Here is a 259259-nt window from a genome sequence, read left to right as displayed (position 1 = left end):
TGCTCGACGCATGAAAGTGACGACTTGAGACTCGCACCCACAGCTTGTGACTTGCGACCACCTCTGTGGATTTCCAATTGCGTGCTGATCGCACGTGTGTTCTAAAAAGCCGTCGACAGCACTTTTGACATGAACACCATCTCATCTATCACGTGTGTCATGACAGACACTCCGCTTCACCTCAGTCCACCCGTGTCCCCATTTACACGTCGCCCACTGTGGGATTTCCTGTCCGGGTATTATGTTGCATCCCCTCGCCTGTTAATAGTTCTGAAGTGTGACTTCATGAGAAACGAGGGCAGAAAAACTTCACTTGTATCTTTTTGGACAATGAGGGGAAAACCGCTGAAAACGGAGACATTTTGGGTTGAAATTCCCGTTGTGATCAACGAGGTCATGAAAACATTCTTTGTTTCAGTCCTTGAAGTCAAATTCTAGCTTATAAAGCATTTTTTGGGCCTGTGCGAGTCATCGAAGGAATGCGTGCACATTAGTACCTGGGCAAAAACAACCGCGGCCTCTTTTGTTTTCGCCTCATCCTCCAATTTTGTGTTTTTATACAAAAGTGGGCACCAAAGAAATATTTATACACATTTTTTAATACATAATATAAAGCAATGCATAATTTGCCTTCGTATGAATTTTGCTTCTCAATAAACAATTGGATATCTCGAGCATCAAAGCAGGTTAGAGCAGAGACGCAGTTTTTTTGTTTGCAGTGCACATTTACATAACTTTGCGCTGGCTCTGTCTCTGACCCGATAACGTTCCGTGGAACTTTTCAAACGCTTCTTGTTTGGTTAGCGGTCAAAAATACACACATACACGCACAGGTTATCGGAGGATGGAGGAGATAAACAGTGGAAAGTTCACAGCAAGCCAAGGTCATGTTGCCATGTGTGACAGTCGACATGGAAAGTTTGAACTCGGCAAATGGACGGCTAACTATGCAAACTTTGATCGGAGCGTGTTTTCATCTCGCTAACCTATTTTGTTCTAATGCCAGATTATCGGTGCACGCTTGAACATTCAACTGCAAGCATTTTGGACTCAATTTCGGAGTCTAAATGATGCGAAAGTTGATTCATGGTTTGTATTTGAATATTCCTAAGACTGAATAAACACATTTGCACACCTCAAAGGTGGTAACTATAGTGACTGAAAATTATTGACTAGTTTGTGTTGCTCGGTAGACTACTTTCGAGTACATTTGGGGAAACACACCCTCCTGAACAAAGAACAGTGGAGACATATTCATGACTAATTTGCTATGGGTTGACTGCAAAATTAGCTTTTCTTTTCCAACCAGACTGTCTGTCTCTTGCAGCCTAAGAGAGGGAGGGGGTCCAAGTAGGGTGGGGGGCATCCCAAAATTACCGCCACGTGCACTCAAAAGTCTGCTTTAATACAACAACTTTTACCTGATTGGCCAATACCCAAAACAGAGTTTTAATATACGACATCTGATTGGTTGCCGCCTCGGCGTCTATAGTGAACCTCGTGTAAATCTCCCAGACAAGAGATTCTTACGCGTCTCGTACTATGAGAAAGTAGTTCTGTGATGCAAATGTATTTTCAGACAAAACATTCGACGATAATTGTGCTTAAATGACATATTCTGCTTGCCATGCGGCTTAGGACACGGGTTTTGTGAAAGGCGGCGTATTTTCGGGTGATTTGAGCGAAAGGGTCGAACAGTGTTGGCAGCGGAGGAATACCTAACGTCCCACTGCGAGTCAAAATATTGTCTCCGCGAGACCGCGTCGAAGCTCAGAAAGTGGCAACTCGTCGTCGGGATATCAACACACTGCGGACGGCATTGCAACGTGGTTTTCACAACCGTCGGGAGTCTACCATCGTTGTTTTTTTTCGGAATATAGTTTTGTTTTGCCGTTGTTGGCGGAACGTCCTTTTCTGTCGGTTTTCTGCCACCGGTGTGCGACTTAACGGTCGTAACACGAAAAGAACGGGCGCGGTGCGACCGACTTGGCGCACTGCTGGACGGCCTACACCACTATTTAGACGGCGCCCAAACCCCTTAAAGTCTCTCTAGTAGTGGAAAGGCCACTTGGCTGCCTTGGGTCACCACCACCGGCTTTCCTTTTTCTTATACCTCCTTTTTCTACTATGTTGCTGTCAAAGTTTGGTTCATTTTCGCACATTTGCAACCCTTCGAGCATGGACCACCTGCCAGTGAAAATCCAGCTTCAATCGGGTAGGTAACCTTAACGTCTTGGTCAAAGCCGTTGCAGTGGCGGGAGTTGAAAGAGGTTAACGGCTAACTCCTGGCCGGCTGTCGTGGAACTACTCGGGGAGGTAATGTTCGCCTCATGTTGTCTCGATGCAGTCAAAGCGGAGAAGGAACCGTTCGAGAAGGTGTACCAGGTGGGCTCCGTGCTGGGGAGCGGTGGCTTTGGCACCGTGTACGCCGGAAGCAGGCTCTCTGACGGGGCACCTGTGAGTCACGACTAAAGTGGAGAAATTGACTATTTCCCTCTTTTGTGCGATTTATTTAGAAATATTTTCCTTTTTTTTTCTAAATTAGGTGGCTATCAAACACGTCGCGAAGGAAAGGGTGACCGAATGGGGCTCAATGGTAAGTGTTTGTTTTGATGTAACATGAGGGGTGGGCTGCGTGTAATCCCCGCATTCATCATGGATCCCCCCCTCTCTTTCTGGGCTCAGAACGGAAGCATGGTCCCGCTCGAGATTCTCCTGCTCAAGAAGGTCAGCTCGTCTTTTCACGGAGTTATCAAATTGCTGGATTACTACGAGCGCGCCGACGGCTGGCTCATGGTTATGGAGAGGCCGGAGCTCGTCAAGGACCTGTTCGACTTCATAACCGAGAAGGGAGCCCTGGACGAGGACGCGGCTCGGGGGTTCTTCCGGCAAGTCTTGGAGGCGGTGCGGCACTGCTACAGCTGCGGCGTGGTGCACCGGGACATCAAGGACGAGAACCTGCTCGTGGATCTCCGCACTGGGGAGCTCAAGCTTATCGACTTCGGTTCCGGGGCTATCCTTAAGGACACCGTGTACACCGACTTTGACGGTAAGTAGCTGCGTTGTTTTGGTGATTTTTGGGCCCGGGGTTTGCACGCGTTGCCCTTGATGCACTCGGTGCTATTTTCAGTCGCGGAGGTGTTCACTATCCCGTGACGCAGTTTTTATTTTTTGGCGGGCGGAGGGCCTTCCTTGCGTCATGAATTGTTTTGATTCAAATTGATCTGTTAGTGTTTTTGACGAATCTATGAAGCGTGATTCACGTGGATCCATACTGTACGGGAATCGAACCGCATGAGTCACAGTCTGGTCGTCGAGTGCCACGTAACGCGTTTGTTGTGAAACCCGAGCCGCGGCGTCACATGATGGGATCACGTTTCCTGCTCTGTTGTGGCGAGGGAGGAGGATGGGGGGGGAAGCCAGTTTGTTGTGGTTGTACTGGGAGCTTTTTTTTAATTTTTTTTATTTTGCATGACCCAGAAACTGAAACCATGTGGTGGCTTTTGTGCAACCCCCATACTCATCTCCCCAACTAACACCTTTTCGTGTGTTATAGGTACCCGTGTGTACAGCCCACCGGAGTGGATCCGCTTTCACAGATACCACGGTCGCTCGGCCACGGTGTGGTCGCTCGGCGTGCTGCTTTACGACATGGTGTGCGGAGATATCCCCTTCGAACAGGACGAGGAGATCCTCCGGGGGAGATTGTACTTTCGGAGGAGGGTGTCAGCCGGTGAGTGGGAGAGCAGCTGCAAGCACACACAAAGGTTGACTCTGTCGCCCCCTAGCTGCGGCATGTAGTACTAATGGGATCTGGAATGAACCGGTGTGAAAAGAATAATTTACAGCAGTGTTTCCCTAGCTTTATTGAGCCAAGGCACTTGTTTTACCAGAAAAAAAATGTCATGCCACACCCTCCTGGCATTATTTGTAGCTAGTGGATAATTTATACATACGAAAAACTGGCTAACGTCCCTTTTTGTGCTTCTAATCTTAATGTCATCTCTTGATCCAATAGAGTGCCAGCAGCTGATTAAATGGTGCCTGGCCTTGCGGCCATCTGACCGGCCCACACTGGAGCAGATCTGCGACCACCCCTGGATGAGGGTGATGGCCGAGGCGCCCGAGTCCAATCCTGAGGCGCCGGCTGCCGGCGACATCCGCCTGCGGACCATCGCCACCGATTCATCCTCGAGCACAACCTCAAGCAAGGGGAGCCTCTAAGGAGCAGTCCGAAGGACTCTAAAGACTCGCTGGGGGAATGAGGGGGCAAGGCCCGGCCGCAAGGAGTTCAATGGAGTTGATGGAGTTTGTAGCCCATCTTGGCTGACCAATGGCCACCAACTTTTCAGCAACTGTTTTTTGTTGCGCCTCTTAATTTCGGCCCCCACACCTCCTTGTTTTTCGTTCAATTAATACTAGTTGTTTCCTAAAGGGGAACTTGTTGCTGTTATGGGTGGTGTTACCAGCACTATTTATTCCACTCAACCCATCCCTTTGTCAGTAGGCTGTTATATGCATCTGGCAAGGCCTTCCTGTTCGGATATGGCTGCTCTCATAGAGCTTTGGAGAAAACTTTTTTTTTTATTCAACGTTTTAATTTTGGAGTGCCTTTTTTTTGGAACGCTGCTTTTTCTGGGGGCTTTTCATCTCAAATGTTTTTTTTTTTTTTTGCGTTTTTGTTTTGGACTCAACCTCAGTGATGGAGACCACCGCCTCCATCACCGACAAGCCAAGTAGCCCCCAGCTGAGAGGCTGCGAGAGCATTAGAGAGGAGAGAATGGAATACTTGAAACACACACACACTACTGTGTATCACTCTTCGAAGCTGCTCACTCACTCTTATAGCCTGAACAGGTGTTTTGGAAACTGGATCCTGTCTTTTCTGAATGTCTACAACATGTCAACACACACACACACTACACCTCTACCCCGCTCTGCCTTTTTCTCTCTCTCTCTCTCTTTCTCCCGCTGTGTTCAGCCATGACTGTTGCGAGTTGTCGCCTCTTTAACTTTTTTGCCTCCCGCCATCTCACTGCTTGACACTTCATGGCCCCTCGGGGGCTTCTCGGGGTGTGAAATGCACAATCAATGCAATATTCACCAACTATGTTGTTGGGTTTTTTCTTTTTGGCAAATATTGTACAGTGTGTTACCACCCCTTCTTTCAGTGTGTATATTTTTCCCCCTCCCCATTTGCATTTAATTTATTTGTAAACGAAACATGTAGACATTCCACATTCTGTGGTTATTTATTTATTTATTGTCTATGCTTAAACTCCCCTCCCTTTAAAAAATATTTTTTTTTTGCATATCCTACATGGCCTTTAGTTTGCATTCCTAACTTATTTTTACATGACATTTTTTTTTTTTTTTGGAGATGTGGAGGATGCACTGACAGTTGTCGATGTTAAGCAGAATAAAACGAGTTTACTTAAATTTGAAAGGATTTGAATGTTGAATGTTAACTACTTGGGAGATTAAATCCATCTGTTTTCTGTACTTTTGAGTTGTTTGGGAAGCAAAACGATCGCGGTTTTCACACAGCCTCGACATCTTCGGGCTCACTGTTGCCACTTGAGGCTTAAAAGGATGGATATTGCTATTTTTTTTTATACTAAATTTTCAATTAAAGACCCACTTTTATGTACAGAAATAACTGGTGGTGTGATTATTTCACAGTGCAAGAATCTGCATAAACCATTTTTTTTGCATAAAAGGACAGCATGACCAAGCAAGACATCACAGCAGTCATTAACCGCATGACAATGTGCAGAAACCACACTGCTAATAAGAGGCACATGTGGTGGGACGGCGCAAATGTCACAGCTGGGGTGTTAAAACTCAGACTGCTCTCACTCCATGCTAACCCCTCTGACTGGAACTACATATCATAACTAACTCAAGTTGAATTCCTCGTGCGATCTCGGAAGCTCTCATGATCATCATGAAGACTCTTCAGTTAATTCATTAACTCAACTCCGCCCGAGCACTTGCAAAGCACCGACCCGGCTAATCCTCCCATTGTCTTAACGTCTCACTGGCTTTTTGGCATGTAAATGAGCGCCATCTTGTCTTCATCAAAACCTTTGCAGATGACAATCAGGCCTCATCCACTCTCACTGTGAAATCCTCATTAAGTAGAGATGGGTGGGCATATGCCCCCCCCACCACACACACACACACACACATTTAGTCAACGGCCATTAGCATCCCGAGGAACAACCATTTACACATTAGCACTTAATAAAGCCGATTGTTTCTTCCATGTGTCGCAGGGGCCTAATCCAATGATGTCATATAAAAAGCATGCTGATTAATATGAGTATGCACAACATTTCGGATAAGTTGAGGAGACTTCCGTGGGTGACAAGTCGCTAGACACAAGATGAGAATGCCAGATGGACTCCAGGGGCCCAGAGGGCCCCGTTGGGCGCAGATGGGCCGGTGGGTGTCAACCCACACAGGCGGCACAGGCTGCGACGCCAGCACAGAGAACAGGAAAAGACGAGACGAGAGATCACACCAGCGCTGCCAGTGATACTACACTTCACACTAGTTTCTTTGTTTCGCTGTGCGTTAGTGTGTCCATGCGTCTGACCCCACTTTAAGGACACGCAGCCATCAGAATCCATGTGTTTGCATTGGCCCATGCTATGCTGCGTCAATGTGGGCGTCATGGCCACGATACAAAACCAGCAGGAATTAGAGATAAAAAACATAATTAGAAATGTATTGATTTCTCACACTTCAGTGCAATGTCACAATTAAATCTCCACTGACGCCAGTGCCTCGTCCTTTAGGAGTCTCTGTATTTATTGTTGCACTTTCATTAACTATTGACATTGGGGTAAAAGGCAATGAAGTGTAACCATGCTAACCCAAGTGGAGATAAAACCAGTGCAATAAAAATGCAATTTTTAACTCCAACTTCAGTCAATTTATGTATATTTGCACTCTAAAAGCAGCAGTACAAAACGATAAGACTTGTTGTCTTTAGTTCATACTGTAGTTTCTACTTTTTAGCACAAACTAAAGCATACTTTTAGGCACACAACATGTCCACCAAAAAAAACGTGTAACATGCATGCCAGGCCACTAGTAGGCGATGTCACTGAAGAGAAACATGCGAAGCAACTTCCTGTCCTGGCAGACCAAACTTTAATGTCCAAATATTAAAACCCTTTTGATTGGTGACATACGAATGAAGATCGTGGTGAGTAATCGGACACTTTGGTGAGGCACACATGAAGAAATAGATATTTTGTAGGAGAAGTGTTTGTTAAAAAAAAAAATGCTAGCGTTAGCAACAACGCTATTACGTCACTGTGTTCCGCCATTTCAGTTTCGACTGTGACTGTCAACGTGGGTATGTTTTCAGTCTTCCTATTAAATATAATAAATTTATAGAAATCTGTTCTATTTTTTATACAGTACATTGTTTAAGTTACCATGATGTTAAGAGGTTGGGGAACATACATGTAGCCTAATAATGACGTATTTCCCCATTCATTTGTGTTCAGAATCATACCATTAAGCTTACAATAACTTGTCCCCGAAACAAACAAAGCAAGGACCCAAGATGTGTTTGGGTAAGTTTGTTGTGGAGGAACTTGTGAGGATCTCAAGCCCATCAAACATCTTTAGCCCAAACTAGAACCAAGTGTGGCTTTAGACTCTTTTCTATTACATTTTCACATCTTCTGGGTGAGGTGGTCTCATGGACTTCATACCTTTGGTCAACATGTATGACATGTTAACTTGATGAACCAATGAAGTGTGATTTTTCTTCACTGGTCATGGTCTTCAGTTTGAACCTTGTCCATGTGTTCTGTAGATGTCGTTGCCGCTCACGGTGGAGGCCTCCCACTCCCGGCCGGGACTTACCGCCTCACAGTCTGGTCCTGGTCTTCATTAAAATTTGCACCACTGCCAGCAGAGGAGTACCTGGCTGCGAGGCTGGGGGGAACCTGCTGCTCACCCTGAAGGAAGTCTTTGTTCTGTGGAACACCATGTATCGGCACTGTAAACATGAGCGGTGAGTGTGGGCACACACACAGATAAAATGTTGAGGTGGGATTTTTTTTTGTTTTTTTTAGGGCACGTGTTCAAGCACAAAGAGATCATTGGGTTTTAACAAAGGCAAGGATAAAAAAAATGCCAACAATAAAATAGTTTTGTTAATTGTGGGAAATCATAAAACCTGGCGGCCATGCCCCCTAAACATTTTATCTTGTAGTTTTACCCCTCTTCCATACTTAAAACGCATTTAAAAATAAATAAATAAATAAAGCACACTTGAACTTACGGCAGCACATGTTTTGGAGTATTCCTGAGCCCCTTTTCTCCCTCACGTTCAAGAAATTTGAGACAATTCAACAACTCTTCTGGAAGTTGCCATAACAATATTATCCCCTACCAAAAAAATAGTTTGACTTTAAAAAAATAAGTACAGAGTGCAATGGAATCCAAACCTTGAAGACAGGTTGTTGATGTTAAAATCGTGAAAATCGAAATGAAGGCAATCGTATCAGCCCTCAGGACGTCCAGCTAAGTGACAGAAGTGTTTGTGTGCTGATGAAATGCGCCTTCTATTTTATGGAAATTATGATTTGAACAAAATATCTTGTTGTGCCGCAGCAAAGTTATGAAACCATCACCGCACACAAAAACAGATTATGACGCACTTCAGATTGTCGTTGCGTAAGGTTCCAACATGGAGCTACTTCTAGAGATTGTAGAAACATTCTCAGCACAATTCTGGACCAAAACACCCAAACTCCAATTTGTAAACACTTTAAAAGTCATTTACTTCAGGAAAATGAGAGAGCTACGCAAGAGTGATGGGTCCAGGTTCAGCTTTCTGGGATTGAGCCCAGCCGCCCATGACCTCCCAACAAACAGGTGAAAAGAAAGAACGACTGATTGCTGTCACGGTTGAGAGTGCTCAAGGACTTCCTGTCAGTCACGTTTTGTTTGGAGCATCCGCAAGACAACTCCATGTCTCACGCGCGCATTAACAATTCATCTTTGTCTTGGTTTTGTTCTTCCTGAACGCCTTCCTTCCATTCTGCTTCCTTCGCTGAAACCGCCAGCGCAAATGTCACCGCCTCGTCGTCAGACAGTTTACGCAAGCCAGACTCACATAATAAACTCTTGAGATTGAAAAAAAAAAAAAAAAGCGTTTAAGCCTCTCGTTTAAAGAGTAACGTCTGGTGCGCCTCCTCGGTGACGATGATTAAAGGGCGAGCGTTGGCCACAGGTATGCGGCAGCCACTTGAGGCTTAGCGCCGCTAGCAGGAATGTATGAGAGCTGACTGTACTTTCACCACTCGTTCACCATGAGGATATACGACCATATGTAGGACTGGGGAGAGCCTGGGAATCCGTTTGAACTCAAAAGGATGAGACAGTCATGAGTGGTGAATTGGCTTTTCAGGAATGTTCCAAATTGAAATCCTCAAACCCGCAAAAATCTGGAAGGATTTTGTACGACAAGCAATATTGCAGATGATAGTTTGGATTTACTTGACAATGAAGGTTATCAAAGATTCTCTGCTGAATTTTAGTGGTTGTGTTTCCAACTGTAATATTTTTAGCCTCACGTCGGCTTTCTTTATTGAATATGCCGTTTCGGGATTTGACAATATTTTGACAGTCTTGCAAGAATTTAGCTGTTTGAAAATTAGTCCAGTTTAAGCACAATATGCTTGAAAAAAAAACGATCATGCTAGCTTGTGGGACAAAGGTCATCTGCTTATGTTAATCTTTGCATTGTGTTTTATTGGACAAGTTCATCATCTTGTCACGCCTCCATTTTGTCGCGTTCATTTTGTCCACTTGTGTCCGATTGATACGCAAAATGCAAATAAAATGCATTTATAATCTCAGACGTGACGATGACCAAGCTTAAAATCTCAAGGCGTGACTCAGCAAAATCAACAAGTCTTTGATCTTATCAAAACCAACCAAAACAAATACAACAAAAAAAAAAAAAAACAGCCGTAACATTGCGATCCTGTCACAGTGCGAGCGAGGCATGCGGTCCCAGTTTCGCCGACCTCAAAGTCTTTGAATTGGAAGAAATGTGAGAATGTTTCGCACCCTCGGGTGGATCAGTGCAATACCGAGCGCGTCAATGCCTCAATTGTGTTGGCTCCTCAGCACCAGTTTCGCCAGTCCTAACCTCATAAATTAAGCACACTTTCCAAAATGTTTGAAAATCACTTTGAGTCTCTGTATCTTTACCACTCCTCTCCCCCTTCTCTGTTGTTTACCTGCGAATCTGTATCCACGGCGATGGCCAAAGTCGTCACGGCGATTATGTTACAACCAGGACATCCAGTTCCCAGACCCGGCGCGGGGGGGGGGGGATACGTGGTATTCTCAATTATGATAATGATGATGACACTAAGATAGTATTGTTCCCGAATCACAAAGCAGGAACGTACAGTTACTCCATGACGTACAAAAGCACACCAAAGTGGATAAGCTTTTTTTTTTTTTTTTTTTATACGCCGATTCTGTTCAAGTGAGCGTCGGCCGAGCGAGAATTCCCACAGCAAAAGCGAGCGCTTTAAGATGTCCTTTATTAGTCCCACAATGGGGAAATGTGAAATTTGAGCTTGGCAGTTTTATTGGAGCAAGTAAAGTGCATCATAACGCAAGTGTAACCTGCAGCGCAGAAACTCAGATGCGGGGCCGAACGCAAGTAGGTCACACGCGGCATCGTAACACACACAAAAGTGCAAATAGGCTTGTGTGCGAGGAGGTCGCCGCCGCTCTTGGCCTACTTTGTGCTGCCATCCTGCAGCCTTTGCATGGCACGTCATAAAGATAGTCGACTTATGCGAGCGCTGCAGCGCGCGTTCTGGTCGCCTTGCACAATGCGTTGACACAAGATCTGAGCCTCTTCGGGGACTATAAAAAAAAAAAAAAACTTGTAGGATGCTGAAGGGCAGCAAAGGGAATTTATTACATGATAGTGTGTGCCACGCCAAATATTTAAAAAATAATTAAGGCTCAAGTGACACCACGCAGCGTGCGTAATTTACAAGCCTTTTCCGTTTGAATTTCCGGTTCAGCGTTAAAATAGACCGTGCGAGAGGTCAGCCGATCAATAAAATGCGCTTGAAGGCTTCCTTCCAGTTGTAATTCTTTTCCCTGGCAAAGCAGAAGCAAATGGCGACGATCCAAATGTGGGCGGCAAGGCACTCAGGTGGATGGCAAAGGTCCCGAAAGGACTTTTGTTACTCAACAAACCATGATGCTGCCGCTGCCGCTGCTGCTGCCAGGGACACGTTTTTTAAAATTTATTTATTTTTTTTTTTTCTCAGTTGTTTTGTTTTATAAGGAAGGAGGAGGAAGCCATTAGCTCAGTAGCTTAAAAGAATGCACTCAGTGAGCAGCTGAGATTACTTCCGCTCCAGCAGCACGGCAACACAGGCAGCCCCCTCTGACCCCCCCCGCCAATGATTAGCAGAGCACGCTTGGCTTCCTGTTTTCACCGCCACTATCTGCGTTTTCGAGCCGTCACGGAGCCGCAGCGTGGCACATATGGATGAGATTGCCTTCCACACAAGTGCATCAGCCCCATTATTGCACTCTGTGTTTATTCGTGTTTGCGTCTCACCGGATTATCGGCGGTGACGTTGCCATAGAAGGTTACGACTATCAAGTGACTGTTGTCATATGTCGCATCAGCGGCGGGACTTTTTCCATTGTGTGTAAACAATGGGCTTAATCTTGTCAATTTGCGTTGGCAGATATGCGATAAGGCGGCCGCGGGCTCGGCATTATCGCGACCTTTAAAACGATACGGCCGGCCGTCTGGGCGGGGTCGTTACCTCTGCGTTTTAGCTGGACTTCCGTCGTTGATGAATTGGTACGGAAGCTAATTTGTTGCTACGCGGTCTGCCGGCATCGGCGAGTGACATCATCTCTGGTCAACAGGAGCTGAAGGTTCATTTGCAAAGAGCCAGCTGTCACCGAACATGCGGATGACATCATGGAGACGCACTTTTTTCTTGTTTACACTCCGTGTGGACAAAAGTATCGGGATACGTGGCTCACCTGCAAGTCGAATTGTGTTACGTTTAGCTCGGCTTGACTTATACATTAGGAAAAACGTCTTAAAACGTGAACTGAACTGAGAAAAATGTTTGAAAATTCCCGATTAAATCGAAAGGAGTCCTTTCTTATTTTAGTCTACCGTACATGCTTTATATTCCATTTCAGTGTGACCATGTGCCGCTTTGGGAAACATTCGATTAACCCATCCTCACCCTTATCCTCTTTTTCCCCTTGTGAATTTCCATTGAACTCGATATACTTCAAGATTTGCTGAGATGATGTGAAGGATTTCTCCCCCGGCAGGCTTTTGAAGGGGGAGGGGCAAAAAACGGAGTTCAGTGGTAGGCCAGAGCACAAGCGGCGGTCACCTTAAGCTCGGGGCTAAAAAGATAGCAACTCGGAGCGTATAGGTCACTCATATGCAGATTTCATACGGTCACGGTTGAATGTATCTCTTTGAACACGGTCAAGCATGAAGTGGAATCACGAAAGAAGTCATGTGCTGCTGACTGTGGCTTGGAAATTATTTATTTATTCATAATACCAACTTTCATGATTATATTGCCGGTGCAATATTGTATCTTTTAGATACAAATAAAGTATTTGAAAGTGTGAACATTAGCATGCTGGTCCGCCGATGGATGAAAATGGTGATCCGAGGTCACCATGGCGACGACAAAGCAGCCATTCAGTGTGTTTTGTGTTCCCAAATCCGAAAGTTCGACGGTGCGAGTTGAATTGCGGACTTTGACGAGACCGAAGCATCTCTCTTCCGTCCAGCTTCGTGTCAACAGCTTTTACGACTCGTTTCTTTTGGTGCGCTCGCGACGACTTGAGTTCCAGTAAAAAGAAAAATGTTTCATGCGAGATAAAGTGAATCAAAGTGCTCTGTCAGTAGTCAGTGACATTTATTGCTTTGCCGAAGCTTATTTTAGAACAAAGTGAATCCATTTTAGGAGCGAACAAAGTGTCGATGGAAAGCCTCGGGGAGCGAGTCATCCTCCGATTCACGGCAGCCATCTTGTATTTGATGTTGTTTTGGCTGCGGGCGTCATGTGACGTCGTGTTTATGTTGCATTTGAAATACGGCCGCCTGGCTCCCGTGTGGATTTGACACGTTGGTCCGGCTCTTGTTGCCCATGCTGGCCAAAAATAGATTTGTAGTGATCCACTCAGCCGCTGTTTAATTATTCAAGAGCGGGAAAAGCTCAACTGCCGCGTCTTCCCTCCTCGGACGCGTTTATTTTGTTTCCAGGACGTCAAGTGGACGTGGCGTGTGCGTGTCACTTTGTCATTCGCTTTCCACTCCACGATAACAATGTCGTCTCGACCCCCCCCCCCACCCTCGGCCCTCACCTTGCATGCTGAATAACATCCCACGTCACTGGAGTAAATCGCGTCACATGTTCTTTCCATATTTGCCTCCCGGACTAGTGGCTGCTGTGACAAAGCATTTATTGGGTCCAGTTTACGATGTTGTCTGCACAAACACTCAGTGCTCGGCCTCATAGTACTTGGCAAGATGACAAAGTTGACTTTTCCTATTTATGAGTACAAAACAGAAAAAGAAACATCCAGCAGGTGAAATAACATCTGCATGCTTGAGTTAAGATAAAATCAATTTAGGTCATCAGTGACAACCAGCATTCCAAAATATGAAAAGTAGTGAATGAACGTGTGGATAAGAAATGTGAGCCACATGCAAATTCACTCGCCACAACGGTCCATTTTAGTCTGGTCATCTTTTGTTGGGTTGAATCGGGAAGAAGTGAAGAGTCGAGTAGAAGTAGAGTTCACGGGAAGTTTTAATATGAGCTCCACAGCAAAGGATTAACGTGCCGCCGGATTTCAATCATCACGTTGTGACATTGAATGCATGTTTAAAAAAAAAAAGGGCAAAATATAAATCATATTACTCCACATTAATCTTTTCATATGAGCTCATTTTCTTGCTTTGGCAATTTTCTTTTTTAAATATTTTTGTAATACCTCTTTGAAACGATTTTAATTAAATTAGTAGTCCCCATGAAGCGTTTGAGATCTGTGAGCAAGAGTCATAAACATTTTTGGAATATACTGCCTCCTACTGATTTGAAGGTTGTAACGGTAGATTTTTGCCCTCAATCCAGCATTCCGGTGGAATAAATTTGTTCTGATGCGGATGCTGACACTCGGAGCTCAACGGTGACATCCTGTAAACTCGCGCCACTGTCAAACAAAAGACAATCTTGGGAACGGGGCCCTCCATGTCGATCCCCTCATTTACAGTCGGTACGGCAACGAGCCTGCATGCATTCAGTTGGCGAGTTCACTCAGGTCGCCGGTTGGCAGCGTCCATACAAGCGCTTTGCCCCCAGTCACACGCACGCACAAACGCGTGAACCCCTTTGAACCACCCCGAAGCACGTAAACAGCCAGGCATGCCGGGAATGCCACCGTGCATTGACAGCCCAGTTTTTGTGCCACCGGTGGCATTTGTTTGGTTAATCACGCTGCCGTCCATTGTTATTGGCCGGGCCGGGGGCGGGGCCTCCTCGCTCGGCTGAAAGAACCTATGAGCATCAGCAACATACTGCATTGCTTTCAATGCCAGCGCGCTAATGCTGTGATCTCGCGCAAGAGAAGCAACATCACTGTCAAGCATTACTTCGTCTCCATAGACCTTTTTGAGTGGTTCTTTTTTGGAGAAAAAATATTTGTTCATGCGTAAAAGGCTACACCACTTTGATGGAACCACCCGTCCATTTGAAAACATCCTCTGGTGTCTTCTTTCACCACAAAGTACTTATTGGGGCTGGGAATCAAGTGTGTTCGCTCCCACAACGGCGCAGATGTACCAAAAGCCAGAATAGTCCCCTTCATGGTTTGATCTCATCCAAAAAAAAAAAAGAAAATAACAATGTTATTTAAAAGAACATTAGTTACAGATTGCGATGGCTCATGCACCAAATAGAAACATTTAAACGACTGATCGGATCGACTAGTTTGTTTATTTGTTGACCCTGCTTAGAAATTTCAGACGATCCTTCCCAGCAAGTAATTCTGTCTGTCCATTTGTCTCATCCAGATGTTTCGTGGGCTGGAAATACCCATCAACTTCCGTATGAGCGAGGCACGTACACATCACCTGGTTGTCCGGAAAAGCGTCCGGAGCGTGTGCACACTTGTCCGAATATCACAGCATCATCAACAAAGAAGTCAAGGTAGCGAAATCCTCATCTTTGGTATGACTCAACAAATATGAATCAGAAATTTGTTGCATTTGTTAGAATCCAAAGACCATCCATAAAGAAGAGATACAGAGTATTTTTTCCCCCCGTTGACCAATCTTGTCTTGAAGTGAATTACACTTGTATAGAAGAGCATTTGTTCTGATTGTCATTTGCATTTGAGTTTTTTTTTTTTTTTTTTTTTTAAATCACAAAACACCTGGAGGGGTGAGATCAGGTGTGGGGTGGCAAAGGTGGTGACAGCGCAATCCCTTCATTTCCCTCCGGAGCAATAGCAGCAACACAACAAGGCTATTGTGTTCATTTCCCTGTGATGTGGTCAGGTGGGGGATTTTGGAGAGCACAGACGAAAAAAACAAAAAAAAAAACCGACAGCACACACATTGTTTCACCTGTGGACAGGTGAGTGAGTGTGCAAATGTGTTACAAAACACACACATTTGTCAAAACAAGTCTTTGAGATCATTCCCAGTTTCCCATAATCTGGGTGGTTCCCCCTTGAGCCAAACAGAGTCGCCAGTGTCCAGCGGAGGAGCAAGGTGACGCCAGTGGGGCCACACTGAGGCCGTTTGTTTCAAGCCGCGTACGAGGAGCAGGGGGGGGGGGGCGGAAAGGAGCGGGCCTGGGAATGTGCTGCTGGTGATGATGGCAGGAATTTAGGGGCACGTGAAGACCCCTTTTGGGGGGGGGGGCACCGTTGAGACACGAGGCTTAGTGCATGTGAGTATGACGTGTGGGCGCGGGGGGAGGAGGAGGGAGTTACATCTGCTTCCAGTTACTTTTTGCAACTTCTAACAAACTTCCACCCCCCCGCCGACGCCACCCGCCTGAGCTTGTAAATAAATGTTAGCATTCTGGGAGGGCCATGTGGGGCTCAGTGCTACTAGAGGGGCTTGGAGGACTTTGAACGTCCTAAAAAGAGTCATGAAAAAAACGCCTCTCTTGCAGAAAAATGCCATTCAAAGACGGCACAAAACTGCCAAGAAACCAATATTTAGTGCAACAACTGATTTTACACTTTTTTTGCCCCTCAAAAATGGTAATTTTTTTTAGGTACTGAATAAGCACAACTAAGACATGTCTGCCATCTAGTGGTGATTGGTGATATTACAATTTAAAACTAGTCAACCCCTGTATATTCGCAGTTCAGCACCCGCAGATTTGCATTTTTACAGATTTTTTGTTATGTTTATCAGCGTTCCATGAAGAATTCTTGAAAAAAAATTATATAATTTTTTTCATTTTAAATAGTTTTTAAAATTAATCAAGGGGCTCCCTGTTGCCCATCCTTGCACTCGACTAAGAATCCAATCTCGTTCAACTTTTTTCTTTTTTCTTTTTTTTTTGCAACCAGCTCCTTGCCAGGGTGAAGTTCCCATCTTTTAGTTGTACGGCGGATCTGCTTTTGCAACCGAGGAGGTTTGTCATGAATTACGACTTGAGTGAGTAACGTCGGTTCTCGGGATGCGGAACTGGGCTTGCCTCCATCTGGCAGCACCTGCAACCTCTTTCTGAGCCGGCCGTTGCTAGGATGTAAAAGCCGTCTCTTGCACTCAATAACCCTTTTTCGGGGTCTATGTTGAGTCGTGTTAAAAAAAAAAAAATGTGAGTAAGCACTTTCATGACACCCCGGCTTTGCATGACTTCCAAAATTTGCGAATTGCAACATAGTAAGTCTTGGACTTGGACAGTGATCGATTATGAAATATTAAATACGTTTGAGGCTTGGGCACACACAGCTCAAGTTGGGCCCCTTTAATTTTTCCGCTGCTCCAGTGGATTGTGTGTGTATTTGCTTGAAGATGTCAAACGCGTAAGTTGGGAGTCTGTTACATAATTCCTGCTCTGCTCGTATCCATCTGGGAATACTCTTTTTGGCACTTTCTACCATGTGTGTGAGTGTGTGTGTGTAGGCGAGAGAAAGATGGGAAAAAGTCAAGTGAGTCGGTGTGTGTGTGTACGAGCATCAACCTCATGCGCTTTCGCCGCGCGGATGCAATTTATAAATACGTTGGAGTGTTGAATAGAGTCAACGGATGGTTTGAATCGAGTGACAGCGAAGCAACACATGAGCATCCCCGTGAATGCGAGTCCCAATGTGTGCGCGGGGGCGGCGAGCAGGCTGGTGCGTGGGCCTCCTCACTCCTCGCCTTCCATTCTGCATTGCAATGTGAGACGCTTCCACTCGGTCGCACCATTCACAGCCATTCGCTAAAGAGCTTCAGAAAAGCAGGAGCGAGGCCAAGCCGGAACCGCGCTGTCGCTTTGGCCGCGGCGGCGCTGCGCATGTCCGCTCCGGCGTTATGTAAACCTGCCAGATCAAGCTGTGCAGTCATTTGGTCACACGCTTCATTTACATTTCAAGTGACGGGGAATGGGCAGAGGAAGCTTTCGCTTCCCTTTGGAAGCCGGCGAGCAGGCACGAGCTTGAGGGTGGAGCGCTCTCGAGTGAACTGCAAATCAATAGGGTGCTTGCTTGTGATGTCTCACCGTAATCCCGCTAAAGGAGTCCGTCTTACCTCTCGACCTGAACTTCTTCGAACATGTTGTGACTCATCTAACAGGCAATCAATAGGAGTGTTGCTTTGTAGGCTGAACTGCAATCACAGACCTTTTTGCGGGCGATTGATTTTTACATAATATGAGTACGATTTTTATTGAAGCTCATTAGTGTTCTTGATTTTAACATTTAGAAGTGATCTTGGAAAATCTGGAGTATATCGGATAAAAATTAGGGCCGATTTGAATCTTACCTTTTTTCAGACCGACGAGTCTCCCTTCTTGAGTATCGGTGACAGGCTTCATGTGAGTACTCGATGCATTGAATTAAGGCGGGTATCGGCCTGATATTGAAACTGGATTTGGTACTTACCCATCTCGGGTTTTAACTTGGGGCAATTTGGACTTTGTAAGGAGTCTTATAGGAAGTGTTTAATAATAGCAAAACACTTTGCATAAATTCAAAGTGAGGCAGCTCACAAAGTGAGGCAGCTGTATGTTTGATGTAATAAAACACACAAGCAATGTTATCTGCCGATCACCTCTCGGGGGCTTATTCCGACGAGAGAAAACTATAATGGGAAGTTGCGGTTATTTTTGTAAGTAGACAGCGGATCGATGTCTTTTTTTTTTTTATTGGCAGCGCTGTCAACTAAAAATTGGGGTCCTGTGGCCACATAACTCGAGCGGGCACCGGCTCACGACAATAAATCTCGTCGTCCCGCCTGGAGCGCAAACTCTGCTGGAGGAGTCGCGTCCGCAGCTGGATGCGGCCTTTGAGTGAGTGGCTCTCGTGTCCAGATGTTTCTGGCTTTTTCCAGTGGCCAATCAGGCGCGGGCAATGAGGTGGCCACCTCAAGGCCGGATGCATTCGTGTAGGAGCGGCATTATGATGCCTAGGGTTTATAATCTTATTCAGCAAAATATAAAAAACATGACTCGGCTCCTACAACTGCAAAATTAAAATTTAAGATTAAAAAAAAAAAATTCTACAGGTGCAGTTCAATAGATGAGAACAGGGGTGTGCAAACTTTTATGCTCAATAATTAAATAAACATTTTTTCTAATTATTATTTAAAGCAGCAGTTCTCAAAATGTGGTGCGAGTACCGCTAATGGTACACAAACGCTCGAAAGAATCACTGATTTAAATGTTCAGATTGTGCAAAAATGTTTCAGTGGCTCCAACTTTTTCAGTACATTTGTCGAGTACAAGCGCTTGTGCCCGTGTGCCAATGTGGAATGAGTGGCATGTGATTGGCCAGATATACAGGATGTCCAAAAAGTGCTGAGCGGACAGAGAGGCGCTGCGGCTTATGCGCTGAGCCAGCATCCCTCGTCACTGTTTGTCTGAATGTAAACTCCAGCAACACACAAAATGTCCGCTCGTTTCAGGTTCAGCTTTTATTGTGCAGTCCCTTTTCTGAAAACTCAACGAGTCACATTTTAGTGCTCTTTTTTGTGCTATAAGATGAGAAAAAAAAAACGCGCTGCAAATGACGAAAAATCGTGACTAATTTATGCTCCCTCAAATGGGTTTGTAATTGCCGAAAGATGCCACAATGTCGTCGGCACCAAGAGGCCACCAGATGGCGCCAAAGTATTTGGCTTGCGCACAAAAACAGCAAAAAATTATTGTTCTTTTAATATACAGAATTATAACATTTGAACAAAGTGTACGATTTACTGTATCACACACAGAAAATGAATACAAGATTGACCCAAAGTAGATTCAGTGACGCTGGTCAGCGCTCCCATCCCGCATAAACCTAAATCCTATGGCCTGATAACAACCCGGAAATGAGTTCTCGTAGAAAATGACACTCAGTTCTGTTTCCTATCCGCTGCTGTAACAATTGATGTTTGTTGTTGTTACCCTGACAGGACGCTTTTTTTCTCTCCCTTTGGGGCCCGTGTGGTTTTTCAAACATCACAACAGTCTCATGTTCTCTCTTATTACAACGCAGCCAGACGCCCACCGAACGGCACTTTCAAATAAAAAAGGGATCAGGGAAGATGATGACCCAAACATGTGAGCAAGCCAGTCAGTCCAAAGCAACTGGGTTTAAAAAAAAAAAAAAAAAAGCCGGCCTACAATTTAAGGCTATATTAAGCAAACAACAACAGAAGAATACCGCAAAATACAACACGGAGAGTGATAGTTACATGCGCACGTGTTATTTGCAGGCCACTTATCTGCTGGAGTGCCACTGTCTCCATTTCCAGTGCCTTCTATTTTTAATTCTTACCCTAAAAAAACTGAATGTTGATCAAACTAACTCTAGCGATATCGAAAATGCTCTTCATTTTCATCATTCAATTCAAGGAACAATTAGTTCTGCAGACTTTTATTTCTTTGTTGTGAAATTTCCACAACAGCAAAACTGAAAATATGTCGATTGAATCGCCCGCATTTTGAGTTCACGCAACGACTTTTTGTTTTGTCGAACTGGTCAATCAATCTTTTCCGGTCCTTTCGCTCTTGTTATTGTGAGTTCAGCTGTGAGTAACCGGCTAGTTCATTATTCACTCCCATCTCGACATGACTCTTCATATTATTGCAGTGACATCGTCATGCGATGACTCAGCATGAGTGAATCCTTGAGCACGTGATTTTTGCTTTACTGTCCACACATACTCTGGAAAATCAAACACGTGTCCTTCCAGCAATACAAATCCCCCCTGACGACCGTCGCCTGCTTCCTCACGGAGCCGCCGTGTGTGTGTGTGTGTGTGTGTGTACTGTATGTCCCCGATTCCACCCACAGAATCCCCTTCAGACCACCACCTCCGTCCCGCTCCTTGTCTGTTTACGCCCTCCGGTATCAACAAGGCCCGAGCGCCATGGCAGCGAGCGGCGGCTACGTGGGGAAGCAAAACACGTGCGTCTGCTTCCAACCGAGCTTTGCCGCCGATTTTGGGGGAGGGTTGGGGGGGAGGAGGAGAAAAGAATGTTGACGTGTCAGCGAGGTCAAAAAATGCTTTTGATGTGAAGGGGCCTCGTTCCTGCAGGTGCTAAATGAGGCCAACAATGCAGAATAGTGCCTATTCATACAAAAAAAAACCATGAAAGTAGGTCAGAATGCCGGACTTTTGTACTTTAACGCCTTCAAGTTTAATTTTAAAAATGTAACGTCCACATATTTTGATTCATAAATACAAAAGGTGGACTCGTGGTTAGCAGTTCTGGATTTGAATCACAAAGTGGCGTTGGCTTCATCTCCCTCTGCTGGGTGTGGTAGGTCACCGCTTCCATACGGCCCCGCTGCAAGCGGACTGTAACGGAGCTTGCAATGTCTCCAGCTGCAGAGCAAGCTGAAAAGGAGATTGACCGCATCACAGGCCAGCAAATTGAAGGAGCGCCCCAACTTCGGAGGCAAAGCGGGCCCGCTGACAGCCGAGCAAAACAAAAAAAAGAGAGCGCGGTGCCACATCTGGCTCACAGTTTAGCCTCCGTGCATCTCGCCTCCTGTGATTATCTCTCCCTCTCCCACCCGTCTTACAATGGAACAAAGAGGATTGTTCTTGAAGGACAGCCATGGGAAACAAGCAGGAGAATCACTTCTGATGCCAGGGAGGGGAGTGCAAAGTGTTCCGGTTGATTCAAGTTTAAAAAAAAAAAAAAGTTCCTGAATGGAGATTAAAGGGCTAACAGCGCACTTTGTCTCCCGGCATGCTTCTGGGTTTCCTCAGTAACCCCCGTCCGTTGGTGTCCTCATCCTCACCCCTGCGAAGCATGTGCTCCGCAGATGAGATTTACTGGAAAACCACCACAAAGTCGATGAGAAAAGAGCCGCTGCCTGTTAATGCATACGACGTGGATTCCGACGGGTTGAACTAAGGAGAGGCCGGGCCAATTTGATGGCGGAGACGGGCCAGTTTCAACAAAATAGGCAAGCCGAGCGGGTTACAGGAGGACAGGCGCGTAATATTCGCTCGACATAACGAGAGTGTAACAACAGAGCGCAGTGGAGAAAACCACCTGATGACACATAAGTCATAATATTTATATCGCTGAGGAAGGGGAAAAAAAACAATCTGAATAGAACCATGTGTGTGAAAAAGGCACATAGCATGAATGCATATTTGAATATATAGTATGTAAATAAATACGTGCTGTATATCAATATATAGTATTTATCACATAAAAATAATAATCACGTCATAATATAAATAAATATGTTATAAGAAATAAAAAAAGGTTAATTGCATATTTGACACACCCCTAATATACATACATATATAAATGTGTAAGTTAAATTATTTTGATAAACGGACTGTAAAAAGAGATTTCATCACGTTGCTGCAAATTGCTGTCTGAGGTCTGTCTGGCTTCCACTATCAACATCCGATCTCGTCCTCCATCTGTCGTTGCGCTACGTAACATGAGCTAATTTAACCGTTATTAGTCACGATGCTGACTCACGGTACCTAACGCCTCCTTCTCTCGCCGTCTCCGTTTCTCCCGCTTGGTGTAGGCTTCCCGTCCAACATGCTCATGCAGACAGAAATATTCTGTGATGTAACGGGGGTTGACACATGGATTTCTCCAAGTGACGATAGTGGCTTTTGGAGTTGTTGCTTACATCGGTGGTTCTCAAAGAACCAAGCTGATGCTAATCTTTCTGACACTGGGGAAGCACATTTTTCTTTAGAACATACCTTGATAGTCTTGAGATGTGATTGGACCCTGCTCAGATTCACGACGCCCTGAGTCTGATTGAGCAAAGCAGCCCCAGAATATCACAGAGCCTCCTCCGTGTTTCACAGTAGGGACAGTGTTCTTTTCTTGGTTCGTTTCATTTTTGTGAACATAGAGCTGATGGCCGTTGGACATTGTAGCTCGCTTATGATTTATTTTCAGCAGTGCCTCCAAAAACGATGGATCTTACACTCAGTATGAGTTTGGTTACCTGTTGCAACAGCTTTGGACCAGCTGGCTCGCTCACTCTTCTCAAGAATGCGCTACATTCTGAGATTGCTTCACTCGGAGATTCCAGAAGGGTCTTGTTAAGACATTCCTGCAGGAATGTCTCAGGTGTCCAGTGAATGATCTGCGCAGTAGCAAGAAACGTATGTTTGACTGTCAGGCCCTCATTAAATCGCGGGGGAGGCGTGAGAGTGAGAGTCCGACATTTCCGGGTGGGGGGCCTCGTGAGGCGTCAGACTGAAATTGGCGTGAAATGGAGAGGATGGGGACTAGAGGGGGGGGGGGGGTTGAGATTACATCTGAGCCCTGACAGGTCTTGACTGGCTTGCTCCTGCACTTCGGCGGGCCTGTCAAGTCAAAACAGCTGACATCACTGCTCAGGAAGTCTTATTGCAAACGGAGAAACCGGGGTTAGGAAAATATGCTTTGATCCATACAAACACACCTTGTAGCACAACATTAGGAACACCTGAAAGCTCTAATAAAGGCGCTCAACTTTGAATGACACGGTTATAGAAGTGTTACTTTAACAATATGGTCAAAATTGTGTTGGTACAACCGCACTGCATACACTGAGAGGTTTCAAATTCCTACATTTTGGTCACACTTTAGCATTCAATCCATCACATTCATTTTTATTTTTGTACCAAATGAAATAGTTTTGAGACTAACTTTGGAACTATATCTGCATTTGGATCGTTTAATTTAATAGCAGTGTAAAATAAATAATTGTCTCTTCTTTTTCATTCAGTAAACTGTTTCAGTGCAAATGCAATAAGTGGGTGGATGCTGCCCCCTGGTGGGGAAAAAAGTCACATGATTCGGATTTCCACGAATCCTGCAATTTTGAATATTGTTTGAGAAAATGCTTTTAAATGTAATCAACACAAAGTAAGGCTATGTTATTAGGTTGGGTGAGTGATGACTGGGCTGCCACGTTCTTTATTCTGCTTTACTGAGCAATTTACATTATTATGAGTCATATATTTGTTACATAAATTAATTTTATTGATTCCCCATAAAAATGTGTTAGCTCAAATGTATGTTTGTTAATAGATTTTGTTTTGAGTGAAATTATCGTAATTTAAAAACTTTAATAAACTATATTTTATTAAATAATTGGGAAAGCGAATTATTACACCTCGAGCTGTTGTGAAATGCGCTATACAAATAAAGTTTTATTGTATTGTATGCTAATAAATTAGACCACTGAAAATTCCGATGGATTCGAAAGCAGCACAAGCTTCCACGTGAATTCACCGTGTTCTCGCGAGATTATGACGTACGCATGCTGACACCCGCTCACTAATCGGCATTTTGTGTCCTAAAAATTGTCTAGGTCCCTTAATTTGGTTAAAAACGAGTGTTTTGTAATTTGCAAAACATTTCTATTTGCACCCGGCCGTATTGGGTGAAGGCATGTTTTTTCCCGTCACAAAAATCGAAAACAACCAGACAAAATCCAAAGTTTACCAAAAATTGAGGTGGTATTGTCAGTCATCGAATCATTTTCAGTGCGTTCTTTTTCCAGATAAAATAGTTTATTTATGTATTTCTTCTAAACAATTATGCCCCGTTAGAACATTTTAATTTGGTGATTCTCATACCACTAGAGGGCGCCCACATGCAACTATTTGAGAGTTACTGGTCTGGGTTAATGCTGTATCACTGTGACGTGCATAAAGATGAACTGTAATCACCAGAATCAATGTCATCATAAAAAAAAAAATTGTTCCAAAATAATGAAACGGTTTTCTTATTGTCAGTGGCCAAAGATTTGCACGCTTACAAGTACAATAAGACTCTTGAAATGTGCTTCCTTTATTTGACACAATTCAGGCTCCACAAAGGCGTGAGCTGGCTCCAACAATCCTTATCTGGATTATATTTGGCACAATGCTGCAAATGGCCCTGTCAGTCATGGATCTTTGGAATTGCACCAGCAGCACTCGTGATAAGAAATAACCCAAAAGGTAATGCATGTATGCATCAATGTGTGTGAGTTTGCGCCTCCCTCCAACCCCTTGGGGTTGTGTATGGGCTTGTAACAGCAACATTCCTCCTCTCAGCTGCTTCTCAACTCTACATTCCAAAAAGAGAGGCGGATAGATGGGAGGGGAAAGATGGTGTGTGGGGGTGTGTGTGTGTGTGAGGGAGAAAGTCACAGAGGGATGATTTGGGAGCCGTGTCAGCAGGATGTTGTCATAGCTAACTGTCGCGGGGCCCCTCAGCGCCACTGGGAGGTCAAATACAGTAAAGAGAAGGAAGCGGGCGTTGAACTCACAAGAACACTTTCTTGTAAGATTCCCATGCTAAAACACACATGCACACACACTAGTGCCTGTTGTGTTGCTTTTTGGCCACTCAAGTGTGGAGGGAAGGAATAAACTTGTTTGCACAGTTTCATGTGAAATGAGGGGGTTAGTCAGAAAATACACTGTGTTGGATTATGTCACGTGGCAGAAGAAAAATAAAATTTTAGTGAGGGTAACAAGTGGAAATTGGGACGTGTGTGTTGATGTCCTGCAGTTCAAATTATGAACAGACGCTTTGTTGTTGTCACGGGTCGGCCCGGCTCAAGAAAAACAAAGATACTCCTCATTTGTTTTCCGTGGAAGAGGTTTAATGATGAATCACAGTCTATTAATTTGTTTTCAGTTTCTACATCCATTTTCCAAATGTCCACTACTGTTGCCATCATCCAAGGGCACACAAAGGTCACGTTCCCCCTCCAAATCCATTTAGTAAATAATCGAGAGAGAGAGAGAGAAGGACTGCCTGAGTGTGATACATTTGTTTCAAGTTATTTCTGGAGTTGTTTTAATCCAGTCTCGACATTTGACCTATTAATCTGTGTTTTAATTCCGGCCTTCACGTAATATCTCGCCATGCATCCCTCCATCGTTAGTGGTGGAGATTAAAATCCTGTAATGGCTTCTTGACTGGATTATCTGAGTGTTTGCTTCTGATTTTAGATGATGGAGGGGATTAACCTGCTCCCTTGTCTATTCTTGATCACCTGTTGTGGCATCTGGTAGGGAAAAGATGATAGTTACTCAGTACTGATGAAATATTTGCAAATGTGTCCCTTAACTCAAAATACAAATTTGAAGAGCAGTTTTTATTATAATTAAAAAAATTACATCACTGTATTATACGCGTGTAATAATAATATAACATTTCAAATTGATGACGTGACACACCGCGTCGATAAGGCAGACTGAAATTATACCCAATCAGAATCGTCCTTTCAATAGAGAAGCATTGCTTTCCGCCAATGAGACATCAACATTTTTTGTCGCCCGCCAATCAGCGCACAGAATTCTCCTGGAAAGGGCGGGCGCTCTTCCTCGTTGGCTAGCCTTGTCCGGATGTTCCCCAGCAGCAGTGAATGTGGAAATCGAGCTAGACAGGGAGGGGTAGATAGACTTACCGGACCGGGTCTCTCTCTTTAAAAAAAAAAGTCTAATTGCTTTCTTTTGTATTTCTATTACAATAGAGTTTGCATATCTTATGTAACGCTCCGTTTATAAACTTAATCGTTGTGGTGGAACCGCTGCTGCAATTTTCCCCGGACGACTGTCAAGCATTGTGAGAACAGCAAAGAAGAAAAAAGGCGAAACAACATGAGATGGGACGATAAATAAAAAAAAAAGGAGACCGAGGGAGACTTGTGAACCGACGATGACTCCTTGGGAGGATCCGTGAAGCATATTTATTTTTTTTATTTACCCCCCCCCCCCCTCTCTCGTTTCCTTTTGTCTTTTTTTTGTTATTGTGATTGCTTCCCCCCCCCCCCCACCTCCCTTTGCTACTTCAGGGTGGATATTTTTAATAGAAAAGCGCCCGCAAAAGCATGATGGACCAAGCCGGCATCCTGAGAAAGTTTATCCAGGGCGTGAAAGCCATGACCGAGGGGGACGACGACAGGGGAGAGGACAACTTCGGCAGCGACTTTATGGTGAGTGGAAGAAAAAAAAAGATCGACAGCTAGCTTGCTAGCTCGCGATCTCACGTCGAACCTTTCCCTCCGTGGCTCCGATCGCGCCACCTCCCCGGGTTCCGGTCCGCTCTGTCCCGCAGGAGGCTGCGGGGCGGCCGCGCAGCTCTCGTCCTCCTGTTTCCAGGCTTCACACGTCGGCCTAGCTTTTGTCTCCCACCCTTTGCACGCCTCCGGCTCCACTTTCTTTCAAATAAGCAAGCCCACCTTCCACATTGACGTCACTTATGGGCTATTCCACAGTCATTACATTGTATTGCTTATGTAGCATGACTTATTATGGTGGCTTTTTACTTCCCGTTGTTATAAGCTAGCTTCTGTTCCACATAACCGAGAGATCGATATATCCTCTATTCATCCACAAGTGAAATTCACCGACTCATTCCAATTGATATGCATGCATTTAATACTAACATCTGGAATGGCTCGTGTGTCTTCTTAAGCCGTGCATTTAGCTATGTATCTTATTTGTTCGTGCATGTCATTGCACAAGAAATAATGCCTTAATAATAAGCCCTACCTAAAATGTGCTACGTCTGAACTCCAATTTGTGCCTTTATTGCAAAACTTCACAAAGGCAGTTTTCAGTGCAATTTGATTAGATGGAGGTAAACAGTGGCTAAATATCATGCATTTTGTCATAACGTCTCCAGGCACGTGCATAGATAGACCCCCAATGGTGCTCCAGCACCAGACCCTTTGCCCTGGCTGAAAAATGCGCCCTTTCTGCTGCAGCACATTTTACTCATTCAGCAACAAAAAAAATAAAATAAAATAGGTCGTCTGTTTCCCCACGGAGTGTTTTGACATATGACGGACGTTCATTTGAGTCCTCGCAAGAATTGTAATGCTTATTTCACATTACATTTTATGTGAAATATCATCCGTTTGTTTACTTCTGACCTATTGATTGGGATGGAGGTGTTGGGAACCCACACACACACACACATCACACACCCTCCTGTGAACTTCATGGAAGCAGCTTGCTTGCTGGAGCTTGCTACATTCTTTCTTGGGTCGATTTCATAACATTACGTCCTGCCTTTTAAATGGCTGTTTCATTGCCTTTTGGAGACACTTTTTCAAACTTTTTTTTTTTTTTTTAATTAAGCAAAACATCAACACACAGATTCCGTGAGAACCTTAAAATTCGGTCGGTATGTAGTGATATCTGCGTGCAAATCAAAAGTGAGCTTTGTTGTCTAAATGTCAAAGAACCCGTGTCAGAGATCAAATTGACCTCACATTGACACGTCTCGCCCCTCGCGTGACCCTCAAACAACCCGTTATAGATGAGAAACTGCTTCAATTGAAACTTCCATGCTAAATATTCATTAATCCGAGGCCTCTGGCTGACTTTGCTCTCATCTGGCAACATTGTGCGCTGTTCCGCTTTAATTATTCATCAGACAGCAGCCTGTCGACAAGAAAACTTAGTTAGGCCGCTTGCCCAGTGCAACCAAGCGCTGTAGCAGGTTGTACCAGTTTCTCAGACCCGCGCCTCAATTTCGTGATTCTCAACACAAGTGAGCGTGTGTGAGGACGTCGGTGCTCCTTTGCACCGGAAAACTTGGACTTTAACACCCAGTTTAACTGCCTATTGTTACTTATATATAGAATGTGTTTTATACGCATAATTACAGTGCGCTGGTAGGTCAACGAGTCACAGATTATATGCTTGGCCAAATGCTGTGGGGGAATGCGAAATATTCAGCCAGAGTGCTTTTTCAATTTGGAACTTCTTTTCCTCTGGCATCATCAGCAAATACTGGCCATGTGTGTTTTTGTCTGCGAGAACATCAGTGACTCATGAACAGAGAGCCCGCAGCAGACGTGGAGTAGCCCATTACCGTCAGCGCTACAAATGCTGATTGGTCGACAGAATAACCCGAGACAGAAAAAGATTGCATCGTCGCTGTCGGAGCTCTTTTTGACTGGCCTGGGGGGAAACATAAAATCATAAGTGCATCTCATATATATGCATGCAATTTGGTCAAAGGTGTCCCTTAAGGCGCTGGATCCCAAACTGCATCTAAATTGTGGATTTATAGCCAAAATGAACACGTTGAAACATAAAAACAGCCCCCGCCAAAAATATCAGAACGACAAGGTTGGTTTTTGTTTTTGTTGTATGCTGAAGACGTTTGCGATTCAAATGCTTTTCCAGGCCTTTACTGCAGGCAGCCTCCTTCAGTTCTTGTTTCTCCTCTTCAGGAAATGCATACTCTATTGGGTTGAGGTCTGGTCATTTGATTTGGTCACTCTAAGTTTTCTCCTCTGGTTGCATTTCTGTAAGTTTCCAGACAAAATGGTTTTGTAGACTCACATGAAGCCTAAATGAAACACAAAATCTTTACTCACTCTAAGTTTGTCTTTTTTTTTCAAGCGAAATGCTGACGGGGGCTTTTTTTTTTTCTCCGCCCACGGAGTCCGGATGTTTTCACGCTAAAGATGAAAGATGTTCAAACTTTAGAGTCTCTCAGGTAAAAAGAAAAAAAAAACTTGAGACTCCCGCAGGCTGCTGAAGGAGTTTTGGCCTCGGCGGCTGTCGACTCGTTAAAGCAGAATCTCCCGTCCCTGGCCTGCATGTGTTGATGTGTGGATGTTTCATTAGCTTGCTTTTTTTCGGGGGTGGGGGGGGTACACAGCAGGGGGTGTGCATGCTGCTGTTGTGTGTGTAGACCTGCCTCGTGTTACTGTAAAAACACCTTCCAATTTCTTCCATGTCGCTGTCTAAGCTGTCCGCCCCCTCCATGCGCTTAACCCAAAAAACAGGAGAAGCCACGACGTATTTCAGCTCCGCACATTAGCTTGTGTCAACTTTACATGATGAAAGGTACAAGAAGTTCAGCGACGCTGACCACACACTCAGGAAATGTGTTGATGTCGTGCGTGACGAAGGTGAAAGGAAACGCATCCCGAGGGTGTGAGAAGGCTTGAACGCGCATCTATTAGCGCCGGTGTCCACTGCAAATTCAAAACGTGGGCGAGCCGATGACAGATGTGGTGGCGGCGAGGGCTCGAGAAAAGGACGCAGATTATGAGCGCAAGGTCAGGTGGACGTTTTATGGGCCGGGAATATCGGAAACGACTGAAGCGTTCCGGACGATTCGGATTACGTGCCGTTGGTGCACATCTGCTCCCTGCGGATGGTCGAACAATACCGGCAAAGTGGTTGTTTGTGAAGTAGGACTGAGCTAAAAGCCGTTCGTGGGGAATCTCTTTGCGTGCTTTGTTTAGCTTGCTGCGGCGCGGCTGCAAAGCGTATCCCGGAGTGGAAACAAGGTTTGACGTTAGTGTAGGTGGACATACCTGTCAATAAATCAGCGCTTTTCCTGGCTCAAATTGAGGCATTCTGATCATTTGCACAGATGCGTGTGCCTGGCTCGAAAGCAATACTTTTTCAAAGAAAAAAAATCGGTATGTAGTTGATGTCAGAAATTTTAGAACCGGAGAGTGGCCTCTTCATCATATTCGGCCCGAAACTCGTACGAGTTGTAAACGCCTCGTTGTGAACTTGACAAAGAAAGTCACATGGCTGCCAGCCGACCAACAGCTCAGCTCAGTTTTTTTTTTTTTTCCTATTTGTACATATAGTTTTGTGTCGTCTGGTCCGGGATGCGAGGCTCCATTGGAAGTTGGAAGTGGTCACCTCGAAATTCGTGTGGTCGCATTCCAATTCGTCTGGCGTGCCTTCCGTGCGACCGTAGCGCGGTGAACCACACGATTGCGGATCCAATTTTTTTTTTTTTTGAATGAGCGGGTGTTCATGTGTCAATTTTACGCCATGGGAATTCTCCTTGATTGTCGCTGACATTTGCATGCCAGAGGCGCCACTCAGAACATCTTCTGACATGAGCGCAACGCGTAACGGAGAATCGGGCAAACCTCGGTGTGTAATTAAAGGGGAATACTTTGCGGTCCTTGCCACTTTGCGTCCTCGTTAGTTTGAAGCGATGCTCCACCGACCTATATTAACTTTCATGGGATTCGACTCCCAAGTCGGAGGATCCAATTCCCATCGCTAGCTTACTTTCAACGGCGAAATGCTCAAGTTCCGCCGTGGCGAGCGAGCCTTTTAGTGCATCTTTGCCTGCATTGTAAGCGCTGACCTATTTTACGCGCGCGTATGAAAGGTGACCATCAGAGTGCAGCTTCTTCAACAGCTCGACGCCCCCGCTTCCTGACCACACAAACACAAAACCCCCTATTTCCCCCCGCCGCGCACACACTTTGCACATGCAGGAAGAACACATGCTCTGCCAATCTGCGCTTACGGCCCAACTGAAGAAAGAGAAAGCGCCTAAGTGTGTATGTGTGTGCGTGAATTATTCAGCGTGCCAGGCAAGTACGGCGATGCTTATTCAGCCAGGAGACAGAAAGTAGGTTAGCTCTGCAGCATCTCCAAGTCTCCACCTTTTTTTTTTCTGTTGATTCAGCTAGCTTAGCCCAATTCACCAAAGAACTTTGTTTATATGCGCAAATTGTCACCATTGTGCCGTGACAACCTCTGAAAGTTCCCATCTAAGCTCCGAACGGCTTTTTGGGGGTTTTCATCTCATGCTTATGTCCGCTGCCCTCTGCCTAGTAACGTCGTTGGCATCCGCAAGTTATTTTAGACACAAGTAATGTGTCTGTAAACGCTGGTGACTCACCCTGATGGGGGTCTGCGGAGGCGGGAAACGCCCTGTCTCTCTCTCTCTGTGTGTGTGTGGCAATGGACATGGCGCATGCACAGGAAACGTTCCGTTATTGTGTTTGCTGCCCTGCGATTGGATGCCGCGTCATCTCCAGCTTGCGCGTGTTGTCATCTCGCAGGCCCTTATTTATTCTTTTTTTAGTCGGCCATTCAGCGGAGGAGCGATGTGTGTCACGGGAACGTGTGAATGAGCGCAGAAAGCCATTAGCTTTGTGACCTAGAGCATCTTTTTCCTTTTCTGTCGCCTTATCTCCTCGTTGATCTTTTCTGCCCTTGTTCGCCCTCCTTGTTGTTTGGTTGGCTCGAGGAGGTCCAACAGGCACAGACTCCCTCTGCTTTCTTTTTCCCGTCCTCAATTATTTGTTGGAGTACACATGTGCTTTATGTAACAGGAAGTAAGAGTAATTAGACGCAGGGGGCTCTGGAGACGGTCGCCGGTGTGAAGTTTGTACGTGCCATGCCACCGTTTTCTTTAACGTTGAAATGGCGACATGGCTTGTTCCTTCGGGGTCGTTTGTGATGCAGTTACAAGACTGGCATGGAAGGCGTAAACACTGGAGGAAGTCCAGCATTATGCAAATGTGTGATGTTGCTCACTAACTGCTGGGTGTGTAAATATATTCACTATTGTGCTGTCGAACCGCAGCAATTTTTTTTTTCTTGAGAATCATGAGCGGATCTGTTTTGCTCCACTTCAACCTCCCTAAATGTGTCTTCTTCAAGGAGCTTTAATTAGAAAATAATGAAGGCTCTTTTTTCCTCTTTGATTTCTTTGCAGCGTTTGCGGCGGCTATCCACAAAGTACCGCACGGAGAAGATCTACCCCACGAATATTGGCGAGCGAGAGGAAAACGTCAAGAAGAACCGGTACAAGGACATCCTGCCATGTAAGTCTTGCCATGTGACACCCGACGGCAGTTAGAATTTCCAAGCGCCGACGTCTGTTATGTTGGGCGATTTGGATTATCGGCGTGGGAGCGGACGGTAGCGTCGTTAACATGCGTTAGCGCCTGTGGCGTTGCATAGCTTGTGAGAAAGTTACAAAGGTGTTCGCGTCGTCAGGTTCAAATTTTAAAATTAATTTTGACAATTAGCAAGTGCATTTTTTTCTTCTTCTAACTCTGTATTTCAAACTCTTTCCTTTCCTTCCCCAGTTGACCACACTCGGGTGAAGCTGACGTTAAAAATAACCAATCAAGATACCGATTACATCAATGCCAATTTCATCAAGGTGTGATGATTAAAAAAAAACAACAAAAAAAAACACGCCGAGTGACTGATGACTTCTTCTGCTAACTGATCGTCTGCTTCTCCAGGGCATGGATGGCCCCGAGGCGTACATAGCAACTCAAGGCCCTCTCCCCAACACTGTGATCGACTTCTGGCGGATGAACTGGGAATACAATGTAGCTGTAAGTACGCCGCAATACATGAAGCAATTTTGCTCAAATTTGTCCAAAACCATTCCATTTGCTGTCTTGGCTCATTTAGTTTAAGTGTCGGCTGGATAGGAAGACATATGTTGTCCATAATTGAAAAAGGGTGCTCATTATACAAGTAATAAATAAATATTTAATTGAGCGGCAGATGGGGCGGAGCAGATGGGTCCCATGCTGGGTGGGTGCGGCGATCACTTTTAACGGGGCTGGCTCAAAAGCGTGCTGATGTGATGAGTGTACCCTCAAAGTGCGCGAGCGACTCCATCGTCGCCGTTCTCATCCTTCCTGTGTGCGTCTCCGCAGGTTATTGTGATGGCCTGTCGAGAGTTTGAGATGGGACGGGTGAGCTGTGATTTTTTCTATCAAGTCTCAGTGGTCTGTAGTCTGTTCAAGCATCTCAAAGCTGATACAAATACATTTCGCTGTGATTTCTACAATTCTTTGTGAACTTAAAAACCAGCATGATTTTTCTAGATGTTAACGCTCCTGCTCTTCTCCCCTCAGAAAAAATGCGAGCGGTATTTCCCGCTGTTCGGGGAGCCCGTGAGTTTCGGGCCTTTCAGAATCTCCTGCGTAAGTAGATAAATCTGCGGCACGGCAGCTGTGCTTTGGCGCTGAGGGCGGGCTGGCGGGCGGGGGCGGAGCAGTTCTCGCATTTTGTTCTAATGGCGTCGCTTGAGGTTTTTATGAACACTCCCGCCGTCTGTCTTCCAGGAATCGGAGCAGGCCAGGACGGACTACTCCATCCGCTCTCTGGTGGTGGAGTACGAAAATGTAGGTTGGCTCGCTTGTACGGATGCTCAAACGCATTTATGGCGATCCTGAGCCTCGTGTGTCCCCGCAGGAAACCCGGAGGATAACACAGTTCCATTACATTAACTGGCCCGATCACGACGTCCCTTCGTCGTTCGATTCCATCTTGGACATGATAGGACTCATGAGAGAATACCAAGAGAACGACGACGTCCCCATCTGTGTGCACTGCAGGTTAAGAGACCAACACGCACGTAAACCACACGCTCACGCATGGTAGCACGAAGATGTTGGGGCAGCAGCACGTTTCGCTTAGGACGGCGCGATTCTCTCCAATAAAGACGCTCTGGAAGCGCACACTGTGACGCTGATGACACGCTCGGTGTCCATGTGTGCGCAATAAGCCGTAATGAGAAGCCCGAGGACACTTCCTGGTTGCGCACCGCACGGCGCCAAAGGCGGGCCTCGGCTTGTGCGTGAGTCCGTGCCGGAAAGCAGACAGCTGTGTGACAGCATGAGATGGACTTTTACGATACTCGCGTACGCGCCAAATGTGATGTCACGTCATCTCGGCGTCTCCGTTTCGTCTGACATTTTAAACGGGCGCGTGGAGATTTGAATCCGTGAATGAAGTGCTTCAATGCGAAAGCTGATTTTTTTTTTTTTTAAATGTATTTATTTTTTTATTCTGGCTGTCCAGTGCTGGCTGTGGGAGGACAGGAGCCATCTGTGCTATCGACTACACGTGGAACCTCCTCAAAGCTGGGGTAGGTTAATAATATTTGCGACCTTCAAATTGAATTATTTTCCAGTTCGATTCATGTATAATTATTATTTTTTTTGCATTATGTGCCCTTTTAAGAAAATTCCAGAAGATTTCAACGTTTTCCGGTTGATCCAAGAAATGAGGACGCAGCGACACTCGGCTGTTCAGACTAAGGTTTGTGCAGAATTTTATGAAATACATTTGAAATGAGAAAAAAAAAAAGGGGGTTTTGATTTAATATTCAGTGTGTGTTTGTGTTACCTCTCGGCTGAATCAAAATATTATGTTTAACACGAAGTAAAGCAGTTTCCAGGAAGCCTGTAATGAAATTTAAAGAAAAAAAAAGGCCCAGCATACTTCCTCCCTCACTGGGGGGGGGGTTAATGAGGTTAGCGTTCATCCGCCAGTGCTTTTCAGGCTGCATGTTTCATTGCCTTATAAATGAATCTTTTTGAGTGACAAATTATTTGTTTCCATATTGATTTGTTGTCTCTCTCTTTCCTCTTTTTTTCCATCATCTCATTAACACCTTCCTTTTTTTTTTATGACACTGTTATTCCTCCTCCCGGGCCTCTCCCCCCCCCTCTTCCCTCCTCCTGTCTTCCTCATCATCTGTCTCTCGCTTTATTTTCCCCCTTCCTCAGGAGCAGTACGAGTTAGTCCACAGAGCAATCGCGCAGCTCTTCCAGAAGCAACTGCAGCTACTGGAGAGCCCCACAAATGTGCAGATACATGATGTCATGGTACGCCACGCACACACATGCAGGCAACAGTGTCTGGTGTTAAACAAAAACAGAATGTTGCCGAGTTACACAACGGAGGCGGGAGCGGTGCACGAATAATTAGTCACATGGGAGGCCGAGTGTCAGAGTTAGCCTCCAGAAAACTCTCCAAGAGTTGTGACCTAAAAGAGCGTGAAAGTGGAGCCTCGGAGGACTTGAATCGAAAAGAATTATTTGCTCCGTTGTCGTTATTTACTCCTCGCTGTCCTCCTTTGGCCCACAAAACTGCAAACAAGCTCCGTATCCCCACTTGCGCCTCTTCCCTCCCGCGTCCCAGAAGTGCAACCAAGGAGAAAAGTTTACGGACGCAACGCCAACATTTCATTGGCCCAAACTCGTCAAGTCTCTCAATATTTCATGGAATGGACACTCGATTATTATCAACAGGAGCACTACTGTGTGCGTTTTATAAGGTAGCATTATCTAATCTATGGGAGAGACAGTAATGATATGAGAAAGCAAGAGATGGCGAGACAAATCCAAATCCGCGCATGTGGAGCGCCTTCCTGCTCAGACGGCGATGATGATCACTGTGACATCCCCTCACTTCCTGTTCCATAATGCATTTAGACCCGAGAATAGATATTCATCTGTCTGGAGAGTTTCGCACTAGACACTCGCACAGAAACCACATTTGAGGGTAATTGTCAAATCACATGCAACATCTAATGCAATTACGTTCGTCATTATTATTTAAAAGGAGGTACGGATTGTAGGTTTGGGCGCAAAGCTTTGCTCGACACTAATGTGTTATTATCTCGCGTGTAAGTGGTTCTCCTAACATTATCGGCGGGCTTTAATGACTCACGCCATAAGCAGTTGAGTCATGTCTACTCCGCCATTGTTTAGTGGCCCAAACACCCACAAAGGTGCACTGTGTATTAGTCGACAGATCCCACACGGTTTTTCCGTGCAGGTATTGCAACGCAAATGAAATTCCCCCGACTCACGTGGCCAGACATGCGTCGTCGTCCATGTACAGTTATTGTTTGGCCGTCTTGTCTTTCAGTTGAGCGGCAGAGTAGACACGCAGGCAGGCCGTTCTTTCATTTTCATTTCCTGGAGGTGTAATGTCCAGATAGTGTGCGCTGCGGAGTGTGTCGTAATTCCCTCTGAATATCTTGCGATGTGTTTCCTCGCAGGATGAAAGCAGTCCGGACAAAGCCAGCCACCAGTCAGATGATGAGCGATGGGACACGCCTCCTCCTAAACCGCCTCGGATACGCAGGTAGGACGCTTTTTGTGTCCTTTTTGCAGATGTGAATACAGTAAAACATGCTTTGGATTCACACAAGTCAACTAGTTTGGACCCAAAAAGCTCGGACTTATCAAGGATATATTTTATGCACAAACTTTGCACGCGATTTAGTTAACGCATTTTTATTTTATTTTATTTTTTTTACTTTTGCAGTTTAACAATCAAGCCACTATAGGCCAATAATTTTCTTTGGCCATTCCCATAAAAAGCAATTGACAGCGACTGCACTCATCGTGAGGATTCCCATCGACGTCATTTCACGGTGCTCAAAGAGTTAAATGATCTAACATGGATGCATTTATTTATGTTGAGCTGTTGCGGTACTCATTGCTCAATTTGTGAAATGTGAGATGATGATCCCCCCCCCTCCCCTCCTGGCTCACTGCCATCATTTTAACTTATTTCCACACGCCCGAGGAACATCTGTATTTTTAGATCGTTTTGCAACACTTTGCAATCATCTGCAACTCTTGCCCGGTGTTAAATGTAACCCACCCCGAGTCAAGATCGGGTAGAAGCGCTCAACTTTCCCTGCAGGGGAAAAACACTCGACTTATCTATGGCATAAGTGTAGCCCCGGCGCTTTCCCCAAATCGAGCGGCTGCCTGCTGAGCAGGAGATGCTCCTCTTAGCTTTTCCCTCCCTTCTCAATTTTAATTTTGCTGTATGAGCCCAGCAGGGGTTGTGCTCCACTTTCTCCAAGCCCGTTCATCTCCTGATTCTCGTTCACTTTTATGATCTGTGCGCAGCCCCGCCCATGATTAATGCACGTACATATAGACCGATATACTTTCATGACTGCCATGAGGGAAAGGAAGGCCTATAAAAGAAATTATGTGTGGCTCTTTGTTACGTCCCCGCACGAAAATAAACACGCTCATCTTTTTAATCGGACCAAGATAGTTGATGGGAAAGCAAACATTTTTCAAAGTACTCGGGGATGTCTGCTCCAACCAAAATACACAAACGTGCAGTTAAAAACGCCGCTGAAGTAGGACACTCTCAACATATATGGGAATATATAGTTGTTTCCCACAAATTCATCCCTCTGCTTCCTAAATACTCACTCTCGGGTGCATGTTTTAAGCCTCCTAAGACCATCCGAGTAGCTATTTTTACCAGCGGAGTCCTCAATCTGCCCAGTCACACACACACACACACACGCTCTTGGTTTGAAGCTTGAACGTCAAGGTCACATATAGTGAGTCAGTGTTTGCTCAGTCAGACACACCCCAAAGAGTCAAATCCTTTGCATGTTTTACCGTGAAGCCCTAAAAGGAAATACCGAAGGCTTTATTGAATTGAATTGAAAATCTCATTTGCATACGGCGCGTAGAAACTAAATCCTTTACGTGCTGCTGAGTTCGTCGTACGCTGGTAGACACTCTTGTTTGTTTTGCCGTGTCGCCCCTGAGCAGATCATAAAAGTTTCATCTTATCTTAGAAGGACGAAGGTCTTGGATAAACTCTTGCTTTTTAATAATTCATATCCCCATGGAAACAATCCGCTCCAGTGGTGGGAATCATCTGCGTTACTGTGTAATTTGTGTTTTATTTGCTCAGCCAAGGAAGCCAATAATCAAGTTGTTTGGAGAGAAAATTCCGGATGAAGCTCAGTGAACCCATTTTCTTTTTTTTTTTTAAGATTGTTTATCTGCAGGAAAAGAAATGCGTGTAGACCGATGAATGACCACGTTATGACTGCCATGAAGAGTGCTGGAGCAGGATACAAAATGAAGATTACGCAATCTTCATAGTCATTATTCCCCTTTATCAAGTCAAAAGGCATTTGAAATCATTCTAAGAAGTCCCTGCTTGCTTACGTGGAAGCATTCGATTCACTTTGCCATTGCATAATGTCACTGGTTAAGAAATAATCCATGTCATGGAATCAGAAATAAATCTCCAAAAAGTAATTAGCTTGTCCTTTTTTCTCCAAAGTTGCTAACGCAAAGAAAGTTCATGTTTCAGCAATTGGGCTCCGGCATGAAACTACTTTTCCACCTTCCGTGTCTGTGTGGCTAACTTGAGCGCAACCTCAATTTCCTGTGAGCGGTTCTCACATGCTGTCAGAACATGCGTGGCTCGCGCGCGCACAGCCAGTCAACTCGCTGCAAGGAAACAAAAACGTGGGAAAAAAATGTTTCGCTGCAAAGGGAAATAAATGTAGACAAATACAGACAATATTCTCGCAAAAAATAGATTTTTACTTACTATTTGTGACCTCTAGTGGTGAAAAAAAAAGTGTTTTCTACAATTCGCTCTGAAAATTGTCTCACGTTGTGGTTCTCTGTTTAGCACCCAGGTGGAAGGCGACGTCAAAGAGGAGATACTGCAGCCGCCCGAGCCTCACCCCGTGCCCCCCATCCTGACCCCGTCGCCCCCGTCGGCTTTCCCCACCGTCACCAACGTCCGTCAGGACAATGACCGCTACCATCCCAAGCCTGTCATTCACGTCCTGGCCACCGCACAGCAGGTCAATGACCTCAGAAACGAGATGCTTGTTTCATTGTTGTAATCGCCTCCAATTAAAAAAAAAAAAAATTTAATAATTTTTTGGGGTGTTGTAATTAACACCCAAGTGTGTTACAATGTCCAATCTACTCTGAAATAAGTGTTAAAATTCATAAGCGACAAAATTGTTTTGGTTTGACGTAATTGCTGATAGAATGTTGGAAACGGAAGCACAGTATTCTCTCTTTTTTGGGGGTCAAATTTCAAGTGGGCTTAGTGCATGGGAATCACTCAAAGCGATACGCGATTCAACTCAACTTTGTTTATAGAGTGCTTTAAAAAGATGCGCTCTAAATAAAAAGAACATAAAACGTGAAGTTTGAATGTAAACAAACAACTTTTCTAAAGCTGTTAGTTCCTCCTGTCTCTTAAATGCAGTTTTTGTTTTCCCAGAACTTGAGAGCTTTTTTTTTTTCCTTCCACCTGATTTTCAAAACAAGGCTCAGCACCAGAATGTGCCGAGTGGTTGAGTTCCGAGGTCCACTGGTCGACTACCATGAAACTCTTGTTGTGCATGTCATTTACATGTCATGCCTTTGCTTCTTTGTTTCCAGAATGAAGGCACAGAGAAGGAGAAGAAGCTGTCAGAAACGAGTCCCAAAACGCAGAGCAGTCCATCAGAACCCAAAGACCAAAAGCAGCAGATTTCCAATCTTGATCTCAATGAAAACTACAACAACAAACTATCTGCGGCATCAGCAAAGTCTGAATCGGGCCAGGGCTTGACCCCTTCCCTGCCCGTCTCCCCCGCGGGCGATTGCTGCGGCGCGCCTCGCATCGAGAGGAAGCTCAGCATCGAGATTAAAAAGGTGCCTTTGCAGGAAGGACCTCGTAGCTTCGACACTTCCTCCTCCATGGGCGTGGCGGCCGGAGCAGGCGGCGGCTCGGCCAACAGCGGAGGCATGCTGCAGAGATGCCACGCCTTCAAGGCCCGCTCTGGACAGTCCCTGCTCACGTCCAGCTCCTCGCTGTCCGAGGACTCCGGCACGGAGGGCGGAGCGGGCGGATGCGGGGAGAACCCGTCGGACGGCTGCGTCCTCGCCAGACCGAACCACCTCCCGGTGAAGAGTGACGGAGGCGACAGGGTGGAGATGAAGGCCAGCCACGCCGCGTGGACTCAACCCTGCGGCAGCCCCGAAAAACCTTTCCCCAAGACCTCCTCGTCTTCATCCTCGTCCGACCGCGTCGCCCCGTCCTCCTCCTCTTCCTCGCACCTCTCCTCCTCCTCATCGTCCTCCTCCACTCCGGTTCGGACTGCACTGAGCTTCACCAACCCGCTGCACTCGGACAACTCAGACGAGGAGGGCGACGGGGAGATGTCGGCGGGCAGGGAGTCTTATCACACCAGCGTTTCCACGGCGACGGTCACGTCCCTTCACTTCGGAGATCACCAGCTGGTGCGGAAGGTGTCTCCCATGTCCATCGCGGGGCAGAGCTCCTCGTCGCCCGCGACAGCCACAGCAAGTACGCCAAATCACCTTTATGCTCCAGCTTTGTGTCTGCTTTTCTGTACAAACTCAATCAAGCTAATCAACATCAAGGCCTTTTCACACTGCACTTAGCGAGACGCAGCACACCCTGATCACGTCAGAAGTCGTCCTGACAGAAATAGACCAACCGGCGGCAAGCCGATTAAGCAATCTCAGGAAGAATGATCACGAGGAAACTATCTGCACACATTCTAAAAAAGTGCTGAGTTTCGAGTGTGTGTTTTTAAATCACAAAATTATGTTTTTGCCGCCGTGTGCCAGAAGTGTCGGTGTGTGCATGTCGAATGGTGAAGGATCAATAGTGCATGCGGAACGCGTTTGTGCGCACGGGATTGCGGTGGCGTGAAGCAGCCGAGGTGTCACGGCGGACAATCGCAGAGTGTGTTGGACACGTGGGAATGCTTTTGACACGCATTTGAGAACTTTTTAAATACGCCCAAGACCCTGAGGGTGCATGATGTCCAGCACGCTTCGGTTTTCGTGCATTGCGGGAGACTTTTCGGTGACCGCAAACGTTTTCGACATCATGCCGTCCTCAAGTGGTTCCCGTATTTAAAACCGCCAAACGCAGATTTATTACTGTGGCATTTCCCCAAGTGTTCCCCGGAGTGTTGTTTAATGCTTGGCTTTTCCGGAACGTGGTTTCCATAACGGGTCACGATCGGTTGCAAAGATCTGCTTTTGGATGGGTGGCGCTCTGCTAATCTCGACAGGCTGGTGGCTGCTTTTGTTTTCTTCACTTGATTGCTTCTCAATCCGCCAATCGGTCCGCCCAGATTGACTTGTCTTGGTATTTTTCCTCATTTTGTAACATTGCTTCTTATTTGACCTCTGACCTTTTTAACCCAGATAGCTGGGACAGTGACGACTCCCCTCCCCCCCTCCCAGAGAGGACCCCCGAGTCCTTCATACTGGCCACAGGTGCGTTTGCCTCGGTGGGGGTGGGGGCGCTCACCCAGAGGCCTCCTGGATGACGGCAGCAACTCCTCATGTACTTTAACAAACAGATTTTAATTGTTGTGATTTGATGGCGTTGAGGTCAGGGTTCCGTCAAGTTCCTCCACACATCTATTACAATTTTGGTTGGATGGAACTTCACAATGAGACTCAAGTGAAGTTTATACAGTCGTACAACAGAGGGAGCTCTTGACCCTTGTGCAAGGGAATATTATCCAGTTTTCTTTTTTGTAAACAGATGTAGGACAGTGAATAGCAGGCATTGAGTCAGCGTGAATGAATGAGTGAATTTGTTCTCCAAAGAGCTCGAAGGCGTAAACATTCTACGTTTGAATGTGCGGACCAGCACAGTTCCGATTGGAGACGATAATAGCTTTTCAAATGCCTCTTTTCTCTCCGTCAGACCCTCCGGACGTGAGGACGCCCGCCTCGGTCGAGTGGAGCGGTTCGCACAAAGGTGAGTCCCCTGACGTGTGCGCTGTGTGTGTGTCATGCGCGCGGAACAGGAAACACACTTGCCACCTGCTTGTCTTGTCCTGTGCGCGTTACGTCACTGTCAATTTTTCACCTCAGTAGTTGCCTTTGTACACGCGCCAAGAAGAGGATTAAAACCGTGTTGACTTCCAGTTAATACGTCACGCAAAAGCTATTCAGTCATCTTAACAATGGAACATTCAAACATTTATCGGAAAATGTTGGACACATGGGCAGAAAACCAGAATTCAGTTTGTGTTTTTTTTTTCTTTCCATCTTAAAAGACAAAGTTTGTTGTGTGTATGTTTGCTTTTGCGCAGATTTGTCTGCGTGTGTCAATAAAACCTCTCCAGGTGATCGTCCGTCTTCTGGCACCGCAGCAGCCAACAGCAAGGCAGACCTGAGTGGGTAAGTCTGCGATTTGAGTTGGGGGGGGTACAAACACTCGGCTTCATTTCAGTTGCTCGGCTTTATTTTTGGGCGAGTACCAGTCCTATGTTGTCCTCCTCCGTTTATCTTTCTTATCGTTGTGCTCTGTCTCCAGGGTTCGATAACCGCTGCTTTCCACCTAAAGAACCTCAACAACGCCCCCTAGAGTGGACAAGACGGAGCGCTCTGTCCACAACAATCTCCTCCCCTCGGAGATGGCCCAAGATCTCACCCGGGTGGTTCGAAAACCGACCTTATAAGATGCCACCCTGCCGGCTGTGCGTTTTTTTTTTTTTCCTTTCCAAGTCGGAGCACCTCTCCTTCATCCTCATCCTCCTCTTCAGTCCCCCCCCCCCTCCAGAGGACAGAGGTTTGTCCGTTCGCAAACAAAGAACAGCATTGTCGTCCTCAGCTTGCTGATGGGCGGACGTTTCAACATGCTGGCGTGGGACCCGTCTTCTAATTCCGCGGTCAGTTTGAAGCCTAATATCCTTGACGTGAGAGCAAATCAAGACCGCGCGATCTTCTCTCTGTGCTGGAGACATTTTTTCCTCGTTGACCAAATGGAAGGCCTTCTATTAGACGTTCGAAGGTGCCCTCCTTCCTGAATGAGCAACAATCTTCAAAGCGAAGTGAGATAATCGTAGTTACCCATGATGCAACCTCCTGGTTCGTCCCCTCGCCCTCCTTCCTGTTCACTCTCGCCTCACTTTTTGTGTGCCGGTGCTACCGAGGATGAGCGGAGCGGACTGTTGTGTTTCCCTTCGTTCATGGTTTGCGTGGAGCATGTTAGCTGCAGTTCTTGCGACTATAGTTTTACGATGACCTCTGTTTTGAGCCGCAGTCCCAGAGTGACGTGGTTTGGTCCTATGTTGTTGTTACCCGTCTGCTAAGAGATGACTAAAGTAGTTGCCACGTTTCCACCATGTGGTACAGTTCCAACAACCTGCAGTGTGTCGAGCGCCGTCCACATTGGACGGTTGCCAAAAATCATAATCGGGCCGATTTCATGCAAACTGAATTTACAAAACCCAAAATGCTGTTCAGTGTTGGAGTCACTCAGCCTGGCATCCTTGCGCCGTGTGTCCACAAGGGGGACGATGACGTGTTGCTCCAGTTAGCAACAAGTGTTGCGTTTATGCTGCACATATTGAAGTCTTAAATCGAAAGATTAACTCATCTGATGACTGGAACTGTACGGCTTGGTGGAAAATTGCTGTTTACGTCATGAGGCTACTTTTTAGGCTTGTCTATTTTAAAGGACAAGATGAAACTGCAGTATTGTATATGCCAATTGAACCACGAACAAATCTGACCATATGTTGCTTCAAATCAACCTTTTAGTCTCAAGCTTATTATTTAAAGCCGTCAATAAGGACCAAACAACCACGCTTGAAGGCTCAGGTTGTCACTGCTGGGACCATGAGCCGGCCTTAGTCTGTCTCTCGGAGAAGACCGTCAACCGCAGTCGTCCTGGGCTTTTCTTGAACGTCCCTTTCCCGCCAAGCGTCGGTATTATTTCTGACTCGCAAGTGCTTGCGTCTTTTTCTGCTGCTGCTGTCGCTTGTTTTCTGTTCCTCTTCCCTCTCCTCCTGGGGGAGACCATCAGGTGAGCGACCACGCCAGTCCACTTTTCTGGGATCAAGCGCTTGTCAAAAACAACGACCCGTTATGTTGCACATACGAGACTCTCGTGGGAGTTGACTGACACTACAACGTCCAAAGGATCTCAAATCGGACCCACAAGGACTCGCATTGTTTTCTCTCGACGTCTATTACAGTATATACGTTTTGTTTTTAAAGCTTTTTTTTTTGTTTAGTTTTTTTTTATAAAGATCAAAAACTGTACAGGTCAGTTGAGCTCTATTTTATTTCAGATTTTCTTTACGTTTAAACAGAAGATGTAAGAAAGTCCGTGCAACCCTATAAAAAAAGTGTAAATTATTTTTTGCTGCCTATTTGTTTTTTTTTTGCTTTTGGATAATATTTCAGGGTTGTATTTTTTTTAATTATATGAATAAAAATAAAACAGATTATTTTAATTGGTTGGCAGAAAAGCAGCCCGTTGGCCCGTTTCGTCGAGTAGGCGTAAATGGGCTTGGAATAAGATTGTAATAATAATTTTAATGTTTTTTTGTAAATGGTTTTAAATGTTATTTTTGTATGCGCAGTTGTTTGCTTCATTCGATCACTACGTCGATTTTACGTTCACTCGCACAATCCCCGTCAGTCCGGTCCATGCAACGCATTTCCTCTTTTTTTTTGTCTTTCTGACCTCTCGTTCATCGCAGCTGCGTTTTATTTATCTTTTCTCGGCCTTTAGGTTTAGCCGTCAACCGGTATGCACACTGTCCTCGATTTCAGAACGAGCCCACCTGTGCCTTTACGAGACAGCCTCATCCCCCGTCACCTCCCGCCTATCATCTTATTCGCGTTGGCATTTGCTGCTGAAGCTCTTTTTATTTCTTTACCCCCGTGTAACTCACATTGCTGTCCCCCCTAAAAAGAAAAAAAAAAAACACCTACACCCACAAACTGTTTGTATGTTGCAGAAATCAATCAGTAAAATGAACATTATATAAAGACGTGACTCCTTTTTTGTCGGGATGTGCTGCTTGCGGACTTATTTGCCAAGCTGATGTTGATTTGGGGCTGCGCTCTGATATTTTTGTTGAAATATTCACATTTAGTAGGTCAACCCTGTTTGACTTCAATCCAGAAATAGAAATGTAAAATGGCATACAATGGCGGAACTCCAGTAAAGCACTTTTAAGTGTCGTTGGATGTCGTCCATTTGTTGAGCTCATGTAAAGTGATAATGTCATGACTTGCTGGAAATGTGTGTGCGCGTCAGGATGTCTCTACCACCTGTACACGCACACACACACGCTAATTTCACACATTAATTAATCTCTGCATGTTGTCGGAATGCTGTCTTTTGCTCTTCTTGATGATGTTGTGCAATATTTGTTGACAAGGCGCAGCAGATGGCCACTCAGTAAAACTGCAATTGCTGCTACTTGTGATCATCTTAGCATAGTTAGTTATTTGGACAAAGAGTAACAGTGGTTAAAACATTTTTGGGGCCTTGTAGAAATGCGTGGCTGACTGGATTATAGCCCACGGGCTGCATGGTGTATCTTATTACAGTGAATACAAAAAAGATGTCGCGTAAATGAAGCGAGGTTGTTCTTTAAGAACTGGATGACCTCGTTTTATATATAATGCATAAATATATTTGAAGCATTTTTTTTTCTCCGCAGTGAACTTTGACTTCATCACAACCGCAGTCTGTGGCTCGATTTACACTGTAATGCTGCCACAATGCTCATTTCCTTTTTCCGTCACTAATTGTCTCGCTTCCCGGCTTGGCTGCCTCATACTGATATCATAGCCAGTCTTAAATCAAAGTGTACACAAGGCCCGGATGGTTCACGAGACGCTGTATAATGATGTGTTTTCTATGTGTGAAAGGGAGATAAAGATAATCCTCTTGGGAAGATTGGATCAAAGAGGCAAGTGGATTCCCCTGATGGATGCATTTTCATTTTCAGCCCACAGACAAACACACCATCATCGACTACTTCTCAGTGCTGGTTTGGACCAGATAAGGCAATGGGTTGTGAGCAGATTGGAATTAATATTTTTTTAATAACATGGCATAAAAAAGAAAAAATATATTTTATTCATCACTGGAATAATCAATACAAAAAATATTTAATAGTGACAGTCCAAGTATTAATGTGTGACGATTGCTACACACGGTGTTATTCGAAGTTGGCTGACAAATAAAATGGGAAAAGGTGATTTAAAATAGAAGAAAAGTCAAACTAAATCTTTGCTCACGAGTCTAGACATGGTAGTCTGATAAATATTGCATTGATGGATTAAGAATTAAGGAGATTAATTCAAACGTTTTCAGCCGTTTTAGCATTCTACTGCCCTCTGCTGTCGAATGGTGATGACGTCAAAATGCCCTCGGCTTCGCATAACGAATGTCATGTGATGAAAATATTTGACTTAATTTCCACTTTGGGAAACAAGGGTGGTCATGGAACAAATTAACATCGTATTTCAAGGCATTTATATTTACAGTTTACATTATTCGGAATGCACTGGGCAGATTAGATTGACCTCTCAACACAGAGTGTCTGAAATCTGATTGGATTCATTTAATTTCAACAGGAAGCAGCGCAGCCAATTGAAACGCGCCGAATTGAAGGAAATCTGCAATTTGAATAAATTAATACAAGATAATTGGTGAAATATTTGAATTTTGCTCCTGCTAACGACTGTAGTAGTATATGACGTAGTATATTATAATGTGCACTGTAAACTGGCCCCTCTGGACCCGTCAATCAAAGTGAGTCAAGCCCCGCCCCTGCCTGCGCGCACGTCTCGCGCCAGTAGAGCGAAGCGAGTAAATAGTGAGAGAAGCCTCAAGATGGCGGACTCGCCGAGCTCCGTCCGCTTCAGCAACGGAGCCGCGGCGGCTGCCCCCGTCAAAATCCCGCTCCCCAAGCCCTCGGGGGCGAAGGGAGCCCCCGAAAACCGCCCGCAGTCTTCCCGAGACTTGAACGCGCCGCCGCCCAAGAAGCTCCGAGTCGAGGAGAGGAGCGTGAAACCAAAGAAAGTCGTCCGGGCTGGAGGACTGCTGGGAAGCAACTGGAGCGGGAAAGAGAAACTCCAGCAGCCGACGAAGCAGCCCAGTCCCGCGGCCGGTTTGTGGAGCCTCAACCCGGCCAGCTCCAGCGCCGCTTTGGTCCACGCAGTCAGTGGAAGCCAAACAGCAGCCGTCACTGGGCACAAAATCTTAAAGCAGAGCGATTTCCTCCTCCACAAGGCGCCCAAAATCAAAAAGCGCGAGAAGGGAGACGTGAAAAAGAAACTATTCGCGACGCCCGCTAACAACGACGTGAGCACATTCAACCACATTTCTCCAGTGAAAAGGCAAAACGGAGATGTCACGTTGCCCCAAAAAGGTAGGCCACTGTGTCTTTTCCAGTAACATTGACTCCACGCAATTACATTAAGTTGAGTTAACTCCGATTTTGCAAAGTGCTCCATTTAGCCACTAACCCCAACACGTGCCCCCTACCCCGAACGAGAGCGTGCACTGGTCTGCTTTCTAATCCGTCTGGACAGTCTCGTTTTCGGACGTTTTGAACCCGTGAAACTGGCTGGTCTCGAACACAAGGGGGGTGTTTACGCCACAAAGCCCCCCCTCCCGGTTTAGTCGACGTTTCCACGGGGCTAATGGCTGCCAGCTCTCGCTCACCCGCTGCTGAACCCTCGCAGTGATGAGCACCGCGCGAACGTATACATGGTGAATAATCCGAAAAAACAAACAAAGCCAATGTGTCTTGAGTGGGTTGCTTTAATCCCCGCGGGGTGTTTAACGTCGAATTGTCTTGATAGTCTGTGGGGGTTGTGTATGAAAAGTACACGCCGCTGTCATAACACGATGACAGTCGCCCGCCATTATGGAGCAAGTGTTGTTTTGGTGGAAGCGCCACGCCCCCCTGCGCTCCATTCAAGCGCGTTACTTTGGACGCGTTTTCGACAATAACCTTGTCAATTGCGAAAATGCTTCCGTAATGATTTCAACGAGTGTCTTTTCGTCTCACTAACAATATAAGTGTGATAAAGCAGCAAATATGCTCCCATTTAATCTCATTCTGTTATTGTCCCAAGTCCGACAAGGGGGGCCATTTGCAGCAGACCAATGCATGTTTTTTCGTTTTTTACTGGCGGCATATTTAAACAAATATAAACTTTTTATAATCTTAAAACTGCCGGGTTAAAAGTATCCCAAATTGGGTGACATGGCTAACCCAGTGCTGGGTGCAAAAGCAAGCGAGACTATGTTGGCTTATTTATTATACATGTTTCTTATACTTTGCAGGGTGCGACATTAATGGGCAGCCAATATTTTGAATTTTATCAATTAATCAATCTATATAATTTAATTGGGTACGTTGTGGGCATGAGGTGTTATGCAAGTAAACTCATTAAACTGAAGTTAAAACTATGCAAAATATCACTGTCAAGACCAAACTAGCATGTACTCTGCATTACGTGGCCCGTGACTGTATCATAATCCGTTTCGGTTAATTGGCGCAGTACTCGAGGATGCATCATTACAGGCTGATCGTCTGTTTTTGTATGCGAGTGTTGCTGTGTGAATGATGTCATCCTTTTCCAGTTGGTTAGTTGAAGAGGTCGCGCCGTGAACAGCGATGGCAGCTGTCCAGAGACGTGTTGTGGACACAACTGTCACAGCACACAAGATGTAAAAAGACTCTGAAATATTCATGCGGACTGTCAATTGCGTGGTGAACGATGTGGCTGCAGGCCCGCTGGCAATTTCGTTTGGGCGACCTGCCTTTGACATAGTCAGCGTGACATCGGCGTGGTGGAAACCTGCTCCACACGCCCTACTACTACTACACTATTCTGCACGTTGACCCGAGCAACTTTTTTTTTTTCTTGCCAAACCAGCTGCTCGTTACATAAAATACACGTTGAGACTGTTGATCTGGCTGTGAGTGACGCGATGTCTGTCGGCTCATTCACGAGTATGACCTTACGTTGCATTGGGGGTCAAGTAGCAACCCCCCACCCCCACCTCAAAGCTCTTAAATTTGTCCTGGCATGTCCGTCACGTTAATCTGGCCACTGAGCTCAATAAGCCTCCCTTTGTAGTCACTTTACAGCCCAGATAAATTGATGTTTTCAAGCATCTTACCATCTCATTTTAGAGCAAAAGTCCCCTCATTGGTTTGTGCTTGTTGTTGCAATTTTGCTACCGTCAAACAACTAACTGCATAAAAAGTCGAAGCAAAAGGATCCACTAAAATGTAAAACTGCATTTTTCAAAATGCTGTTATTTAAAGAAAGAAAAAAAAAGGTCGCCATTGCACCTATTCTCCTTTTTTGCCCCTTTAAGCCTTCTTTTTAAGCCCCCATGAAAGCATTTTCCAGTTTGTTGAAGCGAGCGGCGCCCGCAACCCTGCCGTGTTCACTTTCACACTCCCCACGTCCACGCTCACAATGAGGAGTCTGGGAAAGAAAAGGAAAAAAAAAAATACAGCTTCTCTTTTATTTTTGTTTTTTTAAGTTGATTCAAAGAAAAGGATTCTTTGGAGAGAAAAAAAAAATCCTGCTGGACTGAAATGAGTCGATGTTGCAGTTCCCTCCGAAATTGCGTTTAATGATATTTTAATGTTCTTATTATACAGCATCGAAACCATTTCCAGATCTCATAGAAAACATTTAAGAGCTGTGATCATTTCCGCATCATAGCGCTTCTGTCTTTAATCTTGTCTACAAGGGAATTAAACAGCTTGTAAGATGACCCAAAAATATTTGATTTATTTATTTTATTCAGGTCTCCTCTCAGTCCCCGCAGAGCTCCACAACAAGGACGAGACTAAAGATCGGGAGCCAGGGGAACGTGAGGAGAAGAAGAAGCACAAAGTGATGAATGACATTAAGCGGGAGAATGGAGAGGTCAAGCAGCCCATTAAAGGTAGATTCCATTTTTTTTTTTATTATTATTTGCTGGCATCCCAAAAATACTTCCCCAATAGACACAAACGGGGGCCATTTGAAGGTCTTTCACGAATTCGTAGCCGGTGGCTGCACATAAAATTAACTCCAGATCATTCCTATCCTTGTGGGGCTCGTTTTGCTTCAGGAAGAGGTTGACATGCGCTTCATGATTAAAATTAAATAAGAATTATTATTATAATGAATTAAATTGAAGCAGCTCGGTATTTCTCAGTCATGTGAGCAAAAACAAAAAAAAACATGGATTTGATGCATCGGACTAGAGAAGGCTGAATAAATGTTTTATTTATTTATATTTATTATATTTGAGTCCTCAAACATTAGGAACGGAAAGAAGAAATCTTATCGGTATCATCGCTGCCAGCGAGGCGGCCAGGGGGAAACGGCGAAAGGAAATCAATAAGCAGCAAGCGTCTGCTTTACGACCGCTGAGGCTATTTGTTAGCGTGTTTGTGTGTGGGAATTTGTCTCCAAGCGAGAAGCGATTGCCGCTGTTTAATGTCATCTCGTGGCTGCACTTTACTACGTGTATTTAGTGCGACGTTAGCAGCCATCACTCCCACGGTTCATCACCCTCCCACCCAAAATGGTCACTTTTATTTATTTATTTTTAATCTGAATGTTGCCGTTGCTGTATATTTATTTATTTATATATATCAAATTTATTATTCGTAAATGTTTTTTTTTTTTTCATAGTTTAGTCTTGCACTAAAATAAAATGAAATTAATCACCAGCTTAGCTCATATAATTTGCTTCCAGATATTCTGTTCGGCTCGTGTGTGGCTTGATGACACTTTCGAGATGAAATTGTGTCGTTGCAGAAAAGGCAATTGGGGGAGGGAAGTTGTGTGTGTGTGTGTGTGTGTGTGTGTGTGTGTGTGTGTGGCCTAAAGAGCATTTGGATTAGTAGCTTGTGTGCAAATACTCGCTCTGTTGCTCCCTTTATTGTTCCCTCACACACACATTGTATTACAGTCTGCGCTCAGCCCGTCTCATTCCCGCGTTATGTGCCATCAAAAAAAAAAAAACGTGCCTGGGGTACAAACGAGACAGCGCGAGTTGTGATCCGTCGCTTGAAATTGTGCTGATGCGGCAACACGTATATCCCGGCTTGCTATATATTCCTACGACCTGTCCACTTTGGCTCAACAATTTGCCACAGATGTGTGTCCTCCACCGGCACATGAATAAATGCATGCTGCCCCGAGAAACACTCGCAAGCAGTCGAGGAGAGTGACTCGTGTGAGCCTCTCGCCGTTTCCATTTCACTACGTTTGATGGCACACCAGGTGCCATCGCAACTCTCGCTCAGCCGCACATCTGCCCAAAACGTCCCCATTGTTCCCTCCGCTGCACTCTCTCGCCGACAACTCCTGCGAGATGTTTGATCGTTTCAGTTCTGAAAAAAAAATACGCGAGTCAATTATGGAGAAGTGGTTCACTCACCTGACCTTCAGTTCAGTTCCCATAGAAAATGGATGCCTGGGAAAAAAAATGGAACCGCTCCGGCCCACTCCAAAATATTTTTATATGTTTGTAAGAAAGAAAAATAACAGTGTTGTGTAAATAGCACCCCCCCCCCCCCGAAAAAAAAACTGTACGAACTAAAGTGTTTTTATAATGTGTAATTACTGTACGTACTGTAGTATTTGTGTATTGAATGCGTGCTTCAAGGGATGTAGCCTCGTGGGGACTGCAGCAGCTGAAGTTAAACTCGGTGTGGTTTTACAGTCAAATGATTTCCTTTCCCTCACAGATGGAGGCGTCAAAGCCAAGATCAACTCGGAGCTGCAAATCAAAAAAGTCAAGAAGAAAAAGAAGAAGAAACACAAAGAGGGGGAGAAACACAAGCGAGTGAAGATGTACCACCGCTCGTGCCAAACCATTTGCGCCGGCCTGCTTCTCCTCCCGGCTCCTCCGCCTCACCGCGTCGATTCCTCCTCGGCCGATCCGGCACAGGACGCCGCCGCCATGTCGCCGTTTAAATTGCCGCTGCCCGTTTGCCCTTCGCCCAACAACAAAAGCTCACACGTCCACTCGTCTTTTGTTAACTCCTCCCCGCACAAGAGCCTGCAGCCTTGGCCAAACAAGCACCCGGCACTGTCGGGATTGGAGTTCGCCCCTTACATCCGCATCGAGACTCAGCCCAACGGCGGCGCTCTGGTGGCGCACGCTTACGCCTCGCAGCTGTCGTCGCTTTCCACGGGCCAGCGACGGAGGTTCGCCCAGGAGTTTGTCACCCTGGCCTTCAGCGAGGACTCGTCGCAGGTACGAGCAAACTGTAAATTCAGGTTGAACAAATTGAGTGGGACTATTTTATTAGATTTTTTTTAAACATTTTTTCTTTTTAGTTGAGTTTTTATTTATTTTTGTCATAGTTTTATTATTTTTATTTTTATTTTTATGATTTGATTACCGAAAAAGGCATCACTCCACTCACCCTTACTTGGCGCATCCTAGGCTGCACATTACGTCATGGGCATCGTCCACGGAGAAGCCTCCCACCTGCCCGACTTCCTGGATTACTTCTCCACTAAATTCTCATCAGCGCCGGTCAAAATGGAAATCCTGGGAAAGAAGGACATCGAAACCACCACAATGTCGAATTTTTACTCTCAGGTCAGTTCCTCACGAGCAGATGACGTCGACATTCAGCCATAATTTAACGATTACGGTTTACACCCTCCAATGGGCTGCCTTAATTAGCATTTCGTCACTCGCTAGCTCGCATTTAAATCTGAACCGCTTTGAGAGATGGCGCTCGGTATCCGTCGCCCTCTCTCTACGAGCCCTTAACGGCTGCCGTAATGACCGCGCCGACCAACTGGTCGGAGCATCTGCTTGCGTCGCCGCATTCGACCGCTTTTGCCATCCCCGCTAACGTCCCGTCGCTCAAACGGAACGAGAGCCGACGCCACAATGGCGGCAACTGCTCCTGGAAAATATAGAGCGATGCAGCGTTGAAAGGAGCGTCAAAAAGTGCTCCGAGCGCACTGTGTGTGTGTGTGTGTGAGATTGTAATTTGCGGTGGTGTGTGGCTCGTTTCGAGCTGTGCACTAATGAAAAGCCATGTGTGCCCTCCTGAGTGCAAAATACGCAAAACGCACCAGCACAGGGGGGAAGGCGGGAAAATTATTTATTTTTTTCTCCTTTCGGTGCAAAGGGGGCTACTGTGTGTTCTTTGTCAGTGAGCACAGCGTGTGTGTGTGTTTAGTACACCAAGACGTTTGGTAGTTTATTTTCCTCATCTTGTTCTATAAATATTCATGTTGTAGCGTCGCTGCCCAATCGGCTCGTTCGCCATCATTTCACATCCAGCGTGTTGGTCATGAGAAGTTCATCTTCCGTCCGCGCTGTCCCTTTAAGAGCGGCGTCAACGTCATTTTTCTCATTCCGCCGCGCTCTCGGCTGTGACCTTGAGAAGTCGGCACGGTCTGCCCACAGGAAGGCGCTTGCGCAATGATGAATACGTCCCGGGCCAGGTGTGCACGTTCACATACGTCTTCTTGAGCGCTCCCGCTGGTCCTTTTTGTTCCCGCGTATAAATTATTGGAAAAAGAATTTTTTTTTTTAATTGACTTCTTCTACTTTAAGTCGTTAAAAAAAAAAAAAAAAGATGTTGGTGAAAGTAGAAGCACTGATTCATCTCATTTAGTTCAGAGTGAAAATCTAATTCCAAATCATAATTCCGATGATCTGCAGAGGCGAATTCTCCTCAAATCCCTCAAAATTCTCTTAAATAATCTTGCGTGGCCCTAATGGCTGTCCCTATTTTTTTTTTCCCGCCATCCATCAAGATCTCAGTCACTTACTTCCCACCGCAGCTTCCTGTTTCGACACCAAAGAGAATCGTGTCGTGGCGCTCCAGAATGGATTTGTGGTTCTACTTTGCCTTCTCAGCATTTTCCGTTTTTTGTTTGTGCCATTCGCTTGCAGCCAGCCGTCGTCACGCATCCACGCAGGGATGGCGGCCCGCGTTTATTTCGACTCAAGTGCGTTCTTTGAGAATCGATAAAAGGCGCCCAGTCGGCTCATGCGGCGCTTTTAACTCGGGACGCATTCAAGCAACTCTTTTGTTGCCAAAGCGTGGCGAGAGATTATGTAATAAATGTGCGTTGGGCGACGCGCCGGCTTTGTTGTGGCGCAGTGCCGTAACTCACTAATAGACTTGGTGCGATTGAGACACATCCGAGACCGGGTGACAACAAGCGCGCGCACACATGAAAGTGCGCGCTTACAACAAATCCGATCCTGCAGTATCTAGGTCATTGACTCAGGAGGACTATTTCAAGTTTGGTTGATATAAAAAGTTTATGTTCTGCTGTTCTGATGCCAGATTTAAATAAATCCATAAAACCAAGATAAATCGTATCAAATTTTCCAGAAAAAAAAACAAGAGAGGAAAAGTCAAATCAACAGAATACGACGTCAAACGACATTGTTTTCCGCAGGTGAAGAGAACCTACAGTCACGGCACGTACCGAGCCGGAGCGATGAGGCAAATTAGCCTGGTGGGGGCCGTGGACGAGGAGGTGGGCAACTTCTTCCCGGAGTTCCTCGGCATGCTGGAGGAGTCGCCCTTCCTGAAGGTGAGTCGCGGATGATGGCCAAGTCGGCGAGAAGAGCGGCTGGCTGTCTGCGATAACGTGTCAGAAATTGCCGCCGTTGCCGTTTGCGCAACAATGGGCCAATAAAATGTCATGTTTACTGTTGCGAAATTGGCTTCGCGTTCTGAAGGTCCAAAATCTTCCGATATTATTTCCAAAGCCAACGAGTGTTGATCTGTAACTTTTCCGTGTGCTTTCTCGCAGCGAACTCTTCCGTGGGGAACGTCGTCCAGCCTGAGCATGATGAGTCCCAACGAGAGCGACGACGGGCCCATCATGTGGGTGAGACCGGGCGAGCAGATGATACCCGTCGCCGACATACCAAAGTCGCCTTTTAAAAGAAAACGGTGAGGCCACCACACAAGTGGGGAGGGGTGCGCAGTGGGCGCCAATTAGATAAGTCGGCTTGGGACTTTTTCTTCCTTTTTTTTTTTTTGCATTCATAAAAAATAACCAAAAAACGCACAAAGCAACAGCTTGAAGTGTTGTTGTGTGTTTTTTTTATTTTTCACAACGTCACACACTTCACTTAAAAATACATTTGGATTTTTTTTTTTTCATTTTTATTCTGTTTTATTAGTTTTAAATACATTTTTTAGAGCAGGTGTGTTTTTGTTTTGGGGGGAAAATGCTTTGTTTTAATTTAGTTTTTATATTATTATATTTTTTTTAATATACATTATTTGTCGAGTGCGAACTACAATTTCCAACTGCTAAAAGGTTTCTTCTAAATGGCTGTACAGTAATAAATATTTTTTTTTTAATGAAAATATAATATTAATTGACAGACGAAAACAAAGGACAATTTACTTTCATAAACATAAAATGTATTTGATAGTTTTTTTTTTTAAATAAAGCGCTTTATTTATTTATTTTTTCAATTTTAGTTGTTTCATTAGTTTCCGTTAACTCTAATTCCCTTGGCACACACACACAAATATTTACCTGTAGCTGACACATTATGTCATAACAATTACCGTAAAAAACACCAAATCCAATTTTTTTTTTTTTAATAACTAACCAAGTGCAAGACGCAGGCATGAATTATGTTGCGCAATTGTCCCCATTGTTGTCTGATGCCATGTGGCCTTTCGGCGACGGCCGTGCGTTGGCTGTCAAAAACATTTGCGCCACAGCTGTGTTTGAACACAATCCTCTTTTGTGGAGCTGCGGCGAGTCCAAGGTGACTCCTGCTCAGCGTTCTTCTTCTTCTCTTCCAGATCCACCAACGAGGTGAAGAACCTCCTCCAGTCCCTGCCTCGGACCAGCGAGCCCCGAGAGATGCTCTTTGAGGACAGGACACGAGCCCACGCCGACCACATCGGCCAAGGTTTCGAGCGTCAGACCACGGCGGCGGTGGGTGTGCTCAAGGCCGTTTGCTACAAAGGAGGGTACGTCGAGTCGTTTTGTTTCGAGTCCTTCGTTGAGGCCCGTCAAGCAGCGGCCTGACGTGAATTCTGCGTTTCCAGCTCTGAGCCTCCTCGTGTGACCAAAGACGTCGTGTGCTTCCACGCTGCTGATTTCCCGTACGTGGTTCAGCGGCTGCAGTTGGATCTTTATGAACCGCCGCTCTCTCAGGTCTCGAACACTCACATTTCCAAAAAAATAAATAAAAATTCTTGTTATGTGATGTTTGCTGCCGCCTGGTGGGGTAAAGTTGTACTGCATTGAATTACTTTGTATTTTCCTGTCAGGCTCGTGTTGTAGTTGCAGAGCATTTTTTTCTTACAGCCATATATTATCGCAATCTAATTGAATTTTTGTTTATCTCGTTCATTAAATGAATTAAACGGAATAAAGTCGCCGTCTAGCATAGTGTTCACTTTTAATTGATCAAGACTTTCTATTGCGTTGCCCGTCAGTGCGTGCAATGGGTGGACGACGCCAAGCTGAACCAGCTCCGTCGGGAAGGCATCCGCTACGCCCGCATCCGCCTGTGTCACGACGACGTCTACTTCATCCCGCGCAACGTGGTGCACCAGTTCAAGACCGTGTCGGCCGTCTGCAGCCTGGCCTGGCACGTCCGCTTAAGGCAGTACGAGCTCGGAGGCCAGGAAGAGGAGGAGGAGGAGCTGGACATAAAGGGGGAGGAAGAAGATGCAAAGGAGAGGATCAAAGAGGAGGAGGAGGAGTTGGGTGCAGACAGGAGCAGGACATTGCCAACATCGGAAGATCTTCCTCATCCTCGTTCACCTGTTTCGTCTCCGCCGGCTTGCTCAGTGGACTCGGAAGCGAGCGCGAGCGAGAAGGGTGGGGAGAAAAAGGTTGAGAAGGACGACGGGACCCCCAAACGTCCACCACTGTCGCCTCCGAGTCAAGTCAAAGCAGAAGTGCCAAAAAAGAGCGAACCGTCGTCACCTCTTCCTCAGCATCCCGACGCTAAATCAACAAAAAACTCTCATCACCTCTTCCATCATCATCATCCGGCGAGAGCCATCACGCCGTCTTCCAACGCAGCCGTTTTGTCCCCAAAGACTTCCTCACCGCACTCGGCATCTTCACGGCCCACGTTAGCTGCTGGCGGCCCGTCTTGCTCCTCCTCTTCATCACAGAGTCCCAAACCCGCGGCTGACTCGCACCCGCACCCCTCGTCGGTGTCGGCGTCTTCCCGGCTGGCCCCCTCCCCTCAGAAGAACAAAGACTCTCCCCGCTTCAACCCGGAAGCGGCCGCCGACAGGCGGAACCCGACGCCCTCGCAGTTCCACGCCCACCTCGGTTCCTACGGCGACGCACGGACTCGCGCGCTGCCAGAGAAGTGGACTCACAGCGTGGACATGAGCCCCCGGACGTTCACGCACGCTCACCACGTGCAGCAATATCCGCCTCCCATGCTGCCTCCGCATCACCTCCCCCAAATGCTCCCCCCTTCATACTCGCCGCTGCTGCCTCACTCCCACCTCCCCCACAGACCCCCCCTCACCTCGCACCAGAATCTGCCCCCCTTCCTCAGTCAGGTGCCGCCCCCCCACCCAGTTCACATCAGCCAGCTGCACCTGCACCCCCCCCACCCGGGGGACGCCACCACCCAGTCCCAGCATTACTACCCCCAAATGCCCCCCCCCATGTCCCCCCACCAGTTCCACCCGCACGCCAAACCCTTCTACCCCTCGCCCTTCCCCTCACACCACTTCCTGCCCTCCCAAGCGTACCCCCACCACCCTCCCCCTCATTACCCGCCGGCCCCGCCTCCTCATCCTCCCTCTCACACCTTCACCCCGCCTCCCCCGCCGCCGCCCTCCTCTGCGGTGTCGCCGCCTCCCCCGCCACCGCCCCCTCTCCCCCCGAATCACGGGGAGGAGCAGAGTTGATCGAAGGATTTGTTGGAAATGTACGGCTTTCATTTTGGTTGTGTTTGTAAAATGACGTTAACGGCAAAGTGGTTCATTTTAAGCTCCTTTTTTTTTTTACGCCCGTTTTAGATTGTACTTTTCAGGTACGGCACAAGTTTGGTATTTCGGAAGTTCCAGTGTGGTATAAAATGTGTTACAAAACAGGTACGTCGAGTCTCATTTTTTTTTTTTTGAAGGACGTCGTTTTATTTTACGACCTGCAGCTAATTCTTCCATTTCGTGCCCGAGACTCTTTTCGAAACAAAAACCGCCATTTTACACAATACTTGTCGTCGCGTCCTGATGTAATACGACGGGCGAGATAAGGTTATGTAACGTGATAACACTTCCCCCTGAGATGTTACTATTTTTAAATTTGGTGTTGCCTACGGATTCAGCTGTTGCCATGTTGTCTTACCGGAGTGACGTCACCACCGCCTGCTGGCTCACGCTCCATCGCGAGTAGCCCAAGGAGGAATTATTTTGAGTAATCGTCAGGCACTTCTCAAAACGTCCGGGTTGAAAGTAACCCAAATTGGGTGAATTAACTAACTTGAAAATGTTACATCAAGCTCTTCAGCCTTCTCCAATCTAATCTTCAACCCAACGTTGGGTCGACATTGTAACCCAAGCTGCTCAAAATCTACAACTTCTCAGCGAGCGGTTTTGGAAATGAAGCCAGCGTTTTATAAGCAATGTTGCGTCGTTTTAAAATGAACATGAAGGGAGGATTTTAAATAAATACCGTTGCCAAAAAAAAAAAATTTAATAATGATGCAGCTGCTGTTCAAACCACAATTGTAATTGGGCAATATTCAGCGTGGTTGTAATGTAACCGTCATTTCTGGCGTTCCACGGGGCGCTTGTGCCGTCTTCCATGACTTTTGTACACCCCACAACTTGTTTTTAAGCTGATCATGAATGTTGGCCACCGGCGACGCTTCCAAAAGCACTTTGTGACGGACATTCTGCTTCCAAATTTTGAAACAACGTGGCTCTTGTGTGTGTCGCGCAGTCGTGGAATGTTTCCCGTCTCTTCCTCCCCACTTGCTGATGTCGCCCACGACATTCCCCCCCAGTGCCTGTCCTCAACTGTAAACTATGGAATGTTCACAGAGACTTTGTTGTGTTGCTTCTCCATCCAAAGTTTCACGCTTTTGACTTATTTCCCCCTCGCCACCACTGGAAAATTAGACCAAAGCCTTAAATTAAAAAAAAAAAAGGTCAGCAGCTTGGCAGGACTTCCCGCAAGCCGAGCTGCGTTTTCGGCCATTTGGTCTTGCAGCTAGAGTGGCAACGATTTCCAAAATGTAAGCTAATGCTTCCCGTTTTTGTTTTTTGGTTTTGTTGTTTTTTTTACGCCGATGGGGTTTCAGTGTGGGCAAACAAGTGAAAAAAAAAAAATAACTTATGTGATCTTTATATTTTTTGTACAAACTAGCATTGACAGTAGAAGGTCGTTTTTTTTTCAGGATTTATTTATCTCAATTGGGTTTTTTTCTATTTGATTTCAGCCATTTTCTTTTCAACTGTCAGCACTGTTGTGTACATAAGAGGTTTTGTGAAGACAAAACGCGTAGAAAGGTTTCTACTTTTAAATAAATAAGAGCCCAACTAATAAAAGGCTCACTGGATGAAATTCTATATTGTTACTGGTTATTCTTCAAAGTCAAATGTCTCTTTTTTTTTAGGTCCAATCAAATAATTTATTTATTTTTTAAAGGAACTAGAAATGTACCGTGGACAGAGCCGGAGACGCTGGCCCTCATCAACACGTGCGGCCAAGAGAAGATGCAGCAGGAGCTGAGAGGAATCAACAGAACCATGCACATGTTCCCCATCATCGTCGGCCATGTGAGGAAGGCTTCGTTTTTGGTGGTTAGACACGGAGGGTAGTTAACAACTTCATGGGTTAGTGATATATGTGTCGGAGGGGGTGATGAACACGACCAAAGATTTCGTCATTGGAAAAAAAACGTCACTTATAACGTCTCAAACACGGATTACATTGGAATGTTGCCCTCCCGTGGCGAATTGAAGTAACTACAACTACGGTAACGACGGGCCTTTTTTTTTAATTTAAGTTGTAAAACTTCGTTGTACGATGTAAAAAAAATAATGGTCTTTAGAGAAAGTTTTGGTTTTATGTATTTGCCGCAGGAGGTGATGAACACGACCAAAGATTTCGTCATTGGAAATAAAACTTCACTTATAACGTCTCAAACACGGATTGCATTGGAATGTTGCCCTCCCGTGGCGAATTGAAGTAACTACAACTACGGTAACGACGGGCCTTTTTTTTTTTATTTAAGTTGTAAAACTTCGTTGTACGATGTAAAAAAAATAATGGTCTTTAGAGAAAATTTTGGTTTTATGTATTTGCCGGAGGAGGTGATGAACACGACCAAAGATTTCGTCAGTGGAAAAAGAATTTTGATTTATAACGTCTCAAACACGGATTGCATTGGAATATTGCCCTCCCGTGGCACATTGACGTAACTACAACTACGGTAACCCCATGCCAAACTGTTTCTATGAAGTTGTGAAAGTTCGTTGTATGATGTAAAAAAAAAAAAAAAAAAAAAGGTCTTTGGAGAATCTTTTGGTTTTAGCTATGTGCAGGAGAAGGGGATGAACACGACTGTCGTGTTCTTCAAAGGAACAAAACACATACAAAAACAACAGCGCATGCGCAATATATCCTGTCCGTTCCGTGACCAAAGATCCATTGTAGACTGGATGAATCACTCCCATGTACAGCACTGTCGTTCACTAAACAACACAATACTCCACAACGACCAAACATTTCCTCATAAAAAAAAACTTGATTTATAACGTCTCTAACACGGATTGCATTGGAATATCGCCCTCCCGTGGCACATTGACGTAACTACAACAACGGGAACGACGTGGCAAACTGTTTCTATTAGTTAAGTTGTTAAAGTTCGTTGTATGATCTAAAAAAAAAACAATGGTCCTTGGAGCAACTTTTGGTTTTAGGTGTGTGCGGGAGGAGGTGATGAACACGACCAAAGATTTCGTCATTGGGAAAAAACTTGACTCCACGTCATAGATTAAATATAGTGAAGATGCGAACGTTTACAGGGGAAATGGGCAAAACACAACATATGCTGCTGTACTGTGGTGAATCGCTGTAACGACATTCAGGTGGCGAATAACCGATAACTATTGCGTGGTCAAACACGTCTTGAAAATGAGTGTTGTACTGTTGTGGCTATTGTCGAATGCAATAAACAGAAGACGCTCCCAAGTCGGTCCTAAAGTCTTATTATTGTTGGCGAGACCGGAGGAAGCCCCTAAATTCGGACGATAGATTTGTTTTGTTTTTGGGTGGTTAATTTTTTTCTCATCCCGTGTGTTGTTAATGTTTGTTGACAGACTAGATAATAAAGTATATTAAAAATGACGTCGTTCAACCCGGAAGTGAAAAGCCCGATGAAATGTAAACAAAAAAGTGTTTGGATTGACCGGCCCGTTTATGAAAACTTTGTTTTGTTTCTTTAAACCCGTGGGTATTTTTTTTTACCTTGCTTAAAAGTCAAGTAACGAGTTTTGGAATGTATGCAGGAGCAGAGGTTCCCAAAATGAAATATTCTTCATGTCGGCTGCAGTCGCGTCCACATGAACTGTGAACATTTTCTGCACAGGTAACACATGCTCAACTTTAACACATTTTTCTGCATGCTCCTCCAAAGGTATATTTCGATTGCAAAGGTACCATTGTCTTCTATTTGACATGTTCCTGAGATTACTCGATTAGTAGATCGAAACATGAGCGTCAGACTTCTCCAAGATGGAAGCCTGAAAACAAGATTTAAAACAAAAAACGGACCAGCCACACTAATCTTAAATTAAGTTTATTACATCGACATAAAAAATAAAATAAAATAAAAGACGCTCATCAAGGTCAGTGGGCAATTTACTGCCACCCGGTGGACATGTGGAGGAAGTGAAGACAAGCCAAGTACAGGACTGATGGAAAAGGTCAAGTGTCATGATTGAGGGACTGCAGTGGAGCGACATTTGCTCATTTTTATCGATCTCCTTTCTCAGCTGTCTACTAAGGCTGTCGTCACGACAGGAAAAAATTCTCAAGCGTGTACATTTTTACCTTAATCTCGGGTGTTCTTAGCCTCCCTTTACCTGGTGCACACGCCTTACATGGTACCCACAATAAATGTTGATGCGCAAACTGTTCATTTTTTACATAACATTTGCTATGAATACATGTTTGTATAAAGTACAGAGTTATGGTTCAATTTTTGTGAGCCTCTTTCCAGTTTTGGGATCATCGTTTGTGATATTTCTATGGTTTTAACTATGAGGGCAGCTATGATCGCTTCTAGGGGAGCACAAATTATTTATAGATTTTTGCTATTCACTTTTGGGCTCAGTTTAGCTTCTGCGCCATAATAAAGCATAATGGTTGTTCAATAAAAATACATTCAAATTGGGCTTCCTTATGTGAAATGTCTTTGTCATCTTGTGTTACTCCAAATAAAGCTGACATAACCAAGTTCAATCTTTGCATGTTCTTTATTATCAAACGAGTCATACATCAACCCAATAGTGTGCAGAGGCAAACCAAGACATAAGTTTCGAGGTAACAGGAGAAGCACTAGATGTGATGCATTACTGCACTCCTGTGGATAACTGGAGTAACTGCACCGAGGGTTGACTTGGTAGTGATACATAAGAATGGCCGTCCTTGGATTCGAAGTTCAGTGGATGATGTAGCTGACAACCGGTAGGGGTCATAGGTGGTGGGGAAGACCAGCACCCGATTTTGATCTAACACTGAAATAAGAAAAAAAAAAAAACAGGCTGCCTACTCATGACTTTCATTTTTTTTGGAGCCGAAACGACACGGCCGGGTGGCCCATGTGATAAGAAAAGGATTACGTTACCGCGGTGACCCAGTTCGAGCCTTGCTCTTTGCAACCTTTTTCAACATGCATCGAAATGAGGAAAAGAACAGGACTCGAACTTGGTCAGCGGTAGCCGAAATTGAGGGCTCAGACCACTGGACCACAGCAGACTGGCAATTTGTTGGAATTGATATACAAAAATAGAAGACTGCAATACATTTGAAATAAATACGACCATAAAAACGCGCAAACTTTCATCTACATTGGTTGACTGGTCTAAAACTTTGCGTCCAGTTCAGGTGACTCCGGTTCGAGTCTCGCTCTCTGCATCATCATTGCACATAAGCAGAAAACGGGATGCGAACTCGGTTACATCTAAACCAAACGCAAGGTCGAAAACCACTCGACTAATTCCGGTTTGTCCGTCTAAGGTGTTTAGTCTGCATTAATAGTTTAAAGTATTTAGAAGTCACTGATAATTCGAAAGGATAAAATATATGGAATATAAATAACCGGAAGTGTCATGAGGGAAATAGCCTAATGGTTTGTGTCAAGGATTGCGGCGCAAACGCCATCAAGCAGCGTTGGTTCGAAACCCGTCTGGTTTGCCTTTTCTCTAGTTTTTCTGACAAAGTTCTGTCTTTTATTTTTTTTGTTCTCTTGTTTAAATAAAGCTTTTGAGGAAAAAAAAGAAGCACGTGACGTCGTTAGTGAAAATCTATTTAAGCTGCGACAAATTGAACCGGCGTTCTCTTTCTCCACCGAGCTGACAGCTTCACGTCGACGTCTCGACAAGATGACCAAAAGGTTTGTCAAAGTGAGTGTTTAACGTTTACTTTTTTTAGACTCATCATTGGAACTTTGACCATTAATTCACGTTTTCGGCGTGTATTAACTTTTTCTATCTTGCAGCTCAAGGGTTAAATTATCCCAAACGCGGGATAAAATGACACAAATGCTTGAGATTTAAAGCGGTAAGTAAACTTTCCACTAACGCAATTTTTTTGCCATTTTTTTTGCATTGCAGCAAAAGAGCCGCGTTTGGCAGAAGGTAGGTTGCCAGCGTTTGTATGTTCACAATTCAAATGACAATCAACTATTGCTTTGTTTTAATTGTTTTAATTTCTGTCCACAGGCTTTCATCCTGCAGAGAATGGCCAAATTTACTCTAAAATGGCGTTTTGTTTTTTTTAACAGCTCCATTTAAATGCGCTTACCAACTGTCATGTTGCTAACTATGTCATTGTACCTTTCAGTCCTTTTGGTGCTCCAGGTCATTGCAGAGATGTCCAGCTCAGCTCTCGTCACTGGTGAGCTAAAAACACTCAAATGCATTAAAATATGATATCATGTTTTAATTAGTTTCGGCACATGGTGAAGATGAGCTACAGCACCAAAGGTTTGAGCACACTGCAAAACAAAATGGCCGACATGAACATTTTTTTTTTTTTTAAACAAATTTCTCTTTTGTAGTTCCCAAAGCTGCAGAGATCGCTTCAGTCAAGACCTTCACAAAGGTACATTTGCCATTTTGTGCCAATACTCACGTGTTGGTTTTCTTCCTGCTTGTGTCCACCAGATGGCGCCAAAGCACATCTTGACCCTGGAGAACCTGACCTAGCAAGTATTCTGACTTAAATAAAGTCAACTAAATATTTTTTTTGTTTGTTGTAGGTGCTGGCGGAAACATGATCAACATTCTGAGTTTTTTTTTTTTTTTTTGACTGTGTGCAGAGGCTTCAAGTGAAGGCGCCGTCACGGACACTGCACGCTGGCCACCAACATTTTGTATCTGCAGGACAAAGAATTTCTCCACGTGAATAAACTTGTAAAAATTAGAAGCTGGACTTATCTCGTGCTTGCCTCCCATTTAGCTTTGTCCACTGTGGAGCCCTCGGGAGCAGTTTGACATGATGGCGGAGTTTGCAGAACTGGAAACTGTTCGTCATCAAGCAGAAGGTTCCAGCATGACAAAATGTCTGAAGTGGAATTTTGACAAGTTTGTGGTCGTGCGTTTCGTCTCAAACACTAAGGTGTTGAAATGTTTTGACTCACAATGTCTTTCTTTTGTTTTCCAGAAGTCACGACACACTTGTCCAAGCTGTCCTCCCACTGCAACTTTTTTTTTTCTGCCATGGTGTGCAACTTGACTTTTAATCTGCAAGTAAAATAAATGGTCATTTTAACAAAACTTGTTTGTGCAGACTTGTTTTTTGACTGTGAGCTCTTTGCTTACTCTGCGTCGGTGTTGTCAGCTGGAGGACCACATCAAGAAGGTGCTGAAGCCAAATTCGGAGCAGCCTGCCAAGAAGTGGAAGACGAGTTTGAGACGGTTGCACCCCTCATGTGTACATGCGTGCTCTGACTGCACTTGACAACTTCAAAATGTTTTTCCTCTTTCAGAGTTGACTTCCTGTGAATGCAGCCGTGCAAACTCCTCGATCCTCTTCATGCCTGGTAGGTTTAATTTAGTCAAAGGTTGACTGCACAAGAAATGTTCTCTAACTCGCATGTCCCCGTTTCTCCAGGTAGTGACTGGCATCGCTGTCGTTTTGTTGGGCCCTCCACGCTTTGGTCCCGCTGGCTGATGATTTCACCAGGCAGCGGCAAGAAGACGCCTGTCAATGACTCCAACTTGTAAAGGTTTTTTTTTTTTTGGTATGTTTTTTTGTGAACTTTTTTTTTTTAGCCATTTAACATGTACTTTGCAAATAAAGAATCTTACATGTCATGCATTCTTGTAACATCTTTTATATAAAAATAAAAATAAATAAAATCAAATTCCTAGTTCTTAAAAGGGGAGTGAAGGATAGTGGGTGGAGCATTATGCAAATGAGGGGCAGGCAGCCATCTGATTGGTGGCCATGGTAATAAAGTGGGTGTGGCTATGCAAATAAGGAGACAGCTAGTGATCTGATTGGTTGGTCTTGCATGGGGGCGGAGTTATGCAAACAAATTAGCATGCAATGCTGATATTAGCATAAAGTGGCGTGGATATGCAAATCAATGCCAAATTTCGGGTTTTAGGGTATAAAGTGGGCGTGGTTATGCAAATTTATTTGCATAGCGGCAATCTGATTGGTCAATTTGGCCGAGTGGGCGGAGCTAGGCAAATAATTTTGCATAGCAGATTCCGATTGGTCTTTTCAAGAGGTGGGTGGAGATATGGAAATTTTTTTCGCATGACAAATGAAGATTTGCAAAGTGGGTGTGGCTACAAACTTGCTTTTTCTGGGCTGTGATTGGACGGCAACCGGACTGCTCAGGTTGTGCTAGAAGACTTTTGGCCTCTCGTCCGAGCAGGCTTCTTGTGTTCGTGCTCAAACGGCAGCAAAGACAGCTCGCCATCTGCTGTTTGAGCATGAAACCAACAAGCCCGCTCCGAGTCGAGGCCAAACGTTTTCCAGCACAACCTGAACAGTCCAGTTGGCATCCAGAACAAGGCCATTTTCAACTCGGTGAGGGTGTAGTGAGCAATAAAACACGGAGACGCGATTTACAGTTCAACAATATATTTTAAAAAGAAGCAGTTTTTTTTCTTAAATACATCATTTTACACCATATGTCATACATCAAGCAGAGGTTAAAGGGCACGGACATGACTGACTCGAGCACACATTGTGGCGATCTCTGCTGCGGCTTTCATGTACAGCCTGTCATCCAGTGTTTAACTTTTGTCACACATAAACATTGCTAAAATGGTGTCAAATTGTTAAAAAAGAGAGTTTTTGTACAATAAATTGCTCAGCTGTAATTGGAGCCCGAGTGTTTTGATTGCTAATTGCACCTTGACTGAGTTTTTAATTAATTTTTTTATTTTAAAATTAAAAATGTCATTAAAATGTTTTTTAAAAAGCGTTGTTATCCACAATTTATGTCATGTTCACATTTGTTGAATGGATGGCGACTGGATTGTTTGGGTTTTCTTGGAAGATTTTTGCTTGGCCTCTGATCCAAGCAGGCTTCTTGGATTCATGATCAAGGCCGAATGGCGAGCTGTCTCGTCTGGCCTTGAGCATGAATCCAAGAAGCCTGCTTGGCTCAGAGGCCAAACAAAAATCTCAAACAGTCCAGTTGCCATCCATTAAACAAATGTGAACATGACATTAATTGTGGATAACAACGCTTTTTCAAAAACATATTAATGACACTTTTTAATTTTGGAATAAAATTTTTTTTAAAAATGAATTACATTTTTTTAAACTCAGTCAGGGTGCAGTTAGCAATAAAACAAACATTCCAATTACAGTTAAACAATATACTACGCAAACACGCTTTTTTTTTAACAATTTGACACCATTTTAGCAATGAAGTTTGACTTAAGTTAAACTCAAACACTGGCTGACAGGCTCTACATGGAAGCAGCAGCAGAGGACACAACGATGTGTGCTTGAGGAAGAGTGTGTGATGTCACATCAGCACAACAGGCCAAAGCTTCAAGTACTGCACAACACTTGCAAACACAACAAGAACATCATTTCATGCTTCTGAACATGTTCTTAAGGATTTTTTTAAACTATTATTTTTCTTAAGCAGGCAAAATATTTTTTTATTTAAAAAAATATATTTAAAAAAAAGTTGGTTTTATTTTGGCAACTTATTAATGAAACAAATTATTTTTAAATAATTAAAAAAAATGTTCAAAAGCATTGAATGATGAGCTTGTATGTGTGCAGTAGATGAAGCAGAGGTCAAGGCGCACTGAAAAATGACTAAGTGTCATCACACTCACCTCCTCAAGGGGTCATTCAATGCCAAATCACTCAGTGGGTTTAAAACCAAGCCGCTTTTGATTTTAATGAAACTTGCTGTACTTGTTGATAGTGATTGTGCAACACTAAATCCCAAATTTGAGGTCAATCAGAGTAGAGATTTTGGAGTTACAGCCACCCGAATATTAATGAGCTCAGCTGTTAAAAAAATATGCACTGATCTGCTAAATAATTGCAGATTTGGATTCCTTGTTAAGTTCCCATTCCAAAAATATGTGTTTTGTGACTATTGACAAAGTAGTTCCTGAGAAAAAAGGGCTTAAAGTAAGGTAGCCACGCCCCTTTTTGCCAAACTCATTAATATGCGTGGGTTTGTCGTCCCTAAAGACTGCTCTAATTGACCTCAAATTTTAGATTTAATGTTATGCCATCACTACCAAGCACATAAAGTTTCATTAGAATGAAAATCGGCAAAATTATTTTTTTTAGATTTTTTGGAGTGATTTGGCATGCCATCCCCTTAAGCACAGAGCATGGAGTCCCTTGCCTTGAAACAGAACACTCACCTGTCCAAAAAAAAGTCGCCGTCTTTGGAGTGCAGACGAGTCTAGATGTCCGGAACTCTGAATCTGTCGGTTGTTTGGTGTCCAAAACATCCTCCATCATGTAAAAATCAACAAAAACATAAACATTGAGTGAGCTCATTTGCATACGCCCTAATTTGCATATCCCTCCATTTGCATAAAGAAAAAAAACGTGGCTTGCCAACCAATAACTACTCGGTATTAAAATACTCTAATGTTGATGCCGCTAATAATTAAATGTTTTTTTTTAATGACATGCTGTCCATTTTTAATCGAAAGCATAAATACACTCGTTAAGGTCAGTGTGATCTTTAAAAGCTTTTAAAACAGACGATACATGTGTTTGTACTTTAAGATATTGAGACTCTCGTTTTTGACAGATAGTTTAATTAAAAATAGTTACATGACCAAATAGCACTAGTAAAGCGTCGCGATAGATTGTGTACATGCACATCATGTTTTTATCTAACCGAGTCGCATGAGGAACAAGCTAAATATGAGACAATGTTTCTTTTTAAACAGAAATATACTTCTAAAGGAAAGAGCTGCGAAAACGTGGAAAAGTTGAGGACGCGTTACCTTTGCTAAAACGACGTGGAGCCAATAATCCTTCATCAGGTCGACGTGGAGCCAATATTCCTTCATTGTGGACGCCTTTGTGCAAATAAACAGTGCCAAAAATACTTAGTTAACGGGAACAAACTCAGAACACAACAACACGCTTCCAAACAATTCTTCGCTTCCGTTTCCGGTCGCTTTAACTTCCGGGTCGCGGCCAAACTATCTTGCAAAAAGAAAAGTCCACACTGCTTATCCTGTACAGGGTGGCGAGAGGGTGCTGGAATTTATCCCACCCTAAACGGATCGCCTGCCAGTCACAGGATCGACATAGACACCGTCACCGAGTCGGAACCGAACCCACGCTGCCCGCACACAAGTCAGGCGAATGTACCATTACGCTGTCAGGGACACAACGTACCGTCGCGAATAATGAAATAGTGGGACAGATTATTGTTAATGTGAAGCGGCTCACCCAGAGTCTAAAATTTGGCCGGCCGTCACCAAGATGCTTCAGAAGTTCACAAAGTCGGGGCTCAAGTCGCCGTTCACCTAATGCATGCTCATCTGCATCGCCAGCAAGCTTCTGGACGAGATGGAAGGAGGGTAAGAGGAGAAACTCTCACGTCGTTTTGCTCCTTTCACTCCTGATTTATTTATTATTTATTTATTTTGTGACCCCGCCCTCTTCCAGCCTGTGCCTCCGCTTGACGAACGCTTTTGCGTGAACTGTTGGACTTGTTTGTGGTATTGTGTCAGCTGGACATAAAGGGGGTCGGAGAAGACGCAAAAGGAGAGGATCAAAGAGGAGTGCAGACAGGAAGAGGACATTGCCAACATTGGAAGATCTACCTCATCCTCGTTCACCTGTTTTTTCACCACCCAGTCCCAGCATTACTACCCCCAAATGGCCCCCCACCAGTTCCACCCGCACGCCAAACCCTTCTACCCGAGGTGATGAACACGACCAAAGATTTCGTCATTGAAATAAAAAAGACTTATAACGTCTCAAACACGAATTGTATTGGAATATCGCCCTCCCGTGGCAGTTGAAATAACTACAACTACGGTAACGACGGGCAACACTGTTTCGTCTCGTTAAGTTGTTAAAGTGCAATTTAATCAAGTGCATTCTCAATTTTGTTTTTACTTTCGTAACTGAATTTATATGTACTCCACATTAAATTTAAGTCTAATGAAGTGCAATGAATATTTGTGGTCTTATAAAGTGCAAGAACAGTAATCAAATGCAGTCATTCTACTTAATACAATATGAATGTATATATTTTGCTCATCTGCACTTTTTTAGATATATACTTGTATTTTTTTTCTTCTGGTTGAATTTAATCTTGTCCTGTTGAACTGCCTTCACACACCCAGAGACGGATCGATCGTCTTTATACGAGACCTTTGTTTATCTTCTCAATAATAATCAAAACCTGGATTTAATACAGTTGTCAATAAGCAGAGGTGTCCAATTTAATAAGAACTATATTGTTTTTATTGTCTCACAGCAACAGAACAGTTGTTCTCCAACGGTACAAAAAAAAAAGAAATCAAGCATTCATTCAGTTTCACATGGTGAAAACACAAGTACACTTTGACTAAAAATCACACGCACGCCGTCCTTGTTGTCATCACTCTCTCATTTCTCCGTCTTCCTCCTCTTCCTCCACACCTCGGATGTACAGAACATTGTTGCACCTGGAGAAGAACAGTTTTAACCACTTGCACGAGCACGTCTTCCGCATGGTTACTGGTTCATGTGATTCAAATGGGGGATACCTGATGAGGACTTCCCCGAGATGACCCGCAAGCGCTCCGTCCACGTATTCTTCCGTGTTCGCCAGCTGCCCACAAACATGTCACGCAACGCTCACGACCAGGCAAAACTTTTCACATTTTATCGCGCTCACCTGCATGTTCATGTAGCCGTCCACGGAGACCAGGTAGCCTTTGTACTCCATGCCCCACTTGAGCTTCACCATCACCGGCTTGCCTGTCAGCCCGTTCAGGAAGGGCTTGGGATTTAGTGGTAAACTCTGGAAAAAAGACAACAACAAAAGGACACTTGTTGTTTAGTGCATGCGAGGCGCTTCATTCATTCTATTGGACTACACGGCAAAGGAGTTAACGCGGCTAATTGCTAACCGACGAAAAAAAACGCCGGGAAAAAACAACGTAGATGTAGAAACTTAAACAAGCGGACCGAACCAAATAGATCAGGCTCACCATTCGATTTGTTGCGGGGATGTAACGTGCTAGTTTTGAGTTTCGTGGCTAGCTTGTCGTCACAAAAGCGTAGACACGCTCTGCATGCCCTACCGGAAGTACAAATTATTGACCTCCGCGTGCCATGATAGTTTTTTTCATACTGACACCAAATGGCGGGAGTGTCACATTACAGCAAATTCCTCTCCACTGAAAAGATGATTATAAAATATGGTCTATTTGTGCCACTAGAAACTGAATCTGAATATTGTTGATTTGAATGTGAATATTTGAATTTAAAACTGAATTATTGAATAGAAAACTGAATTATTTAATTACATTAATTGTATGTTTATTGTTTCATTTGATTCAGAATTTTCCAATCTTTATTTTTTTTGTTATGAACTGTATAGCAATAAAATTGAAGATGAATTTATGACTGTAAAACGCGCTTTTAATTCCTCAAAAAAGTGCACCTCACGAAAAACTAAATCGTATTCAGTTCGCCGAGTAAAAACTGAACTTGAGGTGCCACTATGATGAGCGATGGATTCCAGTTATATCTTCGGCCAAACAGAACATTTGTTTTGAATGCCGTAAACTGCATTATTTGTATTGCCAGCCGCCATTGCACGGACTATAACATATGATACACCAGAGAATTTTGCGGTGAACAAATAAGCCAACGGCCTTGCTCGTGTACGACGCTTGGCGCCCTCCAGTGGTCCCTTTCGGTCCTGCAAAAGTACAATCAAAGTAACACTGGATGGTGGGGACTTCATGTCTGACTAGCTCTTTCTCTCCGGGCGTCTGAATGCGTACCTTGGTTTTACGCATCCAAGCGTTGCTAAACCATGTGGCAAGTTTAAACCTGATCTTTGTTTTGCCCGCGAAAGTTGTGCGTTTCTCTCATAGAACAAATTCCCCGCAGTCGTTCGCGCATACTTTGTAATGCTGCTGCTCTTGCATCACCTTTTGACTCGTTAATAAGCGGCACATCCATCAGCAGCCATGTCACTTACGGCGAGATGACGATGACGTGCTGACGGCTATTGTCGCGGTGTTTGCGCAAAGTATTAACCCGACTTTGGAGATAAGCACGCCCCCCTCCCTCTCCACCCTAAAAAAGATGATTGACGCCAGTGACAAAGGCGCAACAGGTGGGAAGATAGCATCACTCGACACGGGTCAGATGCGCAAAATGGAGGTCGCGGTCCAATTTTCCAGCAGAGCCACAAACCGAAGGCATGCTGAGTTTGACATAAATGGGCTTGGACCCAGATGGTATGAATGAAACCCTTTCCAATATCATGTGCTACAGAGAGCCACAAGAGGGCGCAATTTCCCCTTTCTCAAAGCTCCCTCTCACTGGACACTTCATTAGGGACGCAAATCTAATGATATCGAAATGGGAAAAATGCCTGTATGAAGATAAAAATGCTTAACTTTGATTGGCACGTTTTTATGATTACCCTTGCAGTTCCTTATACAATACAATACACATTTATTTATACTAGCAAACAGTAAACAAAAAAATCCAATCACCTGTACATGCCACGAAATGGCGGCAAAGCTTGACTAATGAAGCTCCTCAACTAACATCAACATTGCTACTTAACACCAGGACGACACAAGATGGTGCCAAAGCACTATGTTTATATTCAACAAGGCTTTAACCTCGGGGAATATCAGTTGAATTAGACTAAAGTTAAAAAAAGCGAAATAAACGTGAATATGTAAAACAACTAGTTTTAAACATCCTATCAAATAATATTTGCAAGTAATCTTGATTCCGCGGCTTCTTCTGCTCTGGATGTGTGACGGGCGCGTTCCCATTCGAGGATGTTCCTTTAAGTGACGTGCAAGAGTGGAGGAGGAGGAGCCGGCTTCCTCAAATCGTGTGTGAGGGTGTGTGCGTGTGTGTGTGAGGGTGTGTGTGTGTCCTCAGTCAGACTTGCAGGACCAGGCGCTGCGCGTGGAAATGAAAGACGCTGCAGGTTCCGGAGCAGCCGCACACGAGCTGGACTTTCACTCGTCTTCATCCTCCTCCTCCTCCTCCTCCTCCTCGGCGCGCTTCCTCACGGGATCATGCTTCCTCCTCCCGCCACACTCTTCCTCCTCCTCCTCCTTCTGTGCAGTGCACCTTCGCCTCAGCTGAGTGACAGACAGAGGCCATACCGGATTTGAACCCACGGCGTGTTTTTTTTCCTTTTTTTTTTTTTTTTGCAGAACATCTCCACCTGCCCTCCGTGCGCGCCTTCGCGCATTGCCTTGGAGGTGAGCCGACATGCTGCTGCTGCTGCTGCTGCTGCTGCTGAGTGTGGCCCAGTTGTCAGGTGCAGGTCAGTGCGGCTCTTTTACATCTCACGTGTCATTTCCATACTGAAATCCACAGAAAAGTTGTCATTTTGAAATTTTCTTTAGGACAAGAAGAGTTGTAAAACAGTTCTAATGCGCTCTTCTATTCAATGTTTCACTTTCATTCTGCTCTGACAATAACATCAGTGACCTCCTATTTTTAATTGCAATCTTATTAACGCACATGATAACACTTAATATGTTAAGATTGCACTCGTGTTAATTTCCTGGGATTTAAAATGAGATCCGCTGTCAAAACGTGACGCACTCCCTTTGAATATTGAGCGTTTGGAATATCACATCATAAGAGGAGCTATAACAAAACTTTAACACATTGGGCTCCTTTTATTAAATGCTTCTCTTATATTTAGCTCTCACAATAAATTCACAACCTCCTATTTTTTTTCATGAGTAAAACAACAGTGAGTATGATAGTGTTTCATTGTTGTTATTTTCCTGAGATGTGGATTGAAGTCTGGTTTTAAAAGATGACGTTCATTTGCTCCCTGCTGCATGCAGAACTCCCTCTGAATATTGATCAATTGTAATATTCCAACCCCACACACATTTCTATACACATTTAACAAACTGTCCCACTTACATCTAGTGTTAAAGTTTTATTCTGCAATAACAATAACATCACCAACGTCATATTCACAATCGTAATCTCTTGAATGCCCACAATAACTGCCAATATGTTCCAGCGTCATTGTTGTTAAATTCCTGGGATTTGGATAGGAGTCTGGTGTATAAAAAGATACGCAACAAGTGTTAATTTGCCCCCCGAGGCGATGGGCACAATGTGTTCCTCGGGTGACCTCTCCCCACCTGCAGACGGTTACATAATTCGCCAGCAGCTCCTGTTTAACACAAAACATGGCCCTTGACACGACAGCTCCCCGGCCGGCCGAGGCTCATTTCCAACGTGTTGAGCGTCTGACGCACAAAAGGGGGAACGGCGCGGGGATTGAAGGCAATAAATGGGAGCGGCGGCCCAGAGGGCTCGTTGGCGGAGCGTCTGGAAGGCGTCCGAACGCCGCTCGGCCCCGGTCCAGTTGCCAAACTTGATCTGTGTCACGGCGGGAGGCCGGCAGGTGCACAATGGCGCCATTATCCCGTTTGCGTAACGCTTCCGATCCAGCTCAGCCTCCTTCTTGACTCGCGCGTACTCAGCAGCCGGCAGGCCGCCGCACTCGGCTTGGACACTCCCGCCATGAAAGTGTTTACAAAAAAAAAAGCCATGTGATCATTTCATCTTGGCAAGTCAAAAGATGGATTTAAATGTACGGTTTGATTAAACGAAGGTTCAAGTTGATGTTTTTCAAGTCTAGTTGTGGATTTTCTTTTGTTTTCTTTTAACTTCTTCCTTTTTATGTCCTTCATTCCCATCCTAGAGTCCTAACTTCATCTTTCTTTCCTTCCTTCCTGCCTCCCTCCTTTTCTTCCCACTCTTCCTTGCTTTCTCCATCCTTCCTCCATTACGCCCTCCTTCCTTTCCGTCCTCACTCCTTCCTTAATTCTTTCTTTGTTCCCTCCACTCCTCTCTTCCCTCCTTCCTTTCTTAATTGCACCCTCACTTTCTTCCTTCCTTCCTCATAGTCTTCGTTCTTTTGTTTTTTTCTTCTCCACTCCATCCTAGTGTCGCCTCTTTCGTACTTCCTTACTTTATTTCTCATGTCCTTAACCCATCCTTCCTTCCATCCTTTCTACTTTTCTAACATCTTTACTTCCTCCCTTCGTTTCCTTGCTTCCTTCATCCCCTATTTTTAAGTTCATTTAAAAGGTTTATCGCTAGCGAACAGACAGATTGACTCAAAAATGATGAGGAAAGTGTTCATCATTTTCATCAAACTTCATTTTGTTCATTGTGGGTTTGCTTTTTTTTTGTTCCCCAGGCGCCCCACCGGAGACGTCTCGCTCGGGCGTGGCCCCGCGATGCGAGAGCCGTGCCTGCAATCCTCGCATGGGCAACTTGGCGCTGGGCCGCCGCGTCCTGACCCAGAGCGTGTGCGGCAACAACGGCACCGAGCCATACTGCGCCTACACCGAGCCGGGCCTGGCGTGCGGCGCCGCCAAATGCGGCAAGTGCAACGCCGCCCTACCACACCTGTCCCACTTGGCGGGCGCCATGTCCGACTCGTCCTTCCGCCACCCCGATACCTGGTGGCAGTCGGCGGAGGGCGCCGACTCTGAGACGGTGCAGCTGGACCTGGAGGCCGAGTTCTACTTCACGCACCTCATCGTCGTCTTCCGCTCGCCGCGGCCCGCCGCCATGACGCTGGAGCGCTCGCAGGACTTTGGGCGCACCTGGCACATGCTGCAGTACTACGCACGCAACTGCAGCGCCACCTTCGGGATCCCGGAGGGCAAGGCGGCCAGATCGGGTCGGGACGGAGCCACCTGCACGTCCAAGTACTCCGGGGCGTACCCGTGCACCCGAGGGGAGGTGAGGCACAAAACGTCACGCGCGGCCAACGCTAACGTGCTAATATCAGGGCGCCATGCTAACTTAACAGATCCAGCAAAGACGTATACACCAACATGAGGGTGTCAAATGGCAGCACCAATACAGATGTGGAATTTTGGCACCTTGTAGGAGGGGTAATCCCCCCCCCCCCCCAGAAAAGAAACATCCATCTTCTTTGTTGCCAACCATTTTGAGGGTACCAAATTCCCTCAGCAACTCACATTAGGGTCAAATTGTGATGACATCATCGCCGGCATGAGCTAAAATAATAAATAATTGATGATTGCCCGACCAACCGGAACAAATTTATGCAGATGCTCGGGCGACATGCCACGCGTGTGTGTGTGTGTGTGTGTGTTGGTCGTGCGCATGAGTGAGTGTTCAAGAGGCGTTCTTTAAACGCAGCATGAGAGCTCCGTGCGCGCCATTGATGTTTTATGTAAACAGCGTGTGTGCGTTTGTAACGTGTAGCCATCCCTGTTTATTCTTCTTTAATCTTGACTTCCGTCCATAGGAAATAAAAGCATTTTTATCGGTGCACCCCATTAAGTCTGCCGGGCGTGTTATCAACACGCTGTGAGTTATGGAAACCACTCTCGTTTGGCCTTTAGGCACCCTCCTGCTCTGTTGCTATTGAAGTAAAAAAAACAAAAAACTGAGAACAGCTTTTTTGCTCCTCTGCAGTTTGACTTGGATGCGGTACAGTAAGATAAGAATTTGGCATTCATAGACTAAGTATTATTGTATTAACTTTGCCCCCATTTCAGTCTTACAGGCCTGTTGTCAACATGTCATGATTTATTGAACGCGATATCATACCAGCGCTGGGCACCCTCCAGCTTTATTAGCTCGCATTTCAAAGGCTGCCAAAATAAATGTTTGCACCCTTGCAAATGATATTTGATGATTTCAAATGAAAATTTTCATCCATATTTTTAAAGCCCCCGATTTAATCTGACAGGCTGTTACCATTATGACGCAAGTTATTGAAACCAGTGACGTAGCACTTCTTAGCACCCTTCCGCTTTGTTAGCGAGCATTTTGAAAGGTGCCAAAATAACCGCAAACCACCACTGACAGTTGGCGTCATTTGATTTTGGACATATTGAATTGCAGAGACAATAGCGACAATAGCTTTGTCACGCCGGCCGTTATCAATACGCTTTGCGTTATTGAAATGTGATACGATGAGCGAGACGGCCTGTGGCGGAGCGTGTCAGCTCGCATGCGAACGTCTGAGCCTTTCGGCGATCTGATAACGACGCGAGCTGTGATGGATGGCGAGGCGTGATGAGTTCATAGCAGGCTGCGAGGTTTTCATCTGCGGTCGCTGTGCATTTATTATTTACAGTCGGAGCTTGGAAGAATGCAAGTGTTGCGAAAACGCTCACCTCCCGAGCGTAAGGCCGACGCATACTTCCATATAAACACTTAAGTCAGCGAGATGTCTGCTTGGAAGGAAGTGCCGCTGTTGCCCTGATGGATGTTATGAGCCAGACACCCCCCTCACCCCCCCCCCCTCTCCATCAATGCCCATTGTGCCTGTTTACCAGGTTACAGTCCAGTGTGCTTTGATGGAATTAGACGCCTCAAAGCCAGACTTACTTGCTTTCTTTTTTTTTGCAGGCCGGAACTCGGGCAAGGAAGATTACAAGTGGCCCACAGTGAACCTGCTCGCTCGCTTGCTCACTTCCTCAGGCCTCATAAAAAAATTTAAAAAAGTCAAATATGGATCCCGTTCACCCAAACGTTTGGAACCTTTCTCACCCTGAGTGCTAATCATTAATATGCTAACACGGTGCAAAGGTTCTATTTAGGTTAGACGTACACACGCACGGCTGTAATTTAAACAAATGGACAACGGAAGGGTGCGAAAAGTGGCAGAGTCCAAATTGGTCGTTTCAGTCACCTCAGAATAGTTACAGTGGTGCCAAAAAGTGGTACTGTACAAATGAATTGTTTCAGTATCCTCCGGCATGGTTGGGAGCACTTGAAACATGGCAACGTTCACATCTGTTGTTTGGGTACCCTTCAGAATTGTTGGTTGGCTGCCAAAAAGTGCCACAATACAATTGTGTTGTTTTGGTAATGGTTGTTCAACAGCAGGTTGCCAAATAGTGGTTCTGCCCAGACGAAAGGTGCCAATGGTTGCTGGCCCAACAAATGGGGGAAGAGGGGGGGGGGCAGAGTCCACATCTGTTGTTTGAATAACCTTCAAAATGCTCAACAGTAAGCTGCCAAAAAGTGGCACTCGATCAATTAGTTGTTTTGGTGCCTTACTACAAAAGGTGTGCCAAAAAGTGATACAAGTGTTAATTTGGTACCCATCGAAAACATGAACTGCATTCATGAGTAGTAGTAAAACCCCGAACAAGACATCTTATGCAATTGTGTTGTTTTGTGCGTGTGTGTGCGTGTGTTGCCGTGGAATGGCCGCGTTGTCTCGCTTCTTTTGTGGCGCCCTGAGTTATGTGCGTCCGTGTCTCTGTCCCCCGTCTTTGTCTGGCTGGGCTCTCCGTGCTCTCCCGCAGACCGACCCCCAAACACCCCAAACACTGCCCCCCGCCTCACCCCCCCCACCACCACATGCACCCCCTCATTTGTGGCGTTCCCTTAATCGCGCACCACAAGACCGCGACCCCGCCACCTTTTGCAACAAGCAGGAAATTAATAGCTCTCCTCCCATCACACCTTTGGTGCCCGCCATGTCGACCAATCAGGGAAAGGCTCACACACACACACACACACACACACACACACACACGCACTAAAAACAATGTCAAGAGACACACACACTTTGATGAAGAGACACACTGCAAACACGCACTTTTCGTGGGGCGTTGGTTACCAGCGGCAGCCATCGCCATGGCGATGGGAACGCATAAAGGGGATCTTCCATTTTAAAGGATGTCCAGCACCCTCGTGGTCTCGTTGTCATGACGTCGGGATGCAACGTTTACAGCGCCCCAAAAATCAAATGAGACCCCTTGCAGTGCCAAAAAGTGATGTTGTACACGTCTCATTTTGGTACCCCATCGCGTTGAAGTACAGATCTGATCATTTTGGTACCTAAACTGCATTTCATGTTGAACTCCCCCCCCCAGGTGATCTACCGCACTCTCCCCAAGTGGGAGTCTCTGGACCCGTTCGGGCTGGAAGGCCAGCAGCAGTTGCGTGTTACCAACGTCCGCATCCGGCTGCTTAAGCGCCAGCCGTGCCCGTGCCAGGCCAAAGACGCCGCCGCCGCCGCTGCTGCGCCGGGCGAGACTCCGCCCACGCGCCACTTCGCCATCTATGACCTGATCGTAAAGGGCAGCTGCTTCTGCAACGGGCATGCCGAGCAGTGCGTCCCGGCGCCAGGGTACCAACCCATCCGGGACCGTACCAACCACGTGGTAAGCCAACAATTTGCTTGCTCTTTACTGCCACTGATAGGTAGTCAGAGGAACCGCAGGACGAGGCAAAAGTCTTTGCTTTGCTTGCTGTCGAGTTGTGCTCGTAATCTTTTTTGTTTTCCTCGTTACTGTCAAACGGACACACGGCGGCGGCCATGTTTGTCCAGGAAACCGAAATCCAAACACGCCATTAGCGTCCTTAATGATTCGTGCAGCCGCTCGCCGTCTCGCTTTGTGTTGCCACTCGTCTCGATAATAATAATAATGGTGGCAGTCACCTTTCGTGCTTGCTTTCATCTCTCGGCCCCGCCTACGCCGCTAATGGCCGCATTTCCTGCTGGCTAAGATGGTTGTCACGCGTAATGATGAAGGTGTGAACGCATGACACAAATCCATCTCCTCTTTTGCAATCAGCGGCGAGGAAACAAACACGTTGATCTGTTTCCTCTTTTCACTCGAGACTTTTACATCGTGCCAAGCCGCTCGTGTTTGTTTTGCCATTTGTTTGCTTTTACAGTTGGCAGAAGTACTGAAAAAAACAAAAAGTACCAAGTGTATTGGAGGGGTGCGGCGTTGACTGGAGGAGGAAGCCAGTGAAATTTAATGGCTAGAAATGTGCAGTTTCCCTTTTTTGGTATCTCATGTGAACGGCATCTCAATGACAACAAGGCCAAATATGTACGAGAAAGCTATCGAGGGCCACGTACGGGATCAGAATGGAGACAGAAATGTACCCTTGAAAGTGGATCTTACTCCAACAGGAGCGTGCCAAAAAGTGTGACAGTATAGATTAGTTATTTTGGTAGCCCAGTAGAAGGTGCCAAAAAGTGATCCCATACTGAGTTGCTTCTAAATGCCAAGTAGTTGCTCCTACAAGAAAGTGAGCAAGAGTGCTGTGGTGAATTTGGTCGCTGACTTGATTTCCTTTTTGCGAGTGGCTGACAATCCTCTGGCGCTCTGCCGGGCATGTCAAACCAAAAACAATAACACCAATCATTTTGTCTTTTATTGTTCGGCTGTTGCCATATTGAAAGGCGAGATTCCGACGCCGGTCTTTGTGTGCAATATTGCCAGCAAATATTTGTGTAGCGGCGCAGGTTTGAACAGTAAATCCTTTCTTAAGTGTCTCCGGGGCGAGCGAGCGAGGGAGAGAGCGAGCGGCACCTGGACAGCTTTTTGGACACACACGGTTACATAAGCGGCGCTGGTCGGCTTTGTGTCGCTCGCGCTGGCGCTGAAGCCAAACAAGACGGCTTATGAGGGCGCGCGTCACGCCGAGAAGGATTGTGTGGTCGTCGCTATGTCGTTGGGGGGAAGAGGAGGGTTAAAACTTGGAATGGGGGGGGGGGGGTCAAACTCCTTTTAGATGAAAGCATAAATGAGTAACAGTGAAATCATGCAGCGTGGAGTTGCGCTTGGGCTTCCATTTAAGATGCCGAGGGCCTCATCTAGCCCACGGGCCTTGAGTTTGACACCCGTGCTGTAGAGGTTCCACAGTAAGTTTGAAGACAGAGGGTTAGCTTAAGTGCTAAGCCGGTATCGTTCATGGCTCTGACCGGGCTAAGTCGCAGGAAATGAATGTAACACAATGTAATATCCTGTGTGTGGGGGGGGCGGTTTTAAAATGCTTTTTTAAAAAAAGACGCAAGTAACCTAACAAAAAGTGCGCTGCGCAACAGGGGTAGACAGAATGTGTTTTGGGTTGTCCAAGTGTGTGTGCGTAAGTGGAGTCATTACAATCCAGACAGTGTGTGTGTTTGGATGAAGGGAACTCCTGTTCGGAGTGATTACACTGTCTGTTAGTTAGCCACAAAGCTAACACTCATACATAAGGTCATAATGACGTCCCTGGACAGCCACTAGAACACACACACACACACACGGAGAAACACACACACCGTGGCCAGACTAATTGGTCCACTTGAACAATCTTGCTGCTGCTTGCTTCCTCTCGCTCTTCAAAATGCTGATCTGCTCATTTTTGGGTGCCTAATCCACTCCAATGAATAATGTAACCTTGACCCTGTAAACTGAATTGAGAGGTTCGCTTGGAACTTCATAATACGTGTTCGCAAAGACTTAGAACTGTGTAGTACTCAGTTGATTTTTTTTTTTTGTGGAGGCATGTCTAAGCGACGCTGTTTCGCACAACTCGACCCTCCCACATGTTATAAAAACTTTCGAGCGCCTCGTTGTCGGCCATAAGTGCACGCATATTACAGTAAGAAAAGCATCAGGAGATTATCATTATTATTAAAAAAATAAAAAATAAAATTCACATCCAGTTTGTCAGCCAGCATGTGGATCAGCGCTTCGTATTAGAGTACCTCATTGTCACCATCTCGGTGGTGAGGAAGTTATTCGACGAGTGAGCACGATGTGAAACATGACAGCGGGATTTTTTTTCAATTTTGAGGCCTCATTAAAAAAAAAAACGTTTTAAGTAATTTTTCAAATGTAGCGGAGTTGTTCACACCAATCTTCCCTGTCGTGAGCCAAATTTACAGGAGTTTAATTTTCACTTTCCACGGCCAGCTTGTCAATAACACGCATTCAAGAGGCATACATTTCATGCAATAATCCTTTCCCAGTGTGTGTGTCTGTGTGTGTGGGTGTACGTGGCGGGCTGATCCGAGGTCAGTTCAGCTAGAGGACACGTTGGGCCCGTCACGTGTTTCTCAAGTTAGCGACACGTCTCACACACACACACACCGTGGGAAACCATGTTAGAGTTGAGCAAACGTACTTTTTGTTGGCATGTACCATGTTGTATAACTGTGTGTGTCCCACATAGCAGTAGCACGGTGTAACGCAAACAAATAAAGAGCTTCCTCAGATGCCTTGCCCCCCTCCGACCCCCCCCCATTCAATCATTATCCAGCATACATGGCATTCCAGCTCTCAGGAATGACAAGGAGATTGTTATTGTGCTCTCGGTGCTGCATACTTGCACTCTTCTCATGCACACACACACACACACACACGCAGGCCTTTCAGACGCGAGCCCCCCTTTTATTGTTTCCAGCGATGAAGCCAAACAATCAATCTCCATTCACTAATTTCAGTGGAGGGAATAGGCGAGAGAAAGCGATGGAGTGGGAGCATATTCCGGAAAGGTCAAAAGTTGTCAGAGGTGAAGAAGAAGAAGAGCGGCTTAGCGAGGAAGACTCAGGGTGGGAGCTGTCGCGTCTCACGTGGGGAAAAACGGGCCTCGCCATCACACTGACATCTTTGTTGGTCCCCTCAAATCTGTCGCTAATGAAGCCCTCCCTCGTCCGATATGTGTGGCAGGTCCATGGGAAGTGTGTGTGCCGGCACAACACGGCCGGCGACCACTGCGAGCGCTGCGCCGCGCTCTACAACGACCGACCGTGGCAGCCCGCAGACGGCCTGACGGGGGCGCCGCACGAGTGTCGCAGTGAGTGGACGCAACTAATCCTGAATTGCATGCTCGTACCTTACCAATATGGCCGCCCAACTCACGAATTTGCAGTATTACATGTCAACGCATGCTAACCTGCCTTTTACTGCTCCAATATGGCTGACAAACACGCACATTTCTAGAATCTTTTTCGATATAAAGATATTTTTACACGCATTTCATTTTGGATATCGTTCAGGCGGATCTAATTATGTGCCTGATGGGTCTCACTTGCAAAATTTTGCCCGTGCTGGCATTAAACTGCTTCAAATGTGTGTGTTGGGCGGCCATATTGGTAAGGTACAAGCTGCCTGTTAATTAGCCAGCTAATGTAAATAGTTACTGTCGCTATAGAAACCAGGTTTTCATTTTGATTCTTGTTATGCCTGCTTCCTCGCGTGCGTCCCACCCACTCATCTTTTCTCTCTCTGCCTCGCTTCTCCCTCCCTTTTAGAGTGCAAGTGTAACGGACACGCTCACAGCTGCCATTTTGATTGGTCGGCGTGGCGAGAGTCGGGCCAGCGCAGCGGCGGCGTGTGCGACTGCCTGCACCACACGCAGGGGCGCCAGTGTGAGAACTGCAAGGTCGGCTTCTACCGGGATCCCCGGCGGCCGCACACGGCCCCCGACTCTTGCAAGCGTAAGACACACACACACGTGTGGAAAAGCACACGCACTTTGATTAAAAGGGGATTAGAGTAGAGGGATGATGTCATCTCCTTGTGAGACGGGCTCTGGCATTTTTATATGAGTCGCTGAACTATTTAAACAAGAATGAGCCTAACTTCGTCATCTCAAATGGGTCGGATGACAATACCGTTGTCAACGTTTGCGACCGGCATCCGATCCACCCAAAATGTGACTTTGCAGTCCCGACCCGCCAGTTAACAATCCCAAATTTAACACTTTCATCATATCAGTCGCCGCACGCTGCCAGCGCGTTCGTCCTCGTTCCCGCCAGGAATGAGAAGGAGTGCAAGCCGGGACGTGCTGCTGGATAACGCTGATTCCAGATGGGCACCTGGCTCCGCGCGCGCGTTTGCGACACGTCAGGCGGCCCACGCCGCGTCCAAGGTTTGCGCCAGAGTTAATCATCAGAAGGTGGCATACCTTGGCCGTGAGTCACCGGCAAGCGCGCTTGTCCGTCTCGGCTTGTTTTGTGCTTTCCGACGGCGGGGTAATCATTGTAGGCTCGTCTCCAACACGTTTGTGTGCGTTCGGGCCGAGCGGCGTGCTGCCGGTCCTCCGCCGATGAGACGAGGCTTGAGTAAACACCAGATAGTCATCTGTAAACACGCAACGCTGGCTACATTCTCGCCAGCGATTATCTGTCAGATGCGACCCCCGTTGTGAGCTCAGCCCTGCAGGTATGCTGCGGTGTGTGCGTGTGTATCAAAATCCACCAGACCATCCCAAAACACGCCATGTTTACCCACAATCAATTTCATGCTGTTTTAAATTGTAACCATGGTAACCGAAACGCTTTATAGGGCCATCCAATCATATTTTATCACGTTACTTCAAGGTATTAATGGCGGTTTCATTGTACTTTTATAAAACCTTTTTAAATATCTAACAAAGCTTAAAAAAAAAAGATAAGTGAAAGGTGTTCCAAATGAAATGTCTCGAGGGGGGGGGCTGCGTGTGACTGAGGATCAAAAAGATCAAGGTTGTGAAATCCTCGACAATGGAGGAATTTCCCTCCTCGGCGAGGAACATTTTGATCATACCAGAGCCGGCTGGGGGGCGGCGAAAAGAAAACAGTCTTGTCATGCGCCACACAAGCTGGTACACAGCAAAACAGCAGCCGGGGGGGGGGGGGGGGGGTGCGCTACTTGAGGACAGTAACCAAGTATTTGTACTCGGCTGGTTGAACTGTCATAAGTGTGATATTCAAACACATTAACGTGCACGCTCCAGCATCACATGGAGCTGACCGTAATCTTTGTCGAACATTAACGCGTTAGATAAGCACGTAAAAATGCACATAAATGCGCTCGTAAAGGCGCCAAACGTGATATCTTTATGTTTTTATTGCTATTGTCTGCCCCGGGTGTAAGTTTATCTTCTCACGCTCGGTCTTAATGATGTGTGTGTGTGTGTGTCTGTCTTCGTCGGGATTTGACCGCAAAGGTTATTAGACATAAAAACAAATATCATTTCAAAACACAAATATATTCCAAGTAAGTTGGCAGATCTAAGCTAGCTGGCTAACTTTGCTCAAGATTGCTGAAAAACGGAAGCTACCCGGCTAAGGATGCTCGTATAAACCGAGGGAAAGGAAGCTACAAGGTTCACTTATCTCAAAATATGATGACGGGGTTGTCGACGCGACATGGCTAACGTTGCTCATGTAGGTTGGAAAATGTAATTGTGATGCTAAGTACTGAAAAAATAAGCTACTTCGGTGGCTATACTCAGTGTCTCACATGTCTAACTTTGGTTATGTGGACCAATAAAAAGGTAAATATGTGGCTAATTTTGAAACATGCTATATGGCTAACTTTGATCAAAGGATTTCTCAAACACTGACGGTACATGGCTAATGTTGACAGCAAAGACTGAGAAAAAAAAAATCAACTTAACTCTCCTGAAGCTGTCAGGCAAACGTTGAAGTTGAACTCACCTCCTGGCTGCTTCCAGCATGCAACTGTCACCCGTTGGGCTCCATGGCCGTGCACGCCGCCAGCGACGCGCTGTGCGACCCGACCAATGGCGACTGCATCTGTAAACCCGGCGTGGGCGGCGCCCACTGCGACAGGTGCATGGTGGGATATTGGGGCTTCCACGAGTACGGCTGCCGGCCGTGCGACTGCGCCGGAGACTGCGACCCCTTCACGGGCGACTGCGTGCTTGGGTGAGTTGCACACTAAGAGAGGAAAGAGGAGAAGCGGCGGCGGTTTTTTAAGAATTAAAAGTAAAAAATCTGAATGATTGAAATGCACTTGGCGTCGCGCTGCAGGTCGGACTTGTACAATTTGGAGGGAAACTCCAGCGAGCCTGTCAGGATCTTCAGAGTGGATGAGCTCTTCTCTGCCCTCCACTACTCAGGTGTGTGTGTGAGTCATTCCCCCTTTTTCCACCGTCCAGTGGCCAAGCGTCGACTGTCCGGTTATGAAAATCGGACACAGAACAATGATTCGTGTGTGTGTGTGTGTGTGTCCCATGACTCAGACCCCCCGCACTAACGTCGTGGACCCCACCGGTAGCTTTCATAGGCACATTCCTCAGTGGACACGCACGCACACACACCAGGATTGCATTCTTAGGACGCCGCACTCATACACATATTAATTGATGCTTTGCTTGCCCCCCCGCAGAGAAGTGCGAGTGTAAAGAGCAACCCCTGACCAACAGCAAACTGTTCTGCACCATGAACTACGCCTACGGTGAGCCCTCTCACACACACACACACACACACACACACGCGCGCGCTATGCATGAATGTTTGCGTGACATCAGGATGAGCTTGGTGACGGTTTCCAGGCACGTGCACACATAGCCACTAAGGGGTGTGCAAGCACTTGCCCTTTTGCCCCAGATGCAAAAAAAAAAAACGGTTAAAGAATGAAAAATTGCCCCGACTCAAAATTCATATTGATCGTATAAATCATTTTGGCGATGATGGTCTTAAAAAAATGTCTGAACGCACCTGTTGGTTTCAGTCCTGAAGGTGAAGGTGCTCTCGGCCCACGACAAGGGCTCGCATGCCGAGGTGGAGGTGAAGGTCCAAAAGGTGCTGAGTCAGAAGGTAAAGCTCCAGCGGGGCCGCGTCACGCTCTACCCCGAGTCGTGGACGGCGAGGGGCTGCACCTGCCCCATCCTCAACCCAGGTCAGTTTTCACGTCGTCCTCCACTGCGAGGTGAGATGCGGAGAATTTGCAAAGTGTTGTTGACTTAGCAGACGTCCTTATCGTGCTTGTTTTTCCAAGTGTGGCCGTGTCCTACTTTTGATTAGTTGTTCATTAAATAGGACTTGTTGATTTCTCGCGGCACTTTATCATAATAAATACAGAATTATAAAACAAGGCTGAACATTTGAAGTCGTTTCAAGTTACGGTTTGTTTCAAAGCGAGGCAGCTTTATTGAGATTGTGTATGAAATGTGCTAACTCAACGTGCTTCACACAATGAAAAGCACAACTTTTAATCGTTTACAAGAAAAAAAAAAGGAGCTTACTAACTTTGCTCGAGCTACATACGCATGTAAGTAGGAATATTTTCTTTTTCTCTATTTGTGACGTTGGTCAGGTGTGGAGTACCTGGTGGCGGGCCACGCCGACAGGAAACGGGGCCACCTGCTGGTCAACATGAAGAGCTTCGTCAAGCCCTGGACGGCCATCTTGGGCCGCAAAGTGCTCGCGCTGCTCAAGAAGGACTGCAACTGGTAGACCTGCACGCACGCACGCACGCACGCACCGGTGAGACTTTTTCCTTGAGACGGCCTCCACGCCTGGATTATTCAACTCGGATTATCACTTCGGCCTCGTTACCCGGATTGACGACGGTGGGGGAGAAAAAAAAAATCTCTACGCACTTTAACCAGCAAGATGGACTGGAATGGAACATGGACGCACAAAGATGCTCCTACACACAGTCGAGTGTGTATAGTGGGCACACACGCACACACGCACCCCGATTGGGTGTGTGTGTGTCAAAACACACACACGCACACACGCGCAGTGAGAGCGAACAAGCCATACGAGCCACTACAGGTGGTTCGGTCCTCGCCAGTCCAGGTGCGAAATGGCGGCCATTTGCCCCCAAACGTGAATGTATTAGCCTGGGTGTGTGCACGTGTGTGTTTTGCGTGTGTGTTTGCGCGCATGTGCACGCACTTGTGTGAGAAGAATCAAATGAGGAGGTTTAAGCACGAGCACAGACCCAGTCCAACTCTTTTTTTTTTTTTGTCTTCATTTCTATTACCACTCAACCCCTTCCTTCCTTCCTACCGTGTGCTCTTTGTACAGTGTTATTTGTATATCGATTTAAATATTATTATTGTCATGTGACAGCAATGTTTCAGCTTTATGATAGTTTTTGCTTGTACGTTTTTTGTAGCATCATATCACCGCAACACGCGCGCTGTTTGCCATCCTCGAGGGCGTTTTTTTTTTTTTTTTTTGCAATGCAATGATAATACAATTATCAACGCACCATGACTTTTTCTCATGTATTTTTTTCCCCCTGAATATTTACAAAAAAAAAATTTATCAGAGACGGAAGCAAAGCGAGGCTATTTTAAAATATAATAGCTAAAAAAATGAAAACTATTTAACGATATTTACCTAAAAAAAAGTGAAGCAACTCGGTTAAAGTTGTTCACATGCTCACGGCTACGGAAAAAGTGAATCTTACTTTGCTAGCTTGCTTTAAAATCCAGAAGGTTAACTTAAAAAAAATTTTCTCCCGCTTTTGTCTTGTGTGTTGTTTTAATGTAACCGCTTACTAATCTTGTTTTCCAGCGGTCGCCGTGCAAACCTTGAAATTCTTCACACGGCTTTGTCAAAAATATCCTTATCGCCCGAGAGTTTTTCTCCAGTCAATCCGTCAGCGTGGCTCCCAAAACAGCCGAGCCGGTGACCTGCCTTCACACGGCGCCGCAGAATGTTGACCGTCGGCGCTGTTTGGGTTTGGGCCCTTTTCCGCCCACTGGCCGTGACGCGTTTGGCCGCGAGGTGCCGACGCATTCTTGGCTCGTCGCGGGCGGCTCACCTGTCTGACAGCCAGAGGTGAGCGGACGCTCTTCTTGGGGGGTTTTCACTATTATTCAGTGACCGTTCGCAGATTTCCCGGAGCATGGCGGGAACGACAAATGTGGCAGGAAGTAAATTAGCAATTACTCTTCCATTCATTTAGCCTTTTTTCCCCTCACAAAGGTAATTGAAATTTATTTTAAATTGATCTCACTCAGCAATTTGTCAGTTGATTAAAATAAACATATATAAATATATTTTGCATTTGTTAAATGGATTCATTCTAATTAAATTAATTTATGTGATTAAAATCCAATTAGAACATGTAATTATTTAATTATGCAAATTCCATTTTGCACATTGGCATTTTTTTTTATTTTCATTTCCTAATGACCTGGCCCCTCGATATTGTGTTGTTTTGTTGAGTGAGGACGTCCCTGCGGTGAGAATCGTCCTTGGCGCAAAGACACAACAACTCAATCGAGCCAAGGACCTTCGCTCTCTCTCTCTCTTTCCCTCTCTGCATTTCTTATGCTCGCTCGCCCAAAGTTCCAGGAGCTCCATCCCGTGGCCCGATGCTGTGGGAATGCGTTTGCAGCTCGCCGGCCTGCCATGCAGTGCTTTGCTGTGGTTTGTATGTTGTGGTGGCGCTGCGTGCCTGTAAGTGCACAATGGCTCACTTGTGCGGCCGTACAAGCCAGTTATGGCCTTTTGTCCCGTCAGCATTCTTGCGTCGTCATTGGCCCCTCGGAAGCTCCCCGCAGACATCTGGGACAATGCGTCCGGCCGCCCTTTCTCCTCACTACGCCGCGCCCCTCGCGTCATTCTGAGACACATGCTTGGACGGAAGCTGCGAAAACGGCAGATGACAATCCTTCGGGGACTGCCATTTTTTTTTTTTTGTACTAAAGTTGTAAAATAGCAAAATTAAAAATGCGTTTGTTCTAGAATAAAGTTGGATTTTTAATAGAATATTTTTCTTTTTAATTTGAGGAATAATTTGTAATTTTACAAGAATAGTCAATTTGCCAACAGGAATGTCACCATCATAACACTACTATTTTTTTATTTTAGGAAAAAGGTGGAATTTCAGCAGAATGAAGTGGAAAAAGTTGGAAATTTACCAGAATAAAGTCACAAATGTGAAGCTATAATGTTGTAATACATTTTATGAGAATAGTCCAATTTTTGAAAAAGTCAGAATCCTATCAATCATTTTTTTAAACAAAGGTTCTATTCTTGCGTATGTTTTTTTTCTTCCAAAAAGTCATAATTTTACAATAATTGTCACATCCCCCGACAAAAAAAGTTATCTTTTGAGCAAAGTTTTTTTTTTTAACCAAAATGACACAGAAAAAAGTGCCCCCCCCCCCTCCAGTTCTTTCGTTTTTTATCACAAAACAATGCTAATCTTGGGCAAATCCAATCGTTCTCCTTGGAAGTGGCTAAGCGAGTCATGTGCTGAGAATTATCCCGTCAGCTGGGATTGGCTCCATTGGGGAAAGGAGAAGATTGAGGCGAAGGGGAGAAGGCCTTGAAGCCTAAAAATATCATGCTGAGGAGCCTCCTCCCTGCAGGGAGCGACCATGCGCTACTTAATTACACCGAAACACACACATACATACGCATGCATGCACACACACGCGCATCAGGAATGCTAGTGTAGCATGAGAGCAAGCCAGAACAGGGAGGGCCCATGTTGACATTGAGACACTCGCTGATTATTATTACTCAAGGCCTGATGTCATACACGCACACACACCTTTTTTTTTTTTTTTTTCAAGATGAGCCAACATCATGTTGTTGAGAGGCTGGCTGAAAACATTACAGGTGATGCAGCCAGCACCTGTGTCAATACCTCCATGCCGACACCTTTCACTTAAACGTTAGGTTTCACTACTTTTGCAAAAAGGTTTCACTACTTTTGCAAAACATTCTGACCCTTAGGACGGCTCCTTGGGGTCTTCCTTGGGCCTTGATGTAATTGTACCTTTATCTAAATGTGTATAGACACATTTAGTGTGTAATAAAATCCTGATGGCACTAGATGACCTACTTTGACCAAACTATGGGAACCTCAGACAGGTCCTTGTGGTTCCCCTATAATTTTACCTGTACTTAAATGCTTGTACATACTAAGTAGTACATAAATGTATATCATTTTGTAGCACTTGATCACCTTGTGTGTGTTTTTAACAGTAACTAAGATGCTAACTACGCAAGAATTTGATCAAATGTGAGGAACCTTAGGCAGGATGGGTCCTTGGGAATTTCCAGGAGTTTGGACATAATTGTACCTTTATCAAAACGCTTGTAAACACAAATATTTTGAGAGTTAGGGACCATTTAATGTGTTTAGAACTGCTACCGAGGTCCGAGAATATCCAAAAATTGCTTCGTATTCCTCATTTTGGGCAATTTTATGTTTTGGGGGGACAATGTTGAAAGTGTAATTCATCTATTTGTCCACTAGATAGAGCCACAATACCATTACAATTGTTCCCCAATGTTCAGATCCCCCTAATTTATTTAGTCCGTTTGATTAATCAGTAGAATATGTAACCGTATTTTTCTTTAAGTATCCCAAATATACTGACAAAAGCATAAAGCAGACAAAATGCCTATTGGTGGACATAAAATCAATAGCTCCAGATTCTCAAACGGGATCACATGTACTGTCTCTCAATGAGAAAGGACTTCACAAAACAGGTGAGAAGTGTCAGGCGTAAACATAATCGGTCGTTAACGCGACACAAAAATGTGTTTGGGAAGAGGAGGAGGAAGAGCTGGCGTGTACTGACACGAAGGCCCGCGAGACACGCAGCCAGAAAAACATTACGAGTGATTCACAGGCATCGCATGGCACATCAACACATACCTCGTACTCTACTCACACACATGCACGCAAAAAATCAACTCTGTGCGTGTTGAATTAAAGCCTAAAGTCCAATTAAAAAGTACAAGTAGTGACAGTATCCAAGCCTTCACTCAGGCTGAAGCTGATGTAAAAAAAAAACAAATCATGTCAACAACCGAGTGTTTTGGGCAAACACCGATATGATCACCAAAAGCCCCCATCAGGCCTGCATGAGGTGCTACACCTGCATGCACCACCTGCACATACACACATTAATTCAACCTCCGCGACATCGGCCTGATAACATCCACGAATGCCATGACCCATGACAAGTTTTGTATTAGAATGTAAATTCACTTCATTATATGATGAGAGTATATTTAGTCAGCTAAATAATACATTTAATTGAAAAACATAAATATTTTTAGTACGTTTTCATTAAATTTGTCTCTAGTTTGACTGATAAAATGTACCAAAATAAAGCAGTGTTAAAACAACTACCTTGTTTCCAACGACGGATGTCTCTCTCTAGCGGCCATATCTGTTACTGTAGGTGATCGTGACCAAAAAGAAATGTTGGGATTTGCAGATCGGGTTTCAAAAGTTGGCTTCAAGTCAGGATTTGGGTTTTAAACAAGAGTCAAGGTTACAGGAACATTTCCTTAGTCTTTCTGCCGTTTTATCCATCATTTCTCCCATTTTTCTCCGTTTCCTTCCTTCCTATCTTGCGTCCAATCTCCCTTTCATCCTTCGTTTCTTCCATTAATTATTCGTTCATCCCTTCCGTAAATTAGACAATTTAAAACGTGAAGATAGCTCAGTAAACCACTTTTGGCCCAACTGATATAGGCGGTTACATAAAACGGTTAAATGGCTCTCTCTAGTAGTCAGACGTGGTATTGCAGGCGATTAGGTCCAAAACAGCAAATTTTAGTTAGTTTGAATCAATCTTCACTGTTGACACATGCTAATTAACTTATTGCATTTATCTTACCTGTTATTAATTTATTACAAATACGAAAAGCAGATGTATTTATTTGTTTTGTATTCTTTGTTTTAATTGTTTAATTCAGGACTGATTTACCCAACGGAATAGAGGCTTTCGATTCTCCAAGGACGCACTTCCGGGAGCAGCTGCAACTCATTATATCCCGCAGCGTCCTCAGCTGGTCGAAAGCGCGCACTGCAGTTAAAAGTCCATCCTGGAAGGCGGTGGAGGTGAGGTCAAGAAAATGGACGTCTTATCTTTAAAAATAATATAAATAATATCTAATGTGTTTTTTAAAATAGTTTGTTAATAATAATAATAATAATAATAATAATAATAATAATAATAATAATCACAAGAATAATAATATTTTTTGAACACCCAAGTTAATTTAATTTTAAATGAAAAAATAATTCTGTAAAATAATGAAATGAATAATATGATGCCAGCTGTCAATAAGTGGAAGGATCTTGTAGTATAAAGTACTTGAAGCACTTCGAGCACCCATAGAAACCCTCAAGAATCACACGCGCACATGCTGTGTATTATAAGTGTAGTCCCCTGGAGACTTCTGGTAAATTCCTGCACTAACTCAACATGAAGTTCCCTCCCAGTCATCTCCATCCTTGGTCTGCGGCCACAGTTGCCATGGCGATGTGTACCAAGACCATTGGAGGATGTCAGATAGGGATCACAAAGATTACATTTGGGGCTGCCTGGTGCCTTTTAAGGTCCGGCCTGCTGTTTGCGCACGTCAGTGTGAAGTGGAGTGAGTGTGCGCACTGATGCCCTGGCAGGTGCTGACATAGGAAGCGGCACTTTTCACAATAAGAGTGTCACAAGAGCCCGGGGTGGGAGGGAAATAGGCTAAAGGCGTTTGTCACTGTGCACTTTGAGTCCATGAGGAAGAACCACAGCACCTTGCCGCTCATCTACGTGACGGAGGTAGTGCAGTTTTGTTGACTTTTTAACGCCTGTCCTCACCTGGATCTGTTTGCTAACAAAAATGTCAGCATTGATGGATGCACGTTGAGGCATGTGTTGCAGCTCGTAGACAAGTTTCGCCACGTTTGGGCCGACGCTCGCAACCACTTGCTGACCTTTGGTTGCTTGTCATGCATTAAGAATGTCTAAGGAGCAAAGGCAGCAGGCAGGCAGACACACCTTTTCGATGACTAAGTTAAAAAAAAACATGCACAAAAACTAGTCAAACATGTTGTTTCTGAATAACAGTAGACACTCGAGACCAAGTCACATATAGTCATTTTCGCACATTTTTGTCTCACACCTGTGTTGCATGGAAAGACAGTCCGCAATTCCTTTGGGAATAAAAAGGACTATAATTGACGTGGTGTCATGCTCGGAAACAGCGTAAAGAACAAAACAGCCACAACAGCAAAATGTTGCGTAACCGCTCTGGCTTAATGGAGCACTTCCTGTTTTCCCACCACGCCAGCACGGACCCCCGCCACCCCAAACGAGGACACACTCAAAAAAAGGATGTTGACCTCAAATATATTTAATTTTTTGCATAGTGCCGTACTGGAAATCATGCAGCGATGCTAACGACGTTAGCACACAAGACATGCTGATTAGACACGTGTGTGTGTGTGTGTGTGTGTGTGTGCGTGGGGGGGTGGGGGTGTGTGTGTGTGTGTGTGTGTGTGACGAATGACCTCAATGACGATGATGATGAGGACCCTCGTTGTTCATAAAGTAAATGTGATTCTGGACCGCTCATCTTCATTACGCATGCCATACTCAATTTGTCACCATGGAAACCAGACAGAAGCCCCCCACTTCCCCATTAATGAGAATTACGCACACACACACATACACACGGATTCAAATTGAAAGTCATTGGAAATAGAAGCAGATTTGTCTAATTGAATGGAAATACATCCTAAATTGACTTCATGTAGCCTGCATAATAATAATCAAAATAATATTAACGTCGTTTTGCATAAGTAATGCTCCTGAAAGCTAATAGGCTAATATCTGGCAGAAGGATTGATGTCATTAGCATATTTCCCAGACAAATGAATTGTCCCCATCTTTGTGTTGCTCTTCTCTTTCTATGATATTGAAACCAGCGTCGTCCTTTTCGTGGTCACAACGTGCCCACGTGTGACCGGAGCACATGTCCTTTAGCCTCGTGAATACTTCAAAACGCTCACAACAAGACAAAAGACCCGAAAGGTCACCGGCAGCACCAGTGTGTGTGCGTGTGTATTTTTATGAAGCGTGTGGGGCAAGGTGACACATAAAAGACGCCCACGCATGCTCTTAAAACCTGACCACGTAACAAAATATATAATATTATATATATTATATATATATATATATATATATATATATATATATATATTTTTTTTTTTTTATGAGTCTTTTACACTCAAGCAAGCTTTTTTTTTCCTTTACTGCTCCTGTCGTTTAAATTTTGAGATTGGCGTTACAAATGTTTTTTTCTTCAACGAGGAAGGCACCTGATCAATAGAGGCCATCAAGGCCAAATTCTTGGCCATAGATATATTTAGAATAGATCGGGCCAAGGCGGGGTGCAACGTTCCAATGTCCAAACCGGCAACATCAAATCTCTTTAGAATAGGCGTGGGCAAACTGCGGCCTGGGTGCCACATGTGGCCCGTTAAACGTTTTAATCCGGCCCGCCCAACTTGAAAAAAATTAAATGAATAAACCTTGTTAATGTATTTTATAAATATTTCGGCGTGCCAAAGACAGATACCGTGTTGTAATGCCTTTGTTCATCTTCATTTAAAATTAAATGTATTTATTTTCTCCGATGAGGTGAGGCTACCAAAACACTCCATCCATCTGCTTCTGGTCCGGCCCCTCGGTCAAATTTTAGAACCCATTGTGGCCCGCCAATCAAAAAGTTTGCCCACTCCTGCTTTAGAACATTTATAATCGTTTTGAGAGGTGTCTCTAATTATCCGGATGGTTGAAGTTACTTTAGGAGTAAGATAAAGATGCAACGCCATTAATAGAGGAATCTCGTATTGACATTTTTACTCCTAATTCAAAATGACTGGATTGAAGTGGGTGTTTTTACGAGGGTGACGACCGGCCTTGGAGGAGGTCATGTCGCCCAGCATCCCGCAGATGTTCCGCCGCTGCGCTTGGTGGCTCCATCTGCTGCTCGAGCGGCACAATTGAGTGGAAAAGTGCTTGGATGGCAACATAAAAGGCCAACTTGTCAGCGTGTGATATGCGGTGACAGCGCCGCATCTGCTCAGCGAGCAGCGTCGCCTTCAATTTACCGCCAGAGACACCACGAGATGTTCTCCGGCCTTGGCGAGTCCATTCAGGCCGCCCTGGTGATTTAGTTCTCCTGCCAGGAACGCACAAAAGAGGCGACCGTCTGCCAGGAAAAAAAAATGCCATTATTGGGAAAATGGGGGAAACTCTAAGGCTAGACAGGTTTTTCTTTTCAAATTTATTGACCCAAGGCACTTTCATAGCACACCACCAAACAAAAATACTACAAAAAAAAGTCGAAACTGTCGAAAATATCGATCTCAATATAATTAAAAATATAGAATGTTTTAATCCATGTTTGACATTTATATGGCGTGTATGCGGGTTGTTTGCCGGTGCTGCAGCAGCATGTTTGTGTTTACGCACACGTAAGCGTCATTACTCGTCCTCTGCTAGCGAGCTTAATGAGGCTGAGCAGCATCCGTGCAACCACAAGACAACACGGACAAGCAAAGCAACACGTATGAGCACATTTGCACATGTGGAGGAGGATTTGAACGTGAGCTCTGGATGCAAAGTGCAGATGACGAAAGCTCATGAATAGATAACAAGACTGATTGTTTTCCCTCAGGACACGTATGAAGTGTCGCCGAGCAACATGAGCGATCGTTTTGTGGAAAATAAATAAATAAATAATTTGGCAAAGAATCATTTCCTCCTTCCTCGAAGCGTCTTCGACCGAGGATGTTCTGTCACTTAGTTTTCGGCGTCGCATTTCACTTTCGGCGTCTGTCTCCTGTCTATCACTTCCTCCGCATGCAGCGGATGTTAAGTTATCTTTAAACTCCACAGACACCCCGTCGACGTCCAATTTGGAAAATTCCCCAGGCAGGCACAAACCGCAAATTCCCCCGATCTGTGCGTTATCTTGCCGTCCGCACAGCCCAAACGCTCCACCTCCACGCTATAACGGACCAAACTGAACCATGTGACGAATTGACCTGCCAACGGGACAACAGACTAAGAAACCTACCAGCTGGCCAACCGACTAACTAACCAGATAACGACCGACGAACAAAATGACAGACCACCTGTGTAACAAATTGAAAAAGAATAACCAACCAAATTTCCACCTGAGTAAGTGACCGACCGACTGACCAATCAACTAACTGACTGACTTATTCATTGAAAAAAAGAATAACTAACAAACAGCCCTCCCTGGTTCGTGACATTTTGGACCATCCCACATTCCGGATCCCGCGGGAACATTCGTAGCCTCCTCCTTCTAAACATTTCAGGGCGTTCCCATAAGGTTGCATCTTTGCTCCAACATTCCAAACTAGAACGTCCCACTTGTGGCCTAAACATCCGCCCTCGGCCCAACCCTCCTTTTTAGCTACTCGGCTCTCTGTATCTGCGTCCAAGTCTCTCTGGTCGGAGACGGGAAGCGAGGCAGGAAGTCCGTAAAGAAAACAAACAGGAGCACGAGCAGGGAAGAACAATGGTGTCATATGGGGAGCTTGCATCTCCGCTCACTCTTGAGGCACATCATCATCATCATCGTCATCATCATCACTCTTCGTGTAATCACATCCAGAACGAATAACAATTAAACGTCTCCCTTGTCTCTATTTTACACACGCGTATCGATCACACTGATCGATACGCGGCTGAAATGGACTGGAAGTGTGGGAAGTTATTAGTATTGATCAGAGCTGGGAGACCATCAATCAACGCATGCACACACTCGTGCAGAGACATAACAACAGTGTGACTTCAATAATAGAGCACAAGGCCTCTGGCAAAGCCCCCTAGGGGGGTCCGTGCTGTCAGCGCACGCATTTGGCAATGGTGATTAATATCCCGCAGAGTGTCCTCATAAGGTGGACTCAGCGGGTTCAAAGTTTGCATTAGAGAACGGCGAAGCACTTCAACGAGCTGTTTATTTTTTTTCCTACCCGCACACTTCTGGTGACAAAATGGCCTGATGAGATGAATTATTAACAAAGAGTGAGACCTGAAAGATCACATTACACTAAGCACACTAATTAGTTTCATTATTGTTGGGCCCACATGTATTAATGATTCAGGACACAAAATGTTGCAGTAAACCAGCCAGACATTCTGTAAACATAAATTCAAGCAGAAAATGACATAAAGATGAATTGATATATTGATTAGGAAATAAAGCACCACTCATTTAAACTTTTAATTCCATACTTTTATTGCAATGGTATGAAACGTTTACATTTTCAATTTTAATCACTTTTAAAAAGTTGATTTTTCTCTTTTTGAAACTTTTTTTAAGCTTCCTCTCCTGCTAATATATTTTTACAATTTATTATTATTATTATTATCATTATTCTTCATTTTTTTATTTTAACGGATTTACGCGCGCTCATTATTTTACGCAGAGTGTAATCGATTTGTCAGGCCTCGCCTCCCTGCTCCGGACGCGGCGGGCGGGGCTTAAATGGGTCGCTGTAGTTTGGATTTGCGGGCGGCTTGTCAACTGCCAGAGCGGTGGCGGCGGGCTGCCACGGTCGGCAAACCTCACCATCCTCTTCCCAGGAGGAGTCGGTGTATTGTCGCGTCGAGCATCCGCTTATCTTGGCATCGGGGATGTTTTCGTTACGTAGCCGGTAACTGGTCGCTCGAAAGCCGAAGACTGCAACGCTGTGGTGCCAGCCGGAGATATGCCCGAAGCCGGTGGAGCAGCTGCGGGGAAAAGTTTCACACAACTCGGGCTGCGGTTACTCCATCGACGCTAATATGGTAAACGTGTTGATGTATGTTGTTCTAAAGAAGTTGAGACGTAAATCAATTGCACCCTGTTGCAAAACGTATAATTTGATTATTGTTGCACTGTATTGCTAATTTGCATGCCACGTTGATGCAAACAAATCAGGTAACTCGTCACCGATAAGCGATTCTGCTATGAAATAATAATAGTCATGAAGTATAAACAAAGTATCTGTGCAACACTCGAGTGGAACCTCAAACACCTGTCACCTGCTCTTTAAAAAAAATGCCATCACTTACCATGCCAGATCTCATTGACAAAAATAATGTTTTCTATCGAGGGTGAGTGTTTATCAGCGGCAAACAAACAATACTTCACGCTATTTGGAGTATTTTATCTTGCGTGTATATCACCCCGATCTGTGATTATTCCTCAATACTAAACGGCACGCTTTTGTTCTTGAGTGGTGTTCTTTTTGTTTTTCTTGAAACGTGCAACTTTTTAAAACATTCATTTTATAAATTGAGTTTGGCGGAGATGACTTGATTTTCATAGTTTGGCAGTGTTGCTGCTTGCAATCAATCATACAGTATAAACTCGACTTGCAGTCATGGAGGTTGTTTTGGACAGTAAGAATGCAAGCAAGGCAGAACAGGTTTGTCCGGTGTACACGTTCTGATTCAAATCATTTCTTTGCAGTAAATAGTGGCTGCATGTTATTTTCCTTCAAGTTGTGCATTGTTGACATAAACGCCGCAGATCACGCTGACCTGCGTTATCAAGCTCGAGTGGGCCTCTATTTAAAGGTCACGATGTCTAGATCAACTCAGAGATGAGAGTTTCCAAACGGAACATCGTCCCAGTCTTGTTTTTGACTGCAAACACCTTCCCGGATTCGTTCCTCCGGGGGTGTTGAGGTGATTCCTTGCGCCGTCGTGCTCATACACGTTCACTCCAGGCTGTCTCATTTGCCAAGCGACCGTTTTCCATCCCGGAGATAGGATTGAAACGCTCCATCTCACTCGGATTACTTGATTACATTTCGGAGGCCAGAGGTTCCCTTTGACATTTGGACAGAAGGACCAATTATGGAGGCTGCGTTCGGAATCATCCGCTCATCCTCTGCTCCCTGACCACTACAAAGGGTGGACTAGGAAATATAATCCACGAAAATTCCTTCGTATAGGGAGTAGGGATTGTAGAGAATAAATTCGAACACCATCGCTTATTCATGTTGCAAAAAATGACTAATATTGTTGCATCTTACTGAGGACTCACATCTCCATTTATACCTTTGTACAATACTGCCCTCAGGTGGCCGAGGGATGTACACCAGAAGGAGCAGCACATCGCAATGAATTAATCATAACACACAAAACTGTTTGATTCTTGACATTGTAAATTAGCAGAATACATTGAGGGTGCTAAAAAATGGCAATCTCACGACATCGGGCACAGAGAATTTATTTGATTTTTTTTTTTAGCTGGGGTGGCATTATTCCATGATGCCGTACGTGTGATAAGAAGCTTCCCTTCGAGGAAATGGATTTGCTCGACTTTGTTTGTCTTGTTATCAGGACATCAATATGGACGGCCTTTTAATGCCCATTTGCTCTCGTTTGCGTGTTTACATAATCATAATAATCCTGTCGTTTGTGGAGTGAAAGTCTCAAGCTGTGTTTGCGCTTCCTGACTCGTTGGCCTCCAGGCACCCTGCCGTACATTTTCCTCGTGGGCGTTTATTTTGCATTTGTTACCTTTGCTGCCATTTTTATTTTGTCACAGACAAAGCCCGACTCATTTTCAGATGGCAAAATTGTGACAGCAAATCTGATCATCTTGATTTGTCGTTTTAGACCACCCAATTTTGCTATGCTGCCCTCCGGTGGTCCGGGGTAAGAATAGTGAGAAGAGTAGTTTGTTTCTTGTTGAAAGTATTTTAACGTTCACTTGAACCAAATAAAAATGTAAATGTAATGACCGTGCGCATCTATTTTGAAGTATATTTTTTAGGATTTGTATGTCAATATTATACAAATAATACATTTCTGTGTGGGAAGTCTGCTGAATGGTTGAAAGCGGCTTTAATAAATGCGGCGCCGGATCTTAAATGTGAGCTTGAAGCGTTTAATGCTTTTGATTGACACGGCACTTTGCTGGTTTTCGCCATTGAGAGGCAAGAAAAAGGGGAGGAGAGAGATTGCGACTGATGGCCTTACTGGTGGGCCTTTTCATTTATCTCCGTTGTCACAGCTAGCAACCGGCTCAATGTTGTTCCAGGCTCGCGGCGGATGGACGTCACTCTTCGCGACGTCGAAGGTACGAGGGTTCGGTGTACACGGATTAGCGAGCTAATGTGGGCTAATCCCGCCGGTGATAGTCACACACTCACCAGCGGCAGCCTTGTCGGGTGTGTGAGTTACACGCTGTGGATTAAGACAGGCGCAAATACGCGACCCGTGAAAGTGATACACTCACACATACACACCCCCACATACACACACACACACACACACCCCCACATGTTAGTCATCCACACACATCTGATCCAGTGCCAGTGTGAGAAGCACATCATTAGTTTGATCTCAAAATTGCCTCCACAGGGATGATAAAAATGTCACAAATGGAATCAGAAAGACAAATAATAAACGCCTCCCTCAAAATAAATGTTGCTCTTTTCCCTCACTAGGAGAAAAAAAAATGGCACTAATTTAATTGATGTTTCCACTGACACGATATGTTTTAGTTTTGCTTCAAGGTATGCTTGTTTGTAATCTATTTAGACAAAAGTAGTGCTTTTCCACTAACCTGTGGAGAGAAAACGTTTGCGATTTACTGTTTGTAATGGCCCACTTGCATTATTCTTATTTATTTCTTTTTGGGTCTTCTTCCAAAAATCTCGGAATTCCATCAATGTCCAAAATCGTCGCCTGGCCTCCTCAGCAATTTAGAGCCACCCCCCCCCCCCCAAAAAAAAGGAAGCAAGGGTTGCTGGGTAATCTTTTTGAGATTAAACTGTCGGGATTACAAGAGTAGAGAAGAGGAGGGATTACGACAATTTTTTTTTTTTTAATGCATTATTTGGTTCTTAAATCCCGTGCCGTCGCGTCGGAGCGTTTGAAGCGTGTCGAATAGAAACATAAAGTAAAGTGAGGCGTTTAAGCTGTTTAATTGCACGCGTCTTGTATGTTGTCACTGTTGTTATATTAGCCAGCTGTGTGTTGCCAACATTTGATTGATTTTGAACTCGATAACCAGCCGCAATTGTCGCTGGATTCACTCCCCCGCAGCCAATTTGTGGAGTGCAGCCCGTCAAAACGTATACTGTCGAGCATATTTTATAGCAACACATGTTTTGAATTATTTCAACTATGTGGGATCTGGAAATTCCACAAGTGTGCAGTTGTGCACTTTTTACCCCCAAAACAAACCAAACTACTCACGTTGTTTTTTTTTTCCCGCATTAGTTTTGCCTATTATGTTATTTTAGTTTTTGATTTAGATTTTTTTTTCTAGTGGAGCTGAATACAAGACGCCGGTAGCTTTGTACTTTGCCTCCGTTGGCTCAGGGCCACTAAAAGTGATCCTGCGTGCACGTGTATGTTTTTTGCGAGTATGTTTGACGCCCCCCCCCCCCCCCCCCCCCCCCCCCTTGCAGGATGTTCCTCCCTGAAGCTCCTGCGGCCTCCGACTCATTTTGCATTTCACCTTAATGTGTCCTTTTCCTTTTCCCTAATGAACTTGTGTGCGTGAGCGTGCTCCGAATTGAAATGTAGCCTTAATTTAGACGTCAACGTTTTAATGTGCACACTCTTTTAGCAGAACGGCTTCTTCTATCTGTCCCCCCCTCTTTTTGGCACCAACATAGATGTTTTTTTTTTTTTTTGGTGCTTAGTGACGTGAGCCAACTGAGCTGTGTCGCTTATTCTTCCCCCGTGTTAACAACCGAGCTCGCTTGATTAAAAGTGCCATTAGCACCATTGGAGAGGCGTCAAAACACACTCACACAACACGCGGACGCACACACACATGCACTTATATACACTGCTTTAAGTGTAGATTACGTGGAAATGAAGCTGCTGTTGCAAAGCGGCGGAGGTTATCTCCGTGATGCATTAGTCCCCATTTTTATTCATGGATCAGCATCGGTTTGCGTATCACAAGCGCGCATCACATACACAAAGTCCTTGGCAAAAACCGCAGTGTGATGGATTAAGGCCTGCAGGAGTCCTGTGTTAAAATTCCATATTTGTCCCGAGAGCAGCACGACTAATGCGGTGAACTGACTGTTCAGTTTTACGTTGTATTTAAATCAGCAACTTGCAAAAAAAAAAAACGTTCCGTGCCAGACCGAGGTGTCCCTTTTTTTTTTTCCATTTTAGCCCTCTCATCCTTTTGAAACTCCTTAAAGCACTCCACAACTAATTAAAAAGTTCCTTTTCACTCCATTACTTTCAAGAAATTGGAGGCCATTGTATAAGATGACTTTTGGAAACGGAAACCAAGACACTTACCTTCACAGTTCTCCAAACAAGAGGCGCAGTGTGCTCGCTTCAAGCTGTTTTTGTCACTCCCAAGTGAATTAAAGTGAAGGTGCGAATGATGACAGCGATTTCGCCGGAGAACACGGCAGCACTTTGATTTTATTTTTTTTTCCCCCCACGTCATGTGTGCGTCCAGGCGGAGCGTAGCGGCTGCGATGTCCTCAGCATCCCGGTGCCCATGCGGCGCGGCGGCTCCGACTCCAACCTGGACGTGGTGGACGGCGTGGGCCTGGACTTCAACAAGGGGGCGTTGGGCATCGACAGCCTGCAGCAGAAGATCCTCAAGGTTTGTATAGAAATGCATCAGGGCCCCGATTCCGCCTATTGAGGACCCCTGACAGTTTGTGTCAGGTATCAAGACTGTTGACACATCTTGTCGTCATGGAAACTGTCCTGGTGCTTCAGGTGACAGAGCAGATCAAGGTGGAGCAGACGGCGCGGGACCAGAATGTGGCCGAGTACCTAAAGCTGGTCAACAATGCCGACAAGCAGCAGGTGAAAAAAAAAAAAACAACAAAAAAACCTTTTCCAAAGTATACTTCCCTGGGAATTTACCGAAACCTGTTCCACTTGTTTGCCGTTTTAGATGGTGCGCATCCGCCAGGTGTTTGAGAAGAAGAACCAGAAGTCAGCACACTCCATCGCCAGGTTGCAGAGGAAGCTGGAGCAGTACCACCGCCGCGCCAGGGACAGCGAGGCCAACGGCAAGCACGGCCACAAGGACGGCGCCCGGGACTCGGGGGGGCACAGCAAGGAGGGCAGCCTGCGTGACGTCAGCGCCTCGGGGCGCCACCACACGCTGGACAAGGTCAAGACCGTCGGACCGGGCGTGTCGCTCTCGCCGCCGTTCTTCTTCAACAAGTCGCGCGGCTTCGCCAACCTCATCCGGAACAGATACGGCAGCGCCGACAACATCGCGCACCTCAAGAGCATGGACGCCGGCTCGGGGCTGCGCGCCGAGGGCGGTGGGCGCGGACTGAGCGGCAGCGCCACCACCGTGGCCAAGACCGGCAAGTACCACAGCGACGACGAGTGCTCCACCGGGACCTCTGCGTCCGCCGACTCCAACGGCAACCCGGCCGGCGGCTCGGCGGCCGGCTCGGGCAGCGGCGCCAAGCCCGACGGCGGCGGCGGCCGACTGGCCGAGGTCCTGGAGATGGTCCGAGACATCCGCGAGGCGCAGACACAGCTTGGGGATGACATCGAGGCCCTCAACGCGCAGTTTAAACGTGACTATGGATACTTCACTCAGGTGCTACAGGAGGAGCGATACAGGTGTGCGCTTCACTCACAAAATCACAACCACTCGAGCCTGACGCTAAGCAGAGCTGCAATGTTGTTGGATGCAAGCTTACATCGTATTGCTCACGTTTTATCTCAAACCGAGAAAATGATCTCGATCCCACCAGATGGCGCCAAAGTTATTGCTTTGGCCTGAACACAAAAACGGCAAATACTGTACGAAAATCGTATATATAATAGTGACTGTAAAACTTGATATGGATTCACCCCGCAGTCGAGGGGTGCGTCTCAAAGTACCGGTCCCCTCATAACTGACCTGGCGATCACTCTAATTCTTGGTCTTGAACTTTGAAAGTTGCACTGAACCCCTCGAACCCTCCTGCCGTGCGTTTTGGGCGTCAGGTACGAGCGCCTGGAGGACCAGCTGAACGACCTGACGGAGCTCCACCAGCACGAAACCAGCAACCTGAAGCAGGAGCTGGCCAGCATCGAGGAGAAGGTGGCCTACCAGGCCTACGAGAGGGCCAGGGACATCCAGGTAAGCGGCGCCGACCTCACCCCGGAAAATATCTTACACAGCGGCGAGGAGCTAATATATATGCGTGTGCGTGTTCAGGAGGTGCTGGAGTCGTGCCAGACACGCGTGTCCAAGCTGGAGCTTCAGCAGCAGCAGCAGCAGCAAACGGTGCAGCTGGAGAACGCCGACGCCAAGGTGCTGCTGGGCAAGTGCATCAACATCATGCTGGCCATCGCCACCGTCATCCTGGTGTGCGTGTCCACGGCGGCCAAGTTTGCCGCCCCGCTACTGCGCAGCCGCCTCCACCTGGCGCTCACCTGCGTGGGCGTGTCGCTGCTGGCGCTGCTGTGGAAGAACTGGGAGCATTTGCAGTGCGCGCTGGAACGATTGCTGCTGCCGCACTGAGAACGGCGCCAAAAGCTGTTCAGGATGAACCTCAAATGCACTAAAACACTGGTTCTCTTACTTCTGATGCCAAAAATACGTGGGGGGGAATTTGATCTCTAAGTAGCATCATAATGACCAAAATTAAAATACAATACGTGTTCTTCAAAAATGGCAGATGCAGAGGTTTTATTCCTAAATTCCAGATGGGTGCCAAAAACAAAACATTTAATGCAAATGGAACTGTCTTCACACATTTATGCTACTGGATAAAAAAAAAAAAGCCACTTTAAGCTTCTGCAGTTTTTTAATTCTTAATTCAGTAATACTGTTATGTACCACTAGAGGGAGCCTCACTGCAAGTTGTGCAAAGAGTACGGAAACGTTCAACAGTTTACAAAAGGTCAAATTTCGTTCACCCGTGAACATTATTGACAATTTAAGGTTCATCCTGAAATTTCACCGCCAGGTTGAATATCCTGAACTTTTTTTGTGAGTTTCGTAGCTTATTCGTGTGTCGCCATGGAGACACCAAACGAAGAGTTTACACATAGCCTTTTACACCAGCACTTGTTCGCGCTCACGTGCCGGGACGGAACAAAATTCCAGAAAAACTGCTGACGGACGCCAGCGACGCCGTCCACGAAGAAGCTGAAGACTGAGCTGGTCACAACGCTGCCTTCGGAAAAGACAAACGCCACACGCCCACAGCCCGCCTTGCAGGGAAGTTCATTTTGTGCGTCTTGTTCAATGTTTCACAATCTGATTTTGTGTTTTTTGTTTTTGTGTACTCGTCTTTTCGACATTTGGGAAATGGGCTTACTGTTCGTAACATTTTTTGCATGGCATCGTGTAACTGCTATGATATGATGCGATGCATTACAAGCTTTATAAGCCTCAAAACGATCATGCGTCACCCACAATTAGGATTGTCTGTCTTTCTTGTACACGCTAACGGTGCAGGCGTTGAATATTTCCCAAATGGTCAAAATGTTCCTCAAGCACATGTACTGTTGTTGTGTCTCATTTTTTTGGGGGAGTGTTTTGTGAAACGCTCTCATTGCGGGTAAAAATAAAATAGCAAAGGAAAAAAAAAAAACTGAACTGCCTTTTATGATGTTTTGTGCTGCGTTCAAGCACAGTTCAGAACGTTCCCAACTGCCGCACATGTTCTTAATAATTCCTTTATATAATTTTTTTTGTACCCTTGACTTGAAGACTGTCCAGTCCCGTAAGGAGCGACTCAGATGAGGTTTTCTGTAAAATGGTGACACTTCAGCGATCCCAAGTGGCCTTTATCACTTAGACTGGAGTGGCCACGTGGTGTTCAGTGTGACCTGAATGCTGGAGGTGGACTGCAGCGCTTGCACCAGATATCACTGTGAAGATGCAAAATGGCGCCTCGTTCGTGTCCTTTCAAAATGGCATTTACCTGTAGTTTATGTTTTTTTTAATTGTCACAAAAAGCTGTCATTTTTAAACATTTGTTTCTGTTGGTATTCCACTTTTTATGTTTTTTTTTTATAGATATGATTTTTTTTTAAATGTCCCATGTATTTTTTTGTGAAGTGCACTGCAAGCATAATTTGGAATGAAAAACATTGTTCTCTTTCGAATGGTAAACAGAGCAAATAGTTTTGATGCATCATCCATCATTGATGTGGCTGGCCTACATGCATTATTCACTCGATGTTCTGTAGCTTTTTTTCTCCCCTACAACTTCTGTTTTTATGCCATCTTTTGATCTCTTACAAGTCCTGCTCATGTGCACGACTGGCTCCCAGAGGACAGAGTTCTTATTGGCTGTATTAACAGTAGACATAAACGTGCTGTTGTTGAAATGAAAAATAAAAATACAAATGAAAATAAACTGGAAAATCGCAACTGTAATCTTGGTGCCTAATAACGACAGTAAAATAATACTTACAGTTTGTGATCAAGAGCTATTTGTAAACATTTTTTTAATTTGTTTTATTCTATAAACTACTGACAAGTTACATAACTCCCAAATTTAAATGTCATTTATAGCATTCATTCGCAGGAAATGGTAAAAGTAGCAAAAATAGTCTTTGTGTACATGTAAAATTGGCATTATTATTTACAGTTGGTCAAATTAATGAAATGTATAACAATTTAAAAAATTAATACTCACCACACATTCGACAGTATGTCACCCACGCCACAAGGTGGCACTGTGTCTCTTCCGTTTGAACAACAAACCGGAAGTCGACCCAAATGAAAAAAAAGTTTAAAGAATATTATTTTCCTGTTGTGTTCACTGACAACGGCTGTTTTCTCATTTTAACACCAATGCGCTCTATTCACGCGTTGTCAATACTTCTTAAATAATTTTAGTTACGGTCAGTACAAGTGACGAAAGTACGTTTCAACCTCGGAGCGCGCCAACCACGCTTCTTTGGTTACATACGTTGTAATGTTAGCTGAGTAAGGCTAGTTTTTCTCGTTTTAATTTCGTTTATATTAATCTTTTTGTTTGTTTGTTTTTTTCGTATGACCTCAAATGGAGGAGCACACGGAAAGTGCTCGTGGCAAGGACGTGAACGAGAAGACTGCAAATGGAGACGACGACGATAAGGTTCGTAATATCCGCTATTTTTATCCCTAAGAGACTAATTTTCCCCAGATGTTTTTTCTCCTTCCCTTGCCATTTAAGGGTTAAGATCAGGGGATGCTGTTAATATTAGTTAAATTATGGGCACCTAAAGTCCTTTTTTTTCTGTGATTTAAGGGATATATTGATAAACTTGAGACCACTGCAAGATTTAGCGAAATAAAAACCAGACTTGAAATTCAAGTATTGACTTTGAAGACAATGCTGCTCGCTGTCCTATTTGCCACCATCATAAAGACGTGCACAAATTGACAAACACGTCAGTTACTTTGCGTGTTAGTGACGATTTGCTGGCTTAAACCATTTTGGCATCTGAATTGCAACAAACAAATTTCTTTGCGATAGCTGGAGTCATTGTAGTACTCACTGTAACAAAAATGAAACGATGTAACCAAAATAACAATGTACAGTTAGTCATGAATGCAATACTGCAGGAAATACTGAACAAAGAAGTAATTCAGTAATAGTGGCACTACACTTTCTTTTATTTTTCAAGTTGTTTCCAAGGCCAAACACTGTTTTGAAATTAATTTCTGAAAAAAATCAAATGTGCTTTATATCATTTTTATATAAGAAACAATACTGACTGAGTTTAAAAATCCACGAAAATCCAAAGTACATTTTTATTACTAGTACAGCAAGCGCACCACTGATGAGAGAATAACAGTTTTCATGATGCCAGAGGTTTTAGAGCTAGAGATTTGATTTGATATGATGGAATAACCCTGTAAAGTGTCTTTATAAAATTACTAGTCCACGAAAACTATGTTGTAATTATTTCTCAGATGAAGCCGGTCAGAACCATTTGTCCCAAAGAAGGAGAAGCTCCTCCTCAGGCATCCAACAGCGACTTCAGTCACCCGGTATACAAAGAGATTGCCTTGGCCAACGGTCACATCAACCGCATGTCCGAGCAGGAGCTGCGCATCAAGCTGTCTCAGCTCAAATTGGACACAAGGTAGGAACAAGCGACTGGCGACGACTCCGCACAAGCAGCCACGCTCACATCACTTTGGTGTTTTGTCGGCGCAGAGGCGTGAAGGACGTGATGAAGAAGCGACTGAAGAGCCACTACAAGAAGCAGAAGCTGACGCAGTCTGCGCCCGACCAAGCGCCGGGAGACTTCTTCTACGACTACATCTGCGTGGTGGACTTTGAGGCCACGTGCAAGGAAGACAACCCGCCAGACTTCTTGCACGAAATAATCGAGTTCCCGGTGGTGCTCATTAGCACGCACACCTTAGAGATTGTAAGAAATTAAAAAAAAAATAATAAAAATAACTTTTCGCTGTCAATTAGTTCCTCATTACATCTTTTTTTTTCTTCAGGTAGGAACGTTTCAGGAATACGTCAAACCTGAGTTGTACCCGACGCTGTCAGATTTCTGTGTGAGGCTCACAGGAATTACGCAGGTCTGTTTTTTTCCCCCTTGTGATCTCCTCAGAGTGTCAGATGGTGTTTTTAAATTTTTCAAAATGAATAATTGCTTAATTCTGCATTTAAAAGCGTTGTGAAATAATAAGTCTTGAATTTTTTTTTTTTCATTAAACTTCCAGATACTATGTACACCCTCCAACATAATGTTTTCACTCGCTCATTTTATAGATTTAAGGCTTGATAACGTTAAATATTGTGGTTTTATGCACCAGGACAAGGTGGACGCAGCCAAGCCGTTCCCGGCGGTCCTGAAGCGAGTTGTGAAGTGGCTTGACGGGTGGGAGTTGGGCACAAAATACAAATACACGTTCCTCACCGACGGGTGAGTGTCGCTCGTTTGTTCTCATTTCACCAAAACTTGTTGGAAGCCTGACATCCTTTTCCCGCCTTGTGCAGCGCGTGGGACATGAGCAAGTTCCTCAACATCCAATGTCGCGTCAGCCAGATACGATTCCCACAGTTTGCAAGGAAGTGGATCAACATCCGCAAGTGCTACGGCAACTTCTACAAGGTTTGAGTTTTGCATTTAAGCACAGACCTACACCAGGAGAAACTGTTAATTATAGTTTTAAAACTGGGATTTTAAAAAAAAAAATTTTTTATTGAGCTTTGTCACAATATTCAAAAACAAACATGTCGCAAATCACATTCAAATTTACATTTAAAATGCTAACATGAAATTATGAAAACATTATGCAGGTTATAAATCATCTATTTTTAAAATATAAAATTTTAATTACTCTTTTATGATATAAGGAAAAAAATAAGGTGACATGTCAGTTTTTTTGTCAATTCACTAGATATAAACCACAGAAGTATGGAAATACCCTTTCTCGCTCTCCAATAACAAATAACACTATAAGAAATGACAAGGCCATTCGGATTCTTTGGTGCAACCGCAAAATGAAAAAATTAAATCTACACCGGGAAATTGGTTATGTAGTTAACAAACTTAACAACTAACCACTTAAAACCTGCAGTATGTCTAACGGCCAGCAGAGGGAGACGTGTGTCTGAAAAAACACTTGGACTTGATTTATGTCCTCAGTCAACATTTTCCCAGCAGTAACTCAAAAACCACGTTCCTCTCCTTCCCACTCGTACAATCTGGAAGCCGTCGGCGCGGCTCCTCTTGATGCTTTTGACAGGAAGCCAGTAACTCGCTGTGTTCCTCGCCAATAGGTACCGCGCACGCAGACCAAGCTGAGCACCATGCTGGACAAGCTGGGCCTGCAGTACGAAGGCCGCCCTCACTCGGGCCTGGATGACTCGCGCAACATCGCCCGCCTCGCGCTGCGCATGCTGCGGGACGGCTGCCAGCTGCGCGTCAACGAGCACTTGCATGCCGGCCAGCTGCTCACCGTCCCCAGTTGGGCTCCCCTGGAGGGAGCGCCGCCTCCTCGCTGGCCGGGCACCCGCAAGTAAGGGGGCGCCGGGACGTCCGCGGTGCCGATAGTGTGGGGTTTTTTTTCGTCAATGCCATCTTGACACTTCCGGGGTCACACGCCGCCGCAACACCAGCACTGAGTGAGTCCGCACGGGACGCTGCTACTTGTCCATAAATAGCAGTTAGTTTGTTCAGAATGTGAGACGTAAACATGGTTTTGTTTTTTGTTTTATTAGTGTGATCTATTTCAACAGAAATAAACACTGCTGTTAAAGTGGTTGTCGGTCAAGGTTTATTTAAAACAAAAATCGCGAAAATTGATTAAACCAATAGGAAATGAGCCCACAATGATTTTATTTGGAGAATAAAAAGATATATTTTATTTTGCTTGTACAGAAAATAAATGTTTTTGGTTAAGTATGATGCCACAAGGTAATTCCAAGAGACGTTAAACTTATTTTGTCAATACCGTTTATCTTATTAATACTGCACCTCTCGGTCCATCCGCTCTTATGAAACTTGTACATGACTCACAAAGAGTGCAGGGATATTGTGCTTTGAGTTGAAATTTCAGGATGAAGCTAAAATACACAAAAAATGAATGCGGGTGTCCAACTGTTTAATTTTACAGTAACTTTGTTATCTAACAAGATATTGAACGGCCACATTTACAAAGCGTAATATCCTTGATTCTTTATGAGTAGATTCTGCTCATTTATTCACACTTTGGTTTTGCGGCACCGAGGTCCGTTGGGTGTCGAGTGGTTTCCGTCACGAATCCCGCGATTCAAAATGGCGCCTAAAGCTGCCTCGTTGGTCAGGTCACATGTCCGCTGTCAAAGGCCCTTTTCTCACTGGCAGGTGCTGTACAGCATCACCTTGTGGCTGATGTCATCCAGGATGCGGCGGGCCGCCTCCTCCAGCTCGGCCAGCTCTGCAGCTTTAGCCTCGAGGATTTTCTGGTTGTCGTCATAGGACCTCTCTAGTTCTGTGAGCGCAAATTGGTGATTTAGAACTTTTGTAAATGCATTGCGCGTGACTACAAACTTACCTTGTAGTCTCTTCAGCTTGCTGCTGCTCTGAACCAGCAACTCCCTTGCCTCCTGCTGCAGCTCATCAGCTCGTCTCCTCGCTTGCAGCACCGACTCCCCCTTGTCCTCTAACAGGTCCTCCACCTCCTCCAGTTTGTCCTTCACCTCCGTGTCAAACTCCTTCACGGGGGCAGATCACGCGTCACGCACTGGGAGAGACTGATTTATGTCAAGCGGTGTGTTTGTGCGCCACCTGCTGGGCCTCGTCGGCCTCCTTCTTGGCACGTTCGCTGATCCAGTCGGCCGTCTCCGCCATGCTGTTGACCTCAAGCTCGTTCTGCCGTAGGAGGCCCACCTCGCGCTCCAGCTGCAGCAGGCGGCCCGTGGTGTTGCCGAGACGCTGCTCTGACACCGCCGTCTCCGAGTCCACCTGGAACACGCAGGGGTGTGTCACAATAAAAACGCGTGACCGCCACACACTGCCAAGATCATGCTCACAGAAAGTAGCAGGTCCAGAGTTCCCTTTGTGTTGGTCTGGGCCAGTTGGATGGCATCCATGGCAAGACTCTGAGCACGTTCTGTCTCGTCCAGAGCCGTCTTCACCACTTCTGACCGCTCCTTCAAGTTTAAGGCGTCCTTACTGGAGGACAGACCGGAGCAGCTCATACTCGATAACGGATTCAGACAATTGAGACAAATTTCTGGGTTAAGCGCTCTTCTCACTTGGCGGCCTCGGCCTGCTTTAACAGCTCCTCCGCAGCTTTCATGTCGTCAGCGCTCTGGCTGAGGATGCTCTCCACGTTGGTCAAAGCGTTGACCTTCTCCTTGATTTCCCTGGTCAGCTCCTGCAGCTTCTCCGTCGACGTGGGCATCTCCAGCGCTAAGACCTCGTTGGCCACCGCCTCAATGACGGATGCGTTGGCCTTGTCGTCTACGCCATTAACCACACGCTTTAGAGACGTTACGTTTTGGAGCATGTCGAAGCAGAGTTACTCACTCGTGAGCAGGTCTCGTATGTCTTTGATGAGGCTGCGCAGTTGCTCGTTGCTCCGCTCCACTCGCTCTTTGCTCTGGTTGGATTTGATCAGCACCTGCTGAGCGTTTACTTTGGCCTCCCTCGCTCGATTGCTGGCCTCCCACACCTGAAACCAAACTTGGTCTTTCCCGAATCGTCCTCAACAAAAATGACGCGTTGCTGACGTGTCCGCTCACCATCCTGGAGAGCTTGTCCACTTCCTGCATGGCTGCCAGGATTTCCTCATCCAGCTCCTTGGCAGACTTGAGAGCGGTTTGGGAAGTCACAACGAGGCCTTTGCAGCCTTCGCCACCACACCGGGTGACGCCGTCCTCACCCACGCAGCCCAACCCACCGCAAACTGAGCCGGCGCACTCGTCGCCTTCGGCCGTACCGCCGCACATCTACAGAAGCGGAATGAGAATTTACGTGTGAAAAATTCACATTGTGAGTTGTTCTCACCTTCTCGCTGAGATTTGACAGATCCAGTTTGTCCAGCTCGTTCTTGAGCTTGTCCATCTTCTGTGTGTTTCGCTGGTGCTTGCGATCAAACTCCTTCTGGCTGCCATTCAACTTCTCCTCGGTCACCTTACGAAGTGCCGCCGACTGCTCCACAGTGTTCCCAGGATCACTAGTAGAGGCATTGACTCTGATTTCCGCGATCAGCGACTCCTCATTTGCCTCTACGATGGTGTCCATGGCACCTAAACAAACAACAAAAGCACATCAATCTTTTGGCTCAAGAATTTTAACATTGAATTTTTAAGTGGAATTCTCACCCTGGAAGTTGGCATTCTTGGCATCATACACCTGCTGCCTGAGCTCCTGCACACGGCGTTCCAACTCATTGGCTTGGTCCGTAAGCTCGTCCAAGTTAGTCTCAGTGGTGTTGGCCTCAATCTGGAGGTCATTCAAGGTCTCCCCTGTTGTGTTAAGCTTCCCGTCCACGTAGGACATGACGCCACTGAGGAGGAGACTCCAATTAAAGGACTTCTTGGATCAGATGTATGGTTGTGGACATACGTGATCTGGTGCATCAGGTCCTGGATCTCCGCCAGCTTGACGGCTGCAGGGTTCTTCTCCACGATCTCCTTGACTGCCTTGACGTTGGTCTCCAGGCTGGTCACTATGTCTTTGTACGGTGCTGTTACGCCGCTGGTCTGTAGCTCCGTCACCTTCGCCTCCAGTCGCCGCGTTTGGTTTGTCAGCTCTTCGACCACCACGTCCCACGTGGCGAAGCACTGATGACAAGGCTGGCAGTCGGGAAACTCCCCCTGGTAGCCCCTGGCGCATTTGTCGCATCGTGGGCCTGACACGCTCTCCACGCATGTGCAGTGGCCGGTCGCCCGATCACACTGCTCGCCAGAAATCCCTCGAGGGTCGCAGTCACAAGCTGGAGGAAAGGAAGACACGCAAAAAAAGACCACCGTCATGGAGACAACTCCTCAAGGAAAAGAATCAACTTTCAGCTTTCCCTGTAAATAAACGACCTCATCTTGACTGGGGGGGGTCAAGTTGCCTCCCCCGTCACTACCCCACAAGCCTGCAAAGGAAGTCAGAGTGAAGGAATGCACCTCGTTCTGCTCCTAGTTGCCTGCTGTAAAGCGCTTTAAGGTGAAATAGGCTTGGAACGTGTGCGGGGGCAGGAGCCCCCTGTGAATCACAATGTACAGACAAGTTAGACTTTGAAGTTGGCTGTCTACAGCACCTCTCAGCTGTGGAAACTTCTAATGTCTCTCACACTAAGCGGTGACTTCTCCCACTCAACAATCTGTATGCAGTACTAGCCAGCAGTTCCACCTCAGAGTTTTAACAGCTTGATATAAAGCTTTTCGAGGGAATCGTTAAGGATTCCTGGGTCCTAGGAGTGTTGCTGGGACAACAAAGAAAAAAAACTGAGTATCTTGGGAGTTCTTGAACATCTGGTTCTCATGAGCAAAGAACACAAGGTCATTCCCGGCCGGAGCCAGCAGCCGTTTGAGTGTCAGTTGTCTCGTGATACCACTTTGCTCCACAAGGGGCGATAGTGAGACTTTGTAAGGTTATAAACCAATTTGAAAATAGACGAAATGGGATGCAGCACATGGGGCCACAAAATTGTTGTATTTGCCATACCGTGACACTTGACTTCTGGATTCCCCCAGAAGAGCTCCCTGCATTCCCGGCACGTCCTTCCACCAAAACCCGGTTTACACGAGCACCGTCCTGTCACCTGGAAGCCAAAGCAAACACACACTTTTGCAATTTTGAACAAAAGTGTTGTGTCAACATGCAGCCCACAATGGACCTTTGTACTTCTTCAGCGTATTTGCGGGACTTCCTTCCTCTGATGGTGTGCAACCGTTATCAAAAAGGATACTTGATGTCTGTGGTGGCTTGCATTCCCATGTTGTGTGTGTTTGAACAAAAAACTCTAATCATAGTGTAAACGTAGAGCAGTAATTCCCCACCAGCTGGACTTGGAAGGTGAGAACAATTCATGTTATTTCACAAGCAACCCCCCACCCCCATCTGATTACAGAGGTCACCACGCTGAGGACGTGACTGATTTTCATACTACTAACCTCATCACATGAGGAGCCAAACGAGTGGACCGGGTCGCAGTCACAGTGCTGGCATCCCGTCCTGCTCGCCATGTTCCAAGTGTCCGGTGCGCAACGCTCGCAGTTCTGTCCCACCACATTAGGCAGGCAGGAGCATTGGCCGCTGTGCTGATCACACTGGCACTCATCTGGCAATGAACACGCATGTGGTGCCGTGCCCGCTGGCTGGCACATGCACTCTGAAAGACAACCAGTCAAGCTTAACCAGAAGTTTCCTCCACCATCATTCAAACAGCAAGCACTTAACTTTTTGCAACTTGCATGACTCCACTCACTTCTGCAGCTTTGAGTGGCAGCGTTGCCATAGTAACCAGTTTTGCAGTGCTGGCAGGCATAGCCGTCTGTGTGGTACAGACACTTGAGACACGAGCCAGTACGAGCATCGCAGGATCCGGGGTCTTGCGTGTTAATGTTGCCGTTGCACTGGCAAGCCAAGCAACGCCCGCCGGGCACCAGCGGGTTGCCAAAGTGACCTGGGGCACACTCGTCACACCTGGCACCTAAAGGAAGTGGTTGGAAAATCAGGATGTGGTGGAAGAATCTTTCAGGGAGTACTGAGTTACTGAGTAGTTTACAGTTTTACACAAGCTAGAATGTGTGTGTGTTGTACCTTTGTAGCCGGGGCTGCATACACACACCAGCTGGTTTGTCCCGTCCTCCATGTAGCAGCTGTCAGCAAACTGACGTGCACTGCTCGGACCGTCGGGGCACAAACAAGGTCGACACTGGCTGCCGGAGCCCAACTCTGGGTCACCATGGTAACCATCCAAACATCTGAAAGGTTAACGTGAGATTTGATTGAGGAAGTACACACAGAATTCGCCCTCTCGTACCTTTCACAGTAGTGTCCGGCGGTTAAGTCTCGACAGCCTTGACACTCGCCGGTCTCGGGGTGGCAGACTTCACTGTGGCCGTTACATTGGCAAGGTCGACAATGAGGGAACCCCCAAAATCCTGGTAGACAGTGGGAACACTGGCGCCCCGTGGCCCCGGGAACACATGTGCACTGCCCGGTCGATTCGTGGCAAAGAGCACCAACTGACCCTCGAAGGTCACACTCACAGACTGGGGCAAGAAATTGCAGTCTTACTGCGTCTGGAAGAAAACAAGTGGGAGAACCTCCGGACTTTCTGGCAAACACTTACGCCTGCATCCGGCAGGGCTGAAGAGGAAGGTGGCAGGGGCGCAGTGGTCACAGTTCCTGCCGACCACTTTGGGGCGACAGTGACACTGGCCTCCGCTGGGTTCACACACGGCGCTGACAGAACCTTGAGGGTCACACTGACATGCTGGGAAGAAAACAAAACAAAACATGTTTGGGATACTTCCAGAGTCAAGATGATTCTGCTGCTCCAGAAGACATGGTTGACTTGGTTTTAAAAGGATTCTTTTGGTGGCGAAACGTACGCATGGCTCCTTTGTGCAGCAGTGCGGAAACACTGAAAATGTAGTTGTTGCAGATGTCCGTCATCGGGCTCTTGACCACGCTCTGGCTGCTCTCCAGGCAGCGGTAGCGCTCAAACGTCTCCCACGCTGCTTCGCCCTCTGTACCGAGGAATATTTCCAACACTCGGACCCGGGGCATCAGCACCAACTACAAAGAAGAATGGGAGGCATACTAAACATGTCTCAATGCTGCGTGGTTGATGTTTTAGTTAAACGTACAGAATCGATCAGCGTATAGGGGCTCTGCATGTCGCTGTAGGACGAGTAAAGCGGCAGGCCGAGGTGGATGGTGTAGTTCTGTCCCTTCTCAAAACAGACGGGTGTGGGCAGTAACACGTGTCTGGAGGAAGCAGGAAATGTGTGGTGAGGTGGACGATCACATTTCGTTTGAAATGCACATGTTGGGTTGGGTTACCTTGAACCGGGTGGCAGAGAGACGTACTGCTCGTCTCCATCACTGATGGAACTGCTGCAGTGGGCGGAGTAGTTGGGAGGGTTGAAGACGGGACGCTGGACTCTGAAGTCGACCTGCTCCCACTGCTCTGGAAGCTGTTGATAAGCACCAGATGTTGGTCATACTCAATGACTAAAAGATCTGTAAAAAGTCAGGCAAACAAAGTGAAGCTAACCTGTGGCTCGTAGCGGATCAGAACGTCATAGTCCATGGAGTCTGGGATGTTGTCAATGTTAAACTCTAAATAGGTTCCTTCTGGTGTATTAGCAAAACCCATCCCAGTCCACGTTGGGGTGCGATCCAGAGGATAAGGTCTGTGGACTACTGACACACCCTGTCATACAGTCATTCGGTTTTAAAAATAAATCTTTGGAACAAAAGGTTGGTGGTGTGTTGGTGTGCTCACCGGTCCGTGATTGGCGTCCTCAGCCTCGTAGGTGTAGTGGTCCAGAGCGGTGAAGTAGTAGCCGGACTCAAGTTGGTTGCAGCGCCTGCCGAACATGTGCTCCCTGCATTTGCACTGTCCAGACACCGGGTCGCAGCTGTGGAATGCCACAATCATTTTTTTCTTGGTTGTTTTTGCTGTTATTGAAAATTAGTGGACATACTCATTGTTGAGAGCCCCTCCCTTGTCGCAGTCACATGGTCTACATCCATCCATGTCATTGGACAGACCCCAGTGTTGTGGCTAGGGTAGAATGAATGTTAATTTGGAAATGACAGAGCGTGAGACATGCACAAACTGAGGCTTCCTACCAGACACTGGTCGCATTCATGGCCGACGACCAGACGCTTGCAGAAGCACCTTCCTGACTCCGAGTCGCAGGAGTTGCTTCCGGGCAGAGTTCCCAGTGGGTTGCAGGCACAAGCTGCCAAAGCACACAACTCAAATTCAGCTTTGTGTGTTGTTCTTATGTGAATGTGTGATCATCACATGAGAATGGGAAAATGAATTTTCAGATTTGGGTCATGGAAAGTTCACTCTGCATTGGGACACGTCTTTATCGTTGCAAGACATTTGCATTCCAATTTTGTGGTGTTTCACAAGACGTGCCAGGAAATCCCGTACTTGAGTCCATAGTGATTTGGAGTTCCTACCCAAGCATCCGTGCGGGCCTTGTCCCAATCCGTAGTGTCCATGTCTGCAGTGGTCGCAGCGCACCCCCTCAACATGCGCTTTGCAGCGACACTGCCCCGAGATGAGTCCGGCGCCCACATCGGTCCGGGCGTCACAAAGCCCCCCCTGCAGGGATCCCACCGGATCACAGTTGCAAGCTGTGGAGAAAGTTCTGATTAGAGATGACTTCAAGAAGGGAAAGGAAAGTTGTTTTTATTTTTTTTTAACGTACGCTCGCAGACATTGGGGTCGCGCAGATCTCGGTTGGGGTGCTGATAGAAGAAGGGAGCGCACTGCTCGCACTGGCGGCCGACCGTGTTGTGCTGACAGTCATCGCACACGCCGCCGCTAACGTTACCTGTGGTCTTGTAGACGGCCATATCGAAGTGGCAGGAACCCGAGTGCCGGTTACACTCACACCCTGGAGAGGAGACGGAGGCTCTGTCCGTTTTGTGGGCTCTTAGGAATGCGGAAAGTCGTTCAGAGGCCATTCCAAGTCTTACTCTTGCAAGCGTGTGTGTTGCGGCCCTCGGCAGGCCTCCAGGGAAGATCATGATTGAAGTCCTTACATCGCTCGCAGTTCAGTCCCTCCGTGTTGTGGTTGCACACGCATCGCCCGTGAACCTACGCAACACGCTCATCAGAACACGTCGTCGTTGCGGGAGGCTTGGTGACCACGTGTGCTGCCCACCATTCCCTCGGCTCCCGTCGGCGCTCCATCGATGGGGGCGCACTCTGAGGCGTGTCCGTAGCAGAAGCAGTTTCCCCGGACGACCATGTCGTAGAGGGCGTAGTAATACTTATCTGTCACCTCCTTGCGCGTGTCCAGCAGGTTGTCTCCCAGCGTGTGCAGCTTCAGGAAGTTGATACGCAGGTTGGTGATCTTCAGCATGTCTGCACAACAAACGACACAACAATGAAGTTTTTTGGACTGGGCGTTCATGGCCAAGTGGCTCGGATCGCCACCTGGGGGATCCCATTTCAAGTTATCTACCAGCAGGAAAATAGACCTGAGACCCCCAAAGATCCCCTCAGTCCTTGAGCCAGGCTCCTACAGGTTTTCATGTTGACAGATCTATTTTTTTAGGCAATTGGTGTGGACAAAGATTGTTTTGAGTGGGGAGAAATGTCTTGTGTACATGGACATATCCGCCTCCACGTGCGAAATTCCTTCCCAGCGTTTTCTTCCCGTCTGACCTCATTTCCCAGACTGCATTTGCTGGAATTTTCCGATCCCTTCCTGGGGGGTTGGAATGAAGTGGCCTGCTGGCCAGTGGGGTCAAGGGTCAAGTGAGATGAAAGTATCTGAAGATTCTCTTACTCTGAATCCTCAAGCTGTACGGATCCTCGATCTCAAAGGCGGGGTCCAGCACCCGGAATATCACCTGGGAAGGTGAGGAAATGTTCATTTCATTTCTTCAGTGATGCCATGTGTTCATTTTATTTTGTATTCTTTCATTAAACAGACCTCTCCCTCGGTGGAAGGTTCGATGTCTGAGTAGTGCGAGTCGCAGATGATGTCGTCCACCTTGCCCATGGGCCCCGGAGACACGCCGGGAAACGCTGTGCGGCAATCGTAGGCAAAGTAGCGGTACACCTGCCACGCCTTCCCGAAATCCATCGAACGCTCGATCACCATGGCGGCGGGCCGAAACGTCTGAAGGTAAATGACACAACCGTACGAGTTAACGCACGTACGCAACACATCGGAATGTCGGGTGATGTCACAGGCAGCGTAAGTCCAGCTGGCCGCCATCACCCTGTCGGAATGGTAGAGTTTTACGCCTCGCTATCTTCCCACCACTCATTCACATTCCTCCGCCACAGCTGGCCCTCGCCGACTATCTCACGGGACCCTTTCCACCATCGACTGAAACGTGAAAAGTGTGTTAACGTGTGCGAGGCAGCAGCACCTTAAACGTCATGATGAGGTGTGTGAAATGAAACTCCGCTTCCAGGTCCAGCTTGATGGTCACATTCTCCACACCTGCGCACAGGAAATGAACAATGACACTTCCTGTGCGGAGCGTCGACACAGCCGGCACACTTTGTCTCGCACGTGTTCGCACATTTGAAATATGTAGAACGCATCTGTGCTTTCAAATCTGTGATTAACTGCCTACGCCAAGGGGCTATATGATGATGTCATAGGAGCGTTATGAAAAACTTTACTCGCAATTTTCATTTTTTTTTTTTTAAACATTGCAACCTGAATACTATAATTAAGAAAATATTGCAATATGAGGAGAAATTGATTAGAAATTAGGTGGGTTGCCTTTTATAATTATTAAAAATAAAATCGCTACCCGAGTGCTTTTCAAGGGACCCACTTTACATAAAGTTATACAGTATATTGTAAATACAGTAATATACATTTTTAATGAGCAAAAAAATGATGGGAATGCAAATGCAAAAAAGAGAGGAGTATGCTATAATACACACGCGCACACACACACACACACACTGCAGTGATAGTAGCGAGTAATATTGGACAGTTGACTGCGAGGGAATTCGGAAATCCCAAACGAAACGGCGATGCATCTGCAGCTTCCTGCTGCTTCCCAGCCATCTGCCGAGCTGGCTGATGCCCGTTCCCACCACTCCCCTCAAAAAAAAAAAGCAGATGAGGGGATTCCTGCTTTAGACACACTTAAGCATGCAGCGTTGAGCCTGCATCTGTTCCCATACATTAGCAGTCCGTTAATAAGCCCGTTCATGCGTGGACGTGGTGAATGAACACGAAGATTATATGGATTTTGCACCTGTCTCCTTTGCACTCTATTCAGTGCCGGTGCTGCTCCACTCGCTGATGAAGATGTCGGAGGGGACTCATGTGTCTCATTACCACACCTGTTTCTCACCTGTACTCCCCACCCAGAAACTCCCCCTCGCTGTGATCATTCCCACCCGGCCTCTCATTAGCCAGCTTCTCACGGGTAAGCCGCGGCCGCCTCGGACTCACCGTTTTGCGACTGCCACCACGTCTTGAGGCGGTTGGGGGCGAAGGTGGTGACCACGTTCTCGATGGTGTGGCTCAGCGGGTTGACATCCTCGTCGTACGGTTCCCTGGAGTCGCACGGGAAGCAGTTGGTCTCCTCCTGATGGCGGGGGGAAAAAAATGCCGTGAAAAATATTTGACGTTAAAAAGAATTAGCTCGTTGGATCTCGTCGAACATTTGATGTGGCCAAGGCAACATATTTTATATTAGAAGCATGCCGCTCAAAGTTTACAAAGTTAACTGCTTATGGGTGGCGGCAAAGCACTATGTTTTTCTAAATGAAGCTCCTCAATTCACTTCAGCATATTTCCTTAGCACCAGGATGCCACAAGATGGCGACAAAGTAATACACAGATTTGTTATAATTGTGCTTCCTGTCGCAATACATTGCTGGCATGAATAGATAAAAAAAACACATTATTTGTTGGATAATTTTTGTTCGGAATCGCTGCATTTGCGTGCCTAATATTGTTTCTGAAGATGCTGGATTGAGACGTGTACGGTGTGTGACATCAGGTTTGCATCTGGTACGTGTTGCACAATTTTTCCCAAAGCCAGCTGCCATGCATCGTGGCCACAGAACGTAAACGACATATATGAATGATGTTTACTACACCACGTCAGCCTGTTCTGCGTCTGTGCTCAAATATCCACACGAGTCTTCGCTTCTGCGTTTACAGTTGCGCTGAAAAGTGAGAGTTACCAAATAAGCTCTTCCTGCTCTCATTTATTGCGCATATTTGTAGACTGTGCTCATCCCGGAGCACAAAGACACCCAACAGTGTGTGCCTGTGTGTGAGACTCCATAAGGACGCCTTTCAAGCCAAGCAACAAGCCGCCACGGGCACTTTTGACGGCGCACAGGCCAACATTTGTGCCGCCGCAAAGAGCTTTTTATTGTCGACGCGAGAATGTCTGAACTCCCACTCCTCACGACAGCGAGCAGATACTGAGCGTGTGCGCCCACGTAGGCATTGTGATTGAACCCAAACTCACAAATAAGTTCCATGAATTGAATTGACAACGACAAACATGAATCAAAAAGACCTTAATGAGCGACGAAATAACTTTAAATTTGACCCAAATAATTACAATGTCGAGTGACCACTTGGGATGTCAAATATCTCAAATCATCTTTCCCCTTTGAGATGAATGGAAGTTTCATTAATGCGTTCCAGCCTCCCCCCAATTTTTTTTTTTTAAATGAGAGAAATAGCATTCTATAAATTACATAATAAATTTGAATTGTGGAAACAAGTTAACAGGAAACTATTTTTAACAGTCACAACAATTTAAGAAAAGGTACAGAATGGTTACTCGATGATACTACTGCATCTTGTCCAGGAAGTGCGAACAACAACTCAACCTCCTGCAAGAATTCTTCAGCCACGGAATTCTTTCATAGTTTTATGAGGTTGCAATGTCCCGACACAGGCACACGCAGTCACGATGATGAATTTGCTGAGTGTGTCTTCATTTGCGTGCATATCTGCTCACCTCCAGGTGTCCCACGATGCAGAAGGTTTCGCCTCCACGCAGGCCACACGTGGACGAGGCGTTGAGCTTGTGGGCGCGTCCGATCAGCAGGTCGCCCGTGGCCGGGTAGCAGCTGCCCTCCGTACACACGTCCGCAAACTCGGGTGCCTGCGTCCAGGCGGGACACCACAGCACCGCTAAGAGCAGGATACAGGACATCATCATCGTCGTCATTCCACTGCCTTATAGGTCATCCCCAAAAAGTAGCTCATCACAACCACTTCCAGCTCACTAGGAATTAAACTTAAGCTCCTGAACATCCTGGCTACTGTCAAAACAAGGAAAGAGAGTAATAGCTGGCATGTGGCTTCCATTAAGAGCCATGTTGTTGTTTCCTTTTTTGGCAGAGATGAACAAAACATGACATTTCCCTTACAGGATTGACACTACTCATGTTTCCCCCCAAAAACTTACCAAAAGTCGTCCAAATTTGGATGAGGAACGACATGTCGGAGCGTTGACAGCCTATTCGGAGTCTTGATGGCTCCTGTCTGTGTTTCTCTCCTCTGGTAGTGTGCGTGTGTGTGTGAGCGCAGGAGAAATTCTGAGGCGTGGGAGTTTTCCTTGGAGGAGTCCGCATCCCACCAGCAACTGCTCTTCCCAGATATTGCGCCCTCTGCTGCTCTAAATGTTAATTCAATATTATATATGTATTGCATATGTCTTGCAAAATTGCAAAATACTTTTACATGTACAACATAGAAACTATTTTAATACAGCCAGAAAGGGAATATTTGATACACTGCTCTCGTAGTTTCCTCACTCATCTGATGGACTCGGTTTGAATCCCGGTCACACTTTCAAAGTACATTTTGACACCCAGCAATTTAAACTTGTTTTAATTATAAAATAAAAAAAAACAATTCTCTCTCTATATATATATATTTATATTTGTAGATATCTTTATATATTTATATATATATTGTTTTATATATTTATATATATATTCATATATATATATTTATATATGTATATCTGTATATATAAGATTTTATATATGTATACATTTTGACACCCAGCAATTTAAACTTGTTTTAATATAAGAATAAAAAAAATGCTCTCTCTCTCTCTCTCTCTCTCTCTCTCGCTCTCTCTCTCTCTCTCTCTCTCTATATATATATATATATATATATATATATATAAATCGGAACTCATATTTGTTTTCTGTAAAATAGAATAATCAGTTTCAAAATAAAGTGTCACTCTAAATAATGTACCATGGCGTATCGGCAGTAAATAAATGTTTAAATATTGTATCAAATTGTGTCTTGTTATAGAAGCGGAACTTTAGGCAAGCGCAAAGTTTCCGGTCGCGGGGGTTTTTATTTCGCTGACGGACCCGGAAGTGTTGTTAGGTTATCTCGGTAAGTTTAGAACTTTTACTCGTCTCTTTTCAATATTCGTTATGATCCACACGTTTTCTTCCAATTTAGGAAATAGCTAACTTTAATATGAAGACCAAACAAACGCGGTCAATTATGAACATTTTGAAGCTTGTTTTCAATCTGTTAATTCAATGGCGCGAGACCACAGTACATGTGATGGGGAATGAAAGCCCAATGTGCTATGGACCACCAAAAGATGACCCGCTTTTTTTTGGGGGGGGGGGCGAAAAGAAACTCGTCACTCAAACATTAACATGTTGCACTTTTTTTTTAATTTTTGCAGGGTTTTGCGTGTACATCACCTTTGTGAACCATCGAGAACATGTTGAGAAGAGCTTCAACACAGGTGAGACCGCAAACCTAAATGTTAACAAAATATGATATATGTATATTTTAAAGGAATGTTAAACTATCTCAGACTTTTCAAGTTGGAGCGTTGCTTGTTTTGCTTAACAGGGTGTCCAATGTGTAATATGTGTATACATTGTAAATGATAACAAATTAATAAACAAAACTGTATAAAGTTACAAAATTAGGATTTATGTATGTTGATGTGCTTTTGCAGGTGTTAAGGCAGCTGGTAAGAAACAGCACCACTGACGCCAGCCTCATCCTAGAGAGATGTGAGTGGATGTCATCCATTGGCTTCTTAACGCAACCTGATTTGTAAAGCAATTTAAAAATAACCGTATCTGCACCCAAAGTGCTGTACATAAAGTAAAATTCAGACTTAAAAAATACACTGGACTCCCAAATAACAGGGATTTCTTTCTATAAGCACTTGTAGCACCCCTTAGTCTACTGTTTCTTGTTTCCGTGGCAGCAATAAATCGCGTCCAGCTGCTGGGCCGAGTGGGCCAGGAGCCCGTGATGAGACAAGTGGAGGGCCGCAACCCCGTCACCATCTTCTCCATGGCTACCAATGAAATGTGGCGCTCCGGGGAGGGCGAGACCAGCCCATCGGGTAACCAGTGCCACTCTTGAAGTCATGCAGGACTAGAGCCCTCACAAACTCACTTCTAAATGGCCAGCGAATCATAAATATAACGAAAGCAGTCAATCTTAGAATTGTAACCTGTCCTTGAAACTCTGCCCTCTTGTGGCTGCAAATCTAGTATCTCACCTATAGATGGTGCTGCTGTCATACAACCTCACTTGGAATCTCATTTGCATGCAACGTAAACATTAAAAACGTCATGAATATAGTTTTCCAACTGTATATGTTAGTTTGAGTTATATTCCATGCTGCTTCACTCATTCCAACCGTGTTTTCTACATAATTTATAAGACATAAAAAATGTCAAAATGTCATAAAATATTGTGATTTGTAATATTAAGCTATCATCTGCTCTCAGTGGTCCCTTTATAGCAGAGTTGTTGGATTTGATAATATAGAGCCACTAGTAAAATAGTAAAAATCTGGTGTTTTTTCTGTAAATTATGAATTCCTAGTTTTATTTTTGTCCGCCAGGTGACATCAGCCAAAAGACAACATGGCACCGCGTGTCAGTCTTCAAACCCGGATTGAGGGACGTGGCCTACCAATACATCAAGAAAGGGTATGAACTTCTTAGCGACAACAAAGCAAAAATTTGACCACTCCATTTACGCCCCAAATTGCACCTCGTAGGGCCAGGATTATTGTGGAGGGGAAGCTGGATTATGGAGAGTACGTGGACAAGAACCAAGTGCGACGCCAGGCCACAACCATCATTGCAGGTTTGTAAAACCGACAAAAGCAAATCACGCTTGCCCGCACACTAAACTAAAAAAATTGACATCTTGTTTTCTCAGATAACATCATCTTCCTGAGCGACAATGTTCGCGACAGAACATGAAGGCCTTTCCAGTTCACTTTTTCTTTTTTTTTTTTGGGTGGTTGTTTTTTCTTTACGTTCTTGAGTTTGTCCCAAAAAGGACGCGGATGCCAGTTTTCACCTGAAACAATTTGAATCCATGCTAAAGGCGTGTTGGACTGTGGTGCATCCTCCTGGTGGGAAAAGTCATCTAGTCACATCTCCTATGTGAATCATGCAACTCTTGTATTGACTTTGCAGTGTAGTTTGTGTACAAAACGTCACAGGGATGCTGTCCCCACCTCAAAGTTGCCGGATAAAACAAGGTGTCCTTGGTACATGTTAGGAAAATGACAATTAATCCATCCTGCTTGGTTAAAAGTGATTTGGAGTTGGCTTAAAGCCACCCGTTATTGAAACTTCTGAAAAAAAACACACCATTTTCTGTGTTTCGTTCTCAGTCATTTGCAAGTTTTCACTCTCTGGTGTGCAGCTGCTTGTGTGTTGCATTTCCTTCCTATTAAATTTGCTGCTTTCACTATTTGCCACGAAAGACATTTAAATGAATTAACAGTTTATGACCTCATTTCGCAATGTCAACCACATTCTCAAACAAAGTAAAGTAGCCAAGTGTCAAAGTCGAAACTTGAAATCCAGCATGTGTTTTGTCTATTTTCATTTATCAACTATAAAGATTTGTTTGGAAAACTTTCGCTACTAGGGGCGGGTCACTGTGGCTGGGATTCTTGGCCTTAGCTGATTGGACGAGGTGAAATTCAAAGTCGCTTCTCATGGGATGGAACAGTTTTCAGTCAAAGTATAAACGACCACCGGATTGGATGGCCACTGCGCACGCGTAGTCGCTAGCAATATCGGAGGTGGAACAAATAAAAGACCACATTTAATTGTCCGATTAAATCGCAATATTTCTTTTGCATGTAATTGATTTTAATCCGGGTTGGTTTCGTTTTCTCGTTAGTGACAGAGCTCACAACAAATGTTTCGTTGCTGCTAAACAAGCCGATTAAGAAGCTAAGCTTTTACTTTGAAATCTACCACCGGAAATGTCACAACATTTGGAATGGACAACAGATGAAACTCACAAAATACCGTTCAAATTTATTATTTAGTTCAACCGAACGTTATATAAATTATGTGCCATCGAATGCATAATGACATTTTAAACGGCTACTTTTGCCGCTGTGTGCTCGATATGATTTCACTGTGTGGCCTGTGACTCCACCTCCGCATTCCAGGTCGTCTGGTCGCTGAGGAAGAGGAGGAGAGCGAAGGAAGGCGAGAGAAAAGCAGCTGCTCAGTGTCTGCGGATGTTGAGGTGAAGTGGAGATGATAAACAAACACTTGGACGTTCGTTCTTGATTAAGTCACGCACATTCACAGTCCAGCCCGTCGCGTCGACTTCCTTCCCCACCAAGAAAGTTTCTGCGAACTTTAGCAAACTTTTTGTTGTCGGAGGAGGAGGCCCCCGGGACGGCGTCATGGAGATCCTGGACTCCAGTGAAAGCTTCCTGCACTGGGACCGCAACCTCAGCGAGCTGTCCGAGGCCGGAGACATGGACTGCGCTCTCTACACAAACGTAAGTCACGCACACAACAACTTAGCACCTCCATCTGTTATATTTTTCCTTAAAAAAAAAGTTATCCGTGCAGTGTACTGTCAGTGTGTGTGCCCTGCTCTCCCTTCATAAATTGAGCCTTGCGGTCCAGGATACCCCCCCACACCCCCCCCGTCCTTTTAAATGTTTGTGCACAGTGCATATAAATATCAAGAATAGTCATCCCCAAATAATTTTAAGCACGTTATTGATCGAAAAAACACACTCAATTGACTGAGGATTACGTACACATGCACAATCTAACACAAAGGGATCTTTGTAATCATGATAATGCTCATTTTGAGTGGCATTCATTAATAATGTTTATGTATTGTACTGACAGCTGTTTGTAGTATTTTCAATACCTTGACAGTACAAACTGCAAGAAGAATAATAATTATTGTTAAATGAATGGCACACAAAATGAGTATCATAGCCGTTAAAAGACAGAAATGAGAATGTATGGGCCGTTTTATGACTTTATTGCTAGAATGTGCAAAAAAAAAAAGTACATTAAAAATAGAGGCTTTCACTAAGTTGTTAAAAGTAGATCATTACAAAGTCACAAATATGAATTCCTGTTAAAAGACCAAGTGTTGTGCATCTGGGCAAAAGAAAAGGCATCTTGAGGACTTTCCAAAATGGCCTTTTGGCTTTCCTACTGTTACGTAACTTGCGAGCACGTTCCGAGGAGTAACTTTGGATCATCTGCGGCAAGATGGGAATGCAGCTTGCAGAACCCGCAAACGTTCACGCTGTTCATTTTGGCAAGCGTTCACAGGTCCGGACTCGCGTGCTGAAGTACAATTGAAGACCAATCCCTGAGGCTCGACTCACGTTGTGATGCGACATTCCCGCGACAAATTAGAAATTCAGACTTAATTCATGTTTAGGGAAGACACTTTGTTACCTTTTTCTTATTCCTCCCAAACATATGTAAGTTCATATGTGGAGGGTCATATTTGGGAATCATTGAGAGAGAGCACACAACGGTCCACAAACTATTCACCTCTTGTGATTTTATGCAGAATTACGAGTTGTATGGCCCACAGGCCGTACATTGCACACCCATGAACGCCAACATAGCATGCGTGTATGCGCATGAATGTAAAATAGACTGTAGTGTTCACAAACAGACTGGCTTGCTTGTTCCCCTCGGCTGATCCCCGCCGATTCCTCCTCCTCCTCCTCCTCCCCGTCAACCAATAATGCCCCCCCACCCCCAATAAACCACCGCCTTCCTTTACAGCTTGCGCTTTCACTCAGATTCTGCGTTGACACCTGATTCCCCTCAAAAGAATGCAAAGCCGGTGGTGTGTGCGTCATTCGTCCGACGCCTGAGTGTGACACACATCATAATTCTCGATCAGGTTCATCTGGTTAAATGCGCGTGTAATGACAGTAACTAGTTGGCCTCCATTGTTAGCGCCCAGTGTCTAATCGCTGTAAATAGAATGTCAAAATCTGGCCTCCCGCTAAATTTTGCGCTGTGTGGGCCAAAAGTAGTTGTATTCTTTTTCATTTGTTGTTGTTATAACATGAAGAATGACAAATTATGAGTCAAGAACAAGAAAAGGAGCGATGCAGAAAAGTGATCTTAAGCGAAGGGAGGAAAGATGGACACAAAATGAGAAGAATGTCTCAGATAGGAAAGCAAGGACGGCAGAAGTAAGGTCGGAGCGAAGGAAAAAGAAAATAGAAAGGTGGAAGGAAGGCATGAAAGGTAGGTTGCGGTGAAGACCAGAAGGATGCACAGATGCATAAATTAAAAGCAGGTCTAAAGGAAGGTAGACGGGATGAAGGCAGGATGGCGAGTGGAACTGAGGGGAATGAAAGGCCAGAAAGGAAGGAACAAAACTAGTTTGAAGGAAGGAAAATGGGATGTAAAATCAAAAGCATGTCTGCGGGAGGAAAGCAAGAAAGGCAAAAGGGAAGGACTGAGGTCAGAGAAAATGTCACAAAGGAAGGATGAAGGATTAGAAATTGAAGGTCTTAAGTGGAAGGAAGGCGGGAAAATAGGTTGAAGTGAAGGAAGTATGGACGCAAGGATGCATGAATTCAAATTGAAGGAAGAAAGTGAACGATGCCAGCAAAAAAAAAAACGTTAATGTCATAAAGTGAATAATTTGTCGACTTTTGTCCCACCCTGTCGTGTGTCACAATTTCCCCACCATTACAACCACTTGTTGACATGACGAAATCCGTCATTTTAACCACCCGACACCTTCATTTGCATAACATTCAAATGTTTTCCTGCTCCCATATTTATATTTATTGTGCGTCATAATGCGTCGCTGACTTCTTTGATCACCGTCGCGCGCAATGTTTTGTCTTGAGGGTGGAGAAACTGCTCTGGCAACATCCACAAACATCCTTCAACCCGCTCGAGCAAAACGTCGCATTAGCTCACATTTTCAACCTTTAATTAATGGCGTCGATGCTAAGCTAAGATGCTAATTCCGGCATGTGTGTGGAAGTGATTGAAACTTGCACTCAGTGCACTGCAGTAGTGAGGAGGAGGCGGCTGCGCACATGCGGCGGGCCTTTCCAAGAATGTGTCCCCTTACGTAACCTTGGGCTGATAGACTGTAATGTCATGCTCTGCTATTCACCATATTAGCGTACACACACACGCCACTGCAGGCGTGTGTGTGTGTGTGAGCAAACAGGCAGCGGCAGAGTAAACAAGCGTTAAAAGCGAGGTGCCTGTTCTCCGGCGGGCTAGGGCATCCTGCTCTCCTCTGGCCTCCAGCCATCCGGCCAGTAGACACGTGAGAATCCGCATGTCACTTCAACATAGTTCCTCGCCACCAAGATGGCGCCCGAGCTTCTTGACTTTGTCAGTTAGCGACATAAAAGTTTGGCTAATTAACTCATTCAATACCATCGATGGCTAAATACGTCAAAATCCATTTTGGTAGTGAATGAATTTTAATCAGTTTTCAGAATTTTATTCATGCCAAATATCAGAATCAGCCTCAATAGATCGATAGCAGTCGAGCCGCATTTGCTACCTCCCAACGAAATCCATATTTGCTGTTTTGAGCAGAACTTTTTTGCACTGGATGGAAGCCGGCCACTTGGCCGCCGGGCCTCCACATGGCGTCCACATGTACGGTTGCGTCTGGATTTTTCAGTCTGATGCAAGCGTTCTCCTCCATCCCCCCCTTGCTCTCCCGACTGAGAAAGTGGGCGGCGGCTTTCACCGAGTGGAACGGCAAGGTGGTAATCATCCGCTTTTCAGGGCATGATTACGACGACGGGATGCCCGCAGGAGCCGTCGTTCTTCTGAGGGAAGGCTAAATTTAAATGTGGCTTTTGTGTCTCTGGGGTGAGGCGCGTCGGCCCACACTCCTCCCAAAATGGAGTTGAAACGCAACAGACTGCAATTGAACTTCTTTCTTAAGCCTTAACCCTTATATCAAATCTCAGATTTCTTTTGATCGATGCAGTTGTTGCGTAATTTGTGTGGTGTCAATTTGCAAATTAGGAGAGTCATTTCGTTTGTAGTTTAGCGGAGACATCAAAGTGTCTCATTAAAAAAAAAAAAAAAGACGCCAGGTACCCACATGGCGCCTGCGTCCTTTTATAGGCGTCATGCGCCCTACTTCCTGTCTCTTGCTTGTGTGCATGTACCCTCACAGCCAGTTGTGCCCCCCCCCCTTTTTTTTTTTTTGTGGGAACGTCAGCAAAGCAACCGTCTTGTGCTTCATTAGCGTCTTTTAAGTCCGTCCTCCAGTTGCTAGGCAGACTCGGCCGTCAAGGATTCAAATGAGCGACGAGTCGGGACGAGTTGGTGGACGTGTTTTGTCTTGGCCGCAGGTTTTGGCTGACCTACATTTTAGGAAACAAATTAACAGATTAAACGCGAGGATTAAGCATTGATTTTTTTTTTTTAACTTGGTTTAAAAAAAGAAATAAAAAAAGGACAATAGAACAGAATGTGACCCCTTTAATTTTATTTCATATAAATAAATATGTATTAAATTGTGAAATGTAGGAAAATGGATCTGTGAGGATAAGTGATTGAAAATGGAAGGATGGAAGAAGGTTTATGCAAACCTACTCATAAAAAAAAAAAAAAAAGCCTTTGTCCATTTTAGGTACTTTCTCAAAAGTGGGTCGTGCGTCTGAGTGTGTGTTATCCCTAATGCTAACACACACACACACAAATGACTCACAGTGGAAGGAGCATGTCATGACGGACAGGTCGCCGTGACGACGCGGAAAAAGCTAAACGTGTGTGCTGCCTGACCCACTAGCGCACACAAATAAATGAGCTCCACATCCATTTTCGCGACCACTTCGCCTTTTCCGTCGCAAGCTGCACCAACATGATTTTATCAACAATAAAAAAGATAATCAGTTGTTATCTTCAAATGTCCTCGCTATCAGCGTTCTTTTTTTTTCTGAACTATACAGCAGGCAAATTGTGAAGGTTTTTTTTTTTTTTTTTTCCTCTGTGGTGAAGTCATCCATGAACGTCTGGAGGTTGTTTGGGTTTGAAGGGGGGTTGCCTTCACTCGCGTGTGTGTGAGAAGAATCGGGAAGGCCTCGGGATGAAGAGGGTGGGTGGAAGATTTAAAATCCAGACATATTTTCCATTTGTCAGCTGCTGACTTTTGACTGAGCGACTCGTCAACACACACACACGAATCCGAAAATTCTCACATGGACGTTTGACCGCGGCCCAGATACGGCGTGAGTCACATTTGTGACCTTTTCGCAAACGCATCCAGTGGCGTCATCCCGGCCGGTCAAACGCGTTGATTAATGAGGTGAATGCACATGAAGACGAGTCAGCCGTTCGTGGAGATGCTCCTCCTCCCTCGCTCCACGATTAGATTTCATTCGCTTCCTGGCTGCATTATCGGCACGCTAACCGTAACGCTATCTTCAGCGGTGTGACTTTATCGCGTTTAAGTTATGACCGTGTGATGATTATCACCACCTTTACTCACAAGCACGTGCAAATAAAAGCAGGAAAATGTATGCTGCCGTGGTTAGCTATCAAGCTAACATTTTTTTGTTTTTTAATTTCATTTTATTTGTTTAACTTCTTTTCTGGTGTTAGTTGAGCTCGCATTGCAGTGTGTCACAGCAGGAAGAAATCATCCACACGTGCCCAAAATAATCAAACGTGTTTAAACAGCTTGTACGCACTGTTGACATACCGGGTACTGCCTGCTACTTTTGGCCAACGCTAATGACGCTAACGCCGGCGCGGAAAGCGGCCAGCTGTCAAGTAAAGGAGTTCGGATGGTAAAAGGACAAACAAATGCTGACTCGTGAGTTTTATCTTGACATGAACCCCTGCGGCGTGTTTGTCCTCTTGTGTTCATGTCATCACAGAGAGGTCGCAGTCCTCGGGCTAAAGTGCACGCGTGCGATCATATGAATAAACACACACACACACACGTTAATTTGCAATGAGTGGTTTATTATTAAATGCATTTTTTTTTTAATTACAAAACAAATTGTTTTTTAGCAGGATTAGGGTTTGAAAGTCTTTTTTTTTTTAAATATATGAATTTCCGCCTTTCATGCTTTCTTCAGATGTTGCATCACCAAACTGTTCTGCTTTTTTGGCCCTTGCTCGCGGCATCTGGACATTTAAACGTTTACACACACACACACACACACTCGCGTGCACGCGCGCTAGTGTGCGAGGGACTTGATTGAAGACTTGAGGGCAGCATTCCTTCCCAGCCTTCCCCCCAGGGACCCTCGATTATCTCTGCATGCATGGACCCTCACAGCTGGCGGGGGCTTTTATTGCGCCAGCTTAATTGCACCTTTTCACTCTCGCTGCTTTTTGAGGCCTTGAGAAAAATTGGTTGCAAATGTTGTCAAGTTTGACAAATCTATTTTTGAAGTCAAATAAAATGAGAACGCAGAGAGGTTTGTTTGTATTTCTTGGTGGCTCGCTCTCTGGCATGCGGTCAGTCATGCATTTTTGAAGCTAACCCCACCGTTCTCGGTAATTAATAATTAAACATCCGCCTAACTGTCAGGCTAGCTAATGAATGCTAATTATAATTGTAGGTGACGATTAAGTGAAACACAGCTAATCGCAGAGGATGGAGACCTGCCCCCGCCAGAGAAATTCAGCAAGTTATTGACAACCCACATGAAATAATTTGTCATTGCCTATAGAGTCCACAAGGGGGCACCAAAACAACACAATGGGTCCATTTTCAAGCAAAAAGTGGAGGATAGGTTCCCCAACAAAAACATCACTTCGGTTCAGTTGTGAGGGTCGCCAGGTGGTCTGGTGAAGTTTGCGCTTGACTAACTTTTGTCTGCTTCTGTTTACTACCCTGTTGACTCACAATTTTTTTTTTTGGGAGCTCTCTATCCTTCTCCGTAGTTGAATGACTGGCTAACTATCAGCGACTTACAGGTAAAAATAATGCCAGGTAGCTATCTATCCAACTAACAATCATTCTTGTGAGCTGTTTTTCTGGCTAAGCGGGATGCTAATAATAATGCTTAGGTTGAGCCTGAGGGTTTTTTTTTTATTCTTACATTTTTTGTTGAGAGAGTTAAAAAGCCTCTTTGTCGGCCCTCCATCGGAATTTACTTAACGGATTCCTGCCTCTGACTTTTGCCATTCAGTGGAGGGGAGGGGACGCATAAGGGGGTGTCGGGTTACAGTCGGACCAAAACGACACGCCTGTGTGAGCTGCCAGTACAAAGGGGGTTCTGTTTGTGTGTGTGTGTGTGGTGGTCGCTCCACTGCCCTTCATGGCACACACATGCATGAAAATGACAGTGAGCGTGTGTGTATTTGTGTGTTTTGTGGTTCAAATAGTGGGACCGCTCCCATTTCCTGTTCTTTAACAAAGCGGTTATTTTTACATTCTTAAAGCTCCAAAGTTACACACATTGCGTTGTTCTTCCCGAGCTAAGCGACGGAAAACTACCCATTAGAGACGATACTGTTCTGAAGGCAACACAAACAGACACACTGGATGAGTGTGTAAATATTTGTCTCCCCTTTGAAATGAAATCACGTTAGGGTGTTAGCATCCCAGCTGGTGGACCGTTCATGGCAGCACACTGAGAGCAACACACAAAAAAATTGAACGAAGCAGGCGCTTTCGCCCCCTAGTGGCCACGTGATCACATCAACACAATTTTCATTTGCCATGCAGCACTTCTCCGAGCTTCTGGACGACCTCTCCCACGACGCTCTGCTGGGACAACTGCTGAGTGACCCCTTCCTGTCGGGGGTGCGCGGCGGCGCCGGAGGCATGGGAGACGACGAGGAAGGTGAAGAGTGCAGCGACCTGTGCTCGTCGTCGTCGCCGCCTCCGCACATAGCCGCCGAGCACAGCTACTCGCTCTGCGGCGACAGTAGGCCGCAGTCGCCGCTTTCACACCTGACCGGGGAGCGCGGCAGCGATGCAGGTGATCAAACCCAGAATTCACTTCCGGATTAAATGATTGATTGACAAAGAGGCCTACAAAAATAATTTTCCGTGTAGAATACACGCATCATACGGTGTCTGTGGTTTTGCCGCAGAATCCGAAGGCGACTCGTCTGAGTGGCCCATGGAGCAAGATGACGGAATGGAGGGTCTCCTATGCGACGCCGCGTCCCTCTTGCCCGCCCTGGCCCTCGCCCTGGGGTCCGCCGAGGAGCCCCAAGTCCCGGAGAACCCCGTTGCCGCCGCCAGCCCTGCTCATGCCCCCGTCAGCAGCCGCAGCCACGACAAAATCATCAAAGTCAAGGAGGAGAAGATCTTCCCCCAGATTAAACTGGAACCGCACGAAGTGGATCAGTTTCTCAATCTGTCCCCCAAAGGTTCGAGCTTCACTGCACTTCCTCGCGTCGTTAATTTGCAAGGCCTCCTCCTTAAACTGCTCTTCCCGTCTCAGGTCTGGAGGCCCTACAGATGCCCCCCACCCCACCCAGCTCGCACAGCAGCGACTCGGAGGGCAGCCAGAGCCCCGTGCACGCCCCTCCGGGCCTGTCCCGCCCCACCTCACCCAGCAGCCCCGCGCCGCCGCAGCCCGGTCTCAAGGCGTCCCCACGCGGGAACTCCTCCTCGTCCTCGCTGTCCAACTCGCCCTTGCTCACCGCCGCCCACGTGAGGAGCAGACGTCGGCGCAAGTGTGCCAAAAACAATGGTCGGTATTCATTTGGCTGTTTGCGGGTTTGTGTGTGTAGAAACTTCAAGGATCAGGACCACTGATGCTGACGGAAGAAGAGCGCCGCACGCTGGTGGCTGAAGGCTACCCGGTTCCCACCAAGCTGCCGCTCACAAAAGCCGAAGAGAAAGCGCTCAAGAAGATCCGCAGGAAAATCAAAAATAAGGTCCGGCGAATGGAAATATGTTGGTATGACTGGCAGGCGAGAGTCTTGAAAGTAAAAATCTGACTTTTTTTTTTTACCTGTCAGATTTCTGCTCAGGAGAGTCGCAGGAAGAAGAAGGAGTACATGGACACCTTGGAGAAGAAGTGAGTCCAAATATTCTATTGTGTGTTTCACGGCTGACTTTTTGAACTGTCACATACAGATGCATCTAAATAAAAAAAGTCAATATTGGGTTTGCCGAAGACTACCCCTGTCGTCTTTGGGCAGGAGGGGGGGTGGTTCCCTGAAAGGCACATGTAAAAAATAAGCAACAAATGAAACAAAAATTCCCCCTGGAAAAATACATTTGTATTCAGCATAACATTTGTAAATTTTTTTTTTAAACAGTTAAAAAGTAAAATAAACTTTTGAATGGTGACTCACTTGCAGTACTACCTCTGTCCACAGGGTGGAGACATGCTCCAATGAAAACAACGACCTGAGAAGGAAAGTGGACACACTGGAGTGCACTAACAAGTAAGACCACATCCAGACGAAATTATTTCTTCTATTTATATTGTTGCCATCAATAAATAAATTTGATGCAATAGATGTTCCTGGATTCAGTAACTTGACCTTTAAATGGCACTGCCTCCCGTAGCATGCGATAGTTTGGTTCCAAAACAGTACAAAAAGTGATCGATTTACAAGCTCTATATTTTTTTTTATTAAACTTTAATAAAGAACAAATGATTATTTGAGTTCATTTTATTATTCTACTTTTCACTGCACAAAAACTATTCAGGTCTATGCTGCAGCAGCTGCAGGCCCTGCAGGCTTTGCTGTCCGGAAAGGTGTCCAAGTCATGCCGTGTGGTGGGCACGCAGACGTCATCCTGCCTAATGGTACGAGTGTGCGCACGCCCGTCACCGTGACTTATTGATTCTTTATTGGCCTGCTAACGTTTGGCTGTTAAGCGGCGAAGCGCTCATCAGGGCGGGCAATTCTTTTTCTCCCTCTCAGGTGGTGGTGTTGTGTTTCACTCTCTTTTTGGGAAGTTTCTACCCGGCCGGCCTCACCTCCAACTCCGGCGCAGCCGGCGGCGTGTTGGCCTCCGAGCAGCTGGCGGTGAAAGAGTCGTACGCCACCAGAGGTATGCAGAATATCTGATGTCACATGCCGCCCCAAGGGCGACCTCACTACGTAAATGAATTTCATTTGTGTGTGTGTGTGTGTGTTCAAATAGTCAAATCCAGAAGTCTGTTGTCCACCTTCGAGGACGAGCCGCCGCACCTGCTTGGCCTGGGTGGCGAGTACCCCGATCAATGGGAGGACGCCGACGCCGCCGTGGTCATGGCGGCTTGGTGGCGTTCGGGCGAGCAGCAAAAAATCGCAGCCATGGCGGAAGAGACCAGCCGGGCGGAGATGCACCCGCCGTTCAGGAGTCAAATCAACTTAACCAGCACGTCAAACAGCATGCACAGGTAAAACGGAACCTCCAATTTAGTCAAAAAGAATCCATACACGACAATCGTTTCATATCTCCCCCCTTATTTAAAATAATACCAACATGACATAGTTTGAAATGATTCATTTATTCCACTATGACTGTTTAAAAGCTTCACTTTATGACAATGTTTCTCAAATAGTTGTAACCCTCAAAATAGCGCCATCATGACAACATCAAAAGGTAGTTGGCCTAAGTGTAAATAAAAAAACAAGACAGCATTTTTTTCTTGCTACTGTAACGTCACGCACAGTTTTAACATGACAATGTGCTAAAATGTAGGAGAATACGCAAATAAATTCATTCAACTGAATTGGTTGACTGAACACAAATGACTCATAAGTTACAGTTAAAAATAAAAAGTTTGAAAACAAACAATCCTTAAGATAATTCAAAATGCAGGGAACTGTGCTTCATAAATTGTACCGTACTGGACAGAAAGAAAATTTAAACCACTCTTCGTGAGTTTGAACATTTAATTCAGATTCTATTGCCTACCACTAGAGGGAGCCCAAGTTTCACCAATGATACTGGTTCCACGCTTGCGGAATCTCAAAATCATTGCTTAATTGTAAATTAGGTTTAATAACCACGTGGAAATTTATTGCTTTGCGTGTAATTTACGTTTCAAATCATTTCATCTACATTGTACAGGCCTCTGGAGCAGTGGGCGAAAAGCATCGAGTTGGAGCGAAGTGTCAACAAGACCTACTGAGGGTCTCATCGCCCCTTCCCCCCTCGCCCCTCCCCAAAACCTTCCCCAGGTTCAGTGTCCTTGAACAAAGCTCCCAATTCCCACTGTTGAGTCGGCTCCTCCTGTCCGGAAGTAAAAGTGCACTGAATAGTTGTGTGAGACTTGTTTGAGTTCATCAGTTTGGTCGTCCCGGCAAATTCCCTTTCATGATGAATAATGCCACGTTTGGTGGACAAAAGAGGACAGGACACCACCTATCATATTTATACATTTCCTTTTTTTTTTCTCCTCTAAAAATTATTGCTCTCTTTTAATATTTTGTTTTTATTCCATTCCAGAGCTGTTTTTGTCCATTTTTGATACTTGTCTCTCTTTTTTTTTTGTATTGGTTCAACGTTTATATATTGTTTATATCATTTCCTAATGTGCCTTATTGCATTTCCTGTTCTGGTTTGTGGAGTCAGAGATGCAGAATATTTGTAAATGTTAAATGTTATGCGACGAGTCCAGAAAAGGGATGCGGGATGTTTATTGTTAGCGTTTGTTAGCTTGGCACGATGAAGACAGCGAGCAGATGGCTGTTTCAAAACAATTTATTGAGTTACCAAATGTGGTACCTTGTCGCCTCACGCTATGCTAAGTTAAGCTAACTACAACGTGTTTCTTTCTATTTTTTTCTTGAAAACGACAAAAGAAAGTGCACGAGAAAACTAAAATCTCAACTTCAGGATGCCTTTTGAGATGACTGTGCCTTTTTTTTTCTTGTTCTTATTGCCTTGCAGACTTTCCCGCGCAATCTTGCAGCATTTGCCAAACAGAAAGAAACCAAAAAAAAACAAAACTATTTTAGTATCTGTTTTTGTAAATATGACTTGTCAATAGGTGACAAATGCCTCATCGTGTACCGTTTGGTCACGGCCAATCACCAGTTAACCGGTTTTAGGAACTTTATTGTTGCAACTTTAAAGATGTCAAAAAAGAGAGAGATGGGCAGGAAAGCGATGAACTCATCGTGACTGAATCGAGCAGCCAGTGGAGAGTGTTCTCCCTCATGTTTATTTTTCAGTTGTTGTTGTTTTGCTTGCATAATAAAGTATTTTCCTTAGTAAAAGCATCATTCTGTGTCTTGTGATGTATTTTTGCTGCTAAGTGAAGCGGGCTTTGGGGCGGGATTTTCTAAAATAATTGATGCCATGAAGTGACCCCAAAAAGGACGCTTAAATGCCGAATGGCAGACTTTGTGTGTTTTTGACCAAGCTCTGGGTCATGATTGGCAATTGCAAATTATTGACAGTGGCACTGTTCCAAATTATAAAAAAAAAAAAAAAGCATCCCTAGGAAATCACAAAGTGTGGCTATTGAGCGTGAGCTTAAAAATATGTCCTTTCCCTCTCTCTTTTTTTTTTGGGGGGGGGCAACTTTATGGCCTAAAATTGACTAAAGTGGCTCATAATGCCGAGCTTGAAATCCCAGTGTCGCTCAGTCCCGCATGATGACGTCACGGACACGCTGGAGCCCTTAACCCACCATATGTGTGCTCATTTCGAGTGTGTGTGCGCGTGTGCGGGGGTGCGTGTGTGGGGGGGGGTGCGTGTGTGTGTGTGTGTGTCACCTCCTGCCCTAGTTTCTGACTGATGATGCTGCAGAAAGGATGATGAGCGGGAATATCCCATAATGCCATTCTGCTTGTACTCTGCATGCATGGATTGATGGATGAATCCAGACGGTTGTGTAGTCGTGTTACCCTCTTTGCATCTTGCTCTTTAGCAGTTTTCAAACCACTCACAATTTCAATAATGTGAACCGGACATTTCCTGTAAGCACCCTTCACAATTAAAGCTTAGCCGTTTGCTTTCGCCTTAAAAGTTCAAGGGTATCCTTGTTTTTTTTCTTCCATTAAAGGATGCAAGGGCTGCTTTGACAGTCTTCGGTCGTCATTTATATAAAGGTAAAGAGGTTGAAGTTAGTTGAGAAAATTTAAGCAAGACAAAAGTAATGCATTTGCACCATATTGTCGGATCTTCGTGGCTCCACACTATGTCGAAGTGGAGGTTTAAAAAAAGTAGTGCTTTAACACCGTCTTGTCCGTGTCCGTCCGTGTGATATTAGGGCCAACGGTCTGTTGACGCGAGTTGAGGAAATGTCATTTAAACGAAATGACTGTTTTCCTGACCTTGCATCCTTTGTTTTTGTTTTGTTTTTCTTTATTGGGCCATAAAGTGTTCGCAGCGTGTTCGTCGTCTTATTTTGAAACGCGTCATCTTACTTTGAAAGAAGGGCACCATTTTCCGGTTGAGTGACGTCACGTGACAGCAGCTGTCCTGGTCTGAGCTGCAGCGCCAGAGTACAACTCGCCTCGGGCTCGGGGAGAGCAGCGTCGCTTCGCGGCCACACGCTGGACAACCTCCGCGCGGAGCTTCCACCTTTTCGTCCCGGAAGCCTCCTCCAGCGTCTGCCCGTCGTCGTCGCCGGCGTCCGCGGGTGAGCCAGCCCTGGCGGCGGCGGTGGCGGCGGGGGGTCCAGCGCGAGGACCGACAGCCATGGACCCCCAAGCGGCGACGGAGGCTGCGGCGGCTCCAGCGGGCAGCCTGGGCGGGCGGCTCGCTTCGCTCGGAGCCGACGGCGGCGAGTCGGAGTCCGGCGCCGGTTCCGAGGACACCTCGGCGGGATGCTGCAGCGACACCTTCAGCAGCCTGCCCGACATCGAGCAGGAGAGCCTGGAGGACAAGCTGAGGGGGCTGGCGTTCCGCAAGCAGACGTCCTATCGGTAAATTGACGTGATGTCGGGATAAATTCATTTGTGGAATTACAGCAATGCTTCCCAACATGCATTTTACGTGGCTGCAGAAATAACACACAAAACGTGTTCAAGCCGAACAATGTGTTTAATGTTTGTGGCTGTTACTATACGTCACTTGCATAGATATGACCTAATCAGCATTCTTGAGCCAAGGCACATATTTTTTATTGGAAAAATCTCATCCTCCATATGGTGGTGGAAGATCATTCAATTGTTGTACCTGTCGCTATATATCGTCGGCGTAGATAGACGAACGGTGAAAGCAGCGATTAATCGATGTCGTATCGATTCAGCAAGTCCTCTGCATCGGTTCATCGACAGGCCAGTTTCAATTGGGCGGATTTTTTTATCCCCTCGTAAAAAGCCGCATCCCATCCCAAACATTAATTTGGAGTCACTTCACACACAAGATATGCCACGACTAAATGTCGTAGCGTTGTGTTTTTGTGTTAGCCTCATCAGCTGCCTTATACGTGACTTGTTTATTAGCACACTCGAAGAATTTTAAGCGTTGACATGGACGATGTCTTGTTGTGCGGGAGTATGCGAAGGGGGGAGAGAGAGACACACGCTCTACTGATTGTTAGTGTGTGTGTGTGGGGGGGTGCGCGGGTGTGTGTGTGAACGCCAGCCGCAGCCTGACACCCCGGTGTGACTGGCAGCTGCTGGTGATAGTGAAAACCACACACACACAAATCAGTTGATGATGTCATATGTCACTGTCAGGAATGTGCGGAATGTCTCAATCAGATCCAATGAAGGGCCGATCAATCATTTGCATTTTGTTGACAGATGCGACTTTATTTTGTTATTCGACGGACGCTATGATGTCATCAACGAGCATCTTGCGTTCAGCTCAATTCGATAAAAGTAGTTCCCCGTTGCTTGTGCCTGGTAAAATTGCATCACATTTAATTGGAAGGCAATTTGAGTTCATGGTTTTGTGTCCTGATGTCTCTTACGCTTCCGTGTTTTGTCTTTTGGCGGGAAAGTCATTCATCGGTTTGATGGGAAAAAATAATAACAGGAAAAGTTTGTCTCTGGAAATTGCGTAGCGGCTTCTTCAAACCAACATGGCGCGCTTGCTGTGTCTTTTCAACCCTGGCTTCATCCGACTTTTTTGTTGGTCTACTCATGATTGGCGCGTCTCCCAAATGTCACGTTGCTAAGGGAAACCGGCTTGCGGGGGCTGAATTAAAAAAAAAAAAATTAGATTGTGCAAAGATCCTCATAAATGACTCGTTCAAAAAACTGCTTCGAGACAGAATGTCGGACTTTGTGCGTGTTTTGGGGAACGTCTCTTTTGAGACTCTTTGATGGACAAGTCTACCGAATTTAGTGTTGTTAGGGGGCTGAATTTTCAAATGAATTCCAGGCGGCAAGGATCCCTGAAAATGACACCCAAAATGACGTCTTCAAAGCAAAATGGCGGCCTTCCTGTCGACTTTCAAGCATGGCTTCTGGAGACTTTTTTTTTTTTTTGCGGTTTCATGTTTTCAAGTTTCACGAATCTCAGTAAAAGTGTTGCTAGAGGAAGTCTGAATTTCCAACATTCTGCGATGTGCAACGGAACAAATATATGCTTTGCTCTCTCGCTCGCATCAAGCGCTTGGAAGAGCACGAATCGAGGCCTTGTGAGGCCACGCGGATGTCCCGCTAAGCGTTGTGTGTTTTGCTCTCCTCCGAGGCGGCCATGCGTAGGGAACGGCGTTAGCCGCTCATCGGCGACGGGGCGTAAGAAGCTCGTTTCGAGTGTCTGATGACCAAATGTGGACATGCCAAGCTGAGAAATGACGCCGAGGAGGGGCGAGGGGCTTTTACTTATGCCGACGTGCGTTTATGGCGGCACGTGTTACATATCTGCCAGACATTCGTCACGCTCGTGTGTGTGTGTGCGTGCGTGTCCTTCCAGAATAATGTCCCTCCTTTCATCTATTCTTAGACTTGACAGCCTACCCGCAGTCTCCAGAAAGATGATTTCTTTCTTTCTTTCTGCGTGTGTGCGTGTGTGTGTGATACGGAATTAGTCAGCGAGGCAGTTGGTGTGTAAGACATTCCCCCAATTAGCTGCTCAGTCACTAAGTGCACTTCCTGTCTGTGTCAGGGGTAGTTGAAGGCACAGCGGCACCGTAATTGGCCTCAGGGGGGGAGTATGCACGTGTCGTAAGAGCGAAAACGCGTCTTGATGTCAGGCCGTTTTTCATTTCGACCTCCAGAAACGCACGCACACGCACTCTCTTCATGAAGTGTTGAACCACACATCTTCAAACGGCAGGAAAATACAAATTAATGCTCAATGAATGGGAAAATGTATTGTTGAAGGAGCCTTTATGCTACAGCAATGGTGTCCAAACTACAGCCCGGGGGCCATTTGCAGCCCGCCATCCATTTTTCAGCGGCCCGCGGCATATAAAAAAAAATGACATATAACACGGACACTACTACGAATAAATCGATTCATATTCTGTTGATCTTTTTTTTTTGGCATAAGGAACGATACAAATAAACAATTTAAAATAATACAATTTGTCACTGTAATTTTCTAAGCAAAAAATTCAGATTGATGAACATTTCTAATCCTCAAGCAACAGTTTGCTTTTGTTTTGATTGTGAATGTGGAGTCGAGATTTGGTCGCCGTTCAGAGCAGGGCCGCCTCATTTTAGATCCCTTCTCATAATATTTCTAATTAAATTTTTATCCTTTTATTATTGTTTTAATCTTCTGTTCTTTTTACGCTGATGTTATATATGTTTTTTTGTACGTTTTATCCGTGGTGTCACACATCTCATAAATTTTGTGCAGCACGTAAAATGGACGGCGGTCCCCTTCGCAATTTAAGTGGCTCCGGCAGATGAGATGAGTAACGAGCGTGCGTGGACTCTCCCGTTATGTCCCACGCGGGCCCGCGCTCAAGTTCAGCCCAATGCTTCAAGGACACACTTACGTGACGTTTGGAGTAGACGAGTGTCACAAGATTTGTGCGTGTGTCTCTTTCTTCGCTTCTTTGGGAGCGTTTGGCAGCGTGCGCACGCCGGGGCTTATTTTGCCCATAATTCACTGAGCTCGGACGTTAAGGGAGTTTGTCTGACGGGTAGGAGGAAAGGGGAGGTGTGTGTGTGGGGGGGGGGGGGATTCCCGCTCTTTATTAGTCGTCTGGCTGTATGAGGCTATTCCCGCTTTGGATAGGGAACTAAAAAAAGAAACGGCAAAAAAAAAAAGAGGACAGAACCAAAAATGAGAAGTTCCTGCGATGGCGCCACTCGAAAACATTTGTCAATTATTTCTCCATCTTCCGTCCATTCCACCTCAGAGCCTGCAGCAACTCCTCAACACATCGCAACTCCCTTTGCACAGTATTGAAGTGGTGCTGCAAGTGTCCGCTTTCGGTCCGGAAGTCAACAAAACTGCAGGGTGTCTAACCTCGCGCCTTGAGGTACTCCCTCCCACCTTGTGTCCTTCCAACAAGCCCGTCTGTCTGCTCCACGCTGATAACGAACCTGCTGAGGTGATGCTGACTCTATTGCCGAGATTCTCCCTCGCTAGTAAATCTTGTCAACATGCGCACACACACGTGCTTTCTTCTTGGCCGAATACGAAGGAAGTTTGAAAATGCTTCTCGCTTTCAAATTGGTGAAAACTGGAACTCCTTACTTAGTGATTGTATGGATTCAGGCTGCGCGTTGAAAGCTGCCGCTGACAGTGCAGGTTCTTGTCGTTGGATTTGATTGACCCGTCCGCCCACATTTGAGAACGGAGACAGCGGCTTGATTTTTCATTATTTTGAATCCAGGCGAATTGTCGACTCTTTTCAAATGTGATTTCGGCTCGCATCTGTGACTTTTATACACAGCACCCGAAAAGGTGGGAAATGTGTGCGTGTGTTCATGCAGGTAGGATTACGGAGTGCTGATCATCGCTCAGCACTCAGAGAGATGAATCACACACACACACACACTCACGTTGAGAGTACACTGTGACATTCTGCTGTTATTGTGTTCGTCTTTGTAGTTTATCGTTTCATCCTCTGCTTTATTTTGGATCAAACACACACACACACACACACGCGCTATAGTGCACCCCCCCCCCCACACACACACACCTACACTCGCACAACCCGGCAGACCTCAGCTACAGAGATACGCTATAATTAGTGAGACAGCATCTTTATCCCGCTGCGCGTGCGTGAGGCTGTACGTGCGCGCGTGTGCGTGTCATTAGCAAATGATGAAATTTTATTAGGCAGCTGCGGCTCGAGGTTAAAGAGGCAACACACCTCTCCAGCTCTAATTGTAATGCCGCCATTTGCCTCTCACGATAAGACTGATGATGATGATGATGATGATGATGATGATGATATTTATTTAGATGCGTTCGCTTCACGAACCTCCTTCCCTCCCCCGTTATATTTGATCTCATGTGCTTCTTATTGCGCTCTGCATCTATTCTCAGTAGGCGAGGTCAGAGATGCACAGGCGGTGTGCCAATGCGATGCCTCCCACACACGACACACACACACACGCACACGCACGCACACACGTTAGATTTTCTTGCAGCGTCTCATGACTCGCACTGATTGGAATTCGGACGTCAATTCAAAGGCATTGCAACTTTATTATTACGAATATAATAATTACAACGATAAACTTTCAAAACTGTTTTTAAAAAAAAACTGAAGTTGCAGCGCTAACAGCGCGGTGTGTCTGAGTGGGAGTTTTTGGGAAGAGGAGAAAAAAAAAAAGTCAAATGATCTTGCGTCATCATCTCATATGAATTTGACCCTCACTTGAGTCAGTGTGCAAAGGAAGTAGCGAAAAAAATGGAGGAGTGGGAGGATGGAGGGATGATGATGAGAGAGAGCGTTGAAGGACGAATCAGTGCAGGAGAGGAGGAGCAGGAGGCGGATGAAGAAGAGGATGAGGGATGAGAAGGTGGGAGGAGCAGGAAAGGAGGCAGAGGATGAGTGGGAAGAAGAGGAGGAGGAGATGAGAGGAAGAGGAGGATGAAGAGGAATGGGAGATGCAAAAAGAGGAAGGAGAGAATTAGGGAGCAAGATGGAGGAGGAGAAGCTGAGGAGGAACGGAGGCAGTGACGTCAAGGTCTTTTCATGTCTCCTCGATGCTCTTTCTCACCTTTTCCTTTTTATCTCCTCCTCCTTCTCTTGCTCCCTTCGCCCCCCCCCCTCCACGTACTACATAATGGGGCTGCTAGTTTTTTGTAGCCTTTCTATGGCGTTTCGCATTGTTTGCTAGCATGAAGCTAAATTGCCTTTAAGACGTCATCGTCATTGTCTGCCTTCAATTGCCGAGAGCTGGAAACACGAGTGAAGAACTTATAAATAGAGGGAGAGGAAGGTCGGAAAGGAAAGAGTCCGACTTCCTGAACGTAACCTGACGACGGGATGCGCCACGGTGACACAGAAAAACACAACACGCCGCAAAAAGGAGGAAGTTGCAAAGTTTCCACTGTTGCTGTAGCGAGCCTCAACACTTTACAAGTCGCTTCATTCCCAATCTTTGTTGAAGGGTTTTTAAAGGGTAGAGCCAAGCTATGTTGCAGTTGTTAGGTTAAGAGTTAGCCCGTCTATGGCAGCTCACACAATGTGTTAGCATTGAGTTAGCGGACTTTCATGACGTGCTTTTGTTGGACATTTCTGTTTTCCGAAATGAAACACCACGACTCATATCAACATAGTTCCCTGACACCAAGATTCCGTAAGATGGCAGCAAAGCACTACTTTTGTCTCAGTGAAGCTCATCAATTCAATTCAACGTGCCACAAAACAGCACCAAAGTATTATTTTTGTTGCATTTCTTCAGTTTCGGATCCCATTTAAATGTTGAGAAGCTTTTTTTAGGTGCTGCTCTTTTGGTTAGCAACAGAGAGGGCGGAAGACAGACAGCAAGGAATGTCACATGATCCCCCCCCACCCCACCCCCAAAAATTTTTATCGCCACAGTGTCGGTGTGTGTGTGCGCGTTAACGTCTTCCTGCTATTGTGGTTTGCCAAATGCGCATTCCGGTGCGTTTGTTGCCGAATAATGTAAAGATTGCGGCGGCGTTTCCTGTTTGCGGCCTCGTGTCCCATTACTTCTGAATGTTCGTTTTTCCCACTCGAACAAAAACGAGAGCAATAATGTCGCTATATGAATGATATAAATATATAAAATGCTCAATATATCCTCAGGCTGGCTCGCTCAATACATGTTTTCTTTTTTTCTCATTGAGCGAGGCTTTTAATTATTTAAGGTTGCGTATGGATTGGTCAGACTGATTTCCTTGTGGAATACGCAAAGTTGAAATTGGTGAATTCAAATGTCTGTGTTTTTTTTTGTATTTATTGAGAATGGTTGATTTCATTTCAAGTACAAAATGGATACGAATATTAGCATTTTTGCACCTTTGATTCAATAATTGGCAACTTGTTGGTGGCGGCGGGTCGAGCGGGTGCCATTCAAAGTTTTGTTTTGCCTTCTCGTTCTCGTTGGTTGTCTGAGCGCAGCTCAGGTGTCGCACGTGGCGATCGTCGGGCAGCTCGGATGTCCGCCGGCTCTCCGGTGTCGGTCGCCGAGTGACGCGCGTCCGTCGGCTCAACGAGTTGCGTGGCGCCAACGAGCGCGATGATAAACGTCGGCGGGACGTTGCCGTGTCGGAGGAGAGGGAGAGTGAAGGCGGCCTTTGAGCGGCTGCTCGGGCGCAGGTTTGTGATTTCGCGCTTTAGCCTGGGTCGTTAGCGGAAGTCCTAAGAGTCGTTTTTTTATTTTTAAGGTTGAAGTTGAACTGTTTTGCGGATTATTGGGGGTCTGATCTCATGTTCGTTCAATACTTGTGTGGAGACGGTCGAATGTGGAAAAAATGGATTTGGATGCTTTTTTCAGATAAGCGTTGCTGGTGAGCCCACACTCCTCCTCCTCGTCCTGCGTATTCACATGGAAATGTATTCTCGCGCTGGGCTAGTCCGGAGATGCTGACTCGAGTTCCTCCCACTTGCAGCTGCTTTGTCATCTGTGGTGGAAAAGTTCAATTGAAGCCCGCGAGAGCCGCCTTGTCTTTCAAGCGAGTCACTTGAACGCGAGCGAAATACTTTTGAGCTTTTATTCCGTCGCCTCCTCGTGCGCTAAATTGTCCATGGACTCGTCTGCTCTTTCTCCACACTTGTAAGACAATTCAGCGCACTAGAACAACTACATGCTACTAGTACTGGAGGTTTACTCGAAGAATTTTATAATGTCACTAGTGCTACTAGTAACTAACTAGTAACTAATACTTACTTAGGTTGCATTATTAGTACTGAAAACATGCAGTTGTCAATTAATACGTTTTGGCTTATTAGTAACATGTAGTCAATCTACTAGTGTGCAAAAATACTCTACTAATCCACCCTCGTCATTGTACTAGTGCATTCGAGTCGTTCTACTAGTGCATCTAGGCTTTCTACAAGTACCTGTGTGCCCTAGTCATTCAGAATTGTCATTCGGAAGTGGAAGGCACTAATTGTCTTACTCAAGAGGACAAAGAGCATACTAGTACATGGACAATTAAGTGCACTAGTAGGATGTTGAATAAACGCTGTGGACACGTTATTGAATGTCGGCATGACATGGCCTAACGTGTTGTGTGCGGCGCTAATTTGTCAAATTTGAAAGGCACGCGGCGTCCGCGTATTTAGCGGATGAGCCGACGACCGTCCCGCTGCTGCGTCGCCACGGCAACAACCGACAGCCCACCTCTGCAGGGAGGGGGAGGAGAGCATGCAGGCGGTGTTCGGCGGAAGAGGAGCGAATGCGGGAGGAAGAATTTGTGTTCTTCTTTCAATCTGGATAAACGTTGTGCATTTTTAGCAACAGTAAAGCCATCTCGTACAAAGCACTACTTTTGTCTAATTGAAGCGCTTCAATTCACTTCATGAATAGCATCGAGCTAACAGAAGTTGGTTGAACGCTTTGCTGTTTAAATTTTGCTTCTTAATTCTCTTTTGTTTTCTGTCAGTTTTTGCAATATTTTGGGATATATTTGGGGAAGTGCAAAAGTGACATTCTTTTCATTTCCTCAAAGCAAATGTTATCTGATAGTCTCCCAGTTTTTTTCCCAGGTTTTTTGTTGTTGTTTTTTTTTGGAGTGGCAATAGGTGGTAAAGAAAAATTGAAAGTTTAAAGCATGTGGGAGCGATATAAAAATACATCTGTTCAACAAAGCTTCACTGTACTTGAACTGCACATCAAAAGTGTGTGTGTGGGGGGGGGGTGCGTGGGGATGGGGGTGTGCGTGCGTGTGTGTGTTTGCTCAACTCTTTGCGTTTTTTTTTGTACATTTTTAGAGGCCAGACTTAATGCCCGACATGTCGTCTGCTTTTAGTAGATTAACACTCACTCAGACCTGATGCTGCCCTGCCACTTTGTGTGTTTGCGCATTTGCGTGTGTGTGTGTGTGTGTGTGTGTGTGTCGGGCAGGTGAAGCACCATCCATTCTAGGTCACATCTTTTTGAAGTCCAGACTTTCACTCTCTTGTTGGCCGTCGACACGCTTGTGCGACGCGCACGCATAAGCAACAGGCGAGGCGGTCGACGGGTCACGTTGTTAACACAACTTGTTATTTGCCTTCACGTAAGAAGTCGGAATGGATTTTGTGTGTTTGTGTCTCCTCTGTCCAGCATGGCTTACGTCCAGTCAGCATACGTCCTCGCATTTGTGCCGTTGTCACCCACGCAATACTATTTTTATCTCAGGAGTCTTTGTGTGTGTGTGTTGTGTGCGTGTGTGTCTCATCAGGTTACAGAGTGTGTAAACAGACTCCTCTTTGTCCTTTGGCTTGAGAGTTTGAGACTGGGACGAGATCTGAAACTTAAGCGGGTTGGCCCTTAAGTCCCTTTATCATTTATTTAAAAAAACAAAAGTCAAGTTTTTTTTTTAACTCATTCACTGCTTGATGGCTAAAGACGTCAAAGATTTTTTTTTTTTTTTTTAACTCAGCTGGTAGTGAATGAGTTCATGTGGCACGAAAAAAATGTTTTTTAAACATTTTAATTTTGACTTGAAATAGCAATTTAATTTAATAGGCTTTTAAAGTTGCTATTAAAGAATGCTAACTTTGTTAGCCGCTACCGTTGTGCGATGACACAAGAGGAACTTTGCGATTGTCTCGGTTGACTGATTATGGCGGCTAACAAGCTAACGTAGCTTTACGAATATTTATTATTCCACAGCCGGCTCATGTAATCACAACCAATTAAATATTTTCACAAAGTTCCATTTTGAAATAGCTAAAAGACAAGTAACAAAATAATCACTTTTTGGATTTTCGACACACATGGAATAAACGCGCTCAAGTCGTTCTAAAGTTGCACATTGCTTCGGAATGTTGTTGATTTGAGTTGCGACTAGACTGCAAGTCACGTGATCCCGCTCGTCGTCCTCAAACAAACGTTTACGCAGCCTTGAAGCCCTCGATTGGAAACGACCGACGCAAAGCAAGACGAGGAGAAGAGCCGAGCCGACGGGTCGGACGGCTGAAAGCTGAGTCATCGTGCTGACAGAACGTCCGAAAAAGCTGAAAGTGCTGGCAGGCGGCCGCCGCAAGCTGTTCCCGCTCCTTCCTCCTCCAGCGGAAGCCGGCCAATGTGTGCAGCCTTGCTTTGAATAATTAATCCCGCAATGGAGTTCTCGCTGTGATTTCCACGTGTTTGACAGCCACCATGTGGATGACTGTGCTTTTTTTTTAACCAATGGATCATCGACCATTTGCTACCTGCGCCTTCACTTGGGTCACTTGTCATTACGCAATCATAAAAACAAAAAAATGAACACACATCCACATGCTGAAAGCAGCAGAGCCGAGAGGAATTCGAAAAAAAGGAGCACAATCGACTGTCGGTTCGAAATCAACGCAATTTTGTGCGAATTGTCGTAAATGCTGATTTATTTCTTTTTTTTTCTCCTCCCCCAGGAAAGCCATCTCCCGCTCGGGCCTGCAGCATCTGGGCCCGCCGCATGCCGTCCTTCCCCCCGCCTCCAACGGTCCCAGCAAGGAGCCTCGCACCTGCATGGACTGGACGGTCAGTCAAATAATTTAATCGTTTTTTCCGAACGTCATACGAGCGTCACTGTCGTATCCGTGTGTCGGATGCGTGCGTCGCCTTGTGAGCGGCATGAAAACGTCTGGGTCTACGTTGTGCGTGGGAAACTCCTGTAAGAGATGCGGTCAGCCACGACTCACGCCCAGAAACTCACACGCAGCTTCACCGACGTCATACCTGATCCCACTAGGCCCCGCCTCTTTTTTTTTTATATTACATTGACATTTGCCGACTACTTTCAATATCAATCCTGTCGAAATTTCTTTTGTTGTGCCGTGCTGATTTTTTTTGTTGTTTTTTTTTTTTCCTCCTGACTCATCTCCCGTTAACGTTAAAGAGACATTTTAAAGCCCCCCCGCTGCCTGGTGGTCCATTATCAACGGCACTTGAGCCACAAATCAGCACTCAAAACGCCGCTGAAGCACTCTGATGTTCATTTTTCGATTCCGGTTGCACCAGGTGCCATCCCCGAGAATATTGTGCGGCTGCATCACGATGTTTTCAAAAGATACGCTTTTTTTATGTGTGTGTAACAATCAGATTAAGTGACAGCGGCGACGACGGCGGCGGCGGCTAAACTGCCGCCGACTTCTTTACAGTGGCGTTAACGTCCGGAAGGCGCACGCGCGGCTATTTTTAGTCGACTGTGGCATACAGTCGGATCTTCAAAGGAGGAAGCGTTTACATTCGCCGAGGCAGATGCCCAAAGAAACACAACAAAGGCGCCTTTTCAAATCCATGTTTGCCCCCCCCCTTACAAAAAACCTGCAACAATCCACAGTGATATTAGTCGCTCTACGCAGAGAATAAAGAATATATCCCATGTCAAATTTCTCGACCACGCTTGCATCTCAAGGCACCTCTGCGTGATTTTCATCGGGAGGTGAAAACCGACACTCTCCCCTGGCTCTGACGGCAGGGACGCTTCCTTCCTCCACGTCACGGCTGGCCTTTAGCGCTCTGCATGACACACACACGCACGCGCTCGTATGCAATCAATGATCTCAATAATCGCTCATTAATAAAACATCAGGACTTGAGTTCAGTGGGTGGTGGACGTCCAAACAAGCGGCGTGCCACTCGGCAGCGGCAATTATGTGCTTGGCACGTTGGCGCGGCGCTCCCGCGAGCGACGCCGGCAGTTTAAGTGAGTCGGGCGATATCATCGCAGCGCCTCGTTTGAGTTTGAAAACGGACAGATAGGACAGCCAATTTGACAAATGAGTTAAAATAGGAAACGGGCCGCGTAAACTTTTGCCCCCCCCCCCGATGTGACCCGGCAGGAGAACGCGGTGAACGGGGACCACCTGTGGATGGAGACCAGCTGCTCGGGCGAGCTCTGCTACCTGGGAGAGGACGCCTGCCTCGTCAAGGCCGCGGTGAGCCCCTCGCCGCTTTTAGGCACAACTCAGAAGAGGAGTCGTCACACACACAAAGTGTGGAGAGCTTGTAAAAAGAAGCGCCGCAGAAGCGAACCGGTCGTGCTTGGCTCTCAATGAGATGAATATTCCATCAGGGCTAGAAAAAGGACGCGGCGACCTCGCATTGACGAGCCGAGCCGCCTTTCAAATAAATAAGCGCTCGCAGAGAGGAATGTGGCCCGTGTGAAGGCTGTCGGTCTCAAGATTCATTATCGTCATGATTTTAAGGCCCAAAAAAAAAAAAAGTGAGCGTTCTCCAATAGTCATAAAGACATTTTTCAAGTGTGATCTTTCTGGTGTTCCCAGAATTATTTGGGGGGAAATTCAGCCCTCAAAACTTAACTTGGTATGTGTGACTTTCATGACTGACCAAAAAAAAAAAGGATTACACTGAAAGTCTGCCATTTTGCTTTGAAGCGGCCATTTTGAAAATTCAGCTCCCCGCAGCTCGAACTTTGGTAAACTCGTCAAATCAATTGGAGACCCACAAAAAAAAAACAACAAGTTGAGCATTTGGTTTGGATTCAGCCATTTTTCTTGTCATCTTGGCATCTTTGAAAATCCAACCCCTTGCAGCCAACATTCCGTTTTCTTTTTTTCCATCTTTGTTGAAGGCAAAAAAAAAACAAAAAACAGCCCAATGAATATTCACTCCAACCTGCGTGTTTGTGTGTTTCTCCGTGAAGAAGTCTGCCCCCAGAAGGAAGTGCGCCGCCTGCAAGATCGTCGTTCACACGAGCTGCATCGAAAAGCTTGAGAAGGTACCGCGCGCGCGCGCACGCAAAATGTACAAACTTCAGGCGTGACATCTTATTTTCTATCCGGTGATCCAGATCAACTTCAGGTGCAAGCCAACTTTCAGGGAGGGAGGATCGCGGTGCCTGAGAGATGTAAGTCACTCGCTTCGGAAAGCAAATGGGACGCGTGAGACGTGTAACGCGGCGTGTCTCGTCTCTCGACAGCAGAACGTTCTGAGGCATCACTGGGTGCACCGGCGCCGCCAGGAGGGGAAGTGCAAGCAGTGTGGAAAGGTTGGCGGCAAAAAATGTTCACGCGTCGTCGTCCAAACGTGTGAGCGCCATCTATTTCTGTCCGTGTGTTTTTCCGCAGAGCTTTCAGCAGAAGTTTTTCCACAGTAAAGAAATCATCGCCATCAGCTGTTCGTGGTGTAAACAAGCTGTAAGTGCGTGGGTGCAATTTCAGTGGGTTGCGCGGGTGTTACCTCAATTCATTTTTGCACTTCATACTGCATGTGGCAAGTTGGACTAAAAATAAAAAAAATCCCAGTATACGAAATGTCCAAATAACATTTCTTTTCAATTCATTTGAATAATACGACTTTATAAAAAAATGAATCAGAATAAATGAAAAAACATGATCAGGCCTTTTTTTTTTTTTTTTTTTTTATTTTATTTTATTTATTTTATTTATTTTTTACAAACATTTGAGTACAGCTTTGAATATTTCTTGATTTGTTATAAGGCATTTAAAAAATATAGACATATAGTTAGGTGTGTAAAAAATGACATCATGTGTCGTCAGACATAAAAATCACATGATTTATAGTAAAGCTTTTTTTTTAATATTTGATTTAGGCTTTAAAAATGAGGTAGTATGGCATCTAAAAGTCGACATAATGTATAGTCACAAAAATGGCATTTATAGAATTTATTTATTTGAGTAATGCGTTAAAATAATTTTTTTATAGTAAGGTATTTAAAAAAATAATTTAAAAAAACGTGGCATGTAGTGAGACTAAAGAACGGCGTGATCTATATAGTAAAAATTACAAGAATATATATTGTAAAGTAAGTAAGTAAGGAAGGCTCCCCCCCCCATAAAAAAAGAAAAAAAATGGACTAAAAAAAAAAGACAATTTATGGCAGGGCAACGCTTTTGATATAACCTCATCAATGCACTAACTGGTGATTTCTGCGCGTCGCGTGCAGTTCCATAACAAGGTGACGTGCTTCATGCTGCATCAGATCGAGGAGCCGTGCTCCCTGGGGGCCCACGCCGGCGTCATCGTGCCTCCGTCGTGGATCATCAAAGTCAGGAAACCGCAGGCACGCGCGCACGCATCACATCGCTCCTCCGCCGCGTAGCCAGCGCGCTAACCACGACCGCTAACCGATCCGCTTCCCTTCCCCGTGCAGAACTCGCTCAAGAACTCTGCCCGGAGGAAAAAGCGGACCTCTTTCAAGCGCAGGACCAGCAAGAAGGGGCTGGACGTAAGTGACTCATCGACTTCAATTTGTACTCGATTACTCCCCGCTGCTGATGTAACTGATCTTCCGTCTCATTTGGTCGCTTGTGTTTCCTCAGGACTCCAAATGGCGACCGTTCATGCTGAAGCCGCTCCCCTCGCCGCTCATGAAGCCCATCCTGGTCTTCGTCAACCCCAAGAGCGGCGGCAACCAGGTGGGCCTCGTAAACGCGACGTTATTGATCGAGTCTAGGACAGCGTATATTGGTTCCAAAAAAAAAAAAAAAAAGCGAGGTCAGAGGGTCCGAGTTCATCCCCGGCCATCTGCTTCCTGTCCGCAGGGCGCCAAGGTGCTCCAGATGTTCATGTGGATCTTGAACCCACGGCAAGTCTTCGACCTGTCGCAGGGAGGCCTTCGAGAGGCGTGAGTGTCTCCGGCCGTCGTCCGTTAGCGGGATTTCAACGGCAAATCATTTTGAGCTGCTTTTTGCACCTTTGCCACTCACAGGTTGGATTTGTATCGGAAAGTGCCAAACTTGAGGATCCTCGCCTGCGGTGGAGACGGCACGGTAAACTTTGAGTCGGCTTCCTTCTTTTGGATGCAGTATCCCCCCCAATACTAAGTTTGGAGTTTCTCATCACCATAAAATGGCTGTTATGGACACAATGAAACTCCTCAACTCACGTTATCATTGTTGCAATGCACCAAAATGCCACAAGATGGCGCCCTTTTTTTTAACCTGTCTTTCCATATGAGCGAAATTAAAACACGATATGCTTACGATTCATTCTTTTACGTACCTGCAAGTTACACCGAGCGTGTGCGTGTGTGTGTGTTGCGTAGGTGGGCTGGATCCTGTCCACGCTGGACGAGCTACAGATGAATCCGCAGCCTCCGGTGGCCGTCCTTCCTCTGGGAACAGGAAATGACCTCGCCAGGACGCTCAACTGGGGTGGGGTGAGTTCCTAACCTTGACTTGACTTCGTCGTCGTGAGTGGTGCCCTCAAATCGCAAAAACAAACACGAGCTTTGGGCCGGAATTTAGAACAAAACCAAAAAAATAGGAAATTAACCTTTTGTGGCTGAGTCGGAGCCGGATTGCTATTTTTTGTTCATTAAAAGCAACCTTGTATTGATTGTGGTTCATGTGGGGTGTCCCAATACTTTTGTCCATCCCAAAATGCCTCGGCCACATTCCAGGAAGTTTACGCGAGCCTTCTTCCTGTGCATCCAGTCTCCTACGCTTGACCTCGGTGACATGTGGAGATTCATATTTTATTTTATTTTTTTTTAAGTCTGTCCAAACTGTGCTCCACTTGACATTTGCAAGCTACTAGTACAGCTAGCCAAGTGCGAGTTAGTGAGCTAGTAGAATGCTTCACGCTGAACAGGAAATGAGAGCAAAGCGGACGGGCAGGTCGCATCCTTCCGCGCGCTCACCTCGGCTTCCCGTCGGCTGCGCAGGGCTACACGGACGAACCCGTGTCCAAGGTTCTGGGCCACGTGGAGGACGGCTCGGTGGTGCAGCTGGACCGGTGGAACCTGCAGGTGGAGAAGAGCGGCGCCGAGCAGCAGCCCGAAGACGGCACACAGAAGGTAAACGAGAGAATGGCCAAAATCAATTTCAAGCCGCCAGCTGGCTTTGTGAGTCGGTGACGTGTTGCCGTGGCGTCCTCAGCTGCCCCTGAACGTCTTCAACAACTACTTCAGCCTGGGCTTCGACGCTCACGTCACGCTGGAGTTCCACGAGTCCAGAGGTGAGCGCCATCCATTTCTCTTCGCCCACATTCCTCCTCGTCGCTCTCGTTCTATTTTTAACCTCCTTGCTGATCTCGTGTCCACTATTTTGTCTCATTGCCGTTTTCAGAGGCCAACCCGGAAAAGTTCAACAGTCGCTTCCGAAACAAGATGTTCTATGCAGGAGTGAGTCTCGTTGATGGCACACATGCCGAGTCAACATTTATTTGATATGTCTGTTTGTTTGTGGGTCTGCTAGGCCGCCTTCTCCGATTTCCTCCAGAGAAGCTCGAGGGACTTGTCCAAGCACGTCCGAGTGGTGGTGAGTGCGAACGCGCTCTCGCCGGATCGCTTTCGCGCCGGCCGTGTCTGCGATGACAATGTGACACCGCCGTGGAAACTTGACAAATGGGATGCACTGAACATGAAGCGTTCTGACTGCAGCAGCGGCTCTCAAGCTTTTTACATTTAACGCCATCGGGAAGCACACTGCACTGAAATATCGGAAAGGGATTCAGTTTTAACGCACATAAGAAAGTATTTTACCAAATAAATGCTGAATAACTGAGTTTGTATCGATTCCATACAAATGAATTGGACTTAATTTTTTTTTGTTAAAAATACCACTGAAATATACTTTCAGTGATTCTTTCACTTACCACTAGAGGGAGCCCTGCTGTAGACGGTGAAAAAAAATTAATGCATGCCCTATAAATCTGTTTGTGTGATCGTTGTAATTGCCTTTTGATGCCACAAGATGGCACCAAAACATTTTTCATGGCCGGAACCGATTATATTCAAATATTGTACAAGTAAGTTGGGTTCAAGCTTCGTGTTTGGTGTGTGTGCATGTGCTTTGCAGTGTGACGGCACCGACTTAACTCCAAAAATCCAGGATTTGAAATTCCAGTGCATCGTGTTTCTAAACATTCCCAGGTGGGTTTCTTTGGCCGTTTGTCGTCCAATGCGGACCGAGCGCTAATTGCCATCGGCTTGTGGCTGTGACGCAGGTACTGCGCCGGCACCATGCCATGGGGGAACACCGGCGACCACCGCGACTTTGAGCCGCAGCGCCACGACGACGGCTGCATCGAGGTCATCGGCTTCACCATGGCCTCGCTGGTAGGACGCACCCCAAATGACAAGTCGGACTTTACTTGGCTTGCGTACTTTTTGCCAACTTAACTCGACCGTGTCCTCCAGGCGGCGCTGCAGGTGGGCGGTCACGGCGAGAGGCTGCACCAGTGCCGAGAGGTGGTCCTCACCACGTTCAAAACCGTGCCGGTTCAGGTTAGTCGGCACAGCACTTGAATTTGTGTGCGGAATGGCAATCAAACAGTTTTGTACTCGAGTACATTTCCCAGTCGGGTGACATTTGTCCCTCCGCTTGCCAAGGTGGACGGCGAGCCGTGCCGATTGGCGCCGTCCACGCTGCGCATCTCGCTGCGCAACCAGGCCAACATGGTCCAGAAGAGCAAGCGGCGAACTTCGGTGCCTCTGCTCAACGAGTGAGTCACGTGCACGCGCACGCACACGCAAACTCAGGGGTCGGTGGCGTGCGTGGCGACTAACACTCTTTCCCCTTGCACTGCACTAATATTCTTCATGTGTGTGTATGCGCTGCAAAAACTCAAATCTGACCACGGTGAAATATCTGAACGTGAGGCAGAGCAACAATAATGACAACCAACCGCCAATAGATGGCAATGTTGCGTCACTTTGGATATGAGATCAGCACAGTTTTTGAGTTGACGTTGTAGATTAGGCAGCAAATCTCTGCTCGCAGTCCAACAAAGTTTGGATGTGTCATCATTTTTTGCGTTTTTTTTTTTTTTTACTTGTTATGTCTTAAATTTAACTTCAAATCTGAAATGTTATCATCCGATGGTAGTAAAAGTACAATTTATGGCATGTACTTGTTTGAAGAAGTCATTTTGCTTTAATTTTCTTTCATGACTTTGATCTCATTTTTTTTAAAGCCCAGTTTTTCGGCAGTCGTTAATGTTTCTGCATTAAAAAAAATCCCTGTTCCATCAGCAGCTAATTTTGCTGAAATAAACTTAATACAGTCTTTTTTTTTTTGGTTACATCCAATTTTGCAGTGTAGTGATGTAATGCTCTGGTTCAAGTCATATTGCTCATTTGATGACTTTTTTTTCTTTTTTAAGGCCGGTTCTTGCAGTGTGTGTTTGTGTGGCAAGCTCAAGGCAACGTGACTAACAGCAGTGTGCAACTTTCTCTAAGTGTGCTGCAGTAACTTTTTTGTCAGTGTGCCGCTGCTCAGTGCCTCGACTGACCTCTTTTCTCCACCTCTCCATCCTCTTTGTCCTCCTCTCTCTCTCTTTGTTCTCTCCCTCCGTCCTGCTGCCCCCCACAACGTGTATCATCATTTGAATCCTTTTCTTCTCCTCCCTCGCCGTTTTTTCTCTCTCTCTCTTTCTCTCTTTCTCATTTGTGTGTGCGTGGCGGTAGTATTCAGAAGGTGTGTGCAGCTGATCTGCGCCGCCTCTCTGCTCCCCCCGACTCCTTCTCTGTGTAAGTACCTCACCCACTGTCAACGTACTGTCACCGTGTGTGTGCGTGCGTGCGTGCGTGCGTGAGCGTCCATACGAATCAATAGGAGTTCTTTGACGATTGATTGGGCTGCGTTTGGCGATGCAGCTATGTGACACGTTGCAATGCTGCCACCTTGTGGTAAAGTTAATTATTAGCGCGAGTTTTCGCTCGCATCATTTAAGTGACGTAAAAATGCTGGAAGGCACTCCAGTGTCGCCGAATGAGAGCAATTGGACTGTTGTCGTCTTTTCTTTCTTGTCTTTTGTGCTTCTGCTTTCCGTGCCTTTTAACAACAACTTGCTTCCATTGCTTCAAAAAACAATTAATTAACAAAGACGCACTCCTGCCCAAACCTTTTTTTGTTTGTTTTGCAAATCCATGACATCATGGGTCGTGATCATCACTTTCCGCACGCACGCTCACATGCGTGTGCTTTCCTCGTAGCCCTCACGCCGTCCCCGAGCGACTTCGGCTCCGGGTCAACCGGATCAACCTGCACGAGTACGACCGGCTGCAGTATGACAAAGAGCGGCTGCGGGACATCTGTAAGTGTTTCCCTGCGTCACTTTGAGTCAACAATTCAATTTCGGTATTATTTTCCACATTGTCCGTATGCACAAAAGACTTAGATCCATATTTCATTGCGTGTGTTTGTGTTGCAGCGGTCCCGGTAGGGATCGTGGTGGTGAGGGGCGACTGCGACTTGGAGACGTGCAGACTCTACATCGACAGACTGCAAGAGGCGAGATCTTCATCCTCGTCCTCATCTCGTTGCTCAATCAGGTTTTCTTCCATTTTTGACCTCCTCCAATCTGCTCTGTGCTCACCAGGACTTGCATCAAGCGCCCTCTCTTGGCCACCGAGTGCACTACCAGGTAGGCAGGACTCAGTTTTTGTCATTTCTTGGTCTATTAATGGACTAACTCAGGTGGGCAAAGTACTCACGCTGTACTTAAGTAGTATTGATGTGTAAAAAAAAACATTATATTTACTTGCTTTATTATGAAGTGAAAAAATACTGTAAAAAAAGTGTTTTTAATTTTTTTTTGTATGCAGGATGAGAGCCGCGGGATGCTGAGGACCACCTCAGCTGGCAGACTCTCTTCCAATTGGAGCTTTTTGGATTGTGAATAAAAATATATGTTTTTCAAAATAACATTCTTTAACATTCGCCGAATTGATTTTTAATGTTGTTTTCTTTTCCTTCCACAGCCACATCGGCCGATCGCTTCTATCGCATCGACAAGGCTCAGGTACAAAGAACAACCAGCAATTGATGAACCCCCGCCAAAGTCATTCTTTTGACATTTGAAATTTTTTTTTTTTTACATCTGTAGGAGCACCTTCACTTTGTCACAGAAATTTGCCAGGACGAGGTGTTCATCCTGGACCACGAGGGCCCCGTGGGGGGCCAGGCGTCGTCGGCCGGGATGCCCGACCTGGTGGTGGAGCCCAACGCAGGGTGCGAATGACCTCTCTGCACTACTTGATCAATAATTGCGACAATAATAAGACTGAATGGCAGTTGTAATGTGAAATGTCATGTGTGTTGCATTTTTGTTTCTAGTGCGACGTTGACTCCTGAAGAACAAGGTACACACAAACACGCGTGCAAAGTGATGCGATGACGCAATTCTCGTAGGTTCTGGATGAATGTGTGAATGCTGAAGAGCTTCCACATTTCTCCAACCGATTCAAACATAAAATGTAATAATTCATCACATGTGCGCTCTTCAGCATTCACACGCCATTTCCACACTAAATTGACTTTGTGTTTGTTGTTTTTCCTACAGCACTGTTGACGGCCGCCAGCTCGGGCGATCTCTCCATGGTACAACACACCGCACTTTTAAAAAAAAAAAAAAAATATTATTTGAGTCGCGGCGTTGCGTTGACGCTTGTGTCCTCGGTGCGCAGTTGTCGGAGTGCGTGCATCACGGCGTCAGCCTGCTGGTGCGAGACGCTGCGGGATGCTCGGCGCTGCATAAAGCCTCGCAGAAAGGACACGCCGAGCTGGTCGTCTTCATCCTGCAGCAGGGTACGCGAAAGCAGTCTACTTTTCTAGCCACAGCTTCATCAACTTAGCTAAATGTTGACTGTTGCAGCGCCCCCTAGTGGTCGGGCATGCTATACGGTGCGTTCGCTTGTGCGTTGTAAAGAATTATTTTTGTTTCTTCCTCAGGATCCAAAGTGCTTCTTGACTTGCCGGACAGAGAAAAGTATGAGTTTGAACATCATCATCACGTTAGCCGACTTGAATGCAGTTTCATCTCATTTATCGCCTGTGTGTGTGTGTGTGTGTGTGTGTTTAGAGGGGACACTGCCTTGCACAAAGCCGCCTTGGAGAAGCAGCACGCTGTGTGTCGGCTGCTGGTGGAGGCAGGCGCGTCGCTTCAGAAAACCAACTTTCAGGTACGCACGCACACACACACACGCACGGTGGAGGTATAACGTTTGACATCATTTAAGTTCTTCTCATTTTGGGGGCGTGGCTAAAATGGCACACTGTGTTCTTCACAGGGGAAGACGCCAGTGGAGCAGGCGGCGGGTGACTTGGAGCTGACCTCCTACCTGAGCGGCCAAAAAACACCTTCCGTTCCCCATGAGGACTTGGAGACGGCGGTCTGACACACACACACACACACACACCCACACACGCGCGCGAGCGTGCATATCTCAAGAAGAGGCGCGTCCGAAAGTGAAACGTTGCAAGCAGTGGACATTGGTTTAATCGCCTGGCTATTTATTTTGTATTTATTTATTGATATTTGTATTTATTCTGGCTGACTGGTTGTGACGATGGCGGTGGACCTGCCGGCAGATTTCAAGACGCGAGCAAAGTGCACTTTGGAGCAGCCGCCACGTTACGTAATTGGGTGTAAAAAGTGTGTATCAAAAGTTTGTGCCAAAGACATTTATGCACTCGTCCAAGTCCGTCACACGGATATTACTGCATTCGCGTCACGTTTTCGTCAGTATTCTTTGACCAGTTGAAAAGCTACGACAAACGCAAATGAGCAGAAGTGAAAATGGGAAATGCTCACAAAACGCATTTCAAGGCTGATGAAAATCCAAATAAATGTCGTACACGGGAAATCTTTCATTCTGACTGGTGGAATCTGTCACCTGGTCTGATTTATTATTATTTGATCAGATCATTGTTGGATGTTGGTCAAGTAAAAACAGAAAATCAGTCATTCAAGCTTATTTGGAAAAGTTTGGTGCCTTGAGTTACAGTACAAGTAAAGTCACTTTCACATTTTTTCCATTCCATTTATTTTATTTATTTTTTTTGTGCTTTGATTTGAGATGAGAGCGTTCATGTCACAAATTAAACTCATCTCTTAAGGCCCCATTGTCATGTTGGTTTTGAACATTTCACTTCTGTACTCGATTTCTGCTTGAAGGATGTTGATTTAAAAAAAACAAAAAGAAAAAAACTGGGTCCTGAGACGTACAACCATTCACACTCACAATTGTGTCCTCAAATGATAAAAAAATGACATTTAAGATGTGTCCGTCATATCAAAAGATGACCGAATGAACTTTTCAGCTGCCATCCAATTTTTTTCTTTGTGTGTGTCAGTTTGCGTGTGTGAGAACTCTGAGCCATATTCAGTGCAATATGAACAGATGGCATCTTGTCGCGTTTCTCCGCTAATCGTTTACATTACATTAATGTTTGCACGGTGGGAGGTATCGTACTGTACTTAAGTGCCGGTTGGCTTGGAGATTGTCTTCTCTTCTTTGTTTGCCCCCAACATATTTATCGACATGTTTTTATAATATACATCAGATGACAACAATTTTGTCTTTTGCAACGTTTCCACTCAGTTGTGAATTTAATAAGTCAACCCAATATGGTTATTTACTAAATTCTATTTAAATTGTTTAAATTAAAAAAATAAATAACCCAGTTAAGTGCCACATGTGGAAGTGCATCTTGATCCATGCCTTGTTTTAATCACGGTTTGAATGAAATGAGAGTGAAAATGCATGTGATGGCGTGAACGGAATGGAAAAAGTTGTTGTACAGTTTTTGGCTTTGTATACCTTGATGGCCGAGCGGTTTCTCTCCAAATGGCCCAGAGAGAGACATTTGATTTTTAATTTCTTGTACTGATATGCACATGACGATGGCTGCCTGTGTGACTGTGCTTGTGGGCGGGGCCTGTTCTAATCCACACACACTAATCAATTTAATATAAACTTTATATTCCATTTATTCTCACTGGCGTTGGTTCTGCATGGCATTTTCTGACCTCAGCATTGATTACTTTCCAGTATTGGCATACACATGCATTATTATTATTATTATTATTATTATTATTATTATTATGGCAATGATGATTATTGTTTCAACTGTTAAATTATTGTTTGGAGTGTTTCTAATGCCTGGTTTTCGTCCAGGGTTGTTTTTGTATTGCTGCTGAAGATGACTTCAAGTGTTTCGTTTGTATTTTATTTGGAAGAAGAAACGTTTCTCTCTCTGTTCTTATTCTCTGTTGGAATGCATGTTTCCACTTTTTCCACGGTCACAATCATCCATACTTGTGCTTTCGGATGCCCGGAATCAAACCTTTTCACAGAATATGGACACTTTTCATTTTAAATAAAAGATACACTGATATTTGCTGAACTAGTTCTTGTGTGAACTGCGTCTTGTGTCAATCAAAAGCGATCACATTGTGTTTTCATATGCGAGTTTTTAACGCAGCATTTTTCAAGTTTTTGATTTCGAAAGCGAAAGAATGAGAGCACAATTACCTTTGATGCCGTACACAACTTCATGAATCACGACAGGGAATTTCCAAGGACTTTGACACTGTACGATTTTTTAATATACATATATATATATTTATATATTTATATATATATATATATATATATATATATATATATATATATATATATATATATATATATATATATATATATATATATATATAAATTTACATTTCAAATAATAGACAGATTTTTTAAATGGCAAAGTAAATACAAGTTTTTGGCTTTAAATTAATTTGAAGTTACCTTCGAGCGGTGGAAGAGCTGGTGTGTGCTACGTCATGACGTTCCCATGACGTAGCACGCACAGCACTTTTGGAGTAACACGTTCCTGAAAGCGGAAGTGAGGACAAAGAAGCCAGCCGCTTGGAAGGTGTCTTGTTTGCCGATTTATAAAAACCTCTTCATTATTCTGTAAGTAAATCGTTTATTTTTTTACCTTTGAACATTTATGTTGCACAACGTTTACTGAAAATAACTATGGCTCGTGATTGTGCGCGTACTTGTCAAATGTTTTCCTACCCGTTGCCATGTGAATAAATGTATTTTATACTTTAAACTCTTTTAGTTTTTAAACCTTATTTTTTACCCACATTCTAACTTCTTGACGATATCGATGATTTTGTTTCACAAGTTAAGTCAATCTAACAATGGGTTGATTGTTATAATTCGGTTTAGCCATTTAAATAAATTCTTTATTGTAGTGTACAATTATATCTTTTGTCATACTCTCATAAAACTATCAATTCGGGTTTGTTTCGGTGTTTAAATCGCTTCTTTGGTGACGGAGATGTGGTTTCGGGGAAGTCACAAGACGGCGTTTATGACCTCGAGAAGTGTTGTTGCATTTGCGGGCCACTAGAGGGAGACAACACACTAAAACTAATTGGGGAGGAATTGATTGCTATTTAAACTTCACTTGCAGTGTATTACATTCTATTATTTTTCTTTGTTTTGTGTAAAAGCTAGTTTTGTGTTCCTTTGTAGCAAAGCAACATGGCGAACGGACACATTGAAATTCACGACCCCTTCGCCAACCACGATGACCTCAGCGGGCCTACCTCAGACGCAGACGACCTCCAAAACATGCTGGAGTTTCGCCTCCTGATGGCATACACCAAGTGCAGACGGCGGCGCCGGCGGGAGAAAAAGAGCCAGTCATCCGTCGAGGACGGCGGTGCAGACTCAACTAACACGTGTTTGCTGCCGGACGAGAGCCAAGAAAAAGCCCCGCCGAAAAAGACCAAGAAGAAGAAAAAGTGGAAAATTCTGCCGAGCATTTTGATATGCATCAAGCCCCAGACGGGACAACGTCAAACAGTGGCTGAGGGAGATGATGTCGTTACCCAACAAGGTTTTGGTAGAAGCGGTAAGGAACCAACAATCCCAATTTGGATGCGTACTTCTTGTGACAATAAGCAAACTAGACTGCGGCAGCCAGTCTATTTCCTTTATTTCCACACCAAAACAGCCAACATATCCAGCATCAAGCTCCATGGAGAAATCATTGATGAATCAATAAATATTGGACGCTTTTTTTTTGTGTTGTATGTACAAAGCTTCTCCCGAGAGTCTGAACGAGTCCGAGGAGGTGGAGGAGATGGACGAGTTGGCGAGCAGGCTGACCGCGATCGCAGACGAAATCCCTTTCATACCCCCAGAACTGGAGTCTGATTCGCCCAATGAAGGTGGCAAAGATTGTTTCTAGCGTTTTCCGTTCTTTAGTCAATCGGCAAGAGGACTTGGGTTGCTTTCACCAAAACACGGTTTGTGGTTAAAAATTGGACAAAGCAAGCTAAATTCCTGTTATTTCCCTTATAAAGTTTCCAACCTTAATCTTGAACAAGTTCCATATTCAACTTAATTGGAAACTGATGTGTTTTTTCTCCAGAAGAGGACGCCAACGTGGAGAAGCTGATTGGTCTCCTGCTGAGGGAGTGTGGAGACAATTTCAACGAGAAGGTGACAAAGGTGAGTCTCCGTCCGGTGTTTCTTGCAATTCTCCTTTCCGCTCTTGAGTGTTTTCATCTGCTCTCCGCCGCAGGACTTGCAGGAAGCTTTAAGTTCCATGCAGCTTTTCTGGAACTATGGCTTCTTCGAGCGGTTGATGAAGACGCTGCTGAAGAGGATGGGGCTCTACAACGCCGACCCAGAAGCGCCGGGACCACAGACGTCGCCTAAGACTCAAATGGCAGTCGCGTGCGAGGTGAAATCTTTGCACGCTCTCTCTATATCGTGGATTTAAGCTCCCATCCCACAACAAACGGGGGTTCATTTGATCAAAAATGTTTTCAGAATCATTTGTTGTTGCTCACAGGTGACTAGCCGTCTGTCCGCCGCAGACACGCTGCCCACGAACCGCCTACTGGGCTTCAGCGCCACCTACTTGCAGAATCACTTCTCCTCCTGGGCCAAGCAGCAAGGCGGTTACGTAAGTCACACTTGGCTTTTTATGTGCTTCTGATAAAATCTCTTAAAAGCGATTAAGCTATGTCGTTTGTTACAGGAGGCGGTGTTCAACGACGACGATGATGATGACGATGTCCAGTGATAGCCGCAATCGAATGCCTGAATGTTTTGCTCGCACTCGATGGCGAGACGCAACGTCGACATTCTTGTGTTCTTTGGATGGGAACTTTACACAACTTGAAGTGGCATCTAACATCCATGACTCAGAAAAAGTCATTCGATTTCAGGATGAAGTGCACACACTTTTTTGTGTGCAATGTATGTTAAGGGCACACAGGTGATGAAATGAGAGAAAAAAATATTTGTCAGCATGATGACTTTTGCCTAAAATAGTTTATTCTATTTTCATAGTGGTGTGAGGTACGCACTGCTGCTATCTTGTGAGAAAGAAAATGTTCACTGAGCAAAGAAAAACTGAAATAAAAATGAATTAATTTAATTATTTTTCACATATGAAGCTGTCCAGTCTGATTTGTTGGTGTTTGAAGTCACTAGATGTTTTTATATTTTATATTTTAGGACAAATTGTGCGCGGCGTCATTTGAAGACTTGACAAACAGCGCCCTCGTGTGGTCAAGAAAATTACGGCAGTATTGTGTCGCAACAGGCAACTTTCAGTGTGAACGCTCAACCGTAGACCTTTACAGTGGATGTCATGAATGCCGAATTGAAGACTCGAGTTCCACGAATGTAGTTATTTATTAATTAAACTCGTAGAAGTTAGCACGTGTTTTAATTTGCGTGTCTTTTCTTGAAATGAACATTTATTCAAGCGAGCGGAGTTGGTTTGGCCGCTCTGCCGCGGCCGCCTGTGAAATGAGATCCAACCCGTTCTGAGCCGCACGACTCCCTCAACCTGCTCGCCGACCAGGAAACCCGAGCGGCCAGTCGCCTGCTTCACGACGCCTGCGACCATGAAGGTGATCCACCACGGGGGTCGCAAGCAGATCCCTACGCCTGACCTCCTTCCGCTGCCCGGACTTCACGCCAACCGATCCCCGCTGACACCGAGCGACTCTGCGGGGCAAACGTCGCCGCCACCGGGCGCCAGGCTGCGCTACCCGAAGGGAAACAAGGGCGCGATGGTCAAAGTGGTCCGGCGACATCTGTCCCCTCAGCCGCCCAGTCTGGAGAGCCTTGAAGCGGCGTGGAGCGGCAAAGCCCCGCGGAGCCCGGAGCGGAGGAACAACGACCCGGAGGAAGGTCACGCTGGGGGGCCTCCCCGCAGCCGGAAGAAAGGATTCAAACCCCCGGACGTCAGGACCATCTTCACCCCCGGGGAGAAGGACCCCCGGGTGAAAGAGGAGTCCGGAGAGGGCCACAGCTTCGCACCTGGCGGGGAGGGCACCTGGTGCGACGTGTGCTGCAAATACATCTTCCAGAAGGGGCTCACCTGTGCAGGTCAGCAGTGACACTTCCACACGCACGCGCACACAAAAAGACTTTGACTAGTTGCGTTAAATTGGACAAATTTAGACTTTCACAACCACGTCTGGCTGATTGAAATCCATTTATTCTTCGCTTTTCATTGGATTGAAATTGACGATCAGGGTCAATTCATATTTCTAAATATTCTGCAACAAAGATTAAAATTCACGCAGGTTTTCGATATAAATAGGCTTAAAGGGACATTTCTGCTAAAAGGGAGCAAGTTCGTTCTTCGTTTCCAAATAGGCGTTTTATGGCTAAATGAATGATGTAGTTTTAATTTTAGCAAGTGGCAATTTTAGCAACTGTACCGTTTTTGTGCACATGATGATAATGATATTATTTGATGGTAATTACAAGAACAGATGTTGGTTAAAATCTCGAGTAAAAGAAGCAAGACACCAAAAATAATCTTAAAAATGTCAGCTTGTTCGTGACCAAAGGGAAAACAAACCAAAAAAGTTGACCAAAAGGGTTAAATGTAAGTTATTTTTTTATTATGATTGTCATACAACTTAATGACAACTACAGAAGGCATTTTTCTTTCCATTCTTCCGTCATCGACTTGCAAAAGAATTCCGTCAACGATTTGTCGTGACTGCAGACACGGAATGTCGTCGGCATGTGGGCCGACCGGCTCCCGTCCGAAAGGAAAGCGAGCCTGACCGAAAATTCCTCAAACCCGACTCAATCTTGTTTACATTCCGCGACCTTGAAGCGACTCAAAAAGCGTCGCTTGGTTCAACACGAGCGTGTCAACGTTTTCCAAATTGTTCACTTATTAACAAACGCTTGAGATGATTGAAACATTCCAGATTTCCTTTCAAGCTCTTCTTTTTTTTATGCTCAGGCTGTCGAAAGAAATATCATTTGCGCACTTTTGTAGCATTGGGGCCAAGGAACTATGATGAAGTCAGTTGATGCGCTTCATTTGCGCAATCTTTGTGCTTTGATGCCATCTAGTGGCATCTTAGTGCCTCTGAACTATGTTCAAATGAGTTGTGAAGCTTCATTTAGACAAAATAGTGCTTTGCCGCCCTCTTGTGGCATCTTTGTGCCAAGGGACTAAATGTGCAAGTGAATTGAAGACGTTCATATTGGCAAAAAGCAGTGCTCTGGCGCCATTTGTGAGGCATTTACAGGCAACGTTTTGGTGGGGCTTCAATTGCTGGCAGATTTTTGCTTTTCACCGACGAACCTGGTCCTCTCTGCATTTCCAATTAAAGTTCCAGGAACCTTTGCTAGCCCAATAGTTCCCGAACCTCTCGTACCCCCCCCTTGTAGGGTCTTCTTATAGCCCCCATAAATTACGCTAGCGCAGCTTTTAAACAGCAGTTCCCGTGGTTTGAAGACACAACGATCGTCCTAAAGGTCCAAGTTGTGGGGTTAAGGTCCCTCGGGGTTCCTGCCGTCCACGAGGATGTCGAATTCTGAGTGTGTGTGAGAAACCGTGGCTGTCCCACAATATGTGTGTGTGTGCGTGTGTGTGTGTGTGTGTTTTGTGGAGCCCAAGTGTCACAATGGCTGAACAAACAAGGGGAAGCAGCTGACCCTCACAGACGGGGGTCGGTGTGTGTGTGTGTGTGTGTGTTGGGTGGGTGGTGCCGCCGTCGACTGCGACACACACGCGCAGCATCATGGATGGCAGTGGTGCTTGCTCCAAGTTTTCGTGGCGTAGCAGAGGAGCCTCCGGCAGGGCGGCGTGATGGGTGTCGTCAAAAATTTTGGTCGAACTTTCCGGAGAATATCGGGATTTTTCTTGCGTTTTCCCGCCACCATGAGGCGCTCAGGTCGACTGGAGGTCACGTTGCTGTGGCAGAACTCTGGTGAGTTTCCGGCGTAATGCAGCCCCCAAAACCAGCATGCTTGCTTGACTTCTTGTGTCTTTTGGCTTCTTGAGACGATTTTGTGGGTCTTCCTGTGATAGACGTGCGAAGAAAATTTCTTGTTGCAAAGTGAAACTGGCTGAAATTTTAAACATTTGTTGGCAGCAATGATCCCTGGAAACGGCCCTAAATTTTGCTATTCTCGCTTTGTCGGAGCGGTGAAGGCCGGAGTTGACCCCTCGAGGTTCCCTCGCTCCCTCCTTCCTCAAACACAAAACTGATTAGAGTCCTGCTGCAAAATGGACGACCTTTTAACCTCGTTTTGTGTCGCTCTGCCACGCATCGCAACAGCTTTCGGAATGAAAATGACCTCCGTCCAATATGGAGGCGGGGGCGAGGGGGGTAATCAAGGCCCGCCGCTTGGTGCGTGAAATCCGACAGACTCCCGCCAGTCATAACAGGAGACGTCAGCCGGCCTGGCCAGAAAGCATGACTCAGCGCTCCCCACGCAAACTGCCCACTCGGCAAAACTTCACAGTGGCGCCGCGTGCGTGTGCGCGTGTGGCGACAGTGGATGCCAATGGCAGAACCCTTAATGCGGATTGACGCTTGGGAGCGAGCGAGCGACCTCGAGGACGTAATTGATTGGCGGAGGTGGGAAATGGGAGGCGCCTTGTGCAGCCTCACAGATGGACGACAGGTGCCAAAAGCAGGTAGGATCGCGCTTGCCTGATGTGCACATGCGGCCTCATCTGCCGACGAGGCAGCCTGCGCATGTGGCGGCCATGTTGGAAACAGAAATCGGCCCACCATCAAAACAATTGGAAGTTGTATGTTTTTTATTTAAATTTGCATAACTTGTCCAAGTGGTGTTACACACTCAAAGAGGAAGATTTTTCTTTTTCAAATGATTTTATCTGAGTGATTGATTGCAATCTGCCGTTTTCAGGCTGCAAGTACGCGTGCCACGCCGCCTGTCGAAGCCGAGTGAGCCTCGACTGTCACCCCGCGGCGGCGGCGGTGGCGCCGCCGATGGTGCCCGTCACTCAGGACCAGCTGAACAACAACGGCAACCACACGCCAGCATCACATGTGAGTGGGCACCCGTTTTGTGTGTGAGTTCAACTAACTCACTTTAGGAAAACTCACACACTCTGGCAAATGCTTCATATTCGCAGTTCACCTGCTCTATGATTTAAATTTTTATTTATTTTTATTATTTATTTATTTATATTTTTATATAACATTACTTTACAACCATCTTTTGGAACTACTATGAAGTGAGTCGAGGAGTTTCAATTAAACAACAAAAATAGTGCCATCTTGTGGAATCTATTGGCAGACATTAGATGGACAAGACTGGACACGTTTGTGTGTGCGCGTGTGTGCGTGTAATCTTTCAATTGTGGATCTGCCTGGCTCACTTTAGGTTCAAAGTTCTTTCTTTTTGTATTATCATTATTTTTTATTTTAGGTTGATTGGAAAAATAAGATTGGAAAATAAGACCCAGAAAATATAGAGAGAGGGGCGTCTATTTGGTTTTGTCCTTCATTGATGTAATGCCATATGAAGCCACACGAGGGCGATCCATTCACATGCAGTACGTTGGACCCCGTGATTTCTTTTTTTATTTAAAGAAAAAAAAAGAAAAAAAATATATTAATGGGGAAATAATGAAAGAAAATATTTTTAAAATAAATCTATTCAGTATTTATTTGAAATAAGAAATCAAATTGTCGTTTTTCAAGCTTCATTTTTTTTTGTCAAACCAATATCGTGAGTGCACAAGCGTGAAAGTGTAGTTCGTCTGTGTGAAACATTTGACTCCCGCTGTTAGAGCTCACACACCCCTTTATGTGTCAGTCTTTAAGAATGGCCTGTGTGTGTGGGGGGGGGTGTGCGTGTGTGTGTGTGTGTGTGTGTGTGTGTGAGTGTGATTCCTGGAAGGCCTACGTGTGTGCTTCTGGTTTGTGTTACCTTGCTTGAGGCGTTACACAACGTTCCGAGTTCCTTTTTCTGTCGAAATACACCGCTCACACTAAAAGGTGTGTCACGTTCTCATGCCGTCTGCGTTGCTTTGGCAACTGAGGAATCGATTGATTTGAGAGGTCAAAGGTGAGAGAGGTGTCTCCCACGCGATGCCTCTGGAATTTTGGGAGCGTCCGTTTGAACTTGTTGCTTACGCTCAACTTTGGAGCAGGCCTATAATGATGATGAGGGGGTTTTGTATCGGAAAGGTCAAAGGTGAACGCCTCTATTACGGTCATATTGCAATATATATTTGTGTGTTTGCGATTTTATTGAGCTCTGTTCCTGCTTTCCAAATTTAGCAACATGACAGGCATGCGGGAATCATTAGAGGTTAATTTGTTCACAAAGTCAACAACTTGATTGGATTTGCTCCAATGACTAAATGATGCGAAGCGAGTGCAAACAGAGTGCACGTTGTGTGTGCGTGTGCGTGACATCCACGTGGCTTGTCCGACTTTGCTGATCAGCACCTACGCGCATCAACTTTGGACTAATTACAATTTCACTTTAAGATGTGATGTGAAGTGCAAACTGGAAGTTTGCATCCGTTGAATTTAAATATTCAAAAATCATCCGGTGACTTTTCATCGAATGCTTTCAAAACGGAAGGAGCAGCGCGTCAATGAAAGTCTTGTTTGGACTTCTCTTTTGTGTCATCAGGCACCGTTTGTGTTTGGACGGATAAGATTCATGGAGAGAAATGATGTTCAACGCCGTGCGACGTGCAACAACATGTCCGCCACGCACCAAATATGTCACAATGGAACTCGCCGGGCTGTGTGCATGCATTGTTGTCTTGTCCCGTGTGTGTGCGTGCGCGCGTGCGTGCGTGTGTGTGTCAGAATGAATGAATTATGGTAGACGCTGAGGAATAATCTTTGAGGATTAAGCGGGTCGCATGCGGGTCAGGACAGACAAAGCTTCCCCCTTTTGTGCGTTTTGACAGCAGACGTATCTCGACTCCATGGCGGCATTTTTTTTAACTTGGAGCATCATTTTTGTGATCAAACCTTTTAGGTTCAAGGAGATATTTCTTTCCTAGCAGCCCTTCTAGAATCCTAAAAACAGTTCAGCATAACTTCAATTTATGTACAAGAAGCTCTTTCATGTCCAATTCCAATTTTGTGGTTCCCGCAAATGCTAACTTCTTTTAAGTGTGACAACCTTTTATTAGTTTGAATATCGTGTTCCCGACGAGACGCGTTGTTGATTTTTGCGGCGGTGGCTGGCGGGCTCGCACCCGCGTTTTTTTTTGGGCCGCACCCCCGGCTGGCTCCTGGTTTATCCGCCAATCTGTAATCTCCTGGCAGATGATGTGGAGGCTGTCGCCAGCTGGTTTGCTGCTCCACTCAGACATGTGGGTCATCCCAACCGGGCTTCCATGCCAGGATTCCCCTCGCTGCTCCACTTTGGTCGGAAAGAACATACCTCGGCGATTTTGTTTTTTCCCTGCTCGGTTTAGGGGGTGAGGGGGGGTCGAAAGAGAAACAATGATCTCTATCAGGGTGGGACCTGAGACTCGCTGTGCGTACGTGTGTTTGTGTGTTTTGTCAAACATCAGTTATGGATTTGCTGCCAATCATAACATTCAAAACAAGTGAAGATAAGAAAACCTTTATTAGTCCCACGAAAGGGGACATTTGCGAGGGGATTAAGGAGAATTCAGTTTGAAAGTAAAAAGGTCGCTGGCTACATGTTTTGCTGCACCGTTTGCGTTTGAATCGCCATTGATGCTCGTTGTCGGCCTGTCTCGTGCGCTAGCATGAAGCTAGACGTTAGCAAATATGCTCAGCTCAAACTTTGTCACTTGGAATGTTCGCAAAAAAAAAAAAATATCCAGGTTGATTTACATACAAGTCAAACTCGCATCGTTTAATCAAATAAAGTTGATCTTTTGCACAAAGCGAGGCGGAACATGTCGCGATGTTAATTAAATGTCTTTTTTTTTTTTAAATTGCCGTTTTCAGCTCGAGTGTGTGTTTATTTTCGCCGCCACATGAATCGGGGCTGTAACGGCAGCGTTCCTCATCACGATGACATTCCTCAGCACTTTGAACGCGCCGCACCACAAATTTTGCCTGTCAGGATGAACTGTGCAACCAAAGTCAACATCACACGCACTCACACACACACTTTGAAGATCGGCTTTCGAACTCCTGAGGCCTTTTTTCTTGTCGGTTATTTGAGCCTTTTTTTTCTTGTTAAATTCAGATTTTTTTTTTCAGACATTTTTTTTTCCCGAACTTGGTTGTTAAAGCTCTTTCCCACACTTTTGAGTCTTGATGTTGAGTTGTGAATCACCCTTACTGCTAATTATTTGCATTTAAAGCAACAATAAAAGGCACACACAAGCTTCTAAATTACAGGCACACACACACTCGTGACACACACCTTTCAGAAACTCCTGCACACACGTAAAGACAGAAGCTAAATCAGAATTGTTTCTTCTGCAAAAGGTCAAAAGCAAGGTCTGGTTATCTGGTGTGTGTGTGTGTGTGTGTGTGTGTGTGTGTGTGTCCGCACACATGTGAGCGTCTACATGAGCTTTTGTGTGCATGTGCCTGTGTGTTTTGGATTTGTTTAAAAGACAATAAGATGGATAGCGGCTTGGCTGCCCGTTTTGTAGCCCGTTTATTTTTGGCGCTTTTTAAATGAAAGCTTGTCTGTCTAAACATCTCCTCGGGTGGTGCTGGTGTGTTCAGCCTGATTTAGTGCATATGCACATTTTGTCCTGCAGCTAAACTTGCTAAACCTGTGTTTTTGTGGCTTTTTGGTGAACCTGTGTGGGCTCTTTTCATATTTGGATAAAAGCCCCAAGTCTGGCATCATTTGAAGTCTGCAGACTGTCGTGAAATGTCAGCAATTCACGAAAAAAACTTTGTTGTCTCCTCCTGTGAGTGAGTGCATGCAAGTGTTAACATGCAGCAGTAGCGCGCACAGCTGTGACAAACTGCTGCTGACCTTTTATTTTAGGAATGTGGGTAACCGTATTCCTCTCTGCGGTGTGTGCCTGAAGACCTTGTTGTGAATATGCAGAGTGACACTGAGCTCGCCAGATAGATCAGATTCCGAGGAAGACTTTGCATCGCCTATGGCCTTTGCTCTGGTTCATTTTCACTTAGTCATGGCTAAAGATCCCTTTTCATGTTTCCCCCATTTTAAAACGCATTTCTTTATTCACGATTGTAAAAATAAAAGACTTGATGTGAGTACATTTGTATGCAGCAGTTAGTAGACTCTGGGATCATTTCTACTCTTTATTTTTTTCTGTAGGTTAAATGGTTGCTGAGAAATAAATTAATTCATTTTTAAGGAGGTAGTGAGGAAAAAGTATTCTGCAAATAAACTTAATAGAATATGAATGAAAGTTCTTTTATTGTTGTTTTCAATAAAAAATTAGGCCAAAAAAATGTAAAACGGGTTAAAATTGTAATTACTTCCTTGGTAGTGACGCATGCAACAGCGATCCGAGCGCTGATTGGTTAGTCGTCGTGTGTCAGCCGGAACTTGGCTACTTGTTTGTCATTGGCTGGTTTACAAAGAGGTCTCTTCGGGGGCGTGGTTTTACTGTATGCGTTCTTTAGCGTTCAGTTACTAACAGTCGGCGTCAGCTGCTCATGTGCTCTTCTCGGATCGGAGACAACTACTTTCCCGAGGTATATATCCACTTAAAAGTCGACAAAGTCAACTCCGGTGAATGTATGTTGGTGTAATAACCAACAGGGGCACTTTTCTTTCAAAGATGGGGACGGTTAAATGAGTCGCGCCGGCGGATCGGAGCGACTGCGGGGAGGAAGACGAAGGCGAGCGGCTTTAAAAGCGGAAATGATCCCGAAGCAAGCAAGTGTCGACCTAAGCGAGCACTTGAACTGCGCCGGTCTACTTTTTGGTTTGTTTTTTAAATGAATGGCCACTTTTTTTTTTCTTTCGACAAGTAGTTTGATGCGGCCAATTTGGAGAAGAGAAGTTTGTCCTCGCCAATGACGTGGAATAGCACCATGAGCAGTGGCTACAGCAGCTTGGAGGACGACTCCGAGGAATACTTTTTCACGGCCAGAACTTCTTTTTTCAAGAAACCTTTGGGCAAAGTCACAGAGTGCAAGGTAAAGGCGAACGTGCACCTCGCCAACCTCCGTGTAAATTGTTCTGACGTGACGTGTGAAGACACTCTTTAAACGTCACCATTTTAAATGGACTTCAAGGGATGATCCACCTGTTCTTTCCCTTCCTCCTCGCTCTATCTAGTAATGGAGGAATCAACTGATAAAAACATATTCGTTTTAATGACGAATTTATTAGATGACCCTCAGCTTTCTAAGCAATGTATATTTTGTTTTGCAACATACTCCCAAACGTCATTAATGTGTCCGTCATGGACAGAATGTCCAACGCTGTTTGGAATGCACAGTGACAAGTACTTGCTGAGCAACCAGTTTTGAGGCTCCCCCCCCCCCCCCCCCCATGCATGTTTAACTTGAAAGTCTAGTGGCCACAAGTGTCATATTGCCCCCGGTTGAGACGACTTTTCACAGACTTGACCCTATTAAGTCAGACAGAAGCTCACTCCACACTAAATGGAGTTCTTTCTGCTTTTTGCTCGTAAAGTCCTAGAAAAGCGAACAGCCTCCAGATCATGGTCTGTTAGTTCGCGTTGGAAATGCATCAACGCATTCCCAGAACGCACTGTGTTGACTCAACTGATTTGTTGCGTACTTTTTGCTTCTCAGTGGTGTGACGGAAACTGATTTGTGTATCTGTGTGTGAAATGTATGATGCCTCGTTCCAAACAAACCTTTTCATATGTGTTTGTGTATGCACAATGCGGCACACAGACTTCTCCCCGAGAGAAGTCACGGGCGGCCGCCCCCTTCAGATGTGGCCTCGGGCCCGCAGCGGGACGCCTGCCGTTGTTTGGCGGTCCCCCCCGCCCTGCATGCCAACACTAATTACAGTCCCGGAGGGGGCGGGGACCCCGGAGAACATGTGTTGGGTCGGCAGTGTGAAATGACTGCCTTCGCCTTCTTGTGTGTTGTTTGTTCACTTAAAGGACTTGGGCTGGTCCCAAGGTTTGATGATTGCGGGGAATAAAAATCTATGATTAGAATGATTTCTTTTTGCGTTTGACCCTCCTCCAGCCCCCCCGAATGCTTTAATTCCACACCGAAATGTTCAATGTTCCAAAACGCGTGAACTTGTCCATCTGCAAGTTTTAATCAGTGCGTCGCCCGGGTGAAGGCAGAGGTTTGTGTGACATTTAATAAAGCGGACGGGAGAAGAAGAGACGCTGGGAGACAAAGAACGCTTTCAAATAAACGTCACCGTCACGTACGCCATTAAAAGAAGAGGGAAAAAAATGCTCCTGAAATGCGACTTGAACGACAGAAACGGCACATTTAAAAAGCGCAAAATGTAGAAAATCTTACAAATAACACACACATTGTCGACCGTCGTGTATAAAGACGTCTGTGTGTGCAAATGTCACACTGACTGACAGCTCTCTGTGTGTGAGCGTCGCTAGATTATCTTCATGCGTCTGTTCATGACACACACACACAAACTGTGTGTTGTTTGAGTTTTTTCCCCCCCTGATAGTAGTTCTACTCGTCAGTGTGTTTTGGCACATCTCAACCGCTTGTTTGTGCATTTTAATTTAGTTTGCTTGCATACAGCATGTGCGTGTTTCGTGGAAGGTTGTCCTCAGGTCGTCAGTTTGCGCCTCACAAACTAGTCAAAAGTCAGCTGATGTCTAAAAAAAAAAAAAAGAATGAATAAATAAAAGAAGCTCAGAACCAGAACATTTCCAGTTGCTGCTTTCTCCGAACAGACGAGCGCCAAAGTCGACAGAGAAAGTCCCCGTGAACGAGAAAGAACCTAATGTGAAGTTGTCAAAACTAAAGCGTCAACGTTCGTCGACGAGGTTAAGCGTACGTAAATCATTAACATCCCGGTGGCGTCGTAAAGATGTCGAGGGAGTTGACTTTGATGCCGGTTGCTCGGCCTGCAGAAAACTCTGTGAAGTCGCCGTGCTCATTTTGCGCCGGCATGAAGGCGAGCGGCGACCATTTGTTATCGGCCGCATCTCCTCTGCAGGCCCGAGTGCGCGTTTCTCGCGTTTCATCTGCAAGGGCGACGGCCAGACGGCGCGTCTGCGTGCCTGCGCCATGGACGCATCGCAGCATCTTTGTATTTGGTTCAAGCTTCCTCTTTTTTTTTTTTTTTTTTTTTCCTCTTCTCAAATGACCTTCGGTCATCACGACTGAGAAGCTGCCACCTCGGCCTGCGTTATCTGTTTTTTTTTTTTATGTCTTTATATTATGTCAGATAATGCAGCCCAACGTGCTAATATTGCACATGCGAAGAAACACTTTTATAACTATCTACTTTTCTAAACAGTTTTATTTTTTTATTTCGAATATGCCGCACCTTTTTAGGTTGAGCCATTGTTTTGTTTTTTAATCTGTCGTTATGCAACACTGACATAGCGCGATGAGGAACGATACAGCACGACGGCTGTGAATCAACATTATTAGATAGACAACAGCGAAAAACTCGCGTCGGCCTTTTTTGTCTTTGTGCCCAAAAAGTACAGTAAAACTTCACCAGGTCGTTTGGTGACATGAGATAGGACTCCGACATGCGAGACAAATGACCCAGAATGCCGTGTGTCATCCGACGACGATAATGATGATGATGATGTTGCCTGTGGATCAGTCAGCTGGTGTGTTGGTTAACTTGTGGCGGCGTGTTAAAGGGGCTTTCCACGCGGCTGGATGACTGACATTAGCGCCGTCGTCATTGTTGCTGCGATTGCGTCACACGTGACTCACCCGCCATCCTATTGTCGTCGTAAAGCGGCGTTGCGCAACCTTTGGCGACCTCGGGAAAATATTTTGACATTGCAAATTGATGATGAACCTTCTGCCATCTTGCGGCCCGTCATTTAATTGTTCGGTCTGTCGTGACGCATCAATGGCCTCGCGAGAGGAACAATACTCCTTCATTTGCTGACACCCACGTCACTCACCGCTCACTTTCCTTACCGGGAGGTTATTGATATATTTCTTTTTATTTAGCAAACAGCATTTTTGTTTGATTAGAAACTAAAAGTCTTTGATGGCTGCAGCCCGAGTTTGGAGCGTTGAAGTGAAATTGGCAACATTTCCTTCATTGTCATTGGCTGTCTTAAACTGAGCGTCTTCCTCAGTGTGGTCTCGATGTTTACCTTTCTCGCCCACCCGTGTCGTATTCCGCTCGGGCTGCTCCCCACTTCCTCACTTTTTTTTGTGTTTTTTTTTTACTTTCATCGCACTCCCCTCAGCTCGTTTTTTTTTCCGGGTGGTCCGGCAGTCTGCGGTGGGTTTGTGTCAGTACAGTTGACCACATCGCTTGTATTTTTTCTTTTGTGGTCTGCACTTAAGTTGGCACCTTTTACGTCTGCTTTCAGGCCTTTTGTAATTTTTTTTTGCTTAGTTTGTCAAATGGAAACATGGAAGCAACTGCGTGTGTGTGTGTTCACCTAATAATGGAGGAAAGGAAATGTGGAAAGGTGTGGTCCATCTTGACTTCCCCCCTGTGGACGCAACAGGAAGTAGGAGGCGGCGGAGGAGGAGGAGTGACATTTTTACACAAATGTAAATAAATAACAAAGTCCGAAGTGGGGCGCTGTGTAAATGTTACATTTTACTCGGTCAAAGTCTCCGTGTTTGGTCTTCCCACAGCGCGGCTTTGCTTAGCATAGCATGCGATGACATCATCTGTTTACATGTGGATGGGGAGATAAAAGGCCGGAATGCCGCAGGTGTGTGTGTTGAGTATGAAGATAAGAGGACGTCCAGCCTTCAAACTGAATTCAGCAGTCAAGGTTAGCATTGGTGAGATTAAAACGTGACCGTCAGCTCACGTGACGCTCGACTGCCTTCAGACAAAGGAGGCTTTGACTTTTTAAAAAAAAAAAAGTTTTTGTTGTTGGTTGTGCCCTCTGTTAAAACGACATACAACAAACTTATTAAAGTGTCTTCACGCTTTTTTTTTTAAGTAAAATTTAAATCGAATAAAAGTCTGATGATTCAAAACCACGTATGCAGGTTAACGTCACTTAGTGATAATCATTCGAGCCGCTACAAAAAAACGATTGCTTGAGAATCCGCAATATCGTGTCGGCGCGACGTGTGATGAGCGAAGTCCGCGTTACTTTGAAAGAGGACACGTGAAACTTTTCCACCGCTTCCTTCCAGCCCACGGCGTCGAGTTTCGTCATCTCATTGTGTGGAAATGCCGGCCGTGTTTGTTTGGGTCTTCTCACTTCCTTGTCATTTAACCCTCGCCACTCCGCCAACCGCTGCGTTAATCTGCTTATCGGACGCTTGCGGTTCCGAAGCCGTCCCGGCGTACGCTTTAAAAGGCGCCTTTTATGTTTTTTGTGAACCAATGAAAAGTTGAACTACGCTGCTGTGTGTCAACAATTAAAACAACTCACACACACACGCACGATGTGAGTGTGTGTGTGTGTGTGTGTGTGTGTGTGTGCTCCTCCAGCTGCGTCTTCGCCTTATAAGGATGCCATTCCCAGCACACTCTTGCTGGGCGCGTGTGTCCTTGCGTGTGGTTTTTAATAGAGCAAAGCAGCGCAATGCCCTTGTAAGCGTAGACGACACACGCGCAAAGACAGAAAAGCAGAAAGTTGCATTTTGCAACACTCTGCAGAATATTTGTGTGGTGTCACGTTGTCGTGTCCTGCAGGGATGCGCCGCATGACATATGAGGATGTCTGGTAACTCTACTTTCATCCGCTGGCACCCATGGCACTCACCAGGCCAGACCTCCTGATTGAAACCACCACACCCAAAGTCAAAGCGTAAAATGAGTTGATGAGCTAATCGGTATACTCGTTAGCGAGGTCAGGAAACTTCAAGCGGACAGAAGTATTTGGACGCGGCCAAAGTCCGAGCTTTGCTGCTGTCGCCGTTAGCGCGGCGCGCCGTTTGTCGCTGCTGACCGATGACGCCGTTTGACTCGCGCTTGTGCTCAGGATGTGGACAAGGAGAGCAAGCTGCGCACAAAGTTCAGCCGCGAGGAAATCAAGCAGAAGATCGAGCAGTACAACACGCTGACCAAAGACCACCTCAAAATGACCCTGGTGAGAACACACACACACACACACCCCGACACAGACACACCCCCACACACACACACACACCCCGACACAGACACACCCCCCCACACACACACACGTGTATGAATCGTGAATGACTTTTTGTGTTTGCATGAAGTCATTTGTTTTTGAAAATGCGTGTGCTGTGCGCGCGACTGTTAGATCAACCCGACACGCTTCATCTTCATCTTCATCTTGACTTGTTTTCCATGCGGACCTTAACATTCCCTCGCCGTGACATCGCTGCTGTATGCTGTCACTCGCCGCTCCAGTCGGGTCCGTCTGCCTTTCAAACTTGACACCACTTTTGCAGCCGCGCTTTTGCTTTCCACTGACATGTTTGCACAGAACTCAGCAAAAGCCCATCAAGCAGTTTCATTGACATTTTTCACAATTTGTACTCGCGACACATTCGAACAGCAGCAAAATTAGACGGCAAGCTAGCAATTGTTGATGTTGCCTCATCACGTCTGCGTCGTTTCATTCATCACGTTTCATCTTTCCGTGCAATCTTGTGCTCCCTCCGTTCCATCTGACATCCTGTTGATCATGTTGTGTGCATGTGCGCACACGCAACCCCCCCGAGGCCTCTAATGAAGTAATGAGATTAAAAGGACGACGCCGTGGGGCCCTCCGAGGCCATCTGTCCTTGACACGCACACGCTCACACACGTGCACTCGAGTCAGCGGGTCCGCTGTCGCCTTTGTGTTGGGCTCAGGGTTCCAGCGGCATGTACACGGGCTTCATCAAGGTCCAGATGGACCTGAGGAGGCCGGTGACGGTGCGAGCCGGCCGGAGGGCGCCGGCGGCGGGCGGCGGGGATGCGGCGGCGGCGGCGGGCGAGGCCTTCTACCTGCCGCGAGGAGTCAGCAACACCCTTCACATCAGCTCGCACAACACCGTCAGACAGGTGCACTACATCACCTCGGGGAGATTTCCTCCAAAGCCGAGAGTCAAAAGCGTCAAAAGTTGTTGTTTTGATGTGTCCAGGTGATTGTGGCCCTGCTCAATAAATTCACCGTAGCAGACAACCCCGCAAAGTACGCCCTGTACAAACGATATCGGCGTGAGGAGCAGGGTAAGACACTTGGTGTGTGGGTGTTTTGAAGCGTAGGTGCGTACGTGGGACTCTGTCTATCTGCACATCTGATGCATTGGCGCTGACATGCCGGCTGATGTGGGGCTTCCTTCCACACACACGCACACAAATAACCCACAGCTGGCGTGGTGGCCGTTCCAATCAGATCTTCACGTTGAATTAATTTGAAACGCTAGATTAAAAGATGGTGGTTTTACCCGTGATCTTTTAGTGGCTAAGAAAAAAAAATGGTCTAGACGGCTGCAGAAAATTGTCGTCGTTAAACAAAGCAGCTCACAACCAGCAAAAATGTATGCTTTTGTGCATTTAGTGTACGTGTGCAAACTTTCGGACGGGGAGCAGCCGCTGTTTCTCCGTCTGGTGGCGGGACCCGACGACGACACGCTTGGCTTCGTCCTGCGGGAGCAACAAACCGGGGAAGTCTTGGTAACGCTCACGCTCACCTCGCATTCAATGCCCATTTTAGCAATTGTTTGTACAAAAAAAGTGCTTTGCCGCCTTCTGCAGTCCATTACAAACCTTTTCAAGTGAGCGTCAATTGCTCCACACAAATGAATGAAGTCGCGGAAAGAATTAAACTTCAAGGTAGTGCTGTTGCTCCTGAGATGTCACGTTGTCGCGGGTGTTCCTAATATTGTGACTGTTGCATCGTCAGTGGGACGCTTTCTCCATCCCGGAGCTGCGCAACTTCCTCCGCATCCTGGACAAGGAGGAGGATGAGCAGAAGGAGGCGCTGCTGCGGCGCTATGACGTCTACCGCCACAGACTGAAGGAGGCGCTGCGGGAGGTGCGGGGAGGAGCCCCGTAAGACTTGAAGAGCGACCCCCGGAGCGCTGGAGGGGGCTTGTATTTTTTGCCGTTATATTTTTTTTTTTTGGCAACGAAGAAGCATCTGGACTTTTCAGACTGGTGTGCCATGAAATTCTCAAAAGACTTATTTAATTTCCTCACTACAGTCTGTACATATGTTTTATTAATTTATATGGTTGGAGCTTTTTTCTTCTTTTTTTTTAGCTGAGCGGAGGCGGCGAAACAATCAAAGCCGAGAAGAGGAGAAAAACAAAGAGAAGTTAAGTTGGCCGGATGAGAAAGTTGGATTTGACAGAACACTTAGGAATGTCAACGGACCTCGGGATGATTGCGCTAAGCATTGAGCAGATTCAGGACGTAGACGACGCGGAATAGAGGAAGTAGAATAGAAACGTGACGCAATAGACGAATGAAAAGCGGCTGCGGCGGGTTGATAGCATTTAGGGACGCCCTCGCTTTTGTCCCGTCTGGCAAGCGAGCGTTGATTTAAAGCGCCCGCCGTTTATCTGGCGGGGAACACCGCTGCACGCCTCTCCGTGGGTGAGATGGCACAGTAATTGTGGTGAACAGGAAAGAGAAGAAATTTGTCACAAAATGTGCGTGATATTGCGCTTTTGAGTGAAATTTTAGTTTGAAGCAAAAGAATGTGCTGTAACCTTTACCTTTGCATTATATGTTCATCCTGAAATTTCGCCCAACTGTTTGTGAGTAATGTAAAAGCATGGGAGGGGGTGTTATTCGATGGGTTTTTTTTGTCCCCCCCCTAGTTTACACACATGCGTGTGCTGTGGTACACATGGCGCTCGCATCAGCATTTCTAGTCAAACAGCACCTTCTAGTGGACAAACGCAGCAATTACTCAAATTTGTGTTTATTTTTCTATTCTTATAGACGGGCGAATTAACCAAAGATTATTTTGTGGTATTGCCTGGTGCAAAAAAAAATAGTAGATGCAGAATATATCGAGTAGAGTTTTATTTAAGTGATTTATATGTCTATTAAACACTGGGTTTACGCAGAAGCATCGAATGGGCGGAAGCAGAACTAAAGAGGGCATTACGACAATTTGAAATTCGTTACAGGCAAGACCAAAAAAATAGGGCATTTAGGCGATTATTTTTTAAATATTGGAAAGTTAATTAAATTTGCAAAACAAATTTTTGCATGTTGGCCTTAGTGTGCTTTTATACCTAATTCGAGCGTCTCCATGGAAACGCGTATCACACGTTAATGTGTTGTCGTAAGCTGAATTTGACATCAGTTGTATCAACTTAAACTTATTTTTGTTTTTGGGGGCACTTTAAATTACTTAAATTCAGGGACGACGGATTAGTCATTTTTTGTTGGTTATTTGCGTGATGTTGGCTCTTTGTTTTTTAATCAATTCAACATTTTTTTGTTTTGATGGCTTTTGTAGGCAGCCATTTTGAGCGTATACACTGAATCAGTCGTTATTGTGTTACTATGACAACATGTTATCCAAAGGCTGTTTGATGCATGTTTTTATTGTGTTGCAACTGGATATTCAACAGTTGTGAGATGACTTCACGCAACTTGTCATCCCGATTCTAATCGACGTTGATTATATCGCTGACTTTGAAGCCTTTAAGCCATATTTAAGACAGAAGTTATAGTCCGTCAGAAAACCTCAGCAGTGCCTTTCTGTTGTCTGCAGATAGAAAATTGTATTTTGTTGTAATGGTCTCCTACGCTGTAGAGGAGAGTTGTGCAGCTATTTAAGATGTCATTTAAAAGAAATAAATCATAAAATCACGTTTGTCGTTATTTTGAAGAGTTTTTATTATAAGAAGGTCCTCCTCTTGAGCCCCATTTGAACCCTTTTTCTGTTCACAGCCCCGCCCCTCTTTGGCCTCACACGTGCAACCCCAAGAAGCCAGCTAAGTTTTATGGCGAAAGCAACTGGGAACACCCCCCCCTTAGCCTTTCATATAAAAAAAAAAACTAATTGTCTTTGATTGGTATCTTTCGTAAGTATAATCAACGTGTGTGCGCGTGCGTGTGTTCGTTCTTTTTTTTAATTTATTTTTTTAAATATCTATTAGATATCGTGAAATGGTGACTTTAATTGAAGGAAATGTACAGAATCTCCTCCACCCTCACCATCTGCATACAGTGCAATGAAATATCCACAGACGACAAAGGCTTAGAAAGGATGGGGAAGAGTGGATTTGACGTCGGACTCCAAACCACGTGGATGCTGGGGCGACGATGGCGTCACATCTAGAGAAAAATAAATGTGGTCTATATGAATTTTGTGGGCGTGCCTTTCTGAATTGACAAAAGCTTGTACATTGTGTAAAAGCTACGAAGATATAGAATGTGTTTGTAAAAAATGATAATGAAATACAGGCCTAGTTTTGTGAACCAAATGAAAATTGAATACCTCATGCAAACACGACCTAGTTTTATATATAAAAAAACGTATAAAATTAAAGGTGACTACATTCAGTAGAAGGTTTGGAAATGGTATAAAGATAAGTTTTGGAAGGAATGAAAGGATAAGCCTTAAGGAACTAGGAAAAAATGAGAAACCATTTTTTGCAAATATCAGCCTAGTTTTGTATATGGAAAAATACATTTAAAAAAATATTTATATGGTAGTTATTTGTTAGCTGTGAGTGTGGTCACATCGTACAGGGAGCGACGGTTAAGCGGTGTGACCAACCATCACTGACATAAATGATTTTATTTTGGAAAGAAGCCCGTGCCTTTCCTGTCCTCACCGTGGAGGTCTGCAATCAAGTCCTCTTGACCATCTGACATATTTTTTCACTTAGGTGGAGAAGTGAACAAAATATAATAAATACAAAAAAAATTTTTGCGAGTTCTCCATTCAGATGGCCAAATGGTATAAAACATGGTTTGGTGTTCGGAAGACTCTGGTTCGATCCTCACTCGGTGCTCCAGATCCAAATTAAATGGAGACCAGAGCAAGATTCGAACCAGGGTCGCCCGGGCACAAAGTTATGTTATGAACCATTCAGCTATCAGATATTAGCATCAGTCCTCAAAGAAGTATACTTATATAGAATACTTCAGATATAGAGCATATTCCCGGTGACTTGACATGCATTTGATAAATAGGACAATTTGAGTGTCATCGCCACTCAAGCAGTAGTCGAGTGGTGGCTTCACTCGCACTGTAATATAGCTACGCCGGTTCGAACCTCCTTATAGGAGGGGGCGAAAGTTGAGCACGAAATCAAGCCACTCTACGTACCGCCACTTCTATAATAGCGCAGTGGTTTAAACAAAGAAGCATTTTATTTTGTTTTTATATTTTGCGGATGTGACGTCATCACCAGAAAAGTATTTAAGCCGGCCCAAATCGGCCGATCATTCTTTCGCAGTCGCACCTCTGACAGCCTCCGGTCGTCCTCGTCCACCTGCTGCTCTACACGCATCCCCACTAGATCGTCCAGAACTTGTTTAAGGTGAGCTTTCACTCTTTAACTGCCTCTTAAAACTCACGCCATTTGCTCACTTCTAACAAAAAAGTTGCAATTTTGGTGTGCGAATATGCTAAGCTAAAACATTTGCTTTTTGTGTTTTTCCTCCAAACTTTTCCAGCAACTGGACAAAAGCGCCATTTTGCTGAAGGTGAATACACCAAAGTACAAAAAAGTATTTTAATGTATGCGTGTTTAATAATCTCATTTCTGTCCGCAGGTGCATATCTTCAAATTGAGCCTGGAGTGCTCGACTTTGTCAGGTAAACTATTTGAATCCAGTGATCTAATTGTTTTATTTCTCTCCACAGGCTCTTAAACTGAACAACGAGATTGACTGCAAAATGGCACGTCCTGTGTTTTTTTTTTCTTTTCTACAAGGTGACATTATTAAACGAACTTGGAACAAAACGTCTGTCCTTTTTTTTTTTTCTTCTACAGAATGGCCCAAATGACCCAAAATGGCTGACTTGACTTCCTTTCTTTTTGGGGCACAGCTGCAACATGGCTGCCGAATGTCAGGTAGCTAAGCCGCTAGCTTGGAAGGCGGAAGATTTAAAATCGAATTTTTGCATTACCATGTCTTTCAGGTCACCACGCTGTTCTCCTGCTCGGCACGCTGGTAAAACGCCCACCATGTGATTAAGACGAATCAGCGGCGGTGGAAAAATAAAAACCCTGCCACAGGTGCTCGTTACCTGCCGCTGGAGTAGACGCACCTGTGGTGAATGCCAAATGTGGATTTGACACACCTGCGTCAGGTGGGAACATGCAACTCAAAAGCAACACTTAAAATTATTAATTTTAATGTGAGCCGCAGGATCACACGCTGAACGTCTTGCGTCACTCCGGGAAGAAGCAGCAGTCAAGATTCTGGTTGAGACTGAAGCAGTGTCAGAAGACCTGATGAAATTTTCCAGAAATGTCCATCCAATTTTTTTTTTCTTTTTTTGCAGTCGTGACAGAGCTTCGCTGAGCGGCATGGAACAAGATGCAGCAGTTGAGGTTATTTTTATTTAGATAAAATTAATAAGGTACTTTACCTTTTCTAATGTTTGTCCGGCTTTTGTCCACCAGATGGCGCTGAAAAACCGCAGTATGGCTCGATTTCCGCCACCGAGACGCTCTCCTTGCTGGGCAAAGAGACAAATTGCACATCAACTTGTGGAAGGTCCTCAAAGCTGCCTACATTTTCAATGTTGACACATGCAAATAAACGTACTAAATGGCAGCTTGACTGGTCCGCGTTTGTCAACCTGTTTAGAGTTTCAGGAGCTGGCCGACTGAAGACTTTCACCATGCAGAGACGAGAAGACTGTCGACCATTTTGTGTTCCAGACGAGTGCATCAATGAGGAGCTCCTGCAGAAGCGTACGCCAATGCAACTGCATTTCTGCTTTTTATAATCAAGGGTGTCTACTCACATGTTTCTTGTCGTGCAGTTGGAGCCACTGGAGTGCTACTGGGTGAAACGTGACTCAAAAGTGTCTGCCTGAGGATGAGCCCTCTGCTGGTAAGAGAAGGCACATTTCAACTAGCATGTTCCAGTTGTCTCCACAAAGTTGAATGATGAGCACTCTTGTGTCCAGGGTGGCGCACGATCGAGTTCAAAGTCCAGCGACGAGCGCTAGCAGAGCCGCTTGCGAGCAACACTTTTGCTTTTCTTGTTGCATCTCCTCCACAAGGTGCTGAAGCCAAACTTTGAGGCAGCCTGAGAAGTGGGAGACATTTACACAGGCTAGCTCGTGTAATGCTTCACATTGCACAATGCTCACGTTTTTAATTTTTTTCTTTCCAGGCAGAAAGGAACATGGTCAGCTGTGATGTTATGTCCAAACAACTCGTCTTTCTCACTTGTAAGTTTCAAGCCCAACTTTTTTTTTTTTCTGCACTACAAGTTGACTTAACTTTTGACTCACTTTTTGTCTTGTTTCAGGTCCACACGGTTGTCAACTTTGTTCTCGCTGGCCGATGACTTCAGCACTCGTCAATGAGCAGACTTTCATCCGACTTCTTTGCCGCTGGCCGTCGACTTCACCACTCGTCAACGAGCAGACTTTCATCCGACTTGTCACTTTGTTGTTTGCTTTGTGATTGTTTATTCTGCAAAAGAAATAAAGCTTGTTTAAAACGCACCTTAACTCTCATCTTCTTAAACACATCACAAAACTTTGACTTCACAAAAACTTAAAAAAAAAAAAATTCTCGTTTCTTGCTCAAAATATTTTTTTCATTTTATTTTTCGTTTTTTAAAAAATTTTTGAGAAACTTTTTCGGGAAAAGTGGGCGTTGCCAGGAGTGAATAAAGCTTCCTGATTGGCTGATGGCCCAGGAAGTGGGTGGAGAAAGGAGGATGAACTGCTGTGATTGGTGGAAAGGTGGGTGTGGTTATGCAAATTAGGAGCTCTGCAATTGGTGGAACTCTAAGTGGGCGTGGCTATGCAAATTTGGAGTGATCCGATTGGCTGACGGTGCAAAAGTGGGCGTGGCTATGCAAATTTGGGCGTCCTGATTGGTCGGTGTGAAGGGGGCGTGGCTATGCAAATTTGAGCTGTGTCATGATTGGCTGGTCCAAAATCCAGCAGAGTTTGGGGGCGGTCTTAGCAGCACTTAGGTTTTGGCAGGCAAATTTGACTTTTTGACAAGTCAAAGGCTGCTTGAGGTGAGCGTTGCACTTCCGTCACTACATGGGACATAAGCCTTTTACTCTTCCCCTCCATCTCACATGTGCCAAAGCTCAAGGAATCTTTAAATTCCTCGACTTTGGATGCATGCAAGACAAAGAGGAGGAGTAATGTTACACTTGCGTCCACACTTGTAGTGAGTATTGTGCAACTCTCACCTCAAGCACCCTTTGAATCGTTTGCCACTGCAGTGACCATCATGCATGAGTTGAGGGCAGAAAACGCAATTACTCCAATTCAAGTTGAACAATTTATTGGACACAAAAGATGACATGACAATTTGAAAGCATTTGACCAGTCAACGTTTGTGTGGGCCAATACAAGTTGCACACACAAACATTGACGCCAGCAGCTTAAGTGTTGTGCGCTTGAAGAGCTCATGTGTGATGTCACTCACCTGTAACACGTACACACACTTAGATGCGTGAGCACAGCTGACGTCCATCACTGCGACAAAAACTAAGTGCCATGTTGTGTGCCAACATCATCATCACACACTTCTGGACATGTTTTCAAATGACACTGATGTAAACCAACTAAGTCAAATAGATACATATTTTTTAACTAACTGGGCCCACATCATTGTCATTTCAAAACATGTCCAGAAGTGTCTGCTGACGTTTGTGTCATGCAGTACATGAAGCACAAGTTTAAGTTCACTGAGAAAGGTCGGCTGTACTCATGTCCACCGTGTGGTACAATGTGACATCACACATCAGCTCCTCAAGAACAAAACACTGCTCACAACTCACTTGGGTCCAAATGCAGGTTGGTGCCCCTTCCGCATGTCCCAAAAGTCTGTCGGCTGCACCTTTGGACCCAAAGACTCCTCGGTCTGGTAAGGCTGGAAAAAAAACAAAAGCAATGAGTGTTTTTGATGAGCTTTCATTCAGCCAATTGGGCCGTCCTTCTGTTGTACAGACATACAGCAATACCAAAATAAATAAATTTCAAATGAACCTCGAAGGCTGTTAGACATTAATCAACAAAGACAAAAACGAATAACATTTCAACTGCAAATATAGTTGAATGAATGCAAGATGAACGTTCAGTTAGTTTTTATTTTTGTAAACATTAAAAAAAATATTTTATTAACTAAAATGTTTTTTTTGTCATTTCATTAATTTTAGTTAACTATAATAATCATGATATCTAGGGGTTAGAAAGGTCACTAAATTTTGCAAAAAGTTGCAAAGTTGTAAGTAGCAAAATACGCTCCAAGAAAACAAATTGCGGACATGTTTTTCTCAATTTGTGTTAAATAAACGCATTAAAGAAATCTAATTAAAAAGCTCTCTTCCCTTTCTTCAATGTACATTTTGGATAGAAAATACGAGGTAACTCGTTTCCATTCAATGGAGACAGCAACACTGCCCTCTGGCGGACGCCCTCTGAACACGCGAGAATATCTTGAAATGGGGTAAAGTCATACTCTCAATAAAGACGCATCGACTGATCCACAAACACACATTCGACACTTCACACGTAGAATCGAATATTTCAAAATGTCATAAATGCAAACGACAAGTCAAACGCTTTCCTTGACTGACAGCTGAGTGCTCATTGCGGGCGTGCTCGCCGACTAGCCACCCAGTTTATATTGTTTTACGGGAGCGAGCGAGTGAGCTTCCAGTGACGTCGAGAGGAAAAAGAAACAAACTAGACGGCGTTCGTGTTGCAATTATGTTCCTAAATTTCGTTCCTACATACATTGACAAACTAAAAAGCAAATAGACCGTTTACATGGGTTTAAATTACTCCCTGAAAACACAGCTGGTGGTTACCGGAAAACTTGCTCGTGGTCTTTCTTCATCTTCTTCTTCTTCTCCCCTTTTTGACAGTTTACTACTTACTGTACAGGAGCTCGCAAAGGCATTTGCTAAGTAAAGTAAAATGTAAACAATTCCAATAAACACAACACAACGCTTCAAGTGCATGCTTATCCAGGTCGCACACAATTAACGTCACGCCCTTGCCCGGCAGGTAGAACCACGCCCCTTAAACTCAATGAGGAATCCTCATCATGTGACCGAGTTATTCTGAAACGTAGTCCAGTTTGTAGTTTGCGGGCGACATCAACGTTTTCAAGTAATCAAAATGACCAGTCGAGAGCACACTTTAAGCGGTGTCTTGTTCATGTAGTTTATTGAACGCAAAGATATGACACTTTTAAAATTGCTATTAATAACTCTGGCTTAATTAGCAATCCTATTCATATACGTTTAAAATCTATGTGGCACCCTCAGACAAGATGGGGGATTCTTTGCATTGCAAAAACATCGCGTTCGTTCCTTTGTCCAAACTTTGCGTTCCCTCAAAGGAATAAAATGATGTCGCATTGCATCGCAGTTGAGTATTGCCCTAGAAGAACCATCTGCAAGGTTCGTCCGGGTGCTTGTAGTAGAAAATTCTACGACAACGTCTTGATAGATGAAATAGATTTTATTTGCACAAAACCGAGACGAGAAAAAGTGCATCAGGTGACCACAAAACACTCGAAATTAAAAAAAGAGAAAAAAAAGTCAAGACTACATTTTGTCTGCTTTCAAAAAATAAATCAGTCTTGTGGACTTTCCAAGTCGTCAGTGCTCGTTTCGGACACATTAACGTTTTCACAGTTAGGAAAGTTTTTTTTTTCGTTTGTTTTTTTCACCCTGTCACCCTCAAACTGTACTTCTCACACTGGGGTCCATGAACTGCAATTTGTCGGTATAATCAAAAGTTGCTACATTAATATGGCAAATTAATATTAGAAAAATAGTGTGGGATTACAAGAAAATCATTATTAACTTTTTTTTAAATGAGAAGAATGACAACTTTTTTACCTAGAAAATAAAATTAACTTTATTTTCCAAAATTTGCAACTTTTCATCTAAAAAATACTTTTTGACGTTCAGGATTGCAACTTATTTTAAAATTTTAGTCTCATTATTTGGCCACTTTTTTTGTTAAAAAAAGGTGAATTGGTTATTTTAACATTGCAACTTTGTTTGCTGGAAAAGAAGTAACTATTGTATTCTTCTGGCATTTCCGGCTTATGTTTAATTGGTGTGACAGTTATACAAGGAGGGTCTTGGAAAAGTTCCCTCCCTGGACCCCAAAAGTTTGAGAACCCCTAACGTAACATGCATTCCAGTAATCTTTCAGAATAAAACTTTCAACAAGAAAAATCAGTAGCAAAACGAGTGGGGAAAAAAAATCAGTTGCTTCCACTCAAACACTTTGGACTCAATTACAACTCACGTGGGAATATGAGTGTTGAACAAAACCGTGTCCAAGAGGATCGTGTTGGACATCCTGAGCTGTTCTGTAAGTATGACATTTGGATTATTTGTGTTGTTTTTTTTCGCTTCCCCTTAAACAAACAAAGCAGACATCAAAAGCACAATTAGACTCCACAGCGATGCTGATTCAACTCCTTTTTTAGCCAGCGAGCGCTAACGATCCCTTCATGTGGGAAAACAAGGCAGCAAGAGGGGGAATACTCCGTTTGTGGAGTCGACGTGTTGTTTTTTTTACTTCATCTTCTGTCGCAATCTGCTCCACTTCCAGTCGTGGCTGTTGAACATCTGGCGGGGCTCAAATTTGAAGCTGACAAGAAGACAAAACAGGGGAGTCACAACACACCATGACTGTCTCTATGAATTTTTTTATTATTTTATTTATTTACATTATTTAATCTTTAATTAATCAATTGTATATATTTAATTAAATTATTGTTATATTGCACTGGGTGCAATGACAATAAAGGGCATTTTGATTCTGATTCTGATACAGCCTGCATGTCTGTATTATACCGCCCCCAAGTGGACAAACTGCGCATAGACGCAATCAGCAATATGTCCTTCAAATTGAAGCAAACAAATTAGGCAAAACTGTTTAATTAGGTGTTGGATGTAAATTGTATTTGCATTTAATTCAGTGAACTTTCACATACCACTAGAGGGAGTCTGTGTTGCACACTTTGACAATCACTGAGCTGCAGTATGAAATATAATCCAGGTACTGTTTTGGAAACGCACCGATTGTCGTAGACGCCGGGCGTGCGGCACGCCTGGGCCGCGCACGACTGCAGCATCATGAGGCGATGGTTCATCTTCTCCAGGACCTCCTGGTCGATGGTCTTGGCAATGTTGCTGAGCTGGAAGGGGTCCGCCGTCAGGTTGTAGACCTCCACAAACACCTGCCAACAGATACTTGATCGTCACACAGCGAAAGCATCGCAGAAGGAGAAGGGATGACCCCCAAGTCACTACCTCGTTGTCGTCAAACTCGCAGTATTGCAGGTTGGCCGAGGGCGCCACGGTGCGCACGCAGGCGTACGTGTTGTTGTACGAGTCCTCGCACACGCAGTCTGGGAAGCACTCCTGGACACGGGGGGAAAAAAATGATTGTGTAAAAAGACTCGTGGCGCCTTCCTTTGAAGTTTATTTCACTCCCGGGGACACTATAACACAGACATACAGCTAAATATGGTCTTGGTCACAGTTTCTCAGTAAGTTGCAGTGATATTAGTCACTTTGCAGGGGATAAATCATGCATGCCTGTTGTTTGTTTTTTTTACCTGCCTACATGTTGCTCGGCCATTTTTGTTCAAATATACATTGCTTGAAGGTTTATACAAAAAAGAAGAAAAGAGCAGGTTCTTACAGACACTCCGGGACCCAGCAGGGGGCAGGCGGGGTCGGAAACATTTTTTCCTTCTCCTTCGTACTCCACCAGGATGTCGCTCCTCCATGACCTGCCGTTGACTTTGCCCTCCTGAAAGTCAAACGACGCCAGTGAAAGCGTTCTCATCCTCCACCTTGGGGAGAAGAACATGGCAACGGCGGTGTGGGGGTTTAAGGGCTCACCAAAACGGGTAGGAAGGAGGTGCCGTCCATCTGCGTCTTGCTGACATTGAGTCCCGCCAAGTCCAGCATGGTCGGGCCCAAGTCCACGTTGGCCACCAGAAACTGTCAAAGTGCAAATATTGATAGTACAAAGTTCTCATTTGACTTGTTTTTTTTTCTCCCCCCCACCCCTCCACATGAGCGAGTCACCTGGCTGGTCTGGCCGGCTTTGATGTTTGGTCCTCGCACCAGGAGAGGAACGCGGATGTCAAACTCGTACAGCTGCCGCTTGTCCAGAGGGAGAGAAAACTGACCTGCAGGTAACCACAGCCAACAAACATGCGTTTGCTTCAGAAACTGGATAGTCGTCAACTATAATGTTACCTGTGTGGTATCCGTTGTCAGATGTAAAGAAAACGTAGGTGTTGTCCAGTTCTCCTCTGGCGTCCAAGCTGCTCACGATCTTCTCCACCAAGTCGTCCACGGACAGCAACGTGCGCCATCTGCAGCCACATCGCAGTGTTACAACGGTGCGTCCACTCACAGTGAGGGACACGCGTGACGGCGAAACCGGACCGTTGCGTGAAGGCGTCGTCCAGGAAGCGGATGGACGAGTTGCTCATGGGAGTCTTAGCCTGCCGGATCAGCCAGTGTTTGTCCTACGTTACACGTGACACAAGGTTGTTTACATCAGTTCACGAGTCGTACGCCCTCACACGACGGGAGGCTCCGCCCCACCCGACCCGACATGACATGACCCGACCTTGCCGTGGACGTTGAAGTTGGGATCTCTGGGTGCCTTGATGCCGTTGAAGCGGTTCTGATACTGAGGGGCCGCCGTCCACGGTGAGTGGGGGGCCGGCGTGGACACCATCATGAAGAAAGGCTTGTCGCTGGATTTGGACTGGAGGAAGTTCAGCGACATTTTGGCCTGCAACACGCACGCACACAAAAGTCACATTTTTCACGTTCACATGACTGCCGCTCTTCTCATTTGCTATGACATCATGAAACACACTTCTGTCAAATGCCTACATTGGATGAAGGTAAAAAAGTTTGGAGGAAAATGTGAAGTTGGTATAAGACTTATTCGCACTATTTTTTTAATTTAAATAAATTATGTAAAAAGATTTTTTTAACACATCGCATGACAGTTTTTGTCAAAAAAAAAACAAGTGTAATTGTCACAATTTTTTTTTTTAAATTGTCAAAATAGTTTCATGGCACAATAATTTATTTCATGATATGGAATAAAAAAAAGTGTCATCATTTTTGCAATTTACAATTTTAAAACTGACATCTCACAGTACTTTGAAAAATCTTTTAAAATGTAAAAAATAATATAAAATACAACAAATAAAATTGTTTTACCAGCACGTCCGTCAGGTAATCTTTGCTGTAGTCCGCCCCGTGTTTCTGAGCTTTACCGTTCACTGACAGAGTGTAGTTGTAGTACTTTGAATTCTTCTCCTGAAGGGAAAAACGCATGACAAAGTTAATCGAAGTTTGGCTTTTGAGTACAATTTCTATGTGATCCCGGCAAAGCATCCGAGCAGAGATTTTGCGTCAATTTGAAATATTCATGTGGTAAACGCTCGTGTAACATTCTCTCTGCTATTGTTCTTACCAGTCCGACCCAGTAGCTCCAGCCAAGAGGAACGTGTTCCACTCCGCCAGCCTCCGTGTGGCCGTACTGCGACACAAAGCATTCACATGCTTAGTCATACTTACGATGATTCGAAGGCAAGGGGAATTGGTGGCCCTCACCTGGTTGAGGTACTTCCCGGCAAAGAAGGTCTGGTAGCCGGCCGAGTTCTTGAGAAGAGAGGGAAAGGAATGCGGCTCTTCAGTCTTCTGCCATGCAGTGCTGCTGCAGTTGCCCTCCAGCGTGTTGTTGGTGACGTGGTGGTTGTGCGGGTATTTGCCCGTCAGGATGCTGGCGCGGCTGGGGCAACACAGCGGACTGGCCACAAACTGGAAACAAGGAGGAAGGACGATTGTGCGTCAGGATATTTGGAACAGTCTCGCCATTTCGGACATACGGGATGTTATGACGGGAGCGCTTACTGCGTTTGTGAAGGAGATGCCCGCATCACCGATGAGTTTCTTGGTCTTGTTGAGTGGTGTCTGAAGACAAACACAAAATGTGCAAACCAATCACTGAACAGGAAATCTGGAGAAACATTTGTCTTGTGTGAATTCATCCCCCTGGCATGTGAGTGACAGTGAGCAATTTGTCAGCTTCACTTGTCACAGGGAATCATGTTTGCGCAAACAATGTTGACACATGATTACATGACAGCAAAGTTGTCATCGGTGAGTATTTGGACTCATTAGGACTATTTTTTGTTCTTTTTTATAATAAGTGTGCTGAAAGTGTAATGTTGGTTTATAACGCTCATTACATCAATAGCCATTTTTTTTTTTTTGCAATGTGGTCTCCGAATATTATAAAGACCTTGTATTTTTGTAACATTGATTTAATTGACATGATTTTTTAAATAGGTGCTTTCACCTAAACTACATAGACGTTTTTTAAATTATTTTTCAGGAGAAAAAAACCCAACTGAATTAGGGCTTTAACTAAGATTATTTAAATATTATCTTATTCTCTTCTTTGAATTGATGGAAAACATGTCATTTCAATCCTTTTTATTAAAAATTAATTATCTCTAATTAACAATACAGAAAATGTACAAAGTGATTATGGCATATGGCATGATGTGTAATAGGGCTTTATAATACTTGAGTGTTAAGTAACGCATGCTTTTACTGACGCCCAACAAGTCAACACACACGCATTAGACACAACTTCCTCACCATTCCCCCCATGGTGATGTCCAAGTCGTCCGTGAGGATCAGAACGATGTTCGGTCTCCGATACGATTTGGCAAAAGCTCCGTTATCGCCCATCCAACTGTTCACGATGGTGACGCAGATGAGGAGACACTTGAACCACGAACACGACATTTTGGCCTGCTAAATCTTGACAATGGCCGTCAAGTCACGCGGCAACAGAGTGCAGTCGTGCCGCGGGGAGCAGCACCGATGTGGCGTTCTAGTGAAAACAATTAAATGCACTAACAAGTCTGTTTACGGGAATGTTTACTGCGGCCTTTCACTTCCGCGTTCACTGCTCACGCGGTGTTTGGCTCCGGAACCCGCGAACCAGTAGTGTCACGTGCACAAGCAACGTAAACCCGATATAATAAAATGTTTCTCTTTAAAAATGACGATCTATTGTAAGATTTTTTTAAACTACATGTTTAGTAGGGTTTTCAAAAAAGTTATGCGCAGGTTTTTATACTGTATGTTTATAAATAACATCGCATTTACTTACGAAACGACATGTACTGCATTAAAAAATATGTTAAAGTGACAAGGCCAGCCGTTTTTTAAACGTTTATTTTATATTATGAATTCATTTTAGGCGTAATCAGTTGCGTTACAACAAAATGGTACTGTTGTTGTCTTCATGCTGGAGTGAGTCCAAAAGTGGATTTCTGGAGCTGTTGCATCGTTTGTTCGGCGAATCAACACAATCCACATATTTTCCCAAACTGTATACTTTACTTGATAATTATCATTGATTACAGGTACGTATTGGAATATTGCTGGAAAAACTGTAAGATGTCTATCTGGTGTTCAAACTTGATACTGCAAGGTATTCGACCTAAAAGATAGGTGAGCGACAAAATTAAGGAGAGAAAAGATCATATTTAGTCGATCACTGTTTCATTGCCTTTATTTTTTACCCATTTATAGTAATTATTTTATTATTAAATCAAGTAAAAACGAGCATGTATACCCCTTTGAGAGCAGACAAATACTTTAATACTGAAAGATTTTATACTTTGGGATTGTCAGTGTAATCCACAGCTAGTAGAACGAACGACCGTAGCATCAAAACAAAAATAATGATAAATCATAAAAAATAAAAATAATAGTATGAAACGGTGAGTTCTCGTGCACGCGCTTGTCCTCGACCACGCGACAGCTGCTGACAAGATGGCGACCCTCGGTGGACTAATAAAAGCACAGCATTGAGTGTCGTCAAGTACAAGATAATCTTGGTATGTTTCTTTTTACGCTTTATTCCGACACGTTCGCCTACTAATCCGGCTCCGGTCCAAACGAGCCCTGGTGATGTTGGCTCCGTAGCCGACATATGTCGGCGTTAAGCATCAACTAGCCCGGCTAAATTTAGCCTAGCATGCTCGCTACTTAGTCGGGATTGACATAATGTGACAAACGCGACTATCACGTGTACGTCAACATTCTCCTTGTGTGTGACACAATTTGATTTTGCAATCACGTTAGTCGCTTTTGATATCTTTACACTTGGTTTGAGTGTTTACTCTTGTTTCAAATCCACGCAAGATGCTTTATTTTGCGTGAGCCTCTTGATGTTTATAGCTGAGTGGCTGGCTGTATTTGTGTTAAGTCTAGGGGAAATGTCAGCTTGGATCGTAATTGGTGCTAAATTGTTGACTTCAGCGCATCCCAATTTGGTTCCAGTTTTCCAACTTGTTGCCACTCGTCAGGCTGCGTCATTTGCCAAAGATGTGTTGCATTTGTTGTGTGGTTATGATGATTCATTCCTTCCATGGTTCGTTTGCTTTTCCTCATCAGGGTTGCGTGTGAGGTGTAGCACACCCAGGACCGGTCGCCAGTCAATCACATGTTGACAAACATACAAGAGGAGAACATGTTAACGCCATACAAGAAGGCATGAGCTGAGATTGGAACCCAGACCTATGAGATAGATGTGCCAATCACTCGGCCCACCACGTAGCCGCTAGCAGAGTAGTTACTGAATAAACACACACCCGCTGTAAAATGTCATTGAGCCAAATGAAACGCTGAAGTCACATCTGCTTGCGTCTCGTAAAAGTTGTTTATCAGACGATAAGGCGCTCCTCTAATGAGCCTGAGTCGTGCTGACAAGGAGAAAATTGTTTTTTACCAGGCGAGGTTTGATAGGCCCACTACTTTCTGCTTTTTCAATCCTCTGCGATCTGAAATAAAGTTTTTCTTTCTTTGCGTTGTTTATATGGCATGGATGTGGCTGGCAATGCTCAGTTCAAGTCGTGTTTATCGCCGCTTGCCACCTTGAAGTCTGCCGCAATTGGCAGGACATCATCTATAAGGCTCTTAGGAGTAGTGTTTAACACTTGTTTAGAAAATCTCACAGCACACCACCAAACAAAAATGACACCCAAGTATTCATACTGAAATAACGATGACCATGTTTCAGTTTACGCGGGTGTGAATAAAATCGATGCCTCTTTAGTTGGAAATGAAAATATTACTCTGTTGAATGAATAGCAACAGGCGCATAACACGTTTATAGGAAGAAGTGTATTAGGAGGGCTGTAAGGATTAATCAAATAATTAAAATAATTAAATTTGTTTGTTTTGGTTGATTTCAGAGAGTCTTTGACGTGCTCGTTGCATGTTTTTTTTTTTTGGAGGGGAGAGATAAATCCACAAATTGTTAAGTACAGCGTCAGATGTGAGGATAATGCCCCCCTAGTGGACACGGTTATACCTGCGTCTCAAGTGCACATTTTTGTTGCGAAATCGATTTTTATACAATTAATCGATGGGATAACTAGTGGCATAATCCACTGAAGTTAAATTGGTTCAGTTTATGCGCCACAGTTGTTGGAAATTCCCACAGTTTCTCCTAAGAAAGTCATAAAAATGTTTGCTGTCATCTGCAGGCATCAGCATGCCCTGGGAGGGTGACCCTTCTCATTGCCATGGTGATATGAAGCCAGCGTGACATGAGGCCGGCTCGCAACAGCTTTGAGTGAGCGAGCAAGGGAGGGAGCCGGTGCGATGGACCGCTGCAAGCATGTGGGGCGTTTGCGGCTGGCGCCGGACCACTCTATCCTCAACCCGCAGAAGTGGCACTGCGTGGACTGCAACACCAGCGAGTCCATCTGGGCCTGCCTGGGCTGCGCTCATGTGGCGTGCGGCCGCTACATTGAGGAGCACGCGCTGCAGCACTTCAAGCAGCAGCGCCACCCACTGGCCATGGAGGTCAACGAACTCTACGTCTTTTGCTACCTGTGCGACGATTACGTTCTGAACGACAACGCCACGGGAGACCTCAAGCTGCTCCGCAGCACCCTCGGCGCCATCCAGAGCCAACGCTACGAGGTTACCACCCGCAGCGGGCGCACCCTCCGTTCTGCTGCCGACCCCCCTACTCCGTGCGGCGCCAGCGAGCTGCAGTTGCGCGACGAGGACCGCATGTTTACCGCCCTGTGGCACCGGCGCCGCGCGCTGATGGGTCGCGTCTTCCGCTTCTGGTTCGGCCTGACGGACTGCGGCCGGGCCAGGCAGGAGGAGGAGAGGCGGCGCGAGGAGGAGGAGGAGCAGAAACGGGAAGCCAGGGAGCGAAGGCGGGCGGTCAAGAGGCAACTGCAGGAGCAGCTGGAGAACGCCCCGCAGAGGAAGAGCCGCCGCTTGCGTCGGAGGACTCGTAGGGCTTCGGACGACGATGCGGAAACGCCCCAAAAGACTAAATCGTCTGCACCCCGCTCTCGAACTCCTGCCGCGCCGACAACCAGGAAAAGTGTCAAAAAGGCGCAATCCAAACCCAAATCCAAGCGTCGTTCTCCTGCAGGCAGCAAACGGAAATCCTTGGCCACGCCCCCTTGTCAAAGCTCCGCCCGACGAAAGCAGGCCACCAAAGAGGGCGGCTCGCCCATCAAGCGGCGTCCTACCGTCACGCCGGGGGTGACGGGCCTGCGCAACCTGGGCAACACGTGCTACATGAACTCCATCCTGCAAGTGCTGAGCCACCTGCACGTCTTCAGGGAGTGCTTCTTGCGCCTGGACCTTACGCAGGCCCTCGAGCTGCTGGCATCGGCCGTGCACGGCCAGCTGGCGGCCAAACCCTCGGCCCGCTCGCCCCACAGGAAGGGAGCTACGCTGGGGGCGGGGCTGAGCGGCGGCGCCTCCTCGCGGAGTCGCAGCATGGAGCTGATCCAGCCCAAAGAACCCAGCTCCAAGCACATCTCCCTTTGCCACGAGCTGCACACCCTCTTCCAGGTCATGTGGTCGGGCAAGTGGGCACTGGTGTCGCCGTTCGCCATGCTGCACTCGGTGTGGCAGCTCATCCCGGCGTTCCGCGGCTACGCGCAGCAGGATGCGCAGGAGTTCTTGTGCGAGCTTCTGGACAAGGTGCAGCAGGAGCTGGAGAGCACGGGCACGCACACACCCAGCGCCGACGTGCCGCACACGCAGAAGCGCCTCATCAAGCAGGTGCTCAGTGTGGTCAACACCATCTTTCACGGGCAGCTCCTCAGCCAGGTGACGCGGAAACAACAGTTTTCTCTGTGGTATCTGTGACTTTATTGTGTGTCAAAAGGCCGTCAGTGGCCACCATTCTGCTAATATAAAATGTAAAAAAATTAAATTTTTCACCGACTTCACAAATAAGTCAATCCTGACAGGTGACACTTCTTAAGATCATTTTAAAAACTTCTTTGGAGCAACACACACTCCCAGATCAAATTCACTTTTATCTGATTCCTCGACTAATGAACGGCGTCTTTGCCAACAGGTGACGTGCGTGGCCTGCACACATCGCTCCAACACGGTGGAGCCCTTTTGGGACCTGTCGCTGGAGTTCCCCGAGCGCTACCATAGCAACAGCGGCCGCGAGTCGGCCACGCAGGCCTCCTGTCACCTGACGGAAATGTTGGCCAAGTTCACAGAGACCGAAGCGCTGGAGGGCAACATCTACGCCTGCGACCACTGTAACTGTGAGTAATGCGCAGTCACACCAAAACGTACAGCGGCTTTTTTTTTTTTCGGGTTCATATATTTGTTGCATTAATTTAAATGTTTTATTCCATTAAATGTGGCCAACCCTGAACTGGACTACCTGGTCTAAATCCTCATTGGTCCTCCCGTGCAAATGCGCTCGAACCAACAAAAACAATTTGCAACTCGAACCAACTTCACACGCTCTTCTTCTTATTCCCCAGCTACACGAAGGCGGTCTTTGTCCAAAGCGGTCCTCCTCACCGAAGCACAAAAACAGCTGATGGTCCACAAGCTGCCTCAGGTGCTGCGGCTCCACCTTAAACGCTTCAGGTACTACCGCCATGTACCCCGGCACCATTTTGTGCCTGGGTGCAAGTATTTGCCAATTCGGGACTCAATAAAACAACAGATCACATTTCAGGAAATATATGTACGATAAGTTATTTTGAAAAATGTGCATGATTCTCAGGTGGTCTGGCCGCAACCACCGGGAGAAGATCGGCGTCCACGTGAGCTTTGACCAGCTCCTCAACATGGAGCCGTACTGCTGCGGCGAGCCCTCGGCCAAGCACTTCCTTTACGAGCTGTCTGCCGTGGTGATGCATCATGGGAAAGGCTTCGGTTCGGGCCACTACACCGCCTACTGCTACAACTCGGCGGGAGGTGAGGTTTGATTTTTACACATTTCTCACCTTTTGGTTAGCTTGGGCAAGTCCGGTTCTCGAGGACTTGTGTGTTTCAGTTGGCGAACCCACTAATGTGGCGTGCGACCCTTTCGGCAGGTTTCTGGGTTCACTGCAACGACTCCAAGATGAACGTGTGTTCCGTGGACGAGGTTTGCCGAGCACAGGCCTACATTCTCTTCTACACCCAGAGGCTAACTCAGGACAAAGACCGGCCCTTGTAGGCCAGGACGTCTGTTGGAAAGGACTTTTTCCCGTATCGGGCGGTGACGATGTAGCTTCTTCAGTGTACAGTTGGATTTTTAATCCGAGAAGAGAGGATGGCACAAAAAAGCAACAAGTCATGCATGGGGGAGCTCAGTCCTGCTAACTAAATTTTTCTAGTTTTTGTATGCAGGAAGGCAGGCAGGTGTTGGCAGGACTGGAAAGCCCAGAAGAAAGCTTCACTTTTAGTCCTCACATGCAGGATTGTGGCAGGTAATTTTGTTCCATCCCTGACAGATGAGCCAAAGTGCCCTTTTTTTTTTTTTTTTTAAATGGAGATCTATTTTTTTATTGGCCAAACATATTTTTAATTGAGGAATGTATTTCCTAATCCAACACCACCTGCATTTTTTTTCTTTAAACACATCACATGGGGATTGATTGTATTTAATGGAGCACACACTCCTGAGATGATACCTCCGTATAGGAGGATGCTGTACAAAAAAAAAGTTAAGTCTTTCCTTGAAAGCACAGTTTAACATCAGCTCCTACTCCGTTTGTGTGTAGTACTATGCAAATTCTTACCTCACTTTTTTCCAGAGAAAATTACCTCAATAAATGAGAATATTTTTCCACTTTTCTACTACAACTTGCCTGGTCAGTGCTTGCACATGGAAGGACAACCAAACATAGATGAGCCATTTTCATTTAATCTTTTTTTCCTTAGAAAAACATTCCGGGGAGTTCAAAACGGGAAACAAGGCATTCATTCCCTGCTGTTAGCAACAGAAGCCAAACGTACTGAATGCAGCCACTCAACGTAGTAGCCGAAGTTAACTTGATCCGAGTTGGACGTGCAGGAAGGCGGTTCACAGTTTTCCCATCTCGGGCAAATAAGCCAAACTGAAACCTTCCTGCTTGTTTAATCGGTAGAAGAACTGATAGAAGAGTCAGAAAGCAAGTCCTTGCCGTTTCATCTGTCGGTGGATGGTGTTGGTGGCGGGATTGTTGGTGGTGGGGCGTGCGTGCGTTCAGTAGTCGTCGCCGCGGCTGACCACCTCTTTGCAGGTGGGCCTGAGCAGGATGGTGTGCTCGAACTGCGCCGTGTAGCAGCCCTTGGTGTCGCACAGCGGCGGGTAGGGGTCCACGATGCCCAAGTCGCACAGGTTCTTCAGCGCCATCAGATACTTGCTCTCGCCCAGGCGGTCCAGCCAGCGGCGGCAGAACGCCAGCGTGCCGAAGTTGTCGTTGATCACGTTCAGGAGGTGCTTTGCCCGCGGCAGCCTGCCCAACAAGGTAGGTCAGTTTTTCCACAAATTAATAGCTATTAAAGATGAGATGTTGACTGGTCGTAATGTCGCAAAGTAAGAGAAAGAAAGAAGCCCACCTAATGGGCACGTGGCCCACGTCAAAGTTCTTCATGTAGTGCGAGCACTCCATGTCGTCGTGAACTACACCTTTGCCCGTGCTGCCAAACGTCTCGATGGCGTACACCTCACCCTCCTGCCCGCAAAATAAAAACGTTCAGAAACTAAAACTGTAATTAAAAAACAAAAAAGTAGGTCCTGCTGTAACACCCACCTCCATTTTCGTGGCTTCTCCTCCTTTTACGATAGGCACCGTCTTTCCGGCGTGTATCCTGTACTGACCGATGGAATGGCCGTTGAGGTTTCGGATGGGTTTCACTACGGAAACAAGCATCTCATATGTTAAAATAAGACTAGAAAATATTTATTTTTATCTAACTAAGAGTGTTGGGGGGATCCTTAATGTCTGGACAAAACTCAGACGTGTTACCTTGGTACGTTTTGCCATCCAGCTCCACCTCATAGGACTCCATCACTTCCTGAATGGCTTCCCCGACATCACACAGACGCACGTCGATTCCGGCATTCTGCCACGAGGGGGGGAAAAAAAAAATCAATGTTTTTTTTTTTTGTATTAAAAAAAAAACAAAGAACATTCTTTGCGTTGGCCGTACTTTGATGCCAGTGTTGGTGGCATCTTTGACAGCTTCCAGCAGCTTGTCGTACTTTGGGTTGAAGGTGACGGTGAAGGCACAATCAATGATTCGCCCTGCGGACATCAACAAACATGTAACGGTCGTGTCTTTCCGCGCCCGCTTTAACAACGCCTTCAGCTCAGCGTACCGTTGATGTGCGTGCCGAAGTCGATCTTGCACACGTCGTCGTACTGCAGGACGGTGGGGTCGCCGGCGTTGGGAGTGTAATGGGCGGCGCAATGGTTGAGTGAGCAGCCAGTGGGGAACGCCAGGCCAGCGTGCAGCTTGTTCTCCTTGATCAGCTTGCGAGAGCAATCCTCCAGACGCTCGCTGACGTGTGGTGGGAGGGGGAGAGGTTAGCGCGTTATTGTTTGTAAGAGAGAAGGGAGGAATGAGAGTGAGCAGAAGGGCAAGAGTGTCGACCCACCATATTTCAATCATGGTCATGCCGGGTTTGAGGAAGCCTCTGACGTGCTGGCGCACCTGCCTGTGAGCCTCGGCCGCCTGCCTAAAGTCGTTCCATACTTCCTCGTTGGCTTTGTCCAGCACTCTCCTCTCTTCGTTGCTGCTGCGCCATGCCGCGCTGCGCCTGCCACCACATGTGCGCTTTTAGACCAAAAGCACACAGCAAATTGTCCTAGCATGACTGTGTCCTTACCCGTCGTGTGAGGGAGGGTATTCGCACTCCTGTCCGATAGGGAAGGCTCCACCGGGATACAGCTCGCAAATGGGAATAGATGGCGGATCGGTCTGACCTTTGGCTGGGAAAGACAAAAACACATTGTGAATGAGCTTGACTTCCGGTTTTATTTTGAAGGTGCAAGCAGCTTACATCCTTTCTTCTTCTTTTTCTTCTTCTTTTTCTTCCCCGTCGAGTTCTCGCCATCATCTGCAAAGTCGAGAGACATTTGATGACGGGTGGAATAAAATACAAGCACGAAGGAAAATGCAGTAAGGTATTTTTTGGCTGCCCACCTTCCTCACCCTCCTCTTCTTCCTTGTCTTTGTCCTCCATCACCTGCTTCTCCAGCTCTTTTGTCACCTCTGCAACATTGTCGCCCTCTGGACCTGCAAGGAGACACAAACTGGTTTGAAAATGCTTCTTTGCGGAAACCTGCTCAGTGAGCAAACTGCAACAGGACAGCAATGTGCACAGATTAACACGTGACCATTTATTGATACGAACTAGTTTGCGCCAATAAGAAAGTTACGCAAGCTTACCTAATTGAATGCTCCATTACGAAACCCGAAAACTTAGTGGAGATTCAGGGAAATTAAAGTCTAACTACGTCATTAAAGCGGTGCAATCAACGTTTTATCGATATGATTTTCATATTTGGGCGTTTTTTATTTGGTGACACGGACTGTCTAAGTATCTTTTCCGGAGTTAGGCCTGACGTGAATTCCGAAAGTGATCCCGAAACCGCATGGCTGACAGGGAGCACCGTCAAGTCCTACTTGATCTGTCAACGTACTTCCGGATAAAATGTCACTATAAACTACATCGTTGTTTAATTTGTTATCTAAATTATTTGTAATACAACCCATCCAAAATATTAACAATGTATAAATGCGTAATAACGGTTTTGGTTTAATTTACTGCCCGCAATTTGCATGTACAACAAATCCAACTCTAACTTATTTTATTTTGAAGACACATTCCGATTGTTTCCGGGATTGTAAGTTCTAAAAATGTCGCACAACCACTAACAGGTAGCATTTGCTAAGCTAAGCCTGCTCGCCGCAGTCATACCGGGCGCACTTGACTTGTTCTTCTTCTTCTTCTTCTTTTTTTTCTTCGCGCCTCCCTCTTCCACCGGGTCACCGTCCTCTCGATCCACTGCCTCGCCGTTCATCTGTGCATCCTGGACCTGTTTTTGCTCCGCTCGGGTCTCCGTCAGCACCGCCGCCATGATGACAGCCTCTTGCTGCTAAGGTAAGCGCAAGGCATTGTGGGACCCCAGGGTAAGTGGCTGCGTCATCGTGATGCGTTCAGTGAAGTTCGTCATTTTGACGACTCGTTGATGCAACGTTGGCCAATGACGCTTGCAGCCGCTAGGTGGCAAAGATGCACTTTGCTGGAAAGTAAATGAATAGAATCGTGGCTATGTTACGTTTTTAGTTGATGGTAATCTACAAATTGTCACGCCATTGCAAACGCAGGGGCGATTTTACAACATTTTGTGTGATTCCAAACCAGTGGGGGAGATGGTGCGTTTGATCCAATTGTTCTGCTGCCATTTATACAACAGTTGTAGCTTTGTGTTCAACAAAATAGACCCGAATTTAATGCTGAATAAGGAAATATAAGAGTAAATTAAACACGCTCAGTGTACTGGACATACCTTTTGTCCGTGACCCAAATCTAAAATTTTAAAGTCAGAAGTTGAGCTGAAGGTATTAATGATCATGTGTGTTTAATGTGAAAGTTGCTTAAATCTACCTTTATCAGGTTTCTGTGACTAATAACTAAAAGTCAGGGATGGATTAGTGGGGAAGGCACAGCTGTTGGTCAAATGTACAACCCTTCAAAACATATCAAGTGACCCACCAAACCTGTTCTTTGGACACCCCATTTTTGCAGCCCAGGAAACATGAGCTGCAAACAGTTTTATGAATAACTACATTCACCCGATGCTTTTTTGGAACCGTATTTTATTTCATGTTGGAAAAAGCTCACCCGCAGGTCAAGGCAGGGCTAGATGAGGAAAGACCCGCCAGTAATTGTCTCTCATTTTTTGTATGTGTTGCATTCCGAGCAAGCAATCCAAGCAGTTTGAGGAATTGTCCACATATGTTGGTGATGTCATGATGAATGCGCAAGCTTCCCTCCCGAAATAAAGGGCTGACTGTAAAAATAGCATCCTCACTTCCTCTTCCTCTGCGCAAGAAGGTCAAGCTTTGAATCAGGGAACCTGACCACAACACTCAAGAAACAAAATGGCATAACAAGACACATGTTCTTTAGCCTAGAATTGCCTGATGTTATTTATTTGTGATGTTATTTATTTCTACATGATTCTTTTCTGATCCCACTGTAGAATTGAATGACTTTTTTCCAAACAAGTCCAGTTCCACAAGTATTTAATTGGTGTTGAAGTCACGGGAGACTTGACAGGTTTGAATGGTTCTGCTACCTGAGCAATAAAAAACGGTATAGTGAGACAGCTCCACAAGCTTGAGAAATCAGTGCTCCTCTTCCTCTTCCCCGTCCTCTTCATCTCCAAACGTCTGCTCCACCATCTTGACCAGCGAGTGCGATCGCGCCGCCACCTGCGCGGCCACGTCCGAGCTGAAGCTGAGCGATTCCGAGCTGTGCATCTCCTTCAGTCTGTCCATGATGGAGAGAGCGGGAACTCTGGGCTTGATGAAACTGTCCAAGCCGTTCAGGTTCTCCTCGTCGCCATCCTCGCCGTCATACTGATGCAACTCTGACGCGCCGCCGCCTCCTCGGGCGCACACCGAAGTTCCTGTCGTCTCTTCATCCGCCTCCAAACCGCAGCTGAACTCAGAGGGGTCAGGCTTCACCCGCTCATCTTTTCCTTCCCGTCCTTCCCGTTCGTTTTCTGCCGCGGACTCCGATAGGTCGTCTCCTCTGTCGTCGCCTCGTCCTGCTGAGGCGGCAGGTATGGCCAATGGATCTGTCGTGGCGTCGGAACAGCGAATGGGAGCGGCTGCAACGATAGGAAGTACCCAACTGATACAAGCCAGCTTTGGATCAGTTCCTCGTTAGATTTTTGATTGCCAATTGAAAATGAGAACAACGAATGGCACACAGAATCAGAGCCGACATGTTCCAGACCTTGGTCACTGAAGAGCATCTGCTTCCTCTTCATCCTCTCACCCTCGGACGTGCGGAAACCCAGCACCGCCTTGAGCTCGGACAGCATGCGGCGGGACTCCTCCCGCTCGCGCCGCTGACGTTCCCGCTCCTCCGGAGTCAGCATGTCGCACCACGAGTCCTTCCCTTCGCCGTCAGAGTCTGAATCTGACACGTAGGCCTCGAATTCCTGTCATATTGGCGCATCATAACAGTGGAGCGCCATTTTAATATTGTGCTGACCTCAACCCCTGTGGGACAGTGAACTGGAACAAGATGGCGCTCACCAGCTCTTCTGGAACAGGATCTCTATCCAGGATCAAAGGATAGGACGGAGGAGGATCAGGTATCTCGGACACGAGGGTCCCACACGGGTCCAGACCATCAACGTTCGCTGAAGAAACGGCGTGGACACGCATGATTCCACGGATCAAACTTGCCGATGCGACTCTTTCCTACCTGGACAGTCGTTGGCCCGCCTCAGCATGCGCTCCACTTGTCCGACGGTGTCGTCCCAGCAACCGGCGCTGGCACGCATGTGCGGCTGCAGCTGGTTGAGCCTGTCGCTCAGGTCCCGGTAGCCCTCCAGATTCAGCTCGCTGGGCTCCTTGGACACCATCAGCTTCTCCAGGTCGTCCTCCAGGATAATCATCCTACAGAACACGTTTCACTCAGTCACCTGGAGGTGCACGCAGAGCGTTGGCGTGCGTCTTACTCGCTCAGCAGGGCCTTGAGGTGCAGCTGCAGGCTTCGGATGGACGTGTGAAGGGTATTGAGCTCCCGGCACTTCTCTCGCACCCGAGCGCCGCGGTCGGAACCCGACGTCCTGGCCTGCGTCTCGAAGTGGCGGTGGAAGTCGTAGCTTCGTTGCACCTCCTCGAGGCAAGCGGCCAGCGCGTGATGCAGCGGCTCGGTCACGCCGGCGATGGAGATGTGCAGCGCGGAAGCGAGCATTGAGGAATTTTCTTTTGGAGGGACGGCTTCCTTTTGTTCCTCTTCTAGTCGGCGAGGCGACATCAGGAGAGCTAATCGGCGGAAACACTCAGAGTTTTGCCCAACCCACAGTTGAAACAACATCTGGAAGGAGACAGTGTCCTTTAGTCTACAAATCCTTCAAAAAAAAAATCATGAATTCACATTGAACGGCATTCCAATTCCACTATACTTTGAGAGCAGGCAGGCTGTAGTCGTCGGTCAGCTCCTGCGCCTGCTCGTCGCCCAGGTGTTCGATTCCCAGGCCCAGGCCCAGCTCCTTCAGAGGCACCGCCGATACGTAGTTGGTCACGTTGTCCACCTCCGAGCTCAGCGGGAACGTTGGGAGGCGTTAAGGGCAACAAAACTCAAACTAGAGAATTCACTTTGTTATCAAATTTGTTTTGCTGTCATGGATTTATTTCAATTGGGAGAGGTGAATTGATTTTTGTCACGTGTAACAAAAAAGGATATTCCTTGAGCATGTAGCAGGTGGCCCGTCGCGAGGCTCTGAAGGCCGAGCGGAGAGCCCGGTAGAGTGCCTTCCTCAGCCCGATCAGCTGCTGGCCTCGAGCCGCCAACCCTCCCGGCCCCGCCCTGCTAAAGGTGCCAACCGCACTCACCCTGTCGAGCAAACTTGACAAGTGAAATGTGATACAACTGTGGAGACGTCCCGACTTGGTAAGAGGCGGACACACATATAAAACAAACAACACAGAAAGACCAATCACAACACGGAACAAAATGAAGCAAATTAGCCCCTTTCACACAATCCGTTTGAGTTTGCTTTTTGCCGTTTTGCTTCAAAGGTCGTGAATTGAAGTCTAACCGCAAATTTGATATGTTACAGGGTTTTTGTGTAATATTTGTCCACCCCTCAGCTAGCACAAACCTGTTATTGATCTAAATAGCTGATTGAAGGAAGCATCGATCGCTGGGTCGTATGTAACAGGCACAATAAATTTTGGCGTAAAACCAGTGTGAAGGGGACTCATGAATCATGTGGGGGAAGGATGTTTGGGAGGAATCCTAAAGCTAAGTATTTGTTTCCGTAAGGAAGCATGCAGGTTTGGGTCCGACATGCAGCGATCAGGCACAAATGACGTCGACAACAACTCCACCAATTGGACGGGACAATCAAGCAACCTTACAGGGTGAAACCTCGCGAGATGACTTCCGTCTCCTGCACCAGCCGCAGAGCCTTGCGGGACATCCCCGTCAGCGTCTTGCTGTTGTGGACCAGCGTGCGCAGCTGCGACGCCCGGGCGTGGATGGCCCGCTGGGCGCCGCCCCGCCTCAACAGAACCGCCGCCCAGCACAGCGTGCCCAGGAGCAAGGGGGCGGCCGCCAGCGACCACGTGCCGCCGGATGCCGACCACAGACCCAGCACAACTGCCACAAGGCCCACCAGACCCGCCAAGTCCCTAAGTGGAGGTAAATCAACACACAAGATGATGATCAATGACCTTCAAAATAAATTGCAATCATGAATTGCGGACTACGCAGGGTGTTAGCGTACCACGATGAGGGCGTGGCGAAGACGCGGGGTCGGGGAAGTGCGACGGCGCCGGTGCGATCGGCCGATGAGCAGAGCGTCAGCAGGCTGGGGTCCAGCACCTCGACCAGCTCCACATCCTCCTGCAGCAGCACGTCCTGGTCCAGGATGCAGCGCACAGAATACTCGCCCAGCATGCCATCCTGCGAACGAGGGAGGAGGTTGGCGAGGCAGGCGTGCTGATGTTGCTTTTTCAAGTTGGACCCACCAGCTGCTGCTCCAGTGTCTGAGAGGAGGCCGCCTTCTGAAGTGGGTTCCATCTCCTGAAGGCTTCAGCCAAGGTCTCCATGACTCCCCCCTACACGCATTCAAAAAAAACATTTTGAGCCAAGATCAAAAACATGCAGCTTTTGCTGAAGAAATTCATATTTTTTACGAGACCCAAAGTCATAATATTACGACTATAAAGTCAAAATAATATGTGAGTAAGGTTTGAATTTTTTGGGAGATTAAAACTTATACGAAAAACATAATATAATAATATTAATAAGTAAATTTAACAAAAAAAAAAATCATAATAGAAATATCTGTTGGTGTTCTTGCGGGATGAAAAAGGGGCAACATTGCAAAAATTGCCTTCCAAATTTATACAATTTCACAAGCGGTAGAAAAATCTCCTCTTTCTAATTCTTTCTTGCGCTTTTTTTCAGTTTGTAATTCTCCCTCTGTCAGCGTCACCGACCCCGTCTGGCCCATCCAGGGACCGACCCATTTCCCGAGGGCGACGAGGGTGTTGTATTGATTACCAATTGGGTAAGTGCAGGAAGTAGAAGTGCACAGAATTCCTGCACACTGCACAAATGTGGCAATTTGTTCCGCTTGCAAACGCTTAGCAGGATTTAACACCACGGTCGCGATACATCCGTCGTTAACAGATTAGTCCCATAATTACATCATTAGTGAGCAAGGGGACACAAGACATTTTAGCAAAAGCGAAAGTAGGGGCGACATTCCCGGCTCACTCTGGCTTTCTCTGACATCCGGGAAGTGACATGCTGACCAAAGACTTCCTTTCCTGAGCAGGACAGAGGAAGTGTGACACAAATGGAAAGTTCCACCAACGTGAGAGCTTCACAGCTACCAATACATTCAATATCTTGACAATAAATACTCCTAGATGGATTGGCTCATAAAATATACCAGGGTAGCTACACACTTTTTAAATTAACTTTTTTTTTGTACAGGTACCGTGAATGATTCTAAAGCAGTGATGAGCAGGTACCAGAAAAGGAGCTTGAAGGAATTGACATTGCTGATTCAGATCAGGGTTTATCTGAAAGACTCACCTGGGCATTACGGGGAACATCTCGAGATCCCAGATCGCTGTCTCGGTCCCTCGCCGCCGTCGGACATGCCTCGAAGTCCGTGTGACCTAAGTTGTGCAGGTAGCGGAAAAGCGGCGAGTTCTGCAAAGCAAACGCTGAGGTCAGAGTGCTTCCCGTTTTACACTGACCTGTTGAACCATTTGACATCAAAGCCGCTTCCATCCATCTACTCAGCATGCACGTACACGTCCGGATTGTGTCCAAACACTAGAAAATGGACGTCATAATCCTCCTCCTCTTTTCCCCATCCCTGAAAGATGTCTGACCTGCTTGTTGTCAGCATCATTGCATTACTGGACACTTACCAGATGCACCATGGGAGCATCTGTGTAATTACCATCACATACATGATCTCAGGATAATACTTACTTCCATAGTTACACCGAGCTCATTTTGTCGCATTCCAGTTTTGTGTGTGCGTGTGTGTAAGTGTGTTATTACATCAAAAACGACACATTGGTTGCGTTTGTCTGGTCACCCCCGCCCCACCTACTGCAATCAATAAGTGTCCCCAAACTTGCTCCAGTTTATGAAAAGCACAGCTAACATAAAAACAGCTAAGTAGCACAATTTATTTTGCACTTTTAAAAAGCAACTAACATCTCTTTTTGTGTTTCTCAAGCGAAGCTGTCAGCAAGTGTCTATTGCAGCAGCAGCATGACAAAGCAGAGGCTAACAAGTGACACACGCGATACGAACCTCAAACACGACATCTTCGTCAAACTCCTCCGTCATGGCGCTCGTCCATCGACGCGCGGGTCGCTCTGCAAGCAGAGCTTCGTGGGCGACTGCACGGGCAGAGTTGCGTGCGAGCGAGAGAGAGAGACAGTTGGGAGTTTAGCCGGTTTGCTAAACAGAAAAACTACAATTCCCGTCTACGCGTACGTGCTCGCGCTTCTTCCTCACAAGAAATCACAGTGGAAGCCTGGCCTACAGTGCCCCTTGTGGCCACGAGAAGCACAGGCCCAACCGTTAGAAAAGTCAGGCGAGAAAATGTAAAACGAGTCGGAAATAAAGAGGATACTACTTCACAATAAAACAAAACTTCTTATAACAAACACGAGAATAACCGTGGCAAAGTCAATCAATGGAACTTAAATCTGACTTGCATACTAGTTATAATTCATACATTGGTCTTTTTTTACGCGCCAATGCGCCAAACACTAGGTCGTTTACACTCGGAAATAACTCTGTATCCACAACAGGAAGTCGTTTGTTCACGGTGCTTCTAGCTTGACAACCGACAAACTTCGCTGAAGCCGAAAAACTGGGGAAAATGGCAAAAGCAACAAGGATAAAGTCGTTATCTGTGGATGTGCGAGCGGGATAAGGAGAAAAGGTTACGGTCCTTTTTGCTCCCCGTTGTGGATTTCCTGGTGACAATGCTGTGGAGGCAAGAAAAAAGCAAGACCTTGTCGTGCTTCCATTGAAAGTGAATTTACGTTCCTCATGGAGAAAGCAGCAGCAACAAGTCGGGAGTCATGAGCACAGGTTTGTTTCTTGCGGTGGCAAACTGCATATTTGCAACATCTCTCTCTACTTTTAGGTAAAATGCTCATCGTAAATGCAACGTCTTGGAAAACAGTTGTTTAAAGTTACGATCCACCGTTTTTTTTGCGGCTTAATTACAGCCTTTCCCGAAAAAAACGCCTCCACATAAATAGTACAATAGGACACACTAGACGTCGTTTTGGGAGTTCTTCAAATGGCCTCCGTTTCTGAAAATAATAGTACAATAAAAGTCGCTTTCCGTTTTAAGTGGCTCACTTGCAGCTGGCGATGGTCAAAACTCCTTTGTCTTTTAAACATCTGTCCTCCTCTGGATGCTATACGTCCAAATATTCAACATGCGACGTTCACATTTCATGTAAAGCTTTGTTTCAATAAATGTTAGCCCTCACTTTGCTATTTTGCGTCATTTAAAAATAGTTTTGTGTTTGTTTTGATAGTTCGCGTTACCTGACGCTTGATTGCCAAACTCCGTTTAGAAATCAGCCAAAATTGGGTCCTCTCGCTCGTCGGTTGTCGTGTAAAGTACTTGCGGGGCTTTGACGGCATCGTCGTCACAGCTGGAGGATTTCGGCTTGTAGTACTTTGCATTTCGGTTACATTTATTTAACACCACGAACAAACATGTTTTTCAATCGCTTCTTGGTGCATGCAAACTGAGTTAATAATGGAAAGAGAGATAGTTATAACTGCATTCTATCCTTTAACCACTTGGATATGTTAATAGGGCTGAGAGTACACCGTCAAACATTAATTTTCTATGCATAGCATGTTTATTATAATAAAATACAGCTCCAGCTGTTGTAAAATGCGCTATTTAAATAAAGTTGTATTGTATTGTAAAGTATGTGTCAGAATCAGCCATATTTTGAGTTCAATATTTTCTGTCAGTTTGTGGTCATTGACCAACATCACTGCAGGATGCATAGAAAGTGTCTTCCTGTTGGCAACTTTTTTACTGGAATAGTTTTTCTTTTTTTGTGCATATGTTTGTATAACATAACTATTTAGCTTTAGGATGGTTCTGAGTGGAATTTTGCCACAGGTTTCTGCTCCAGTGAGTCAGTCGATACTCCCAGCTCTTCCGTTCAAATCGTGATGCATGGTGTATTTCCCAAATTACTCCCCCTTGAACCGGGGAGTGACTGTTTAACCTTGCCTGTAACTCCATCTCGCAGCTGTCTCAGCTGGTATTTGAGGAAGGAAGGAAGTATAATGCGTTAACGTGTGCATGTTTTGACTCCTGTCTTCTGTTGTGTGCATGCAGGTGTGAAGAAGCCTCCATTAGCTCCCAAACCTAAACTTCCCGCCGTGGCCAAACCCTCACCCCCGCCCATCGCCCCCAAACCGGGCCTGCTCACCACATCCCCCGTTTCCTCCCAGCCTTCCCCCGCCACTCTCAAGAAGACAAAGCCGGCCCTGGCCCCTAAGCCTTGCATCCCCAAATCCACAGGCCTTTCTCCCCCCACCTCTTCGGTGCCCCTCAAAGCCCACCTTATCTTATCTCCTGAGCAGGATCTTCTCGAGGACAGCCTTTCGTTGCTCAACACCAAAAATGGGATTTTATCGGAGCGGGAATCGGACTACATCATTCCCACATGCGCCTGCGGGCTGCAGGACTGCTGCCAGTGCCGCCGTGTGGGGAACGGTGTGCACGACACGGACGAGCTGAAGAACGGGATTCACAAAGGAACGCCGACAGGACGGGAGGAATGTTTGTGCGAGGGAACGGAGGTGAGCAAAAGGCCACGGGACAAGCCTCAGAGACAGAGACACTTGGACAGGGTGGGCAAAGAGGGGAACCGGACTGAGGCTGATGTAACCGAGGGGCCCGTGGACATCAGCTGTGATGTTGCAGGCAGCATCACCGCCTCCTCTCCACCTGCGGAACATCTGGAGCAGCTAGAATCCAGTGTTCATTTTGACAGCGACTCCTCTGTCCCCGCGCCCCCAAGTAAGCCCCTCCCCGTCCCGCATCCTCGCAAGCACAAGAAGCCCACCCTGGTGAGGCAGGACGGCGTGGAGGGCGCAGCTCAGGATCCTCAGGAGGCGGCCGATCCGACAGAGGACGACTCGGTTCCTCGAGAAGGAGATGAGCCGGACGCTCCCGTGCCACCTCCCCGCCAGACCTCGCTCTCCCCTCGCCTTCACAGAACGCGGCATGCCGCTCCAAGATTGAACAAGAACACCTCCCACTCGCTGAGCCTGCTCTCGCAGCCTCACCCGGCGGACGAGAAAGAGGGCGAGAAGTACGGCGGCGAGGAAGAGGAAGACGGCTACGGCGATTTCAAGCGCTACCCCGTCACTCACAGCCTCCCCAAGCAGATCAAACTGGGCTGCCCGCCGCCCCTGCTGCACGCCAGGAGGGCATTCTCGGCCGAGGACCAGCAACCGATGAGGCCGCCGCCCCGGAAACCTCAGAGGCACAGCCTGCCCCATCCGCCCCCGCCTTCCGTCTGCCCCCCAGCGCCTCCGTACGGCCCCATGAGGCAGCTGCCCGCACCCCCCCAGGAGAAACCTTCCTGGCGCTTTTCTCGGCCCTGCATGACCTTCTTCAGCCGCCAGATTCCCACCAGGAGCAGCGTGCCGCCCAAAAGTCGAGCGCCCACGCTGGGGGGCAAGCAGCGGGCGCAGTCCTTCTCTGCCGCTGACTTGGCCACCCGCGTGGACCCCAACAAGCGGAGCCTCTCCTTCCGGAAGCTTCTGGAGCTGCGCATGTCTGTCAAGATGCTGCCCAAGCTGCTGGCCAAGGGAGGCCACTCGCTTGACTGCAGCAATGCCGAGTCCAAGCGGACGGAGCGGCCCAACAGCTGCATCGGCGAGGTCAGCTTCGGCGGCGACGACGACGACGGGAGCGTGGAGTACGAGAACGTCCCTCTGTACGAGGAGATCCCCGAGTACATGAACCTGCCCTTCCACGGCGGCAGGCTGGGCTGGTCGCAGGACGGCGACGACTCGGACGTCTACGAGACGCAGGATCCCTACCACGGGCTCCAGGAAGATCATTGCGACAGGTAGGATTTAGTCCAGTTTCCTGTCCTTAACTGAGATGAGGCACATATTTTACATCTGAAAAATGCCACACGACACCACCGAATCAAAATGTCAGAACAAATATTAATGAGTGATGATGACCTCTTCTCAATTTACTCCAAAATTGACTTAGTGTGAAATCTTAGCCATATTCTCAGAATCCGAATCATCTTTATAGCCAAGCACGTTGAAAGACACAAGGGAGTTGTTGCCACTGTTGCACCAAAATAGAAATATATAATGACATAATATTCATTATTGTTGTTTTTATTATTAGAACTCCAATTTCACTGTCATGCATTTGCATGCGTGTAGATTGTAAATCAGTGTTTTTTTTTTTTCCTTGAGCCCTCCACATAATTTTCAGGAAATGACTTGTCATATTTGAGTCACTCTGCTCACAAATTCCTTGGCGGAGGTAACACGAGCATAAGGGAGGCCCGCTGTACATCCCAGTCCAGGTGGTCGGTGCTCTCCAGGTGACATCAGCACGAGTCAGCAGCGCGTCAAACCATGGCGGCGCGTTGACATGCTGCAGGTCGGCCCCGTGCTCTTCCTGTGGGTTATTTTCAGCGTGCCGGGCAGGAAATGTCTGAGCGTCGCACAAAAAAAAACGCCACACAGCTCTCCAGAAGTTGGAAAATAAATGTGCAGCAACCACCAGCCTCCTCTTCCTCCTCCTCCTCAGGCTGGCCTTCCTCGCTCTGTGTTTAGCCTTCTCGTAACCTCAACACTCACTTTTTTTCTTCTCTCTCTGCTCTTTGACTTGAAGAGAAAATGTGAGCTCTTAGCTTTTTGTTTGCGTGCTGCTAAATATTTAATGGGGAGCAGAGGAGCAACACATTGCATTTTAAAAACCATCTGGGAGGAAACACCATTTAGAGAATTTTTTTTTATTTATTTTTTTTCCGTTTATTTGGTTGGGACTATATTTCCGGGACTATTGCTTTTTTGTTTCTTTTCTTTTTGTATTCTTTCAAAGCCGAGGACACTTCAGGTTGAGCCGAAGCACATGCAAACATTGGAGGCCGACACGTGTCTGTGCTTGCATTCGCTCCGCCGCCTTCACGGAGTCGCAATTGTTAACAAACTCTAATCGCACGATGCCTAACGAGTGTTTTTTGACAGCATTGCTGTTTGCCAAACTAATTCTGCTCGTTTGCCTTGTGCAGCGACTGGCCGAGGAGGGACGTCCACTCGGAGGAGGAAGACGAGGAGGCCCGCAGTTGGGACGAGGAGGACAACAGCTCGTCGTCCAGCAAGGAGCACGTGGACGAGGTGGACAGACAGGTGACGGGACGTCCCGAAAAGTGCACGTTGTCGTTTGGATGCTTTCAAGCGGGGGAGGGACACACGACAGGATTTACTAGGAACTCCTTGTTTACGTGGGACTTCCTGTACACACGCCACAATTTTCAGTTTTTCAATTTTTTTTTTCATAAAATATCTTTTTTTAATGGTCAATAATAACAAATATTAGGAAAGTAAACAATTTCCATTTACAAGCAGTGATGCAAAGGTATTGATCGGGACTCGGTATTGTCAGATAAAAAATGTGATCAGGACATCTCTAATAAAAATAATATGATTTACAATTTTTCATACGCTGCAATTTCTTTACTGACGCGATTAAATAATTGTTTAATTTATTCATTGTAAATACTGACTAAAGACGAAACATTTTAATTCTTAAATCTTGCTACATTTATTTTCTGTAAATACTAAAACTGGTAAGCATTTTAAATTAAATGAATAGTACAAAGACTTAATGAGAATTGCTTATTTTAATAAGCAATTTTACTTCGTGTCCCTGTTGGCCTTTTCAACCATTTAAAAAACAAACAAACATGGCCCTTGAGCACAAATGCTTGGCCAACCTTGAGAACCACGCGTTGCACATCCGTCACCGTCATGTCTGCGAGCACAACAAGCACCCGTGATGCCGCCAAGTGCTTTGCTTCCCATCGCCGCTGCTGACACATGGAGATAACATGTTCACAAATAGCTCGCAGCAACTTGACTGTGACGTCAGCCATCACTAAATGGCGTCCGATCAGACATGTGCTCGCTATCTTTCTCTTTTGCAGCTGGAGGACGAGACCAAGCGCAAGAAGGTGGCGCACATCGCTCAGGAGATCATGAGCTCGGAGAAAGTGTGAGTAGCGACAACGATGGTGACGAACTGTCAGTTGGATTGGTCCAACAGCATCATGTGACAAAAGAACCCTTTCTTGTGCCCTCTGCAGGTTCGTGGATGTCCTCAAGCTTCTTCACATCGTAAGTGTCACATGACCATCCTGTGGTAGGGAACTGGTTGTGGTGATGGTGGTGGGGGGGGTTCGTTTTTCTGTCCAAGAAACCGGGTCAACTCGCATTCTTTTCTGCCCGCGGACGCAGCAGCTGCTTCCTCCTGCCACTGAGCTGACCTCCACGCACACACCGATAGAATTCTTGGCGTGTGAGTGCGGCCCTATGCTGTGCACATTCTTGTGGCGAGCCGTCCAGCTGACGTGCGACTTGAATGGTTTTGAAGTTTCTGGCCAAAATCCCTGTGTGTGCATGCGTGGGTGCGTCGACAAAGCAATACGATTCGGTAATAAGATGATCACATGGTGGACAATTAGAAGCACGCCGTAAGTGGCGGACTTTGAATTTGCGACCTGGGTTGACTTAACCTAATCAATATTCAACAAATAACATGACTTTGTTTAAAAAAATACAAAGCAAATTCAATTTCTTGGAACAAATATTGAAATTTCGAGGTTAGAAGCATGTAAGTGCGTCTGATTGGTGAAAAGTGAAACATTTAGTCAGTGCGCGTGTGACCGTGTCCTCGCTGCTTCCTTCCAGGTGGATGTGTGGGTTGGCACACGGCCTGGCCAAGGGCGCTGACTCAACTGTGTGTGGGTGTGTCGCGTGCGTACGTGTGCAACTGAGAGTTTGTTTTCTGCCTCAGGACTTTAGGGATGCCGTCGCCAAGGCAACGCGTCAGAACGGCAAGCCGGTGGTGGACGAGCGTGTCCTCAGCCAGGTCCTCTACTACCTGCCTCAGCTCTACCAGCTCAACAAGGACCTTCTGAGAGAGCTGGAGGAGAGGGTGGCGCACTGGTACGTGCTTGCTCCCACTGGAATTTACGCTCCTCGCGTGACCGTTTACGACCCTCGCTTTGTGCGTCCGCAGGAGCGAGCACCAGCGCCTGGCGGACATCTTTGTCCAGAAGGGCCCATACCTGAAGATGTACTCAACGTACATCCGCCAGTTCGATAACAACGTGGCGCTTTTGGACGAGCAGTGCAGGAAAAATCCCCCCTTTGCCGCCGTGGTGCGAGAGTTTGAGGTAATGAGACTTTTTTGTCTCCCCCTCCCGATGACAATCAGTGAAGCGTTTCCATCGGGCTGATCGTGGCGCTTGTTGTTTGGGTGCAGATGAGTGCCAGATGTGCCAGCCTTGCCCTCAAGCACTACCTGCTGAAGCCTGTCCAGCGGATCCCTCAGTACCAGCTGCTGCTCACAGGTGGCTACTCATCCACTTCATTCTTTCTACCATTGCAAGGTTTTTGAATTTACATCAACAAATATTTCAAAATAATTGCAGTGGCTCACATTGACCCATCAGCATTTGAGCTTCACCAAGATACAGAAACAAACATATTACGTATTGCCCATCTGTCACTTTTTCAAACCAGTTGTGGCCCTTAAGCACAAAAAGTTGCCAAGCCCTGATCTTTCACCTACTTTGAGTTGATTCCGTCCTATGTTTCCCTCTAGTGGTCAACAACAAGAATGTCATCTTGTTCTTTTTTTAGATTATTTAAAGAACCTGCCTCGGGACTCTGAGGACTACAAGAACACAGAAGGTGAGACGGAGCCCGCCATGAGGCAAGCTCCAGGAGGAATGCGTCTTTAAAATTGTTTTCATCCGTGCAGCGGCCCTCAGCATCGTGAAGGAAGTCGCCAACCACGCCAATGACATCATGAAACAAGGGGTGAGACATCATTTCACTCCTCACTTTTCAAGTTTCCCTTTGCATCTTTGTCGTTGATTTTTTTTTTTCTAGGACAACTTTCAGAAGCTGATGCAGATCCAGTACAGTCTAAACGGCCACCAAGAGATCGTCCAGCCAGGCAGGGTAAGCGCCTCCGTCGTGATGTCCACAATCCTCCAAGGCGACGAGAGTTCACGTGCGACGGGTTCCCGCAGGTCTTCCTGAAGGAGGGAACGCTCATGAAGCTCTCCCGGAAGGTCATGCAGCCACGGATGTTCTTCTTGGTAAGCCACGATGTCATTTTGTCTACCGCAACTTTTTCCTTCTCAACTTTGTCATTTTTTTTGTTTTTTTTTACCCGACCAGTTCAACGACGCGCTCATGTACACCACTCCCGTCCAGTCGGCCCAGTACAAACTCAACTGCGTGCTCTCCCTCGCTGGCATGAAGGTGAGGCGACAAACGGTGACGTGCCGTCGCTTGCAATTGTGACTCGTGACGCCGTGCGCCTTCCGACAGGTGAGCAAGCCCAGCCAGGAGGCCTACCAGAACGAGCTGAACATCGAGAGCGTGGAGCGCTCTTTTATCCTGTCTGCAAGGTTGGACATAAAGCAAATTGATAAGAGCTGAGCTACATCATGATTTGAAAAAAAAAAAGTTTCAGAACTATTGTGTATGTGATTGTTGTTGAGGCAGCTGACTTGCTTTTCTGCTTCCAGTTCGGCCACAGAGCGAGACGAGTGGCTGGAGGCCATCGCCAAAGCCATCGACGACCACGCCAAGAAGAAGATCAGCTTCATATCAAGTCGCAGTCAGGAGGAGGTGACGCTCTCGTTTTGCCCGCTGACGTTTTCAAAGCCCCACCCAACTCACTTTCTGCTCGTCCGCGCAGGCCGACGGCGTGCTGGACAGCGGCGCCCCCCTCGGATCCAAGGCTCCCATCTGGATCCCCGACCTGAGGGCCACCATGTGCATGATCTGCACCTGCGAGTTCACCCTCACCTGGCGGCGCCATCACTGCCGCGCCTGCGGGAAGGTGCCCAACATTCCCGAACCTTACGACCTCATCTGCGCAACACCTCCTCCTCCTCCTCCTGACGGTCTTCAGTCTTGTATTCCGACAGGTGGTGTGCCAGGCCTGCTCGGCCAACAAGTACTACCTGGAGTACTTGAAGAACCAGCCGGCGCGCGTGTGTGACCACTGCTTTGCCAAACTGCAGGAGAACAGTGAGTACATGTCTAGAAGCCACAAAAAGCAAGAGCGGATGCTGGGTTGTTTCTTTTTTTCCCCTTTACAGTTCACTTTTGTGAATTTTGTTCACACAATTGGTCGTGTTCCACATTGAAAAATGCTTCACATGAAAACTCTGTAAGAGCAAAGGTGAAAAATATTACAGTTAAACAACTATTTATGGTTTACCAATTTAAACATGCTATCCTGCATTATTTAGATTAAAACAAAGTAACAGTACAAAAAAAACTATATAAAAGTTATATTTTTATTTTCCACTATATAACAACAAACATTGTTCAGCCAGTTGCCAAAGCGTTAAGTAAAACGATCAAGATTTACATTTGTTTTCCTTCCTTAAAGAAAGAAAGAAAATTAATAAAATATAATGCAATTCACTTTCCGATAAAAGCATAAAAATATTGAAAAACTAGCATGGAAAACTACAACTTACTTGTGGCCGTTGATGTCATTTAATTATTTGCAGGTGACCGCTGCGCCTCGTCGTCTGTGTCTCCCATCAAATCCGGAGCGTTCTCTTTCACCAGGAAACAAAAAAAGATTCCGGCCGCATTAAAAGAGGCGAGTAGCGAGCGAGTGAGAGGTGAGATGAGATGAGAAGCGTCGTCGCAGTGGCCTGACCCGCTCGGCTCTCCTCCCAGGTGTCGGCCAACACGGAAAACTCCTCCATGAGCGGCTACTTGAACAGGTCCAAGGGCAACAAGAAGCAGTGGAAGCGGCTGTGGTTTGTCATCAAAAACAAAGTGTTGTACACGTACGCCGCCAGCGAGGTAAACGCCGCCGTCTTGTTTGCACTTCTGTTGCCATCTACTCCACTTTGTTTTTGTTCTCCCGGCAGGATGTGGCGGCGCTGGAGAGCCAGCCGCTGCTCGGCTTCTTCTTGCGGGAGGAAAAGAACGGGCCAGCGCAAAAGCTGCAGTTCAAGCTGTACCATAAAAACACGCTCTTCTACATCTTCAAAGCCGATGACATCCCCACCGCACAGAGGTAAAAAAAAAAAACGCGCACGTTTGGTGTGAATCACGTTTTCTGACCTTGTCGTCGTTCTCTTTTTAGGTGGATTGAAGCTTTTCAGGAGGCCATGATCCTCGAGCAGTGACGACCAGTAGACGGACAAACAAGGAAGGCATGCTGCTTCCCCGTTTTGAAAAGATCGGGGTGCTTTTTATTCTTCGTTTCTAATGCTACAATTGTGGCTCGAATGTCAAAGAATGTGCGTGGAAGTGGACAGTTTTCCAACCATGAAAGCCCTCGAAGGGATTGTCGTTGAAGGAAATAAAGGAAAACTATGTGATGTGAAATTCAAGCAGGTTGACTGACACATAATTAATTACAAGTACAGGCAGTGTTTTACAGTCAGTAACAGGAAGTTGCTGGTCTTGATCTTTCCGGTTCAGAGAAGTCGTTCTTCTATTTTAATATTCCAAGTAACTGCCATAGATTGTGAGTCTAAGAGTGTCCTGGACAGAACTGGAAGTAAATCGTTGAATCTAGTTTTCATAGTCTTCACAATGTCAACTCTGCCGCCTTAGAAGTGACCCGTGAGCAATATTGTGGAGTTAACAGAGGGACATTGACATTTTTATACAGCAGCCTAGAGCTGATATTTATGATGTATGAAGAAGCAGACCACTATTTCTTAGGGTCTGTTGAAATAAAATACTTAAAAAAAATTAAAAAAAATTCTTTAAAAAAAATTTATTGCTGTACTTTTACTGGTGAAGCAATCAAAAAAATATTTTCTGTCACCCTTGACTCCTTTTGGCAGAATTGTATGGGGTTTTTTTTCTTTTTCACTAAACCTTGTTTCATCCTCAACGTTTTGCTCCATGTTGTCATTGTGAGTCTTGATTCCTTTTCGTCTTCCTGATTTTAACTTTAACGTCTAGGAAGCATGTCTTTGCTTGTGATTGTACATTACCAGTGACTATTTTCTATTTGATATACTATATCAACTGTGTGGGAGGTAGAGTCTCTTACAATTCAATCATAATAAACTGTCAGGCAACAGTTTGTAATAAAATATCGAAATATAGTTTTGTATTGGTGTGTTTAATAAAGTATCTAAATATAATTGTGTCTTGCTGTGTTAATACTTACAGGATAATGGAAGCACTAAAGGTGCACGTTAATATGTACCATTGTATAATATAAAATGAGTGGAAGCAGAGTTTACTACAAAACAATCATTTTAATTAGACAATGGTATTAATTAAATCCAGTTTTGGTTGATGACTAATTTTAAGTCATATGGAACACATTATGTTCACTTGCTTGTTGCAGACCGGACATTTTACTACTTTGCGCTAGCGTTCCGTTTACCAAATATTTCCGTCTCAAAATGGCGGAATATGTCAATATTGTCCGAAGGGCTTTAGGACAACTAGGAGGTCACGGCGGTGTCCGGGGCTTTCTTCTTCAACTCTTGAGGTGAATGAGAGTAATTATTATGTCTTGAACGATCGACAATAAAATATTTTAATTAACGCTGACTGTAGATGCGTGAACGTTGCCAAGCTAGGTTACCATGTCACTAACTAGCCTAGCTTGCACTTGTTTCTCTTACCATTCCTCAAAATAGTCGCAACAAAAACTATCTTTTTGACTTTTATACGTGACAGGGTCAACGATGTGAAGACAGGAGCTCTCATTGGTGTGGACAAATATGGCAACAAATATTACGAGGATAAGAAGAACTACTTCTTTGGTAAGAACGCGAACACTTGGTGGAAAACGACGAAGTTGTTTCAGTGTCATTTGATGCATTGGTTCTCAACCTGGGTCTTCTGCATCCAGGACGTCATCGTTGGGTGATCTACACCACAGAGATGAATGGAAAGAACACTTTGTGGGAGGTGGACGGCAGCATGGTGCCCGCCGAATGGTACGTTTCCTTATTTATTTTTATTTATTATGCTGATGCGTTAACTAAAAAAACGTGACTAATGGCATAATTGCCTTAGTCGTTTTTCTACTTAGTTTCACAATAAAACATTAATAAAATAACAAAGTGCTTACTTTTTTTGTACTGTACGGTATTGTATAATCTAAAATTTACAACTGTGATGATAATTGATCAGAATGTAAAGAATGAAATAGTTTGTGCATCGGTGATTTTTCGCTTTAGCGCACATTGACGTATTGTACTTCTTCTGGTATGTGCACCTTTGCCACCAGAGGGCAGCATATTACATGTAGACATACTTGTGGGTTTCATGATGAAACGCAGATTTTTGGAAGTTGCATGTTCATGTTAAGACTTGTGTGTCATTACTTTTATCTTTTAATGTCAACCCAACCCCCAAGGCATCGCTGGCTGCACTGCATGACAGACGACCCCCCCACCATGCATCCACCCGAGCCCAAGAAGTTCCTGGCTGAGGTGCACCAGTTCAATGTGAGCGGCACTTCGCAGCAGTACGTGCCCTACCCCACCACGCGCAAGAAGATCCACGAGTGGGTGCCCCCCAAAGCCCAGTGAACCTCCCACCCCTCTATCATTTTCTCTGTACACAGCCACACCTCAATAAAACGTCTTCAATATTTGCCCTTCCCATGTTTTTCCTTATAGTGTTGCTGTATGAGGACAAACAGGAATGCTTGCATTTTCACTGCTTAGAGTCAACTTTTATTGACACTATACAAATACACGAAAAATGAATGTACGTCCCAACTCACCAATCTTAACTTGCTGTGCTTGTTATTTATAGTTATTTTAGTGTCTTATATCCTTCGATAAAATACAATACATTATTCAATATGGTGGACTACGCTCCAGAACAACTCGGTCGCATGATGATGACTCATCATGGAGCATAAGGTGCGCGGTTTCACCTGCCGGGCAGGGTCGTGACGTAAATAGAGAGGGACCCGGATCAGCATGCTATTGAAGCACCGTGTTGTGTTCATTTGAATTATTTGCATTTTACTTTACTTGCCAAATGGCTTTGCGAGCTCCTGGACAGTTGGTTGTAATCTGTAAAAAAGGGAAGAAGAAGAGGGAAACGAAGAAGCAGAGGAAGAAGGACAATGAGCCAGTTTTCTGGTAACCACTAGATTGTTTTCGGGGCGTAATTTAAACACTTTGAAACTGTCTATTTTATTTAGTTATATGTCAGCTACACTATTTAGAAGCACAATTGCGACACTTAGGCCGTTTAGTTTGTTTCATGTTCCTCTCGACGTCTGTGGAAGCTCACTCACTCGTTACCGTAAAACAATATGAACAAGGTTGCTCGTAGGCGAGCACGCCCAAGGAGCACTAAGCTGTCAATCAAAGAAAATGTTTGCGTTTCCATTTGCATTTATTATGACATTTTGAAATATTCGATTTTGCGTGTGAAGTGTCGAATGTGCGTTTGTCTATCAGCGGGTGCGTGTTTATTGGATACAAGTTATTCTTACGTGTTTATAAAGGGTGTCCGCCAGAGGGCAGTGTAGCTGTCTCCATTGTATGGGAGCGAGTATTTTTCTATCCTAATTGTACATCAAAGAAAGGGAAGAGAGCTTTTTATTATTATCTTTTTTAAATGCGTTTATTTAACACAAATCGAGAAAAACTCGTCCACAATTTGTTTCGCTTGAGCGTATTTTGCTACTTACTTGGACAACTTTGCAACTTTTTGCAAAATTATGTGCCTTTTCTAACTCCGAGTTATCATGATTATCTTCTTCTCCTTTCGGCTTTTCCCTTCAGGGGTTGCCACAGCGAATCAGTTGTCTCCATCTAACCCTGTCCTCTGCATCCTCTGCTCTCACCCCAACGTCCTCTTTAACTACATCCTTCGTCTAAGACCTCTTGCCTTGGGCTCTAGTCCCCAAGTTCATGGAATTTTTAATTTTCTTTTTGGCAGACATGACAAATGTCATTGGAGCGATGGTCAAGAGGACCTGGCTGCAGATCTCCACTGTGAGGACGGTAAATGACCGGGCTTCTTTCCAAAATAAAATCGTGTCGGTTAGTGATGGTTAGCATGCGCTTAATCTGTGAAAAAGCCCACAAAACACTAATTTTCTTTTATCATCCAGCGCTTGGATTTTATTATAAAAAATGTCAACAGACCAGTTTCCTCTCAAAAACTTAAATTATTTGGACTGTCTGAACTTCATGTTTCAACATACGTTTGTTACTTAAAAAAAATCAAACAACATATTCAAACATGCCTCTTCTCCCCACAAATGTGAAGAACAAACTTGAAAATATAAAGAGACCACAAAAGCGCACAGTTGAACGGAAAAAAAACACACAAAATGTACAGCTTGACAAAAAGTATTTAAAGCTGCAAATACATTCTTTTACCAGAAGAGAAAAAAAGCAAACAATCAGGAAAAGCAAGCACTTTGGTCTCCTTCAATGCGCACAATTCCGAATAATAATAATGTTAGCAACATGCTAACACGACAACATTACATGTCAGCATTTAAATTTGATGAGACTGATGCAAATTATCCACTGTATGTTCGTCAACGTGTATAAAGTGCAGATTGTTTTGCTTTCAATAAACCGGCTGCTTCGACGTTACAAGCTAATACTGATGCAAGTAGACTGACCCAATCACGTCGGCTCCCCAAAAAACGCCAGCTTACATTGTGATTTGTTTTGTGTTTTGACTCGGCTCAGAGGGAAAATATGAACAAGAAATACTGTCAAACCCACCGGCGATTGAAATGGGCAAATAAATTCAAATAAAAACAACTTGAGTACATTTAAAAATGAATCATACTTTTTTGTTACTTTTCTTTCCCTTTGGATTAGACGTTCCGTTTTTGACGTGACATCCATATTTGTAGTCTTACTTCTACCATTTTATATATTTGTATTTTTTTTCCTTCCTTAAATTTTTGTCGGTGAGTCAGCCAATTATGGATTACTATAGAAATGTGTCACATGATTTACTTGCTACGCCATTCACGGTGACCTGAAATATTGTATTCAATCGTACCCAACATATGTGTTGAAAAAAAAATGATGTGTATGAACAAAAGCATTCAGACCACATGAGTAACCTTTAAAGCAAAATAAAAACAACTTACAATAAAACGGCCTTCAAATGTCGGACTGAGCTGATAACCAACAATAAGCGCCACGATAATAATATTCATGACAAACAATAAAATAATTTAAGCACAAGGGAGCAATGTGAGATGTCATAAATAGTGAAGTTAAATAAAAAGTGAGAACACTGAGTGGGTAAATAGCTTGTTGAAGGTCAAAGCACTCGAATGATACGTCGTCGTCGTCTTCAGTCATCTTAATGTCACGACTTGATTTTCCACAGCTGCGCACAGTAACACACGCGCGTTAGACACACACACACACACACCCCTGCTTTACGTTTGGACATTTGGTCACGCTCACCTTCAAGTTAAATCCTAACAGGTCTGAAATGACTCCCGAGACAGCGGACAGGATGACCACCTGTGTGATGTTGTACAGCAGCGGGTTCATGGTCAAACCGTACAGCCGGAACGGACTATCCAGCTCCTGCAACAAACACGTCAACATCAATAATGTGCAATTAAAAAAAAATTTTTTTTTGGATACGTTCACAAAATCACTCGACACCTTGAGTAGTTTTGTTGCCAGTTTTAAGACGTTGTTGACCAGCGTCAGCTCTTCCTTCTTGTTGGGCTTCTTCTCCATCTTGAGATACAAGTTGATCTGACAGACACACACACACACACACAAAATCAGGACTAGTAACAAAAGTGCGCGTGCATGTGCGTGTGTTTTCATTCACCTGTTCAGTGAGCAAAATGGATGTGTTGCTGTACTTCTTGCTAGTCTCCGAGCCCAGCGTGACGAACCGGAGCAGGAAGAGCGACAGACTGGAACACCAGATCACCAACTCCCAGTTGTAGTGACACTCCAGGAACGTCTCGTGCACGTGCAGCAACTGCGCGGCGGAGAACGACGATGAGCATCGTCAACTGACATCACCGTGACAACAAGGAGGAGGGGGGCGAATGCGTACGGTATGCTACCTGCGCGCAGCAGATGAAGACGACCGAGAGCGTCAGCAAGAAGGCGGAAGACACGATGACATCGACGGAGCGTTGGGGGCCTCGACGCTGCAATGCAACAAATGAACAACTAATTGTGCTCAAGTCAACATCGCATGGTAGGACAATTTATTTTAATTATTAGGGTTGAATGAGTTTGAAAAATTAGGGAACATAATTTACTGTGCTAAATATTCAATTTTTGGCCCAAAAAAAGTATTAAATTGTAGCGTTAGCGAATGTTGCAACAATTCTTGCAAAGTTACTGAGGGAGGGTGTAGAATTTATGTAACAATATTAGTGGCTTGAAAACACAGTTTGATTCTTTTCCAGAATCGTGCAGCCAATAATGTTCACGCTGAAAAAGTAGTGTCGTATTTTACTTTAAGGTATGAGCGTAGTGACAGCCACATTTTGATGTTCTGGACTTTCTTCAGTCGAAAATGAGGAACTTCTGATTTCCTGGCTCGTCGGGCTGACGTCAAGTGACCGAATAGTTTGGCAAACAGCAGCCTCTGAAACACACACACATTTATTTCATGTTTTCAAGTTGATATCTTACGACCATGGCAGGAAAAAAACCCCAAGTGTGATCATGGCAACATTTTGGCCTCACCTGTTTGTAAGTCCTCTCGGCCACGCTCAGCAAGAAGAAGAAGAGCCAGATGAGGCACACCCGCACCATGAAGCTCACCGTTACCATGGTGACCACCAGGGTGTCCGAGCCGGTGCCGCCCCCTAGCGCCACGGACAGCAGCTCATTGGCCGAGAGCGTGGTCAGCTGGTCAAAGTCGCGGTGCTGAGCAAGTCTGACGACACATACGGCCAAATACATTTGTCGTGTCTTTATTTCGCAATGAAGTCTTTCAAGTTACCTGTAAGCGAACGGCGTGAGTCCCAGCATGACTGACACCAGATTCCCAAACACCTGGTAACCAATTCCCGGAGTGTTGAGATTCACCTGGAACGCACCAACATGTTAAAATTCCCTCTTGGAAGACAAAATTGTGAACGGGTGTTGATTTTTGTGCGCTCACTCTGTTCATGATCATTCCACTGATCTCCAGGACGGACATGTCAGCTTTCTTGCACTCGTTTCCCTCCCAGACGATGGCGCTCACTCTCTCCAGGCCTGGGTGGGAGCTGTGCAGCCAGGGGGCGTGGCCCTAAGGAGAGGAAAATGTTAAAAAACAAAAAACTGACCACTTGCGTTGCATTTCCAGCTGACCTGATGGAAAGGGTCGTCTCTGTACTCCTTCTTGGTGGGAGGACACACGGGCGCGCCTCCTCCTTCTCCGTCTGTGAAGGAGGACGATTCTCACGTTAGGCATGAAGCGAGGAATTTGGTTTGGGGATCTCAAGTCTCTCTGACCCGTCTCCGAGGTGCACGACGACCTGCACTCGGCGCAGTGCAAGAAGTCCTCCCACAGCAGGTCCTCCGTCTCCGACTCGTGCCGAGTGCTCTCCGAGTCCGGAGTCCTCAGGCTGGAGCACCTGGAGCTGCAGCTGGTGCCTGACTTGGGAACGTCCTGACGCAAAAGAAAGACAGTGAGAGATAGCAATCGCAAACCTTTGTCAGCTGCTTCTTAGCTTGCTAAACGCCCAAAAACAAGTCTTGAAAATTCAATCAAAATGATCTAAAATCGCTGGCACTTGCGTTCAAAATCAAATAGCTCACCTCCACAATGTAGTGCTTCTTGTAGTGTGTGCTCTTGCGGTTTCGCAGTGCACAGTCGACTTTAAGTCTCTCCACCCCCCTGCGGAGGGCGATATAGGACGCCTCGGGGTCCTCCTCGCTGGACGCCTCGTCCGACGCGGGTGCCTGTCGGACGCCAGCGGGAGAGTCACGACACTGCGGCGGGAGTCGCGCCGCGCGAGCTGACTCACCTTGCTGCCGGCGGCGAGCTGCAGGGCGGCGCTGCGGGCGGCGTGTGTGTGCGAGGGCGGTCCGCGCGCTGCCCAGCACGCCTCCTCGAGGCGGTTCAGGAGTTCGCAGCGCTGCTCCTGGTGCAGCTGCAGACCCTCCTCGCTGCTGCGGTTGGTCACGCGGCCGTCCAGCGACACGTAGCCGTTGTCCGTTTCTGTCGACTTGTCAATGGACAGCTTGGACTTCTTGGACCTTCGGGACACAGATGGGATGATAAGTGACCGACGATCCGCCCGAGTGATTCAAGCAAGGATGAGGACGAGCACAACAACATGCCTCACTTTGGCCACTCAAAAAGAAAGAAGGGAAATACACACCCAGCTTTACAAAGATCATGCCAGAAATCGTGGAAGAGAGTGCCCAGGCTGTTTGTGGCGCTGGCCGAGTAGGAGTGCGGCGCCCCCTCCTGTGTGTTATCGGTAGTGCTAGAGCCGTCGCCTTCCCTATGCACCTCCATCTGAGAGGCCTTCCTCAACTTCCTTCAGTCGGGAAAGAAGAATAGAGCATAGACATGCTTAGTGGCCGCCTGACGGGAGTCTCGTGCATGAACCCAACTGTGTCTTCGATCATCCGGTGACATTTTATCGTTGTTCTGAATCAAACGACTGATGAAGGGACAGAGATCAAAAGAAAAAAAGCTGTCGTGCGAGTCATTTTAAATTGTGGAATTTGAATTAATGGCCTCTTTCAGTCGACGGCGGCCGATGATTCTTCCTGAGTGGAAAAACTTCAAAGCGACACGCAAACATTCCCAAAAGGAAAATGCAAACACTCCAAAAACACACAAAGCAGCGGCAAACTTAAAGCGCCGTATTCATCATGGAGAGCCTGATCAGTTCCAACTGAAATGTGACAATTTGGTAAAAAAATAAATAAAAAATGTGACGAGTGAGCCACGGGAAAATAATTTCAAACAGACGAAGAGAATCTCTCCATGACAAATCAAAGCGGGTGAAAACAAGCTTTCCTCTAAGTGACCGTTTGTCTTGACGTCACCTGCGTCTCTTGCCGCCAACGCTGGAGGCCGGCTTGGGCGTCCTCGTGGAGACGATCTGACAGTGCACGGTGCCCAGCAGCAGCATGAGCCAGATGGCGCCAAACACCTCGGTGGCGGGGATGCCGTGAGGCTGCGGGACCGTCGCGTACAGGAGCGCCGCCGCCACTGCGGTCAAAGACGCAAAAGTTTGGAAAAGTTTCATTATTATTTAAAAAATTGTTTGTTTTTCATTTTGTTAACGAAAGCGTTTGTCCCCAATTTGAGTTAGTTCATATTCGTTTGAGGAGAGCGACCTTGCAACATGTAGAGCGCCAACAGCAAGAGGAAGATCGCTCGGGAGGTGACCTGGATCCACCATCGATAGAAGAACGGGAAGAAGACCACGCGCACGATGCCCTTGCGAGTCAGCGAGGTCCACGGGCTCTCCGGTTTGGCTTTGGCGAAGGCGGAACCTTCGGAGCGACACAAATGAATGTTGGCGAGGTCGTCTTCATCGACAACTTGAAGTCGGCTTCGTCTCACCTCTAACCAGGTCCACATCGATGAGGTCTGGCTTGACGTGACCCGTCTTCTTGGGCTTGTTCCGCAGGCCCTGCGGGGACGACACAAAACGTCAACGACGGCGACATATCGGGGGGAGGCACACCGTGCTCTCTACAAGCGCTAGTTGCATTCCCACTAAACTATTGGCATCAAGGTGCACGTTCTGAACCGACACGAGACGCTGCCTGACCTCCTCAATTTGCTCCTTTTTTTAGAGCGACGACAAACACAAGTTGTGAATGAGAAATCAAACACACGTCACGTGCATGTTTGAGCCACACTTTGCCGAGTGAGCTAGCGCCACCGCAGATCGTGTTAAAAGGACATCCGACGAGATGTCGACCCGAGGACGGCGCCGTTTCACCTTCAGGCCAATCCAAACAAGACAATCAATAGTTCCTCGTTGGTAGCAGATTTATCTTGGCGCGGCCGTTCAAAACAAACAGGCCGCTCGTGTTCTTATCTGCGGGCTATTCGTGGCCTCTTATCTTTATAGCGACGTCAAAAAACATCTCAGGATCAATTGCGAGACTCTTTGCATACGATAATAATTAATAATATCGCCAAATTGGATAGAAATGGCAAATCTCAATTTGAAAGATGCAAAGAAATTAAAACATTTGCGCCTGGGTGCTTCCTGCACCACTTGTGGATTTTTTTATTTTCCTATAATAATAATAATAATAATATTCCCCTTATTAGTCCCACAATGGGGAAATTTGAGATTCGAACCCAGGCCTCCTGGGGAGACTGGGTCCTGAACGCGGCGCCTTAGACCACTCAGCCATCCTGGCAGCCACTCGGCCATCCTATAACGCATCAACTTGTGATTGCGTGCAAGCGTGGGGTGAACACACCAAACACGGAGCCAAAATCACAGTCGTGCTAGTCTACGGCGCGGGTGAGCCGACGTGCGCTGTGCTCGCTGCCGCTCAATACTCACCAGCGATATAAACTGAAGACGAGGGCGATTGACAGGGAGGACGGGTGAAGATGAAGAGGAGGAAGTCGGGCAGAAAGGAAATGGTTAAAAAAAAAAAAAAAGGAAAGACACCGGACAAGGGTGGAGATGGGAGGGAGCAGACAGAATTTCAAAGAAACGGGGAAAGAAAATAGTGCTGAATGCAAAGTGGCGTCGAAAATGCAGAGCTCACCTTTATTTCCCGCTGCTCCACCGACTTCTCCCAAATCTGCTGGTCGTAGGCGCCAATCTACGAGAGATCGCAAACGTGCACGGGAATTCATTTGACTTTGAAATGTCTGCACAACTTGCTTCGTCTACTGGATGGCCTAATTCAAAACAGGTTTTCGGTTAGCCCCGAACAATTCCTCGAATTCAACTCAACAACGCATTGGAGTGGAATGCAATTGTCAAAAGAAACAGGCTGCAGTTTAGAAGGAAAAACATAAAACAAAAATGCTTCAACACAAAAAAACAACAACTTGATTTCACAAAAGTGATTAATTGCAAACATGCACACACACAAACGAGATTAACACCCGCGAGTGTCATCTGTCAACGTCACGTGGACTTAATAGCCCGGCTTGGCGTTGCCGTGCAGGGAAGAAAAGCGCCGCAGCTTTTCGTGAGACAACAAACAAGCCTCGTGGTGTTCAACGAGTTTAGGAACACGTGAACGAGACAACAAGCGTGCCTTTGATTTCCACAAAGGGTGTTTGTCAGAGGAGACGCTGAGGCCTCGTTCAACTTGGACGAGGTCAAGCCAAAGGAAGAAAGCCGCCAAAGAAGAAGCATTATTTCCAAAAAAAAAAAATGTGACGACATGTGAGCGACATCTGACAGCCGCGGTATTAACAGCGACTTGATCCTCTTAAACGCTCCGTCCGTGTTTGCCGAATGGCTTTGTGTCCAAGTGACACTTTCTCTCTTTTTGCCATCACTTGACATTGCAGTGCCGAGATTCCGCAAGGCGGCCGGGGGCCGAGTGTTGCCGCAGCGCGGGGTCGCCATGGCGACGTAGTGAGGTGGGGAGGGGGGATTATGTCAGACAAGTAACAGTTACACAACAACCATAAAAATATGAGCTTCGGTACGCCACTTACACGACTAGCTCATCATTTTGCATTTTGCTAAAGAGATTGGGTGGGGGGGATCTCTGAGCTCTGGATTAACACTCCAATCCATTATCAATTCCCTCAAAGCTGCTAATGGGGGAGATGATCAACTACACGGGGATTTATTGCTCTGAGAGCGAGCGGGCTAATTATAGCGGAAGTCCGGGGAGCAAAACAAACTGGAAGGAATTTGGGTCAGACGGCCCATCGTGGCCAGGAGATTAACCCATGCTTTGTTTCCCCGTGATCATGGCAACGCACGTGTGTGTGTGTGTGTGTGTGTGTGCACGTGTGTGGCCTATTTTCAGTTTTGACAGGTGTGTCCGTGTGCACGCATGAACTGGTTAAATAGATCCAGCCCAGAACTAGTTGTCAATTGTCATGGTTGACATTCAGGTCTTTTTCGCACTGCACTTAGCGTTTGCAAAGGGGCAGCGTGCAAGCACGACAGAGCAATGAGCAAGCTAATTACTTACGTAGCGGTCAACCGGGGAATAAGACGAAAGCAAATTGCACAAATGCATTTTTAATCCAAAATTTTTTTTTTTTTACTTGACTTGGCCTTTAATAGCGAAAACATCTGTTAAATCTAATTTGGATTAAGTTCATTCTGAGTTTGCATGACTGCAAACTGTTTTGAAACGGGAAGCCTTGCGAGCACACCACTTGTCTCTCATTTATGACTCAGCAGTTACGCACATTTAGACTCAGTGTACGTCTGTGGGAGAAATTGAAAAGACTGAAGCTTCGATCTCAGTTGAATGCAGTCTGCTAAAAAGTCTGCTCCAGGAAACACTTTCAGTTTTCAACGCACGTGAGTCATGTTGACGCACGGTGCCAAGCCGAGTTTGTCTGACAGCGAGGGAAGGAAAAAAAAAAAATAAGGACCTGGCTGAGCGACGTGTAAGGCGAGCGCTGCGGGGTGGCGAGGAGGGGATTGAATGTCAGCCTTTTGGGGGGGCACGATGGAAGCCGCCGGCGGATCCGATATCGGAAACCGCGGAACAAGATGACACTCGACACCGGCTTGCTGGCACATTTTGGATTCTGAGCAGCTTTGAATTGACTTTGAGGACAAATGTCACTGCACGGACAAAAGTATTGGGACACCCCTCATCACTAATCAATTACTTAATCAATCGGGGGTTGACGGGGACCCGGAATCTTAATTCATTAGCCCGGCAAAGACATTTTGAACGATTGCACGCTTAACGTCACACAAGCTCCGTAAACGTGAAATAAGCGCTGGACGTTTCCATGAAAGCAGCTTCTCACCTTTTTCTGGTACCACACCACGGCATCTTTCACTTTGGAAGCCATTTACATGTCACCTCTCGCCGTCTGGGGCATCTTAGACTGGAGGGAAGAAACACACACACACACAAAAATACAAATCAGACAGGAGGGAGAGCAAAGAGAGGAAGGTGTGAGCTGACAGACCAATGAGAGCGCACACGCCCGACGGAGGCAAGCAGGTGTGTCGTGACTAAGACAGAAAGGGGCGGGGCCGGGGAAGGGCGGACACAAGAGCGCACACTGGAAGACGCTTGTAACATGGTTGTACAAATACAGCAAGGCTTGTGGTTGAAAGCGCACAAGCAAAGTCGGAATGTTCCAAGAAACGGCTGCCGTGGACTCCGCCCTTGACAACGGGGCGTTCACGCACAACCCTGTTGACAGACACATTCTTCCATTTTACTTGTTGCGCTGTAAAAAAAAAAATAATAATTTTTTTCCTGGAGTATTAAAGCCGCAACACAACACACTTTCCACCATCGTCGTCGTGTTGACGGCAACGTCGCGAGCCAACAGGTGGCGAGGTGCGAGCGGCGGCGCTGAGATGATGTCACGCATTTAAAGGAAGTCTGGCCTTTGTGCTAAAGCGGGAAAAAGTGCCACAAGGCCATGTGGGGGCGACCGGCCTCGACGCGCAAGCGAGGGCGAGAAGATGCGCCGTTGATGTGTTTCGGTTTGAAGATGCGGTCGTGTGAGAGGCTCCAGCCTCGTTCTGTTTTTCCTCTCGCGCTGTCAAGAGTCTCACGCCGTGAGTCAGCAATCGTGACGCATTTTCGAGAGTTGCAGATAAGTGTGATCATGTCAACTTACTGTGTGCGTGTGTCAAGGCCGACCGCATATTTTCACACAGCACAAGAGATTGAAAAAAAAAAAATATTACAATGTCAGGCCAGGATTTGTCTAAACTTACAAATGGGACTCATCCGTCAAGTTCAAATCCGATTGGCCTTGAAAGTCGCCTAATATGGCCTGAAGTGCACTGAAGATCATCGCTTAAGACAGAAAACATGGCAAAACACACACAAAAAAAAAAAGACTCAACGTTCCCAAAATATGCTGCGGCTTCGCGTGTGTATTTTGAGCACAAGCAGACATCTTGAGTCACATGACACCAAAGCCAACGAGCGCACTGGACACTTAGTTGAACAGAAACGACAAGTTGGTGAAGATGCTGGAAAAAGAAGAATTCATTCGAGAGCGCATATTCAGGAGGCCGTGAAAAGGAGGAATGTCTTCACGAGCCTGGGGGTGAAAAAAAAATGGCACTAAATATTTAAGGAAGGACGCAAATAGGACAAGACGCAGATGGTAGGCGGCCTCATTTATGACTTGCAAACTGCGCACATTTTGGCGACTGACTGCAAGCTGCGATATTTCACCCTCAGGTAAATTCTCAATTCTGAGTGCGCCAAGTAATAAAATCGCACGCTGACGCAACCAAAGACAGGTGTGAACTCACGGCAGTAAGCAAGAATGTCGAGTGGGAAGTGCAAGGCGGGTTTGATTCCGTATAAATAATGGCTGCCGGAATTGGATGATGTCATCCACTGTCATTTCACTCGGGTGACAACTAACGAATATCTTCAGAATCAATTCATCTGTTTTGTCAATTATTTGTCATGGCTCGACTTTCAACGCAGCTGTGAAATGCTTCAAACACAACGTGACGGATTCTCATCGTGGAACCGCTGCTGCTGAACAATTCTGCTTGCTAAAATTGATTTGTATGCAAACCATCACCACTTTTTTGGGAGGGAGCTTGTGAAGGCTCATTCAGGATGAAAACATAAACCCAGACGTCCTTCCTGCCTCCGCTAACATGAGAGGTGGAACCCGAGCTGCCTCCCAACCCCCTCGCGCCCCTCCCTGCGGGTGCTCCATATTTCATGACGGGTGCCGGTTACATCTCTTGTGCCACATTGGAAAAAGCGCCAGGCTGCCAAATCAAGGCTGAGCACACAAACACGCACGTATGCCCGCCCCCGCTTGAGCTATGCAAGGCGAGGTCAGCCAGCCAAACAAACGCACGCCCCGATCGAGGGTGTCGCCCCACAAGGGTCGAGACTTTACGTCGGCCCCCGCTAAGTGGACGGGGATCAAACTGACATCCTCTTAGGCTGGAAACTCGTTGTGCTGCCCATCACATTTTCAACTCGACGGGTTCCTTCCTCTTAGCCGTGCGAGTCAGCCCATGCACAAAAGTTTTGGGGCGTTCGTGACACTTAAGGGAAGTGAAAATGCAAGAAGACAGCCTTGGTCAAGATTTTCTCCAAGAATGTGCCACAATATTGACCAATATGTTCTTGGGTGGAGTTAAAAAAAAATGCACCTTTCATCAAAGTGTTATAACAACGCATGGTTATTAACGCCACATAACAGGGGTGGCGAAGATCTTGACACTGGAAGTCAGGCAGCACCCAAAACAGCTGAAAGCAGCGACACTGCACCAAACATGCGCATCACACGCCAATATTTTGCTGTTCAGGGAGAAAAACATTTGAAAATGAGCGAGGGGGGAAAAAAAGGATGCTCGTCGCTCGCCTCCGCCTGCATTCACACTTTTAACATCTGCAGCTGTGACACAAGGCAGCGGGTGATGTAACGAATGCAGCAAGTGATGTAACCATCTCCGCGGGGCGGCGGGCTCGCTCCGCCGAGCATCCGAGGTGACCGACAACTCACCCAAAACACAAGTAACCTTTGACCCGAATCACAATCTAAACAACTGTATCCATGGCAACAAAGATACTCTATGATGCCAATGTCACAGCCTGCACGGAATACATACAACTTGAATTTTTTTTTTTTTTAAGTCTCACCTTCCATCTGTCATTTAAGCATCAACACACCTCGCTTGTACCACATTCATTGACAAAAGAAATATGCAGGGGAGCTGACAAAGTCACCTTTTGACCTCATCCAGCAAAGAATGCTCCTTGAAGGCTGCTAGTAAAAGTCAAGTTTAATGAGTCAGGAAGACTTTCAAGGTTAAATTCTTGGAGAGATATTAGTATCAAGATTTTGCAGTACATTATTTCTAACGTGCATGATAACACAACATAGGAGTGCAAAACATGCAATTCCTTGAGAGAAGTTCCTTCATTTCTTTTATGTAATAAGTCAACTTCGCAGCATACCAGTCAGAACAACCTAATATGTTTAGTGCAAGTTTAAAGCTGCAGATGTAAACTACGGTGCCCTTGTAGCTTTTACAGCGTGATATTTAGACATCTCAACGAGCAACGCAAATTGCAACGCGCTCTTCTCCTTTGTCCGTTTCATGAGCGCGTTAACGTTTAGTGACACACTTATAAAGCTAACGCCTCAACGAAAAGAGGCTAGCTTGGGAGCTAACTAGCAAGGCAGCTATGCTACCGGCAGCCACAAAGACTCCCCCCCGAGTCCCCCCCCCTGGCCCCGGACATGCAGCCGACTGCGCGGCTGCGGCGCCTTTTACCTCGCCGACGGTCAACGCTGCTCCGATTGTAGCCGCTCACGGGGATGAAAAGAAAAGCTATACGGGGGCGTTAGCTTGCTAGCCAGCCTGGTTCATGGTGTTCAGATGCTCGGCGTCAGCTCACTGGATCGGGTTGTCAACGTTGCGATCGTCCGCAGTCGAGTGACTGGCAACGCGAAAATACAAGTTCACTTCACTCGCTGCGGCCGTAAAGCACCGCTCAAAAGCACCTCCACAATTTTTTGCGGTCTTAGTTTTGCTTTTGGAGACAACAATCGCAAGTCATAATACTTAAAAGAAGTGCAGTTCACCATTCTAGAATAACGTGTTATTTTTATTAAACCGCTTTAAAACAAATTAAAAGGTCAGAAGAGCATTGTCTACCTCTAGTGGACATTATCAGTCGCTGCAGGTGCGTCACGAGCACAGAGTGTACGGCTAAACATGTGGCGTGACGCAGAGAAATCGGCAGCCAATCCGAATCAAGGGTGGGCGTGGCAAACACGGATAACGGATCCACTTTCTCCCATCTTCCAGCGGACGTCAAAATAGACCTTCAGAGTACTAACAATCAAATATTTGAATAAAGAAATATTCCAACTGTAATAATGTAGGCCAAGCGGGAAAATGGAGAGGGTGCTCACCGATGTAGGAGCACGCTGACGTGAGTACGCTACCGCCCGCGGTTAGCTTCCTGCTATTGCGCTATCAAAGCTAGGTATGCTAGCTGACGTGCTAACGACGTCAAGTAGATTTAAAATGTTGCTTTCTGTTGACAAGTGCATTAATGCAGTCTATTGCATTCCCTTTATTGACGATATATCGGTTAATGAAACGCACTTGCAATGTTAATAAATCTCAGTCTCAATTGACAGATTGTCAGTGTCAGGTGCATAAATGCACAATATCATGACTAACTGCATTATTATCATATTGCTATTTCATCCTAGCCTGTTGGTCTCCTGCCGCCCCCAGTCAAGATGTCCTTGGCTCAGAGGGTCTTGTTGACCTGGGTGTTCACCCTGGTCTTCCTCATCATGCTCGTACTCAAACTGGATGGGAAGGTAGGACATTGCTGCATACATTTCTAACAGATGAAATAAAAATGCGTTTTCAATTTGCATTGTAGGTGCAGTGGAGCTGGTTCCTCATCTTCCTGCCAGTGTGGGTCTTTGACGGCATCCTGCTCCTCATGCTCACCATCAAGATGGCCGGTCGCTGCAAGCCAGGTTTCGACCCGCGGAACGGCTCGCCGGACCTGCGTCTGCGCGCCTGGTACCTGGCGGCCATGTTGCTCAAGCTGGCCTTCTGCCTGACGCTGTGTGCCAAGCTGGAGAAGCTGGCGGAGGTGAAGCTCACATTAGTGTGCATCCCGCTGTGGACCATGCTGCTGGGAGCGCTGGTGGAGCTGGGACTCAATATCTTTCCTGAGAGGAGAGAGGCCTGACAGGGACGATGGAACAAAAACTGAAGACAATGGAATCATTTCAAAAGATGTCTGACTGATTGTATTCCTCCAAGTCTACTGTGAAAAATACACTGGATTATTTGTGTTGACAATATGTTGAGTATAAATCCCTCGTGTTTTGCGATTGTGCATGTTTCACAATTCTCAAGCTCAATTATTATCCTTTGTGTCCAAAGTCAAGTACTGTGCTCAGTAGCTGAAGTTACATATTGTCAAGAGTTGTCTCAACCCAGCAAATTGTGACATGCTGGTTTGAAATTAGCCTAAATTTAATGAACAAATGAATGGATGTGACACATTATGTCTCATGAACGGATTGCATTATTTTGCACTGTGCTGATGCGATCTCCCCAGCCTTCTCGCTCGCTTCCGAGTCCACTGAGCAAGCCGGCAGAGATGAAACAGGTGGACGAGGATGAGGAAGATCTTCCAATGTTGGCAATGTCCTCTTCCTGTCTGCACTCCTCTTTGATCCCCTTCTTTGCGTCTTCTTCCTCCCACTTTATGTCCAGCTGACACAATACCACAAACAAGTCGAACAGTTCACGCAAAAGCGTTCGTCAAGCGGAAGCACAGGCTGGAAGAGGGCGGGCACAGGACCGAGAGCAGCAGCAGGGTCACAAAATAAATGCATTAAAAAAATCAGGAATGAAAGGAACAACACGACGTGAGGGAGTGCCCTCTTACCCTCCTTCCATTTCGTCCAGAAGCTTGCTAACGATGCGGATGAGCATGCAGGAGGCGAACGGCGACTTGAGCCCCGACTTTGTGAACTTGTGAAGCATCTTGGTGACGGCCGGCCAAATTTTAGACTGGGTGTGCCGCTTCACATTAACGATAATCTGTCCCACTATTTCATTATTCGCGGCATCACGTTGTGTCACTGACAGCGTAGTGGTACAATCCCTGACTTGTGTGCGGGCAGCGTGGGTTCGGTTCCCAGTCGGTGACGGTGTCTATGTCGATCCTGTGATTGTCTGGCGACCCGTTCAGGGTGTGATACACCCGTTGTCAGTTGGGATAAGTTCCGCCACTCTGTACAGGATAAGCAGTGCCGTGTTTTTTTTTTTGCAAGATAGTTTAGCTGCGACCCGGAAGTTAAACAGACCGGAAACGGAAGCGAAGAATTGTTTGGAAGCGTGATGTTGTGTTCTGTGTTTGTTCCCGTTAACTAAGTGTTTTTGGCACTGTTTATTTGTGCAAAGGCGTCCACAATGAAGGAATATTGGCTCCACGTCGTTTTAGCAAAGGTAACGCGTCCTCAACTTTTCCACGTTTTCGCAGCTCTTTCCTTTAGAAGTATATTTCTGTTTAAAAAGAAACATTGTCTCATATTTAGCTTGTTCCTCATGCGACTCGGTTAGATAAAAACATGATGTGCATGTACACAATCTATCGCGACGCTTTACTAGTGCTATTTGGTCATGTAACTATTTTTAATTAAACTATCTGTCAAAAACGAGAGTCTCAATATCTTAAAGTACAAATACATGTATTGTCTGTTTTAAAAGTTTTTAAAGATCACACTGACCTTAACGAGTGTATTTATGCTTTCGATTAAAAATGGACAGCATGTCCTTAAAAAAAAACATTTAATTATTAGCGGCATCAACATTAGAGTATTTTAATACCGAGTAGTTATTGGTTGGCAAGCCACGTTTTTTTTCTTTATGCAAATCGGGGATATGCAAATTAGGGCGTATGCAAATGAGCTCACTCAATGTTTATGTTTTTGTTGATTTTTACATGATGGAGGATGTTTTGGACACCAAACAACCGACAGATTCAGAGTTCTGGACATCTAGACTCGTCTGCACTCCAAACACGGCAACTTTTTTTTGGACAGGTGAGTGTTCTGTTTCAAGGCAAGGGACTCCATGCTCTGTGCTTAAGGGGATGGCATGCCAAATCACTCCAAAAAATCTAAAAAAAATAATTTTGCCGATTTTCATTCTAATGAAACTTTATGTGCTTGGTAGTGATGGCATAACATTAAATCTAAAATTTGAGGTCAATTAGAGCAGTCTTTAGGGACGACAAACCCACGCATATTAATGAGTTTGGCAAAAAGGGGCGTGGCTACCTTACTTTAAGCCCTTTTTTCTCAGGAACTACTTTGTCAATAGTCACAAAACACATATTTTTGGAATGGGAACTTAACAAGGAATCCAAATCTGCAATTATTTAGCAGATCAGTGCATATTTTTTTAACAGCTGAGCTCATTAATATTCGGGTGGCTGTAACTCCAAAATCTCTACTCTGATTGACCTCAAATTTGAGATTTAGTGGTGTGCAATCACTATCAACAAGTACAGCAAGTTTCATTAAAATCAAAGTCAGCTTGGTTTTAAACCCACTGAGTGATTTGGCATTGAATGACCCCTTGAGGAGGTGAGTGTGATGACACTTAGTCATTTTTCAGTGCGTCTTGACCTCTGCTTCATCTACTGCACACATCCAAGCTCATCATTCAATGCTTTTGAACATTTGTTTATTTTGAAATTATTTAAAAATAATTTGTTTTATTAATAAGTTGCCAAAATAAAACTGACTTGTTGTTTTATTAAAATGTTTTTTTAAGTAAAAATATTTTGCCTGCTTCAGAAAAATAATAGTTTAAAAAAAATCCTGTAGCACATGTTCAGAAGCATGAAATGATGTTCTTGTTGTGTTTGCAAGTGTTGTGCAGTACTTGAAGCTTTGGCCTGTTGTGCAGATGTGACATCACACACTCTTCCTCAAGCACACATCGTTGTGTCCTCTGCTGCTGCTTCCATGTAGAGCCTGTCAGCCAGTGTTTGAGTTTAACTTAAGTCAAACTTCATTGCTAAATTTGTGTCAAATTGTTTAAAAGTATATTGTTCAACTGTAATGAGAATTATTTTGTTGCTAACTTCACCCTGAATGAGTTTTTGTTTTATTTTTTTAAATATAGAAATTAAAAAAAAAAAGCATTATTATCCACAATTTGTTTTTGTCATGTTCCATTCAACAATGGATAGCAACTGGACTGTTTGAGATTTTTGTTTGGTCTCTGATGTGAGCAGGCTTCTTGGATTCATGCTCAAGGCCAAATGACGAGCATTCCCGTCTGGCCTTGAGCATGAATCCAAGAAGCTTGTTCGCATCAGAGACCAAACAAAAATCTCAAACAGTCCAGTTGCCATCCCTTCACCAAATGAGAACATTACAAAAACAAATTGTAGATGACAACGCTTTTTAATTTTTTAAATTTAATTCAAAATTTTTTTAAAATTAAAACTCAGTCAGGGTGCAGTTAGCAATCAAAACACCCAGACAAAAACTGCTTTTTATTTATTTTATTTTTTAACAATTTGACACCATTTCAGCAATGTTTATGTGTGACAAAAGTTAAACACTGGATGACAGGCTGTACATGAAAGCCGCAGCAGAGATCGCCACAATGTGTGCTTGAGTCAGTCATGTCCGTGCCCTTTAACCTCTGCTTGATGTATGACATATGGTGTAAAATGATGTATTTAAGAAAAAAAACTGCTTCTCTTTAAAATATATTGTTGAACTGTAAATCGCGTCTCCGTGTTTTATTGCTCACTACACCCTCACGAGTTGAAAATGGCCTTGTTCTGGATGCCAACTGGACTGTTCAGGTTGTGCTGGAAAACGTTTGGCCTCGACTCGGAGCGGGCTTGTTGGTTTCATGCTCAAACAGCAGATGGCGAGCTGTCTTTGCTGCCGTTTGAGCATGAACACAAGAAGCCTGCTCGGACGAGAGGCCAAAAGTCTTCTAGCACAACCTGAGCAGTCCGGTTGCCGTCCAATCACGGCCCAGAAAAAGCAAGTTTGTAGCCACACCCACTTTGCAAATCTTCATTTGTCATGCAAAAAAATTTCCATATCTCCACCCACCTCTTGAAAAGACCAATCGGAATCTGCTATGCAAAATTATTTGCCTAGCTCCGCCCACTCGGCCAAATTGACCAATCAGATTGCCGGTATGCAAATAAATTTGCATAGCCACGCCCACTTTATACCCTAAAACCCGAAATTTGGCATTGATTTGCATATCCACGCCCCTTTATGCTAATATCAGCATTGCATGCTAATTTGTTTGCATAACTCCGCCCCCATGCAAGACCAACCAATCAGATCACTAGCTGTCTCCTTATTTGCATAGCCACACCCACTTTATTACCAAGGCCACCAATCAGATGGCTGCCTGCCCCTCATTTGCATAATGCTCCACCCACTATCCTTCACTCCCCTTTTAAGAACTAGGAATTTGATTTTATTTATTTTTATTTAAATATAAAAGATGTTACAAGAATGCATGACATGTAAGATTCTTTATTTGCAAAGTACATGTTAAATGGCTAAAAAATAAAATTAAAGCATTTAAAAAAAAAAAAAAAAAAACAGTTCACAAAAAAACCTTAACAAGTTGGAGTCATTGACAGGCGTCTCCTTGCCGCTGCCTGGTGAAATCATCAGCCAGCGGGACCAAAGCGTGGAGGGCCCAACAAAACAACAGCGATGCCAGTCACTACCTGGAGAAACGGGGACATGCGAGTTAGAGAACATTTCTTGTGCAGTCAACCTTTGACTAAATTAAACCTACCAGGCATGAAGAGGATCGAGGAGTTTGCACGGCTGCATTCACAGGAAGCCAACTCTGAAAGAGGAAAAACATTTTGAAGTTGTCAAGTGCAGTCAGAGCACGCATGTACACATGAGGGGTGGAACCGTCTTAAACTTGTCTTCCACTTCTAGGCAGGCTATTACGAATTTGGCTTCCGCACCTTCTTAATGTGGTCCTCCAGCTGACAACACCGACGCAGAGTAAGCAAAGAGCTCACAGTCAAAAAACAAGTCTGCACAAACAAGTTTTGTTGAAATGACCATTTATTTTACTTGCAGATTAAAAGTCAAGTTGCACACCAAGGGAGGAGAAGAAAAAAGTTGCAGTGGGAGGACAGCTTGGACAAGTGTGTCGTGACTTCTGGAAAACAAAAGAAAGACATTGTGAGTCCAAGCATTTCAACACCTTAGTGTTTGAGACGAAACGCACGACCACAAACCTGTCAAAATTCCACTTCAGGCATTTTGTCATGCTGGAACTTTCTGCTTGAAGACTTACAGTTGCCAGTCCTGCAAACTCCGCCATCATGTCAAACTGTTTCTGAGGACTCCACAGTGGACAAACCTAAACGAGAGGTAAGCACGAGACAAGTCCTGCTAATAATTTTTAAAAATGTTTATTTACATGTCACCATGAAAGATTTCAGGTGCAATGACGGCGTTGCACTTGTAGAAATTCCTCCTGCAGATGCAAAATTTTGGTGGCCAGCAATGCAGTCCGTGATGGCGCCTTCACTCGAAGTTTCTGCACAGTCAAAATAAAATAAAAAAAGTTAACATCTCACAGAATGTTGATCATGGCGCCATGTTTCCTCCAGCACCTGCAACAAACAAGAAAAAATATTTAATTGACTAAGTCAGAATAGTTGCTGATTCAGGTTCTCCAGGGCCAAGATGTGCTTTGGCGCCACCTGGTGGACACAAGCAGGAAGAAAACCAACATGTGAGTATTGGCACAAAATGGCAAATGTACCTTTGTGAAGGTCTTGACTGAAGCGATCTCAGTGCAGCTTTGGGAACTACAAAAGACAAATTTGTTTAAAAAATGTTCATGTCGGTCATTTTGTTTTGTAGAGTGATCAAACCTTCCATGTTGTAGCTCATCTTCACCATGTTCTGGAACAAATTAAAACATATTTGTATGCATTTGAGTGTTTTTATCTCACCAGTGAAGAGAGCAGAGCTGAGCAGGACATTTCAGCAATGACCTGGAGCACGAAAAGGGCTGAAAGACAATGGCATAGTTAGTAACATGGCATTTGGTAAGCGATATTTAAAAAAAAAAAAAAAAAAAAGACGCCATTTTAGAGTAAATTTGGCCATTCGCTGCAGGATGCAAGCCTGTGGACAGAAACTAAAAAAAAAAACAGAGCAATTGTTGATTTTCATTTGAATTGTGAGCATACAAACGGTGGCAACCTACCTGCTGCCAAACGCGGCTCTTTTTCTGCAATGCAAAAAATAAAAGTGCGTTAGTTTAAAATGTTCACAGCGTTTACTTACCGCTTCTAATCTCAACGTTTGTGTCATTATATCCCGCATTTGGAATAATTAGACATTTGAGCTGCAAGATAGAAAGGTTATTGCACGCTAAAAACTTGAATAAATGGTCAAAAATACAATTACAAGTCTAAAAAAAAAATAAACTTTAAACACTCACTTTGCCAAACCTTTTGGTCATCTTTCGGGACTTCGACGTGAAGCTGTCAGTTCGATGGAGAAAGAGGACGCTGGTTCAATTTGTCGCAGCTTAAATAGATTTTCGCTAACGACGTGGTCACGTGTTTCTTTTTTTTTTTAAAAACTTTATTCAAACAAGAGAACAAGTAAATAAAAGACTCAACTTTAAACAGAAAAACTAGAGAAAGAATCATGGAAGGAGGTGGGGATCGATTCGACGCCGCTAAGAGTTGCTTGTACCGCAATACTCAACATTAACCGTTCGGCTATATTGCCATGAACTTCTGGTGTGTTTATTCATTATAATTCACCCATCTCCATTTTCAGCGACAATTCTGTTATACTTAACACTATAAATCCAAACCATACACCGTATTTGGTGGAGCCAAAATTAGTCGAATGGTTTTCGACTTTCCGTTTGGAATAGATGTCGCCGGTTCGCATCCCGTTTTCTGCTTATGTGCAACTGTGGCGCAGTGAGCGAGACTCGAACCGATATCACCTGAACCGGACGGCAACTTTTAGACCAGTCAACCAACATAGATGAAGTTTTTGGCATTTTTTCGGTTGTATTTCTTTCTAATGTGTTTCCGTTTTATATTTTTGTATACGGATTCTATGAGTTTGCTTGTCTGGTGTGGTCCAGTGGTCTAAGCCAATAATTCCGGCTACCACTGACCTGGTTCGACTCCTGTTATTTTCCTCATGTCTATGTATGTTGAAAAAGGTTGCAAAGAGCAAGGGTCGAACTAGGTCACCGCGGTAACAGAATCCATCTCTTATACAATAGGCCAACCAGCCGTGTCATTCCGGTCCGAAAAAATGAAAGTCATTCCACCTCAACATCCACTGAACTTCGAATCCAAGGACGGTCATTCTTTTGCTTCACGACCAAGTCAACCCAGGGCGCAGTAACTCCAGTTATCCACAGGAGGGCAGTACTGCATCACGTAGTGCTCCAGCTGTTTCCTCGAAACTTATGTGTTTGGTTTGCCTCTGCCCACTATTATGTTTTTGTGTGACTCATTTGAACATAAAGAACCTGCAAAGATTGAACTTGGTTATGTCAGCTTTATTTGGAGAAACACAAGATCAGCTGCAGACCGCATGAACCTGTCCCATGCACAGCACTGTCGTTGACAAACAATACAATACACTACAATGTGGACGCTACAGCAGCCGACATTAAGAAATCATCTCATTGTGGGACCATCTGCTAATGCAAACAATCAAAACCTCGCTACTGAGCGTTTAAGCAATGTAACTAAATTAGCCACGGGTTTAAAGAAACCAAACAAAGTTTACGCAAACGCGCCGTTCAATCCAAACACTTCCTTGTTTTCATTGCATCGGGGTTTTCACTTCCGGGTTATAAAAACGTCATGTCTACTAAAAAAAACTTTATTTTCCAGACTGTCAACAAGCATGAACAACACACGGGATTAGAAAAAAATAAACCACCCCAAAACAAAACAAATCTATCGTCCGAGTTCAGTGGCTTCCTACGGTCTCGCCAACAATAATAAGACTTGAGGACCGATTTGGGAGCGTCTACGTTTTATAGCATTCGACAATAGCCACAACAGTACAACACTTTTTCATGACGTGTTTGAACACGCAATTGTTATCAGTTATCCGCCACCTGAATGAAGTTACAGCGATTCACCACAGTACGGCAGCATATGTTGTGTTTTGCTCATTTCTCCTCCAAACGTTCGCATCTTCAGTATATTTCATCTATGACGTGTTTGACCATGCAGTTATCAAGTTTTTTTTTTACAGTGACGAAAACTTTGGTCGTATTCATCACCTCCTCCTGTATATACATAAAACCAAAAGTTTCTCCTACGACTATTATTTTTTTACATAGTTTACAACTGTTATAATTTAACTTGACGAAACTGTTTGACGAAACTGTTTGGCCCGTAGATACGTAGTTGTAGTTACTTCAATTTACCACGTGAGTTCGATATTCCAATGAAATCAGTTTTTGAAACGTTATCAATCAAGATTTTTTTCCAATGACGAAATCTTTGATCGTGTTCATCACCTCCCCCTGCACATACATAAAACCGAAAGTTTCCCCAAAGACCATTATTTTTTTTACATCATACAACGAATTTTTACACCTCCCCAAAAAAACAAACAAAAAAAACTGTTTGACCGTAGTTGTAGTTACTTCAATATGCCACGGGATGGCGGTATTCCAATGCAATCAGTTTTTGTGACGTTAAAAGTCCAGTTTTTTTCCAATGACGAAATATTTGGTCGTGTTCATCACCTCCTCCTGCACATACCTAAAACCAAACGTTTCTCCAAAGAATATGATTTTTTTACATCGTACAACAGACTGTTACAATTGAACTAGACGAAACAGTTTGTATATCGTGTGCATTTATTTATCGCCGTACACATTAAATTAATGTATTATTTTTTTTAAATTGCAAACATTTTAGCTAGTAAGATGTTAGCACGCAAAAAATATGTTAGCACGCCATGAGCTCAATTAGTCGCGTCTTTAAAAGGTTTCCGGTTATGACGTCACACGTAATGTTTTTTCTTAAAAAACATACAAAGAGAATTTCAAAACATCACAATACGACAGCTAATTTTTTATTTTGGATTTTTAAATGAAGACAAGGGCTACCAGTTTGATACACGCCTGAAATACCAAATTTTCTCATTACTTTTTGACTTTCAATGTTCCAATTTTGCGCATGCTCGGACCAGCCTTAAAATTTTTCATTTTTTTTCTTTCAGTGGGGGACGAATATTTTTTTTTAACTCTGTATGTGCCGTTTGACACTCTGCGCTTTTAGTTTGTTAATCGCTTCGTCAATGTTTTTTATTTTTAGTTTTCAGCGTCGCTGCGACCCGGAAGTTAAATCCACCGGAAAAGGAAATTAGCAATTGTTTGTCTGGGTGGTTTGTTTGCTAACGTTGTTGTGTGGAATTCGAACAAACGCGCGAAGTTTGTTAAGCTACGTTAGCTCAAAATAGTCTCTTTTTTTATAGTTTACATGTGCAAAGATGTCCGCGATGCAGGAATATTGTCTCCACGTCGGCTGTACAAAATTGGCGACGTATTCTGCAAAGGTAACGCATTCTCATCTTTTCCACGTTTTCACTGCTTGCTCCTCTAAAAATAGACTTTTCTTTAAAAAACAAACATAATATACAATTTGGCGTGCCACTCAGGTGAATTTTTTGTTTTAATCAAAACATTTGGTGCATTTGCAACTGTAATGCTATTTTAAAATGTAAAAATCGTTTCTTTGCGATATCTTATAATATAAAGATATGTATTGTTTGTTTAAAATCCATTTAAATATCACACTGACCTTACCGAGTGCATTCCTGCTTTCGATTAGAAAAATGGACACCCCATCATCAAAACTAAGCTAACTTAGCTCAAAATAGTCTCTTTTTTTATAGTTTACACGTGCAAAGACGTCCGCGATGCAGGAATATTGTCTCCACGTTGGCTGTACAAAAGTGGCGACGTATTTTGCAAAGGTAACGCATGCTCATCTTTTCCACGTTTTCACTGCTTGCTCCTCTAAAAATAGACTTTTCTTTAAAACATAATATACTATTTAGCGTGCCACTCTGGTGGCTTGTTTTGTTTTAATCAAAACATTAGGTGCATTTGCAACTCTAATGCTATTTTAATGTATAATTTCGTTCTTTATACATTAACGGCTACATTACGCCGCCGACTCTGTGTGATTTATATCTTTGCTGCTGTAACGCCTCAAATTTCCCAATTGTGGGACTAATAAAGGACATCTTAATCTTTATCTTCTTTGCGATATCTTAAAATATAAATATATATATTTTATGTTTTAAATGCATTTAAACATCACACTGACCATAACAAGTGCATTCTGCTTTCGATTAAAAAATGGACAGCCCGTCATCAAAACGAATGTTACATTTACTTATTAGCGGCAAAAACGTTGAAGAGTATTTTACTACTTCGCAGCTATTGGCTGGCAAGTCACGTTTTTTTTCTTTATGCAAATGTAGTCATATGCAAATTAGGGCATATGCAAATGAGCTCACTCAATGTTTATGTTTTTGTCTATTTTTCATGGATGGAGGATATTTCGGAAGCCAAACAACCGACAGATTCAGAGTTCCGGACATCTAGACTCGTCTGCACTCCAAAGACGGCAACTTTTTTTTGGACAGGTGAGTGTTCTGTTTCAAGGCAAGGGACTCCATGCTCTGTGCTTAAGGGGATGGCATGCCAAATCACTCCAAAAAATCTTAAAAAAATAATTTTGCCAATTTTCATTTTAATGACACTTTATGTGCTTGGTAGTGATGGCATAACATTAAATCGACAATTTGAGTTCAATTAGAGCAGTTTTTAGGTGCTACAAATCCTCGCATATTAATGAGTTTGGCAAAAAGGGGCGTGGCCACTTTACTTTAAGCCCTTTTTTCTCAGGAACTACTTTGTCAATAGTCACAAAACACATATTTTTGGAATGGGAACTTAACAAGGAATCCAAATCTGCAATTATTTAGCAGATCAGTGCATATTGTTTTAACAGCTGAGCTCATTAATATTCGGGTGGCTGTAACTCCAAAATCTCTACTCTGATTGACCTCAAATTTGGGATTTAGTGGTGTGCAATCACTATCAACAAGTACAGCAAGTTTTATTAAAATCAAAATCGGCTTGGTTTTAAACCCACTGAGTGATTTGGCATTGAATGACCCCTTGAGGAGGTGAGTGTGATGACACTTAGTCATTTTTCAGTGCGCCTTGACCTCTGCTTCATCTACTGCACACATACAAGCTCATCATTCAATGCTTTTGAACATTTTTTTTAATTATTTAAAAATAATTTGTTTCATTAATAAGTTGCCAAAATAAAACCAACTTTTTTTAAAATATATTTTTTTAAATAAAAAAATATTTTGCCTGCTTAAGAAAAATAATAGTTTAAAAAAATCCTTAAGAACATGTTCAGAAGCATGAAATGATGTTCTTGTTGTTTGCAAGTGTTGTGCAGTACTTGAAGCTTTGGCCTGTTGTGCTGATGTGACATCACACACTCTTCCTCAAGCACACATCGTTGTGTCCTCTGCTGCTGCTTCCATGTAGAGCCTGTCAGCCAGTGTTTGAGTTTAACTTCAGTCATACTTCATTGCTAAAATGGTGTCAAATTGTTTAAAAAAAAAAGCGTGTTTGCGTAGTATATTGTTCAACTGTAATTAGAATGTTTGTTTTATTGCTAACTGCACCCTGACTGAGTTTTAAAAAAAAAGGTAATTTAAAAATGAAAAAAAAAAAAAATAATTTTTAAACCGTTGTTTTCCACAATTTGTTTGTCATGTTCTCATTTGTTGAATGGATGCAACTGGACTGTTTGAGATTTTTGCTTGGCCTCTGATCCAAGCAGGCTTCTTGGATTCATGCTTCAGGCCGAATGGCGAGCTGTCTCGTCTGGCCTTGAGCATGAATCCAAGAAGCCTGCTTGGCTCAGAGACCAAACAAAAATCTCAAACAGACCAGTTGCATCCATTCAACAAATGAGAACATGACATAAACAAATTGTGGATAACGCTTTTTAAAAAAACATTTTAATGACATTTAAAAAAAAATTTTAAATAAAAAAAATAATTAAAAACTCAGTCAGGGTGCAGTTAGCAATCAAAACACCCAGACAAAAACTGCTTTTTATTTATTTTATTTTTTAACAATTTGACACCATTTCAGCAATGTTTATGTGTGACAAAAGTTAAACACTGGATGACAGGCTGTACATGAAAGCCGCAGCAGAGATCGCCACAATGTGTGCTCGAGTCAGTCATGTCCGTGCACTTTAACCTCTGCTTGATGTATGACATATGGTGTAAAATGATGTATTTAAGAAAAAAAACTGCTTCTCTTTAAAATATATTGTTGAACTGTAAATCGCGTCTCTGTGTTTTATTGCTCACTACACCCTCACGAGTTGAAAATGGCCTTGTTCTGGATGCCAACTGGACTGTTCAGGTTGTGCTGGAAAACGTTTGGCCTCGACTCCGAGCGGGCTTGTTGGTTTCATGCTCAAACAGCAGATGGCGAGCTGTCTTTGCTGCCGTTTGAGCACGAACACAAGAAGCCTGCTCGGACGAGAGGCCAAAAGTCTTCTTGCACAACCTGAGCAGTCCGGTTGCCGTCCAATCACGGCCTAGAAAAAGCAAGTTTGTAGCCACACCCACTTTGCAAATCTTCATTTGTCATGCGAAAAAAATTTCCATATCTCCACCCACCTCTTGAAAAGACCAATCGGAATCTGCTATGCAAAATTATTTGCCTAGCTCCGCCCACTCGGCCAAATTGACCAATCAGATTGCCGGTATGCAAATAAATTTGCATAACCACGCCCACTTTACACCCTAAAACCCGAAATTTGGCATTGATTTGCATATCCACGCCCCTTTATGCTAATATCCGCATTGCATGCTAATTTGTTTGCATAACTCCGCCCCCATGCAAGCCCAACCAATCAGAACACTAGCTGTTTCCTTATTTGCATAGCCACACCCACTTTTTTACCAAGGCCACCAATCAGATGGCTGCCTGCCCCTCATTTGCATATTACTCCACCCACTATCCTTCCCTCTTCTTTTTTTAAGAACTAGGAATTTGATTTTATTTCTTTTTATATAAAAGATGTTACAAGAATGCATGACATGTAAGATTCTTTATTTGCAAAGTACATGTTAAATGGCTAAAAAATAAAATTAAAGCATTTAAAAAAAAAAAAGTTCACAAAAAAACATACCAAAAAAAAAAAAAACCTTTACAAGTTGGAGTCATTGACAGGCGTCTTCTTGCCGCTGCCTGGTGAAATCATCAGCCAGCGGGACCAAAGCGTGGAGGGCCCAACAAAACGACAGCGATGCCAGTCACTACCTGGAGAAACGGGGACATGAGAGTTAGAGAACATTTCTTGTGCAGTCAACCTTTAACTAAATTAAACCTACCAGGCATGAAGAGGATCGAGGAGTTTGCACGGCTGCATTCACAGGAAGTCAACTCTGAAAGAGGAAAAACATTTTGAAGTTGTCAAGTGCAGTCAGAGCACGCATGTACACATGAGGGGTGCAACCGTCTCAAACTCGTCTTCCACTTCTTGGCAGGCTGCTCCGAATTTGGCTTCAGCACCTTCTTGATGTGGTCCTCCAGCTGACAACACCGACGCAGAGTAAGCAAAGAGCTCACAGTCAAAAAACAAGTCTGCACAAACAAGTTTTGTTAAAATGACCATTTATTTTACTTGCAGATTAAAAGTCAAGTTGGACACCATGGCAGAAAAAAAAAAGTTGCAGTGGGAGGACAGCTTGGACAAGTGTGTCGTGACTTCTGGAAAACAAAAGAAAGACATTGTGAGTCAAAACATTTCAACACCTTAGTGTTTGAGACGAAACGCACGACCGCAAACTTGTCAAAATTCCACTTCAGACATTTTGTCATGCTGGAACCTTCTGCTTGATGACGAACAGTTTCCAGTTCTGCAAACTCCGCAATCATGTCAAACTGCTCCCGAGGGCTCCACAGTGGACAAAGCTAAATGGGAGGTAAGCACGAGTTAAGTCCAGCTTCTAATTTTTACAAGTTTATTCACGTGGAGAAATTCTTTGTCCTGCAGATACAAAATGTTGGTGGCCAGCGTGCAGTGTCCGTGACGGCGCCTTCACTTGAAGCCTCTGCACACAGTCAAAAATAAAAAAAGAAACTCAGAATGTTGATCATGTTTCCGCCAGCACCTACAACAAACAAAAAAAATATTTAGTTGACTTTATTCAAGTCAGAATACTTGCTAGGTCAGGTTCTCCAGGGTCAAGATGTGCTTTGGCGCCATCTGGTGGACACAAGCAGGAAGAAAACCAACACGTGAGTATTGGCACAAAATGGCAAATGTACCTTTGTGAAGGTCTTGACTGAAGCGATCTCTGCAGCTTTGGTAACTACAAAAGAGAAATTTGTTTTAAAAAAAAAAAATGTTCATGTCGGCCATTTTGTTTTGCAGTGTGCTCAAAACTTCGGTGCTGTAGCTCATCTTCACCATGTGCCGAAACTAATTAAAACATGATATCATATTTGAATGCATTTGAGTGTTTTTAGCTCACCAGTGACGAGAGCTGAGCTGGACATCTCTGCAATGACCTGGAGCACCAAAAGGACTGAAAGGTACAATGACATAGTTAGCAACATGACAGTTGGTAAGCGCATTTAAATGGAGCTGTTAAAAAAAAAAAAACGCCATTTTAGAGTAAATTTGGCCATTCTCTGCAGGATGAAAGCCTGTGGACAGAAATTAAAACAAAGCAATAGTTTATTTTCGTTTGAATTGTGAACATACAAACGCTGGCAACCTACCTTCTGCCAAACGCGGCTCTTTTGCTGCAATGCAAAAAAATGGCAAAAAAATTGCGTTAGTGGAAAGTTTACTTACTGCTTTAAATCTCAAGCATTTGTGTCATTTTATCCCGCGTTTGGGATAATTTAACCCTTGAGCTGCAAGATAGAAAAAGTTAATACACGCCGAAAACGTGAATTAATGGTCAAAGTTCCAATGATGAGTCAAAAAAAAGTAAACGTTAAACACTCACTTTGACAAACCTTTTGGTCATCTTGTCGAGACGTCGACGTGAAGCTGTCAGCTCGGTGGAGAAAGAGAACGCCGGTTCAATTTGTCGCAGCTTAAATAGATTTTCACTAACGACGTCACGTGCTTTTTTTTTTTCCTCAAAAGCTTTATTTAAACAAGAGAACAAAAAAAATAAAAGACTGAACTTTGTCAGAAAAACTAGAGAAAAGGCAAACCAGACGGGTTTCGAACCAACGCTGCTTGATGGCGTTTGCGCCGCAATCCTTGACACAAACCATTAGGCTATTTTCCTCATGACACTTCCGGTTATTTATATTCCATATATTTTATCTTTTCGAATTATCAGTGACTTCTAAATACTTTAAACTATTAATGCAGACTAAACACCTTAGACGGACAAACCGGAATTAGTCGAGTGGTTTTCGACCTTGCGTTTGGTTTAGATGTAACCGAGTTCGCATCCCGTTTTCTGCTTATGTGCAATGATGATGCAGAGAGCGAGACTCGAACCGGAGTCACCTGAACCGGACGCAAAGTTTTAGACCAGTCAACCAATGTAGATGAAAGTTTGCGCGTTTTTATGGTCGTATTTATTTCAAATGTATTGCAGTCTTCTATTTTTGTATATCAATTCCAACAAATTGCCAGTCTGCTGTGGTCCAGTGGTCTGAGCCCTCAATTTCGGCTACCGCTGACCAAGTTCGAGTCCTGTTCTTTTCCTCATTTCGATGCATGTTGAAAAAGGTTGCAAAGAGCAAGGCTCGAACTAGGTCACCGCGGTAACGTAATCCTTTTCTTATCACATGGGCCACCCGGCCGTGTCGTTTCGGCTCCAAAAAAAATGAAAGTCATGAGTAGGCAGCCTGTTTTGTTTTTTTTTCTTATTTCAGTGTTAGATCAAAATCGGGTGCTGGTCTTCCCCACCACCTATGACCCCTACCGGTTGTCAGCTACATCATCCACTGAACTTCGAATCCAAGGACGGCCATTCTTATGTATCACTACCAAGTCAACCCTCGGTGCAGTTATTCCAGTTATCCACAGGAGTGCAGTAATGCATCACATCTAGTGCTTCTCCTGTTACCTCGAAACTTATGTCTTGGTTTGCCTCTGCACACTATTGGGTTGATGTATGACTCGTTTGATAATAAAGAACATGCAAAGATTGAACTTGGTTATGTCAGCTTTATTTGGAGTAACACAAGATGACAAAGACATTTCACATAAGGAAGCCCAATTTGAATGTATTTTTATTGAACAACCATTATGCTTTATTATGGCGCAGAAGCTAAACTGAGCCCAAAAGTGAATAGCAAAAATCTATAAATAATTTGTGCTCCCCTAGAAGCGATCATAGCTGCCCTCATAGTTAAAACCATAGAAATATCACAAACGATGATCCCAAAACTGGAAAGAGGCTCACAAAAATTGAACCATAACTCTGTACTTTATACAAACATGTATTCATAGCAAATGTTATGTAAAAAATGAACAGTTTGCGCATCAACATTTATTGTGGGTACCATGTAAGGCGTGTGCACCAGGTAAAGGGAGGCTAAGAACACCCGAGATTAAGGTAAAAATGTACACGCTTAAGAATTTTTTCCTGTCGTGACGACAGCCTTAGTAGACAGCTGAGAAAGGAGATCGATAAAAATGAGCAAATGTCGCTCCACTGCAGTCCCTCAATCATGACACTTGACCTTTTCCATCAGTCCTGTACTTGGCTTGTCTTCACTTCCTCCACATGTCCACCGGGTGGCAGTAAATTGCCCACTGACCTTGATGAGCGTCTTTTATTTTATTTTATTTTTTATGTCGATGTAATAAACTTAATTTAAGATTAGTGTGGCTGGTCCGTTTTTTGTTTTAAATTTTGTTTTCAGGCTTCCATCTTGGAGAAGTCTGACGCTCATGTTTCGATCTACTAATCGAGTAATCTCAGGAACATGTCAAATAGAAGACAATGGTACCTTTGCAATCGAAATATACCTTTGGAGGAGCATGCAGAAAATGTGTTAAAGTTGAGCATGTGTTACCTGTGCAGAAAATGTTCACAGTTCATGTGGACGCGACTGCAGCCGACATGAAGAATATTTCATTTTGGGAACCTCTGCTCCTGCAAACATTCCAAAACTCGTTACTTGACTTTTAAGCAAGGTAAAAAAAATACCCACGGGTTTAAAGAAACAAAACAAAGTTTTCATAAACGGGCCGGTCAATCCAAACACTTTTTTGTTTACATTTCATCGGGCTTTTCACTTCCGGGTTTAACGACGTCATTTAAAAAAAACTTTATTATCTAGTCTGTCAACAAACATTAACAACACACGGGATGAGAAAAAAATTAACCACCCAAAAACAAAACAAATCTATCGTCCGAATTTAGGGGCTTCATCCGGTCTCGCCAACAATAATAAGACTTTAGGACCGACTTGGGAGCGTCTTCCGTTTATTGCATTCGACAAAAGCCACAACAGTACAACACTCTTTTTCATGAAGTGTTTGACCACGCAATAGTTATCGGTTATCCGCCACCTGAATGTCGTTACAGCGATTCGCCACAGTACAGCAGCATTTGTTGATTTTTGCTCATTTCCCGTGTAAACGTTCGCATCTTCACTATATTTCATCTCATCATGACGTGGATTGACCATACAATAGTCATTTTTTTTCCAATGACGAAATCTTTGATCGTGTTATCACCTCTTCCTGCGCATACTTAAAATCAAAAGTTGCTCCAAAGACCATTATTTTTTTACATCATACAACCAACTTTAACAACTTAACTAATAGAAACAGTTTGGTACGTCGTTACCGTTGTAGTAGTTACGTCAATATGCCACGGGGGGCGATATTTCAATGCAATCCGTGTCTGTGACGTTATAATTCAAGTTTTTTTTTCCAACGACGAAATCTTGGGTCGTGTTCTTCATCTCCTCCTACACACACCTAAAACCAATTGTTGCCCCAAAGGCCATTATTTTTTACATCATACAACGAACTTTTACTACTCAAATAAAAAAAAACAGTTAGCGCGAAGTTACCGTATTTGTAGTTACGTCAATGTGCCACGGGAGGGCGATATTCCAATGCAATCCGTGTTTGAGACGTTATAAATCAAGTTTTTTTTTCCAATGACGAAATCTTTGGTCGTTGTGGAGTATTGTATTGTTTAGTGAACGACAGTGCTGTACATGGGAGTGATTCATCTGGTCTACAATGGATCTTTGGTCACGTAAAGGACAGGATATATTGCGCATGCGCTGTTTCTTTGTATGTGATGCGTAAATGGAGACGAGAAAAAGCCACTGACAAGCTCGCAGTTGTCCCACATTTATTTTGTTCCTTTGAAGAATACGACAGTTGTGTTCATCACATTCTCCTGCACGTAGCTAAGACCAAAAGGTTCTCCAAATATTTTTTTTTACATCATACAACGAACTGTAACAACTCAACTAATAGAAACAGTTTGGCACGTTGTTACGGTAGTTGTAGTTACGTCAATGTGCCACGGGAGGGCAATAGTCCAATGCAATCCGTGTTTGAGACGTTACAAATCAAGTTTTTTTTCCCACGACGAAATGTTTGGTCGTGTTCATCACCTCCTCCTGCACATACCTAAAACCAAAAGTTGCTCCAAGTACCATTCTTTTTTTTACATCATACAACGAACTTTTACACCTCAAATAAAAAAAAAACGGTTTGGCCCGTATTTACCGTAGCTGTAGTTACTTCAATGTGCCACGGGAGGGCGATATTCCAATGCAATCCGCGTTTGAGACGTTATAATTAAAGTTTTTTTTCCAATGACGAAATCTTTGGTCGTGTTCATCACCTCCTCCTGCATATACATAAAACCAAAAGTTGCTCAAGAGAACCTTTTGGTTTTAGGTATGTGGAGGGGGAGGTGATGAACACGACCAAAGATTTCGTCATTGGAAAAAAAACTTCAGTTTTTACGTCTCAAACTCGGATTGCATTGGAATATTGCCCTCCCGTGGCGAATCGAAGTAACTACAAGTACTGGGACGACTGCGAGCTTGTCAGTGGCTTTTTCTCGTCTCTGTTTACGCATCACATACAAAGCAACAGCGCATGCGCAATATATCCTGTCCGTTCCTTGACCAAAGATCCATTGGAGAGGAGATGAATCACTCCCATGTACAACACTGTCGTTCACAAAACACAACAATACACGAAAAAGACAAAATATTTCGTCACTGGAAAAAAAAACTTGACTCACAACGTCTCATAAACACGGATTGCATTGCAATTTGGCCCTCACGTGGCAAACGGAAGTAGCTACAACTACGGGCCAAACTGTTTCGTCCAGTTAAGTTGTTAAAGTTCGTCGTATAATGTAAAAAAATAATGGTCTCTGGAGCAACTTTTGTTTTAGGTATGAGCAGGAGGAGGTGATGAACGCGACCAAAGATTTCGTCACTGGAAAAAATAAACTACACTTATAACGTCTCAAACACGGATTGCATTGGAATATTGCCCTCCCGTGGCACATTGACGTAACTA

General features: G+C 45.3%; 22 protein-coding genes and 5 long non-coding RNA genes across 82 annotated transcripts; 17 read left to right on the top strand and 10 right to left on the bottom strand.

Moving 5' to 3' along the window:
• Positions 1–1565: 1565 nt before the first annotated feature.
• On the top strand, positions 1566–5659 carry LOC148341256 (serine/threonine-protein kinase pim-3-like). Its single transcript, XM_088286981.1, has 6 exons — positions 1566–2215; positions 2348–2457; positions 2546–2596; positions 2686–3049; positions 3557–3733; positions 4019–5659. The coding sequence occupies exons 1-6, from the start codon at positions 2128–2130 to the stop codon at positions 4222–4224; spliced, it is 996 nt and encodes a 331-aa protein (XP_088143107.1). The 5' UTR covers positions 1566–2127; the 3' UTR covers positions 4225–5659.
• A 1618-nt stretch (positions 5660–7277) lies between these two features.
• On the top strand, positions 7278–42578 carry LOC148341255 (tyrosine-protein phosphatase non-receptor type 12-like). 3 transcript variants are annotated; one of them, XM_088286967.1, is made up of 22 exons: positions 7278–7369; positions 7838–8038; positions 15140–15275; positions 24570–24703; positions 26551–26691; positions 32208–32316; positions 32584–32660; positions 32746–32841; positions 33172–33210; positions 33373–33441; positions 33583–33642; positions 33713–33855; positions 34322–34388; positions 34484–34561; positions 35032–35130; positions 36312–36397; positions 38726–38903; positions 39496–40405; positions 41281–41352; positions 41792–41845; positions 42183–42270; positions 42407–42578. In XM_088286967.1, the coding sequence occupies exons 5-22, from the start codon at positions 26587–26589 to the stop codon at positions 42414–42416; spliced, it is 2340 nt and encodes a 779-aa protein (XP_088143093.1). In that variant the 5' UTR covers positions 7278–7369; positions 7838–8038; positions 15140–15275; positions 24570–24703; positions 26551–26586; the 3' UTR covers positions 42417–42578. The 3 variants fall into 3 exon arrangements, with proteins under 3 accessions (XP_088143093.1, XP_088143083.1, XP_088143099.1); XM_088286957.1 differs by lacking the exons at positions 7278–7369; positions 7838–8038; positions 15140–15275; positions 24570–24703 and having other exon boundaries at positions 26105–26691; XM_088286973.1 differs by lacking the exons at positions 7278–7369; positions 7838–8038; positions 15140–15275; positions 24570–24703; positions 41281–41352 and having other exon boundaries at positions 26106–26691.
• A 4107-nt stretch (positions 42579–46685) lies between these two features.
• On the top strand, positions 46686–58600 carry LOC148341254 (uncharacterized). Its single transcript, XM_088288699.1, has 9 exons — positions 46686–47273; positions 49682–49822; positions 51621–52132; positions 52325–52483; positions 54316–54453; positions 54676–54818; positions 55692–55862; positions 55941–56049; positions 56334–58600. Exons 1-9 carry the CDS (start codon positions 46736–46738, stop codon positions 57777–57779), a joined length of 3357 nt encoding a protein of 1118 aa, XP_088144825.1. The 5' UTR covers positions 46686–46735; the 3' UTR covers positions 57780–58600.
• A 3738-nt stretch (positions 58601–62338) lies between these two features.
• On the bottom strand, positions 62339–68595 carry LOC148341252 (uncharacterized). 4 transcript variants are annotated; one of them, XR_015839930.1, is made up of 7 exons: positions 68565–68595; positions 67968–68058; positions 64926–64990; positions 64745–64847; positions 64553–64668; positions 63939–64481; positions 62339–62618 (listed from the first exon to the last, which is right to left on the bottom strand). It is a non-coding gene; the product is annotated as an uncharacterized LOC148341252 (long non-coding RNA). The 4 variants fall into 4 exon arrangements; XR_015839931.1 differs by lacking the exon at positions 68565–68595 and having other exon boundaries at positions 63939–64013; positions 64237–64481; positions 67968–68558; XR_015839933.1 differs by lacking the exon at positions 68565–68595 and having other exon boundaries at positions 63939–64004; positions 64237–64481; positions 67968–68558.
• On the top strand, positions 63286–65312 carry LOC148341253 (uncharacterized). Of its 15 annotated transcripts, none has more exons than XM_088283139.1 (10): positions 63337–63506; positions 63717–63740; positions 63825–63999; positions 64269–64309; positions 64424–64477; positions 64564–64688; positions 64768–64826; positions 64894–65021; positions 65093–65150; positions 65222–65312. In XM_088283139.1, exons 3-9 carry the CDS (start codon positions 63897–63899, stop codon positions 65096–65098), a joined length of 516 nt encoding a protein of 171 aa, XP_088139265.1. In that variant the 5' UTR covers positions 63337–63506; positions 63717–63740; positions 63825–63896; the 3' UTR covers positions 65099–65150; positions 65222–65312. The 15 variants fall into 15 exon arrangements, 11 of the variants coding, with proteins under 11 accessions (XP_088139256.1, XP_088139300.1, XP_088139308.1 ...); XM_088283164.1 differs by having other exon boundaries at positions 63340–63506; positions 64945–65021; XM_088283200.1 differs by having other exon boundaries at positions 63340–63506; positions 64564–64698; positions 64945–65021.
• Positions 68596–70021: 1426 nt separating the features above from the next.
• LOC148341251 (small nuclear ribonucleoprotein F) lies at positions 70022–70923 on the bottom strand. Its single transcript, XM_088283110.1, has 4 exons — positions 70776–70923; positions 70460–70585; positions 70329–70393; positions 70022–70247 (listed from the first exon to the last, which is right to left on the bottom strand). The coding sequence occupies exons 1-4, from the start codon at positions 70776–70778 to the stop codon at positions 70181–70183; spliced, it is 261 nt and encodes an 86-aa protein (XP_088139236.1). The 5' UTR covers positions 70779–70923; the 3' UTR covers positions 70022–70180.
• A 1744-nt stretch (positions 70924–72667) lies between these two features.
• Positions 72668–87288, top strand: ntn4 (netrin 4). The gene is made up of 10 exons (XM_088283097.1): positions 72668–73096; positions 75008–75558; positions 78684–78974; positions 82266–82392; positions 82850–83035; positions 85039–85252; positions 85358–85446; positions 85716–85784; positions 86061–86228; positions 86646–87288. Exons 1-10 carry the CDS (start codon positions 73042–73044, stop codon positions 86783–86785), a joined length of 1890 nt encoding a protein of 629 aa, XP_088139223.1. The 5' UTR covers positions 72668–73041; the 3' UTR covers positions 86786–87288.
• A 10359-nt stretch (positions 87289–97647) lies between these two features.
• Positions 97648–106468, top strand: LOC148341249 (transmembrane and coiled-coil domain protein 3-like). Of its 3 annotated transcripts, none has more exons than XM_088288411.1 (6): positions 97648–97929; positions 102578–102727; positions 102847–102936; positions 103028–103716; positions 104086–104221; positions 104300–106468. In XM_088288411.1, exons 1-6 carry the CDS (start codon positions 97927–97929, stop codon positions 104603–104605), a joined length of 1374 nt encoding a protein of 457 aa, XP_088144537.1. In that variant the 5' UTR covers positions 97648–97926; the 3' UTR covers positions 104606–106468. The 3 variants fall into 3 exon arrangements, with proteins under 3 accessions (XP_088144537.1, XP_088144539.1, XP_088144538.1); XM_088288413.1 differs by having other exon boundaries at positions 97648–97943; XM_088288412.1 differs by lacking the exon at positions 97648–97929 and adding an exon at positions 101544–102490.
• A 340-nt stretch (positions 106469–106808) lies between these two features.
• eri1 (exoribonuclease 1) lies at positions 106809–122981 on the top strand. Of its 5 annotated transcripts, none has more exons than XM_088289083.1 (12): positions 106809–106963; positions 107112–107180; positions 108002–108174; positions 108249–108465; positions 108545–108628; positions 108866–108975; positions 109050–109164; positions 109836–110074; positions 110902–111030; positions 118916–119099; positions 119173–119369; positions 122209–122981. In XM_088289083.1, exons 3-9 carry the CDS (start codon positions 108002–108004, stop codon positions 110927–110929), a joined length of 966 nt encoding a protein of 321 aa, XP_088145209.1. In that variant the 5' UTR covers positions 106809–106963; positions 107112–107180; the 3' UTR covers positions 110930–111030; positions 118916–119099; positions 119173–119369; positions 122209–122981. The 5 variants fall into 5 exon arrangements, with proteins under 5 accessions (XP_088145209.1, XP_088145206.1, XP_088145207.1 ...); XM_088289080.1 differs by adding an exon at positions 119534–119637 and having other exon boundaries at positions 106809–107180; XM_088289081.1 differs by having other exon boundaries at positions 106809–107180; positions 119042–119099.
• Positions 110399–122834, bottom strand: lamb1b (laminin, beta 1b). The gene is made up of 33 exons (XM_088289076.1): positions 122656–122834; positions 122203–122378; positions 120669–120804; positions 119620–119693; positions 119175–119363; positions 119028–119091; positions 118398–118600; positions 118210–118330; positions 117939–118127; positions 117688–117864; positions 117346–117458; positions 117198–117277; positions 116996–117131; positions 116765–116923; positions 116551–116684; positions 116355–116475; positions 116097–116283; positions 115835–115978; positions 115523–115754; positions 115300–115463; positions 114965–115189; positions 114651–114868; positions 114202–114298; positions 113110–113479; positions 112866–113050; positions 112549–112790; positions 112284–112490; positions 112069–112213; positions 111795–112002; positions 111570–111711; positions 111325–111501; positions 111092–111251; positions 110399–111028 (listed from the first exon to the last, which is right to left on the bottom strand). Exons 1-33 carry the CDS (start codon positions 122819–122821, stop codon positions 110892–110894), a joined length of 5478 nt encoding a protein of 1825 aa, XP_088145202.1. The 5' UTR covers positions 122822–122834; the 3' UTR covers positions 110399–110891.
• Positions 122982–123518: 537 nt separating the features above from the next.
• Positions 123519–126074, top strand: ssbp1 (single-stranded DNA binding protein 1). Its single transcript, XM_088289086.1, has 7 exons — positions 123519–123605; positions 123910–123972; positions 124192–124249; positions 124450–124590; positions 125098–125185; positions 125257–125345; positions 125421–126074. Exons 2-7 carry the CDS (start codon positions 123949–123951, stop codon positions 125462–125464), a joined length of 444 nt encoding a protein of 147 aa, XP_088145212.1. The 5' UTR covers positions 123519–123605; positions 123910–123948; the 3' UTR covers positions 125465–126074.
• Positions 126075–126348: 274 nt separating this feature from the next.
• On the top strand, positions 126349–138655 carry creb3l2 (cAMP responsive element binding protein 3-like 2). The gene is made up of 11 exons (XM_088289077.1): positions 126349–127020; positions 134196–134451; positions 134567–134848; positions 134923–135134; positions 135215–135361; positions 135446–135504; positions 135809–135877; positions 136146–136245; positions 136364–136493; positions 136587–136824; positions 137502–138655. The coding sequence occupies exons 1-11, from the start codon at positions 126922–126924 to the stop codon at positions 137560–137562; spliced, it is 1653 nt and encodes a 550-aa protein (XP_088145203.1). The 5' UTR covers positions 126349–126921; the 3' UTR covers positions 137563–138655.
• A 1182-nt stretch (positions 138656–139837) lies between these two features.
• dgki (diacylglycerol kinase, iota) lies at positions 139838–162963 on the top strand. 7 transcript variants are annotated; one of them, XM_088288287.1, is made up of 34 exons: positions 139838–140308; positions 150283–150391; positions 151696–151791; positions 152520–152594; positions 152667–152723; positions 152799–152864; positions 152944–153012; positions 153783–153899; positions 153990–154064; positions 154159–154254; positions 154381–154463; positions 154548–154608; positions 154884–154997; positions 155505–155636; positions 155719–155797; positions 155908–155963; positions 156037–156099; positions 156640–156713; positions 156788–156899; positions 156981–157067; positions 157173–157285; positions 158250–158312; positions 158778–158878; positions 158996–159075; positions 159164–159208; positions 159390–159459; positions 159546–159586; positions 159671–159795; positions 159901–159926; positions 160127–160164; positions 160251–160371; positions 160516–160552; positions 160646–160745; positions 160854–162963. In XM_088288287.1, exons 1-34 carry the CDS (start codon positions 140082–140084, stop codon positions 160959–160961), a joined length of 2916 nt encoding a protein of 971 aa, XP_088144413.1. In that variant the 5' UTR covers positions 139838–140081; the 3' UTR covers positions 160962–162963. The 7 variants fall into 7 exon arrangements, with proteins under 7 accessions (XP_088144413.1, XP_088144412.1, XP_088144415.1 ...); XM_088288286.1 differs by having other exon boundaries at positions 152796–152864; XM_088288289.1 differs by lacking the exon at positions 158250–158312.
• A 423-nt stretch (positions 162964–163386) lies between these two features.
• On the top strand, positions 163387–166040 carry LOC148341243 (uncharacterized). 2 transcript variants are annotated; one of them, XM_088287469.1, is made up of 7 exons: positions 163387–163532; positions 164106–164487; positions 164678–164806; positions 165013–165089; positions 165163–165324; positions 165436–165549; positions 165625–166040. In XM_088287469.1, exons 2-7 carry the CDS (start codon positions 164115–164117, stop codon positions 165667–165669), a joined length of 900 nt encoding a protein of 299 aa, XP_088143595.1. In that variant the 5' UTR covers positions 163387–163532; positions 164106–164114; the 3' UTR covers positions 165670–166040. The 2 variants fall into 2 exon arrangements, with proteins under 2 accessions (XP_088143595.1, XP_088143589.1); XM_088287463.1 differs by having other exon boundaries at positions 165010–165089.
• Positions 166041–166193: 153 nt separating this feature from the next.
• Positions 166194–183341, top strand: rassf3 (Ras association domain family member 3). The gene is made up of 7 exons (XM_088287458.1): positions 166194–166988; positions 169791–169933; positions 179902–180009; positions 180744–180935; positions 181016–181103; positions 181435–181550; positions 181780–183341. The coding sequence occupies exons 1-7, from the start codon at positions 166502–166504 to the stop codon at positions 181930–181932; spliced, it is 1287 nt and encodes a 428-aa protein (XP_088143584.1). The 5' UTR covers positions 166194–166501; the 3' UTR covers positions 181933–183341.
• Positions 183342–184420: 1079 nt separating this feature from the next.
• LOC148341240 (uncharacterized) lies at positions 184421–190036 on the bottom strand. The gene is made up of 6 exons (XR_015840801.1): positions 189873–190036; positions 188841–188932; positions 187324–187507; positions 186829–187115; positions 186627–186765; positions 184421–186537 (listed from the first exon to the last, which is right to left on the bottom strand). It is a non-coding gene; the product is annotated as an uncharacterized LOC148341240 (long non-coding RNA).
• On the top strand, positions 185511–187498 carry LOC148341241 (uncharacterized). Of its 4 annotated transcripts, XR_015840814.1 has the most exons (10): positions 185511–185667; positions 185846–185926; positions 185995–186165; positions 186361–186403; positions 186482–186575; positions 186669–186775; positions 186847–186917; positions 186994–187141; positions 187203–187260; positions 187341–187498. It is a non-coding gene; the product is annotated as an uncharacterized LOC148341241 (long non-coding RNA). The 4 variants fall into 4 exon arrangements; XR_015840825.1 differs by having other exon boundaries at positions 185511–186165; positions 186994–187122; XR_015840809.1 differs by having other exon boundaries at positions 185511–186165.
• A 475-nt stretch (positions 190037–190511) lies between the features above and the next one.
• Positions 190512–196102, bottom strand: gnsa (glucosamine (N-acetyl)-6-sulfatase a). The gene is made up of 14 exons (XM_088288916.1): positions 195741–196102; positions 194988–195047; positions 194688–194894; positions 194548–194613; positions 194292–194390; positions 193684–193851; positions 193497–193579; positions 193305–193423; positions 193131–193234; positions 192942–193043; positions 192739–192849; positions 192345–192455; positions 192111–192271; positions 190512–191679 (listed from the first exon to the last, which is right to left on the bottom strand). Exons 1-14 carry the CDS (start codon positions 195888–195890, stop codon positions 191604–191606), a joined length of 1617 nt encoding a protein of 538 aa, XP_088145042.1. The 5' UTR covers positions 195891–196102; the 3' UTR covers positions 190512–191603.
• Positions 196103–196900: 798 nt separating this feature from the next.
• Positions 196901–202229, top strand: usp44 (ubiquitin specific peptidase 44). Its single transcript, XM_088288509.1, has 6 exons — positions 196901–196993; positions 198647–200246; positions 200500–200701; positions 200927–201035; positions 201175–201368; positions 201488–202229. Exons 2-6 carry the CDS (start codon positions 198765–198767, stop codon positions 201610–201612), a joined length of 2112 nt encoding a protein of 703 aa, XP_088144635.1. The 5' UTR covers positions 196901–196993; positions 198647–198764; the 3' UTR covers positions 201613–202229.
• A 53-nt stretch (positions 202230–202282) lies between these two features.
• metap2a (methionyl aminopeptidase 2a) lies at positions 202283–205565 on the bottom strand. The gene is made up of 11 exons (XM_088288511.1): positions 205348–205565; positions 204570–204662; positions 204427–204483; positions 204253–204355; positions 204022–204183; positions 203743–203924; positions 203574–203668; positions 203390–203486; positions 203174–203277; positions 202980–203095; positions 202283–202876 (listed from the first exon to the last, which is right to left on the bottom strand). Exons 1-11 carry the CDS (start codon positions 205505–205507, stop codon positions 202624–202626), a joined length of 1422 nt encoding a protein of 473 aa, XP_088144637.1. The 5' UTR covers positions 205508–205565; the 3' UTR covers positions 202283–202623.
• Positions 205566–206229: 664 nt separating this feature from the next.
• On the bottom strand, positions 206230–213316 carry vezt (vezatin, adherens junctions transmembrane protein). Of its 2 annotated transcripts, XM_088287861.1 has the most exons (13): positions 213226–213316; positions 211966–212054; positions 211228–211347; positions 210150–210239; positions 209906–210084; positions 209538–209810; positions 208861–209022; positions 208580–208727; positions 208130–208491; positions 207874–208067; positions 207702–207808; positions 207397–207604; positions 206230–207268 (listed from the first exon to the last, which is right to left on the bottom strand). In XM_088287861.1, the coding sequence occupies exons 2-13, from the start codon at positions 211999–212001 to the stop codon at positions 206781–206783; spliced, it is 2367 nt and encodes a 788-aa protein (XP_088143987.1). In that variant the 5' UTR covers positions 212002–212054; positions 213226–213316; the 3' UTR covers positions 206230–206780. The 2 variants fall into 2 exon arrangements, with proteins under 2 accessions (XP_088143987.1, XP_088143988.1); XM_088287862.1 differs by lacking the exon at positions 213226–213316 and having other exon boundaries at positions 208861–209010; positions 211966–212151.
• fgd6 (FYVE, RhoGEF and PH domain containing 6) lies at positions 212360–223082 on the top strand. Its single transcript, XM_088287860.1, has 21 exons — positions 212360–212757; positions 214043–215789; positions 216981–217098; positions 217896–217963; positions 218055–218085; positions 218765–218916; positions 218990–219146; positions 219236–219323; positions 219616–219666; positions 219737–219795; positions 219868–219939; positions 220011–220079; positions 220162–220245; positions 220315–220394; positions 220515–220617; positions 220688–220831; positions 220920–221022; positions 221514–221608; positions 221689–221817; positions 221886–222034; positions 222104–223082. The coding sequence occupies exons 1-21, from the start codon at positions 212748–212750 to the stop codon at positions 222144–222146; spliced, it is 3552 nt and encodes a 1183-aa protein (XP_088143986.1). The 5' UTR covers positions 212360–212747; the 3' UTR covers positions 222147–223082.
• Positions 223083–223344: 262 nt separating this feature from the next.
• On the top strand, positions 223345–224590 carry ndufa12 (NADH:ubiquinone oxidoreductase subunit A12). Its single transcript, XM_088288463.1, has 4 exons — positions 223345–223477; positions 223669–223754; positions 223844–223931; positions 224354–224590. Exons 1-4 carry the CDS (start codon positions 223389–223391, stop codon positions 224526–224528), a joined length of 438 nt encoding a protein of 145 aa, XP_088144589.1. The 5' UTR covers positions 223345–223388; the 3' UTR covers positions 224529–224590.
• Positions 224591–226056: 1466 nt separating this feature from the next.
• On the bottom strand, positions 226057–238633 carry phtf2 (putative homeodomain transcription factor 2). The gene is made up of 20 exons (XM_088289063.1): positions 238346–238633; positions 234868–234948; positions 232671–232727; positions 231496–231565; positions 231267–231425; positions 230973–231138; positions 230294–230455; positions 229937–230168; positions 229728–229871; positions 229422–229578; positions 229278–229348; positions 229087–229215; positions 228925–229010; positions 228666–228858; positions 228433–228564; positions 228032–228118; positions 227788–227943; positions 227613–227708; positions 227406–227531; positions 226057–227325 (listed from the first exon to the last, which is right to left on the bottom strand). The coding sequence occupies exons 2-20, from the start codon at positions 234910–234912 to the stop codon at positions 227305–227307; spliced, it is 2289 nt and encodes a 762-aa protein (XP_088145189.1). The 5' UTR covers positions 234913–234948; positions 238346–238633; the 3' UTR covers positions 226057–227304.
• Positions 238634–238802: 169 nt separating this feature from the next.
• On the top strand, positions 238803–255776 carry LOC148341230 (transmembrane protein 60-like). 8 transcript variants are annotated; one of them, XM_088289067.1, is made up of 9 exons: positions 238803–239009; positions 239296–239409; positions 239475–241659; positions 244251–244632; positions 244711–244815; positions 253580–253695; positions 253767–254011; positions 254243–254308; positions 255620–255776. In XM_088289067.1, the coding sequence occupies exons 2-3, from the start codon at positions 239326–239328 to the stop codon at positions 239790–239792; spliced, it is 402 nt and encodes a 133-aa protein (XP_088145193.1). In that variant the 5' UTR covers positions 238803–239009; positions 239296–239325; the 3' UTR covers positions 239793–241659; positions 244251–244632; positions 244711–244815; positions 253580–253695; positions 253767–254011; positions 254243–254308; positions 255620–255776. The 8 variants fall into 8 exon arrangements, with proteins under 8 accessions (XP_088145193.1, XP_088145191.1, XP_088145194.1 ...); XM_088289065.1 differs by having other exon boundaries at positions 253767–254308; XM_088289071.1 differs by lacking the exons at positions 238803–239009; positions 239296–239409; positions 239475–241659; positions 244251–244632; positions 244711–244815 and adding exons at positions 249015–249207; positions 249547–249627; positions 250215–250305; positions 252941–253322; positions 253401–253503 and having other exon boundaries at positions 253767–254308.
• Positions 243965–246563, bottom strand: LOC148341232 (uncharacterized). Of its 5 annotated transcripts, none has more exons than XR_015842386.1 (9): positions 246092–246502; positions 245855–245878; positions 245598–245656; positions 245405–245450; positions 245064–245176; positions 244872–244996; positions 244732–244792; positions 244412–244664; positions 243965–244340 (listed from the first exon to the last, which is right to left on the bottom strand). It is a non-coding gene; the product is annotated as an uncharacterized LOC148341232 (long non-coding RNA). The 5 variants fall into 5 exon arrangements; XR_015842387.1 differs by having other exon boundaries at positions 244872–244979; positions 245057–245176; positions 246092–246501; XR_015842388.1 differs by having other exon boundaries at positions 243966–244340; positions 244412–244465; positions 244537–244664; positions 244872–245176; positions 246092–246563.
• On the bottom strand, positions 252666–254966 carry LOC148341231 (uncharacterized). Of its 9 annotated transcripts, none has more exons than XR_015842396.1 (8): positions 254731–254966; positions 254498–254521; positions 254248–254422; positions 253935–253979; positions 253560–253824; positions 253422–253480; positions 253102–253303; positions 252666–253030 (listed from the first exon to the last, which is right to left on the bottom strand). It is a non-coding gene; the product is annotated as an uncharacterized LOC148341231 (long non-coding RNA). The 9 variants fall into 9 exon arrangements; XR_015842397.1 differs by having other exon boundaries at positions 253939–253979; XR_015842394.1 differs by having other exon boundaries at positions 253102–253155; positions 253227–253354; positions 253560–254422.
• Positions 255777–259259: the final 3483 nt, after the last annotated feature.

This window comes from Idiotropiscis lumnitzeri, chromosome 2 (genome assembly GCF_059441095.1).
Source record: "Idiotropiscis lumnitzeri isolate Australia: NSW breed Sydney's pygmy pipehorse chromosome 2, RoL_Ilum_1.0, whole genome shotgun sequence".
NCBI classification, from domain to species: domain Eukaryota; kingdom Metazoa; phylum Chordata; class Actinopteri; order Syngnathiformes; family Syngnathidae; genus Idiotropiscis; species Idiotropiscis lumnitzeri.
The sequence above is the reverse complement of the archived record's forward strand: the minus strand, read 5'-3'. Positions and strand labels throughout refer to the sequence as shown.

What these genes read in the sequence shown, in the direction of transcription:
- LOC148341256 (XM_088286981.1), top strand. Translation starts at nt 2,128, where the DNA reads ATGTTGCTGTCAAAGTTTGGTTCATTTTCGCACATTTGCAACCCTTCG. An exon ending in GGCTCTCTGACGGGGCACCT is followed by an intron (nt 2,458 to 2,545) that starts GTGAGTCACGAC and finishes TTTCTAAATTAG; the next exon opens with GTGGCTATCAAACACGTCGC. An exon ending in TGACCGAATGGGGCTCAATG is followed by an intron (nt 2,597 to 2,685) that starts GTAAGTGTTTGT and finishes TTCTGGGCTCAG; the next exon opens with AACGGAAGCATGGTCCCGCT.
- LOC148341255 (XM_088286967.1), top strand. Translation starts at nt 26,587, where the DNA reads ATGATGGACCAAGCCGGCATCCTGAGAAAGTTTATCCAGGGCGTGAAA. An exon ending in CCCATCTGTGTGCACTGCAG is followed by an intron (nt 33,856 to 34,321) that starts GTTAAGAGACCA and finishes CTGGCTGTCCAG; the next exon opens with TGCTGGCTGTGGGAGGACAG. An exon ending in TCCTGGCCACCGCACAGCAG is followed by an intron (nt 38,904 to 39,495) that starts GTCAATGACCTC and finishes CTTTGTTTCCAG; the next exon opens with AATGAAGGCACAGAGAAGGA.
- LOC148341254 (XM_088288699.1), top strand. Translation starts at nt 46,736, where the DNA reads ATGGCGGACTCGCCGAGCTCCGTCCGCTTCAGCAACGGAGCCGCGGCG. An exon ending in GGTCAAGCAGCCCATTAAAG is followed by an intron (nt 49,823 to 51,620) that starts GTAGATTCCATT and finishes TTTCCCTCACAG; the next exon opens with ATGGAGGCGTCAAAGCCAAG. An exon ending in TCAGCGAGGACTCGTCGCAG is followed by an intron (nt 52,133 to 52,324) that starts GTACGAGCAAAC and finishes GGCGCATCCTAG; the next exon opens with GCTGCACATTACGTCATGGG.
- LOC148341253 (XM_088283130.1), top strand. Translation starts at nt 63,897, where the DNA reads ATGCGCTTACCAACTGTCATGTTGCTAACTATGTCATTGTACCTTTCA. An exon ending in CAGCTCAGCTCTCGTCACTG is followed by an intron (nt 64,000 to 64,268) that starts GTGAGCTAAAAA and finishes TGTGTCCACCAG; the next exon opens with ATGGCGCCAAAGCACATCTT. An exon ending in ACCCTGGAGAACCTGACCTA is followed by an intron (nt 64,310 to 64,423) that starts GCAAGTATTCTG and finishes GACTGTGTGCAG; the next exon opens with AGGCTTCAAGTGAAGGCGCC.
- LOC148341251 (XM_088283110.1), bottom strand. An exon ending in ACGGCTACATGAACATGCAG is followed by an intron (nt 70,394 to 70,459) that starts GTGAGCGCGATA and finishes GTTTGTGGGCAG; the next exon opens with CTGGCGAACACGGAAGAATA. An exon ending in CTCGGGGAAGTCCTCATCAG is followed by an intron (nt 70,248 to 70,328) that starts GTATCCCCCATT and finishes GTTCTTCTCCAG; the next exon opens with GTGCAACAATGTTCTGTACA.
- ntn4 (XM_088283097.1), top strand. Translation starts at nt 73,042, where the DNA reads ATGCTGCTGCTGCTGCTGCTGCTGCTGCTGAGTGTGGCCCAGTTGTCA. An exon ending in CTCTGCCCTCCACTACTCAG is followed by an intron (nt 85,447 to 85,715) that starts GTGTGTGTGTGA and finishes GCCCCCCCGCAG; the next exon opens with AGAAGTGCGAGTGTAAAGAG. An exon ending in CTGCCCCATCCTCAACCCAG is followed by an intron (nt 86,229 to 86,645) that starts GTCAGTTTTCAC and finishes GACGTTGGTCAG; the next exon opens with GTGTGGAGTACCTGGTGGCG.
- LOC148341249 (XM_088288411.1), top strand. An exon ending in TGCAGCAGAAGATCCTCAAG is followed by an intron (nt 102,728 to 102,846) that starts GTTTGTATAGAA and finishes CTGGTGCTTCAG; the next exon opens with GTGACAGAGCAGATCAAGGT. An exon ending in AGAGGGCCAGGGACATCCAG is followed by an intron (nt 104,222 to 104,299) that starts GTAAGCGGCGCC and finishes GTGCGTGTTCAG; the next exon opens with GAGGTGCTGGAGTCGTGCCA.
- eri1 (XM_088289081.1), top strand. Translation starts at nt 107,106, where the DNA reads ATGGAGGAGCACACGGAAAGTGCTCGTGGCAAGGACGTGAACGAGAAG. An exon ending in CAGCTCAAATTGGACACAAG is followed by an intron (nt 108,175 to 108,248) that starts GTAGGAACAAGC and finishes TTGTCGGCGCAG; the next exon opens with AGGCGTGAAGGACGTGATGA. An exon ending in GGCTCACAGGAATTACGCAG is followed by an intron (nt 108,629 to 108,865) that starts GTCTGTTTTTTT and finishes TTTATGCACCAG; the next exon opens with GACAAGGTGGACGCAGCCAA.
- lamb1b (XM_088289076.1), bottom strand. Translation starts at nt 122,821, where the DNA reads ATGCGGACTCCTCCAAGGAAAACTCCCACGCCTCAGAATTTCTCCTGC. An exon ending in GCTGCACAAAGGAGCCATGC is followed by an intron (nt 115,979 to 116,096) that starts GTACGTTTCGCC and finishes TTTTCTTCCCAG; the next exon opens with CATGTCAGTGTGACCCTCAA. An exon ending in ATGCAGCCCCGGCTACAAAG is followed by an intron (nt 115,190 to 115,299) that starts GTACAACACACA and finishes CACTTCCTTTAG; the next exon opens with GTGCCAGGTGTGACGAGTGT.
- ssbp1 (XM_088289086.1), top strand. Translation starts at nt 123,949, where the DNA reads ATGTTGAGAAGAGCTTCAACACAG. An exon ending in TGAGAAGAGCTTCAACACAG is followed by an intron (nt 123,973 to 124,191) that starts GTGAGACCGCAA and finishes GTGCTTTTGCAG; the next exon opens with GTGTTAAGGCAGCTGGTAAG. An exon ending in TACCAATACATCAAGAAAGG is followed by an intron (nt 125,186 to 125,256) that starts GTATGAACTTCT and finishes TGCACCTCGTAG; the next exon opens with GGCCAGGATTATTGTGGAGG.
- creb3l2 (XM_088289077.1), top strand. Translation starts at nt 126,922, where the DNA reads ATGGAGATCCTGGACTCCAGTGAAAGCTTCCTGCACTGGGACCGCAAC. An exon ending in TCTCAATCTGTCCCCCAAAG is followed by an intron (nt 134,849 to 134,922) that starts GTTCGAGCTTCA and finishes TTCCCGTCTCAG; the next exon opens with GTCTGGAGGCCCTACAGATG. An exon ending in ACGTCAAACAGCATGCACAG is followed by an intron (nt 136,825 to 137,501) that starts GTAAAACGGAAC and finishes TACATTGTACAG; the next exon opens with GCCTCTGGAGCAGTGGGCGA.
- dgki (XM_088288283.1), top strand. Translation starts at nt 140,082, where the DNA reads ATGGACCCCCAAGCGGCGACGGAGGCTGCGGCGGCTCCAGCGGGCAGC. An exon ending in CGCAAGCAGACGTCCTATCG is followed by an intron (nt 140,309 to 150,282) that starts GTAAATTGACGT and finishes CTCCTCCCCCAG; the next exon opens with GAAAGCCATCTCCCGCTCGG. An exon ending in TCAAAGTCAGGAAACCGCAG is followed by an intron (nt 153,900 to 153,989) that starts GCACGCGCGCAC and finishes TTCCCCGTGCAG; the next exon opens with AACTCGCTCAAGAACTCTGC.
- LOC148341243 (XM_088287463.1), top strand. Translation starts at nt 164,115, where the DNA reads ATGGCGAACGGACACATTGAAATTCACGACCCCTTCGCCAACCACGAT. An exon ending in GTCTGATTCGCCCAATGAAG is followed by an intron (nt 164,807 to 165,009) that starts GTGGCAAAGATT and finishes TTTTTTCTCCAG; the next exon opens with AAGAGGACGCCAACGTGGAG. An exon ending in TCAACGAGAAGGTGACAAAG is followed by an intron (nt 165,090 to 165,162) that starts GTGAGTCTCCGT and finishes TCTCCGCCGCAG; the next exon opens with GACTTGCAGGAAGCTTTAAG.
- rassf3 (XM_088287458.1), top strand. Translation starts at nt 166,502, where the DNA reads ATGAAGGTGATCCACCACGGGGGTCGCAAGCAGATCCCTACGCCTGAC. An exon ending in GAAGGGGCTCACCTGTGCAG is followed by an intron (nt 166,989 to 169,790) that starts GTCAGCAGTGAC and finishes TGCCGTTTTCAG; the next exon opens with GCTGCAAGTACGCGTGCCAC. An exon ending in ATATCGGCGTGAGGAGCAGG is followed by an intron (nt 181,104 to 181,434) that starts GTAAGACACTTG and finishes TTGTGCATTTAG; the next exon opens with TGTACGTGTGCAAACTTTCG.
- gnsa (XM_088288916.1), bottom strand. Translation starts at nt 195,890, where the DNA reads ATGTCGTGTTCGTGGTTCAAGTGTCTCCTCATCTGCGTCACCATCGTG. An exon ending in CCGGGAAGTACCTCAACCAG is followed by an intron (nt 194,614 to 194,687) that starts GTGAGGGCCACC and finishes TTTGTGTCGCAG; the next exon opens with TACGGCCACACGGAGGCTGG. An exon ending in GACGACGCCTTCACGCAACG is followed by an intron (nt 193,424 to 193,496) that starts GTCCGGTTTCGC and finishes ATGTGGCTGCAG; the next exon opens with ATGGCGCACGTTGCTGTCCG.
- usp44 (XM_088288509.1), top strand. Translation starts at nt 198,765, where the DNA reads ATGGACCGCTGCAAGCATGTGGGGCGTTTGCGGCTGGCGCCGGACCAC. An exon ending in CTCCACCTTAAACGCTTCAG is followed by an intron (nt 201,036 to 201,174) that starts GTACTACCGCCA and finishes CATGATTCTCAG; the next exon opens with GTGGTCTGGCCGCAACCACC. An exon ending in CTGCTACAACTCGGCGGGAG is followed by an intron (nt 201,369 to 201,487) that starts GTGAGGTTTGAT and finishes CCCTTTCGGCAG; the next exon opens with GTTTCTGGGTTCACTGCAAC.
- metap2a (XM_088288511.1), bottom strand. Translation starts at nt 205,507, where the DNA reads ATGGCGGCGGTGCTGACGGAGACCCGAGCGGAGCAAAAACAGGTCCAG. An exon ending in CTTCGGCACGCACATCAACG is followed by an intron (nt 203,669 to 203,742) that starts GTACGCTGAGCT and finishes TGATGTCCGCAG; the next exon opens with GGCGAATCATTGATTGTGCC. An exon ending in GTGGGCCACGTGCCCATTAG is followed by an intron (nt 202,877 to 202,979) that starts GTGGGCTTCTTT and finishes CTTGTTGGGCAG; the next exon opens with GCTGCCGCGGGCAAAGCACC.
- vezt (XM_088287861.1), bottom strand. Translation starts at nt 212,001, where the DNA reads ATGACGGAGGAGTTTGACGAAGATGTCGTGTTTGAG. An exon ending in AGACACTGGAGCAGCAGCTG is followed by an intron (nt 210,085 to 210,149) that starts GTGGGTCCAACT and finishes CCTCGTTCGCAG; the next exon opens with GATGGCATGCTGGGCGAGTA. An exon ending in ATCCTGTTCCAGAAGAGCTG is followed by an intron (nt 207,605 to 207,701) that starts GTGAGCGCCATC and finishes CCAATATGACAG; the next exon opens with GAATTCGAGGCCTACGTGTC.
- fgd6 (XM_088287860.1), top strand. An exon ending in GAGGAGAGGGTGGCGCACTG is followed by an intron (nt 218,917 to 218,989) that starts GTACGTGCTTGC and finishes GTGCGTCCGCAG; the next exon opens with GAGCGAGCACCAGCGCCTGG. An exon ending in ACACGTACGCCGCCAGCGAG is followed by an intron (nt 221,818 to 221,885) that starts GTAAACGCCGCC and finishes TTCTCCCGGCAG; the next exon opens with GATGTGGCGGCGCTGGAGAG.
- ndufa12 (XM_088288463.1), top strand. Translation starts at nt 223,389, where the DNA reads ATGGCGGAATATGTCAATATTGTCCGAAGGGCTTTAGGACAACTAGGA. An exon ending in TTTCTTCTTCAACTCTTGAG is followed by an intron (nt 223,478 to 223,668) that starts GTGAATGAGAGT and finishes TATACGTGACAG; the next exon opens with GGTCAACGATGTGAAGACAG. An exon ending in TAAGAAGAACTACTTCTTTG is followed by an intron (nt 223,755 to 223,843) that starts GTAAGAACGCGA and finishes TTCTGCATCCAG; the next exon opens with GACGTCATCGTTGGGTGATC.
- phtf2 (XM_088289063.1), bottom strand. Translation starts at nt 234,912, where the DNA reads ATGGCTTCCAAAGTGAAAGATGCCGTGGTGTGGTACCAGAAAAAG. An exon ending in TGGAGCAGCGGGAAATAAAG is followed by an intron (nt 231,566 to 232,670) that starts GTGAGCTCTGCA and finishes TCGTCCCCGCAG; the next exon opens with GGCCTGCGGAACAAGCCCAA. An exon ending in GAGACGACCCTTTCCATCAG is followed by an intron (nt 229,216 to 229,277) that starts GTCAGCTGGAAA and finishes TCCTCTCCTTAG; the next exon opens with GGCCACGCCCCCTGGCTGCA.
- LOC148341230 (XM_088289067.1), top strand. Translation starts at nt 239,326, where the DNA reads ATGTCCTTGGCTCAGAGGGTCTTGTTGACCTGGGTGTTCACCCTGGTC. An exon ending in TACTCAAACTGGATGGGAAG is followed by an intron (nt 239,410 to 239,474) that starts GTAGGACATTGC and finishes TTTGCATTGTAG; the next exon opens with GTGCAGTGGAGCTGGTTCCT.